The sequence below is a fragment of the Pristis pectinata genome, chromosome 24, assembly GCF_009764475.1.
Source record: "Pristis pectinata isolate sPriPec2 chromosome 24, sPriPec2.1.pri, whole genome shotgun sequence".
Taxonomy (NCBI): Eukaryota; Metazoa; Chordata; class Chondrichthyes; order Rhinopristiformes; family Pristidae; genus Pristis; species Pristis pectinata.
The window spans coordinates 29,610,225-29,849,005 of NC_067428.1; the positions used below are offsets into that span (position 1 = coordinate 29,610,225).

Sequence of the window (238,781 nt, forward strand, 5' to 3'; positions counted from 1 at the left end):
AAGTATTAACTCCAGTCTGCTAAATCTCTCCCCCATGACAAACCTACCAGCTCACCAGTTATTCTGGTGAAACTTCACTTCCTCCTACCAATTGAGAAACATCTTGGAGCAATGATGCAGCCTTGCTTAACACCATTTGTATTGCAATAGGGTCTTTTGTTGACCTATTGATCAAGATTAAGTTGATAATTATGTGCAATTCTGGTCACCATGCTATAGGAAGGATGTGACTCAGCTGGAAAGGGTGCAGAAAATATTCACTCTTTTCAGGAACTCTTTTCCCTGGAGCGAAGGAGTCTGAGGGGTGACTTTATAAAGGATTATAAAATTATGAGAGGCAGAGAAAGGACAGATGGTCAAAGGCACAGTAGTGTAGCGGTTAGTGTAATGCTTTACAGCGCTAGCAACCTGGGTTCGATTCCGGCCGCTGTCTGTAAGGAGTTTGTACATGCTCAGGCAAATGGAATTAGCTTTGAAGATCCTGACTTTCGTGATATCCGATAGCAAACGTAGGTAGGGAGGTGAATATCTCCGGATGAGCAAGGTTGAGAAGGATACTTCATGGCCCCTATTGTCAGGTTCAAAGGATTTTGTGATGTCAAAAACACCCACATAGAGTGGTTGGTTCTGCTCCTGGCCTGCTATTTTTATGTTTTTGTTATGGGTTGGTTGAAGAAAAAAGCATATAGAGGAAGTCTGATATAAGAACAGCAATTTGGGGAATTTCTGTTTCCGATGCTGCTTGACCTGCTGAATATTCCGAATATTTTCTGTTTTTATTACAGATCAACGTCTTTGTTAAAATAACAAAAGAATATCTAACTCAGTGCAAGTACTGGCACGGGTGAGCCACACCACATACTGCTCAACTTATAAAGTCAGATTCTGAAGATCAAAATAAATCCCGTTGCAATAAAATAATAACCAAGCAAACCTTTAATCTTCATTGTGAAGTACAGAGTACATAAACGAGTTCCTCAACAGTGCCCTCAAGCTTCCAGCTTTCTGTTGGCGTTGCCTCTTGCTCCAGTATCAGAATCAGGTTTATTATCACTGACATACGGACCACCTCTTGCACTACCATGGACTTCTCTCTGATGGTGTTTTTTTTTGCACTAATATCATTTTGCACAGTCTTTTCACTGTTTTGTATAATTTATGTATAACATGTATCATTTATTCTCTGCGTGTTGTCTGAACCTACGTGCCTGTGATGTTGCTGCAAGTGAGGTTTTCATTGTACCTGCACCTCTCTGTACTTGTACACATGACAATAAACTCGACTTGACTTGACTTGGGTCTTAATGCCTGTTTAAGGATCTATGTTGGGACATGTTTACTTACAGCAAGTGGGAAAACAGGAGGCACTGCAATCTGCCCTTCTGAGGATGGTGCAGAATCACAATGGCCTTTAGGACATCCCAGGTAGCTTTTCCCCTCTACTAGTAAACCAGAATATATCCCACAAAACAGGCAGCAAGTATAAGGCAATTTCAGTCATTCTGATCTGTCATCATTATCCTGCATCAGATTTCAAGCCCTCCAAGATGAGACACGTCCTCAAGCATTCTTTGCCTTGATCATCCCATCACTCCTTAGACAGCACCTTCCAAACCCATGTCATGTACCAGCTAGAAGGACCAGGACAACAAAAGCATGGGGACACCACCATGTGGAGGTTGCCCTCCAAGCCACTCACCATCCCGACTTGGAAATATATCGCCATTCCTTCACCGTCGCTGGGTCAGAATCCTGGGACTCCCTCCCTAACAACATTGGGGGTACACCCACACCTCAAGGATTGCAGCGGTTCAAGAAGGCAGCCCACCACAAGGGCAGCTAGGGATGGGTAATTAAATGCTGTCTCATCCTGTGAAGCCCACATCCATTAAATAAATATATAATAAAAATCTATGCTGATTTACAGGGGTATCACATTTGGCCTCTGTTGGCCCAATAATCGCTTTGCTGATCACTATCCATCAAACTCATCAGGTCCTCTTTCTGAGACACGCCAAGTTACGGTTGGTGACAACTTCTGGATTGGTTTACTGATGGCCTTCCTACACCATCACCTGCCACTGCAGACATCACAGAGATGGCACAGTGGAACAGAGGGTAGTTTCTGGTCAAAAAGGGCCCCCAGGATGTTGATGATGGTGGACTCACTCGTGGTAATGCCAATAAACATTAAAGGTGCCCTTTTGTCGGAGAAGGTCAGGGGTTGAATATACTTACCGTGAACACTGATAAAGCCACTGGTAAAAACAGTGATGCAGCTGGTGCTGCTGCTTCCTCACAGCTCCAGGGACCCAGGTTCAAACCGGACCTTGGGCCTAACCCTGTGGAGTTGGCATGAACTTCCTGTGACCACATGGGTTTCTCCCAGGTGCTCCACTTTCCTCCCACATCCCAAAAACAAGCTGCTAGGTTAATTACCCCTTAGTCTAGGTAAGTGGCAAAAGAATCAAAGAGGAGTTGATGGGCCTGTATGAGAGACAATAAGTTGCAGGGGTACGGGGAAATAAGGAGTGGTGGGAAAGGGTGGGTGAGGTTGCTCTGATGGCAACCATCATGAACCCAATGGCCAGAATGGCCACGTCCTGGGTTGTAATAAGTGAAGAAGTCTGTTGGGGAGGGAACCACAAGGATAGGAGTGGCGAGCAGATGACTGTGGATGGTTGGGCATCTGATCAGAGAGGACCTGAGGACATCAACAGCTCAGGGCGGAGTTGGGTGAACAACAGGAAGGTAAAGGCAGCTGCGTGGTGGAAGACGGATAGCTCAGTGGAACATTGCACAGGTGACTTCAAGTGATCATTGTACGCTGGATGACTGCATAGAGTCATAGAGTAATACAGCACAGAAACAGGCCCTTTGTCCCAGCATCCATGCAAACTAAAATGGCCATCTAAGCTAGTCCCATTTGCCCATATCCCTCTAAACCTTTCCTATCCATATACCTGTCCAAATGTCTCTTAAATGCTGTAATAGGACCTGCCTCAACCACTTCCTCCAGCAGCTCATTCATTATACCTACCACCCTCTGTGTGAAGGAGTTGCCCCTCAGTTTCCCCTCTCATCTTACACCTACTGCCAGAAACACTCAGCAGGTCAGGTAGCATCCATGGAAAGAAAAACAGAGCTAACGTTTGTTCTGATGGAAGGTTTCAGACCTGAAATACTAACCCTGTTTATCTTTCCACAGACGTTGCCTGATCTGACTTGTTTTATTTTAGATTTCCAATGTCTGCAGTTATTTGATTTTCATTTAATGTTGGCAATAATTCTGGCTTGCAGTATTCTGCTCTGACCAAAACATATAACCCCAGGCCCTAAAGATTATCCAGCTCTGATAGACCAGGCTCTTTAAGCAAACATTTCATGCGTCATTGTGGCATTGACACAGCCCAGGTTTTCATGTTCTTGAATACAACTTGTTTATCCAAGTACAGCTTCGACTCATATGAACATTCTTAAACATTGACATTATATCTCTAGTCTACAAAGATAGTTTATCGCAGGTGGGATCATTCTTGCTGCAAAATGAGGGGGTTGAGAATTCAAGGCCAATCATGAATTTGAAACGGTAGGTTGATACTTCAATTCAGTGAAGGGAGGTGTTAAAGTGAGAAGTGGCAGCATGCTGAACCAAGGAACTATCTGCCAATTTAGATACGAAAGTAAAATATTGTCGTCGTTGGAAATCTCCAATAAAAACAGAAACTGATGGAAAAAAGAACAGAATTAGAAGTCTGTTAAAGATATCTTTGCACATTTGGAAGTTGATCAAAACAACTTCCCAGATGAATCTCAGAAGAAACAATTGTTGTTTAGAGTTATAGAGTCATACAGCATTGAAACAGGCTCTTCAGCCCAACTGGTCCATGCTAACCAAGATGTTCTATCCAAGCTAGTCCCATCTGCCAGCACTTGGCCTATAACTTGTTTGAGTTACCCTGCTGTATACAAATCTTTTCCTTTTAGTTGTTGAACAGCTGTCATATTAGGGAAGGTTGCTGAAAGGTGCTAGGTAAATGCACATTTGTTATTTTTGTCTAGTGGATACTGCCCACGGTTTCAACTCCCTTAAAGGTCAACTGCAACCATATGTGTGCATAACTTACCAAGTGAAATTAAGGCTTTAGTCATCTTGATGGATAACTCCTCTGAAAATCTTTCCACGTTTTGAATGCTTCCCTGAAATGATTACATGGGAGTGTGTTGTCGAGATATATTACCTTCCCCTATCTTACACCATGGTAAATGTGATTCACCAAATAATTATTTCTATAATAAAGTCTGGCACAGTTTTCACTACAGATAGTTTACACCGGCTATTATAGTCAACAATGGATTAGCTGAAAAACACATTTTGATTATTAGCAACAGGAAGGCAGGCATAACCAGCCTTCTGTTCACATCTTTGCTGCTATGTTCCTGCTTTCCATCTGGATGAGTCAATTTTGCAATAATTCCTCCACCATACCTTTCAGCTTAATAGTCTGAATTTATGTGTTCAGTTTTAGTCATGTTTATATAACAGGAGGTATTAGAATATGGTTCAATAACATGAAGTAACATTAAAAAGACAGCATGCAAGTAAATAGACATAGATATTTCCAAATGCCATTTTTAATAGGGCTTTCTTTGATTGTGAAAATTTACTGTTCATTGCTGTCAGCTCACACACAAATGTTCAGTAGCACACCATTAGTCAGAGAGTTCTTCCACATTCTCGCCAGATTCTGGAAGGTTTGCATTTAACCCTTGGTAGCATAATTACTGCCCCAAGTTTAAGTCCACCGGCTCAATGGGAGATAATAATCGCCTCCAGGGACCAAGATTGAAGTCTCTTCCTGCTCCCAAATAGCTCATTCCTCCTTTCATTGCCAGTAAAAGACTTCATGCAATAAACAATCTACTGGAGGAACTCAGTGGGTCACGCAGCATCTGTGTGGGGGGGGGGGGGGGGGTGGTGGGTGGAGGAATTGTTGACGTTTCAGGTCGAAACCCTGCATCAGGACTGAGAGTGGAGAGGCAAGGTGGCCAGTGTAAAGAGAAGGGGAGAAGTGAGAAAGGATTTCGAGGTGACTGGTGGGCTGAGGTGGGGTGTAAGATGACAGGCAGGTAGTGTCAGGTAGGGCAGGGGAGTCTGCTACCTGGCACAACCCACCTGTCACCTTACACCCCACCTCAGTCCACCAATCACCTCGGGCTCCTGTCTCACCACTCCCTTATCCTCTTAAACTGGCCACTTCACCCCTCCACTCTCAGTCCTGATGCAGGGTTTCGACCTGAAACGTCGACAATTCCTTCCCCCCCACGGATGCTGCTCGACCCGTTGAGTTCTTCCAGCAGATTATTTGTTGCTCCAGATTCCAGCGTCTGCAGTCTCGTGTGTCTCCAAAAGACTTAATGCCATTGAAGACGTTACCTGTGTCACTGTACCTCTGGTTGCTTCCTTCTCAAATATTACCAAGCAAAGAGAAACAGGTTTTAATTCTTGTGCTGGATTGGGACTCCACTTCTTCCATATTTGGAATGAACTCTATAACTTAACTCTTATGTACTTAACCCCTATGTAATTCTAACAGAGGTCATCCCACACCAAGGTGAAAATTATAGCATTTTGATGGGGAAATGTCATGGAGTAATACAGCGGGGAAACAGGCCCTTCGGCCCAACGCATCCATGCCGACCAAGGTGCCCACCTAAGCTGGTCCCATTTGCCTGATCAGTCCTGATGCAGGGTTTCAACTCAAAACGTCAACAATTCCTTTCCTCCCACAGATGCTGCTCGACCCGCTGAGTTCTTCCAGCAGATTGTTTGTTGCTTCAGATTTCAGCATCTGCGGTCTCTCGTGTCCCATTTGCCCGCATTTGGCCAATATCACTCTAAACATTTCCTATCCACATACTTATTCAAATGTCCTTTAAATGTTACTGTACCTGCCTCAACCACTTCCCCTGGCAGCTCGTTCCATATACGCACTGCATGAAAAAGTTGCCCCTCAGGTCCCTTTTAAATCTTTCCCCTCTCACCTTAGACTGCCCTCTAGTTTTTGATTCCCTTCCCGTGTGCATTCATTTTATCTGTACCCCTCATGATTTTATACACCTCTCTAATAAAGTCACCCCTCAATCTCCAACACTCCAAGGAATAAAGTCCTAGCCTGCCCAACCTCTCCCTATAACTCAGGCCCCCAGTTCCTGCAACAGTTGCTCTGTATTTCCAGCAGCAATGCCGAGATCCTGCCGAACTAATTAAACTAGTAATTCAATGCCTAATTAAACTAATCCCTTTTGCCTACACAACGTGCTGTGCTGTACTGTTCTATGTTTTATTAAGTCTTTCGCTCCTCCATCTTCAGCCCCTGCCTCCCTCTGATTCCATCCATCTACAGGCACAGTGGACATGATCTTCACTGTGCGTCAAGTCCAGGAGAAAGGCAGAGAGCAGTATCAACCACTATAAATGGTCTTTTTTGACTTCTCTCAAGCCTGGGCCTCCACCAATTGAAAATGTAGAAATTCATTTCCATCTTACATTTGCTACTGTCAGATAGTTAATGCAGCGATGGTACGATGCAGATATTAGAACACAGAACAGTACAGCACAGGAACCTTCAGCCTACCGTGGGGGCACTGGCCATGATGCCAATCTAATCTCATCTGCCTGTACATGGTCTGTGACCGTCCATTCCCCACCTGTTCTTATGTCCGTCTAAATGCCTCTTAAATGTTGCTATCATACCTGCTTCCACTTCCCCTGCAGTGTGTGCTCCATGCACCCCGCACTTTCTATGTAAAAAGAACTTGCCTCACACATCTTCTTTCATCTTTTCCCCTCTCACTGGAATCCTACACCTCTGGCATTTGACATTTGTACACTGGGAAAGAGACTGATTATGTCTGCCTCTCATCATATTAAATACTTCCATTAGGTCACTCCCCCAGCTCTGATGCTTCAGTGAAAACAATCCAAGTTTATCCAACCTCTCCTCATTGCAGGCACTTTGAATAATTTGGAACAATGATTTGATGTGATTAATAAAATCATAATTTAACAACCAGGTAAAGGAGTATCAGACCCCCCAAACGTTTGACTTTCCTTGAACCATTTTGAAATATCAACTCATTATGATCACTAATGGCAAAGATAAAAAAAACATTCAGTGGACTTCACCACTAGTTTTGTTTTAAAAGTTCAGGCAAAGGCTACATGAAAATCAGGAAGGGAGAAGTCCAGTTAATATCTGCAAGCGTCACTGTGCTGATTCTTTGCCTTTTCCATTCGAACTAATGAACAACTCCTAAATCCTTTTAACCAGTACCATATTCTGCAAATTTCTTTGAAATTAGGAGCAAACAATGATGGACTAATTAAGTCTGCTGCTGACCCTGTTGAAAGAAACAAGTTTAAATCAGTTGACACAGCACACAAGGTCTTTGTATTGACTGTCAGAAGTTTCTGCTGTACCACTCTTCACTGGACTTCAGTTACAAGTTTTATTAAAAAAAATCCTCTTCTCAGAAAAGTGGAAGAAGAAAACAAGAAACAACACTGCTAAATGGCATATTGGGTCAGTATTGTAACTAATATTGAATTACAAAATACCAAGACAGCACCTTCAAAAATAGTTTACATTTTGTGGCTACTAATTCTAAACAGCAAGAACCAGGTTGTAGCAATACTGCTGTCAATGGGACAAAAATATCTTTGGTTCCATTCTATGTTGGAGAAACAATTGTGGTACAGAGTGATTCTGAACCAACCATTTTCCAGGATTAGAAAATTAGTTAAAACTTGTAGAACGATTGGCTATAATGGACATGTCGTTGATTCTTTTACAGCTGCTTGTAGGTGGGACTTGTAAAAAGTAACGTGGGGATAGTTCAGATGCAGCCAGAAGTTTGATGTAAGATTAGAGTGGAGTTGGTCATTGGATCAGACTCCTGGTAATTTTCTAGGCAATTACTTCGATTTGATTACCATTCAGCATTTTGAGTGTTCAAAGGTAGGAGTAACAAGAAATATGCAATCAGTATGTGGCACATTGCTGCCACATTTTTCCTCCACAGCATGCCTCTATGACATACTAGAACTTCTACCATTCCTGCTCTAGCTGCAATCCACTGCATTTGGGTCAACTCAGTTGAAAGGCACTCACTCAATGGGAGAATAAAGGAATTTGGCCCCATATTAAAACGATGATATAAAACATTTTTCCCCCATCAGGAGCAAGGAACAATCTGCTGGAGGAACTCGGCGGGTCAAGCAGCATCTGTGGGAGGAAAGGAATTGTTGACGTTTCCGGTTGAAACCCTGCATCAGGACTCATTTTTCCATGTTTACTTTATGCAGCGGATTTTGTGCTTTGCTGAGTCAGTTGTTGTTGTATCAATACCAAGGATTCTCACCACAAACCCCCATCGTATGGCACCGGAACAGATACAGCCATGGTTAATGTCACTCTAATACTCACCCCAACGTCAGAACTCGACAAAGCGTCACACAGCACCCTCAAGTGGTTCCTCTGGCAAACAAAAAACAGACTTGTCCCGAACAATATAAAGTTAATATGTTTATTCATGTAAACTGTACAAAATTCTGAAAAGGTGATTTTAAGTTATTTTCTTCAACATTCACAATTAATTGGAAGATTGACAGAATTATATTCTATCCTGGGTAACTGATTGTACAAGGAAACAGAAAATGCTGCAACAATCGTAATGCACAAATTTTTTCCACAGGAACAAAAACTCTTATCTTGGTCCTTTTTACCTTGTTTTATGTTCCAGATTATACTGCGTGGATGACTTAACTTCAAAGGAGTAGGGCAAAGGCAACTCACACTTCATTGGACACTAAGAATTTGTTAACAGCTATTAAAAGTTTCAGTACAGTGCATTTCCAAATGAAAACCAAGCAGACTTAAGTAGTTATCAATCTTTCCACAAGTAACTAATCTTATTTGCAACTTTACTTGCTTCTTACAGTTGTGCCTTTCCTTAAATACATTTGACAACAGTGACTATAACCTGTTGCATTTACCAACTGACTGAAAAAAAACTGTCCAAAGTACTGAGTGACCTGTTTTCATACACTTATTTTTCATTGAATGGCAGCTTGAGAAAACAAAATATGGCTCAATTTTCTGTTTTTGTCCAATTCTTCATTGGTTCTCAATCAAAATAACACGTGGAGTGAATGAAAATCGGCTCCATTACATTTGGTAATTTTACAGATAAGTTAAACAAATTACTTACTTTTACCGCATTGTGAGCTCAGTGTGTGATAGTTTTTGTATGGGAAATTATATGACACCAGATGCAAAACTTTAAATGATACAAACCCTAGATTATGGGGCACTTCTCTACAGATAAAATAGCAAGAAATCTGAGGATACAGTACAAGCATGGAAGAATCAAATCCTACATCAGGAATTTAGCACATAATCTTGATTGACAGTCTAGTGTTCTGGGAATAACCCATTATTAGACCTGCCACCTTTATTAGGATAAATATTACATTCCCTTTTAAATCAGAGCTTTGTCCAGGTGCTTAGATGGATTACAACAATCCCATGATATGATGAAAAAACATTTTTTAGGACTGTCAAAGAAATATTTTAATTATCTGTTGTTTGTGTCAAAACAGATCTTTATGACTGCTGGTGAAATGGCCATCCTACAACAGAATAGAAATGTCTTCACCAATAATTCAGGTCATAAAAGCTAGATGTAGGGATTGTATAGCAACCTGCACATCAGATTCCCAATGCATTGATCCAAAGAGTAAAAATTATGCATTTGTTGCAGTGACATCCTCACAGAACGGACAAGGTAAATCAGAGGTAAAAATTAAAAAGTGCTAGGTATCACAGCAAGAGTATAAGGAAGTAAAACTAACGATACAACACAAAGTATACAATATTTTAAGAGTTTCAGTTCTTCCAGCTGAGCAGAATTGAATTAAATTGTGTTGCAATAATCACAGGAACTGTACCAGGAAAATAATGAGTGTGGGGATGGTTAAAATTATCGCGCATCATTGGAAAAAATCCTTAATTGTCCTGCATGGCCACGTCCCTTTCAAAGTCTCATGCAGCATATATTACTGGTTGGCAGTTCCACAAACGAATGCAACTTGACAATGATAACCAGTCATGTAGTTTTATCTCTGGCATTTCTATCTTCGGTAGCGATACCTTTTAAAATGGAACCACAGTTGAAATATTCCATTGGCAAACTGACATCTGAAACCATGCCGGTGAGAGTACTCCCATTCCCGGTTAACAATTTTAAAAGCAATGTCTTCGTATGGAGGACCAGCATGGAAGCGAAGAATGGCAAAATCTTTGTTGTCCACACATGGCTCAAGAAAATATTGAGGGGTTGCCCTTTTATCAATGAGGTCTGGGTAAAAAATGTTGAATTTGTAACCCTGGACAATCTTAGGAGGAGGGTTGTCAAAATCGTAATGGGTTTGGTTGTACTTGTTCCACTCAAAGCCGGTATGGACACGATTGAAGAACCGTGGTTTCCTGGGTCGGTATTTGTCAGCCCACAGGTAGACTTTGCCAGTCAAGGGCATCTCCACGCTGAACTGAGCTTCATCAGTTCCCATTCCCTCCTTGGCCTTGCGCACAAATGCATCTTCAGCACTCTCACTGGCATCACCTGTGCAAATATAACAGACAGAAAACATATAATTTAATTACGAGATACATTCAAACATTTGAACTACAAGTCATAATTATTGTTAAAATTAGTTAGACCTTAAGTAGAGATTTTAAGATTATGACATGTGGCACATTTGAACATGAATCAGACAACCAAAATAATACTTGTACATTCTAAATCTTTATTTGGTACAAGATAGATCATAACTGGTTTAACATGGGCATATTTTGAGTGACGCTGCAACTTGCAAGAAGGTATTTAAAATTCTGACAAGATTTGATAGTGTATACATTTGTGGTCTTTAAGATAAAGTATTCAGCAAGAAATCAAATAGGGAATTTGAAGAAGCTTCTTCAGTGACAGTGTGGCGAGAATGTAGAACTTGCTACCACAGAAAGTTGAAGTGAATAATATAGACTAGATAAGCATCTGGGGGAAGGATAAAGAGTTATGCTGATAATTTTGGATGAGGAAAGGCGGGAGGATCAAGTGTGGCTTGGACTGACAGGCCAAATGATTTCAGTCCTGCATGTCATGTAATTCAACTTGCTTTTCATCTACAATTTGGGGATATGGTCGGCATATCGAAGAAGAATCTGCTGCTGTCGTAGAAATAAATTACAGAAGTTCAACAAAAAGTCAGCTGAATGGGTAGGGACGACACTCTTACTGATGGGATTGTGTGGCAGTTGGTGCAAGTTGCAGGGGATGGTCTGAAAATGTGGAGAGTGGCAGAGTGCTTATACGAGAGTGCACGCACAGAAAGTAGAATGGATTAAGTCAAAGTTGCCCCTCAGCAATGGATGACAAGAAAAGTGAGTCACTTTTGAATTATGTTTCAATGCTTAAACTTAGTGGAAATAATTGTAGAGAATGGTTGGAATGGGAGGTAATAGATTATAAAAATTTTTTTTAAATTTCAGAAGTTGAGTAGTCAATTTGTTCGCGATCTTTCTCTTACCTGTCACTTGCAGCTGCTGCCTTGCCATCATTAGCTTTTGCAGGTCTTCATCAGCATCTACTATATGAGTGTCCATAGGCAGTTCGTGTGTACTGAGTAACCTTGGACTGTATTTGCCAGCATCATAATCATCCAGGCTCTGTTGTATTAGGTCCTCCTCAGTGAGCACTGCTTCTCCTTCAGCCTCACCCTCTGCATTCTCCTCTTCTGCATTTGCTTCTGAAGTGCCTGTTACTTCCTTGTCTTCACCTTTTGACCTGTGTGACACAAATAAAATCAGCATCACCTTTTAAAACTAAGCACAAATGCCAAAAATTGGAAGAACTTATAAATTATCAACACTATTAATGGCTTGTTTAATTAGCAACAAAAATTTGCATTTCTAAATAGGCTGAAACCTGTTTGATTCTGTTGTAGACAGTTTTGTTGTCTCCATTTTGATAACCTGTTATAGCTGTTGGTACAAAAGCTTATTATTTTTTGCAGTGTGGAAGACATTCTTATCACAAAAGTGGCTGGGTCTAGATGCCAACATTACTTATAAAAAGCTAACCTATTTGAGGTTGACCTGAGAACGACATTACACATTTTGACAGATCAAAGAGCCCAAGTTTCACCAGTAATAAAGAATATTTGCATTCTATAAGTAACAGCGAAGCTCCAATACCACCCTTCTCCAAGGCAACACGGGGTCAAAAGTAGGGGTGTGGCCTGGGATATAGAGGCAGTGGTAGAATGAGTGAAGAACAGAAGGAAAGAAAAGGGATGCAAATGGGAGAAAGAGAACAAGCAACAAGAGAATTTATGACCAACTTCCTGTGATTAAAAGGTACTGCAAGACTTTATTGAATTAGCAACTCTTACACTGAGACATAAAGTGAGCTATTAATATTTGCATGCCTCTGCACTAGACAGAGATAGTAGAACATCCCTGAGTCCACGGGGACACTGTTATCGTTTGTTTCATATTTCCTATGACTTTAAAGAAGGCCGTTTGGCCCATCAAGGCCTATGCCAGCTCTCAGGACAATCCCATCAACTGCATTTCCCAGTAACCGGTTATCTCCCTCTTGTCCATTAACTACACCCGATTCTACCACCCACAACTAGGGGCAACTTACAGCAGCCATCTAACTACCCAGCTACCACAGTTTTGGAATGAGAGGGGAAAGTGCAGCACCTGGGGTGAAAATCCAATCGGTCATGGAGTGAACGGACAAGTTCCACACAGACAGCACCAGTCAGGATCGAACCCAGACACCTGGAGCTGTGAGGCAGCAGTGCCAACCACCGCACCACTATGCTGCCTTGGAAAACTGTGGTTCCTTCTTTTGAATCTGAAACAAAGGCCCTCTTTCAATTTGTTGCACACACAATTCCTGAGCTGCCAGAGGAAATGGTTGAGGCAGGTAGAGTAACAACATTTAAAAAGGTGCTTGGACAAGTACATGGATAGGAAAGGGACATGGGGCAAACGCGGACAAATGGAACTAGCTTAGATGGGAATCTTGGTCAGTGTGGAGCAGTTGCGCCAAAGGGCCTATTTCTGTGATGTATGACTCCATGACTCCTGTTGCTCTATTACAGCAATTCTAATGAAAATATAAACACTAAATAAAATCACTTAGAACAAAATTAAAACTGTATAACATAGAAAGGCATTAGTTTCAATTAATGACCGTTGATAAATTTGATTCACCATTATAACATGAACAAGATGCACTGACTGAGCAAATGCTACAATGAAGATCAATTTTTTTTGTACGCTACGCAAGTGAAATTCAACATGAACTTTTCCTTTATGCAGAGCTTTCCCACACTACAGTTCAACTTCAGCGTCAAGAAAAACTCATGACAGAAAGTTATTGGGGCTATTTTTTTCAACCTCACACGAATAGCAAAGCTCATCCAGTCCACAATGGTTTAGTTATTTCAAGTCATAAATACTCCTGTAGTGTAAGATCCTATGTAAATTAATTCTGAAACAATTCAGCTCGAACTAACAACAGAAATAGCTGTTATTGCAAAAAAAAAGTTATTTTTATGCTTCAGCAGTATAGTTTCTATATTTAATAGGTCACGATAATTTAAGACAACTATGATATTACTGTCCCAAAATAACTATGGTCAGTCCAATAGAATAACAGCAAAATAATCAAGTTTTTAACAACAAAATGTAATTTTATATCCTTAATACAATTTTCTTAAATGCTCATCCCTGCCTAGAGTATTCCTCTAAACTTATAAAATATCTTTACCTGAGAGGAGAGTTCTCTGTACTAGAATGGTCGGATGAGGAAAGGTTGCTGTGATCTTTACTGAAATATTATACAAGCAAATAAGACAGAATGAAAAAAACAAATTTATAAGAAGTGTCATTTCTAAATAAACCATTTAAGGTCATTCACATACAAATGGCCAATAAATAGTATTCTTTGAAGAGAACAATTTTTAATAATAAACGGACAGAATAGAAGCCAGGTTTTATTAACAATGAAATGTAATAATCTACTCGCTTCCCTATTCTGTTATTCTTTTATCCAGCGGTTAGTATAATGCTTTACAGCGCCAGCGACCTGGGTTCAAATCCAGCCACTGTCTGTAAGGAGCTTGTGCGTTCTCCCCGTGTCTGCGTGGGTTTCCTCCGGGTGCTCCGGTTTCCTCCCACATTCCAAAAGACGTACGGGTTAGGAAGTTGTGGGCATGCAATGTTGGCACCGGAAGCGTGGCGACACTTGCAGGCTGCCCCCAGAACACTAAGCAAAAAGATGTATTTCATTGTGTGTTTCGACGTACATGTGACTAATAAAGGTATCTCATTTCTCTTAATGCTCAAGCATTACTCAGCACCTAAATAAACCCTCATCATGTGCATGGAGAGTAGCAGAGTTGACTGCAATGAACATCAAGAAAATAAAATCTACATGCATCAGATATTTACTCACACATCTGTGACCTGCCAATGATGTTATATAAAGAATGCTTTTAACTTAACGTATTGTTAGTTTACTGATTCAAAATGGCAGCAAAGAGGTTCATTCCTTCTGCAATAACAAGTTGTAAGACAGATCTAAAACTGCAAAAGCACATACTTGTCCTTGGGAGACTGCGGTTCGCTCTTTAGAATCGGAAACAAGGGCTCGCTTTCTACTCCCTGCTCCTGCTTCAGTTTGTAAAGTTTCTGTCGCAACACATCCTGATGTCTTTCACGCAGCCTGAGGGAAAGATAACAGACATATGTCAGTCCATCCAAGCAGTAACATATATGGAGAGAACTTTAAAAGAAAATCTATGACTTCTTACTGGGTAGATTCACAACTTAGTGCACATTTAGTGAAAACAGAGTCCTTGCTGACAACGAGGCTAATACAACATAAATGAATTGGGCTAAAGGGCCTGTTTCTGTGCAGTATAACTCTATGAACATATACTGATTAGGCCAAACAACTTATTGCAACTTCCTTCTAAGACTAGCAGAAGCAGCCTGTCTACGCATAAGACACAGGACTGCAGTCGTGCTTTATTACTAAAAATGTACACCTTAACAAACATAAACAAAATACAACTGAGCTTTGGTTGTCTAACTACATCAAAACCTTTTACTGAGTGCGTGCCAAATATGATCGAAGAACTAACTTCACTCTCTTCTGCTTGGTTCTTTCCTATTTTCAGGATTTGTTTATTACATGCGTGGTCTCTCTCTCTCTGTATTTGGTACAGGCTTTCTCTTGGCAGCCATGCTCTGTGTGCTGCAGCTCTTGGTTATTGCACACTGATTTTGCAACTTCAGCTAAAACAATCACTCATGTATTTAAAGCACAGCCAGCATCCATACCTTTGATAGCGTAGGAAGCTTATTGTCTTCACCTTTTCATTTGTATAGGTACATAATCCTTTAACAGGTCATCTCGTATTTTGGCACAGAACACTCAATGATATCAATGCTCAAAGTACACAGATCTTCTCCCCAAGTGTACCTCTTTTATGACCACAGCAAAAGCAAATCTGAGTGAACCAAGAAGCCTTCATACCAATAATGTATTTTCGTGTTTTACCTGGCTCTGGCCATATATGCCTTGAGTTGCTGCAGTAAAGATTCCCAGTAACCAATGTCCAGATTTGAACCACCAGTTTTAATTTTCGCTTCGATGTTTTGATACAATGCTTGAAGCTGGTTGTATGTTTTCCCTTTAAACACTGACTGGACATCAGTGCTCACTGAAGTATTGATTCCTTCTCGTCTCTCTCCTAAAAATTTTTTTTTTTAGAAAAAGGACAGTTATTAGGTTCAAATAATATTCCACTTTTAACAAAACTGTATATCAGAGCAAAGACTGTGTCTGGATGCCACCCTTAACATCTCATCAAGTGCTTACTCAGCGTGGAACTACTTTACTCAATTCTCATACGAGGCTTTGCAGGATATGTCCAAACTTATGCTTTTGTTAAAGGTACTATATTTGTTTTCATTTCCGAGTCAAAGTTCCTGTACCACAGGTGCGGGACTAAAATTTAAGGGTGCTAATTTCCCATATCTAGCCAGCTTTTACCCTAGATGAAAAGAACTTCAGTTGTATAAAACCAAGATAGCAATTCTGTTGAACATATGTACAAAAAAAGGATATGACACAACTACAATAGCTTCAATCTTATTAGATATTACAATTGAGAGATTAGTAAAATAATCCATTTGTTCTACCATTAACTTTAACATTAAGCTGTGTAGATTAAAACTTAAAAGAGAGGAGGAATGATTGAGCTCAAGGGGCTGAGAAAAACATCACCATGTGTTCAAGGGTCTTGTCTGTGTATGTGTTAATAAACAGCATTTGACTGTGTATGGAAGAACTCATTGTTGGCATAAGGCACAGGATTGCAGTTGTGTTTTATGACTAAAAACATACACTTTAGCAATTTATAAACAGAATACAAACAAGTTTTGGTGCTTTAACTACATCATAACCTTTTACTGAGTAGATACCAAACATGATTGGGGAACTTACTTCACTCTCTTCCATTTGATTGGTTCTTTCCGATTCTCAGGATTTATTTATTACATGCACTCTGAGTATTTGGTACAGGCTTTCTCTTGGCAGCCCTGCACTACGTGCTGCCGCTTTTAGCTACCGTGCATGGATTTTGCAACTTCAGCTTAAACAGTTGATGTAAAGGCAAAAAAAGCACAGTCTTGACCTTTAGCAAGATTGATGAGGACAAAACTGTAGCTCTAAGCCTCTCACCATATCTTCGTCTCTGCTCTTGGTGTTATACCATACTGTAAAATCTCCACAAACGTGACCCCTGCCTGAGAAACCTAAAAATAAAACAGAAGCCCTGCAAGTTAACCGCTGGTTACGGTCACTATGTGTCCTTGCTGCTGCTGGTTCCTCAGAATACTCTTTCCTCTTTGATCTTCATAGCCATCTCTGGTGTCTGGGACACGGCAGCCTCACCATAGGGGTTCACTTAAATACATTTCAATCCTAAAAGACAGCTGGGGGCTGGATGGCCGAAGTATCTTAGGCTTTTCCTTTTGTTCCCAAGATTCAGGGGATGGCACAACATTTCTCCGTACACAAAAGCAGAAAATGGAGAATAAATATGCCAGGAACTGCATACAAGAGATGAGATATAGGTTGAGGCGGACTGGTAAATTGAGATGGGATCTTGGCTTGTGCTGGAGTTAGAACTTGTGGGAAATGGTTGAACAAAATCAAGAGGCAGAGCTCAACTTACAGAAGAGAAAGTCGGCAACACGAATATGCAATACAGACTGGGAAAATTAGCATATTTCCAAATATTAAATGAGCTTGATCTAGATGAATTTGGGGAGGGAAGCTGGGCAGCGGAGAGTAAAGATCAATTTACAGGGGAAAATGTGCAACTTTGTAAATGCAACAACACGCAGCTCAAGGAATGCAAATTAACTTCTTGGGAGCTGCTTCACAGGATTTTATAGATGGACAAATGACGTCAAGAATCAAGTCTTTAGCTTACAGACAGCCATGACAATTTATTTGCATAAAAAGCATTTTAGTTTTTGTACAGGGAAAATAATTTGTGTTTCACTTGTTGTTTTGCAATAGCTACTATGAATCATTTGCTGCAACACAACTCTGGAGGGGCAATGCACCATAACTTTGGCAGTGGGCAACTCTTAATTTGCTCAGTAACATATGCCAAAATCTAAGTTTCAACTGACAAATGTCAGATTTTAATATTGGATGCCAATCAAACTGGAGACGATTTATTGCCAGTTAAAGCCATTTTATCCCCCATTTGGGACTAGCATTGTAGAGACAACCTGGCAAGTAAATGTTAAAGTAATAATTAAAGTAAGAATGAGAAGGAAAAAAAATAAGCTGACGACATTATTGTAAAAGGGTTTTACAACTGAATGCTGGTACTAAATATCTGCTTTAAGCTGGACAGCGTGCAGAGGAGATTTACAGGATGTTGCCTGGACTCAAAGGACTGAGTTATAGGGAGAGGTTCAGCAAGTTGAGACTTTTTTCATTGGAGCATTGGAGAATGAGGGGTGATCTTATAGAAGTGTATAAAATTATGAAAGGCACAGATAGGATGAATGTGCAGTCTTTTTCCCAGCACTGGGGAATTAAGACATGGCACAAGTTTAGGGTGAGAGGGGCGAGATTTAATGAGAACCTAAGAGGCAACGTTTTCACCCAGAGAGTGGTCAGTTATATGGAACAAGCTGCGAGAGGAAGTGGTTGAGGCAGGTATACTGACAACATTTAAAAGACATTTGGATAAATATATGGATAGGAAGGGTTTAAAGGGATATGGACCAAACGCAGGCAAATGGGACTACCTTAGATTGGAATCTTGATCAGCACAGACCAGTGGGGCCAAAGGGCCCGCTTCCATGCTGTATGACTCTAAAACAAAGGTGTAACCAAACCTGCAGCATGAACGCATTTAACACAAGGTTAACCAACACTGAGGAAAATTCAACCAAAATTTCTATTCCAGATCACCAAGAGGAACCAAAGTGTTTTGAATGAACTTTAAAAACACCTGAAGGGATTGAATTGTCTGGACCTTCTATGAATACCAGCGGTCTGGCTGTCCACAAGCCTTTCAAACCTATAAAGTAACAAGCATGGTTCCTCCCAAGTCTGGATTCATTCCCAAAGCCTTTGGAAATGTTAATGCTAAATTCACTGGAGTGCGGCCCACTCATTAGCCTTTCAAAATGCTGTGACGATGGGCAAAACATCAAACGGGATGACATTCCCTTGACAGTTCACTGAAATAAGAACGGGAAAGAACTATTTCACAAAGTTACAGCAAAAGGCAAGATTGAGATGAAGATGCTACAATCAAAAGTGGATGAGAGGGGTTTGTGTCAAACTGTCACAAGTGTGTTTTTGCATTATGTAAAAAAAAATGGTTTAGGACATACTTCTGTGACTTTCAAGGAGCCACAGGCAGGGTTCAACTTCTGAACACATAGGAACAAAACTTTTCTGAGTGACCACCAGGACACGTTATATTCTAAATCACTAGAGCAGAAGCTAACTATACATGCAAGTAATATGTAATACTAAAGGGTAGCTAAGGGAACTGCGTACACAGATGGAATCATCCTCAGGAGGCTAAAGAAATTCGGTTTATCCCCTTTGATTCTCACCAACTTTTACCGATGCACCATAGAAAGCATCCGATCTGGATGTACCACGGCTTGGTATGGCAACTGCTCCTCCCAGGACCGCAAGAAACTACAGAGAGTTGTGGACACAGCCCAGCGCATCACGGACACCAGCCTCCCCTCCTTGGACTCTGTCTTTACCTCTCGTTGTCTTGGTGTAGCAGCCAACATAATCAAAGACCCCACCCACCCGGGACAGTCTCCCTTCTCTCCTCTTCCATCGGGTAGAAGATACAGAAGCCTGAGGGCACGTACCACCAGTCTTAAGGACAGCTTCTACCCCACTGTGTTAAGACTATTGGACGGTTCCCTTATACAATGAGATGGACTCTGACCTCACGATCTACCTTGTTGTGACCTCGCACCTTACTGCACTGTACTTTCTCTGTAGCTGTGACACTTTACTCTGTACTGTTATTGTTTTTTTTACCTGTACTGCATCAATGCACTCTGTACTAACTCAATGTAACTGCACTGTGTAATGAATTGACCTGTACGGTCGGTTTGTAAGACAAGTTTTTCACTGTACCTCGGTACAAGTGACATAATAAACCAATACCAACCTCCTTCAAGTGATCACCACAATGATCTGCATTTAGAGTCAGAAAAAGTACACAAGTTGAAGTCAGAGTTACAGTTAAAGGTTAAAACTGAGTTAAGAGTACAAAGGTCATTAGTGCATGGCATTTTGTAGCATTTTAAACCACATCATCTTCAGTAGCAATATCTTGTGTCATTGGCAGTGCTTGAGTTTATATTATTTCATTTGTAGTGTTTACCCAGTCCTAATAGAGAACTGCAACAACACACACAAAATGCCGGAGGAACTCAGCAGGTCAGACAGCATCTACGGAGAGGAATAAACAGTCAACGTTTCGGGTTGAGACCCTTCATCAGGACAGCAGGACTGATGAAGGGTCTCAACCCGAAACATCGACTGTTTACTTCTCTCTGTACATGCTGCTTGACCTGCTGAGTTCCTCCGGTATTTTGTGTGTGTTGCTCCAGATTCCAGCATCTGCAGAATCTCTCATGTCTCGCAATGGAGTACTAGGTTGTGCTGCACGGTGAGCCTCAATTAATTTTGCCCTTCTGAGATGGGTTCTCTGACTATTATCTCTTCTCTGAATAGTCTACTATTTTTCCATTACCTGGCCCTTTTCCTGAAGCTTCCAGTTTTTTCAGGTTATTTATTTCGTCCTCAGTAATAGTAGTCATATCCCTCCAAAAGTCAGCATTCTTGCCCTGTTCCAACTCCATGTAAACCTTAAACAAAAAAGGTCAGTCAGTCACAGGAATTTTCAAATTATTCATGCTCTGACCACACATAAATGCTAATGCTTGTATTTCTAGATAACATTTTCATTACTTAAGTGTTTTTTTTCACTTGGGACTTGTAGGTACAAATTGCTCAACACATTCTTACACAATGATATTCCAATTAGTGTTTCCATGGTAACAAAACCACAAAGGGATGCAGTCATCATTAAAACTATTTACATTAGCAAACCCTAGAATAAAAACTTATTTCCATCACCTAATTGCTGATCTTGTCTAAAGTACTGATTTGTTATTGGTGGTGTTCAACTGATATCAACAACTTTTCCGTTCTGATCCAGGGATTTACTGTTAACATGTGAACTTTGAGGAAAAGATTCAAAAGGAAGCCAACCAGAACACACTACAACTGAACTGGAATCTTCAGTTCAGTTAAAACCTTCAGCAACTTCCAACAGGAACTACCAAACCACGATCTTCCTCTCCTTAACTCTTCTTCCAAAGTTGGAGCCAAGGTGGATCCTGATTTGAATGGCTCAGCCACTCAGTTGATAATCAAGAGCCAATGAGAGTACAATTCAACTTTAAAACTTGGCCTTGAGGATATCAAACCTAATGTGTACCATTGCAAGAAGTTCTTTGAGACAACCCACATCTTCAACACACACTAAGATCAAGGCGCCTTAGGAAGGCACAAGAGTCATTTATATCTTGGCTACAGCTTTGATAATATCTCATGCATAATATTAGCGCAGCCCCAGTAAATATGAATCATAACCTACAAATTTCCACAGAAAAAGATACAGGCAGAATTTGCACATTTAAAGACAAATGAAGGGCCATGTTATGAGATTCTGCTGGCTCCACACTAGTCTCCCTTGGTAACATAGAATACATTCCCACTAGACCAAGTAATCTCTTAACTTTGAGTGACACTAATCTATTCAGCACCTTCTTTCATATTATCCAATATTTTTAACCCCCTCCTGTACCACTTTTCCAATCGCTCATCCAATTCTGCTATCTTTTCACTTCTGTCAGGCTGCCAGCTTCAAGGATCCATGCTCCCATCTTTTCCCCAGTTCCAGTGAATTTTGGGTTTTCATTTCTAGCATGAACCACAAATTCTGCTTGTTCCACTAATGGAATATCTTACACACGATATTCTGGTACTGTGGAGGCAAAACCCCACTTGGAACCTACCCTGCAACTGCAGTGTTATACTTACAAACTTTTTAACTTCCCTTCCCCCTTCAGGAATTCCCTGCCCTTCCCTCCATTTCTTCCAAACACTTCTAAATTAATCTTCTGAGCTTCACGTTCCCACAGATCTCCTCCCACCATTTCCCTCACGTGCCTAGAGCTCCAGACATAAACAAGAGTTCCGCGGAAATTCCAACAGTTAGTGCAACAGAGACTTCTGGTGGCCCCAACTTAGAACTGCGCTACCTTCTTCTTTTAAAATGTCTGAGGATCAATTACTCAGAGAAAACCATTTTCAATTTTCAAGAAACAAATCATTCTTGTCAAATCATGACACATACAACCTGCTTACAGGGAATAAGTCAAATATTTTAATTAAGTTCTGGTGCAGGAATTCATAAGATCTTAAGTTGAAACAACACAAGTTATTTACCAATTTCTAGGCTGCCACTGGGATGTATTAAGACAATTATAATGTACTATTTAATTTGAAAAAGGTGAATTCAAATCAAATGATCCAAAAACCTTATGTTCCTTTCATTATCATTTTCTACAGCATAAATGCATAGTTTGAATACCTCTACTGCTAAAAAACTGAAATTAACAGCACATGCCAAGCTATTGTTATAAACAATGATAATTAATGCTACCTATTATTACATTATGATTACCAAATTGAGAACCAGTTCTGCAAATTATCTTATCGCTCTTGCTGTTCACACTTTTGCCTGCCTGTGCTAAAATATAATGCTGGGAATTCCCACCAAAAATTGTTTGTTTCATCCTATTTCTAAATTCAATTGTAAGGACAAGAATGCCATTGGTAAGGTCAGTAATTATTACTCACCCCACAGAGAAGATGGCAATGATCCTTCAGTAATTTAATACAACTGAGCCAGGGGAGAACCTTGGTGAGCTTGAATCTCTTATGAACAGATCTTAAGACATTACTAAGACAATAAAACACAGCACATTAACTGAGTGACCTACTCTGATATCCTCAAGAAGGTCTTCCAAGTCTGAAGCAGTCAGTCCATTTAGGAATGTGTACGGTTCATGCATTTCTACAGCTAGATCATCATCCTCTGCGCTGATGTATTTAGCGAGAAGGTCTATTGGCTTTGCTCGGCCTCCCAGAATACGGATCTTTGACCTAAAGCGAAAGGAATGAATTGAAAGCCATTTTCTCATTAAATGTCAACATAATAGATGCTCTTCTCAAATACTTTCCTCCCTAAATCGATTAGGGTTGTAGCTGAAATAACATAATAAACTGCAATGCACCCAATAAATATAGCAGCAAACTTCTGTTTTCCTGTCGCAGAAAACATCCATGAGTTCCTCATAACCAAACCAAAGTAGCAGTTGCAACGTACACAGAATAAATGCACAAAAGAAGTTGAATTCCAGTTCAATATTGTTATAACAAACCCTGCAATAGGCAAAATAAAAAATCCTAAGTTCGAACTGTGCTTTATCTTATGTACATGTACTTTTTGGCAGAAATCAGAAAATATCAGATTACTAATCAAACTAAGAATGTGGCCTCAGTTCATTTCCCTGCTCCATTCACTCAAGACCAATTGTCACAGCATTGCTGAGGCAAGTTTGCTTGACTAGGATCATCTACTTCTGATTTGGTTGGAAATCAAACATCACACTTATCATTTGAGTTATAGAATAAATTAATAAAGTAAGTGACCTACTTGAAAATCTTTACAATTTTTCACCATTCAGCCATTGTTTTAAATAATTCAGGAAAAATTTGTAATTGATATTTTTTTAAAACCATGGAAAGATGTTGAAAGCACCCCATTTTAATAAAAAGCATATCCTCGAACTCGCTATGGGCAACGTAGGAGTCACAAAGCACAGACATAATGCCTTTAGCCCAGCGTATCAAGCACTCATTTACACTAATCCCATTTCCAGCAGTTCATTTGAGGGCTACTATGCCTGGGCTTTTCAAATGCTCATCAAAATGATTCTTAAATGTATGCGAGTACCTGCCTCTACCTCTCCCACAGGCAGGGTGTTCCAGATTTCAACCACCCTCTGGATGATAACATTCCACCTCAGGTTACTTCTACAGAATAACGGGCAGGAGATTACGTCCTGTGTTTTTAGACACCTCTGCTATGGGGAGAAGTTTCTCATTACCTATGCTATTGATGCCCCTCATAATTTTCAACACCTTTATAAGTTCCCCCCTCAGCCTCCTCTGCTCCAAAGAAAACAAACCTAGCCTATCCAGTCTTTCCTCATAACTTGAACGCTCCATCCCAGGCAACACCCTGGTGCATCTCCTCAGCAGTGTCAGCTACAGACAAGCGGCGAAATAAGAACTCGAGTAAAAGTGAACAATAAAACGTAAACTATGCCACATTAAACAAGAGTTCTGCTGAATAATTTTACTTGGCTTTGTTTGTTTATAGATTTCCAATTTGATTTTTTTTATTCATTAAAAAGTTTACTCATTTTGGATTCAACAGGGCAAGCTTAAACACTGTTCACACATCAGTCTAACCCCTTGCACTTCCACTCAATGTCATCTTTCATTGGAACTGCTCGCACAAGGCTGTTACCAATTTATTAGGATGTTTAATTGCATTGATTAAAGATAAACAATTTGTATTAATGAATATTTTGTCAACAAGATTAAATTCTGTAGAATATTCACTGACAAAACTAATAGGTCACTGTCCTCAAGGAGTGGTTCTGGAGAGGCTCTGACGACAGAGAATATTCAAGCCTTTCATTCAACAACGTGCATTTATAAACCAACATCAACCTGTTCACCAGGCGCAGAACCAGCCACATTAAGAGATTAAAACAAGTTACCAGAAGGCTGGTCAAGAAAGTGGATTGTAGGATTAGGAGAAAGGAAATTATAAATCTTTGGATGGACCGTGTCAACGTGGGGAAACAAGGATAAGATTTCTACATACAGAATATTGTCAAAATAAATCCAAGATAATTAAAATCTCACCACTAAGGACTCGCTAGCTATAGAGCACAAATTACAGCTTGTGCCTCCCCTACAGATATATAGGAATGCAGAACAGTATCCACTATTGAACATTAAACATAGGAGCTACTATGTTTTAATCAAAAGAATTTGGAAGTATGACTTCTTACAAAATTCTGGTTAGACCACACTTAGAGTATTGTGTCCAGTTCTGGTCGCCTCATTATAGGAAGGATGTGGAGGTGTTGGAAAGGGTGCAGAGGAGATTTACCAGGATGCTGCCTGGATTAGAGAGTATGGATTATTAGGAGAGACTAAAGGAGCTAGGGCTGTTCTCAATGGAGAGGAAATGGATGAGGGAATACATGATAGAGGTATACAAGATATTGAGAGGAATAAATAGAGTGGACAGCTAGCTCCTCTTTCCCAGGGTGTCAATGCTCAAAACAAGAGGACATGGCTTTAAGGTATTGGGTGGGAAGTTCAAAGGAGATGTCAGCGGGAGGTTTTTCACCCAGAGAGTGGTTGGTGCATGGAATGCGCTGCCTGGGGTGGTGCTGGAGGCTGATACATTGGACAAGTTCAAGAGATTGTTAGATAAGCATATGGAGGAATTTAAATTAGAGGGATATGTGGCAGGAAGGGGTTAGATAGTCTTAGGTGTTGTTTGAAGGGCGGCACAACATGGTGGGCCGAAGGGCCTGTATTGTTCTATGGTTCTATTCCAGTTTACCTTAATTTGGCTTGCTGCAAATGGAAATAATCTTCTTGTTCTGCCCAGGTCTTGAAGTGTTCTGCTTCCTTCTCCCGCTGCAACATCTCCAGCTCCTGTTCCCGCAGACTTTTCTCCCGCTCCCGCTCCAGGCGCAGCTGTTTCACCTACAGACAAGCGGCAAAATAAGAACTTGAGTAAAAGTGAACAATAAAACATAAACTATGCCACATTAAACAAGAGTTCTGCTGAATAATTTTACTTGGCTTTGTGTTTCTTTATAGATTCCAATTTGATTTTTTTTTATTCATCAAAAAGTTTACTCATTTTGGATTCAACAGGGCAAGCTTAAACACAGTTCATGCATCAGTCTAACCCTCTTGCACTTCCACTCAATGTTATATTTTATTGGTTTAATTGCATTGATTAAAAATAAACAATTTATATTAATGAATATTTTGTCAACAAGATGAAATTCTGTAAAATGTTCACTGACAAAACTCATTAATCAAAAACTCAATCTGTTTTGGTATTGAGTTTACATCCAAAACCAGAAAACTGATCAATAAACTTGATTTCACCTCTTCCATTGACTCTCATGTTTGGCAGCAAGATCTTTTACAAATATCTACTTCAGATCTAACTATGTCAGTATCCTTATACCTTTACCAACCATATAAAATGTGTTTCTTTTTCCTCAAAAAGATGAGTAGACTATCAGCAAAATTGAGAAACTTGCCCATAATTTATCTGGTGTAAGTCAGTCTCAGGTGTTGCCATTGTTAGGATCAAATAAAAGGAATGTGGAAAAAATAGATTATCAAGCAATTAAAAGAAGAGTTAATTGTGGTTTTAATTGCTATCAGCAGACCACAGTACAAAATTTTATAAAATTATTCCTTTAATCTACTGTTGCACAAGTGATGAGGTATATCCTCACATTGCTGTTATTTAGATGAGGCCAAAGTGAGAAGCAGCTTTATTTTCATTAAAGCCACCAAATCGGATACCTTGTCCAAGAGGTTTAAATGGGACAAATGCTAGACTTGAGACACTGCAAGTTATGAGAAGCATTGCAAGTACAAATGAAATGCCTTCTGGGGCAAACAGAAAACTCCAATTCCAAGTCTTGGGTGTTAATTGAAGTTATTTGACACTGGATATCTTCTCCACCCTAGAAATGCAATATGGTCCACAGATACCATTGACATGGATCAACATTTAATTGAATGTTTTCAGCTCAGGTTCTGCTGATTGACAACAGCCACTTGATATCTTTGTCACGAACCAGCAACAAAAGAGACACACTGAGCATAATTCAGTGTTAAAAATTATTTTATTAGTCACTACTTATGATAATACGTAAAAGAAAAGTAAAAATGTTAGTATGTTAGAATTCAAAAATGTTAAACCTTGAACGTTAACCCCAAAACTAAACTCGTCGTATGTGTGTGTGACAAAGTCCAAAACTCCCAGTTCCGGAATGGTTCTTAAAGTTCAGTTCCGCAAGCCTTAAGGTGAAACATGAGCAAGGGCTTCTTCAACAACCACCGTTGTCTGAAGATAAGACGTAGACGTAGAGAAACATAGAGAGAGTAAATACAAAATCCAAATGTTCCATGATGGAACCCAAACGACACTTCAGTGTTTACTCGGTAGTGACTTCCTCACCCCGAAAAGCATCCGAACCGTGGTCGTCCACACATAAATACCTGTTTCCTTCTACAGGTCAGCAACAAAGTGAACTCCACCGGATTACTTCCAACTTCCATACATGGATTTCTATGGCAAACACAGTTATTGTTTCTCATCCATCGATAGAGAAAACAAGCAGGCTGGTGTCTCTCTCCCTTCTCTCTCTCTCTCTCCTTCTTCTTCTTCTGACTTCTTCAACAACGTCATTACATCCTTTATCTTCTATTGACGTAAGCACGCCCCACACACACATACACACACACTCTCTATCTTAAAGGGACTTTCACTGAGTCCGTAACATCTTTTGAAACTGCACTTCTTGCTGCTTCAGTCCTGTTTCCCCGGCATGTGTTGAGATAATTATTACTATCAGCCTCATCTCAGACCAGTAACAAATCAAACTAGTGTTGGCTGTAATCAGATGGGAAATGGCAGTGAGACAGGATGGCTAGACTTCACTGCCACCAAGTCTTTCTCATCAGCCTCAAAACTCAGTGGAGGGTCAAACTTCATTGGGAAAATCCTGTTTTAAAGCATAATGGGAAATAACTGACAGCCTAAAAATCAACCAGCAAGCGTACTTAATTTAAAATGATCAATTTTTAATTTTCCAAAATACTTTTATCAAAAACTGTGGTTTAAGCAGTAAATTTACTAAAACTTTCAGCTATTTAAAGATACACAGATAAATCCAACATTGAGTTCATGGCTATTGATAAGGTTTCAGTGGGGCACGGTAGCGTAGCGGTTAGCGTAACACTATTACAGTGCCAGCCACCCAGGTTCAATTCCGGCCGCTGTCTGTAAGGAGTTTGTACGTTCTCCCCGTGTGTCTGTGTGGGTTTCCTCCGGGTGCTCCGGTTTCCTCCCACATTCCAAAGACATACGGGTTAGGAAGCTGTGGGCATGCTACGTTGGTGCCGGAAGCGTGGCGGCACTTACGGGCTGCCCCCAGAACACTCTACGCAAAAGATGCATTTCAGTGTGTGTTTCGATGTACTTGTGACTAATAAAGATATCCTAAAAAATCTTAATGTATCTAACCCCTAAAATCCTGGAGGAAAAATATTATCCAGAATGCAGTGAATATGCTTATTGGCCACATTACAGTCATCCCCAATAAGGTGCACAACATCCAAATATTTCCTCCAAAATGAATAAAATGCTGCGCTAATAGAGTTAACAAGTACAGAAGAAAACTTTGCACCTATTACTTAACAGTACTTAGTAGAAAGAAAGTCCTTCTCCAGCAAGTGAAGAAGCCTTGCCAAAAAATACTCCGAGTCAAACTTTGTTTCGAAAACGCAATGAACTATACACTGATTTTTCTTTTCCAATACAAAAGATATTTTAAAAAAGAATTTCTACTTCTCTTTGTGAGTTCCAACTGACCGAGGCAGTTTGGAAAGAAGACCTGGAAATGTGTCAAAAATCAGATTTACAGGCATTTTGGGAACATTGTGGACAAAAGAATGGAAGGTTTGTGAAAAACTAAGATATTATCCCATACCTTTTGCAGTTCCAAACGGTTGTCCTCTTGAATTCTCTTGTTTCTGTCCTTCAAATCTTTTTCAGTGAGATGACTAATTCCTTTCTTTTCCAGCGCCTATAATGCAAAGAGACAAACACTGTAAATAAAGATATTATACGAATACACTGTATATTCATAATACAGAAAAATATTTTTAAAATCATTATAGTTGAGCCAATCATGCATCTCAGAAAAAAGTAGTCCAAACTTTTCAGCTGCAATGATTGCAAAACTGTCAACATTTTACTGCTCTTATACCATGAAATTTCTGCAAAACACACATGCAGACTTATATACAGAGATTCATTGGCTGCTGTTTATAAATTCTACTGTAAAAATAACCATGAAAGTGTTATGCTTTCTTGCTTGAGATGCAAGTGAGCGACAATTGTGTACTAAGCCAGTGCAATAAGCCATAGGAACTTTTTAATAAACTTTCTGGTCCTAAAAATCTACTTATGAGTGAGAATTGTTAAAATATAGTTTTGTGAAAAGAAAATCATGTTTGATCAATGCACTGAAGATCTATTACAAATGTCTAATTCGGTCTATTACAGTATCCTCATATACGTTAACCAACCATGTGCTGTGGATAAAGGGGAACTAATGGATGTAACTACACTTAGATTTCCAGAAAGCATTTGATAAAGTGCCACATCAAAGGTTCTTGTGGAAAATAAAAGATTATGGTGCTGGAGGCAACATACTGGTGTGGATGAAAGATTGGCTGGCTAACCAGAAACAGTAGACATAAATTTTTTTTTCTGGTTAGCAAGATGTAGCAAGCAGTGTGTCACAAAGGTCAGAATTGGAATGGTCTACTCTGGATGTCTAAGGAGGTTTAGTCAATGAGTCCATCAAAAAGAGATTCAACAATTTCTGGATACCAAGGGAATCAAGTAACATTGAGATAGGGCAGAAAAATGGTGTTGAGGTAGAAAATAATGAGGGCCAGAGCAGACTCAAAGGGCCAAATGGCCCTTATTCCTGCTCCTAATCCTAATGATCTGGTACCGGAGGAATACAGAGGCTACAGAGAATTCTAGAGTGGAGTAAATTTACCGAATTAATGGTGATGCCTTTGAGGAATTTGAATAGAAAGAAGAGAATTTGAGTAGAAATAAGAAAATGTAAAGATCAATTTGCTACAAAATGTCCAATGATCATCTCAGTGCAGGTGCAACTGCAATATAACAAGTACCATGAAACCAAGGCCCCATCTGCCTGTTCAGACAGTTGTAAAGGATGTCATGATACTATCTGGAGACAAATCGTCCTGGGTGAATACTTATCCTTCAATTTGAAACAAAACAGATTAATTGATTGCTGCTGAAAGGTCTTTGACCTAAAATGTTAATGCTTTTTCTCATTCACAAATCCTGACTGACCAATTCTTTCCAACATTTCCCATTTTTATTTCATTTCTTCAGATTATGCAGTTATTTGATTATCATTAAATGATAGAAGTTTGTGTGACCTTGCACGGAAAATCACCTTCATACCTGAAATTAATCTATTGCAAGACAGCACATTGTGTCTTTCAGACAATTCTTAAATAAGGGTCCCACCTGCCCTCTAGAGGTAAATGATCCCAAATTCACTTCTCAGGAAAAGAATGGCAATTTTCCCATGTATTCCGGCTCACATTTCTCTCTCAACCATTAATTCAACAAATTATTTGGCTGTTTGCAGTATCTCACTGCGTGCAACTTGACTACAATATTTCAGACAACAGAGGTTACATATTAAAGTATTTCACAAGAAGGCAATGTATAAATCCAAACTCTTTCCTTCCACAGAGTATTATGGAAACAAAGAACACAGTTTTAAAGATGGATAACACTGAACTAGAGTGCAGAACAACAGGCAGCAGCTAATCAAAGTTATAGCACAGGAGGCCAATCAGTCCACCATGCTAAACCAGAGTAATTATCTAGTTCCATCCACCAGCCCTTTCCGCAGGTCTTGCAAATATTTCTCCACCATATACTTATCCAATTCCCCTGTGAAGGCCACACTGGAGCCTGGCTTCACAACACAGGCAGGGCATTTCAGATTCCAATCACACATTGTGGAAAAATGTTTTTCTTATCATCACTCTTAATTCTCTTCACCTTTATTTCTGAAACTGTGACATTTCATCTTCAACACCCTCCCCACCACAGGAAACAATCCCCCAGTATCCACTCCACCAAGTCCTCTCATATTTTACATTCTTCTATCAGACCGTCACTCAGCCTTCTCCTCTCCAAAAACAATTGTGGCCTCTCTAATCTCCCTTCATAACTTCAGTCCCTCATCCCAGGAACATTTCTTGGAATTTTTTATTCTGGACTTTCTCTGATGCCTTCACATCCTTCCAACATCACGGCAACCACAATATTCCAGTTACAGACTAGAGTGTTCAAAGAGTCATGGAGTCGTACGGAAACAGACCGTTTGGCCTAACTCGTCCACGCCAACCAAGACGCCCATTTGAGCGTCTGGCCCATATCCCTCTGAAGGTTTCTTATCCATGTATCTGTCCAAATGTTACTTTAATTGTACCAGCCTCTACCACTTCCTCAGGCAGCACATTCCATATACCCACCGCCCTATGTATGGGAAAAACTTGTCCCTCAGATCCCCTTTAAATCTTTCCCTGCTCACCTTAACCCTGGGCCCTCTAGTTTTAGGCTCCCCTATCCTCTTCTGCACTCTTTCTAGCTTAATCACATTCTTCCAAGAGTGTGGCAACCAGAACTGTACATAATTCTCCAAGTGCGGTCTCACCAACATTTGCACAAGTATAACAATGACATCCCAACTGTTATACTCAATGAACCCATCTGATGAAGGTAAGTGTGCCAAACACCTTCCTCACTGCCCTGTCTACCTACGTTGTCATTTTCAGGAAACGACATATTTGTATCCCGAGGTTTCTCTGTTCTACCACACTCCCTATCATTTACTATGCAACTCCTGCCCTCATTTAACTTACCAAAGTGCAATACCTCACACTCATCTGAGTTAAATTCCATCTAACATTCCTTTGCCCACTTTCCCAGTTGATCACCATCCTGTTGTAGCCTTTGACAACCTTCTTCACTGTCCACCACACCACCAATTTTATAAACGTTCAACAAAGACACTTGATCATAACCTTTTGCCAGATAAAGGTCCCCAGCAGGTTGTTGTCTCCAAAGGGATTGTCAGCGTTGGTATAGCCCATGTACTCCTCACTCCAGCCCATCTTTTCCCGTTTCTTTCTCTCTTTGGCCTCTTTCCTGGCCAGGCGCCGGGCCCGCTTCTCCTCGGGGGTCTCCATGGCCTTGGCCAGTTCCCTCTGCTGCTTCTTCTCCGCCTTCTCCTTCAGCTTCTCCTGGAGGCTCAGCAGGCGGCTGGCACTGCTCGAACTGCCCGAACGGTTGGAGGAGGACGAGGAAGAGGAAGAGGAGGAAGAGGCCGAGCGGGGGGACCGGGAGCGTCGGGAGCGGCCGGACTGGGACTGGGGGGACCGGGAGCTGGACGAGCGGCGCCGGCGGCGGGAGCTCGGCCTGGCCCTGCGCCTCGATCGCCGCCGGTCCGGACTGTGGCTGCCGCTCCTCTCCCTCCGGCCCTGGAAACCCCTCCAGTCCTGGTCCCTGTCCCGGGACCTGTCCCTCTCCCCCCGGTCCCTGTCCCGGGACCTGTCCCTCTCCCCCCGGTCCCTGTCCCGGGACCTGTCCCTCTCCCCCCGGTCCCTGTCCCGGGACCTGTCCCTCTCCCTGTCCCGGGACCTGTCCCTCTCCCCCCGGTCCCTGTCCCGGGACCTGTCCCTCTCCCCGTCCCGGGACCTGTCCCTCTCCCCCTCACCCCGATCCCGGTCCCTCTCCCCCCGGTCCCTCTCCCCCCGGTCCCTGTCCCGGGACCTGTCCCTCTCCCTGTCCCGGGACCTGTCCCTCTCCCCCCGGTCCCTGTCCCGGGACCTGTCCCTCTCCCTGTCCCGGGACCTGTCCCTCTCCCTGTCCCGGGACCTGTCCCTCTCCCCCTCACCCCGATCCCGGTCCCTCTCCCCCCGGTCCCGGGACCTGTCCCTCTCCCCGTCCCGGTCCCTCTCCCCCCGGTCCCTGTCCCGGGACCTGTCCCTCTCCCCCCGGTCCCGGGACCTGTCCCTCTCCCCCCGGTCCCGGGACCTGTCCCTCTCCCCGTCCCGGTCCCTCTCCCCCCGGTCCCTCTCCCCCCGGCCGCGCTCCCTCACCCCCGAGCCCATCGCCGACCGACCGACCGACGACGCCACAGCAACGAGGCCTGCCTCACCGCCGGGCGCGCCTCCCGCGTCTCTTTGCCTGATCAAATCCCAGCCAGGACCAACCATCCCGCATTCTTTAAAGGCCAAACGGCCCCTCTTTAAGCCAAACAAAAAAAAAATAACATGCGGGGGAATTTACACATCTGCAGCGAAATCCGCACTTTTTGTTTGTCAGGCACTGGAGAGGACAGCCGGGAAGGGTCCTTCCTGGTGGCGGTCGGCGGTGAAGTGCGACACGGGTTGTGCTCTCCCCCCTCAGGCGCTGCCCGACCCGCTGGGTGTTTCCAGCCTCCCCGGGCTGAGGGGTGTGATGGCGGCGAGGGGCGAGGGGGCAGCTGCTGCACGGTAAATGAAGGGTCAGATTATGGAAGGAGCTGCCGGAGGAGGTGGGCGAGGCAGGTACAACAACAACATTTAACAGACATCGGGGCAGGTGGGGGGATGGGGCGGCTCAGAGGGCTACGGACCAAAGGCGGGCAAGTCAGAATCAGGTTTATTATCGCCGACGTATGTCGTGAAATTTGTTGTTTTGGGGCAGCGGTACAGTGCAAGACTTAAAACATTACTAAGTTACCAAATAAATAAATGCTCCAAAAAAAGGAATAATGAGGTCACGCTTATGGGTTCACAGACCGTTCAGAAATCTGATGGCGGAGGGGAAGGAGCTGTTTCTGAATTGTTGAGTGTGGGTCTTCAGGCTCCTGTACCCTCTCCTTGATTGTGGTAATGTGAAGAGGCCATGTCCCGGGTGGTGAGGGTCCTTAATGATGGATGCCTCCTTCTTGAGGCACCGCCTCTTGAAGATGTCCTGGATGGCGAGGAGGGTTGTGCCTGTGATGGAGCCGGCTGAGTCTACAACCCTCTGCAACCTCTTTTGATCCTGCGTATTGGAGCCTCCATGCCAGGCAGTGATGCAACCAGTCAGAATGCTCTCCAAAGTACGTCTGTAGAAATTTGCAAGAGTCTTTGGTGACATATTAAATCTCAAACTCCTAACAAAGTAGAGCCGCTGCCATGCCTTCTTTGTGATTGCATCAATGTGTTGGGTGCAGGATAGATCCTCTGAGACATTGACACCCAGGAACTTGAAGCTGCTCACCCTCTCCATCGCTGACTCCTCAATGAAGAATGGTGTGTGTTCTTCCGACTTCCTGAAGTCCACAATCAATCCCTTGATCTTGCTGACCAAAGTTGTTGTTGCGACACCACTCAACCAGCTGATCTATCTCACTCCTGTATGCCTCTTCATCGCCATCTGAGATTCTGCCAACAACAGTGTTGTCATCGGCAAATTTATAGATGGCATTTGAGCTGTACCTAGCCACATAGTCATAAGTGTAGAGAGAAGAGCAGTGGGCTGAGCACGCATCTTTGAGGTGCGCCTGTGTTGATTGTCAGCGAGGAGGAGATGTTACTACTGATCCTCACTGACTGTGGTCTCCCGATAAAGAAGTCGAGGATACATTTGCAGAGGGAGGTACAGACGCCCAGGTTTGGAAGCTTGTTGATTAGTACTGAGGGAATGATGATTTTGAATGCTGAACTGTAATCAATAAACAGTAGCCTGACGTATGTTTTGCTGTTGTCTAGGTGCTCTAAAGCCAAATGGAGAGCCATTGAGATTGCATCCGCTGTAGACCTGTTGTGGCAGTAGGCAAATTGCAGCGGGTCCAGGTCCTTGCTCAGCAGGAGTTAATTCTAGCTGTGACCAACCTCTTAAAGCACTTCATCATAGTAGATGTGAGTGCTACCAGGCGATAGTCATTGAGGAAGCTCACCCTGCTCTTCTTGGACACTGGTATGATTGATGCCCTTTTGAAGCAGGTGGGAACCTCTGACTACAGCAGTGAGAGGTTGAAGGTGTCCTTGAACACTCTAGCCAGTTGGTCAGCACAGATTTTCAGTACCCCGCCAGGTACACCGTCAGGGCCTGATGCCTTGCAAGGGTTCACCCTCTTGAAGGATGTTCTGACATTGGCCTCCAAGACAGAGATCACAGGGTCACCAGATGTTGTGGGGATTTGCACAGGTGTAGTGTTATTCTCCCTTTCAAAGTGTGCATAAAAGGCGTTGAGCTTATCAGGGAGTGAGGCATCACTGCCATTTATGCTGTTAAGTTTCGCATAAACAACATTTATGCTGTTAAGAATGGCATGCAAACCCTGCCACAGCTATCATGCATGTGAATGTGTCTTTAACTTCACACGGAATTGCCTTTTTGCTCTCACGATGGCCTTCCGTAGGTCATACCTGGACTTCTTGTAGGGTTCTGGATCTCTGGTCTTGAACACCACAGATCTAGCCCTCAGCATACTGTGATCAAGTGTAATGGCTCCCCTCGTTCAGCAGGTGACACGTTGGTGGTAGTTGGTCAGATACTTCTTCAAGCTGGCCTGGTTGAAGTCCCCCGTGATGGTCGGGAAGGCATCAGGGTGCGCTGTCTCGTGACTGTTGATCACGGTGCTCAGCTCCTCCAGTGCCAGCTTGACATTTGCCAAGGGTGGAATGTACACCGCTACCAGGATGGCGGCGGAGAACTCTATGGGAAATGGGACTAGCTTTGATGAGCATCTTGGTTGTCATGGACCATTTCAGCTGAAGGGCCTGTTTCTGTGCTGTATGACTCTATAATTTCCTACAAATGTTGGGGGAGAGGAATTGTCAACATCTTGGGTCCAAACCTGGTACCGGCTTTCGACCTCAAACATCAGTAATTCCTTCCCCGCCCCCCACAGATGCTGTTTGACCCACTGAGCAGATTGTTTGTTGCTTCAGATTCCAGCATCTGCAGTCTCTTGTGCCTTTAAATTGCAACAAATGTTGTGTTTAGAGTCATAAGGCACGTTACTTGAACAGTAGAAAATTCCCCTACATGTTCTCTCAACATCCAAATGGGCATCTGCAAATGAGAGGTTGGGTAAATGGACCAGTGGCTCATTGTTGCTGTACAGTTGCAATGGGAAATGCATTACGTTACAGACCATCCCTGTGTTATGAATAGGTTCTTTTTTTACAGACATCCATAAATCAATTTAGTCCTTAAGTCAGAAAGTACCCAGAATTGCTCAGTGTGGTAACCATACCACCACAGTGTTGTAACGAATGGAGTTGATGAGGGCCAGTTAACATGAACATTTACTTATCGTCTTCCCCTGCCTAGTTACAGTGGTACAGAATTAGGATGTCCAACACTCAATGGCTGACTTTGATGGGCTGTTAGCTGTTACCCTGATTAATATTGTTGCACAAGCACGAATAGAAGAGATGGCTTGTCAATTTACAAAGCAACTCTCTTAAGTAGCTTCCCACAGTGAAACTGACAGCTTGTGTTCTTGAGAGACAATGGTGTCCAATTACCATGGAGAGGTTACATGTATGCAGGTTATGTTTCAAGACTGGTTCTCGTTTGAATCTAATAGTATTTATGGGAGCTCATTGGTATGAATGGGGTAACCATAAGCCGGGTGTTCGTAACCTGGGGACGGCCTGTACATGTTACCACAGTCACGTCCAAAGAGGTGTAAAACACAAGATCATAAAATCCTGCAGGGGAAAATGGAAGTCATTCAGCCCATCATGTTAATGCTGTCTCTTTGAAAGAACAATCCAATTAATCCCACTCCCTGCTCTTTCCTGATAGATTCCTCTTTTTCAAATCTATATACAATTAACTTTTAAAAGTTACCACCTACTCAGCTTCCATAAAACCTTTAGGCCATACATTCTCAATTGTAACAACAATTAGAAGGGAAAATATCTAGAAACTCTAAACTCCTGGCAAGTAAAACTGGTCATGGAGAGCAAATGTTTATACAAAAAGACATTTTTGTTGCCTCTTTAAAGAATACAGTGAATTAGTATTCAGTGCTTCTGCTGGCAACCTGTTCCAGTGGTGTCTGGGGAACATCGTGCAAAGCTCTATCTTTGCATGACATTAGCTTGACTCCTGTGATGAAATAATTGATCCAGTTAATTTATTATTTTGTTTTACCTACTTACTACAACTCACAAGAAGTGTCTTTGGTTTTCTACTGGCTCCCAGCAGCCTCATTCCCCCTCTTATTTCCCTGAAGCCCTACAACCAGTTCTCTCATATACATATCAACTTTCCTTTGATTCTTTTACCACTTACCTACACTAGGGGATAATTTTCAAAGCCAATTAGCCCACCATACATCTTTGAGATGTGGGATGAAACAGGAGCACCCGACAGAAGTCCATATGATCTGATGGAAAATGTGCGAACTCCACACAGACAGCACCCGAGGTCATGTTCAAACTTGGGTTCCCTGGAGCACTGTGGCGGCAGCAGCACTAACTGCTGAGCCACTATTTTACTATTAGCTTTATTGATGTTCCCAATAAGTAGAGTTGGCATCTAACTCTCTCCAATAAAAGAGAGTCTAAGCACTCACCTTCAACGTTCTTTGGCATTACCAGGGACATGTCCACCAGCATCAACATCCCGGGGGCCATCATGGCTCAGCTACATAAAAACTATGTCATAGAGTAATACAGCACAGAAAGAGGCCCTTCGGCCCAAATCACCCATGCTGATCAAGATACTCATCTGAGCTAAGTCCCATTTGCCCACGTTAGGCTCATATCCCTCTAAACCTTTCCTACCCATGTACCTATCCAAGTGTCTTTTCAATGTTGTTATTGTACCTGCCTCAACATAATCTGGCAGCTCATTTCATATACGCATCACCCTCTGTCACTTTTGTCTTTCACCTCTCGCCTTAAACTTTTGTCCTCTAGTTTTTAATCCCCCTTTTCCTTGGGAAAAAGACTATGTGTATTCACACTCTTTATGTCCCTCATGATTTAATACACCTCTATAAGATCACCTCTCAGTCTCCTGTGCTCCAAGGAATAAAATCCTAGCCTACCCAACCTCTCCCTATAACACAGAACCTCGAGTCCTGGCAACATTCCAGTAAATCTTCTCTGCACCCTTTCCAGCTTAATGACATTCTTCCTATAACAAGGTGACCAAAACTGTACACAAGTGCAGCCTCACTAACATCTTGTACAACTTCAACGTCTTGTCCAGCTAAGTATGCTCCAAGAAAAGATCAAAGGCTGGCAGTGAGTGTCACTCCTCGTCATATTCTGAAACCTTTCCACCTCTCTACATGGTAGAAATCAGTAGCCTGACTGGGTTTCGTCCTTGTACCTGCATGAATACAAGTCCAACAGCTATCAGGACAAAGCAGCCCATCTATTGCCCTGAACACTCATTCCCTTTCTCACCAGTACATGGTGGTTGAAGTTGTAACCCCCTACAAAATACACCACAGTTACACTTGCCTTGACTACTCTGACAGCAGCTCCCACATCCATGACCTCTAACACAAACACCGATTCCTGTGATACTGCAGTAATTACAGCCTGCCAATCTGAGAACAACTCTTTTATAGAGTCATACAGCACAGAAACAGGCCCTTCGGCCCAACTAGTCCATGCTGACCAAGATGCCCCATCCAAGCTGGTCCCATTTCTCAGCATTTGTCCCACAATCTTCTAAAACTTTCCATACCTGTATCTGTCCAACTGTATTTTAAAAGTTATTGTACCTGCCTCAACCACTTCTGGCAGCTCATTCCACATAGATGCTTCCGTTTTTGTATAAAAGTTTCCCCTCAAGTTCCTCTTAAATCTTCCCCCTCTCATCTTAAACCTATGCCCTCTAGTTCTTGATACCCCAACTCTGGGGGGGAGAAAGAACTGAGTGCATTCACTCTGTCTATGCCCCTCATGATTTTATACACCTCTATAAGATCACCTCTCAGTCTCCTACGGTCTAAGGAATAAAGTCCTAGCCTGCTCAACCTCTCCCTATAACTCAGTCCCTCAAGTCCTGGCAACATTCCAGTAAATCTTTTCTGCACTCTTTCCAGTTTAATAACATCTTTCCTTTGACAGGGCGACCAAAACTGAACAGAATACTCTAAGTGCGGGCTTACCAGTGTCCTGTACAACCGCACCATGACCTCCCAACTTTTATACTCAATGTCCTGACTGATGAAGGCCAGCGTGCCAAAAGCCTTCTTCACAACCCTGCCTACCTGTGAGTCCACTTTCAGTGAACCATGTACTTGTACTCCAAAGTCTCTCTGTTCTACAACACTCCTCTGGGCCCTGACATTCACTGTGAACTTATTCCCATGCTTTACTTTCTTTCTGTTAATCAGTTCTCAATTTGTGCCAGTATATTATCCCAACCTCCCCAATTCCATTGCAACACACAAAATGCTGGAGGAACTCAGCTGGTCAGGTAGCATCTGTGGAGGGAAATGGACAATGTTTCAGATTGACACCCTTCATCAGGAAGGGAATGAGGATATCTCCCCGATTCCAGGTGCTGTAAACTCATTTACAAACCTCCTATTGTGGGACTTTATCAAAAGTCTTTTGAAAATCTAAATACAATACATCCACTAGCTGCCCCTTATCCATTCTCATCATTTTCTGAAAGGTTTCCAACAGATTAGTCAAAACAGGTTTCCCTTGACGCTGCAGCAGTTAGTGCCACTGCCTCACACCTCCAGAAACCTGGGTTCAATCCTGAATTTGGGTGCTCTGTCTGTGGCGTTTCCGTGTTCTGTCCATGATGGCTTGGGTTTCCTCCACTTTCCTCCCAAAGATGTGCCAGTGGTGTATTCGTATATTGTAAATTATCTCTTTGTGTAGGTTAAGGACAAAATGAACCAAGAGGGAGTTGAAGAGCATGTATAAGAAAGAATAAGTTGCAGGGCGAACAGGGAAGTAAGGACGAATGAGCTTGATCATCTGGGAGCCAGCATAGAACCGATGGAGCGAACAGCCTCCTTTGTGTTGTCATAAGTGTAAAGTAAATCCATGTTGACCCTGCTCAATTCTAACATTTTTTTCGATGTGTTCTGTTATTACATACTTCCTGAAAGATTGCAGCATTTTCCCTACCATTGATCTTAGGCTAAACCACTTGTCGTTCACCTTTTACTTTCTCCCTCCTGTCTTCAAAAGTTGGGTCAAGTTTCCTACCCTCCAATCTGCAGGAACCATTCCAGGATCGATAGAATGTTGGAAGATGGTAACCAGTGGCACATGTAGTACAGTTACTGCCTCACAAATCCAGTGACCTGGTTCGATTCTGACCTCCTGTGCTGTCTGTGTGGAGATTGCATTTCTCTCTGGGATGGTGCAGGTTTCCTGTCTGGATGATCTGGTTTCCTTCCCCATCCCAAATTGATAGGTTAATTGTCCACTGTAAGTTGCTCCTATTGTGTAGGAGAATGGTAAAATCTGGTAAAATCTGGGGAGAGTTGACAGGAATGTGGGGAGAACAGAAGGAGATCAGTATAACTGGGTGCCCAATGGTCAGTGTGGACTTGGTGGTCTGATAGAACTGTTTCTCTGCTGTATGGCTCCATGACTCTTCCAGCGATGTCCAACTCCTCAAAAAATGAATAAAAATAGTCCTCAAGAACAAAATTAACTTAGCAACTCAGATAAAGTTTGTTACTCCTTTCTAACTCATCCCTAAGCATCTTTCTGTAGGCTAATGCAATCCTCTAACTACTCATGTAACACAGAAATCTTTTCCATCACACCCCAATTATCCAAAATCATGTTTTACTGAGCCTTTAAGCTGATCGAATGGTTGTCTTCAGATTCTTTAATTCCTGAGCTCTGTGTGTGCGCGTGTGTGTGTGTGTCTTTTCATTTGGACAGCTGAACAACTTAAACATTTGCATCACAGCATTACAGATTTTCAGGCATTCCTACACACTCACCTCGTGCATCGTTCAAAATCATCAGAATGTGGAGCAGTGCAGCTACATCAAAGTAGAGATAGATAAGCTACGTCCTTATTGGCATCCGTGCAACCCACAGTCAGCAGTGTAATTTGGATGTTCGCGCTGCTTTGTTACCTGGGAAAATGCCAGTAACTACTGCAGTAAAATTCCCATAATCACCATTTGGAAATCCCAATTGTTCAGCATCTGGATCATCAGGTTCCGTTTCCTGCGCACTTTCTGACTCACCAATGCCCCAGTTCGCAGGCAGCCTCCCAATTCGCTGGGGCTCCGGTTCCTGAGCTCCCTTCCAACTTGCTGGATCTCTGCTTCCTCCGCTCCCTTTCACTTACCAAGGCCCCGATTCCCGTGCTCCTTTCCATCCAACGGGGCCCCGGTTCCCGCACACTCATCCGACTCACTGGGACTCTATTTCCCCCGTTCTCCTGAAACTGACGAAGTTTCCATTTGCTGCCCTTTAAACTTACTGGCTTCCCTGCAAAATTTATTATAATACCGTGTAACATCTAAAAATAACTGATTTAAAAAATGTGCTGGGTGTTAATAGTCCAAAAGAACCCCTAGTCTGGCACCATCAGAATCCCGAGTGTTCCAGATTATTGGAGTTTTACTATATAACTGTATATTTTACTTATTTGCACATAATTGATTTTTGAAATTATTTCTTTCATTCCTGTAAGACTAATCTATGGTAAGTGTACAAAACATGTTAGACTATAAAGAGATTTGAGTCAACACCTTAGAGTTATTCATCAAACGATAAAATTGCAAAATTACTGCCAGCAAATAGTTTCATAAACCTAAAGGCACAAACTTTCTTACGAATTATTTCCCTACAGCAACTTTATAGATAGATAATCTGTAGTGAAGAGAAATGAGAATAATCTGTCCCAAAAGATATATTTTCCTTAGACTTCACATTGAATGATTAAGTTAATTAGTGTCAGAATTGAGTCCAAATTTCAGTTTAAAATGAACTGGACAACAACTTAAGAATCAAGGTTCAGCCACAATTATTTAATGAAACACCGTCAAATAATGCTTTTCTATGAGGCAATATGCATAATAGCTCCACTTAACAATTTATTTGTATATAATAATCATGTACAGTTATATTTTAATATAATTCAGAAAACCACAGTAGAAGAGAATTTTCTTACATTCAATTTTGTAAACCATTATGAATTTGAAGTTATGTCTTTGAAAGAATGACATCAAGTGGTAGTTTATACAAAGTTTTTGATGAAATGAGGGACACAAACCATGTATCCTCCAGCATGAGCCAACAACTTTATAGCACGTTTTGTAAGTCATTGCTATTACAGTCATGACATATGGTTGAACAAGGGAATCATTAACCATTGATCTGCTGTGTGTTTCTAGCATTTTATGGTTTTGTTTTAGATTTTCAGCATCTGCAGTTTTATGCTCCAATCATTAGCCGTAATCTGTTTGTTAAACCAATTACTTAATATCAGATAATTAGTATTATCTTCTTCCCTTTTTAGATTGTGACTGAGTTACTGAGCTATAGGCCCAGGGCCTTAAATCTTTGAATAATTGGAATCTAAATAAAGTGTTAAAGAATTAAGTTCCAAGGGGATGAGCTGACACAAGTATAATTATTCACGTGGATTAAAGTCTGCATAGAAAGCTAAACGATGGATTTATTAACTAATGGTAAATGTTAAAATACAGATCTTCGTGTTTCAACTTCATTTAAGATTAGTTGCTCTGTTTATTATTGGCACAGTTTCTGAAGTGATATTTATTAATTTTCTAGCATGCTCTTTCCACAAACATTTTTGGGATAAGCTGAAATGAATGAGAACTGATTGAATTTCTTTCCTTGACTTTATTTACAGTCAACCTTATATCACAGACCTGTAATGACTGCTCATCCTCTACATTTAGTATATCTTTAAAAACCCATTATAAATGCCATACTTTCTTCATATATGCTTCTTTAAAACTGTAGTCACTGACATAGTACCCAACATCTGGATGGCTCTTTAAGCTACAAGCAATGGTAGTTGTTTTAAAATATTCTAGAAACTGGTGAGTTATGTTCCGAATTTTAATAATTGTGTCCTCTAATGCAGGCAACACCCTACTGATGTACTGTATCCAGTCTGGAAGGTTTACTTTCCACCATTCCTGGCCAGGATCAGGCAGAACCGTTGTGTTTGATTCCAAAACATGGACAGAGTTTTTATATAATTCCTCAGAGAGCTCCATGACATCCTTGCAGAACATTTCCAAACAGACCAATGATTCTGGAAATACACAGAATAAGGACTGTTCTAAAGGGGGAAAAAAAAGAGAAGGATTTTTTGGTATAATACAAAATTGTGGAGTCGTTTCATGTTGAAATGCAGTGGAAATTCCTATGTCAAGCTGTTGTCTATGACCAAATATAAAATTAGCAACAGTCAACTGAAGCTATCTTAAGAATGAAACAAAAACAGAAATGCTGGAAGAACTCAGCCAGTCAGCCAGATTCCAGCATCCGCAGTTTTATTTGTCTTCCGTATCTTGTGCAGAACTGATGATATCACAGGGCTTTTCAATGTTAAATGCCAGATAACTTCAGCTGCCAAAACAATAATTGTCAGAATGTGTGTTGAGAGTTAATATTAAATAACTATTTATTTTACAAGGTCTTATGACTAATTGTTAATGAGAATGTATTGAAAATCCCTTACGATGATTTGCAGAGTTTGGATTCAACAACATTTAAGAAGTGTCCAGACGAGCATTTGAATCACCTGGGCATACAAGGGTCTAGGCTGAGTGCTGGAAGATGGGATTAGTACAGCTGGATGCCCACTGGTCAGTGTGGATACAGTCATAGAGTCATACAGCATGGAAACAGGCCCTTTGGCCCAACTCATTCATGCCGACCATGGTGCCTACCAAGCTAGTCCCATTTACCCGCGTTTGGCCCATATCCTGCTAATCCCCTCCTATCCATGGATGTGGTGGGCTGAATGGCCTGCTTTCATGCTGTAAGACTCTATGACATAAAGACATTAGAAACAGAAGCAGGAGTGGTCCATACATTCACATACATGTTCTATCTTTCAATAAGATCAAGGCCGAACTGCTACAACAACTCATCTTTTTCTGTCCTATCTCCAGTTTCGTCTTTTGCCCAAAAACCTACCAATCTCATCCTTGAATACACTCATGAATTGAGTATCTACAGCCTACTGGGATGGAGGATTCATAACCCTTTGAGCAGTGAAATTTCTCCCCACTTAAATCTTAGTTAGCTAGGTTCTTATCACAAGTCAACAGCCTTGTTATAGGCTCTCAAGGCCACAGAAGAGAGTACTTTACATCTAACACGAAATATAATTTTCATTTATAAAGCATTAGCCCTACAGACCTCCCAGATAATTAACCCCACCGTAGCAAAGAAATTTGACATGTCCCTGTTGACTCTAATTTTTATCAACGCACCACAGAAAGCATCCTATCCGGATGCATCATGGCTTGGTACGGCAACTGCTCTGCCCGGGACCACAAGAAACTGCAGAGAGTTGTGGACACAGCTCAGCACATCACGGAAAGCAGCCTCCCCTCCATGGACTCTATCCACCAGGCTGTGCTCCTTCTCCCACATACAAACAGAAGCTGAGATGGCAGGATCTGGTACAGAAAGTCGTACAGTGCTGGTCTGAGGAAATAGATGAGCTTCTACGTGAATGCTTTGAGTCAGTAGACTGGTCCATGTTCAAAGACTTAGCTGCCAGCCTAGATGAGTAAGTCACCACCAGGTAGGGGGGGGGTGGTGTTGAAAGTTAATATTAAATAAGTATTTATTTTACAAGGCTCTTATGACTGACAAACTGACATACCAGCATTGGATTTGGAAATACAGCTCCCAACAGTCCGGCTTTCTTTGTTATGCATGTGTATCAATTCCTGTCACAAAATAAAGAAGGAGAAATGCATATTATTTAGTCTAAGGATAAAGAATAAGCTACTTAAGGCCACAAAGAAGAGAAATTTGTTCCACCAGAGAATGGGGGACCTTTGGATTACAGAGAAAACTGTTGAAGTCAAATCATTAAATATATTTAAGCAAGAATTCAATATTGTTATTAGGACTAGAAGGGTAAAGGAATATGGGGAGGAAGCCGGAACTGGATACGAAATCTGGATGATCATTCATGATCATATTGAATGGCAGAGCAGGATAGATGGGTCGAGTGGCCTGCCCCTGCTCCTGTTATTTTTATTTGTTCCGTTTTTTATTATTTTATGTTTTGTCAGGTTACTGGGGAAAAAAACATTTTAGTTGTTTGAAGAACAAAGTATTCAGCAGGCCATTTGTTTACTACAGTAAATCCTGCATGTCTGCAAATTTGGTGGTCCGGGACTAGCAGATATTCCAGACTATTGGATGTTATTTTCTTTAATACACCAACATACCATTAATTCGCTTTTATAAAACATGTTGCACAGCAACGTTTCAGTGAACCCAGTACATTTAAAGGGAGCATGGGAGACGCAACAAGTGATTGGAAGGGAAGTGCAGGAACCAGGCTGCAGACAAGTGGATCGGGAGCACAGGAACTGGGGCCCCAGTGAGTGGACAGAGAGCATGGGAACCAGGACCCCGGGAAGTGGTGAGAAACATGGGAACTGGGGGCCCAGCGAGTGGAAGCTGCAAACATCATCTGGCGAGCAAGATGCCAAACCATCAGAATCAGGTCAGGTTTATTATCACTGACTTATATGTTGCAAAATTTGTTGTTTTGTGGCAGCAGTACAGTGCAAACACACAAAATTACTAAAAGTTACAAAAAATTACAAAATAAGTAAATAGTGCAAAAAAAAGGAATAACAAAGTAATGTTCATGGACTGTTCAGAAATCTGATGGCAGATGAGTAGAAGCTGTTCCTAAATCATTGAATGTGGGTCTTCAGGCTCCTGTACCTCCTCCCTGATGGTAGTAATGAGAAGAGGGCATGCCTCAGGTGTTGAGGGTCCCTAGTGATGGATGCCACCTTCTTGAGGCACCGCCTCTTGAAGATGTCCTCGATGACGGGGAGGGTTGTGCCCGTGATGGAGCTGGCTGAGTCTACAACCCTCTGCAGCCTCATGCGATCCTGTGCATTGGCGCTTCCATACCAGGCAGTGATGCAGCCAGTCAGAATGCTCTCCATCTAATGAAATTTGCAAGAGTCTTTGGTGACATACCAAATCTCCTCAAACTCCTAACGATTTCCAAATGGCCAGATAGTGGATTATTGGAGTTCTATTGTAATCCCACCGGGATGTCTGTCTTGTGTTGGAGTAAGTAATTAAGATTCACAGTGAGCAGTTGAAAAGATAAACTAATCCAGTTTCTTCATCCTAATGCTGATTAAAAGAGGCTATGTCGGGGAGTTAAAATCATGGCAGCATGTTGCTAAATCAAATCCAACATCAAAGATCCCCACCATCCGGACCATGCCATCTTCTTGCAGCTACCATTGGGCAGGAGGTACAGAAGCCTGAAGTCCCACACCACCAGGTTCAAGAAAAGCTACTTCCCTTCAACCATTCGGTTCTTAGAACCAACCGGCACAACCCTAATCACAACAGTGAAAAATACGATGATGCTGGAGGAACTCAGCAGGCCAGGCAGCATCATCGTTTCGGGTCAGGACCCTTCTTCAGGACTGAAGATAGGAAAAGGGGATGCCCAGTGTATAGGAGGGAAAAGCAGAGCAGTGATAGGTGGACAAAAGAGGGGAGGCGGGGTGGGCACAGGGTGGTGATAGGTAGATACAGGGAAGAGACGGTGATAGGCAGGTGCGGGGGAGGAGGGGAGAGCAGACCCACCGGGGGATGGGTCAAAGGTAAGGAGAGAGAATAAAAAAGGTAGTAAAAAGAGATATAGGTTCAGAAAGGGAAGAAGAGAAGCATGGTAGGGGTGGGGGAAGGGGGGTGAGGATTACTTAAAGTGGGAGAATTCAGTGTTCGTGCCGTTAGGCTGCAAGGTTCCAAGATGGAAAATGAGGAGCTGTTCCTCCAGCATCATAGTGTTTTTCATCTAGATTCCAGCATCTGCAGTCCATTGTTCCTCCTAATCACTATGGTTTAGCTTGACCACTTTGCACTAAATTGGACCTTTTTTTTGTTCTAATTGTGTTCTTTTTTGTAAAAATTGTGTATAATTTATGTTTTTTCTTGTGAATGCTGCTTATATGATGCTACATGCCTGTGATGCTGCTGTCAGTAAGTTTTTGATTGCACCTGTGCGCACATGTACCTGTGCAGATGACAATAAACTCGACATTGACTTTTTGACTTTGACTAAGTTAACTGCCACAATATTGACAGCATCTCAGACCCCTTGTCCCATGCAAGTAAAGGCTGAATGGAAAGGCAGAAGCCAGGGCTTGAACACAACACCTCCAGTTACATTCTAGCTGGGCAGGCACGGTAGTGTAGCAGTTAGCGTAACGTTTTACAGCGCAAGTGACCTGGGTTCAAAGTCCGGCCACTGTCTGTAAGGAGTTTGTACGTTCTCCCCGTGTCTGCGTGGGTTTCCTCCAGGTGCTCCGGTTTCCTCCCACGTTCCAAAGGCATACAGGTTAGGAAGTTGTGGGCATGCTATGTTGGTGCCAGAAGCGTGGCAACACTTGCAGGCTGCCCCCAGAGCACTCTACATAAAAAGATGTATTTCACTGTGTGTTTTGATGTACATGCGACTAATAAAGATATCTCATCTTAGCTTTTGAAAATGAATATTTTATTAGTGGAAGTTTGCATTCTCAGCCAAACTATCAAGCAAAGGTGTAATGTGAATAATGTAAGGGTCCCAAGAGTAGCAAGGGAAAATAAGCAGGAGCCAACATCAGCGGTTGTGATGTAGCTTTTTTATAAGCAGTAGCCTAGATTTTGCAGTTACAATGACAGTGAAGTTGTCAGCAGTTGCAGCAACCTCTGGTGTCTGCACAGATACATTTAACCATGGAATCAATTACTGCACAGTGCATTGAATCAGGCTTCACAGCTGGAATCAATTAGATTTTACTGATTTGGCAAGAAATGTAGCTACTTACAAACTACCTTTATTATAAAAAGCACTGCAAATTTTAAACTTTGTCGAATGAAGTGTAAATGGGACAAGCCGTACTTACTGGTGAAAATCCTGCCTCTTCTATGAAATTAAATTTTATGTGTAGATATCAGAATAACTGAAAGTTTTTAATAATTAAAAATTATTTTAAAATATATGTTAAAATTGGTTCATGATATTTCTACCTCTGCCTTAATCTCATGTGTATGTCCCAATCTTTATAATGTTGTAAAATTAATATTTTTTTGGTTATAATATCAGAAATAATTATTTAATCTGCTTGGCTGATCAGCCTGCCTGCTGGTATCTGTAAATTGCTGATCAAAAGGTTTTCCTCTGTAATCGATGACAGAATGAAATTAACCCCGGGAAAGAGGTAATCCATACCAGAGAGAACATTGGATTGTTGTAGCCAACTTTCTTTGTGGTCAGTTATAAACACCATCACTTGGTTGCTGATAGGAAAATCTGCATCACCATTTTTATATTGTAAACACTTTTATTCCAAAGAGTTTTGTCAGTGCAGCTTGCTTACCTCTGTAGTGACTGCTGCGTGCCGTAGTGTCCGTTTTTGCAAATATATAAATTCGGAGATAAATTTCACATGCTGCTGCTCAATCGGATTCAGTTCTATTACAGTAACACCTTGTTGATGGAGTTCATATACTTTTCCACTCCAGTTCCGTCGAAGAGAGGTGATGCTATTGGTGGCTTCTGCTGATTCAGTTCCATTCCACCTACAGGGAGCATCAGAAAACAGCTTCCAAGTTCACAAAAATTGTTATGTTTCAAGGGTCTTTCCTTGTCTTTTTTTTAACCAAACAGCTGTTTTTTTTTGGTAGTGGGTGTAGTTTTTTTTATAATAAAATTATTCCAATTTTTTTCTTTATTAACTAAGTATCACATGTGATTATTAATTTAGAGTATTGAGATCTCAAGTATGATTTAACACAATGTATTCAGTAGTATTTTTATCCTCTTTTTGATGCATGTACTCTTTTTTTGTGGAATTAATAAAAATATTGTTAAGGGAAATATTGTAAAGAGAAAAAATGTAATTCTTCAACCATATTCTTTTCCAAATTATCCAAAGGACAAATAAACATTTTCACATATCACGTTCACAAGATCATGAGTCAAATAAAGCCTCCACGGTGACATCTTACAAACATACGTTGGTTAAGGCCAGAAAGCCTTCCTGTTCATCCGGCCTGTTCTATTACATCAAACTGGGAAGGTCCTTTTCTAAGGGGGTGATCCTTCCTTTCCACGGTTGCCAGTTGGCCTGCTGTACATATCCATCACCTTATATTTTCTGTTTCAGATTTGAAGAGAATGAGCTGCTAACTGGCAGGAAGGGTTAGGTGGAGCTCAGAGGTGTTATACATTATGTTGTTTACTTTGCACATTTGTTCAGTGGCCTAGCTAAAGATGTAAACTTCCTCCTGGCCTCATGATGTTTCCTTTGAGATCAACTGATCCACCCTCTCTACAGAAATGAGACCAACAACTGTGATGCACATTTTGCACATTGTTAAAAAGTTGTAACTGTGGTTCTGAAACAAGCTTAGCACCCTGATTCAGACCTTTAAACAGCCTTCTTAATTAAGAATGGCAGAGTTTGAAATGAACATTGTAACATTAATCTGTTACCTTAATCTGAACAGGAAAAAGTGAGCTATAATAGATTAATCACATAGCATACACTTACTAAATTAGTTCATTATAAAACTCATTTTAAAAAGATGCCATTAATACTGGTAATGCCAGAAATCTTTGTCAGCTGCATTATCTTCCATTATGATGGATTTTACAACAAAAATAAGTTTTATTTGAACTTTGATATGTTCCCTTGAGGCTGCTTATTTATATTAGACATTTGAAGATGTCATTCTGTAACATTCAAAGGTATGATTAACCTCAAAATGATAGAATTCCAATTCTTGTTTAAGAATGTAGTGAAATACAGACTCATGAATGCACGATAATCACACCATAAAACACAGAACAGTACAGCACAGGAACAGGCCCATTTGGCCCACAATGTCTGTGTGAACACAATGCCAAATTAAACTAAATCGCGTCTGCCTGCACATGATCCACATCCCTCCATTCCCTGGATATCCATGTGTTTATCTAAAAGCCTCTTAAATGCCACTATTGTATCTGCCTCCACCACTACCCCTGGCAGCCCATTCCAGGCACATATAAAACTTGCCCGCACACCTCCTTTAAGGTTGATTCAACCATTCCAGGATGAATGTTGTTGTAACAGACTATAAATGAAGATGTTAAATAAAAAAATGCTTAAGAGATCTTTGCAAATTGGGGAAAAGGTGAGTGTATTGTGACTATTGATCTATGAAGCAATAATTTCATCAAAATGTATTCAACGCTTTGTACTGTAGTGAAAAAAAATTCAGATCATGGATAGATAGCAGCGATGATACACCGAGCTGGCAGCAAAAAAGATTAAGTCATCCAGGCAGAGGTGATTATACAAGCTCCTTGCAGAGCTCATATTACAAAACATGATTTGTATCTAGGCCATTGCCTTGGGGACAAAGGATCAGCCTGAATAGGTAAGAAAAGTGATAATCTACTCTATGTGCTTGGGTAAATTAATGGAGAAACAACACAACAGTAAGGAAGGATTCTGGGAACTTATTATAAGGTTTGACAAGTGTCAAGAAATTAAGCATGATTTGTTAAAATTATTAATCCTTCTAATAGTTGTAGAAATGGCTGTTGAGAAAACAAAATGCCGCTCAGAAGTAAACTGGAAAGAGGTTATTACATTGCTAAACAACAATTGGAATATCATTAGATGAAACTGAAGAATGACTGTAAATAAATAATCTCAAAAAGGTTAAAATTTAAATGAAGTGAATTCTAGCTGGAAGATGCAAAGCAATGGAAATCAGTTTAGCACTCAAAGGTTGCCACCACAAATGTTAATTTGCACGTAAATGATGATGAGAATTAATGACGACAATATTTGTTTCAAGGCCCAAACAGCCAAAAAAGGTCTGATTTCCTACAGATTATCCACATTTTCAAATAAATTGGTAAAAGGTTAAAATGTTTCTCTTCTGCTAAAATACTTCTGCACTGTTTTCACTAATAATCAGATTGTCATTCCAAAGCATTTGATTAAATGAGTACTGACTGCCATTTTAAGTAAATAGTCTCACTTACACATAAAATGTACGTTGCAATTGGAGTAGTGTGTCCCTGAGAGTATATTGTACTTTAAAATATAGTATTTCTGAATGCCGACTCTTACAGGGAGCCCCTGATTTTCGAAATCAGCCCATACATGTGTAAACTTAGATATATTTTAATATTGTGCCATTTTCAGAGAGTTCTGGATATATTTATGAATAAGATTATTACACAGTGCCATCTGAAACCACTCAGTGAGCAGGTTGTGAATAGCACAAGACAAGCTTCAATATGTTGAGGGCATTTTCTAGTATTAAAAACACAGGTGGTGGTTCACTTTCTTTCATGGTTTTCAAAATACACTGTAGTAAAATTATAAACTGTAAAGGATGTCTGACAAGATGTTTGAACATTTAAGGAACTGGATGAGGATACAATAACATGGTGGTTAAGCTGCTCAACTAATACCCAGAGACCTGGATTATCTCTCCAGGACCGTGAGCTTGTATTATACCTGGGGGTTTGTTCAAGTAAATGAATAAAAATTGAATAAAGAGCCAGTGGCAATAATAGTAGCTATGAAACTACAGGATTGTCACGAAAATAATCATTAATGGCCTCTGGGTAAGAAGATCCCATGTAGTACTTAGTCTGCCCATATGCAACTTCAGACTTAGCAATGACTCTGAATTGCCTGAGGCCGGTTAGGAAAGGACGTTAGCTACTGGCTTTGTCAGCTATATCCACATCTCATGAACGATTATGGAGGAGTGGAGTTATACTTCAAATTGCAATGTCAAGGAGGCTCTCCAAGTGGATTCTACATCTCTTAGTTTGGTACATTATAGAGTCAAATTGGATCACTCTTTCAAATATTGCGGCATTGTTGCACCACTCCCAGTTGAAGGTAGTTTGAATTATGGCTGTCGTAAAGTCATTGATGTCAATTCCCATGGCAACAACATTTCTCACTCTCCTTGCCAGGTAATTGCAATGGTGCCAGGAAATATTGCTTCTGGCATCACAGCCAATCAGGAAAATCAACCTTTGATGGTCGGAGATAACCAATCAATACTAAAGCATGGTATATTGTGATTGTTGTTGTTCTGAAGAAACATCATTTGTTTCCATTAAAAGAATCACCAAGTAATCTTAAGTCTTTAATCAGCTTGTGCTTCACCAGGTCTTCACATGTACCCTCGTCACAGCCCACCTGGACATCCTTTGCAGCAACCACTGGGTTACATTTATGCGCAGCAGCTGATGTGCAGGTGTCTGTAGGTGGGTATAAAGCACCTTGCCAAGTGCTAAGATGGACAGGTTGCCAAGACACTCTCAGGATAGGGAAAGCAGAAAATTATATGCAGGTGATGTAGACAATTGAGTAGTTACATGCCTTTAGGCTTGTATTTGCCTGGCGAGCTCCTTTACCTACCTGCAAATGTAGTGGTTAGGAAAATTCCTACAAGGAATTCCATTTAGCGCTAACTGGAGCAGGATGATTTACTTGAGAAACGAAGTTCAAGAAGATAAGGAAGAACGGAAGAGTGCAGCAATGACCCTAAACGATTGAATCAATCTTACCTCCAGAGTCTATGAACTTGCTCGCGCAGCTGAGCCACCTAGTAATCTCTAACAGACATTTAGGTAGGCATGATTTAAGAGTAGACACAAGAGACTGCCAGATGCCGGAATCTGGAGCAACAAACAATCTGCTGGAGGAACTCAGTGGGTCGAGCAGCATCTTTGGGGGTGGGTGGGTGGAGGGCGCAGAGGAATTGTCAATGGTTGAGAGCATCAAGTTCTTCGGTGTGAATATCACCAATAACTTGACCTGCTCCAGCTACATAGATGCTATGGTGAAGAAGCGCACCAGTGCCTCTACTTCCTCAGTAGGCTAAGGAAATTTGGCATGTCCCCAATTACTCTCATCAACTTTTACAGATGCACCATAGAAAGCATCCCATCCAGATGTATCGCAACTCTGCCCAAAACCACTAGAAATAGCAGAGAGTGTGGACACAGCCCAGTCTATCATGAAAACCAGCCTCCCCTCCATGGACTCTGTCTATACTTCCCGCTACCTCAGGAAAACAGCCAACATAATTAAAGACCCCTCCCGCCCCAGTCATTCTCTTTTCTCCCCCCTTCCATCAGGCTGAAGATATAAAAGCTTGAGAACACATACCACCAGGTTCAAGGATAGCTTTTATCCCACTGTTAGAAGAATCTTGAACGGAACTCATATAATAAAGATGAACTTGTAGCGGTTGCTACCGCGGAATAAAACAAGACTCTACTCGGAGGATTGCCAGACAGAACTGGTTTATTTTCCCGCCTTGTGCGGGCCCTTTAAGGGAGAAAAACTCCCGCCCAAAAAACCGGCAATGACGTAAGTCCTACGTCATCAGGACTTTCCCGCGCGCGGGTTCTCCCCGTCGCTCGGAAAGACGAGGCCCGCCGCCATCTTGGGCCTCGTCGCTCCGACACCGCGCGACCCGACTGCCGAGCCGGTTCGCCCGACTAGACGGTGAGTCGCCACAAACTCTTGATATCTCAATCTACCTTGTCATGGCCCTTGCACCTTAGTTATCTACCTGCACCACACTGTCTTTGTAACTGTAACACTATATTCCGCATTCTGTTACTGCTTTTTCCTTTGTGCTACATCAATGTACTTGTGTATGGAATGATCTGACTGGATGGCATGCAAACCCAAGCTTTTCACTATATCTCAGTACATGTGAGAATAAGAAACCAATTACCAATTACGTTTTGCATCCGGATTTAGGAATATCCTGCACCTTCCATTGTAGCTGGAATTAGTTCATGAATTAATGAGCAGAACAAGGTGACTCATCACTGTAAAGGAAATGTGCATCAGGCAGAAAGTTGTAAAGAGCCAATGACTCTCCACTGATTCCCATGTCCATTAGTTTTAACACCAAAGGTGCAAGTAAACATTAGAAGATCCAATAGGTCTTGATTTACTATATTAAGAAACAATTTATGATACAAAGAAAAAGTTATATCAAAGGGGGATTTCAAACAATTTTCTGTAGATCTAAACTTAGTTGGAATGTCCACATGATTTAGATTCTAAGATAATAAATTAATGAGTAATCGCCGCACGATATGATACATCAGGGTGCTGAGGGGCTTGAGCTTGCAATTGTAAGTTATCAGAGAGCAAAAAGAAAGGTTTCTCGGTGCTGAGTAGCAGTAACGCACCATAATTAAGTTCAACTTGAGCTGAGATTTAAAACAGCCCAAGTGAAGGTCAAGTAGGCTTTCAAAGCAGGAGTTAGGGACATCAGTAAATATGGTTCCTTGGGCGAACTAAATGGAGCATCGTTAATGGAAAACTTGTTTTTATGTGGTGTGACAATCGGTAATTAAAACATAGCCAGGAATTGTAACAATTTTCAAATATCTGGGAGACGAATTACACACAGGTAACTCAAGACAAGAATAGTTACTAAAAAATGTAATGAAAATCTGGAGAGGCAGCAAAGTTTAAGGAAAGGTGAAGTTACACTTGCTGCATTCTGTGATTTCTCCAATGTTTTGTGAATGTGAGGCATGGATACTTAACAGAAAGCATTTGTGTTGCAATGTTTCAGAAGATTAATCAATATTTTTACATTGTGCATAAGGCCACTGAGTTTGTCAAACAGCAAACCATTCAAGAAATTAGAGGCTACAAACTGTTGTTAGAGATTTTGTGAAGAAGAAAGCTATATTGGCTTGCACATGCTGTGAAAAGGCTGGACACAATTGCCAGCTTATAGATTCATGGAGTTATACAGCATGGAAACAGACCCCTCAGCCCAAAAACTGTCTATCTATGCTAATCCAATTGGCTTAACTTTGGCCCATATCCCTCTAAACCTTTTTTATACATGTACTTGTCCAAATGTCTTTAAAATGTTGTAATTGTACTTGCTTCTACAGCTTCCTCTGGCAGCTCGTTCCATATACCCACCACTCTCTGTGAAAACTTGCCCCTCAGGTTTTTTTTAAATCTTTCCCCTCTCACTTAAACCTATGCCGTCTAGTTTCAGACTCCCCTACCAGCTTCTTCATCTTCTCCTTCATCTTAAGCAGTCTCCTATGGTCAAGGATGACTTTACTTCCATTCCAGTTCTGTGTGTTCTGCACTGGATGAAGAGTCCTATGGGACTAGCAGACTTGGTCACAGGTGCTACTTGATGGACTGGTCAGTGGGTTGGTCAGGAGATGTTGCACTTCTTCCCTATAGTTTGTGCATGGCCCCCATTTGTTCCCACCTTAGGGACCTGAGGTGCTCAGTGCCTTCCTGAATGCTCTTTCACCTTTGAATAGTCCTGGGTGAGGGTTTCCCAAGAGTCAGTGAGGATGATACGTTCTTTCAAGGACCTTCTGAAGCTGTTCACAAAATCTTCAGAAGGTCCTTGAAAAGACATTTTCTCTATCCTCTTGGGAATATCTTGCTGGGGTGGAATTTGGGAATTCCAGTGTGAAGCCTGTGGGTGATGTGGCCCACCCACGGGAGCTGTTGAACCTTGATGCTTGGGATGTCAGTGTGACATTGGTTCACCTATCCTGCCAATTGACTTGGAAGATGTTGTAGAGGTTTTCCACTGCTTACACTGTTTGATGTCTGACGGGGGCAATTCCTTCTGCTCGGTAGAAAATGAACTTGATGCTGGGTTTGAGGACTTGGTTTTTGAACACTCTTTTCCTCAGTCAGCCAAAGGCCGTGCTGGCACGTTGGAGGCAGTGATGAATTTCTTTGTTCAGAGGTGGCTCCTGTGACAAAGAGAGTGATCCATGTTCTCTAGGATCTCGTTATAGATCCTGAATGTGGGGGAAGGGGTGTATGTGGCAGGGGCAATTGGTATTGTAGCCCTATCTTACCGATGTTTCTGCAAGAACCATCCTCTGGAATGCTTCAGTGAAGGACCCAATGAGTATAGCCTCTACATGTACACATACGTAGCCATTGTCTGAGTTCTGTGAACCAAGGACAGAGGTCAGAATAATCTTCTTTCGGTTTGGAGATAAAGAAGGTTGTACAGTTTCCCATTCACTCCAGCAGGGAGCTTGTTGGAGGTGAGATGCAGTGCTGGAGTGAGCGAGATGGAGGAGGATGCTGGTGTAACAGCACAGCCAATTCTTGAGCCCAGTCTGCCCTGGGGTTGGGTCCATGGTGCACCCATTGGTTAGGATCATGACTTGCATGTCATCTTGTAACAGATGCAGAACAACAACAAATTTCGATGACAGCCAAATTTGAGAAGGATTCACTGTAGTCCCTCTCCATTGATGGACCTAAAGACCCTTGTGAGATCAAGAAAGACCACATGGAGAGGCTGCTGCTGCTCTCAACAAAGCAAAAGAACAGGAGGAATTTTCTATTTAAACACAAGTTGCAGAGAGTTGGAATCCACTGCATGATGAAATAGTAATTTTCAAAAGAAAGTAGGTTGAATACTCGAAGGGAACAACAATAGCAACATGGCGGAAAAGTGGGAGAGGTTAAATTTTTTAGGTCCGTTGAAGATTCTGTCTTTCCAGTTTTGCTGAAGGGTCTCGTCCCGAAACATCAACTGTTCATTTCCCTCCATGGATGCTGCCTGACCTGCTGAGTTCCTCCAGCATTTTGTGTGTGTTGAATGGCTTTGTTTAATGCTTTGCAGGGAAGGTAATTCAGTGTCAAACTGGGAACAGGATAAGAAATAAAGGGGAACTAAATATTGAAATAAGAGGGGAGACATAGACATAGATGGGTTCAATCCTGACCTCCGGTGCTGTCTGTGAGGAGATCGTAGATTCTCCCTGGTGCTCCGGTTTCCTCCCACAACCCAAAGATTTGCGGGTTGGTAGGTTAATTGGCTGCTGCTTGTGGGTGAGTAGGGGTGCTAAAGGTATGTGGGGAGAATAAGTTACAGGGAAAATCCGTGGGGGAGTGGGATTGGTCTATGGGTCGGCATGGACTCAATGAGTCAAAATGGCTTCCTTCTGTTGTGAGGAAATCTGGAAATGGAATGTAAGAGTTTAATTCTCTGCGAATTTTTGATCCTTCCTGTCTGTCTTCTCTGATCAACTTTAAAATTGGTGAAAAGCAAAGTTAATACAAACAGCCAGATTACTTTTCTATGTGTAATCAATAATTAAAGGTTAGTGACAGGTAAAAGAAGATAGGAATCTTTTAGGAGCTGATCGGTGCTGCGATATTGGGGGCTTGAGAATGCCTACACAGATGGGTAAAGAAGGGCCCTTCTTATTCATCTTACCTTGTGAATGTGTCAAATGCTCAGCAAAAAGCACAGCTCCTTCAGATACAAAAAGCCATTTACTGAAATTCCCAGATAACATACAAGCTTCTTAATTAATTCCTGATGATTGATTTCCGTTGATGAAGGTTCTACAGAAGATTGGATTATGTGATACATTAAGTATTTGAACGTATTCAGATAGCTTATCTACATTCTAACTGGATGTTCATTCTACGCCTTTCAAAGGACAAGCCATGTCCTAGGGGGGTCATAGAATGAAGGTGATTGGCAAAAGAACCAATGTGACACTAGGAATAGCTTTTTTATACAGTGATAGGGTGTGGAATGCACTACTGGAGTAATAGTGAAGGCAGATTCAATTATGGCATTCAAAGCAGTTCTGGGTAAATTTCTGACAGGAGGAATTTGCAAGGCCATAGGGAGGGGCCTGGGCAAAGAAAACAGCTGGATTGATGTTAATCATATCCTTGCGGCGAGATTTGCTAGGGTGGTACAGGAGGGTTTAAACTAGTTTGTGAGGGGGAAGGGAACCAGAGGAGTAGGTCAGAGGAAGAAGGGGATGGGGAAAAATTAGATCAAACAGGTAGAGAGGCTTTGGGGAAGGAGAAGCAGAATACAGGCTATAAAGGTAGTAAGGTAGATGGACTGAAGTGTGTTTACTTAATGCAAGAAGTGTCAGGAATAAGGGGGATGAACTGAGGCTTGGATAAGTATAGGGGACTATGATATCGTGGCTATACTGAGACGTGGCTGACGTCAGGAGAGGAGTGGATATTGAATATTCCTGGTTTTCGGTGTTTTAAGAGGGATAGGGAAGGGGGGAGAAGAGGTGGAGGGGTGGCGATACTGGTCAGGGACACTGTTACGGCTGTGGAAAAGATGGATGTTGTAGAAGGATCATCTCTAGAGTCCATATGGGTGGAAGTAAGGAACAAGAAAGGAGCAGTTACTCTACTAGGAGTATTTTATAGGCCCCCCGGTAGCAGTAGAGATATAGAGGAGCAGATTGGCAGGCAGTGTTTGGAGAGAAGCAGAAATAACAGGGTTGTTATAATGGGAGACTTCAACTTCCCAAATATAGACTGGAACCTGCTTAGTGCCAAAGGTTTGGATGGGACAGAATTTGTTAAGTGTGTCCAGGAGGGGTTCACCGGGACAGGTGAAGGATCTATTGGTGGGTGAGCATTTGGGGGACAGTGACCGTTGCTCCATAACCTTTAAAATTGTCATGGACAGGGACAGGTGCAGAGAAGACAAGAGGTTTTTCAATTGGGGAAGGGCTAACTACGAGGCTATAAGGAGAGAACTTGGGAGTGTAAATTGGGATGTCCTTTTTGAAGGAAAATGTACCATGGAGATGTGGTCGATATTCAGGGATCTTATGCAGGATGTTAGGGATAAATATGTCCCGGTGAGGCAGAGAAGGAATGGCAGGGTGAAGGAACCGTGGGTGACGAGAGAGGTGGAACGACTTGTTAGGGAGAAGAAGGTAGCATACGTGAGGTATAAGCAGCAAGGTTCAGACAGGGCCCGTGAGGAATATAGGGTAGTGAGGAAGGAACTTAAGAAAGGGCTGAGGAGAGCTAGAAGGAGACATGAAAAGGCTTTGGCTAGTAGGGTTAAGGAAAATCCCAAGGCCTTTTTCAAGTACGTGAAGGGTAGGAGGATGGCTAGGGTGAAGGTAGGTCCGATTAAAGACAAAGGTGGGAGAATTTGCCTGGAGGCGGCGGAAGTGGGAGAAGTTCTCAATGAGTACTTCTCTTCGGTATTCACCAGGGAGAGGGGTCTTGATGATGCGGAAGGGAGTGCTGGTAGGGGTAATGTTCTCGAGGTTGTTGATATCAAGAGAGAGGATGTGTTGAAGTTGTTAAATAATATTAAGACAGATAAGTCTCCGGGGCCTGACGGGATTTCCCCCAGGCTGCTTCGAGAGGCTAGGGAGGAGATTGCTGAACCGCTGGTAAGGATCTTTGAGTCCTCGTTGTCTACGGGGGTGGTGCCGGAGGATTGGAGGGTTGCGAATGTGGTCCCCTTGTTCAAAAAAGGTAAGAGGGATAGGCCAGGGAATTATAGACCGGTGAGTCTCACGTCTGTGGTGGGTAAGCTGTTAGAAAGGATTCTAAGGGATAGGATTTATGAACACCTTGAGAATCATGGACTGATTAGGGACAGCCAGCATGGCTTTGTGAAGGGAAGATCTTGCCTCACAAGCCTGATAGAGTTCTTTGAGGAGGTGACCAGGAAGATTGATGAGGGCAGTGCGGTGGATGTGGTTTACATGGATTTTAGTAAGGCATTTGATAAGGTTCCTCATGGTAGGCTTCTTCAGAAGGTCAGAGGCCAAGGGATCCAAGGAAGCTTGGCTGTGTGGATTAGGAATTGGCTTGCATGTAGAAAGCAGAGGGTTGTGGTGGAAGGAGTGCCCTCGGATTGGAGGGCAGTGACTAGTGGTGTCCCACAGGGATCGGTTCTGGGACTTCTACTTTTTGTGATATTTATAGATGACTTAGATGAGGGGGTGGAGGGCTGGGTTAGTAAGTGTGCGGACGACACTAAGATAAGGCAGTGTTGTGGATAGTGTGGAGGGCTGTCGGAGCTTACAGAGGGATATTGATAGGATGCAGAGCTGGGCTGACAAGTGGCAGATGGAGTTCAATCCGGAGAAGTGTGAGTGGTACACTTTGGAAGGACAAACTCCAGGGCAGAGTACAGGGTAAACGGCAAGGTACTTGGCCGTGTGGAGGAGCAGAGGGATCTGGGGGTTCATATTCACAGTTCATTGAAAGTTGCCTCACAGGTGGAAAGAGCAGTTAAGAAGGCCAATGGGATGTTGGCTTTCATAAGCCATGGGATTGAGTTTAAGAGCCGCGAGGTGATGATGCAGCTTTACAAAACTCTAGTTAGGCCACACTTAGAGTACTGTGTTCAGTTCTGGTCGCCTCATTATAGGAAGGATGTGGAGGCATTGGAGAGGGTGCAGAGGAGATTTACCAGGATGCTGCCTGGATTGGAGAGTATTGCATATGAGGAGAGGCTTAAGGTGCTAGGGCTTTATTCACTGGAAAGGAGGAGGATGAGAGGAGACATGATAGAGGTATATAAAATATTGAGAGGAATAGATAGAGTAGACAGTCAGCGCCTCCTTCCCAGGGCACCAATGCTCAAGACGAGAGGTCATGGCTTTAAGGTGATGGGTGGGAGGTTCAGGGGAGATGTCAGAGGGAGGTTTTTCACCCAGAGAGTGGTTGGTGCATGGAATGCACTGCCTGGGGTGGTGGTGGAGGCAGATACATTGAACAGGTTCAAGAGCTTGTTGGATAGGCATATGGAGGAACGTGAGATAGAGGGATATGTGGGAGGAAGGGGTTAGGTAGTGTGAGGGTGGTCTGATGGATGGCACAACATGGTGGGCCGAAGGGCCTGTTTTGTGCTGTATGGTTCTATGGTTCTATGGTTCTATGGTAGTACAGACTCTACAGTCTGAATATCTTCCCTCTGCACTGCGGCCTTACTGTGAGAAGGCATCAAGTGTGTTGCTCAAAGATTAATACCAGGAGCCGACTAAACTGAAGCACTTTCTATGAATGTATCGTCTCATTTGAAGAGGGATGTTAATTCTGAAGTAAAACCAGGAAATGCTGGAATTAGATGGCAAATAAACACAGGGAGGTGTTTCCATATTTCCTTACGATTTGGGAGGCCATTTGACCCATCGAGTCCATGCCAGCTCACAGAGAAATCCCAATCCCCCACTAACTAAAGCAGCCAACATAATCGAAGACCACACCCACCCTGAACATTCTTCCTTCCCCCGCCACCCATCAGGCAGAAGATACAAAAGCCTGAAAGCACCTACCACCAGGCTCAAGGACAGCTTCTAGCCTGCTGTTATAAGACTATTGAACGGTCCCCTCTATGATAAAATGGACTTTTGACCTCACAATCTACCTCGTTATGGCCTTGCACCTTATTGCCTGCCTGCCCTGCACTTTCTCTGTAACTGTAACACTTTATTCTGCATTCTGTTACTGTTTTCCCTTGTACCACCTCAATGCACTGTTGTAATGAAATCTGCATGGACGGCATGCAAAGTTTTTCACCTTACCTCGGTACATGCCACATTCCTTTCCCGGTAACCTATTCTGTCCAAACTCCCACCAAATTCCCCTCACCCACAGAGGAGCAACTAACGGTGATCATTTGACCTACCGTCTGACACATGGGGGAAGAAACTGGAACATCCAGAGGAAACCCACGCAGTTACACAGAGGTCGAGTGATCACCCGAGGTGAGCATTGAACCCCAGTCTCTGATGTTGCGAGGCAGCTGCTCTGCCAGCGACGCCACCACCGCAGAATGACTCTGGAGAGGGTTAAACATCTAGAACATTAACCTACCCTTTCCCTACAGATGGTGGTTAACTTGTGTTTATTTCTAACTCTGATGTACTTCAGATTTTCATTCTGTAAATATAAAATAGTGCGCATTTATTAAATAAAAGTGATCCATTTTGCAGATTTTTGTTTTGCCTTCCGCTGCTCGGCACCGTTTACAGTTGTTCCATTTACAACGTGGGTGCGGATCTAGATCCGAACCAGGGCAGTGTTCAAGTCTAGCTCGGTAAGTGGCAGAGATCACACGCGTGACAATAAATATCAGATAATGAGGACTTCTATGATTACGTTTGTTCCCCGCCGTTAAGGATCATGCCTTCATCGTATAATCTGGAGATGAAATACAGATTTAGAGCATACGAATAGTTCTATCCTGCGAGAAAAAAAAGGTAAAATTATATATTTTTTTAAAGATGTGAAGTTACCGAAGACGAAAATAACACAGTGCGTGTCTAAAATAAAAACTCCCGTGTGACATAAGGTGTCATAAGGCACTGGAGTGAATCAATTCATCCCACCAACAAAAAATAGCACACACACCTACATTAATCACCGCAATCTGTGAAATATTGTTGCAGATAGCTTGTGATGTGGGCGCTACCTCAGGAATAGCAAGCTACAGGAGCTCTGTGGCACTGCCCTGCATCCATATCCAGTGGGGATTGGGTTGGGGACATTCTAATCCCCATTGCATCCCATGGAAAACACCAACTGCAACCACGTTCACGAGTGACAGTCACCAGATCTGGACTCCAGTTGATAGGCTGAGGGGCAATATTTAGCATTGCCTTGGCATCCAGACGCAAGCAAAAAGTGCAAAGTTCAAGCAATTAATCAAACGGAGGTGTTATGAACAACTGCATTTATGACGAAGCATCAAACGCGATGGATCGAAGCCCTTAGATAGGAGCGGAGAACTAGGTCATCTCTTGCATATAGATTATCGAGTTTATGTGGTCTGACCCCCGGGACTCTACATCAGACAAGCGTTCTCCAATTAGCACACTACTGTACACTACATTAATTTACCATCGGAAGGTTTAATAACTTTCTTGGGGAGTTGAAAATCTCAGCCCCATTATATTCCAGATCAATCATTAATATTAAGGCGACCGTGTTCGTAATGGTCTGGAGATATCAATTCCAGCACCTCCGGTTACACTAATGAGTCTCCTCGGACCTCTGGTTAGGTACAGGCCATATGTTACAGTGGATTAATTCAGTGAGAAACTTTTCGACACATTGCGGTGAACACAAGTCTGAATATATGGGACAGATGTGGTCACACATCTGCCGAGGATTAAAACATACAGAAACACGTTGATTTATATTCCCTTCCTCAATCTAATCCAAATTTTGTTTTTGAATTTCCTTCTCATTAAAAAAGCTTCCTCAAATGTATATAGTTGCTCCACTATGCACTAGTTTATAAATGTACATTCACGCCAGTAATAAGGAATATCGCGAACTCTACCTGCGATACAGATTGACAATATCATTGAGAGCGTCAGCCCATTTCCACCGGTAATAGAGCAACAGGATGTTGGATGGCCGGTTGATCCACTGCTTGGATGCACTCCCGATAGACTTGAACAAAATCACAGCATCCCTCCTGGCTGCATTTAACAAGGCTTCGTGACTTTTGATCAAATCCACCGACCAGAGCGACAAGAATCGGTTCTTGGGAATATCACACTGGTGCAACATTCCTGGATGGAATCATTTGGTGGAAATTGTCAGACTGAGGCGTTGCTATCATGCTGCCCGCCTTTTGCAGACAGCAGGCACACCGTTATTTCAACCAATTCCCTGACGTCACAGTGATGGACTTGCTGTGAAATGATTTCAAACTCAACCCCCGTCAAGTTATAAATATAGAAACGGTACCATAGCAACAAGCAGCTTGCTCACATATGTAGGGCAGCTCTCTGGAAAGTCGCTTATAACCAGATTGTGACGGATTGCAAGGCCTTCTTTATCCAAAGAGAGGCAAAAAAATAGAGATAGCCTGCAGAACTTTTAAATGCATGAGCTACAAAATGCCAGTCCCTCCAATATCCCCCCCCAGGGGTGCCCATGACTGAATATATTGGCTCAGTAGCCCAGCTAGTAGAGCCAGTCTTCCACAGCCCCAGTGATGCTCTTTGGATCCCGACCTCTGGTGCGGTCCTGTGTGAAGTTTACATGTTCTCCCTGTGACCACATGGGCCTCCTCCCTCCAAGACATGTAGGTTGGTCGGTTATTGAGCATTGTAAGTTACCCCAAGTGTGTACGCGAGTGGTAAGATCTGGAGAGAGTGGATTCTAATGGTCAGTGTGGACCCAGTCCTGTTTCCATGCTGTGTGACTCCACGATAAGATAAGATGAGATCTCTTTATAAGTCACATGTACATCGAAACACACAGTGAAATGCATCTTTTGTGTAGAGTGTTCTGGGGGGGCAGCCCGGAAGTGTTGCCACATTTCTGGCGCCAACATAGCATGCCCACAACTTCCTAACCCGTATGTCTTTGGAAAGTAGGAGCAAACCGGACCACCCGGAGGAAACCCTCGCAGACATGGGGAGAACGTACAAACTCCTTACAGACAGTGGCCGGAATTGAACCCGGGTCGCTGGCGCTGTAATAGCATTACGCTCACCGCTATACTACCGTGCCTGGCCATATTTAGAGAGATGACCAATGGGAGTGGGAAATCAACTTATTTTGTAAACAGACATTATAGGGAGGATGTGGAGACTGCGGAGAGGGTGCAGAAGAGATTTACCAGGATGCTGCCTGGATTAGAGGGTATGAGTTATAAGGAGAGGTTGGACAAACTTGGGTTGTTCTCCCTGGAGCTTCGGAGGCCTGATCGAGGTTTTAAAAATTATGAGAAGCATAGATAGGGTAGAGAGTCAGAATCTTTTCCTTGGGGTAGAAACATCAAACACCAGAGGACATGTTTGTAAGGTTAGAGGGGGGAAGTTTTTTATGTAGAGAGTGGTAGGTGCCTGGAGTGGGTTTACCAGTGATAGTAGTGGAAGTATGCAGTTTGGTGGGGTTTAAACGGCTTTTAGATAGACACATGAATATGAAGAGAATGGAGGGATATGGATGATACACAGGAGGAGGACATATCACATAAGTTGGCATCAAGATCGGCACAACATTGTGGGCCGAATAGCCTGTCCGGTGCTGTACTGTTCCATTAGACAGAGACAAATGTAAAATTGGTTTCTGGATGAGATTTTTGGATAGTACATGATTGATTGTGAACTTAAAACGCCTCTTCATGAATATTGTTGATGCACCAAGGCTGCTTCAGTTATCCTGGGGGTCATGCTGTTTGGATTAAGCTTGTTCCAACATGCCACTGGCACCACTGATTTAAGATGGTGACTTGCAATGGAGAACAAACAACCTGGTAAGTTAACTCTGTTTCTCTTTCCACATATGTTGCCTGAGCCGCTGAGAGTTTCCATTGTTTTCTGTCCCTGTGGGTCAATGAATTTGTCCCGGCCACGCTTAACAAGCCTTTGTGATTTTTGATCAAATCAGATATCATTGCATGCTCCCACTTTCCTTTTCCATGGTTGAGACCAGTCAGTGAGAGATTTAGAAGTTCCTGTCTCAGTTTAAGTTGCCAGATGTTTGAACAAATGTGTTAGCAGCTGAACAAGTTACGTAAAAAAAGGACAAGAATCTTAAAAAGCTTGAAATCAAATGTTAAGCAGAACGGTGTTAAATTGAACACATTCTCTCCATATGTTACACCACCTCCACTATGGAACATAAGCAGAGATGTTGACATCGAGTCTGGAGTCACAAAGGCCCTGAAGATTTTAAATTATATTAAAGCTGATGTACTGAGTCAGAATTCAAGTTCAGAAAACCTTGATGGCTTGCATTTAAGTCACGTTTATTAGCCACCATTCCTCCTTAAAGTTTTGCAAAATTAAGAAAAACCTGTGGTGGCTTTCTGACCAACACAAGATGAAACCTGGGCAATAAATTAATTTTATGTTGGAAGTGCCAATTACGTTGCTCCTGTTTCGGATGGCAATTTGATGAGAATTGAATGTTATAATCTTCTTCCTGGAGGATGTCTTTTGTTTGACCATTCAGAAGGAAAACTGAAGACAGCAAAGACGGAAAAAGAATCTATGTTTTGTCCACATGACTATTGTTTTATGGCACCAATCCCACAATTGTGAGCTGAAATCATTGGGTGACAGAATTTATCACTGTGCAAATTGTAAGTTACCCCAGTGAGGGTAGTTTATTACTGGGAAATCTATATTAACAGCAAAATTCCATTGTCCAGGATGCAACAAAAACAAGAACAAAGGTAAATCAGTGATTTTTGGACAATAAGCAGATGATAAAACCATGCTCCATTCTGAACATTGTGTTATTAGTGTACAGGGAGAAGCCTTGGAAGAAATCAACTGTTTGTCTTTTATGTCAAGGGTCAATATTACGGGAGTGTAAATTGGAGGGAAATAGGAAGGAACATATTTGGAATGTAAGTCCAATACAGCTCTGCTTGATCGATCAAGCAACGCCATCTCGCAAACAAGATATTAGAGCAGGATAAAATGTCAGCACAACATCATGGGCCGAAGGGCCTGTACTGTGCTGTAATGTTCTAGGTTCTAAGTTATAAGTGATTATTTTTATTGGGCAATCTGGCCACTTTATCAGTAACATAAATAAGTCTTTCCCTTGAAGACTGCAATGGCAATTCCATTGATAAATAACCAAAGCGCATAGCATTTTAAGGGTAAAAAATGTATCATTAATTAACATTATTTAGAAGTAAAGCCAATGCATGCAGCATTTATTTAAGCTTTTATTTAAGGTATGATAATTATATATCAACTTCCATTGGATTAGGAACATTGGCATACTCTCTGATAAATATGTTTTCAACAAAACTGATTGTAGTCCATTGATACTTGATTTTGTTGAATTCAGTCATTATATCTTCTATAGGAATATTAGAGCTTATGGTTGGTTCATCAAATTTCCTCTCATTCTGATGGATTTTGTTCTGATTTTCAAATGTTCCCATCAAGCCATCATGTGGGTACTTACTTCAACTCACGCCTCTCCAAACATGCTTGCTGTAACTCCAGACTCAATAACGAATTCTCCAGCTTAGGTAACTCACGATTTCTTTTTGTCTTTACCCTGCCTGTTGTCATTTTATCTCAGTTTTCCTTTTTCTCTTTGTATAGTCTGACCTGTTGAGCAACATCCCACAATCTTGCCATTGATAACTGTTACGGGCTCGGTGAATGTCCCTTTAAGATAGAGTTAGTAGTGTGTGTGTGTGTGTTGTGTGTGTGTGTGTGTGTGTGTGTGGTGTGTGTGTGTGTGTGTGTGTGTGTGTGTGTGTGTGTGGTGTGTGTGTGTGTGTGTGTGTGGTGTTGCTTACGTCAACCAAAGGAAAAGGACGTAATGACATTGTTGAAGAAGTCAGTCGAAGTCAGTCAGAGGAGAGAGAGAGAGAAAAGAGAGACAGAGAGACACCAGCCTGCTAGTTTCTCTATGGATGGATGAGAAACAATAACTGTGTCTGTTACTATAATCCACGTATGGAAATTGGAAGTAATCCAGTGGAGTTCACTTTGTTGCTGACCTGTTGAAGGGAAACAGGTATTTGTGTGGACGGCCATGATTCAGATGCTTTTTGGGGTGAGGAAGTCACTACCGAGTAAACACTGAGGTGTCGTTGGGTTCCATTGTGGAACATTTGGATTTTGTAATTACTCGCTCTATGTTCTCTACATCTACGTCTTATCTTCAGACAACGGTGGTTGTTGAAGAAGCCTTTGCTCATGTTTCACCTTACGGCTTGCTGAACTGAACTTTGAAAACTATTTCCTGGACTTGGAGTTGGGAATTTGCCACACACACACACCACACCACACACACACACACACACACACACACACACACATGACGAGTTTAGTTTGGGGTTAACGTTCAAGGTTTAACATTTTACTTCTAACATTCTAACATTTTTACTTTTATTTTTCTTATTATCATAAGTAGTTATTAATAAAATAGTTTTTAACACTTATACATCTCGGTGTGTTTCTTTTGTTGCTGGTTCGTGACATAACACATTGCACAAACAAAGAAGCTTAATGTGCTTGTACCTGCACCAATTAGACTCTCACTGTCATAAATATTCCCTTTGTTCTACCACCCCATTCCACCACTGAAAACTGGTTTGCTTTTCTCCTTTTTCCCAGTTCTGACGAAAGTTTTTGGATCTATAGATGCTGCCTGACCTGCTGAGTATTTCCAACATTTTAGTTTTTCTTCTTTTCATTTGAAATAACTAAGTCCATTTTCCCCAACAAACCAATAATACTTTTTTGCATTAGATGTACTTACCTGTAGCTCTTCCTTTGGGCTGTTAATGTCTTTATTTGGAATTGTGAATATTCTTGTCTGAAATTGCCATTTTTGGTATGAATAGTATACTTGATAGAGAGCGTGCATGTGTGTGTGTGTGTGTGTGTGTGTGTGTGTGTGTGTGTGCACGAATGCACATTTCTTTGTTAGTACATGTATGTTTATATGGGCATGTGTGTGCAAACATGCATTTGCGTGTGGATGTGTTTACATGCATCAGTGTGATTGTAGCAGGATGAGGATTCATGTTAGATTAGAACATGAAACATGCTGGTACTTTTATAAAATTAGAAAGGTTAGTTTGCAAAATGGAAGCAAAGATATATCAACAGAATGAATCTTCCCAGTTACTGTGTACTACAGTGAATGTTAATGACTTTAATATTTATCAACCACAACAATAATATATTTTAGCAAATTAATAAACTGAGACAGAACATTTGTGTATAAAAGTCCAGTCAAATTCTTCAATCTACAAAAAAGGACCTTGGTTATCTAAACCAGGCCAACAATATACATGCAGTGAAACTCAAAGGAATTTTTTGATACATAACAAAAACAGGAAAACAGGAGACCATTAAGTCAAGGCATGAAATTGGCAAGCTTATCTCAACCAAGTAAGAAGCGGCCTAAGACCTGCAGCGATAAGATGTTCAGATCTAATTCTCAATATGCTAATGACAGCTCTCAACAGATTTGTATTTAATAATTTCCTGATTCTTTAGATTAGATTCATCATGAGATGGTAAGTAACGATAATTTCAGTTTGGCTGAATGGTAACATCCTGTCTCTGAATTAGGAGGGTCACAAGTTTAAGTCCAATCACTATTATGTATACAAGGAGCCAAGGGAGAGCTTTCTTCTGTGCTTAGGTCAATGTTGTTAGATTGCCCCTAACTTTACTGAGAGGACGTTGTCATATAGCACAGGTTGAGACAAAAACCGTCTTATAAAGAAGCAAATACTTCAGGATTTCCTCTCCAGCTCACCATCTGTTTGAAAGGTTCTGCTCTGACACCGGGGCCCCACAACACCTTGGGATAGGAATTTAGGTCAACCTCTTGGTGAATCTTTTATTCACCATGGGTCATTTATTCTGCAGGTGTCTGATTACAGTGGGGATCGAAGGCGAGGGACCCAAAACCATTAACAACATCGTCTAACGTGGAAAACAACAAAAGTCGGTCGGCATTTTAGTAGGAATAGAGTCTTGGCAGGAGGAAGTGAGTCTCATGAACAAGAGGAGCTCAGAGGGCAGAGGGATGTGGAGAGAGAGAGAGATAAAAGTTTAGTGCTTAGGCAGGGGGAATCTTATAGGAAGTTTTGGCCGTGTAAACAACAGACGTCGCTGATTTCAATGTTGGGGAAAAAGGCACTCCCAGGTCTTATTGCTGGAGGTGTGTTGGTGGACGAGAATAAGTCAAACAGTGTATAGGACATAGAACAGTACAGCACAGGAACAGGCACTATGTCTGTGCCAACCATTGGTATTGGTTTATTGTCACTTGTACCAAGGTACAGTGAAAAACTTGTCTTGCATACCATTCATACAGATCAATGCATTACACAGTGCATTGAGGTAGTACAGGGTAAAAACAATAACAGAATACAGGGTAAAGTGTCACAGCTACAGAGAAAGTGCGGTACAGGTAGACAATAAGGTGCAAGGTCATAACAAGGTAGATTGTGAGGTCAAGAGTCCTCACAAGGCAGGCACATTAACCGCAGGTAGTGTAACAGTTAGTGTAATGCTATTACAGCGCCAGCGACCTGGGTTCAATTCTGGCTGCTGTCTGTAAGGAGTTTGTACGTTCTCCCCGTGTTTGCGTGGGTTTCCTCCAGCTGCCCCGGTTTCCTCCCACATTCCAAAGATGTACGGGTTAGAAGTTGTGGCATGATACGTTGGCGCTGGAAGTGTGGCGATACTTGCGGGCTGCGCCCCAGAGCAGTTACACAAAAGATGTATTTTACTGTGTGTTTCGATGTACATGCGACTAATAAAGATATCTTATCTTATCTCGTTCTCATTGTATTTGGGAACGTTCAATAGTCTTATAACAGTGGGATAGAAGCTGTCCTTGAGCCTGTGGTACGCACTTTCAGGCTTTTGTATCTTCTGCCTGATGGGAGAGGGGAGAAGAGAGAATGACCCAGTGTGGGTGGGGTCCTTTGATTATGCTGGCTGCTTCACCAAGGCCGTGAGAAGTATAGACAGTGTCCATGGAGGGGAGGCTGATTTCCGTGATGTGCTGGCCATGATGTCAGTCTAAACTAACCCCATCTGCCTGTACGTGGTCTGTATCCCTCTACTCCCTGCCTGTTCATGTGCCTGTCTAAGCCTCTCTTAAACATTTCTCTTGCATCTGCTTCCTCCACCTCCCTGAGGAGCAAGTTCCATGTATCTACCATTCTCTGAGTGAAATACTTGCATTGCAGATTTCTTTTAAGCTTTTCTCCTCTCACCTTAAACCTATGCTCTCTAGTATTTGACATTTTCCACCCTGGTAAAAGACTCTAGACTGGACTATTGATTAATGAGTCCATCTGTTCAGTAAGGAGGAAGAATATCATAGACAAATGAGGCCATGTGGGTAGAGCTCAGGGAACTAATAAGGGGCGATCACTTTGCTGGGGTTATACTACAGGTCTCCCAACAGTTAGTGGAAGTAGAGGAGCAGATATGTAGGCAAATCACAGAGAAGTTGAAGAGCAATGTGGTTATGATACTAGGGGATTTCAACTTCCCCAATATTCCCTGGGATTGCCTCAGTGGGCAAGGCCTGGAGGGGTAGAATTTTTAAAGTGCAACCAGGAGAGTTTTTTTGATGCAGTATGTAGATAGTTGTACTCGAAAAGGGGCAGTACTGGACATAATGTTGGGGAATGAAGCCAGACAAGTAGTCACAATGTCAGTGGGTGAGCATTCTGGGGGGGAGCACCATAACTCCTGTAAGTTTCAAGGTAGTTATGGAACGGGATAAATATGGTACAGAAATTAAGCAGGGGAAGTTACTGTAGAAAAGATACGAAAGCGCTGGAGGTGGTGCAGAGGAGATTCACCAGCACATTTGCCTGGGACGGAGCAATTTAGTTATGAGGAGAGACTAGAGAGGCAAGGTCTAGTTTTCCTGGAGCTGAGGAGGTTAAGGGGGACGTGATTGTGGTATGCAAAATTATGAGAGGGATGGATTGGGCAGACTGCAGGAAACTTTTCTCCTTATCAGATATGAATAACACTAGAGGACACAGATTTAGGATAAGGGGTAAGAGATTTAGACGGGATTTGAGGGGGACCTTTCTCACCCAGACAGTGGTGAGTACCAGGAATACACTGCCTGAGAGAGTGCTGGAGGCAAGGCCGCTGACAGCATTGAAGAAGTGTCCAAATGAGCACTTGAAGTGGATAGAAGGCTACGGGCCAAGGACTGGAAGATTGGATGAATGCAGACTGGTCAGCGTAAACATGATGGGCTGAATGGCCTGTGACTCTGGCCTATGAATCTATGAGACAGACTAGAAAGGCTGAAGAAAATATTTGCAGATAGAGAAAAAAAGATTGGGGTTATCTTTGCGATAATGAGCAGTTTTGATGGAAAGAGAGCAAGATTTAGAAGTACTTTGTGTGATCCAACTGAGGATGGTGGGTGAATGGCTCGACCAGTTCTCCACCACACTTGAATTAAGGTAAGACCATCCGACTTAAGGAAGTGCAGCTGGGAACCATAGTGGAGGAGTTGCCAGAGGCACACCAGTGGTTTTAACCAGGTCCAAAGCATCGAACATTGGGGTAAGGATGTGGTTGAGCAACTTGTTAGGGGCCCAAATGGTGTAGTGAACAGAGGATCCAAGGGGTAGACAGATGGGACATTGAAAGAACAATTAAGAGTGAATTGGATGAGATTTTCTTTTCCCCTGAGGTTCACACTGGGTAAACTTTAAACCAATTTGTAAATTATAATGTAGGCAAATCAGGAAGAAATCTAGGTAAAACCTTCTACATGCAAGGTGAGTGCAGAAATTGATATTAAAATATTGGTGTTACTTCTGTGTAAGTGAAATCAAGAAACTCCAGAGCAAATATCAGAGTATTTTCTCATCGCTGTGAGAGATAACAGTGAGCAATTGTACTGCATTTGCCCGTGTTGTGATAATGACTACACTTCCAAGAAATGCGTCACTTCAGAAAGCTTTGTGAACAGAAAGATAACACCATAAGTGTAAGGTTTTGCTAATACATGGTGTCTATTCATTCCAATTTTTAAAATGATTTAATTCACACACACACACAAACTACATCTGCAAGTTTATCTTCCATTCAAATAGTTATTACCGACCTTTGAATTATTGAAGGTGTGTTCTGAAATTCTATATTTCTTGTTAACTTTCACCATTTCCTTCCTGTACAGAGTATAAGATGGTTTCATTTTCCCGGAACCTTGCACATATAAAACTTCAACTCAATAAAAGATGAATAACGAGTAGATTGCAGCGGGCTCAACATCATGTGGGCTTATAGGAAGACTTCAAAATAATTCCAGTTTAAAAGTCATTTCAAGTGCAAGTCCACCAACAAACAGGAATTGGAGTCTTGACAGCACAATCTCTTCTGTGTCTGTGGAAATGGGGTGTTTCTCTTCGTCAGTTTTAGGTTATGTACTCAAATTGTTGCCAAATCACGGTCAAATTGTTGTCAAGGCACAGTAGTGTAGCAGTTAGCGTAACGCTATTACAGCTCCAGTGATCCGGGTTCAATTCCGGCCACTGTCTGTAAGGAGTTTGTACGTTCTCCCTGTGTCTGCGTGGGTTTCCTCTGGGTGCTCTGGTTTCCTCCCACAATCCAAAGATGTACGGGTTAGGAAGTTGTGGGCATACTATGTTGGCACTGGAAGTGTGGCGACACTTGTGAGCTGCCCCCGGAACACTCTACGCAAAGACGTATTTCACTGTGTGTTTCGATGTACATCTGACTAATAAAGAAATCTTATCTTATCTTAAGTAGATGTTATTTATGCAATATTCAAACAGTGGATATTGACGGTTTGGGATTTAAATTAATTACCGAGAGTTTAGATTTAACACTGCAACCACAGGATTTGAATAAAATATAGGTAAAGTGTGAAACTGGGTCAAAAATTGGCCCAGTCCCAGGAAGCAAATGAGATGGTTGTATTTTCCGTGATGAGAAAGCTGTTTACAATGGGATTCTGTAGGTCGCAATACTAGCTCCTTTGCTTTTTATAATACATGTGAGAAAAAGTAGGCTGGAGAAATTTCCTGTTGAAACAAAAGTTTCCTGTGTGGTTGATAGTGCGGAAGAGAACAACAGATAGAAAGATGGCATCAATGAATTGCTGAGGTGGGCAAAAGCAAGACAAACAAATTCAGTCCAGAGAAGTGTGAGATAATGCATCAGGGAGGGCAAATGAGGGGAGAGGATACATGTGAATGGTAGGATACTGACAAGAGTAGAAGAACAGAGGATCCTGAAAAGAAATGTCCACATATTGCTGGAGGAAGGATGACAGGTAGATAAGATGATTATACTATGTTAGAACTGTACAAAGCTCGAGTGAAGTCACAGCTAAAGTCCTCATGTGTACATTTCCGTTTATTATATTGTAGGGAGAATGTGACTGTACTGGAGTGGGCACAGATGAGCTCATGAAGATATTTCCACAATGGAAGAATCTCAAATCATGAGAAAATATTGGATGTTTCCTTTGAAGAGAAAGGTTGAGGTGAGATTTAGGTGAAGTGTATAAAGTCTAAAGGAACCTGAGTAAATGAGTAGGAGGGACCTTTTCCCCTTACAGTGTGGTCAATAAACTGGAGGATTAGATTTGTGGAAAAATTAGAGGGCAGCTGAGAAGAAACATTTTCATTCAGAAGGTGGAAACAAGAGACCACAGATGCTGGAATCTGGAGCAGCAAACAAAATGCTGGAGGAACTCAGCGGGTCAGGCAGCATCTGTGGAGGGAAATGGACAGTCGATGTTTGCGATTGAGACCCTTCATCTGGACTGAAAGATAGAGGGGAGATAGCCAGTATAAGACGGTGGAGTGGAGGGACTTTTTTTTTATACTGGCTACCTCCCCTCTATCTCTCAGTCCAGGTGAAGGGTCTCGATCCGAAACATCGACTGTCTATTTCCCTCCATAGATGCTGCCTGACCTGCTGAGTTCCTCCAGTGCTTTGTTTCTACATTCAGAAGGTGGTTGAGACAGAAACTTACAGCATATTTGAAAGGTATCCATAGGACAATGGACCAAGATATGGAAAGTGGGATTGGGCTGGATCGGATTCCTTAGCTGATATGAATGCAACAAACCCAATTTTGCTGTGTGGGGTTCACCCAAAGCGTTCCCTATTGGGATACCCAATCACATAAGGGACGTGGGAACTAGAAACAGGAGTGGACCATTCAACCCCTTGTATCTGCTATTCAATAAGATGATGGCTGATTTTTTTTTACTCTCAGTGACACTTTACTTGATTCTCTTAAGATCTAAAAATCTTTTGATCCTGTCTTGAAAATACTAAATGACTGAGCCTCCACAGCCCTGTTGGACAGAGAATTCCAAAGATTCCTTACCCCTCTTATCTCTGTCCCAATTGGCCAACCCCTTGTTTTGGGACTGTGACCTTTGGACACTCCAGCAAGGGAAAGCATCATCTCTGCATCTATCTGGTCAAACCCCTTGAAAATGTGACATCTTTCAACAAGGTCAGCATTTATCCTTCTATAGTCATCAGAATTTAAATCCGGTCTGCTTCATCTCTGCTCACACAATAAACCAGCCACCCCTGGAATCAACCCGGTGAACCTTTGCTGCAATCCTGCTGCAAATATATCCTTCCCGAGGCAGGGAGACCAGATTTACACAATCTTCCAGCTGCACTCCCATCAAGGTTCAATACACAGAAGTATCTCGGGGTGCAAGTCCGTAGCTCCCTGAAAGTGGCAACACAAGCGGATGCAATGATAAAGAAGGCGTACGGCACGCTTGCCTTCATCGTTAGGGGCATTGAGTTGGAAGTCACGTTGCAGCTGTATAAAACTTTGGTTAGGCTGCACTTGGAGTATTGTGTGCAAGTTTGGTTGCCACATTACACAAAGGACGTGGAGGCTTGGAGAGAGTGCAGAAGAGGTTCATAGGATGTTGTCTGGATTAGAGAGTATTAGCTATAAGGAGAGGTGGACAAACTTGGGTTGTTTCTATGGAGCAGCAGAGGCTGAGGGGAGACCTGATAGAGGTACATAAGATTATGAGAGGTATAGATAGGGTAGGTAGGTTAGAGTCTTTCTCCCAGGGTAGATATGCTGGAACGCTATTGGACTTTAACCATCATACACACTGTAACACTACACACGTTAAAATCATTCACTGTAATACCATCACGGACCGTAATATCACAGACATTGTAATGCAGCACACTGTAACATCACAGACTATAACAGCATCTGTATGGAAAATCACAGACTGAGACAGAATATTCAGAATAATATCAGACACATTGATATACCACCTGCTGTAATACCAGGCATTGTAATTACTTGTGTACTGTACCATTGCAGACTGTACGTCGCACATACTGCAACAATGTACACTGTAATACCAAACATCCTGTAACACTACAACCACTATGGAATGATGCACACTACAGCATCTCCTGCACTTTACCAGCTGCTGCATTGTAACACCACAATGCAGTGTAACATTACACACACAGTAACATTTCAAGTGCAAGTTCCCACCAAAGTGACACAACACCCCAAGTGCAGTATTTCACCGTTCTGTCATATTCACGGTGTGGAAAACCTGCAAACATTAACAGCACAGCCAGTACTTCCACCAACAGAGACTGCCCCAGTTCCAGAATGGAACTCACCCCCTTCTCTTCAACAGTGAGCAATGGAGAATAAATGTCATCCTTCCTGCCACAGTTGTATCATGTGAAGTAGTATAAAGGTCATCCAATGAAACATCACACACACACACACACACACACACACACACACACACACACACACACACACCACACACACACACACACACACACCACCACACACACACACACACAGCCACAGCCACAGCCACAGCCCACAGCCACAGCCACACCATTTTTCCTGTGCTGTTAGATACCCTGCACTGAATTTGTAATCTGGTAATTCTTCCGTCTAAAAGGGAGTTCATTTTACTTCAAAGTATACAGACTTGATCCGACTATTGTTACAGTCCATACCATGGGTTGGTCCATGGCTAATTCCCAATACGCTATCACATTCAAGAACATGCTGTGGACTAATGTACTCCGCCAGTACAGGTCTCTACTACTGTAATAGTTGATGGCTCTTGACGTTACAGTGATTCTCAACTTTTATTCTACCATTCACTTCTGCCAGTGGGTTAGGAACCTTCAACATTTGACCATCAAAGTGCAGTGGTTGTTGAGGTACAGATGAAGATTGAAGTATGCATGGTGTCTTGGTGGGTTCTAGAGTTACAGAGTGTCTGGTGTTACAGTGTGTGGTGTTACAGTGTGTGTGGTGTTAGAGGTAAAATGATCATCCATGAACCTTTCTGAAGGGGTGAACAGGTGCGTGAGGGTAAATGGTATATTCATGCTTCTATTTCTTACGTTTTTTTTCTTTTGTGACCACGCAGGGACCTGAATATAAGCATGCACCAAATGTTTCCTGGTTATGAAAGAATGAAGGAGGTATAGTGGACAGCGAGGAACGATCTATTAAAGCTTGCAGCGTGACCTTGACCAGCTGGGAAAATGGGCTGAAAAATGGCAGATGGAATTTAATGCAGACAAGTGTGAGGTGATGCACTTTGGGAGGACAAACCAGGGTAAGACCTACACAGTGAATGGTGGGGCTCTGAGGTGTGCAGTAGAACTACAGGACCTGGGAATACAGATCCATAATTCCTTGAAAGTGGCGTCACAGGTAGATAGGGTTGTAAAGAGGGTGGCAGTTTGGCCTTTTTATATCAGGGCATTGAGTACAGGAGTTGGGATGTTATATTGAAGTTGTACAAGAAGTTGGTGAGGCTGAATTTAGAGTATTGTGTGCAGGTCTGGTCACCTACCTACAGGAAAGATATCAATAAGCTTGAAAGAGTGCAGAGAAAATTTACAAGGATGTTGCCGGGACTTGAGAACCTGAGTTATAGGGAAAGGTTGAATAGGTTAGGACTTTATTCCCTGGAGCGCAGGAGAATGAGGGGAGATCTTATATAAGTATACAAAATTATGAGGGGTGTAGATAGGGTGAAATGCATGCAGGCTTTTTCCCTCAGGTTGGTGAGACTAGAACTAGAAGACATAGGTTTAAGGTGAAAGGTGAAATATTTAAGGGGAATCTGAGGGGGAACTTCTTCACTCAGAGGGTGGTGCGAGTGTGGAATGAGCTGCCAGTGGAAGTGGTGGATGTGGGTTCACTTGTAACATTTAAGAGAAGTTTGGATAGGAAGGGTTTACAGGGACATGGTCCGGGTGCAGGTAGGTCGGACTAGGCTGAAGATGAGGTCGGCATGTACTAGATGGGCCGAAAGGTCTGTATCTGTGATGTAGTACTCTATGACTGAGCAAACACCTAGCTATACGACAGGGTAACACAATGTGCTCTGTAACACTACACCCCCAGCAATAACATGTACTGAAACATCCCAGAGATTGATCTTCAACAAGGCTGAACCATCCCAAATAAGGACACAATTTTACAGAAGGCTGTTAAAAGGGGGGCAAAATTCTCAGAAGCAGTGAAAACATAGAGAAAGGTCTTTGCCCATTTTGCACGATTTGCCACCTGCTTAATCCAATATATTTTGATAAGAAAAATTGTGATAATGGCTGTAGTGGCCATGTAGAAATAGGCTGTCTACCAGAAATCACTGCCATTAACCTTGAATATTTACATATTAATTACTCCACAAAACCACGTTCAAATAGATGTGCCAGGGAATTATCTGATAACACAACCTGAAGGTACAGCATGATCCTAACAACCCCAATATACATCAACAATTAATGTATTGGTATAAATCAACGTTCTTATTACACATGAACACCAATACCACATTTGCTGAAACACCATGTGCTTATGACAACTGTAGTACTCACTACTGTAACATCTCGTGTGAAGCATCACCATGTATGGTAGAGGCCAAGGGAAACGTTCAAGTGGGAGCCCTACCACCTACAAGTTCTCCTCAAAAGTCGCTCACCACCCTAACATAGAAGTCCATTGCCACTTCTTCATCTCTCAGTCAAAATCCTCCACTTCACTGACAGTTAGCAATATAGGAGCCACAGAGGATGAGAAGTGACCTGATAGAGGTGTATAAGATGACGAGAGGCATTGATCGTGTGGATAGTCAGAGGCTTTTCCCCAGGGCTGAAATGGTTGCCACAAGAAGACACAGGTTTAAGGTGCTGGGGAGTAGGTACAGAGGAGATGTCAGGGGTAAGTTTTTTACTCAGAGAGTGGTGAGTGCAAGGAATGGGCTGCCGGCAACGGTGGTGGAGGCGGATACGATAGGGTCTTTTAGGAGACTTTTGGATAGGTACATGGAGCTGAGAAAAATAGAGGGCTATGGGTAAGCCTAGTAATTTCTAAGGTAGGGACATGTTCGGCACAGCTTTGTGGGCCGAAGGGCCTGTATTGTGCTGTAGGTGTTCTATGTTTCTATGTAAACTGGTTCAACATCCTTATGCACTTTTAGGGTTTAAAACCTTGGTGAGTTGCCTTGGTGAGTTGCTGCAGTGCATCAGGTAGGTGGGTACACACCGTTGTCGTGGTTCACTGTGTGTGGTTGGAGCTGACCTCATTCAGACTCGGAGAGGGGAGTTGATCACACCCCGGCTGGTAGCGAGGCTTTGTGGAGCCAGGAAATGGTGCAGAGTTTTCAACCTCTGACCTGTTAAAGAACTTAAGAAATAGGAGCAGGAGTCGGCCATCTCGCCCGACGAACCTGCTCCGCCATTCAATCAGATCATGGCTGATCTGGCCGTGGACTCAGCTCCACCGGCCCTGCCTTTTCCCCTTACCTTTAATTCATCCTACTATGCAAGAACCTATCGAACTGTGTCTTAACTATATTTAATGAGGTAGCCTCAACTGCTTCCTCGGGCAGAGAATTCCACAGATTCACTACTCTCTGGGAAAAGCAGTTCCTCTCATCTCCATCCTAAATCTACTCCTCCGAATCTTGAGGCTATGTCCCCTAGTTCTACTCTCACCTACCTGTGGAAACAACTTTCCTGCCTCTATCTTTCACAATTTTATAGGTTTCTATAAGGTCCCCTCTCATTCTTCTGAATTCCAGCAAGTATAGTCCCAGGTGACCCAATCTCTCCTCATAGGCTAACTCCCTCATTTCCAGAATCAATGTTCTTGTAGCAAAAGTATTTATGTGGCTTTACTTAAGGTTCTGGTCTATGGTGGTCTCGGGATTTTGCTTATTGGTGGCTTTGACAGTGGTGGGACCTTTGGACATGAGAGGTGCTGGTCTAGCTTCCTCTTCTGGAGACAGTTGCTTGGCATTTCTGTGGCACCAATGTTCTTGCCACTTGGTAATGCATCCCCTGACTGTTAACCATAGAACACTACAGCACAGAAAACAGGCCATTCGGCCCTTCTAGTCTGTGTCGAAACATTATTCCGTTAGTCCCATTTACCTGCACCCAGTCCATAACCCTCCAGACCTCTCCCGTCCATGTATCTATCCAATTTATTCTTAAAACTCAAGAGTGAGCCCGCATTTACTACATAAGATGGCAGCCCGTTCCATACTCCCACCACTCTTTGAGTGAAGAAGATCCCCCTAATGTTCCCCATAAACCTTCCCCCTTTCACCCTAAAGCCATGTCCTCTTGTACTTATCTCTCCTAATCTAGGTGGAAGAAACCTATTCACATTAACTCTGTCTATACCCCTCATAATTTTGTAAACCTCTATCAAATCTCCCCTCATTCTTCTGCGCTCCAAAGAATAAAGTCCTAACCTGTTCAATCTTTCCCTGTAACTCAACTCCTGAAGACCCGGCAACATTCTAGTAAATCTCCTCTGCACTCTTTCAATCTTACTGATATCCTTCCTATAGTTAGGTGACCAGAACTGCACACAATACTCCAAATTTGGCCTCACCAATGTCTTATACAACCTCACCATAACATCCCAACTCCTGTACTCAATACTTTGATCTATGAATGCCAGGATGCCAAAAGCCTTCTTTACAACCCTGTCTACCTGCGACGCCACTTTGAGGGAATTATGTATCTGAACTCCCAGATCCCTTTGTTCCTCCACACTCCTCAGTGCCCTACCATTTACTGTGTATGTCCTACCCTGATTTTGTCCTTCCAAATGCAACACCTCACACTTGTCTGCATTAAATTCCATCTGCCATTTTCTGGCCCGTTCTTCCAGTTGGTTCAGATCCCTCTGCAAGCTTTTGAAAGCCTTCCTCGCTGTCCACAACGCCTCCAATCTTAGTGTCATCAGCAAACTTGCTGATCCAATTTACTACATTATCATCTAGATCATTGATATAGACAACAAACAACAATGGTCCCAGCACAGATCCCTGAGGCACACCACTAGTCACAGGCCTCCAGTCTGAGAAACAATCATCCACTACCACTCTCCGTCTTCTCCCACACAGCCAATTTCGAATCCAGTTTACAACCTCTCCATGGATACCTAGTGTCTGAACCTTCTGAACTAACCTCCCATGTGGGACCTTGTCAAAGGCCTTACTAAAGTCCAGGTAGACAACATCCACAGCCTTTCCTTCATCTACTTTCTTGGTAACTTACTCGAAAACTCTACAAGATTTGTTAAACACGATCTACCACGCACAAAGCCATGCTGACTATCCTTAATCAGCCCTTGGTTGTCCAAATACTTGTATATCCTGATCTCTCAGAACACCTTCCAATAATTTACCCACTACTGATGTCAGGCTCACTGGCCTGTAATTACCTGGCTTACTTTTAGATCCTTTTTTAAACAACGGAACAACATGAGCTACCCTCCAGTCCTCCAGCACCACACCCGTGGCTAAGGACATTTTAAATACATCTGCCAGGGCCCCTGCAATTTCTACACTAGTCTCCCTCAATTCGAGGAAATACCTATCTGGCCCAGGGGATTTATCTACCTTTCTTCACTGTAAGGCAGCAAGCACCTCCTCCTCTTTAATCTTTATATGTTCCATGACTCTATTGCTTGTTTCCCTTCCTTCCATATCCACTATGCCCGTTTCCTGCGTAAATACTGATGCAAAAAAAATTGTTTAAGATCTCCCCCATCTCCTGAGGCTCCACACATAGATGACCACTCTGATCTTCTAGGGGACCAATTTTGTCCCTTATTATCCTTTTATTCTGCATATACTTGTAGAAACCCTTCAGATTTACCTTCACATTATCTGCCAAAGCAACCTCATGTCTTCTTTTTGCCTTCCTGATTTCCTTTTTTAGTATCTTCTTACTTTTTTTATACTCTTCAAGTACCTCATTTGTTCCTAGTTGCCTATACCTGCTTTACACCTCTCTCTTTTTCTTAAGCATCACCAATATCCCTTAAAAACCAAGGTTCCCTATGCTTTTTAACTTTGCCTTTAATCCTGGCAGGACCATGCAAACTCTGTACTCGCAAAATTTCGCCTTTGAAGGCCTTCCACTTACTGAGCACATCCTTGCCAGAAAACAACTCATCCCAATCCACTCTTCCTAGATCCTTTCTCATTTCCACAAAATTGGCCTTTCTCCAATTTAGAACCTCAACTCGAGGACCAGACCTGTCCTTGAAACTAATGACATTATGGTCACTGGACCCAAAATGCTCCCCTACACATACTTCTGTCACCTGACCTGTCTGGTTCCCTAATAGGAGATCAAGTGTTGCATTCTCTCTCGTTGGTACCTCTATATATTGATTTAGAAAACTTTCCTGAACACATTTGACAAATTCCAAGCCATCCAGCCCTTTCACAGTGTGGGAGTCCCAGTCAATATGTGGAAAGTTAAAATCCCCTACTATCACAACTTTCTGTTTCTTACATTTGTCTGCTATCTCACTACAGATTTGTTCCTCCAATTCTCTCTGACTATTGGGCGGTCTATAATACAACCCTATTAGTGTAGCCACACCTTTCCTGTTCTTCAGCTCCACCCACATGGCCTCTGTAGATGAGCCCTCCGCGCTGTCCTGTCTCCGCACAGCTGTGATACTTTCCCTGACCAGTAACGCCACTCCTCCCTCTTTCATCCCTCCCCCTCTATCACGTCTGAAACAACGGAACCCCGGGACATTAAGCTGCCAGTCCTGCCCCTCCTGCATCCAAGTCTCACTAGTAGCAATAATGTCATAATCCCACGTGTCAATCCACGCCCTAAGCTCATCTGCTTTACCTACCATACTTCTTGCATTGAAATAGATGCACCTGAGAACATTTCTATCACGTACAAACCTTTGATTTCTGTTTATACTTGCAGTCCTCGCCTGACCTTTGTCCTCCTCCGCCTCACTATCTGCTCTAACACTCTGGTTCCCCTCCCCCTGCAAATCTAGTTTAAACCCCCCGGAGCAGCACTAGCAAACCTACCCGCAAGAATGTTTGGTCCCCCTCCAGTTCAGGTGCAGACCGTCCCGTCGGAACAGGTCCCACCTTCCTTAACTAGGGCACCTTGTGCACATGCTCCTTGTTATCTTGGGAGGTGCAAATGAAAGTGAACACTTTAACCTTACCAGATATCCCCCTTCCTAACTTATGACAGAGGGAAGATCGTCAGTGAAGCAGGTGAAGGTAAATCTACTGAAATATTCCCTCACAGTGATAGCCAGTGGTTGAGGTGTTTGGTTAACACAAACCACAACTATCCTGTGAGCTTGGTATAACTGAAACCAGGGAAGGGTTTTTCCCATGACGCACATCATCCTCAAGTTTGTCAAGGCTCCCTGATTCCACACTCAGTCAAATGTCTTCTTCTGAGGGATAACCACCCTTACCTCACCTCAATTATCTTCTTTGATCCTTGCTTTAACCAAAGGCTCTAATAGTCTGGGTGCGGCATAAAACCAACCAGCACTTCACCGAACAGATTATTTAGTGAGTAAGGGTTGTCAATGATAGGTTCCATCGTGGAGCTATACAACACAGAACCAGGTCCTTTGGCCTACCACGTCCGCGCTGACTGTAATGCCTGTCGATGCGAATCCCACTTGCCTGCATCAGGCACGGATCCCCTATTCCTTTCCCATCCGTTGTAATTGTATCTGCCTGCACCACCTCTTCTGGTAACTTATTCAAATAACCCCCACCCTCTGAATCAAAAACTTACCCTTCCAATCTCCTTTACATTTCAAAGACCCCACCCACGCGGGTCATTCTCTCTTCTCTCCTCTTCCATTGGGTAGAAGATACAGGAGCCTGAGGGCACGTACCACCAGACTTAAGGACAACTTCTACCCCACGGTGATAAGACTATTGAACCTTATATGATGAAATGGACTCTGACCTCACAATCAACCTTGTTGTGACCTTGCACCTTATTATGACCTTGCACCTTATTGCACTGCACTTTCTCTGTAGCTGTGACACTTTACTCTGTACTGTTATTGTTTTTACCTGTACTACATCAATGCTCTCTGTACTAACCCAATGTAACTGCACTGTGTAATGAATTGACCTGTACGATCGGTGTGCAAGACAAGTTTTTCACTGGACCTTGGTACAAGTGACAATAATAAATCAATACCAATACATCTCCCCTCTCACCTCTAACCTGTGCCCTCTGGCTTTAGACTCCTCTACCCTGGGTGGTAGAATCTGGGGGGAGTTGAAGAAAGCCCATGTAAGTGGCAGGTTGATGCCTGCTGGGGTGAAAGGCTTGTCTCCCTGGCTTGTCCTCACAGTCACAAGATCACAAGACAAGGGAGCAGAAGCAGGCCATTCGGCCCATCGAGTCTGCTCCAAGGAAAAGGGAAAAAATGAGAAATGAGAAATGGGGGGGGGGGGGAGGAAGAAGAAGAAGAAAAAAAACTATTCTAATCCCAATTTCTGGCCTTATCCCCATATCCCTTGATACCCCAACTATTTAGATATCTATCTATCTCTTCCTTGAACACCCCAATGATCTGGCCTCCACTGCTGTACCTGGCAAGGAATTCCACAATTTAACCACCCTCTGGCTAAAGAAATTTCTCCTCATCTCTGTTTTGAAACTGTACCCTCTAATTCTAAGATTGTGCCTTCTGGTCCTGGACTCACCCACCAAGGAAAACAGCTTGGCCACATCTACTCTGTCCATTCCTTTCAACATTTTAAATGTCGCTATGAGGTCCCCTCTCATTCTTCTGTACTCCAGTGAGTACAGTCCAAGAGCCGACAAACGCTCATCATACGTGAGCTCTTTCATTCCGGGAATCATCCTCGTAAATCTCCTCTGAACCCTCTCCAACATCAACACACCCTTCCTAAGATATGGGGCCCAAAACTGCACACAGCATTCCAAATGAGGCCTCACTAGTGCCCCGTAGAGCCTCATCAACACTTCCTTACTTTTATACACTATACCTCTCGAAATGAATGCCAACAAAGCATTCGCTTTCTTTACCACCGATCCGACCTGGTGGTTAACCTTTAAGGTATCCTGCACGAGTACCCCCAAGTCCCTTTGTACTTCTGTACTTTGAATCTTCTCTCCTTCTAGATAATAATCTGCCCGTTTATTTCTGTTTCCAAAGTGTACAACTGCACATTTCTCAACATTGAATCTCATCTGCCATTTCCTTGCCCATTCACCTAAACTATCTAGGTCTCCCTGCAAACTTCCTGTCTCCTCAATACTCCCTACTCCTCCACCTAGCTTGGTGTCATCCGCAAACTTAGCCACAAAACCATTTACTCCATCATCCAAATCGTTAATGTACAAGGTAAAAAGGAGCGGCCCCAACACCGACCCCTGCGGCACACCACTAGTAACCAGTAGCCAACCAGAACGAGATCCTTTTATTCCCACCCTTTGCTTCCTGCCAACCAGCCAATGCTCCACCCATTCTGTTATCCTACCCGTAATTCCATGACCTCTCATCTTATTAATCAGTCTCTTATGAGGCACCTTGTTGAAGGCCTTTTGAAAGTCTAAATACACAACATCTACCGCCTCTCCCTTATCCACCCTACCTGTGATTTCTTCAAAAAACTCCAATAGGTTGGTCAGGCAGGATCTTCCCTTCACAAAACCATGTTGGCTAGGACCTATCTCGCCTTGCACCTCTAGGTATTCCGTAACCCCATCCTTGAGGATAGATTCCAATAACTTTCCCACCACTGATGTCAGACTAATAGGTCTGTAATTTCCTTTATGCTGCCTCCCTCCTTTCTTATGTCCATATTTGGGACACGGTACTGACATCATACTGTGGGATTCCTTCACCTACAAATCTTTTTTTTTGGCGTGGCGTTATAGTTATGTAGAAATTAACGTCGGCAGAGGTGGCAATTCTCTGCCACCTTTAACACATCACACACCGCCAGCAGCAATTCCTGCCCTGCAGTCACCGATATTATTCGTCAAAAGTTGCTTCAAGTTTCGAGTTCCGCTGTCAGAGAGCAGCCTGACCACTCGGGTCGGTGCCAGAGGAGCTGAATGCAAATGTGACAGTGGAACATCCCTCCTTCTGAGCCGAGAGACGGGAACTCTATTCGGGGAAGTGACACGTTAATTTCCCTTCAGCTCGCCGCCACGGACGAAATACTGGGAGGTGGTTTCGTTTTGCAAAGTGAGAAATAGCGTGCAGCTATTACAACGGTGCTGCTGAGCGCTGGCTGGACTCCTCCGGCACCAGTTGTAGGCAACTCTCTGCGATACAATGCGCGGACCCTCCGCAACATCGCCTGCACCCTGGGACCGCACTGGAGGAGTCCCCGCTGATCCACTCGCTGTGTCTGAGGGCCATCCGCGGGCGGAAGGCACTCGGCCCGTCTGCTGAAGGGAACCGAGTCCGCTCGTTGCCTCCGCCGGAGCCGCCTTGTGCGCGCACACACACCGCACCCACTGAGTCCAGGCTCACGCCGGGCCGCCACAACCCCCGGGGTCGGGTAAGTCGCCCCCTTTTTGCTACCCGCAGGCAGGCCATTCGGCCACGTTGAGTCCATACCGCCTTCTATGGAGACACCAGAGACTGCGGAGTGCTGGAAGTCTGGAGCAACGCACGGAACCACTGGAGGGGACTCTGCAGGTCAGGCAGCATCTGTGGAGGGAAAGAAACAGTCTGGATCCACTCCTGATGAAGGGCCTCGACCCAAAACGTTGACTGTTGATTTCCCTCCATAAGTGCTGCCTGACCTGCTGAGTTCCGCCAGCATTCTCTGTGTGTGTTGCTCCAGATTTCCAGCAACTGCACAATCTCTTGTGTCTCCACTGGAGGGACTCAGCGGGTCAGGCAGCGCCTGTGGAGGGAAATGGACAGTCGATGTTTCGGGCCGAAGTTCCTGATGAAGGGTCTCGACCTGAAACATTGACTATTTCCCTCCATAGATGCTGCCTGACCTGCTGGGTTCCTCCAGCTGCTTTGTGTGTGTTGCTTAGAGAACCACAGACTGATTACACCAGGCAAGGAGGCCATTCGGCCCATTGAATCCATACCGCCTCTGTGGAGATGCAGGAGAGCGGCAGACACTGGAATGTGGAGCAGCAAACAATCTGCTGGACGAACTCAACGGGTCAGGAGGCATCAGTCCTGACACAGGGTCTTGACCCGAAATGTCAACAGTTCCCTTCCCCCCCACAGATGCTGCTCGACCCAGTGAGTTCCTTCAGCCCCTGCCTCGCCCCTAGTCCAGCAAGGACTACACACACTTACCCAGCTCCCTGTTGAAGCCTACAGTAGAACCTGCCTCCATTACAAACACCTGGATCTTACCTGTTGATTCAAAGAAACATTCCTCATTACACCGTTGGTTCTTTTGCCAACGACCTCCAGTCCTTGGACTGACCTGTCAATGGGAACAGTCCTCTCAGCAGGTGGACAGGGTGGTGAAGAAGGTGTTTGGCACGCTGGCCTTCATTACCCAGGGCGTTGTGTACAGAAGTTGGGATGTTACGTTGCAGTTGTACAATACATTGGTGAGGCCGCACCTGGAGTATTGCGTACAATTTTGGTCACCCTGTTGTAGGAAAGATGTATTAAGCAGGAAAGAGTGCATAGATGATAGAGAAATGGGGGGCGGTGTGGGAGGGAAGGGTTAGATAGATCTTAGAGCAGGATAAAATGTCAGTACAACATTGTGGGCCGAAGGGCCTGTACTGTGCTGAGGTGTTCTATGTTCTATATTTAAGATTTATGAGAATATTGCCAGGACTCGAGGGACTGGGTTATGGAGGGAACTTGGTAGGCTAGGACTTTATTCATTGGAGTATAGGAGACTGAGGGTTAACCTCATAGAGGTTAGGTGGATAGTGACAGGTGGATCCAGGTGATTAGCGTGATAGGCAGATGGAGGAGGGAAGAGTGGAGATAGCGACAGAGGCCGGGAGGCAACAGAGGGCTGCAGATCCACCTGTCGCTTTCCAGCTCTTGCTTCACTCCTGCCCCTCACCTCCTTATACTGTCAACTGTTTGTACGTCAACCTTCCATTTCACTCCATAGATGCTGCCTGACCTCTGGACAGTTTTGCGTACAGTTCTGGTCACCACACTGTAGGAAGGATGCGGTTGAGCTGGAGTGAGTGCAGAGGAAGTTCACCAGGATGTTGCCTGGATTGGAGGACTTCAGTTATGGGGAGAGATTGGAGAGGCTGGGTTTGTTTTCCCTGGAGTGAAGGAGGTTGAAGAGTGTCCTGACAGAGGAGGTAGACAGGTGTAAAATTATAGGGCAAATAGAATCTTTTCTCATGATTTGGGTATCAAAAACAAGAAGGAATAGATTTAAGGTGAAATCCTTTTGATGTGGCACCTCATCAAATGTCTTCGTGCAATCTAAATAAAGTCCATCTACTGGCGCTCCTTTTCCACAGCACATGTTATTCTTTAAATAATTCCAATAAGTTTGTCAAACATAACTTCTCTTTGACAAAAGCAGTGGAATTTGCTTGATTACCTGGAACTACTCCACCTGCCGTGGTATAACGTCTTTAGTACTAGCTGCTTATTTTGTTCTCTGTGACAGATGGTGCGTTGACTGGCCTGTGATTTCCTGCTTTCCATCTCCCTTCTTTTTGAACAAAGAATTCGGTTCTGTTATTTTCCAGTCTAATGGAACCTTCTGAATCTAGACACTGTGGAAAATCAAAACCAACTCATTAAACTATTCTTTTTGCCATTTCTTGTAAGACCTAAGAATTAAGTCTGTCAGGACCCACAGACATGTCAGCCCACACATCCAGCTGCTGAGAGGCACTGCCCTTGGTGATTGTAATAATATCTGTTCAAAATATCTGTTCAATTCATCTGTGATTCCCATTAATTCCTTGACTCACTCTCTGTAGGATCAATGCTAATTTTGTAAACTCTTCTTTCTAAAGTATCTATAGAAACACTTAACATCTTTCTTTTTATATTTCTCTCTTGTTTTATGCTGTACTCTAACCTTTCCTTCCTTTATTAATCATATAGTCATCTCCAGACTTGCCTCTTTGCACAATTATATGCTTTTTCTTTTAAAGTTTGATCCTATCTTTTGTTTTGGCTAACCTCAGATGGTACGTCCTCCCTTTGGAATATTTCTTCCTTGTAGAATTGTATCTATTTTGTGCATTCTGAAAGTCTCTCTTAAGCATCTGTTACTGCATCTTGAGCAAAACTAACTGCTGGACGATCTCAGTGGGTCAGGCAGCATCTGTGGGGGGAAACGGACAGTCGATATTTCCGGTCGAGACCCTCTATCTGGACTGTTACTGCGTCTTGATTGACGTCCCTTAGCCTAATTTGCCAGGTCACCTTAGCTGGCTTTGCTTCTGTTTGCTGAGAGTTGCCAGTATTTAAGTTTAAAATGCTAGTTTTGAATCCATTCTTCTCTCAGTTAAATTGAAATAGCACTCAATCATTGCTGCCTAGTTATGACTCAATGTGATCACAGTACCAGATATAGTGTAATCTGTAGTTTAGTTGGCTTCAGGATGTGCTATTCGACAGAACTATCCTGATAGCACCCTATAAATTTCTCAACACAACACCATTGCAATGCTGGGCTCCCAGCAGCCAATTTTTGCAGAGAAAGCTCCCACAAACAGCAATGCAATAATGACTGGGTAATCTAGTGCTTTCAGTAATACCGAATGAAGGTTTGAAGAGCATGTTTTACTTACAACACCGGGGGCAATTTTCCCCATTTGATCCATGACATTCCCAGTGGACCAAAAATCCCATTCCCTCTCTCCTTATTTCTCTGTCACTCCTGCAGCTTGTTCTCACATGCACGCCTGTTAACTTCCTTTTGATTCCTTTGCCACTCAGTAGTTAAGTGGTAGAGTTTAGTGTAAGCATAGATACGTTGTAAAGACGTTTACGGTGGCCAATTAACCTACCAGCAGATCTTTAAGCTGTGGGTGGAAGTCTGAGCAGTTGGTGTAAATCAAGGAGAGAGTGTGCAAATTCCACACACTCCGCACCCGATGTCAGGGTATACTTGTGAAGCAGCAGTATTAACTGCAGTATTACCGCCGCACATGTTGTAGTGAATTGCAAATGACGGACGCAAAGTGCACTGGGATTATAATGGGTTAATCAACCTGGATTCCGACAGTTCCCATGACTTGCACTTTTTAATTATTGTGCAAGCAGAAACAAGACATAACTCAGACGATTTGCCAAGTAGCTAAAGAAAGTAGTGAAGTAAACTTGGCTTGCTTTGAAAGGCAGAGTCTCTGATTTGTACCTTGTGGAAACTTGGTCAGAAACCTGAACAACAGACTCATTCTTTCCTGTGATACTTGACAGAGTATTGAATCTCCATGTGTAAATGGAAGCCACAGACCTCTGGACTTATAGAGCTTTGCAATGGCTGCCAGTATGTGTCTGTTGCTATCAATAGTCAATTAAATAGATATAATCTAAAAGAAAGATCTTTTGCATCTTTATGATTTTATTTTCTTAGAAATCCATATTTTCAGCTTAATTTCCCCACACTTAAGAACATGAACCTGGAACTCATTCAGTGACCAGGCCCCGAGTGAATGGTGTGGTATCTTTGGAAAAACTATTTCAGAAAGGTTTGGACAGAAAAGGTCTTGCCATAGCTAGGTGTTACTCAGTTAAGTTCAGTTCTGAAGGTGTTGCAGTGTGGGGAGAGTACTTTGCTTTCTTGTTTGTGGTTTGGATATTTAGATTTTATTTTCATTTTAAATTGCTCAGCCTCCTAAAACCTCTGATACTTTAGAGCAGACAGTGGAAAGAAGAAATGTGAAAGACGTGTATAAATTTCTTGGTTTCTTCAGAAATATGTTGCCCAATCATGTGTGTGACACACACCAGAGGAAGTAGATATTCCAAGTGTACAGAAGTATGTGCTGATGAGACAGCCTGATGTGATTGAAAATATCTCAGAAGCTGAGATTGGCTTGGAAAGGTTTGATACCATAAGACTGTCGATTATCTTTCAGATGAAACTGATATGCATTTTATTATTTTGTGGTTTGCGTCACTGAGATTTATTTTAAATATTAAGACAATTTGCTGGAGAAACTCAGAGGGTCGAGCAGCATCTGTGGGAGGAAAGGAATTGTCGATGTTTCGGGTTGAAACTCTGCATCAGGACTGAGAGTGGAGAGGCAAGGTGAATGGGAATTAGTTTATTATTGTCACATATACTGAGGTTCAGTGAAAAGCTTGTCTGGCATGCTGTTTATACATATCAATTCATCACAACAGTGCATTGAGGTAGTACAAGGTAAAACAATAACAGAAAGTAGAATAAAGTGTTACAGCTACAGAGAAAGTACAGTGCAGGAAGACAATAAGGTGCAAGGTCATAAAGAGGTAGATTGTGAGGTCAAGAGTCCATCTTATCGTACGAGGGGACCGTTCAATAGTCTTACAGCAGCGAGATAGAAGCTGTCCATGACCCTGCTGGTACGTGCTTTCAGGCATTTGTATCTTCTGCCCGATGAGAGAGGGGAGAAGAGAGAATGTCTGGGGTGGGTGGGGTCTTTGATTATGCTGGATGCTGTACTGAGGCAGCGAGAAGTATAGACAAGAGTCTGTGGAGGAGAGGCTGGTTTCCATGATGTGCTGAGCTGTGTCCACAACTCTCTGCAGTTTCTTGCAGTCACGGGCAGAGCAGTTGCTGTACCAAGCCGTGATACATCCAGATTGGATGCTTTCTATGGTGCAGCAATAAAAATTGATGAGGGTCGATGGGGACATGTCAAATTTCTTTAGCCTCCTGAGGAAGTAGAGGCACTCGTGAGCTTTCTTGGCTGTTGCGTCTACATGGTTGGACCAGGACACTTGGAGTGAACATAACCAATATTGGTTATGTTCACTCCTAGGAATTTGAAGCTCTCAACCCTCTTGACCTCAGCACCATTGATGTAGACAGATGCATGTACACCGCCCCATTTCCTGAAGTCTATGACCAGCTCTTTTGTTTTGCGGAAATTGAGGGAAAGGTTGTTGTCATGACACCATGTTACTAAGCTCTCTATCTCTTTCCTGTACTCCTACACATCATTATTTGAGATATGGCCTACTATGGTGGTATCATCTGCAATCTTATATATAGAGTTGGAGCAGAATCTGGCCACACAGTCATGAGGATATAGGGAGTAGAGTAGAGGGCTGAGGACGCAGCCTTGTGGGACACTAGTGTTGAGAACAATTGTGGCAGAGGTGTTGCTGCCTATCCTTACTAATTGTGGTCTGTTGGTCAGGAAATCAAGGATCCAGTTGTAAAGGGAGGTGTTGAGTCCCAGGTCTCGGAGTCTGGTGATGAGTTTGCTTGGAATTATAGCATTGAAGGCGGAACAATAGTCAATAAACAATAGTCTAACGTAGGTGTCGTTACTGTCCAGATGCTGCAGGGTAGGGCCAGGGAGATATCATCTGCCATAGACCTGTTTTGCCGGTGGGTGAGTTGCAGTGGGTCGAGGTTATCTGGGAGGCTGGGGTTAATGAGTGCCATGACCAGACTCTCGAAGCACTTCATGATGGTGGATGTCAGAACCACCGGTCGGTTGTCATTAAGGCATGTTACCTTGTTTTTCTTAAGGTACCGGGATGATAGTAGTCTTCTTAAAGCAGGTGGGAACCTCGGATTGAAGCAGAGAGAGGTTGAATATGTCTGTAAATACCCCCGCCAGCTGATCTGCACAGGATCTAAGTACATGGCCAGGGACTCCAACCAGGCCAGATGCTTTCCATGGGTTCACTCTCCAGAAGACTGATCTTGCGTCCTCGGTGGTGACTATGGGTTCAGGTGCATTGGGGGCTGTCGGGGTGGGTGGTGACAGACCAATTCCCTTCTATTCAAAAGGAACATAGAATGCGTTAAGCTCATCGAGAAGGGATGCGCTGTTGTTGGCAATGCTGCTCGACTTTGTTTTGTAGCCCTGTATGGCATGTAAGCCCTGTCACAACTGACGGCTGGTCTGGGACTCGATTCTGGACTGGTATTGTCTCTTGGCATCTCTGATAGCTTTATGGAGGTCATATCTCGATTTCTTGTATAGGTCAGGGTCACCTGATTTGAATGCTGCAGTCCTAGACTTCAACAGATAGTGGATCTCCGGGTTCATCCATGGTTTCTGGTTTGGGAACACCTGAATTGTCCTCCTTGGTACACAGTCCTCAACACACTTGCTGATAAAGTCCGTGACGCTGGTGACATACTCATCTTGGCTGGCAGCTGAGTCTTTGAACGTGGACCGGTTCACTGACTCAAAGCAGTCACGCAGAAGCTCATCTTTTTCCTCAGACCAGCACTGTACGACTTTCTGTACTGGATCCTCCTGCTTCAGCTTCTGTTTGTACTCAGGGAGAAGGAGCACAGCCTGGTGGCCTGACTCACCAAAGTGAGGGCGGGGGGTGTCTCAGGAGGCATCTTTGATGGTTGTATAGCAACAGTCAAAGGTGTTTGGGCCCCTGGTGGGACAGGAGACGTGCTGGTAGTATTTTGGTGACACATTCCAGAAGCTGGCCTGGTTGAAGTCACCGGCAGTGATGAGGAGGGAAAGAAGGGGAGTGGCAAGAAAGGATTCCGAGGCAGTTGGTGAGCTGAGGAGGGGTGTAAGATGACAGACAGGTAGTGCCAGGTAGGAGAGGTGAGTGAGGGAGGAGTTGAATTCCTTTTATTATTCAGTTGCAATGTATACACTTCATTCTAAATAAGACATCGAAAATGAACTTTATGTTTCACAGCTCATCCATGTTCACGGATTGTAACATTCCTGTGATAAAGTTTATCAGGGCAAATTTTCAACTTAATTATAAGAGTCGTGCATTTATTTCTTTGAACAATTCCTAATGTCTTCTTAGATGAGGGTCAAAGCATTATCAGTCTTACGTTTCTAGGATAAGCTTTTAATGATTCAATCCTTGTTTATATTTTATTTGTATTGCCTTTATCTTTTTGTTGCTGTCATGAGCTATCTAAAATTTTCCAATACAGACTGGTGATATGACAATCTTTGATTGGCTTAAATCCAAGGATTGATAATTTTTAAAGTGGTTGTTTGGATTACTTAGAATTACCCAGGATATATGGCACAGGCCATTTAGCCCGAACAGTCTGAGCTGATTTTATACTCCACTTAGTCTTTAAACGTATCTATTATTGTGAATTCCACATTCTGGTAAAAGAATTTCCTTCTAAATCCCCGAATGGATTTTTTGGTGACTCTCTTCTATTGACTGCCTTTGGTTCTGCCCTTCACCACAAGAGGAAACATTCCCCACAAGAGGGCCTAGGTTTAAGGTGAGAGGGGTAAGATTTAAGAGGAACTTGCGGGGCAACTTTTTTTTACACAAAGGATGGTATCTATGTGGAATCAGCTGCCAGAGGAAGTGGTTGAGGCAGGTACAGTAACAACTTTTAAAGGACAGTTGGACAGGTACGTGGATTGGAAAGGTTTAGAAGGTTACAGGCTAAGTGCTGGCAAATGGGACTAGCTTGGATGAGGCATCTTGGTCGGCATGGACAAGTTGGGCCGAAGGGCCTGTTTCCGTGCTGTATAACTCTATGACTTTATTCTCTCTGTATTCAATCAATCAAAACCCTTTATCATTTTATAGAGCCCTTTTAGATCACCCTTTGTAAAGAGAAGAGAGATTCATTTTGTTCATCTTCCCCCACCTTGTATATCTTCTTTTCACCCTGTGCAGTGTTTCTCTACCCTTTCTAAAATATAGCAGCCAGAACTGTACGCAACAATCCAAGTATCATGTAATCAAGGTTCAACACAGGTTTGGTACAACTTCCTGTTTTCTCCAGCAATAAATCCTATTGCATAATTTGCTTTATGGCTTTGCTAACCTTGGGTCTAACTTTTAAAGATTGCCGTATTTGTGCTCCGAGATCTCTTTGTTATTCTATTCCACTTAGACTTGCTACCAAAATATACAGCCTCGTATTTGTCTGCATTGAAATTCAGTTGCCAATTATGAAGTTCAACACAGATCAATATGAGTTTGTATATTTTGGTAACAAGTTTACTCATGTCCTCCTGGAATACGTTAGAGTCTGACTGAAGTTGTAAAGACACAAATAAAGGTGATAAAGTTGGACATTCTCAGAACTGAACATAGGAGAGGAAAAAGGAAACAAAGTTAGTTTTAATTTAGGCTTTCCCCTTCATTTCTCCTTTTCTTCACAACTTGCATCTCACTATCCATTTCCAAACTTGTTGACTCTTTTTCTAGCTTCAGATTTACATAAAACATAGAACATTACAGCACAGCACAGGCCCTTTTTATACTGCTCTAATATCTATCTAACCCTTCCCTCCCACACAGCCCTCCATTTTTCTATCATTCATGTGTCTATCTAAGAGTCTCTTAAATGTCCCTAATGTATCTGCCCCCACAACCTCTGCCAGCAGTGCATTCCACACACCCACCACTCTCTGTGTAGAAAACTCAGCCCTGACATCCCCCTTATACCTTCCTCCATTCACCTTAAAATTATTCCCCCTTGTGTTAGCCATTTTTGCCCTGGGAAAAAGTCCACTCGATCTATGCCTCTTATCATCTTGTACACCTCTATCAAGTCGCCTCTCATTCTCCTTCTCCCCAAAGAGAACAGCCCTAGTTTGCTCAACCTCTCCTCATGAGACATGCTCTCCAATCCAGGCAGCATCCTGGTAAATCTCCTCTGCACCTTCTCTCAAGCTTCCACATCCTTCCTATAATGACGGGGAAGATTGACAGGAATTGGTTCCACTGGTTGGAGGGTCAGTTACACGAGGGCACGCATTAAAGGCGGACGATGTGAGAACTGATGGCGAGTGCAGAGGTGGGGAGGACATGGTGGGTGCAGGAGAAAGGAGGAGAACCTTTTCTACGTTCCAAGTTATTATGATCTTTACTGCTGTGGTCAAAAGGGTAACAGAAGTAGATTCATAGTCACTTTCAATTGGGAAATGGATCGGTACTTAAAAAAAAATTGCATGAGTTCAGTAAAAATCCAGAAAGTGAGAACTAGGCGTCACAGTGGCGCTGCTGCCATGGAGCACCAGAGACTCGGGTTCAATCCTGAGCTCGGGTGTTGTCTATGTGGAGTTTACATAGTTTCCTCCAGCTGCTTCAGTTTCCTCCCACGTACCAAAAATGAGCGAGCTGGTCACTATAAATTGCCCTTGGTGTATTGCTGAGTGGGGGCAGTTGATGGGAGTGCAGGGAGGATAAATAAAATGGGATTAATGTATAATGAGTGTTCGGTGGACCAAAGGAAATGTTTCTGTGCTGTACCTCTCTATGACTGTGAGAATGGCTCTTTGAAAGGATGACAAGTGACCTCCTCTATGTTGTACATGTCTAGGTTCTGTGATAAATTGGATGCCAGCTTCTTTGTGATGGTTGTTGGTTTTGCAATGATGAAATAAAGATTAATCTGAATATCAAAGGAATAAATCTTTATTTTGGGTATTAATAATAATTAAGATGTACAGATGGAACTAAACTACTGAGAATAGCCTTTTATTTCAGAGTATCCCATGTTAACCTTGCAAACTACGATGGACAGAAAAGAAAAAAAGCTACTAAAGGGGTGACAATCTCAGTAAAAGTGACATTCAATATTTTTATTAAGGAAAGTGTGCATTTATGCTTCAGAGAAGAAGAAGCAAATTCTGAACTCTTTTACAAATAAGAGTCATAAAAACCAAGGACAGGGTTCTGGAGCTGTTGCATAATATGACTGGAAATGACTTGCAAAGAGCCTTATTTAGTCACATTTCATGTTGCATAATATTGCTCCAAAAGCCCCTGCATTAATATGAGCCACAAAAGCAACACAAGGTTACGAAGTAAGATTAAGAGGTGATTCAGAAGGTAAATATTTCCATGCCCTTTGCTGTAAGGGGATTGGAGTGAAAGTAAGGAAGTCTTGTTGCGGTTGCATGTGGCTTTGGCGAGCTGACATCTGGAATATTGTGTGCAGTTATAGTCTCTGAACATGATGAAGGATATCCTGACCTTCAGGAGTCGGTGAAGCTGAGATTTACAAGCTTGGTTCCCAGTGAAAAGTAACTGAGCAGATTTGAGGTATGGAACATGGAACATAGATCAGTACAGGCACAGGAACATGATGCCAAATTGAACTAAATCTCTTCTGCCTGCACACGATCCATATCTCTCCATCCCCTGCATATTCATGTGTCTATCTAACTGCCTCTTGAACACCACTATCATATCTGCTTCCACCACTACACCTGGCAACACATGCCAGGCACCCATCACTCTGTGTGTGTAAAAAAAAAAGAACATATCTTGCACATCTCCTTTGAACTTCGCCCCTCACCTTAAATGCATGCCCTCTTGTATTTGATAGGAGAAATATCTTTTTGCAGCAAATGTAAATCTCCGAGCTGTGCATGTTCCAGGTTGTGATCAATAGACTTTTGGAGCTGATAGCAGATCTGGTGATCAGGCAGAGAGGTGGAAGAGATGAAGGGTTAGCCTTGATCTTGCTGAATAGCTGGGCACCCTGTACCAGTGGGAGGAGGGGAGGGTAGTGAGAGGGTACAAGTTCTGATGAAGGATCTCAGACCCGAAATGTTAACTGATCAGGAAGTTCTGCAAATATTGAATTCAAATGGTAGCACAGATGTAGAATTATTTAGAGAACAGAAAACCTTGAGAAACTGAGAGATCAGATTGTAACCAATGGCAGTAAAGCAAATGTACAAAATGGCAGGTTTTGTGGAGTCTGTTGACATTGTGAATGCAGACATAAGGATTCATTGGCAAAAGAATGAGCTGCTGGGGGAATTCAGTGGATCAGGCAGGACTGGTGGACAGATGAAGGGTCTCTACCCGAAATGTTGACTGTCTATTTGCCTCTACGGATGCTGACCGATCCGCTGAGATCCCCCAGCAGCTCTTTTTTTGTTGGTCCAGATTCTTGTGTCTGGAGTCTCGTGTGTCTCCATAGGGATTTCTTAGTTGACCTCATTTGTCCGGGTTTAGTCAGGGAATCAACCCAAAGAGAAGTGATCTGAGGCTTCATCCAGTACTTGAAGAACAAGTCAGCAGCTGCAACAAAGAGCGCGTTAGAAATTTGTTGAAGAATTGTGACGGCCCCATAAGAGGTCCACTACATCTATCCATTATGCAGGTTCCAAATTTATTAACAGAAGTGGAAAAAGATGACATGACATTGGGTTAGAAGTAGCAAGAAGTTATAACCAAGTTGTATTGATTTTTAATACATTATCCATTGTGTGCTCCTAAAACCATTAAGCAACTCTGGTGCTTGTAGTGGTTGTTGTTAAACGTACATCCTTGGTATTGGTATTGGTTTATTATTGTCACTTGTACCGAGGTACAGTGAAAAACTCGTCTTACAAACCGATCGTACAGGTCAATTCATTACACAGTGCAGTTACATTGAGTTAGTACAGAGTGCATTGATGTAGTACAGGTAAAAACACTAACAGTACAGAGCAAAGTGTTACAGCTACAGAGAAAGTGCAGTGCAATAAGGTGCAAGGTCACAACAAGGTAGATCGTGAGGTCAGAGTCCATCTCATCGTATAAGGGAACTGTTCAATAGTCTTATCACAGTGCTTATGTATTTAATATTCAAACTATGTTTTGCATGTGAAATTTCCCAGTGGATAACAAAAAAGGAAGATATCATTGTTGGCTATAGCCAATAAAAGGGTAAACTTCACAGGAACTAGTGCAGGGTGTGCATTGAATGGCTTTCGAAGGACTTTCTGCAGTGCTGCTAAACTACAAGGGGTCAAAAGTGCGTTGAGCAATTAGTGCTTTAATCATTGATATTTTTGAAATACAGAACTTCCCTACTTGCTTTTAACAAGCAAGGTAACTTTTCACTTTCCTGAGTTATCTCAAACAGTTATGCTAATGCTGTCCTCTATTTGTTTATGGTTATTACAGTACAATAATTAATCTCCTGTGAGTTTTCATCTTCACCAGGTGGGTAATAAATTGACGGGGATTAATTTCTCATCATCATATAACCACTTGGTTTTTATCCCATTGATTTAAAAGAGTGAAGCTCAAGTGAATCTTCACTACCTGAATACCGCAAGTAATTGTATCTCCCCTTGATGAAGGACCAATGTAAACACTGGGTGACGTGGGGCAGGAGAGGTTGACCCAGAGTACACAGATATACTTCAAGTCATGCATTCTGTTTCGAGAGTGGAATGTAAAGTCAGCAAATATGAGGTCGTACATTTAGGCTTATGGTTGAGGAAAATGGAATGGTTCAAAAGAGCAATGCAGGAGTTCATATTGACCAGGCCTTAAAACTAGAACTTCAAGCAGATAAGCCATAATGTTAATGGAAAGCTGGCTTTTATTTCAGTTGGTATAGTATACAAAGAGAGAATCCTTGTCAAATGTCAGAAAGCTGACAGCTAAAACTAGGCTGTGCAGATTTAGATAAGGTTTCTTTATTAGTCACATGTACATCGAAACACACAATGAAATGTATCATTGCGTAGAGTGTTCTGGGGGCAGCCCGCATGTGTCGCCACGCTTCCAGCACCAACGTAGCATGCCCACAACTTCCTAACCCGTATGTCTTGGTTATGTGGAGGGAAACCGGAGCACCCGGAGGAAACCCATGCAGTCACAGGGAGAACGTACAAACTCCTTACAGACAGCGGTGGGAATTGAACCCGTGTCACTGGCGCTGTAATAGCGATACGCTAACTGCTACACTACCATGCCTGCCCTGTACCGTAGACTGCACACAATTGAAAGGATATTCTGATGAATAAAGAACCGTATTATGGATTCACTGAGGTGCTGTCTAGTGTGAGGCAAAACAGATACAGAGGGGGAAAATTGGATCCTTTCTCTTTAGATTGATAAGGGTACAAATTGATTTGACAGAAATGTTTAAAATTCTGAAAACATGGAATAGAGCTGAAGTTAATCTTATTGGGTCTACAGCAAGGAGATGTTAGGGTAAATGTGAGATATTTGGGATGGGTGTCAGGAGAAATTTATATTTTGAAGAGAAGGCTGAGGGGAATGTTTTAGGTTTAGTGACAAGGCTTTCTTATTGTTTAAGAATAGGTCCTTGAAATGAGGGGGAAGTAAAGGAAAATGGTGAGTGTTGTCAGGACATGGGATTAGCTCAAACTGAGAATAAACATCAGCTCAGATTGCGTGCACTGAATGCCTTGTTTCTCTGTTGTAATTTCCACAGTTGTGTAAGAAATCCTGTACTAGACAAGGCAGGCAGTGGAGAAATAAGTAAGGGATTACTGGCAAATGTAATTACAACAGCAGCAAATAATAACATGCATTTATATAGGACCTATAACACAGCCACATATTACAGTATAATAGACATTTCTTATTATGCTTATTTGCTTATTGGAGTTTAAAAGAATGAGAGAGAATTGTATTGATTCAGAGGGGGATTGACAAGATACGCTATATACTGAGAGAATGATTCCCTGCTCCAGGGGTGTCTAGAACTCAGGGGATACACACCTGTGATTCCTGCTGTAACCAAGGTATTTACATAAAAAGATATTTGGCATAACGACAAAACATGTTGAAGGTGGTATTTTCTCAAATTTCACTGCAGTCCAATTCTTGTAAAATCTGTAGTGAAGATAATTGATATAAACCATTGCTTGTTTGCTGCTTTTTGCCATTTCGGTTAATGCGTCCACACCACAGAGTGTGCATTGTTGTGGGAAAATCATTGTGTTAGATCCTTCATTAGTTTTAGATGAAGTCAGTTCTATGGATATAGAGTCATACAGCACAAGAAAAGGCATTGACACACCATGTCAACTCACTTAAAAAAAGCATTATTTAAAATTTAATAGATAAGATTTTAAGATATCTTTATTAGTCTCATGTACATCGAAACACACAGTGAAATGCATCTTTTGCGTAGAGTGTTCTGGGGGCAGCCCCCAAGTGTCGCCACACCTCTGGTTCCAACGTAGCATGCCCACAACTTCCTAACCTGTACGTCTTGGGAATGTGGGAGGAAACCGGAGCACCCGGAGGAAACCCACACAGACATGGGGAGGACGTACAAACTCCTTACAGACAGCGGCTGGAATTGAACCCGGATCGCTGGTGTTGTAATAGCGTTATGCTAACTGCTACACTACTGTGCCTGCCACAAAATAAGTTTTTGTTACAGAATTTCCATTGCTTCTTTGTATATTTTAGTTTTGTTCTTGTCATATGAGGATTATACAAAAGCTATTGATCATCTACACGTGGCTCCTATACGTTCCCTAAAACTGTTTTAATTGGTTCTTCCTAATTCACAACATTATCCAAAATATCTTCACATCAATTACTTATGGTGGCTTAAACATATTAGGCAAATTAGAGGTCTAAGTTCCATAAATTCCACGAATTTGCCCCTGAAGAACATTGTTTTTACAGAAGCAAAATTGAACAAAGAAACTGAAAAGTCAGCAACAAAATGTTGTTTTATGAGTTCTTTTATTTCTACAGCAGAGCTAAACAAGTTGAAAGCTAGGGTGTTGCTGTCAAGTGCCTTATGACCAAAAGGATGTGTATAGAAACCGAAGGTGGAAAGATTACTTGCATTTAGATGAGATGCCTCAGTCTGAAGTTGACCCAACAGCAGATGTAGAGAGAGGCACAGTAGCTCAACTAGTGGGGTTGCTGCCTCACAACCCGAGTAACCCTGGTTCAATCCTGACCTTCGATGCTGACTGTGTGGAGTTTGTTTCCTCTACCTGTGATTTGTGGGTCCCCCCACCCCTGGTACTTTGGTTTTCTCCCACATTCCAAATCATGTGGATCAGTAGCTTAATTGGCCACTGTACGTTGTTCCTGGCGTGTAAGTAAGTGGGTAGAACAGACTCATGCAGCGCAGAAACAGGCCCTTCGGCCCAAATCATCCATGCCGACCAAGCTGCCCATCTAAGCTAAGATAGATAAGGTATCTTTATTAGTCACATGTACATCGAAACACACAGTGAAATACATCTTCTGCGTAGAGTGTTCTGGGGGCAGCCCGCAAGTGTCGCCACGCTTCCAGCGCCAAAATAGCATGCCCACAACTTCCTAACCCGTACGTCTTTGGAACGTGGGAGGAAACCGGAGCACCCGGAGGAAACCCACGCAGACACGGCGAGAACGTACAAACTCCTTTCAGACAGTGGCTGGAATTGAACCCGGGTCGCTGGCGCTGTAATAGAGTTATGCAAACCGCTACACTGCCCATTTGCTAGTCCCATTTGCCTGCATTTGGCCCATATCCCTCTAAACCATTCCTATCCATGTACTTATCCAAATGTCATTTGAATGTTGTTATTGTACCTGCCTCAACCACTTCCTCTGGCAGCTTTTGTTCCATATACGTACCACCCTCTGCGTGAAGAAGTTGCCCCTGACATCCTTTTAAGTCTTTCCCCTTTCACCTTAAACCTACGCCCTCTAGTTTTTGGTTCCCTTTCCCTGGGGAAAAAGGACTGTGTGCATTCACCCTGTCTATGATTTTATACATCTCTATAAGGTCACCCCTCGGTCTCCTATGTTCCAAGGAATAAGGTCCTCGGCTGCCCAACCTCTCCCTATAATCTGGGGGAAGTTGCCAGGAAGGTGGGGAGAAGAAAATAGGATTAGTGTAGGATGAGTGTAAACTGGGTGTTTGGTGGTCAGCATGGACTCGGTGGGCCGAAGGGCCTGTTTCCGTGTTGTGTGGCCCTATGACTCAAAAATATAGTTAGATCTCAAAGTCGGTGATGTGAACTTAATCCACTGCCACGCCCCAGATTTTGAGGTCAGGGAGAAGCAAGGATTGGTGCTATTTTAAAGAAAGCTGCCCGCTAATCTTTTGGCAGTTCTCAGGCTGAAACCTTCAAGATTTCTCCATGATTTTTTCTGTTGCCACACAGTAAACATTACATCATGTAGGGCAGTCCAGACTAGACACACCCACAGAATCAAGCAGAACTGCCTGAAGGATAAGACATGCCCAGACTGAGCCAGAACTGCCTGGAGAGGTGAGCTGTGCTTAAATGATCTTCCAGACTTTCAGATAAACTAGCATGTAAAATGGACCAATTGAAGCAAAACAAAGTTAAGTTTTTAGTTCTGATGCAGGGTCTTGACATGAAATGTTGACCATCCCTTTCCTTCCACAGATGCTGTTTGACCTGCTGAGTTCTTCCAGTAGTTTGGTTTTTTGCTCCATTAGTTATTTGTCTTTAACCTGTGGATCTGAATGTGAAATATCCATTCGCAAAATGGACTCTGTGTGTAAAATACACAGCTATTAATCACGCAAGAGCCATCTGCCCTTGTGGTATAATGGTGCTTGAGTTACAGTACCCTAAACATTATTCAAAGGCATAATTTGAATAGATTTGAGTTGATGAAAGATTGTCATCTAACTAAATACAATGTTGATTCTTGCCTAGCTATAAAAAGAATGAAAAGCTACAACATGTATCACATTACTTTTTAACAGTTGCCCAAACAACCAATGTATTAAAGAAGGCAAGGAGTTATTGGATGAGATATCAAGATGTATCAGTGGCTTGTTTTAGAATAGCCACTATTTAATATATTAAGAACCAGTCTGCATGTACTTTCCTATGCTCTTTCTCCTTCCTCTTTACTGTAAAGGAATTTACTGTAATGTAAACATTTGCAAGGGTACATTTCACAGTCCAAGTTCCCGACACAGATTCATTCATTTTCATCTTTGACATACTTGATTCCCTCTTATTGTATGTTCTTGGGCATCTAGTGACCTCTACCTTGGACAAGCAAGAATTGAGGGTTAATATTTGATCCTTTCTGAATCTTGGAACCACAGACTCTCCAGAATAGCCTCCAAGTGACACAAGGGGAAGACATGGCTGGCTTCTGTGCCAGGTATCTGTGCGTAATCCTTGCGGTATGCTCAAGCAAAGAAATAAGTTGACTGGAATGACACCAAATGTAATTAATATTAATGAGTGAGTACAAAGATAAGCATTATTAAAATTCACCCATTTACAACTGTTCACAGGGTTGTCTGTTTTTCAGAGGATTCAAGAACAGACACACACTGGGGTCTTGCATGTTATGTACCTTTTGATGCAGATAAATCAGTGTTTAAAGGGCCATGGTTATCTAGAGCTCTCCAGAGTGTCAGAAGCAGGAAGTTGCTCTCTGTGCAGTTTGGAGCAGTCACCAGTTCACATGTGGATAGATTCGGTTTTTTCATTCCACCCAGTGCTCTGTTCTTACTTGAACCATGCTGTGAAATGTGGAAAGAATGAGAGATGCCAAGGGTTGATTGGAAAAATATAGTACGAGTAGGGCCTTGACAAAGGTTGTGGAACATTAGTTCATTTCACTTATGACATTGTCATTATGTGACCAATCAGGTCAGGCAATTAATGGAATATAGACCAATAATCCAAGCACTCCCACTGTTTTATCTATTTTGCTACTATCTGTTGGTCTGATAAAGATTTACCTATGCAAACATTTAGAGATATATATATACACATACACACACACACACGCAGACACACACACGAACGCAAGCACCCGCAAACTTGCAGGTGCAAACACACACACATATATATGTGTATATATATATATACAACGTAATAATCTGGATCACTGCAAGTATATTTTGGTAAGTGCTGTCAATTGTTCTTGAAAGTTTCTGATAAATCACAGACATGAGTTTGTATATTTCTCAAGAGCTGCAAGAAGTTTGATTCATCGAGGGTTGATTATTGAACAACTTGACTTGGAAGCTTTTATATTTGTGATTGTGGAAATGTAGAGGGATGGACAAAAATTAAATACAGTAGCTTTCATTGTGGACTTCCCCCAGTGATGGCAGGAGTTTTGTTAAACACAAGATCCATTTTGATGTTCAGGCCAAATATGTGCAGAGCAAGAGGAAGCCTCAATTAAAGGATTATTTCTGCTTGCTGAAATCAGCTTGCACTTGCTGGAGAAGTTAGAATACATCAGTTTTGTCAGAGACAAGTTGATGGGGAGATCATTGCGACTCTTTAAGGGAAAAAAGATTTGAAGCAAGATAGAATGCAGGACCACAGCATTAGCTGGAGACACAAGAGGCTGCAGATGCTGGAATCTGGAACAAACAAACAAACAAGGAACTCAGCGGGTCGAGCAGCATCTGTGGGAGGAACGGATTTGTTGATGTTTTGGGTCGAAACCCTGCATCGGGGCACGGTGTTAGCTGAGCCGGTGTGGGCGAATGGTCTTACATGCTTTAAACTTTTCCGTTTCAGTGGTATTTGTGGATACCACTCTCTGTCAGTGTATTTGAAGTCTATTACCAATGGTGTTATTTATAACCTGGGCAGAGTTAGCTAAGGAAGGTTGTCTAAGGAAATTCAGAGTCATCGAAATTTATGATGCAGGTGAAAGCTATTCATCCATCATTCCTATGCTAGCTGTAAAAGAGAGATCCAATTCTTGGCCAAAGCCACGTAGACTCCTGCAGTTCAAGTGTACATCAAACTACTCTTTTAAGTGTGATGTGGGTTTCTGCCTTAAGCACCTTTCAGGAGCTGAAATTCCTGACCCCCTCCATTCCCTAGGTGAAAGAATTTCTTCTCAATTTGCCCCAGATCCTCTCACTTGTTACTTTAAATCTTTCCTCCTGGTTATTGTGCTCTTTAGCAAGGTAAATAGCTCCTTCGTTATCCATTCTATTTAAGGTCCTCATAATTATATCCACTTCAATCAAATGTGCTCTCTGCCTCTGTTCCAACCTATTCCAAATTTTTGCATCTTTAACAAGCTCCACCATACTCTCTATAGGAAATCACATCCATCCTAACTACGGATTAACTGCTGCTTCATAGAGCTTAAGCATTATATTCCACGCCTCACCAATAATAATCACCCCCACTTGCCTGTCCCACTACCTCTGGGGATCTGTGCACGTGTACCAATACTCCTCTATGTATCTCAGTGTTCTACGACTCATTCTGTGTTCCCTTGCCTTTTTTGTTAGCCCAAATGCATTACATTACAGTGTATTAGAACATAGAACAGTATAGCACAGGAATAGGCCCTTCGGCCCATGATGTTGTGCCGAACTAGTTAAGGTAATGACATCTAATCCCTTCTGCCTGCACAGGGTCCATAATCCCTCCATCCTCTGCACATTCACGTGCCTACCTAAGAGCCTCTTAAGCGCTTCTATCGTATTTGCCTCCACCACCACACCTGGCAGCACATTCCAGGCACCTACCGCTCTCCGTGTGTAAAAACTTCTCCTTTGAACTTTTCCACCTCTCACCTTAAATGTATGCCCTCTGGTATTAGACATTTTGACCCTGGGAAAAAGATACTGGCTGTCTACTCTCTCTATCCTCATAATTTTATAAACTTCTATCAGGTCTCCCCTCAGCCTCCATAGCTCCAGAGAAAACAACCCTGGTGCGTCCAACCTCTCATTATAGCTCATGCCCTCTAATCCAGGCAGCATCCTCGTAAACCTCTTCTGCACCCCCGCCAAAGCCTCCACATCCTTCCTATAATGGGGCGGCCAGGACTGAATGCAATACTATATAAATATACTTTATAAAACTCTGGTTAGGCTGAGTATTCCAGTCATATGGGAGGGCCATGAACAAACACTGCCCACAAAACTGGTGCCCAGCTTTGCTGCCTGTCTGAACTGGATGTTCCTGACATTTCAGAAGCACCATAAACTATTAAAAATCATTAATACATTTTAAAATTTATTCAATCTTTTATAAAATCACTTGAAAACACCTTACATAATCAAAAAAAATCCTGCAACCAGAACTAATTAAAAAATGTAACAGCAAATAAACACATTTTTTGCTGAAGTTGTGTTGAACCAGTTCAGTTTGGGTTTCAATGGAATGTCTGAAAGATCACTAAGTACTATGGTTCCCAGAGTTATTTCTCTGACTGTTGCGTTGATACAGCCTGTTCCATGTGAAATGCATTCTGAATGAATAATGCATGAAGCACTCATCTCTTTTAATGACATGTCCCATAATCCAATGGCCGTCCTTTGTTTCATTCTGTGTTCCCCATTTCTCTGCTCCTTGCTGGCTTCTATCCCAGGTAAGGGGTTCGTAGAGTTGTTGGTGGGATGGTTGTTGCTATCAACAGAATGAGTGAAGAGGTTAAGAGAAATTTTTTGTAAAAAGGCATCTTTTTGGACAAGGAATACCCACATCAGATACAGATATGGATTCAGAATCAAAAATAATTTTTGAAAAGTAATTGGATAAATATTTGAAAAAGTAAAAGTTAATATAGAATGTGGGAAACTTAGCATGGAAAGGTCTGATGACAGGTCTTCGACCTGAATTGTTAACTTGTTTTTTTTCGTCCACAGATGCTATGTGACTTGCCAAGTGTTTCCAGCATTTTTTGTTTTTATTTCAGATTTGCAAGTTTTTGTCACTTATTATTGAAACTTATGGAGTCCATAGAGTCATACAGCACGGAAACAGGCCCTTCAGCCCAACTGGTCCATGCCGTCTAAGATGCCTCATCCAAGTCCCACTTGCCCGCGTTTGACCCATAACCTTCTAAACCTTTCCAATCCATGTACCTGTCCTGAAGAAGGATCCTGACCTGTTCCTCCAGATCATAGTGTTTTTTACCTGTCAAACTGTCTTTTAAAAGTTGTTATTGTACCTGCCTCAACCACTTCCTCTGGCAGCTCGTTCCATATACGGACCACCCTCTGGGTAAAACAAAAGTTGCCCCTCAAGTTCCTTTTGGTATTGGGATTGGGGCTGTGGAGATAAATCTTTCAGAGAGCAGGTCCTGTTGCACTATAACTTTCTATGATTCTGCTCACAATCCTTTTTATTTGGATATAGAATCTGCCTGTTCATTTTCATAGACTCGTGGAGTTATACAAGACAGAAATTGGCCTTGTGGTCGACTGTATTCATGCTGAAAATCAAGTCCCTATCTATATTAATCCCATTTACCAGTGCCGTGTCTGTAGCCTTCAATGGCTTTGCGATTCAAAGTGTGTTCCAGATTGCAAACACCCTCTGGGTGAAAACAATTTGATGCCGATGTTCAGAGTTATTATAAAATTGTTCCTTCAACTCTGATGGTTGGCTCAAAGATGCCATTTTAAGGGTAATGGCAGAAGTATACCTAATACCTTGCTCTGTGAGGCTCGTTCTTTGAAAGCTGAACAGATTATCTCTTCAATGGAATCATTCTGTGGAATTTGTTAACCGTATCTATTGTGTCTGAATGGTGCAGACAAGGAGAGGGTGGATGAACAGGTGACAGAGAAAGGAACCGAGGGTTATTTTGATGGTAAGATGTGGATGGATAGGAAGAGGTTGGAGAGGACCGCAGACCAATTAGGCCATGCTTCGTACTTCGTTTGCTTTATCTGACTGGTATCAAACTGTAGACAGAGTTAAAATGCAGAATTTAGCACTTCAAGAAATGCACCGGACCTTGGTGATTCTATGCAGGCTGGTCTCAGCAGATCTTTTCATTACATCTAATATAATTGGTATTGGTTTATTATTGTCACTTGTACCGAGGTACAGTGAAAAACTTGTCTTGCATACTGATCGTACAGGTCAATTCATTACACAGTGCAGTTACATTGAGTTAGTACAGAGTGCATTGAGGTAGCACAGGTAAAAACAATAACAGTACAGTTTGAAATGTCACAGCTACAGAGAAAGTGCAGCGCAGGTAGACAATAAGGTGCAAGGTCACAAGGTAGATCGTGAGGTCAGAATTCATCTCATTGTATAAGGGAACCGTTCAATAGTCTTATCACAGTGGGATAGAAGCTGTCCTTGAGCCTGGTGGTATGTGCCCTCAGCCTCCTGTATCTTCTACCTGATGGAAGAGGAGAGAAGAGAGAACGACCCGTGTGGGTGGGGTCTTTGATTATGTTGGCTGCTTCACCAAGACAGTGAGAGGTAAAGATAGAGTCCAAGGAGGGGAGGCTGGTTTCCGTGACGTACTGGGCTGTGTCCACAACTCTCTGCAGTTTCTTGCGGTCCTGGGCAGAGCAGTTGCCATACTAAGCCGTGATGCATCCAGATAGGATGCTTTCTATGGTGCATCGATAAAAGTTGGTGAGTGTCAAAGGGGACAAACCGAATTTCTTTAGCCTCCTGAGGAAGTAGAGGTACTGGTGAGCTTTCTTGGTTGTGGCATCTACGTGATTTGACCAGGACAGGCTATTGGTGATGTTCACTCCCAGGAACTTGAAGCTCTCAACCCTCATGACCTCAGCACAGTTGATGTAGACAGGTGCATGTACACCGCCCCCTTTCCTGAAGTCAATGACCAGCTCTTTTGTTTTGTTGACATTGAGGGAAAGGTTGTTGTCATGACACCATGCCACTAAGCTCTCTATCTCCTTCCTGTATCCCGACTCATCGTTGTTTGAGATATGGCTTACTACGGTAGTATCAATCGTAAACTTGTAGATGGAGTTAGAACAGAATCTGGCCACACAGTCATGAGTATATAGGGAGTAGACTTCTACTCTTTTAAATCTTAATTCACTATATTCTGCATTCTGTTATTACTTTTCCCTTTGTACTACCTCGATACACTTACTTTGGAATGATCTGCATGGATGGCTTGCAAAACAACATTTTTCACTGTATTTCAGTACATGTAACAATAATAAACCAATGCCAATCACCAATTTATATTGAATCATGCAAGCATAATGCCATAATTGGCTGTATTTTACATACTGCGCTCCACTGAACATCAATGTTGTAAAATGGTATAGTTTGCCACTGTGTACGATAATGCACAGTAACTCATTTCAATGACATCATAAGTTGTGGGTGCAAAGTTTGAGTGTTTTACATTGTTTTCCAATGTGAGGAATGTATTACAACCTTGAGCATGTTCATTTGAGCTCATTTTTTAGTAATGAGGACTTTTTTGTTTCTAAGATTTTCATAGCTCTTGCTGGTGTTCACATCCATCTTCCCATCATTGTTTGCCTGCATTAATGTAATGTTTGGTTATAACAGTTATTAGTATAACTATTTGGTTCTCAGTTTTAGGGCAGGGGTTTAGTATTAGGCAACTTCTCTAGGCTGGGACGTGGAGTAGAGGAAGTTGCTGAGGTACACCTTAAGGCAAGGCTTATATATATACTAAATGTTTACAACAAACAACGGTATACTGCTTCTAAATGTATGTTTGAAGAGCTCTTATAAATGTAGCTAGAAGCATCATTTAGCAGCAAATAACTGGCAAAGAGAGAAAGGTCATATCAGTGATGGTGTGGGAGGGGGAATTGAAGTGACTGGTAACAGTATGTGGGCCAGAACAGTGAAATAAACTCAGGTTCTTTCCTCAAGCTGCATATTTCCACTGCCTGTGCTATTTGCATTTCCTAATAAATTATGGTTTAATATATCAAAAGGAATTGTACTAAAATTCCGTGGTATCAGTACTATATTCTATTAATATTTATCCATTCTCTTTACAGTGTAGGTGGCTGAGTTGAACCCTAGATTAACCCCACTAAGGGTTTCAGGTAAGAGCATGTTTATGTGGTGTGGAATGTGTCAAATTTCTAACAACATCAGAGGAGATCACTGCTCTTGTTCAGAGTTTGTGTCATTGAGTAGCTACCTTTTATCTTTCAGGTGCCAAAATGAACTGTTCTGAATCTTCAGATTCAAATAGTACTGAGACACATCAGCTAACAGACGGTAAGATACATGTACACTTAGATACACCACCATTCACTGTTAGAACTAACACTCGCATGTGCTGACACTCAGGAGTCCAGAAAATTGGGATGTGGGTTTACAATCACAACGCATCTCATCCTAATAGACTCAACCAGTGCAGTTTGGTATGGCCCATCTCTGGAAAATCAAGGTTAGTATAAGTCTGAGATGGGCTGGGTTTCCCTGCTCTGACTTTACGGTCAAGGATGTGACCAGAAAGATTTAGACAGAAGAACCCACATGGTGTAATGAATACCAATAAATGCTTCCACTTAATGAATAAATTTCATTTATTTTAAAGAGGTTGATGGAGTTGGCTCTTGTGTCTGACCCAATATTTACCTCTCTATTGTTAATTGCTAAAACCAAACATCTAGTCATTATCACATTGCTGTTGGTGGGACCTTCTTTGGTTTCAAGGTCTTCATTCTATCCTGAATTTGCAAAGACTTCATGTGAACTTCTGGTGTAAGTCTTCAAATACAGTCCAGATGAAGGATCTCACCCCGAAACGCTGACTGTCCATTTCCCTCTACAGGTGCTGCCTGAGTTCCTCCAGCATCTTGTTTGTTGCTCCAGATTCCAGCAGCTGCAGTCTCTTGTGTCTTCAAATGCTATTAGTTGTTTCTGGTTAGCCCAGTGCTAGTTTTTGAAAGGAAATGTAAGAACGAATTCGTAACACTCAGCCATTCGGCCCATTGGGTACATATTGGTTCCCAGCAGAGTAATCTCACCAGTCCCATTTTCCCTCCCCTTACTTCCCTGTAGCGGAACTTACTCTTTCTCACATGCTCATCAAGTGTCTTCTGATCCTTTTGTTACTTACTGACACTATGGATAACTTACAGCAGCCAATTAACCAACAACCATCTCCATCTTTGGGATAAAGGAGGAAACCCAGGCGGTCGCAGGGAGAAGGTGCAAACTCCAAACAGACAGCACCCGAGGTCAGGATTGAACCTGGGTCACTGGCGCCTTGAGGCGGCAGCACTAACAACTGCAGCACTGTGCCACCGAAATCATTGTTATGCCAATGAGGCATCAGCTTGCTACAGCAGTCCTGTTAAAGAAATCACCTATCACCAACACAGTCCAGCACCAAGGTTTGTTGTCGAAGGATATGTGTAGTAGACTGGCCATGTTCTTTAAGATAAAATATCTTTATTAGTCACACATACATCGAAACACCTGAGCGATTCTTTCACAAGAAATAAATAGGTTTATTATTGTCACGTGTACTGAGGTACAGTGAAAGACTTTGTTTTGCATGCCACCTGTACAGATTATTTCATTACATCAGTACATTGAGGTGGTACAAGGGAAAACAGTAACAGAAAGCAGAATAAATTACAGTTACAGAGAGAGTGCAGTGCAGGCAGACAACAAGGTGCAAGGCCGTAATGAGGTAGGTTGTGAGGTCAAGAGTCCATCTTATTGTACTAGAGGACTGTTCAATAGTCTTATAACAGCAGGATAGAAACTCTCCTTGAGCCTGGTGGCACGTGCTTTTGGGCTTTTGCAACTTCTGCCTGATGGGAGGGGGGAGAAGAGAGAGTGTCTGGGTTAGGTGGGCTCTTTGATTATGTTGTCTGCTTTACTGAGGCAGCAAGAAGTGTAGACAGAGTCCATGGAGGGGAGGCTGGTTTCCGTGATGTGCTGAGCTGTGTTCACAACTCCCTGCAGTTTCTTGCGGTCTCGGGCAGAGTAGTTGCCACACTAAGCCGTGATGCTTTCTATGGTCCATCGATTAAAAGCTGGTGAGGTTCAAATTTCTTTAGCATCCTGAGGATGTCGAGGTGCTGGTGCGCTTTCTTGGGAGAAGTTGACCCCACTGTGCTCCTTCTAGAAGCCCAACGTGAGGTGGGAAACCTAACATGGAAATAGCAGGAAGATAGTTTTTAAAAACGAATGAACTACTGTTTATTAAAGTTTGCAGATTTGTGCTCTTGTTACCAAGGGAAAACAGCCATAATTATGAACATATCGATAATGATAGGATATGTGTGATCAGGTTTCCAGAAGTCTTTACTAAAGTTGTTCAGCATATAAAAGTTCAGAATTAATCCCTTGAACTGACCCATGGCTTGAGATATATAATCACCTGGTCTTTTCTCTGAACTGGTTTCCTGCTTCTTTTCAGCAGCTCCACACACGAATGGGTGATTATACAGTTATAACTCACACCATTCACTTTCAGGTTTTTTTGATCGCGTGAGTGGGTGTGATTTTCATTCGTGCTCCAGTATCATGCTCACCATCTATTTGTTTGATTTTTAGTTTCAACATGCAGTTGGCACAGATATTAAACACTATAGTTGGTGCACAGCAATTTATTGGAGATTTAATCTGATGTGTTTTGTTAAGGGTCCTCACACTTGTACAAGAAGTGCTCAGCACCTTTGCCATCTGATACTTTACAGGCAGCCTGTGTTTCATTCTGGTGTGTTGTTCTGTGGGGAGGAGGTGGGAGTCCTCTGTAGTTACCACAGTCAGCCTTGTCCCCTGTCCTGAAGGTGATCATGAATATCACCCCCTTCTCAGACGCAGGCAGTCAGATTGTGGATTAGTGACTGAAGTTCTTTAATGCGTCTTTAGGGGATGCCAACTGCTCCCAAGGCTTCGTTATTTTTGAGTTGGGATGGGGTCTTTATAACTATATCGGTCAGGAGTTCATTTAGAACATAGAACAGTACAACACAGGAGCAGGCCCTTCAGCCCACAATGTTGTGCTGAACTAATTAAACACTTAACTAAAGTAATCCCTTCAGCATACACAATGCCCATCTCCCTCCATTCCCAGCACATTCATGTGCCTATCTGAGAGCCTTTTAAATACCTCTATCATATCTGCCTCCACTACCACCCTGGCAGTGCATTCCAGGCACCCACCACTCTCTGTGTAAAATAAAACTTGCCCCGCACATCTCCTTTGAACTTACCCCCTCTCACCCCTCTAGTATTAGACATTTCGACCCTGGGAAAAAGATACCGGCTGTCTACTCTATCTTTGCCTCTCATAATCTCATAAAGTTCTATCAGGTCTCCCCTCAGCCTCTACCACACCAGAGGAAACAACCCAAGTTTCTCCAACCTCTCCTTATACTGTGTGCAGCTTTGGGTCCCATATCTTAGGAAGGATGTGCTGATGTCAGAGAGGATTCAGAGGAGATTTACGAGGATCATTCCCGGAATGAAAGGGCTTATATATGATGAGCGTTTGTCGGCTCTTGGACTGTACTCACTGGGGTACAGAAGAGGGAGAGGAGACCTCATAGAAACATTTCGAATGTTGAAAGGAATGGACAGAGTAGATGTGGCCAAGCTGTTTCCCTTGATGGTGAGTCCAGGACCAGAGGGCACAATCTTAGAATTAGAGGGTACAGGTTTAAAACAGAATTGAGGAGAAATTTCTTTAGTCAGAGGGTAGTGAATTTATGGAATTCTTTGCTACGTACGGCAGTGGAGGCCCGATCATTGGAGGCGTTTAATGGGGAGATAGATAGTTATCTAATTAGTCAAGTTATCAAGGGATATGGGGATAAGGCCAGAAATTGGGGCTAGAAAGGAATAGTTTTTTTTCTCATGGACATTCCCCCATTTCTCATTTCTTTTTTCTTTCTCTTTTTCCCTTTCTTTTTGGAGCAGACTCGATGGGTCGAATGGCCTACTTCTGCTCCCTTGTCTTGTGATCTTACAGCACATGCCTTCTAATCCAGACAGCATCCTGGTAAATGTCTTCTGCACCCTCTCCAAAGCCTCCACATCCTTCCCTTAATGGGGTGACCAGAATTGAATGCAATGCTCCAGATGTGGCCTAACCAGAGTTTTATAACTTCCTGACTCTTGAAATCAGTGCCTCGCCTAATGAAGGCAAGCATGCCATACACCTCCTTTACCACCCTATCAACGTGTGCAGCCACTTTCAGTGAGCTATGGACTTGGACCCCAAGATCCCTCTGTGTATCAACACTTTTGAGGGTCCTGCCATTAACAGTGTACTGGCCCTTTGTGTTTGATCTCCCAAAGCGCAACACTTCATATTTGACTGGATTAAACTCCATCTGCCATTTCTTTGCCCATATCTGCAACTGATCTATGTCCCGCTGTATCCTTTGGCAATCTTCTACACTATCCACAACGCCACCAATCTTTGTATTGTCTGCAAACTTACTTACCCACCCATTGACGTTTTCATCCTGTGGAGGACCATTTCTTAGAAATTCATTTATGCAGCTCCAAAATAATATGGTGTGGTACAGTTGAACACCTACTTGACCTGTAGTGGAGCAATTTGGCCGATATTTCAGGGTATCTTCGCACCTGTCAGGAAATTCACCTCTTTTTTTTCTAGAAGGAGTTTTCTTTGCCTTAGCCCTTTTTTTTTTCTGGTATAGAACCCCCTCAAACAATGCCGACAATTATGTCCTGGGTTTAATCCTCACCTCTGGTGCTTTCTGCCCGGAGTATGTATGTTCTCCATGCGACTGTTTGGCTTTCCGGTGGGAGCTCCTGTTTCCTCTCACATTCAAAGATCTGCAGATTGGTAGGTTAATCGGTCACTTAAATTGTACTTGGTATAAAGGTGAGCAGTGAAATCTGTTAGTGGAATAAATAGGAAGAATAAAAGGGTCAGTGTTGGATTAATGGAAACGGGGTGTTGATGCTCAGTGTGGACTTGATGGGCTGAAGGGCCCGTTTCTGTGCTGTGTGAATCTACGACCACCTCCTCCCTCGTCGCTGCAGTATTCATTCACTCAATAGTTAGAGTCGCCTGTAGTGGAAGGATGCTGCTTGCAGTGCAGAATGTACTTCTAACAGCTGGCTGGCAGCTGATGGGCACCTGCTATGTTAAATTGCTGGCAGTCGTGAGATGTTGCAGGGCATTACTAGGGAAAGTTGTGCTGAAATTCACAATGTAAGTTTCAGCACAATATTACACAGGGAAACCTGTGAACCTATTCTATGGACTTTCTGACTGAAGACCTCAATTGTTAGGTGACTTTCATAGTGTTAGGACTAACCCTATAACTCTGTCTTAATGGGCAAAGAAGTGGCAAATGAAACACAATGTTGGAAAGTGTATGGTCATGCACTTTGGTAGTAGAAATAAACGGGCAGACGATTAATTAAATGGGGAGAAAATTGAAAATCCAGAGATGCAAAGGAACTTGGGGGCCCTCGTGCAGGATACCCTAAAAGTTAACCTCCAGGTTGAGTCGGTGGTAAAGAAGGTGAATGCAATGTTGGCATTCATTTCTAGAGGAATACAATATAAGAGCAGGGATGTGATGTTGAGGTTCTGTAAGGCATTGGTAAGACCTCACTTAGAGTACTGTATGCAGTTTTGGGCTCCTTATTTAAGAAATGATGTGCTGACGTTGGAGAAGGTTCAGAGAATATTCACTAGAATGATTCCAGGAATGAGAGGGTTAACGTATGAGGAACGTTTGACGGCTCTTGGGCTGTACTCCTTGGAGTTCAGAAGAATGAGAGGGGACCTCATAGAAACATTTCGAATGTTAAAAGGCCTGGACAGAGTAGATGTGGCAAAGTTGTTTCCCATGGTAGGGGAGTCTAGTACAAGAGGGCACGACTTCAGGATTGAAGGGCGCCCATTCAGAACAGAGATGCGGAGAAATTTCTTCAGCCAGAGAGTGGTGAATCTGTGGAATTTGTTGCCACGGGTGACTGTGGAGGCAAAGTCATTGGGTGTATTTAAGGCAGAGATTGATAGGTATCTGAGTAGCCAGGGCATCAAAGATTATGGTGAGAAGGCGGGGGAGTGGGGCTAAATGGGAGAATGGATCAGCTCATGATAGAATGGCAGAGCAGACTCGATGGGCGAATGGCCGACTTCTGCTCCTTTGTTTTATGGTCTATGGTCTTAATGCTATTAAAAGGTAGTGAAGCAATTCTAGCCAAATATCTCATGAGCACGGTAATTTTAAAATATTGACCTGAACCATGAAGTTGCAGTGTAGACACATTGGGAAGTTTGTTGGGAGTTACTTGAGTCAGGCTGGCCCATGCTTGACTTGTCTCATTGTGGATCCATGGGACAGGCAGATTGTAGGCTGGATTTATGTCTTTGATATTATCAGATCTTTCTTGGTGACAATCCCTGCAAATAAAGTGAAAGGACAAACTTGGATTGTTTTCTCTGGAGTGTCAGAAGCTGACCTGTAACATTGTGAGAGGCAGAGAGAGGGTAGATAGTTAGAATCTTTTTCCCAGGGTGGAAATGTCAAATACCAGAGGGCATATATTTCAGGTGAAAGAGGGAAAGTTTAAAGGAGATTTACTGGGCAAGTTTTTTTACTTGGAGAGCGGGGGGTGCTGGAACCTGCTGCCAGGGGAGGTGGCGGAAGTAGATACGATAGCAACGTTTAAGAGGCATTTAGATAGGCACCTGAACAGGCAGGGGATGGAGGGATACAGACCATGTTCAGGCAGATGGGATTAGCTAGATTGGCATCATGGTCGGCGCAGACATAATGGGCTGAATGGCCTGTTCCTGTGCTGTACTGTTCTAGGTTCTGAGACCATTATGAAAATAGTGGTTGCTGCAATAATTGTTACTGAGATTCTCTATGTGTTTTATTTATTTCAGTCATCTCTTGGCTTTCATTTTGTTGTCTGTTTCACTGTTTCTTGTGGAGATTTTATTTGTTGTGATCCAGCACAGCAGAACAAAAGGAACTGGGGTGTAGGGTGTCAACTGGTGATGTGGAGAGGCAGCAGTGAGCCCGGAGACCCAGTAGTGAGGGGAGAAGAGCACAGAGAGGCAGTGGTGAGCAGACTGTAGCAGTGTTTACAAGCATTAAAATAGATCCACCAACGTAAACCCCCCAGAAATGAAGCACGTTCCTCTACAGTGTTGCAGCGTGGATACATCTCATGCCAACGATGGGGTAAACGAGAAACTGAAGGCAGAAGGAGAAAGTATAAAACAAAAACTTAACTCAATATTGAATTCTGCAACTTCAGGAAACTTGATTTCTCGGCCTGAATCAGCCTTCCATCTGTGATATTGGCCCTGATTTTGTTTTAACCTTTTTGTCTTTTTTTCTTAGGGAGTTGGAAGACATTCCCAACCTGAGCTGCCGGGCATGTCCTCCTGCTCTGCATTTCACAACTCCTACATTCCTTTGTCTGTGTTCTCACTCTGTAACTGCTCCCATTCACTCATTGACCAGATAACCTTGTTTACAGCTTACCCCCATGGTCACCCTGGTTTTACCCCATCAGAGACATCCCCCTCCTCCACCCTCGCTGCAGCCCCTTTTGTCTCCTCCCCAGTTCTGACGAATGGTCTTTGACCTGCAACGTTGACTCTGTTTCTCTTCCCACAGATGCAGCCTGACCTGCTGAGTATTCCCTGCATTTCCTGTTTCTATTTTAAGCAAAAACTTACCACAGGTTGATGTTCTCCTTTGCAGACCACACCTGGGAAGTGAAGGCTAACAACTCGGACTACCATACTCAGATTAAGGAACGCGCCTTCCACTGCTTTAAGAAAAGGAAATATGCCGTAAGTCTCTTCTTTTCACTAGGGACACGATGTGCAGAGTAACTCATATCCAGTCAAGTTTATTGTCATCTGCACAAGTCCATGTGTGCACAGGTGCAATGAAAAACTTACTTGCAGCAGCATCACAGGCACATAGCATCAGATAAGTAGCATTCACAAGAAAAACATAAATTATACTCTTTTTTTACAAGAAAGAACACAGTTATAACAAATAAAAAACAAAGTCTATTTAAGTGCAAAGTGGTCACAGTGCTACTAAACTAGTGATTAGGGATGTGCCAGTTGGTTTAAGAACTGAATGGTTGAAGGGACGTAGCTGTCCTTGAACCTGTTTTTGATCCAACTTACATTTTCACTGCCGTTCCCAAGTACTTAGTCTGTCAAGCTCACCAGAATGAACATTAAAAAACTGCAGCTGAGTTGTAGACAAGGAAAAGTAATACTGACTACTAGTAGTGATGGTTTGCAGAAGTCATTAATTAGTAATTGGTTTATTACTGTCACATGTGCCGAGATACAGTGAAAAGTTTTTGTCTGCATGCCATTCCATACATAAGTACATTGAGTTAGTACAAGGGAAAAGCAATAACAGAATGCAGAATATAATGTTACAGTTACGGAGAAAGTGCAGTGCAGGCAGACAATAAGGTGCAAGGGCTATGACAATATAGATAAAGAGATCAAAAGATCATCTTTATCATAGAAGAGGTCCGTTCAAGGGTCTGATAACAGTGGGATACAAGCTGTCCTTGAGCCTGGTGGTACGTGTTCTCAAGCTTCTGCCCAATGGAAGGGGGGAGAAGAGAGAATGTCTGGAGTGGGAGGGGCCCGAGATTATGCTGGCTGCTTTCCCGAGGCAGTGGGAAGTGTGGACAGAGTCAATGGAGGGGAGGCTGGTTTCCGTGACAGACTGGACTGTGTTCACAACTCTCCCACAAACAGATTAATTTCTAGGCGAACAAGTAAAAGTATGTAAACACCTCTTCAATGCTTCTCAGGAACATTTTACACCTGCACACAGTGGGAGTGTCCTGTGGCTCCTCTTGAGACCCTATTACTTGTCCCTCTTCAACCATCAGCCATAACTCTTCAGTGACGACTGGGAGTGATTGGAACAGCACTCATGAGATCCAGTTTTTCTGACTGAAAGTTTGTAACCGATGGTGTGCCACAGGGATCGGTGCTGGGACCGTTGTTGTTTGTAATACATACCAGTGACTTGGATGAGAATGTATGTGGTCTGATGAGTACGTTTGCCAATGACACAAAAATTAGTGGAGTTGTAAATAGTGAGGATAGTTGCCTAAGGCTACAGAGCTACAGTTGGAAAGTTAGGTGGACCAGTGGCAGATGGAAATTAAACCAGACAAGTGTAAGGTAATGTATTTTGGGTTGTCTAATACTGGCCAAATATACAGAGTAAACAGCAGGGACATTGGTATTGGTTTATTATTGTCACTTGTACCAAGTGTACATACAGATCAATTCATTACACAGTGTATTGAGGCAGCACAGGGTAAAAACAATAACAGAATGCAGAGTAAAGTGTCACAGCTACAGGGAAGTACATTGCAGGTAGACAATAAGGTGCAAGGTCAGAACAAGGTAGATCGTGAGGTCAAGAGTCCGTCTCATCGTATAAGGGAACCGTTCAATAGTCTTGTCACCGTGGGATCGAAGCTGTCCTTGAGCCTGGTGGTACGTGCCCTCAGGCTCCTGTATCTTCTGGAAGCGTTGATGTATTAAGTGACCTTTAGGGTGTAAGTGGATTAGGGTAGGAAAAGGAGTTTAGCTTGCTTGCCTTCATAGGCAAGGGTTTTAAGTATAAGGGTTGGGACATCATGTTGTAGCTGTACAAGACATTGGTTAGGCCACACTTGGCAGATTGTGTGCATTTCTGGTCCCCGCACTCTAGAAAGGATGTGGTAGTGCTAGAAAGAGTGCAGAATAGATTTACTGAGATGTTGCCTGGAATGAAGGGCTTTAAATTTTATTTTAAATTTTTTATTTACAGCGTGGTAACAGGCCCTTCCGGCCCAACGAGTCCACGCCGCCCATTTTTTTAAACCCCCAAATTAACCTACCCGTACGTCTTTTAGAATGTGGGAGGAAACCGGAGCACCCGGAGGAAACCCCCGCAGACACGGGAGAACGTACAAACTCCTTACAGACAGCGGCGGGAATTGAACCCCGATCGTTGACGCTGTAATAGCATCGCGCTAACCGCTACGCTACCGTGCTGCCCTTAGTTACAAGTGGAGATTGTATAGGCTGAGTTTGTTCTCACTGGAACCCAGGAGATTGGGGGTGACCCTATAGAGGTTTATAAAATTATACGGGGCATAGATAGGGTAGATAGTCATGGTCTTTTCCCAAGGGCACGGGAGTCTAAAACTAGCAGACATAGGTTTGAGGTGAGAATGGAAATATTTATAGGTGATCAGAGGAACAAGCTTTTCACCCAGAGAGTGCTGGGTACAAGCTGCCAGAGGAGGTGGTAGAGGCAGGTCCAATTGTAGCGTTTTTAAAACAAAAACATTTGGACAGGTATATGGATTGGAAAGGAATAGAGGGTCATGGGCCAAATGCAGGAAAATAGGGTAGATACCTTGGTTGGCATGGACGATTTGGACTAAAGGGCCTGTTTCCGTGCTATACAACTCTTTGACTCTATATGACCTCATTTGAAGAGTTTTTTTTTACAATACCTCCCTCATTACTGCAGTAATCAACTCCTTAATCAATACTGCAATGCCACCTCTTCTTTTACATTCCCCCAGTCACACCTGAAGGTTCTGTAACCTGGAATGTTGAGTTGGCAGTCCTGCCCCTCCTTTCAACTCTGTCTCTGTTATAGTGACAGTTTCATATTCCCACATATTGATCAATGCACTAAGTTCATCTGCCTTACCCGTCAGACTCTTTGTATTAAAATAGATGCAGTTTAGCCTTGCATTCTTCCCATGTGAATTATCATGCCCCTGTGTGCTCCGCATACTTCACTGACCTAGTTTTCCTTCTATGTTTATCTGTACCTCGCTTCCCCCTTCAACTGTACCTGTACTGTGTCCCATTCCCCTGCCAATTTAGTTTCAACCCTTCCCAACAGCACAAGCAAATTTCCCCACAGCACCTCTTTTATCTCCTTTGATTCAAACTGCTTATTTTGTCAGAGAGTTACGTTGATTCTGGTGAAGTTTCATGCCACTCCCAGAATCAAATATATGGATTATTTTTTAGAATGAGAGGGAGTCAAAGTTATCATCTAGCACTGATAATATCTAATGTCAAACAGTATTCTTCATGTTTTACTGTAAGTGCTGATGTGTGTTTAACATTCTGAGAAATGAAACAAAGATTAAAGGCAGAATCTTAGAAAGCTATTGAATCACTGAAGGGGTGTTAGCTTGCTTTACTAATGTAGTTGTTAATTAAGTACTCATTTGGTTGGTTTACCAACAACATGTTGCTGAACATCAATGCAAATAAGAGCAGAGTCAAAGGTTTCCTTAAACTAAGAGCAACATAACTCATTGCATTATGAAAATGCATGATTCTTTTACAGTCAACTTACACTCATCATTCTTATATATGTTTATTTCTAGGACAATAAAATTAAGACCTCTAAATACAACATTATTACATTTCTACCTCGCAACCTGTTTGAACAGTTTCAACGAGTCGCTAATCTCTACTTCTTGCTTATTTGTATCCTCCAGGTAAGCTCTGTTTGGTCATCTCTGTCTCTTGTACGTTGTGCACTGTACCCAAAGTTAATCACTGGTAAAGAATAGTAAATAGTGGGGTTGACTCAATCCTTGTGTGGGAAGCCATTCTGTTCACAGGGGGAGTAAGCTGGATTTTGTAATGTGAAGGAACAATGCATAATGTATGCTGCTTAAGATACTAAATGATCATTCATGTAATCTATGGCACAAACTATCCTCGTGGCAATGACATTACCAATGACAACCAACAACACAGAAGAGTACAGCACAGGAACAGACCTTTGGCCCATAATGTTCTGCTGAACTAATTAAAGATTAGATGAGATATCTTTATTAGTCACACGTACATCGGAACACACAGTGAAATACATCTTTTGCGTAGAGTGTTCTGGGGGCAGCCCGCAAGTGTCGCCACGCTTCCAGCGCCAACGTAGCATGCCCACAACTTCCTAATCCGTACGTATTTGGAATGTGGGTTTGGAAACAGTAATTAAAAGCCTAACTAAACTAATCCCTTCTGCCTACGCAATGTCCATATCCCTCCATTGTCTGCACATTCATGTACCTATCTAAGAGCATCTTAAGCACCTCTATCGTATTTGCCTCCACCACCACCCCTGGCGGCACATTCCAGGCACCTACCACTCTTGGTGTGTAAAACAAATTACCCCTCACATCTCTTTTGAGCTTGCCCCCTCTCCCCTAAAATGCATGCCCTCTAGTATCAGTCATTTCAACCCTGGGTAGAAAGATACCAGCACTCTGCTCTACCTATGACTCTCAGAATCTTATAAACCTCTATCAGGTCTCACCTCAGCCTCTGCCGCTCCTGAGAAAACAACCCAAGTTTGTCCAACCTCTCCTCACAGCAGCTAGCCTCTAATCCTGGCAACATCCAGGTAAACCTCTTCTGCACCCTGTCCAAAGCATCCCTGTCCTTCCTGTAATGGGGCGACCAGAACTGAACATATCTATCTTAATCAGAGTTATGGAAGTTCTTGCATGTAGTTTGATGAGAAACACGTCGAGCTTGCAGAAGCCCTGTGATCAAACTTCATGAATTGGTGGATTTGTTGAAGAGAAATGCTTTAACCCAAAACTACACAAAGGTTTAAGTCTTATTCACGGTTAAGAAAACTTAATGAAACAATGAGTATGTAGCCAAACTGAAGAATTTATCACAAGAATGTAATTATAGAAATAAACTCATCTAGATGCTGAGGATAGGTAGGAAGGCGGTATCAATGGTGACCAGATTTAGAGATGATTGTTATCAGAGATGAATTTGACCTTTGTAGAAAGCATTGAAAACAGTAGAATTGGTAAATAAAGCATTCGGGACCTATGAGTGAGTTCAGCAGTGTTACGTAACAGCGTTCTTGGCGAACAAGCTGCCACGCACATTGTTCCAAAGCACATTGTTTCCTCCCCCCTACATTGCTCCATCTGCCTCTCTCTCTCTGTCTACCTCCATCTCTCATTCACCTGCCACTGTCTCCCAACTCCACCCCTGCTCACCTCCCCTACCTGGTGCAACCTTCCTGTCATCTTACACCCCTCCTCAGTCCATCAATCATCTTGGACTCCTGTCTCACCACTCCCCCTCCCCTCTCTATACTGGCCACCTCCCCTCTCCACTCTCAGTCCTGATGCAGGGTTTTGACCCAAAACATCGACAGTTCCTTCCCCTCCCACAGATGCTGCTCGACCCGCTGAGTTCCTCCAGCAGATTGTTTGTTGCTCCAGATTCCAGCGTCTGCAGTCTCTTGTGTCTCCATTGTTCCAAAGCAAACTGAGTGTCACCGCTGAAAGGTAAACAAAGGCTATGGAGGGAGGCACATGCCCTCTGAATGCTGGTTCAAGCAAGAAAAGTGGCACACTTGTGGTTTAAAAGGCCACTTATCTCAGGCATTTAGGGGTAAGCATTAAATTCAGCAAATAAAGTGAAAACAATAGAGTGAATCAAGGCCTTCAAAGTTTCCACCATTTTTATCATGTTCGCAAAAGCAAGTGAAGATTGGAGCAAGTGAAGATTGGAGCAAGTGTTCACTTTTTTCAATATAATAGTGGGTGACTTAAGAAAAGTAGAACCACTGACTGTTGTCATGAAGGTAAATGACAGAGATGTGAGATTTGAGCTTGGCACTGGGTATAATACTACACTTTAGAACTAGTCTGAATATTGGTATTGGTTTATTATTGTCACTTGTACCGAGGTACAGTGGAAAAACTTGTCTTGCATAGCGATCATACAGGTCAATTCATTACACAGTGCAGTTACATTGAGTTAGTACAGAGTGCATTGAGGTAGTACAGGTAAAAGCAATAACAGTAGAGTGTCACAGCTACAGAGAAAGTGCACTGCAATAAGGTGCAAGGTCACAACAAGGTAGATTGTGAGGTCAGAGTCCATCTCATCGTATAAAGGAACCATTCAATAGTCTTATCACCGTGGGATAGAAGCTGTCCTTGAGCCTGCTGGTATGTGCCCTGAGGCTCCTGTAACTTCTACCTGATGGAAGAGGAGAGAAGAGAGAATGACCTGGGTGGGTGGGGGTCTTTGATTATGCTGGCTGCTTCACCAAGGCAGTGAGAGGTAAAGACAGAGTCCAAGGAGGGGAGGTTGGTTTCCATGATGCGCTGGGCTGTGTCCGCAGCTCTCTGCAGTTTCTTGCGGTCCTGGGCAGAGCAGTTGCCGTACCAAGCCGTGATGCATCCAGATAGGATGCTTTCTATGGTGCATCGATAAAACTTGGTGAGTGTCAAAGGGGCGAAACTGAATTTCTTTAGCCTCCTGAGGAAGTAGAGGTGCTGGTGAGCTTTCTTGGCCGTGGCATCTACGTGATTTGACCAGGATTTGGTGATGTTCACTCCCAGGAACTTGAAGCTCGATGGCTAGAAAACTATATTTATATGCCTAACTCCGACAAGCTATACAGGCAAAAACTCTGGAGTAATTGGAGTGGCTGATGAATCAGAAAGGACAAGCTGAGACATTATCACTAGCTGTTACGTCATAGAATCAAACAGCATAGATACAAGCTCTTTGTCCTACCAAGTTCACGCTGACCATTCATTACCCATATACACCAACCCCACACTAACCCTGTATCATGTTCCCCCAACATAATGAGGGGTGACCATATAGAAGTGTTTAAGATTATGACAGGTGTCACTAACATGGACGGTCACAGTCTTTTCCCCAGGGTAGGGGAGTCCAAAACTAGGGGGCATAGGTTTAGGGTGAGAGGGGAAAGATTTAAAAGGGACCTGAGGGGGCAACTTCTTCACGCAGGGGGTGGTGGGTATATGGAACGAGCTGCCAGAGGAAGTGGGTGAGGCAGGTACAACAGGATCATTTTAAGAAGCACTTGGATAGGTACATGGAGGGGTGGGGCTTGGAGGGATATGGGCTGAATGCAGGAAATTGGGACTAGCTGGGGGGGGGGGGCACCATGGTCAGCATGGAATGGTTGGGCCGAAGGGCCTGTATCCCTGCTGTATTGCTCCATGACTCTAGTCATAGTTCGTGTAAATGGGTGCCTGATGATCAGCACAAGGCTATTACAGAGAATGAAACACGAGGACACTGGTGGAAATGCCCAACAGGTCGGGCAGTGTCTGTGGAGAGAGAAGAACAGAGTTAACATTAGAGGTGGACAAACCTACAGCAGAACTGGTTCGGAGAAAGAGTGACCTAAAATTGTAGAATTCACTATTGAGTCTGGAAGGCTGTAATGTGTCCAAATGGAAGTTGCGGTGTTGTTCCGAAGCAGATTATAGTTTTATCTGGTTTATTCTGTGCAGAATTAAATATGCTGCCCTGATATCCCTGAGACGGAGAATCTTTTTATCGTGTTTATAATGTCGCTCCGTATAAATCCAGTGAGACAAGAAAAAGGTTGAAAAGGTTTCTCGGGATTGGGATGTGAGATTTGGAGGTTCCTCTCTTCTCATCTCAATGTGCTTCCTTTTGTTTAGACCATCCCAGCGATCTCCACGTTGCCTTGGTACACCACAATGATTCCACTGACGTTTGTCCTGGCAGTAACAGCAGTCAAGGACATCTATGACGATATTGTAAGTATTTCCCCAACCATTATCAACTAAGAACGCCCAACTATATTTATATAGTGCCTTTAACATGGTGAAAGTGCTTCCTAAGGGAAAGATTAACTGTCTGCCAGAGAAGATTTGGGGATCAAATGCTTGATCAGCAGTGAACAGCTTTTGCTTGCGTGCCATCCACACAGATCACTCCATACATAAGTACATCGTGGTAGTAGCAAAGGAAAAAAAGAGTGAAGAATATAGTGTTGCAGTTACAGAGAAAGTGCAGCGCAGGTAGACCAGTAAAGTGCAAGGGCCATTATGAAGAAGACAGAGATCAAGAGTTCAGAGAAACAAAGGACTGCAGATGCTGGAGTCTAGATGAAAAACACGACGCTGCTGGAGGAACTCAGCAGGCCAGGCAGCATCCGTGGAGAAAAGCAGGCAGTCAACGTTTCGGGTCTGGAAGAAGGGTCCTGACCCGAAACGTTGACCACCTGCTTTCCTCCACGGATGTGGCCTGGCCTGCTGAGTTTCTCCAGCATCGTCGTGTTTTCCATCTAGATCAAGAGTTCATTTTTATTGCATGAGAGATCCATTCAAGAGTCGTATAACAGCGGATTAGAAGCCGTCCTTGTTGGTACGTGCGACAATAATAAACTAATTATCAGTTTTAGATTAATCTGCTACCAAATGGCCAATAACTGCAGAACCTCAGTGCTGAGCTGAATTGCAGTCTTGATTCAGCAGCAGACGATTAGTTCACTTTGCCAGTCAAGGCTGCATCAGCCGTGGCTTGCGAAGTAGCATTGCACGATGGAGTCATTAGTGACTGCTGGAATCTGGAGCAACACAAGACGCGCTAGTGGAAATCACTGGGTCAGGCAGCATCTATGGAGGGAATTGGACAATTGACATTTATCTCCACAGCCATTGTTACACTGCATTTTTTGATGGGAGACACTTGTGGAATAGATATCAACAAGACATGTTTCAGAAGAAATCAAATGCTACATTAAGTCAGATAGAGAAACAAAGGACTGTAGATGCTGGAATCTAGATGAAAAACATGATGATGCTGGAGGAACTCAGCAGGTCAGGCAGCATCCGTGGGGAGAAATAGACAGTCAACGTTTTGGTTCCAGATGAAGGGTCTCAACCAGAAACTTTGACTGTCCATTTCTCTCCATAGATGCTTGCTGACCCGCTGAGTTCCTCCAGATTTTTGTGTCTTGCCCCAGATTCCAGCATCTGCAATCTTTCTTGTGCCTCAAAAATGCTTGGGGACCTCAACGGGTTAGGCAGCATCTGTGGAGGGAAATGGACAGTTGACGTTTTGGGTCTCTGACCCTTCATCTCAACTGTTGAAGGATCTCGATCCGAAAAGTTGACTGTCCATTTCCCTCCACAGTTGCTGCCTGACCTGCTGAGTTCCTCCAGAATCTTGTTTGTTATCACACATAAAACAGGCTACCAAGCAAAGATAGTTTTGGGAAGTCAAATGTGTTGTATTATTACCCTGAGTATAACATATTCCTGCAACCTGCCTGTTAGTGGGAAAATATAGTTGGAACTGTCTTTATATGGGACTGTGGATATCGTAGCATTAAAGGGAGTCATTTGGTCCATTGTGTCAGATGACGGTAAGGAGCAGGAGAAGGTTTGTAGCCTGTAGTAAGTGTGTGGAATCCGCTCCCAGACTGGCTCTGTTCAGGGGTGGCTAGGTCACAGCTAATAACTATCTTCTATTGTAGTAATAAAAGCTTCTGGCTGCCCCACCTCACTTTAAGATCCTCTAGTCAGGTTTTGATTTGTAGTGTTCTCAATTTACTTTGGTAATTCTTGCAATCCTGTGCAGTAAAGTGAGGATCTTCCTCTTCTTCACTATTATAGTTGTACAGCAAGGAAACAGGCCCTTCGGCACAACTGGTCGGGGCTGACCAGGATGCCCCATCCAAGCTAGTTCCATTTGCCAGTGTTTGGCCCATAACCTTCTAAATCTTTCCTATCCGGGTACCCGTCCAACTGTCTTTTAAAAGTTGTTATTGTGGCTGCCTCAACCACTTCCTCTGGCAACTCGTTCCACATACATACCACCCTTTGTGTAAAAATAAAAAGTTGCCCCTCAAGTTCCTATTAAATCTTTCCCCTCTCACTTATGCCCTCTAGTTCTTGATTCCTTAACCCTGGGAAAAAAGACTGAGTGCATTCACCCTATCTATGCCCCTCGTGATTTTATACACCTCTAAGAGCATCTCTCGGTCTCCTACACTCCAAGGAATAAAGTCCTAGCCTGTCCAGCCTCTCCCTATAACTCAGCCCCTCAAGTCCTGGCAACATCCTTGTAAATCTTTTATGCACTCTTTCCAGTTTAATAACATCTTTCCTATAACAGGGCAACCAAATCGGAACACAATATTCCAAGTGCAACTTCACCAGCGTCCTTTACAACCGCACCGGAGTGGAGAACTTAAGCTACTCGGGTTTTTCCCACTCTTTTATATGTTATTTAATTCTCGTTGCATTGACTTATAAGGGATGAAATGTTCCTTGTAGTTCACCTGATGAAACGTGATAGAAATGCACTGGGACTTCGTATCTCTGTCTTTAAATTAGACATGCTTGTTATTTAATCATTGCAAATTATATTTCACATTTGACTGGTGTATTTGGTTTGTCTTCACAGACATAAATATTTTATTTTTATCTTAATATTATACAATAGATATTCTTTAACTTTGCAGCAGGAAACAGTAACAAATACCATGGATGATATTTTGGCTTTGTATTGTAGGCACGTCATAAAAGTGACAGAGAGATCAACAACAGACCATGCGATGTGCTTGTGGGGAAGAGGTAAGCTATCAGTCAACACATCCTGGCTCTGATTAATGGATATCGGGAGCTGATACTTATCACTGCACAGGTATCAGCCTTGGGTAAAAGAAGCAATTACCTTTTCCTATGAATTAGAAGATTATGGGTGTGTCACACTTCAGAGAATTGTGCTCACAATCCAAAGGTGCAGCACTGGGTGTGTTTCTACCACTGGAGGTGCTTCTGAATTCCCACCTGTCCTTTCAGGTGAGTGTAATAGATTTTGCGGCACCACTTTAAGAGCAATTGATCAGAATTAGGTTTATTATCACTGACGTATGTCGTGAAATTTGTTGTTTTGCGGCAGCAGTACAGTGCAAGACTTAAAAATTACTATAAATTACCAAAAAATGAATAAATAGTGCAAAAGAGGAATAGCAAGGTAGTGTTCATGGACCATTCAGAAATCTGATGGTGGAGGGGAAGAAGCTGCTACTAAAACATTGAGTGTGGGTCTTCAGGCTCCTGTACCTCCTCCCCAATGGTAGTAATGAGAAGCGGGCATGTCCCGGATGGTGAGGGTCCTTACTGATGGATGTCGCCTTTTTGAGGCACCACCTCTTGAGGATGTCCTCGATGGCGGGGAGGGTTTTCTCTGACTGCCCAACCCAATACATTGGTATTGGTTTATTATTGTCATGAGATACAGTGAAAAGCTTTTGTTTTGCGTGCCATCGAGACAGATGGTGCCGTACATAATTACATCAAGGTAGTAAAAAGAGAAACAGAATGTAGAATATAGTGTTACAGTTACAGAGAAAGTGCAGTGCAGGTCGACAATGCAGAATATAGTAAGTAGATTTAAGACAGTAAGTCTTAGAATTGCGATTTAGAAGGGTAGAACGATTATAACAAATGTAATGAATGGATCTGCAGAAGCTGTCTCACGAAGAGTCACCACGTTCTGGTGCCATCTGATGAACCCACACTTCATAACTTGGAATGTCCTATTGTAGGCAAATGGGATTAGTGTAGGTGGGCAAAACAGTCATCGTGGACGCTTGTAGATGCATCACTAAAAATAGATTATTTGCCGCATTATTTGTTTGTTGTTTGTATATGTGTATTTTGACTGCTCATCTGCCTATATTACAATTACAACCATACTTCAGTAGGACTTGATTGGCTGTAAAGGGCTTTGGGATGCCCTGTCATGAAAGGTGCTATATAAATTCAAGTTTCTTTTCCTACTTTTATAGTTTCAAGTCTGCAAAATGGAAAGAACTCCAAGTAGGTGATGTGGTTTGTCTGAAGAAGGATGAGTTTGTCCCAGTGAGTTATGTTTCAAAGATATACATTCTTTATTCTTTGCAGGTACAGAGTTTAAGTATCTCAAAGAGTATTCATGTTTGTGGTTCTAGGCTGATCTCTTCTTGCTGTCTAGCTCGGAGCCAAACAGCCTGTGTTATGTTGAAACTGCTGAAATTGATGGGTGAGCATTTTGCATTTGCTGATTGTATTTTGATTTAATTGCCTTATGGTGGAATTTTACTGACAGTAACACTGTTACAAGGATATCATCAGAACATCTGGTGGTAAAATGAAACTATTAATGCAGTAGACTGGTTTGAAATTTTTCATTGTAGTCAATTAGGTTAGTAATGTCTTCAGAAATTGTCACTGTGTTAATGACTTTTCAGGAAGTAAAAAAAAACTTACCAAGTTTCTGATCACTTGACACCTTCTTCCCATCTACTTACCAAGTACAAGGGATAAGGTCGGATTTACTTTGAAAGCCATTGGTTCAACTATTCTACCTATCCAAATTAACTGCAGTACCAATAAGTTTTTTGCTTATTTTCTTCCAGATCTTTTTAAATCCCTCTCATTATTTTCTGCCACAGTTTTATCACCCCCTTGTTAAAAAGGCTGATGCCATTTTTCCCGTGGTCTTTTACTGCCCTTTGTCTTAGACAATCATTCTGCCGGAGGGACTCAGCGGGTCGAGCAGCATCTGTGGGAGGAAAGGAAATGTCGACGTTTCAGGTCGAAGCCCTGCATCAGGATTGAGAGTGGTGGGGCGAGGTGGCCAGTGTAAAGAGGAGAGGTGGAGTGGCGAGAAAGGATACAGAGGGGATTGGTGGACTGAGGAGGGGTGTGAGATGACAGACAGGCAGTGCCAGGTAGGGGAGGTGAGAGGGAGTGGAGATGGGAGACAGTGGCAGCTGAAGGATAGATGGAGGCAGACAGAGAGAGGGGAGAAAAGGGAAAAGAACAGATGGAGCAAGATGGGGGGAGGGGAGTGTGAAGACAGGAGACGGCTGCTGGAGGGAGTATTGTGCTGGCTGCAAATGTAACGTACAGACAGAGAACGCTGTAAGTACTCAGCTTTCTGCTCCCAGATAAGCAGGATAAGGAGATAACCCTGCTGTCTCTGTCTCTCCCTCTCGCTCTCCCTCATTTCACCCGCCACTGTCTTCCATCTCCACCCCCTCTCGCCTCCCCTACCTGGCGCAACCTGCTTGCCATCTCACACCCCTCCTCTGTCCGCCAGTCACCTCGGACTCCTTTCTCTGCACTCCCTTTCTCTTTACGCTGGCCGCCTCACCTCTTCACTCTTAGTCCTGATGCAGAGTTTCTACCCGAAACATCAACAATTCCTCCCCACCCTCCACAGATACTGCTCGACTCGCTGGGTTCCTGCAGCAGATTGTTTGTTGCTCCAGCTTCCAATACCTGCGGTCTCCTGCCTCTCCATTGTCTTAGACAATGTTGCCCATCTTACACTCAAAGCAAAGGCTTCCAGGATCTGAATTCTTCACAACTCTGAGAATCTCGAGCCTCCTCTCCTTGACTGTGGACAGGCAGGTGACGTGGTGGTGCAGCAGTTAGTGCTGCAATCTCCCAAGGACCTGGGTTTGATGCAAAAGCCAAATGCTGAAACATTAAATCTATCTTTCTCTCTCCACAAATTCTTTAATATAAGCTCAGCCAGCTTGATGGTCATTGCTGCTGGAGGCCAAGGAGTCCTGTGAATGACACCTGTCAGCAGTTAGCGAGAATCCAATAAAATTGCAGATGCTGGAAATCTGAAGTAAAAACATAAAATGTCGGAAACACTCAGCAGGTCAGGCAGCATCCGTGGGAAGAGAAACAGGGAAACGTTTCGAGGGACGGGTTCTGACAAATTGTCTTCGACCGGAAACGTTAACTGTTTCTCTTCCAACAGGTGTGCCCTGACCTGCTGAGTGTTTCAAACATTTTCTGTTTTTAAACCTGTCAGGAGTACATGTCTGGAATGACATATGCTTGCCACACAGATTGCTAGGACTTTGTGGGCTGCTTTCTTAGAGATCTTTGCTCTCCACCACTGGTTTCAAATTAGAGGCTAGTTTAACTAGATTTATCAACTCCACCCCTGGTAAGGACTTAAGATGATAAAGGATTTCTCCTTCCATTTCATAAAGTCTGACCGTATTAATTGAAACATGAAAGACTTGATTAATTCAACAGCTTTATGAATGAGCAACGCCTAAAAAAAAAAGCTGGAGGAACTCAGCAGATCAGACAGCATCTGTGGAGGGAAATGGACGGTCAACTTTTTGGGTCGAGACCCTTCATCAGGAAAAGAACCCAAAACATCGACTGTCCATTTCCCTCCACAGATGCCGCCTGACCCGCTGAGTTCCTCCAGCTTTTTGGCTGTTTGCTCCAGATTTCAGCATCTGCCGTCTCTTGTCTCTCCGCCTTTCTGAATGAAATTATTTTCCCTTACAGTGAAACCAACCTGAAGTACAGGCAAGCACTGAGTGCCACACACACGAAGGTGAACACCTTGGACCAGCTAGCAAAGTTTGATGGTGAGTGTTCATTACGGTTGTAGAACGTTCTCTCGGGAGCTGAAGTGATTTGGATGGAATCTCTATTGGAATCATGTTTGTCCTGGAGAAGAACAGTTTGAGTGACCTCCTCATTCTGCAAATCCCAGTGTCAGGGCTGAGAAATGGGGATCAATGGGCAAAAAACAAACTGCTTGAGGAACTCAGTGGGTTGAGCAGCACCGTGGGGGGTGGGGGAAGGGGAAGGAATTGTAGATGCTTTGGCTCGAAGTCCTTCATTGGGATTCCCGTAATGGGGATAAACTGAGGTTGTTCCCCTTGCTGCAGGGAAGAATAAGAAGACTACCTGTACACCTTAAGCCCATATGAACCAAGAGAAAGCCACACTGAATGCAGACTAGAAGCCATCACTGCTATAAGATATCTTTATCAGTCACACGTACATCAAAACACATCTTTTGCATAGAGTGTTCTGGGGGCAGCCCGCAAGTGTCGCCACACTTCCAGCGCCAACATAGCATGCCCACAACTTCCTAACCCATACGTCTTTGGAATGTGGGTGGAATCCGGAGCACCCGGAGGAAACCCACACAGTCCTGGGGAGAACGTACAAACTCCTTACAGGCAGTGGCCAGAATCGAACCCGGGTCGCTGGCGCTGTAATAGCATTACGCTAACCGCTACACTACCGTGCCTGGCCATCTTCTACATCTTAGTTCTCAAAGTGTGACCCTGTCTTATGAAGCTCTTGTGCGATAAATGATGACATTTTCCTCACAGTGGCAATTAAATAAAAGTGAAAGGAATGTTCTAACGTCATGATGGTCATCTGAATGACGAGAAGCTATTTCCATTGGTGGAAGGGTTTGGAATCAGAGGGCGGCGATTGGAGGTGGCTTGAAGCCAAGGGCAGCACTTGGCCACATCTAATGATGATTTGGAACTGGCTGCTTGAAAGGGGGAAGCTGATTCAATCCTGGTTTTCGGATGAAAATTAGATATGTATTTGAAGGAAAAAATGCAGGGCTGTGGGGAAAGTTGTGAGGAATGGGATGAACTGAATTGCTGTCAGACAAAGCCATCGTGGAAGACGGGTGCTACAAATTTCTGCAGCATTGTAAGGGTACAACATCAAACTGGATTCTTCTCGTGGGGATTCTCCAGCTCTGGATGCCAAAGTGGGAGATAAAAGGTGGAATTCAAGTGCATGAGATGACGGAAGGGGAATGCCACAGGAGGCAAGGAATGAGTGGTTGTTCAAGGCACCTGGATGGTTTGATGTGTCCCACAGAATTCCAATTCAACTGCTAGAAATCAATGCACATTTGAAAAATGACCCAATGATACCTTGACTGAGCAAAGCCCCTAGTATAGAGAAAATGCCAGGATCCTTGGCCCTTTACCGTGGCCCCACTGATTTGAATGAGATCGCCAACCTCTGTGGGATAGGCAAGTGAAATTGTGTACTTTTCTTTAATTAGAATTACAACCATTCCTTGATTTACAAAAGGGGTACGTTCCTGGAAAACATTTCATGAAGCAAAATTTTATAAATCAGAAATGCTGATGAAATACATTATAAAAACTTTGGCATGATGCATTCCTATCCACCATGACTGATGCACTATTCATTAAATAGCTTTGTTATCTGAAGACATACCTTGAAGTGTCAACAGCGATATAGCAAAAAATCATAAATTGTACATTTGTAAATTAGGGAATGAATTTAATAAAGCTTAATGAATTTGCACTTTGAGATGTTTCACTATGATAAAAGGTAAATGCAAATTGTGCTGGTCCATAAACAATGTTAATGCAAACTCTACTGTTTACTTGAATGTTTACTTGAGGTATCTTACAAGAAACGATGTTTTTGTAGTTTAGTGGCTTAGGTGCAAAGATCCTCCCAGCCTTTTAATCAATACATTTTGTTTCACAGGTAGAATAATGTGTGAAAGGCCAAACAGTGACCTGCACTCATTCACAGGGACACTGTACTGGCAGAACCAGGAGTACTCACTCGATAATGAGAAGATATTATTACGAGGTTGCAGGATACGAAATACAGAGAAGTGTTATGCGGTGGTTATATTTGCAGGTAATTTTCTGTGTGGTATTTACCTCTGCATATCTGTGAGTAGTTTTGTGTGTGTGTTTGGGGTTGTGGTATAGATAAATGGGGAAGGTTTGTATTAAGGAGCACTTTGTTGAGATGGAACAGACTCAATAGACTTGAGGAGGGTGTTTATGATAGTGGGTGGATACAATGGGCTGCACAGTTGTGCATATTCCACAGTCATGCTGGTGAGTTAATTGGTGACTAAATTACCTTGTGGCAAAAGAATCAAAGGGGAGTTAATGGGCATATGGGAAAGGGTAAGTCGCAGGGCTACAGGGAAATAAGAAGGGGGTAATGTGACTGATGGGATTGTTCTGTTGGGAGCTGGCATGACCTTGACGGACTGAATGGCCTCCTATGTCAGGAGTATACTTTGTATCTCTTTCTCCCCTGATTAATGCTAACTTACCTTTAACAGAAATGATGTTGAGAGAACTTTATTCTATTGCACAAAGTTAGCCGTAAGTTTTCTGCTCACTAACGTAGCTGCACCCTGCCTGCTCACCTTTTGAGTAGAGGTGGAACTAGTTTGGCTTGGGCTGGTACAATGTTCCAATAAGTAGCTGACACAATCCGAACAAGTGGGTTTAGTTGGCAATGTCGGTAATTCAAACGTTTTAGTCAGAGATTTAGCTTGTCTTATGTATCATTTAATTTTCAGGAGTGGATACAAAAATAATGAGAAACAGTGGGAGATACACCTTGAAGAAAACCAGAATTGAGCGTCTCATGAACCGTGTGGTGTTATTGGTTAGCATCTATTTTGTTTACCAGCTTAATAATCCTAAAAGTCCACAGCCCCAAAGTGGACTTTTAGGTATCTCATGTCATGTCATTCTTTGACTAGATAGACCTGAAAGCTAACCCCGTTACCCTTCCTCAGCCATGGACCCCTGTATCTTGTATGTTGTAAACACACAGTCTCTTTTGAAATCAGGATTGGTCCCTAACTCAATGACTCCAAGTCGTGAACTTCCAACAACTCAAGTCGAGTCAAGTTCATTGTCATGTACACAAGTACAGTGAGGTACAGGTACAGAGAAGAACTTGCTTGCAGCAGCATCACAGGCACGTAGGTAAAAACGTACATGTTACACATAAATAGTACAAGATAGTGAAAAATAGACTGTGCAAATTCAAGACCTTAGTGCAAAAAAAGAAACAATCAGAGACAAGTTGCCACATAGAGAAATCCTCAATGTTTTCCACACTGACACCTCATTGTAAATCAGATACCCCCTTTGACATCATTCCACTAACCAGAAGATGAAATCTCCCTTGATTTGCACCCCAGTCACCACAAGCGCACTGTTGCTCTGTCACCTACATAACATACTTCAGCTACTGACCTAGACTATTCCAACATCACCTTGCCGGCTGAGACTCCTTACTCCAAGGACACGTTGGAACTCCTCTGCTTGCAGGTTTCCCCCTAAATCACACACCAGCTTGACTCAAAATATGTCAATGTTCCTTCATTGTCACTGGGTCTAACTCCCATTCCAACAGCACTGTGGGAGCACCTTCAACAGAGGACTGCAGTTGGTCAGAAATACAATAAAGTTTTACTGATTGAGTAGACATGTAAGAAGGGCAGGAGGTTTAAGGTTCCAGATTCAACCAATGGGGCTGAATTACCTGTTCCTTTTATGCATAGTCAACTTATTTCTCTGTTATTGGGATTGCAGCTTTAATTACGAGCTTAAAAAAAACAATCAAATAATGAACTTCTCCTAGCCTCCCCTCCCTGGACTCTGTCTATACCTCTCGCTGCCTCGGTAAAGCAGCCAAAGTAATTGAAGACCCCACCCACCCAGAACGTTCTCTCTTCTCTCCTCTCCCATTGGGCAGAAGATACAGAAGCCTGAAAGCACGCACCACCAGGCTCAAGGACAGCTTCTATCCCGCTGTTATAAGACTATTAAATGGTTCCCTAGTACGATGAGATGGACTCCTGACCTCACAATCTACCTTGTTTGACCTTGCACCTTATTGTCTACCTGCACTGCACTTTCTCTGCAGCTGTGACACTTCATACTGCATTCTGTATTGTTTTACCTTGTACTACCTCAATGCACTGTGTAATGAATTGATCTGTATGAACGGTATGCAAGACAGGATTTTCACTTTACCTCAGTACAAGTGACAATAAAAAACCATTTCCAATTCAAATTTTATTTATGGAGAGAAGTGGATAGTCGACGTTTCGGGTCAAGACCTTTCATCTGGACTATGAATGATCTCGACTCGAAACATCGACTGTCCAGTTCCCTCCATAGATGCTGCCTGACCTGCTGAGTTCCTCCAGCTTTTTCAGTGTTGCTCCAGATTCCAGCATTTGCAGTCTCCTGTGTCTCCAAATTTTATTTGTTTAATGTTCCAGGTCCTCTTGATACTTGGCAGCGTATCTTTCTTACTTGCTGTTGGATCTGCTGTCTGGGAGAAGGATGTCGGAAAGAAAGCTCCCTACCTCGTCACTAGTCTCGAAAATTTCAGTCCAGGATATCGGGGATTTTTGTCCTTCTGGGGACATATTATCATCATGAACTCCATCCTGCCGATGTCACTCTATGTCACGTAAGCAACTCATTGTCCATTTGTAACTTGGCACATCAACTTACAAAGAATGTTTAAAATGGTTTATCCTTTTCCCCAGTAATTTATAACAGTGGATGGAGAAGGAAACAAAGAAAATATCTTGCAAAATTTATTTGTTTGATTTAAACTCTTCATCAATAACAGAAGTTTAAAAAGGAAGATGATTCGGGATCAGATTTATTGTCACTGACTTGTATGACATGAAATTTGTTGTTTTGCAGCAGCAGTACAGTGCAAAGATATAAAATTACTATAAATTACAAAAATAAATAAATAGTGCAAAAAAAAAGGAATAACAAAGTAGTGTTCATGTGTTCATGGACCGTTCAGCAATCTGATGGCGGAGGGGAAGAAGCTGTTCTTGTATCGTTGAGTGTGGGTCTTAAGGCTCCTGTACCACCTCCCTGACGGTAGTAACAAGAAGAGGGCATGTCCCGGATGGTGAGGGTCCTTAGTGATGGATGCCACCTTCTTGAGACACCGCCACTTGAGGATGTCCTCGATGGCGGGGAGGGCTGTGCCCATGATGGAGCTGGCTGAGTCTACAACCCTCTGCAGCCTCTTGCAATCCTGGCTGTTGGAGTCTGTACCAGGCTGTGATGCGACCAGTCAGAATGCTCTCCAACGTACATCTATAGAAATTTGTAAGAGTCTTTGGTGATGTACCAAGTCTCCTCAAATTCCTAAGGAAGTAGAGCCGCTGGCATGCCTTCTTTGTGATTGCATCCATGTGTCAATGAATGGTTAGTAAAATCAAGAGCTTTCTTAAAAAAAGAGGTACACAAGAGACCGCAGATGCTGGAATCTGGAGCAAAAAAACAAACTGCTGGAGGAACTCAGCAGGTCAGGCAGCATCTGTGGACGGAAAGGGATGGTCGCTGTTTTGTGTCAAGACCCTTTCTGAAGAAAAAACAAACTGGCCCAGATACAGATTGAACATACTCAGACAGATAATAGGAAGTTTAGGGCACACCAAGATTTTGAAAAAGGAGATGATTTTCTTTGGCAGTCCATAAGAATGAAGGACAACTTGCTTCTCCTTTGGTTTGGGGCAGGCACGGTAGTGTAGCGGTTAGCGTAACGCTATTACAGCACCAGCAACCCGGGTTCAATTCCAACTGCTGTTTGTAAGGAGTTTGTACGTTCTCCCCATTGTCTGCGTGGGTTTCCTCCGGGTGCTCTGGTTTCCTCCCACATTCCAAAGACGTACGGGTTAGGAAGTTGTGGGCATACTATGTTGGCGCCGGAAGTGTGGCAACGCTTGCAGGCTGCACCCAGAACACTCTACGCAAAGATGTCTTTCACTGTGTGTTTTGATGTACATGTGACTAATAAAGATATCTGTTTTGTGGCTCTGAGGCAACTGATGAGGCCAGTGTGAAAATGGCAGACTCTTTCACTGGTGGAACATGAGGTGCTGGCCAGGGTGCATGGCTGGGTAATTTGTGTGGTGTGCTCCTTCTGCCATTTATGTAGGGCCTCGAGGTACTCAATACCTTGCTTCTCCACACTGAGGGGCGATGGGCCAGAGATTCCCAGGAATATCTCAGTATCCGTCTCCAAATTCAGAAACCTGAATGCTGGCATTGTTGTCTTATCTGAGCAGCTGATGGTTTTGCAATGAGGGCTTGGCTATATAAGGTAACAATTTGTGTCAAGCACAAGTGATTGTTGACTCCAATTGTGGAAGTGAGTGCTGGGATCATGTCTGTAAATCGTACCAAGGTCCAGTAGAGGGAGCTATTTCACCAAATTAGAAAGTAGAAGCTCATGGAATTGGGGCTACCATTCCATTCACTCTGGTGAGAGAGCCGTGGGCTGTTCCTCGGATGGTCAGATTTTCCCTGGAACATAAGGGTTCCAAAACTGCTAAACACATGGAGGTGTCACCTATTGGAAAACGACAGCCAATGCTGAATAGAGAAGACACAAGAGACCGCAGATGCTGGAATCTGGCGCAACAAACTGCTGGAGGAACTCAGCAGGTCGATCAACATCTTGTGGGAGGAAAGGAATTGTTGACGTTTTGGGTCGAAACCCTGCATCAGGACCCAACAGATTGTTTGTTGCCGAATAGAGAAGATTCTAGGAATTGGTTTGCTCACCTCGTACTAAATGTCAGCAAGACCAAGGAACTGACTGTGGACTTCAGGAAGTGGAGGTCAGGAGAACACACGCCGGTCCTCATTGAGGGGCCAGCAGTGGAGAGAGTGAGCAGCCTCAAGTTCCTGGGCGTCAACATCTTGGAGGATCTATCCTGGGCCCAACACATTGATGCCATCATGAAGAAGGCACGCCAGTGGCTCTACTTTGTTAGGAGTTTGAGGAGATTTGCTATGTTACCAAAGATTCTTACGAATTTCTATAGACGTACGGTGGAGAGCATTCTAACTGGTTGCATCACAGCCTCGTATGGAGGCTCCAATGCACAGGATTGCAAGAGGCTGCAGAGGGTTGTAGACTCAGCCAGCTCAATTGCAGGCACAACCCTCCCCACCATCGAGGACATCTTCAAGAGGTGGTGGCATCCATCACTAAGGGCTCTCACCATCCGGGACATGCCTGCTTCTTGTTACTACCATCAGGGAGGAGGTACAGAAGCCTGAAGACCCACACGCAATGATTCAGGAACAGCTTCTTCCCCTCCGCCATCAGATTTCTGAATGGTCCATGTGTAGCGGCTGCTACTGCAATGCGAGAATAAAGACACGAGTCTGCAAGCTGTGGAACAAAACTGATTTATTTACCCGCTTTGTGCGGACCTTTTAAGCGGTGCGGTTCCTGCCCTCCGAAAACGGTAATGACGTACGCGCTACGTCATCAAAACTTTTCGCGCGCATGGGTTCTCCCCCGTCGCTCGGGGAAGACGAAGGCCCAGCGCCACCTTGGGCCTCGCAGCTCCGATGACGCGTGCCCCGACTGCCGAGCCGGTTCGCTTGCGCAGACGGTGAGTCGCCACACATGAACGCTACCTTGTTATTCCTTTTTTTTGCACTATTTATTTATTTTTGTAATTTATAGTAATTTTATATCTTTGCATTGTACTGCTGCTGCAAAACAAGAAATTTCACATCATCTAAGTCAGTGATAATAAATCTGATTCTGCTGTTCTTTACATAATGCTCTGCAGTGTGCATTTATACATGTTAGCGGGCTTATGTCTGATTGAATAACATTGATATATTAATTGCATTTCCCTTCATCTTAATGTTTTTGTTTTAAAATATTTAGTGTTAAATACAGTTTAACTAAGTCAATAGAGCTGCTTCAAATAATTGTAAATTTGTCCGAATTCACTTTACTTGAATATCATTGTGGACAAACTTCTCAGCATTCATCTGAACCACTTGCTGTGTTTTTAAAGAAATTATCTTTTTTTTCCAGTTTTGAACTTCTCCATGTGGCCCAGAGTTTTTTCATTAACTGGGACATGAATATGTATTATGAAGAGAGAGACACTCCAGCCAATGCAAGAACAACTACCCTGAATGAAGAACTGGGTCAGATCAAATACATTTTCTCAGATAAAACAGGCACTCTGACCCAAAACGTCATGGCGTTTAAGAAATGCTGCATTGGTGGCCAGATCTATGGTAATTTCTAATGTGTGTGAATGAGGAAAAATGTTCCTTTTCCCCAAGTGTGGTCTGTAATAGAAATGGTCCAGGAGCCTGGAACAGAGGAATAAGGGAAACTATTTTCTGAAGGTCTTTAAAAACAGTAAATACTTGTGATGATTTGCAGTTCCATTTTAATTTTGTTTGTAAAGTTATTCAAAGAAAAAATAATTTTAGATTCAAATTTAGCTGAGTCCTTAAAAAAAACAGAAGGAATTTATCTTTTGCTTAGCGGTGATGTATTTTCCTAGTAGATGGCAGTGTGTGTTGCTCCATATTTCCAGTATCTGCAATCTCTTGTGTCTCCATGCATTTTTATAATAGTTTCCATATCTTCGGGACATTCTGATGGTTCTGCAGTCCGTGAATTACTCTTACAGTTCTAACACTGTTATGTAAGGTACTTGACAGCTGGTTAATGCTTTGCAAAGTCCTACAAATGAGGTGACCAGCTGGTTAATCTGATAAAATACTGCAGTGTTTATGGTGGTGCTAGTTATATAAAATGAATCCCCTGATGATGAATGTAAAGTGCCTGTTAAATGGCAGTACAGGAATGGGATTGAAGGTTTTAGGGTTTTGCAGACCAATCAGCTAATCTTCTTGGAATTGCAATGTCCAACAGGCAGACAGTCATGATTGGGCAACACCAATGAGCAACAGGTAGGCAGCCACCAATGAGCAACACCACAAGGCAACAGGTAGGCAGCCACCAATGAGCAACACCACAAGCCACCAATGAGCAACAGGTAGGCAAACACCAATGAGCAGCAGCTAGGAAGCCACCAATAAGCAACAGGCAAGCAGATACCCAGAGACAATAGCCAGGCAGCAGTGAAGAGTGGAGGCTGTAAGAGTATCTTCTGGAATTTCACCAATACGTATTTGCCGCCTTTAAAGAGATTAAAACCATTGTGGGTTTGCCTATTCCAGGAGTGGCTTTGTGTGGTTTGTGGAAGCAAGAGGGTAGAAGAAGCCTTTCCTTCCCAGGCGATACAACGTTACTGTGGGTTGTGAACATTCTGTTTTTAAAAAAAATTCCTTTTTTATAACCTAAAAGTTGAATTCTCTGACTTTCAGGTAATCAATATGATGATGGCAAAATAGCAAAGGTAAGTACTTATTAATGAGAATTATTCTGTAAGGATCAGCTTATGATTTTGGCCAAGTCTTAATTTAGCAGGTAAAGTTTCCCGACCCACACAGTAGAACAGGAAGGGACGGGGCACCCATCCATCTTTCCTCTCAACACACAACCTTACTGGAGCTGTCAAGAAATAACATCACTGCTGCATAATGCAGCAGTCATTGCTTTTGATGTGTACCTAGCAGCAGTTTGATGTGTAATTTGGAAGGTTCTCTTGCACATTGGGACTTTGGGGATTTTGGCAAGTTATATGCATGGGAGTCAAAGACCCAATAAATGGTTGAACACACTGAACTAACTGATGAGCACTTTATCAAAAGATGCTTAACAAGATATAAGGTATACAAAATTTATGAGGAGCACAAATAGTTGGAAGTTTTTCCTCATAATCTTTTTCCCAGGGTCGAAATAAGTTTATAAGATTATGAGAGGCATAGATAGAGTAGACAGCCGGTAACTTTTTCCCAGGGTCGAAATGTCTAATACTAGAGGGCATGCATTTGAGGTGAGAGGGGGTAAGTTCAAAGGAGATGTGCGGGGCAAGTTTTTTTTTTACACAGAGAGCGGTGGGCGCCTGGAATGTGCTGCTAGGGGTGGTGGTGGAGGCAGATATGATAGAGGTGTTTTAAGATGCTCTTAGATAGGAACATGCATATTCAGAGAATGGAGGGATATGGACATATTGTGTAGGCAGAAGGATCCAGTTTAATTAGGCTTTCATTTACTAGTTTAATTAGTTTGGCACAATATCGTGGGCCGAAGGGTCTGTTCCTGTGCTGTACTGTTCCTTGCTCTACAATAGAGGTGTCTAAAACCAGAGGGCATATATTTAGGGTAAGGGCTAAGAGGACTAGAAGGGATCTGAAGAGGAAATTTTTCACCCACAGGGCGGTTAGAATCTGAAATTGAGATGGTGGGTCTCACAACATTTAAGAAGCATTAGATCAGAGCTTGAGTCACCAGGGCTGGTAAATGGGATTATTAAAGGTGAGTTGATGAGTTGAAGATGGTTGGCATAGACATGGTGGGTCAAGGAACTTCTTTGTGCTGTGTGACTATGACTGTATGGCTGTAATGTATGGGTATTGTAGTACTGGCATTACACTATTGGCCTTACAATCCAGAGATCTGGGCTAATGATGCAAAGGTTCAAAGGAAGCTCGACAAAATGTAATATCATTTACTTGAGGCATGTAGGGAACTAATCCAGTGTGCATCATTTGCCTTTGATGCCCAATGGGTTCAGGTGTGAATAACCCTTTGGTTATTTATCCCCTACATTTCCTCGGACTCCAGATGCAGGGCGAGGATGTGTCTTGTTCATTCACTGCATTCAGGCACAGCCAGCATTCAATGCCTGTCCCGAATTAGTCCTGGACCAGGAATCCTGATGGATCACTTCAGAGAGCAATTAAGAACCCACTTTCTTACCTTCAATCTGGAAACCAGTTCAGCTAAAGGCAGCAGATTTCCTTCCCTAAAGGATAGAACATAGAACACTACAGCACAGTACAGGCCCTTCTGCCCACAATGTTGTGCCAACATTTTATCCTGCTCTAATAGCTACCTAACCCTTCCCTCCCACATAGCTCCCCATTTTTCTATCATTCATGTCTCTATCTAAGTGTCTCTTAAATGTCCCTAATGTACCTGCCCCCACAACCTCTGCCGGCAGTGCATTCCATGCACCCACCACTCTTTGTGTAAAAAAAAAATGTACCCCTGACATCCCCCTTATACCTTCCTCCAATCACCTTAAAATTATATCCCCTCGTGTTAGCCATTGTCGCCCTGGGGAAAAAGTCTCTGACTGTCCACTCGATCTATGCCTCTTATCATCTTGTACAGCTCTTTCAAGTCACCTCTCATTCTCCTCCTCTCCAAAGAGAAAAGCCCTAGCTCACTCTACCTGTCCTTGTTAGATATGCTCTCCAATCCAGGCAACATCCTGGTAAATCTCCTCTGCACCCTCTCTCAAGCTTCCACATCCTTCTTATAATAAGGCGACCAGATGTTTGGTTGAATTTTCTGCTGGTTTATCCAGTAACTCCTGATCCTATCTGTTTAGAAATTGTGGAATGTATTTAGTTAACTGAATTTAATTGTCTTGGCTGCTATGATGTGATTTGAGATGATGCTGTTGAATCATTGATCTGGGTTTCTGGATTGCAAGTCCAATAACATAACCCCAATACTGCCACCCACATACATCAAGCGAATGGGAAAGGCTGTGTGTGTGGAACATCTGACAAAGCCAAGGAGCACTGGTCAACTCCACAACAAACCTCTGCATGGCCTGAGATGGGCAGAAGTTTCATCGTGGTGAAGGAGAAGTGAAATGTCTCCCAGGATCTCAGCCATTTCACATCTGAAGACCAAGAGAGGAATTATTTTCTATGCCTTTGGACGTCTGTAAGTGGGGACGATCAGGGTCCCGAAATGAACGTTTTATTTCCAAAATTGGTATACTTACCAATTACCAATAAGCTTTTTTTTTCGAAGCTAGCACAACTGGGACATCAATACCCTCAACATTTTCCAAAGCAGCTTTTGCTCCCACTCTCCTGTAACCCAGCCACAAGATGCCCAAAGTTGATGCATGTCTCCTATTAAATTGGTTGACCTCATCTTGAACTCAGAGGCTTTAGTGAATAGGATAAGGGTTGATGGGGGGTGGTTGGGGGAAGTTTGGGGGTAAGCTTCGAGAATTTTCAGTACATTGGATGCAACCCATTATAACTCATTAAAGACAAAGTTAGGCTGAATTGTTAAAAATCATTGTATGTTATTAAAATTCATGTTGAAAGTCAAACAACTTTCAACACAAAATACGGCAGATTCTGTAAACCTGGAACAGCAATAGAAAATGCCAGAAGTCCTAAGGAGATCGGGTGGCATCTGAGGAGAGTGAAAAGAGTTCGTGCTTCAGATCAATGATTCAACATCAGAACAAATCTGATGAACTTTGAAGTTTAACTCTCTCCACAGATGGTGCCTCATTTGTTTGGTGTTTCCAGAATTTTCCGTCCATGTTATTTAAGTGTGAAAGTTTCTGAATTTGAATTCAAATTCACTGATTGAATTTATCAATTGCCGTCATCTTCTGGCCTAGATTTGCACAGTGCACAATAGAACTGTCAGAAGCTGAATTCCGTTTGTTCTACATACTATGGATTGGTGGGATCTCAATGCTCACAGAAAGTACTTAGAATCATAGATCACGGAACCAGGCCCTTGGGCCCAAATCATCCATGCTGACCGAGGTGCCCATCTAAGCTAGTCCCATTTACCCACGTTTGACCCATATCCCTCTAAACCTTTCCCATCCATGTACCTGTCCAAGTGTCTTATAAATGTTGTTGTACCTGCCTCAACCACTTTCTCTGGCAGCTTGCTTCGTACACGGACCACTGTTCAGCAGTCAACTGTGCAGCGGTCTCTCTGTCTGATGCAGAATGTCAATGGGTCTTTTTCAGATGGTTGACCTGAGCTGGAACACATTTGCAGATGGAAGGCTGAAGTTCTATGACTGGTCACTTTTGGAACTGATCCGGTCAGGGGACAACCCAGGAGTCCATGAATTCTTTAAATTGCTGGCCCTTTGTCACACAGTAATGGTGGAAGAGAAACAGGGTGAGTGTTGCGTACCTCCATTTAGCAGGTATTCAGTTACTTCAACTTTTGTGCGGAATGTGGTCAGATGCTTCAAAAACTGGTTGTCCTATCACACATGACTCATAAAGATAGACCTGTATTCTTTGAAGTTTAGGAGAATGAAGGCTGATCTTATTGAAACATATAAGATAAGATATCTTTACTAGTCACATGTACATCGAAACACACAGTGAAATGAATCTTTTGCATTGAGTGTTCTGCGGGCAGCCCGCAAGTGTCACCACGTTTCTGGCGCCAACATAGCATGCCCACAACTTCCTAACCCGTACGTCTTTGGAATTTGAGAGGAAGCCAGAGCACCCGGAGGAAACCCATGCAGATATGGGGAGAACGTAGAGATCCTTACAGACAGTGGCCGGAATGGAACCCGGGTCACTGACGCTGCAGTAGCGTTACGCTAACCACTGCACTACCGTGCGGATATATAAGGGGACATGGCAGGGTAGATGTTAACACGTTCCCACTAGGGACAATCTTGAGCAAAGATACAAAATAACAGGACAGTCATTTAAAACTGAAGTGCCCAGGAATTTCTTCCTACAAAGGATGGTGAAACTCTGGAATTCTCTGTCCTCGAATGTGGTGGAGACTGGATCAGTGGAGGTACTTAAAGAGGAAGTAGATACATTTTTGAAAGATTGGGAGGGTGATGGGGAACTATTACAGAAGAGGAGGTAGTGTAGCGGTTAGTGTAACACTGTACAGTGCCAGCGACCCGGGTTCAATTCCGGCCACTGTCTGTAAGGAATTTGTATGTTCTCCCCGTGTCTGCGTGGGTTTCCTCCGGGTGCTCCGGTTTCCACCCACATTCCAAAGATGTAGGGGTTGGGAAGTTGTGGGCATGCTATGTTGGCGCTGGAAGCGTGGCGACACTTGCGGGCTGCCCCCAAAACACCACAAGAAAGATGCATTTCACTGTGTGTTTCGATGTACATATGACTAATAAAGATATCTTATGAGGCCTGGGTCAGATCAGCCCTGGTCATGTTGAATGACAGCACAGGCTTGAGGTGCCGATTGGTGTACTCCTGCTCTTATTTAATCGTGTTCGTCAATAATAATTAGAACATAGAGCACTACTGCACAGTACAGCCCCTTCGGCCCACAATGTTGTGCCAACATTTTATACTGCTCTAATATCTATCTAACCCTTCCCTCGCACATAGCTCTCCATTTTTCTATCACTCGTGTCTATCTAAGAGTCTCTTAAATGTCCCTAATGTATCTGCCTCCACCACCTCTGCCAGCAGTGGGTTCCACGCACCCACCACTCTCTGTGTAAAAAAAAAAAGCTTACCCCTGATATCCCCCTTATACCTTCCTCCAATCACCTTAAAATTATGTCCCTTCGTGATAGCCACAATAATAATTCACTTGTTCTCGTTTTCCAATTAACCTGCCAACCTGCATGTCTTGGGGATGTGGGAGAAATCCAGGAGACCAGCGGGAAACCCACGCAGTCACAGGGAGAACGTGCAAACTCCACACAGACAGCACCCGAGCTCGGTATTGAACCCGGGTCGCAGATGAGCCATTGCTCCTCACACTTGACCAGACCAAATAAGGGCAGCAGTTCTCTTCCCCTGAAGGATAATTGCGAACCAGATGTTTTTTTTTGTGATAGCCCAATAGTTTCATGGTTACCATTACTGACAGCAGATTTTGTTTAAAAGTTTGGGGTTTTATTTAATTACTTGAATTTCAATTGTTCAGCTGCTGTTGTAAGATTCAAACACACATCTCTGGAGCAATGGTTCAGACCTCTGGCTGCTTGTCCAGTAACTTTACCACTACCCTCTGCATGTCACAAAAGGGAGGGAACTTCAGCATTAAAAATCCATTGATGCTCTGAATACTGAATAGCGGTTTGGTCAACTAAAGTTTGCAAACTCGTGAAAAGTTACGGCGATATGTTTTGTGTAAAAGGGAGAGCATTACAAATGCACAAAGCAAGCACAGAGGCTTAATTGTAGGGATCTGATCAGCACAGAGTGGGTGCATTTCAGCCTAAGGAATGCAACTTCGCATCTAGAGACTGTTAAATTGGTTTAATACTGTCACATGTATTGAGGTATACTTTGTTTTGCATGCCATCCATACAGATCACTTCATTACAACAGTGCATTGAGGTAGTACAAGGGAAACCAATAGCAGAATGCAGAATAAAGTATTGCAATTACAGAGAAAGTGCAGTGCAGGCAGACAATAAGTGCAAAGTCACAATGAGGTAGATTGTGAGGTCAAGAGTCCATCTTATCGTACAAGGGAACTGTTCAATAGTCTTATAACAGCGGGATAGAAGCTGTCCTCAAGCCTGGTGGTCAGGCTTTTATGTCTTCTGCCCAATGGGAGGGGGGAGAAGAGAGAAGGTCTGGGGTGGGTGGGGTCTTCGATTATGTTGGCTGCGTTACCGAGCCAGAAAGAAGTGTAGAAAGAATCCGTGGAGGGGAGGCTGGTTTCTGTGATGTGCTGAGCTGTGTCCACAACGCTCTGCAGTTTCTTGTGGTCTCGGGCAGAGCAATTGCCATATCAAGCCGTGATGCATCTGGATAGGATGCTTTCTATGGTGCATCGATAAAAATAGGAGTACATTTATTAAAATCGACCTTCACAACTCTGCTTTGAGTGTGTGCATTCCCAAACAGCCACTGTTTCAGATAAGCTGTTAAGAATCTGTGGACAGACAGAAATGGCTCTATACAAATGCAAGTCATTGTCTATGTACAATGGTTTAGGCCAACTTATTCGTGTACCAGAGAGCTGCCGAACAGACATAGCTTGCTCAATGGGGACTCAGAAAGCCCATCCAGCATTTTTTCCCACACTATTCCAGGCAAGATTTAACATTTGATCCCTTTTCTATTCCTTTCTTCAAGGTCAGCTCACGTACCAGGCTGCTTCTCCAGATGAAGAGGCTCTGGTAACTGCAGCAAGAAACTTCGGCTTTGCATTTCTGTCTCGCACACAGGATACCATAACCATCAGCGAGCTGGGAGTGCAGAGGACATACACAGTGCTGGCCATCTTAGACTTCAGCAGCAGTCGCAAGAGAATGTCTGTCCTCTGTAAGTGACCCAAAAATACACTTGGGCTGAAAAAGTCCAATGTTCTTCTTCTGTGTGGTGGAACTTTATTAGTTCAAGTTGTCAAATGCCATTTTTTCTTACGACGTAGAAGGAGCTGTTTTGGCCCGTTGAGTCTATGCTAGCTCACAGGGATTTTCCCTGTAACCTATTCTCCCCACATAGAACATGGAACGTTATAGCACAGTACAGGCCCTTCAGCCCACGATGTTGTGCCAACATTTTATCCTGCTCTGATATCTTTCTAACCCTTCCCTCCCACATAACCCTCTATTTCTCTATCATTCATGTGGTTCTCTGAGAGCCTCTTAAATGTCCCTAATGTATCTGCCTCCACCACCTCTGCAGGCAGTGCCTTCCATGCACCCACAACTCTCTGTGTGTTTAAAAACAAACTTACCCCTGACATCCCTCTTACATCTTCCTCCAATCACCTTAAAATTATGTCCCCTCATGTTAGCCATTTTCACCCTGAGACAAGTCTCTAACTGTCCACTCGATCTATGCCTCTTATCATCTTGTGCACCTCTATCAAGTCACCTCTCATCCTCCTTCTCTCCAAAGAGAAAAGCTCTAGCTCATATTCCCATCATCTTTCCCCAGATTCTACCACACACCTACACACTAGGAGCATAATCAAAGACCCCACCAACCCAGGTCATTCTCTCTTCTCTCCTCTTCCATCAGGTAGAAGATACAGGAGCCTGAGGGCACGTACCGCCAGGCTCAAGGATAGCTTCTACCCCACTGTGATAAGACTATTGAACAGTTCCCTTATACGATGAGATGGACTCCGACCTCACGATCTACCTTGTGACCTTGCACCTTATTGTCTACCTGCACTGCACTTTCTCTGTAGCTGTGACACTTTACTCTGTACTGTTATTGTTTTTACCTGTACTACCTCAATGCACTCTGTACTAACTCAATGTAACTGCACTGTGTAATGAATTGACCTGTACGATCAGTATGCAAGACAAGTTTTTCACTGTACCTCGGTACAAATGACAATAATAAACCAATACCAATTAACCTACCAACCCGCATGTCTTTGGGATGTGGGTGGAAACTGGAGTACTTGGGGGAAACCCAAACAGTCACAGGAAGAATGAGATTCAGATTCAGATTAGATTATTGTCATATACACCAGGGTGCAATGAAATTCCTTGCATGCATGAAGCTCACAGAGTAAACAGTATACATGGTACTAATAAATCAACAACAAATGCAGTGATGAGCACAAAATAACAGAGTGGTGCAAAGATCCTAGGGCAATCTGAAGTAGTGCAAAAATGCATGCAAAAGTGACGATAGTGGAATAACTGGGAGAGGTAGAGTTAAGAGACTGAAAACATGGCAGCACCACTAGGAAGGGGATATGAGAGGTGATTAGTTCAGAGGTCTGATAGCAGTAGGGAAGAAGCTGTTAAGTCTGCAAACCCCACACAGACAGCATCAAAAGTCAGGATTGAACCCGGGTCACTGGAGTTGTGAGGAAGCACCTCTACTAGCTGTGCCAGTCTGTTGTCCCTCCTGAATTCTTATTGCCTTGTGCCTGAGAGCACAGGATGGAGACTTGTTTTCCCCCATTCCACTCCCAATCCCACTACTTCATAACAAAGCTTCCCTATCAGAATGAACCGTCTGCTTGCTCTGCAACATTAGCAGGCATGGTAGCATAGTGGTTAGCATAGTGCTTTACAGCGCCAGAGACCCAGGTTCAAATCCGGCCACTGTCTGTAAGGAGTTTGTACGTTCTCCCCATGTCTGTGTGGGTTTCCTCCGGGTGCTCCAGTTTCCTCCCACATTCCAAAGACGTACAGGTTAGGAAGTTATGGGCATGCTATGTTGGCGCCGGAAGCGTGGTGACACTTGCGGTCTGCCCCCCAAAATCACTACGCAAAAGATGTATTTCACTGTGTGTTTCAATGTACATGTGACTAATAAAGATCTTACCTGCAACTTCCAGTTGGAAACATTCAAAGGCAAATGGTGGATACAGTTTATGTTATACTTTGTCTTGGGATGGCATGGGCAGGTTTCTGTGATGTCTGTAAGGAGTTTGTACGTTCTCCCAGTGTCTGCGTGAGTTTCCTCCGGGTGCTCCAGTTTCCTCCCACATTCCAAAGACGTACGGGTTAGGAAGTCATGGGCATGTTATGTCGGCACCGGAAGTGTGGCGACACTTGCGGGCTGCCCCCAGAACACTCTGCGCAAAAGACTCATTTCACTGTGGGTTTCGATGTACGTGTGACCGAAAAAGAAATCTTATCTCAAAAGACTGCAGATGCTGGAATCTGGAGCAAAAAATAAACTGCTGGAGGAACCCCCATCCTGAGGCAGGGTCCCGACCCGAAACGTTGACAATTCCTTTCCTCCACTGACAGGTGCTTCTCAACCCACTGAGTTCCTCCAGCGGTTTGTTTTTTTGCCTTGGTAACTTGGTGGCTTGTTTGGGCTGCTTTAGAGGTCACTGACTACCACATGTAGATCTGGAAAGGTAAGGGTAGCCAGTACACTTCCCTGAAGAATGTTACTGTACCAGAAGGATCACCATGATAATCCAGCAGTTTTCATTATCTATAAATTACCAGTTTACTGTCCCTTAAAAAAAAATTGATTTCATGCCTATTTTGCACATACACAACTGGTACATGACCAACGTTACAAGTGAAAAGCGCACACACACGCACGCACACGCACACACACATGCACACCCCCAGAGGCACACATGCTCCCCCTGAATTAAATTGGTTTGTTATTGTCACATGTACCGAGATACAGTTTTGTTTTGCATGCCATCCATACAGACATCATTACAACAGTGTATTGAGGTAGTACAAGGGAAAACAGTAACAGTATGCAGAATAAAGTGTTACAGTTACAGAGAAAGTGCAGTGCAGGCAGACAATAAGGTGCAAGGTCATAACAAAGTAGATTGTGAGGTCAAGATTCCATCTTATTGTACTAGGGAACCGTTCAATAATCTTATAACAGTGGGCTAGAAGCTGTCCTTGAGCCTGGTGGTAGGTGCTTTCAGGCTTTTGTATCTTCTGCATGAGGGGAAGGGGGAGAAGGAAGAAGGTAAAGGCTGAATTATAGGCACCAAGGGACAATGTCTGAATGTTTTGTGGATGCAGCAATGGGCCTTGATGTCTGCTTCAGGACCTCTTCCAAAAATTGATCTGTCTTTAGTGCTCTTTAACGTTGAGGTATATAAAATTAATGGCAGATAAAATCATTGTAAAACAGGATTGAATTGTATCTGCTGCCTTGTTTATTTATACTCAATTCAACACAAAGCTTTTCCCTCCTATATATTGGGCTTCCCCTTTTCCTACCTTCATTCCTGAAGAATGGTCCTGACCCGAAACGTTGACCGCCTGCTTTTCTCCACGGATGCTGCCTGGCCTGCTGAGTTCCTCCAGCATCGTCGTGTTTTTCATTAGATTCCAGCATCTGCAGTCCTTTGTCTCTCAACACAAAGCCAAACAGGTCCCCGGCCCTTTCCCCCCTTCCCCCCTCCCCCTCCCCCTTTTCCCCTTTCCCCCCTCCCCCTTCCCCCCTCCCCCTTCCCCTTCCCCTCCTCCCCTCCCCCCTTTCCTCCTCCTCCCCCTCCCCCTTTCCCCCCTTTCCCCCCTTTCCCCCTCCCCCCACTTTCCCCCCTCCCACCATCCTCTCCTCCCCCTTCCCACTCCCCTCCCCCCAATTCCCCACCCATCCCTTCTCCCCCATCCCCCACTCCCCCCACTCTCCCCCACCATCCCTGACTACCCCCCCCATCCCTCTTCCCCCCCCCCCCCCCCCGCCATCTGCCCGTCACCCACACGCTCCTCCCACTGGTTCCCCTCCCCACCTCCCTCCCTTTACTCCAGGCTCCACCGTCCTCTCCTATCAGATTCCATCATCTTCGGCCCTTTGTCACTTCCACCCATCACCTCCCAGCTTCTGACATCAATCCTGCCCTCATCTGCCTATCACCCTCCTCACCTGGATCCACCCATCACCTGCCAGCTCCTGCCCCACCCCTTCCTCCCACCTCTTTATACTGACCATCTCCCCTCTTTCCTCCCAATCCCGATGAAGGGTCTCGACCCCAAACGTCATCTGTCCATTTCCCTCCGTAGATGCTGCCTGACCCGCTGAGCTTTGCGTTGCTAAACAGGTCCTGATTTATAGAGTTTATCCTCGTAGCACATCTTGCGGGTTTGAAGCCAGCTTTGAAATTTATACTGTCCCGTTGAAATTTCCATCCTATTTCCTTCCCCCCCCCCCAACTTCCACCCACCCGTCGTCCCTCCCTTATCACCTTCTGCTTCTGAGTCCATCGTCCCCCCTCCCCCCTCCCCCACCTGACTTCACCTGCCCATCATCCCCTGGTTCCACCTATCACCTCCCAGCCTCTGTCTCGCCCCTCCCTCTCACCTCCACATTCTGGCTATCTTCGCTCTACTCTCTCTGTCCTGAGGCAGGGTCCCAAACTGAAACGTCGATCATCCCTCTGCCTCCACAGATGCTGCCTGACCCGCTGAGTTCCTCGAGCAGTTTGATTTTTGCTCCAGATTCCAGCATCTGCGTCCTCTTGTGTCTCTCTTTGAAATTCATTTTCCCTATTTCCTGGAAGTCTGCTGGAAGCAGCAAATCAGCAAATAATTTAACGACAAAGTCAAGCTGTGACTGTTATGGATTATGGTACAATCCCAGTAATAGTGGAAGTCAAAGTCAAGTTTATTGTCATACTGCACGGGTGCAATGAAAAACTTACTTGCAGCAGCATCACAGGCACATAGCATCAGATACACAACATCCACAAGGAAAAAATCATAAATTAAGCATAAATTATACAAAAATTTACAAAAAGGAACACGATTAGAACAAAAAAACTCCATTGTAGGGCAAAATGGTCATAATGTTGCTGTACTGAGGTAGTGATTAGGGTTGTGCCGGTTGGTTCAAGAACCGAATGATTGAAGGGAAGTAGCTGTTCCTGGACCCGGTGGTGTGAGACTTCAGGCTTCTGTACCTCCTGCCCGATGGTAGCTGCGAGAAGGTGGCATGGCCTGGATGGTGGGAGTCTTTGAAGATAAATGTTACCTTCTTGAGGTAGCACCTCCTGTAGATACTACTGATGGCGGGGAGGGATGTGCCTTCTTGAGGTAGCACCTCCTGTAGATACTACTGATGGCGGGGAGGGATGTGCCAGTGATACATTGGGATGATGTTGCTTAAGATTTCCTCTGTCATTTTTGTTGCCCTGAGCCCAATCTCAGAAGTTGTGAATTCTTTGAAAAAGAAAAAAAGCTGATGGAAGAGTCCAAAAGGAGTGTTTCCTCTTCTCTGAATGTTTATCTTTTGATCCTGCAGTGAAAGATTCAGAAGGGAAGATTAAACTGTACTCCAAAGGAGCAGACGCTGTGATATACGAGAGGCTTCACCCCGACTGTCCTCACAAGGAGAGCACTCAGATGGCACTCGATGTAAGGAATGTGTTTGTTTCCGTGATTACTTGGACTAACTGACCTCCTGAGGGTGGGCTCTGTTGTCAATTCAAAAAATTTAGCCATTTTTGAGTATGCATGGAGATTATGAGAGGTGGGGTATTTTCTTCTTTTTATTTTAATATTGATCAGTTTTTCACACTTTAATTTCAATAACCTTCAGTTTTGTAAATGTTAAGTTGATGAAACCTCTTTGGATCCTGCGTAGAGGGAATTGGGGATCCCTCTGTATTGAGCTGACAAATTAATTTGATATTTCCTGTGGTACACATGTGCCTGCTCTTTCCAGATCAAGAAGGCTCTTGTGAGTGGAATATGCATAAGGCACTAGCCAAAAGTACCCTTGACCTAAAGTGACCTAGAGAAGCAAAGGACTGCAGATGCTGGAACCTAGATGAAAAACACGATGATGCTGGAGGAACTCAGCAGGCTGTGGAGAAAAGCAGGCGGTCAACGTTTCGGGTCAGGACCCTTCTTCAGGACTGAAGAGAGGAAAAGGGGAAACCCAGTATATAGGAGGGAAAAGCAGGGCAGTGATAGGTGGACAAAAGAGGGGAGGCGGGGTGGGCACAGGGTGGTGATAGGTAGATGCAGGTAAGAAATAGTGATGGGCAGGTGCGGGGAGAAGGAGGGGAGAGCAGATCCACCGGGGGATGGGTCAAAGGTAAGGAGGGAAAAAGGTGGGATAGAAAAAAGAGGCTAGGAAAAGGAAGAATAGAGGCATGGTTGGAGTTGGGGGCTCTTGAGGGGATTACTTAAAATGGGAGAATTCAATGTTCATACCATTAGGCTGCAAGGTTCCAAGACGGAAAATGAGGTGCTGTTCCTCCAGTTTGCGCTTGGAATTCTCCTGGCAGTGGAGGAGGCCGAGGACTGACATATCAGTGATAGTGTGGGAGGGCCTAAAGTGACCTCTTTCCTGTGATTTTTTTTTTCTTATGTCGCAGATACCACATAAAAATGCACTGTTTAAAAGTAAGGATTGCCTATTTGATACTGAGATGAGGCAAAATAGTGTCTCTGGTGTTCACGAGTCCTTGGAACCTCAAAAGGCAGTGGAAGCAGAGTCTGGATATCTTTAAGGCAGTGGTAGGTAGATTTTTGATAAGCGAGGAGGTGAAAAGTTACTGACGGCAGACAGGAACGTGGAGTTCAGATCAACCAAAGTTTCATTAAGAAGTGGGGCAGGCTCGAAGGACAGGGTGGCTTACTCCTCCTCCTATGGCTGGTCTAGTTAGTAGACCTGCTGCCTCACAGTTCCAGTGATCCTGATTCAATCCTGACCTTGGGTGCTGTTGGTGTGGAGTTTGCATGTTCTCCCTGTGACGGCGTGAGGTTCTCCCATGTGCTCTGGTCTTCTCCCACATCCCAAAGACATTACACCATAAGATATAGGAGCAGAATTGGACCATTGGGCCCATTGAGTCTGCTCCGCCATTCGATCATGTCTGATTTTTATTTTCTTCAAATCCATTCTTCCCATAACCCTTAACCCCCTTGCCGATCAAGAAGCTATCGATCTCTAACGACTTCAGGACTAATGAAGGCTCTCGACCGTTCACCTCCCTCCACAGATGCTGCCTGACCTGTTGAGTTCCTTCAGCATTTTGTGTGTTGCTCCAATTATTATTGTGATTTGTTCCCCTTTTAACGGCGCAAAAGCTCGACCTGTGCGTTTTACAGCGGGCAGCCATGTTTGAGGCCATGTTATCGGACACTGACCCATGGGAAGTTGGTCAGTGCTTTTAAAGGGATCTCTCCACGGTAACCCCAGGCAGCCATGGAGATGAGGGATGGAACAGAGGAATTGTGGGATGGGTGGGAGGGGTTAATGATGAGTGGGCCCTAATTGGCTCCTTTGCCAAGGGGGTCCTCCAAGGCTGAAAATCAGTGGCAGCAATGGAGACACAGTGCGATTCAAGTTTTACTTCACAATCCCCTCAATCATTACAGAAAGATGCAGGGGCAGATCTCTTGGTTCCACTGAAAACACAGGGGATGCTTTTAACATATTAAAACAGAGGGGTGGGTACAGGCAGGATTACTCTAATTCATGTGTAGTTCACTTTTTTCAGCATGGTGTGCAGCTCATTTTGTTGTGAATTATTTTCCAAGGGTCAAAAGTCTCCGACCTTCTGGTCCAATTTTTCTTGTTTGGTAATTAAAGTGAGGCACATGCATTGATGATATTGTTCTGTGTGCAAAATATGATGTGGCAATGGATCGTGTTAGAGTGTCCGAGCCAATCTCCTGAAGGGCAGGAAATAGGACCAACTAAGCAGAAGTAAAACACATTTTACATGCAGTTTATGCTGAAAATAGTTCTGATTTTATTCCTTAACAATTAATTTAATGGATATTCTTTTCATTGATAAAGAAACGATTGTGTTGCAATTTTTCTTCTGACTCTTGTCAAAGAAGATGTCAATTTCACTAAGTCTCTGGGATTCCAGTGGCATGGAACCGGAGTAGATTACTCAAACGACATACGAGGATATTGCCAGGACTAGTAGGCCTGAGTTATAGGGAGAGGTTGGCCAGGCTAAGTCTTTATTCCTTGGAATGTAGGAGAATGAGGGGTGACCTTATAGGGGTATTTAAACTAGGGGGCATTGGTTTAGGATGAGACGGGAAAGATTTAAAAGGGACTGAGAGGCAACTTTTCACACAGAGGGTGGTGAGTATCTGGAATGAGCTGCCACAGGAAGTGGTTGAGGCAGGTACAATGGTATCATTTAAGAAGCACTTGGGTAGGCACATGGAAGGGTGGGGCTTAGAGGGATATGGGCCGAACGCAGGAAATTGGGAGTAGCTGGGCGGGCACCATGGTCGGCACGGACTGGTTGGGCCGAAGAGCTTGTATCTGTGCTGTATTGCTCTATGACATGTGAATTTACTTCAGAGGATCACTCATCCCTGTAAGTGACACAACGTTAGTGATTATGTGGATGAAAGGTGCTTCTGGTGTCTAATTCCCAGCTGAGAATGTCTCCAAAATCACTACATATCCACAGCAGTGACTGCAAAACAAGCAGTCACTGGAAGAAGTTCCCTTTAAGTTAGTCATGCTGCTGTTATTTTTTTGGTTAACATTCCATCAAATGTGCAGATCAATGTGGCGTCGCAGGTCGACAGGGTGGTGAAGAAGGCTTTTGGCACTCTGGCCTTCATTAGTCAGGGCATTGAGTAGAGGGGTTGGGATGTTAAGTTACTGTTATACAAGACATTGGTGAGGCTCTGTTTGGAATATTGTGTTCAGCTTTGGTCACTCTGCTATGAGAAAGATGCCATTAAGCTGGAAAGAGTGCAGAGGAGATTTACGAGGATGTTGCCGAGACACCAGGGACTGAGTTATGGAGCAGCTTGGGACTTCTTGCATTGGATTGTAGAAGAGTGAAGGGTGATCTTATGGAGGTGTATAAAATTGTGTGGGGCATAGATATGATAAGTGCACACAGTCTTTTTCCCAGGGTTGGGGAATCAAGAACTAGAGGACATAGGTTTAAAGTGAGAGGGGAAAGATTTAATAGGAACCTGAGGGGCAACTTTTTCACCCAGAGAGTGGTCAGTATATGGAACGAGCTGCTGGAGGAAGTGGTTGAGGGAGGTACATTAACAACATATAAAACATATTTGGACAGGTACATGGATAGGAAAGGTTTAGCAGGATTCTGTGCTGTATGACTCCATGACTCTAAAAGCAAACTGAAGTAATGTTGCACTCGGCGGAGAAAGTTGCATTTTCAAAAGTTTAACGGCGGGAGTCTCCCTCGGCCCAAGCTCACGGTTTGTAATTCCTTCTCACAGAATCACAGTAACATACAGCTGAAACGGGTCCCTGTGACCCACTTCATCCACACCGATCGTGGTGCCTACCTACGCTAATCCCACCTCCTTCCAACCTCAAGGAGTCTCTGTTTCCTTAATTTCAAATCTCTGACAGTAAGGAAGAGCCTCATGATCTTTGTCCCTCCAATGCTTCCCAAGTTATTGGCGATTGAAACTGGAATGCGATATTATTAAGAACAAAAGGAGGTTCAACACTAATCCTCAGCCATCCCCACTACTTTCCCATCTAGCCCAATGTTAATCCCCAAGAAGTACCTGTATATCATGCTAGAGTCATAGAGTTGTACAGCGCAGAAATGGGCCCTTCAGTCCAACTCGTCCGTGCCAACCGTGAAGCCTTTCTATGCTGGTCCCATTTGCCCCTATTGGCCCATATCCCTCTACTGCATTCCTATCCAAATACTTGTCCAAATGCCTTTTAAACTTAACTGTATCTGCCTCCACCACCTCCTCTGGCAGCTTGTTCCAGATATTCAACACCCTCGGTGTGGAAAAACTTGCCCCTCAGATCTTCTTTAATTATTTTTCTTCTCACCCTAAACCTGTGCCCTCTAGTTCTAGACACGCCTGCCATGGGGGAGAAAAGATTCTATCCATCCTATTTTGCTCCTCATAATTTTATAAAACTCCATAAGGTCACCATTTGGTTCATGCCTCTCGATTACTACTTCAGTAACTTTCGCATGATATGATCGTCCATGCTAACACAGAGCCAATCAACAGCAAGCAATGTAATCATGCTGTTCTGGACTCCTGCTTGTGGTGTTAAAGTAATGAGTTATGGATCTTTTCACACTTGGTAATGCACGGTGGGAGCAAAACATCAGCAGTGTGATGTCCTAAAAATAAGTGATATCTCCTGTTTGTCAGAGCTGCAGGAGGCAATAATTGGCTACAATGGAGGTTCGCCTCTGAGGCAATGGGCTGAAGAGTTTCATCAAACGCTGGGCACAACTTTTAGCAGCAACACTGCAGGCAAGCAGAACATTACTGGCTGCAAAGCTCAGAGGTTGAAAATCCAGCGAGAGAACTGAACTCACTTGATATGGCTGCAATCTCAAACTTCCTGGGGAGAACGGCTCTCTTTAATTCCTCTTTGCATTCTCTCTTTATCTCTTTATTTATCTATTTATTTATCTCTTTATTGCTAAATTTCATTGCTGAGAACTGTAGCCGTGAGAGTTTCAGATTCGCCTCTTGATGTTGATATTGTGTCGAGTAGTTTCATGATTACCGTTAATGACAATTGCTGTTAACTCCTGATTTATTTAATTAAACTTCCCAGCTGTAGGGTTTGAGCTTGTCTCTCGATTATTAGCCGAGGATTCTGGATTACTGATATAGTAACAGAATCGCTATGTTACCATGCTTCTTTAAGCAGTTTCCCTCCCTATTCTTCCTGGGATTGTCTGGAAATTAGGGAAATCAAGTGGTGATACAGAGGTAGAAGGATAGCTGTGATCTTGATGAATGGTGGAGCAGGCTCAAAGGGGAAATGACCTGGTCCTGAGTCTTATGAAATATTATTACACTTCTTATTCTAAATATGGTAGTTTTTCATCACAAGTGTTATCGAGCAGGCAGCAGGGAGAGTGCTATATCTGCAGTAATCTTTTCTCATGTAAGTCTTGGCAGAAATCAGTGCTGGCTTGGTGCTGAGCTTAAGCTACCAGTTCCATATTATCAACATCAATATATTTTCTACAGTACTTTGCAACAGAAACACTGCGGACTTTGTGTCTGGCTTCCAAAGATGTTGAGGAAAACTACTTTAGCAACTGGAGTCAAAGGTATCAGAAAGCCACTGTGGCTTTACAGAACCGCGGAAGGTTGCTCGAAGTTTTGTACGAAGAAATCGAAACAGATCTGGTGGTAAGCAGTTGGTTTTATTCTTGATCTTTGCCAGAAAGAGGTGTTTGTAAATCAGGTACTGCGATTTGCCAGCAACAGGCAAAATAAGGGGGTTGGTCCACCAAGGATAGATGGAGCAGATTGAGCCTGCCCTTATTCAAGTTTAGTAAGCTGAGTGGCGATCTCATTGTAACATGATTCCAATAGGGGTCATTAGAGTTGATATCAGGAGGCTGTTTCCTTTGGCAAAGGAGTCTAGAACTAAGATCAGATATCTTTATTAGTCACACGTACACCAAAACACTGAAATGCATCTTTTGCAGAGTGTTCTGGGGGCAGCCCGCAAGTGTTGCCACGCTTCCGGCACCAACATAGCATGCCCACCACTTCCTAACCCATACGTCTTTGGAATGTGGGAGGAAACTGGAGCACCCGGAGGAAACCCACGCAGACACGGGGAGAACGTACAAACTCCTTACAGACAGCAGCAGGAATTGAACCTGGGTCGCTCGCGCTGTAATAGCGTTATGCTAACCGCAACGCTCCCGTGGCGCCCTAAGGAAACTATTGTCAGGATAAAGGACCAGCCATGTAGGACTTACATGAGGAGAAATGTCTTTACTAGGTTGCCCAGAAATTAGATTTCCCCCATCTGAAACGCCAAATCTGAAATCACAAAAAATTGGGTCATCCCAGCTTTAACAGAGATCACTTCCGATTCTAGATGTGAAGGGTTTGTCCTGATGCCGGGTTTCGACCCAAAACGTTTCCAATTCCTTTCCTCCCACAGCTGCTGCTTGATCTGCTGATTTCCTCCAGCAGATTGTTTGTTGCTTTAAGAGAAATCAAATGGGGCTAATTGGCAAAAAATAGGGACCTCTTGCACGATAAAGATGAATTCTTGACCTCACAATCTACCTCGTCATGGCCCTTGCACCTTGTTGTCTACCTGCATTGCACTTTCTCTGTAACTGTAACACAATATTCTGCATTCTGTTATTGCTTTTCCCTTTAGTATTACCCCGGTGTACTTGTGCTTTGGATTGATCTGTATGGATGGCAAAACTAACTTTTTCACTGTATCTCGTTACATGTGACAATAATGAACCAATCACCAATTACCAATTAGGGGTAGGTGCAGGGTATCCCGGAGAGGGTATTGGCATGAGGGTCTCCTGGTTTAAACGCCCGTGCATGGAATGGGTTGATAGCGGCCACTGGTTTACAGCTGGCAACGTGATGTACTTCCTGCTAAACTGACTTCATAACGTGGGTTGGATGTTGCAGTCTCTAGATTCCATTTCTGTAGCAGAGCTGCAGCATAACATCAGCACTAGGGTGTAAAACTGACAGGAAGAGCCTGGTTCGGTTTCCCAAGGGGCGGGATTTTAACAGGGATTGGATGTAATGTTCAAAGCATGTGCCAAACATGGCATCTTTGAAACTCTCTACCCCAGAAGACTATGAACGTTCAATCAAAGTCAGTATTCAAGGTTGAGATTGATAGGTCTGGGACACGAGGAGAGTTGTAAGTATGGGGAAAGTGCATGTGGTAGAAATTAAGATAAGGTATTTTTATTAGTCACATGTACATCGAAACACACAGTGAAATGCATCTTTTGTGTAGAGTGTTCTGGGGAGCAGCCCACAAGTGTCGCCACGCTTCCGGCACCAACATAGCATGCCCACAACTTCCTAACCCGTACGTCTTTGGAATGTGGGAGGAAACCGGAGCACCCGGAGGAAACCCACGCAGACACGGGGAGAACGTACAAACTCCTTACAGACAGTGGCCAGAATTGAACCCGGGTCGCTGGCTCTGTAATAGTGTTGTGCTAACCGCTACACTACCGTGCCTGCCGTGATTTTATTGAATGGTGGAGGAGGCACAGGAGAGAGCTTGGTCTGTCCTAACTCTTGATTTCTTCTGTCCTTGCTTTCTAATAAATATGAACTCCATATCAAAGATCTGTTCCCTTATGGCACTCTTTACCAGATGCAGCCTGTGTAAGGTAACCATCCCCAAGGTTATGAACACAGAACAGTACAGCACAGGAAAAGGCCCTTCGGCCCACCATGTCTGTGCTGAACATGATGCCAAATTCAACTAATCCCTTCTGCCTGCACATGATTCACATCCCTCTATTCCCTGCATATCCATGTGCCTACCTAAAAGCCTCTTGATTGCCACTATCATATCTGCTTCCACCACCACCCCTGGCAGCACATTCCAGGCACCCACCACTCTCTGTGTAAAAAAAAAACTTGCCCCTCACATCTCCTTTAAACTTCCCCCTCTCATCTTAAACTTATGCCTTCTAGTATTTGATATTTCTACCCCGGAGAAAAGATTCTGGCTGTCTACCCTAACCATGCCTCTCATCATTTTATAAACTTATATCAGGCCTCCGATGTTCCAGAGAAAACAACCCAAGTTTGTCCAAACTCTCCTTATAACTAGTACCCTCTAATCCAGGCAGCATCATGGTAAACCTCTGCTGAACCCTCTCCATAGCCTCCACATCCTTCCTGTAATGGGGCGACCAGAACTGCATGCAGTACTCCAAGTGCAGCCCAATGAACGATTTATGACTCTTATACAAGCCCCTAGCGAAGAAGACAAGTATGTCATATGTCTTTTTTACCACTCTATCTACTTGTGTGGCCACTTTCATGGAGCTATGGACTTGGACCCCAAGATTCCTCTTAACGTCAATTCTGTTAACAATCCTGCCATTAACTGTATACTTTCCCCTTATACTTAACATCCCAAAGTACAACAGCTCACACTTGCCCGCATTAAACTCCATCTGCCATCTCTCCCCATGTAACTGTATCAGATCTTATACCCTGCTGAATCCTCTTGCACTGCCATTCATTTCTTTAAAGAGGAATGGTATGTTGTGCCGAACTAATTCATCAAATAATTAAAAGCCTAACTAAACTAATCCCTTCTGCCTACACAATATCCATATCCCTCCATTCTCTGCACATTCATGTGCCTAAGAGCCTTTTAAATGCCTCTTTTGTATTTGCCTCCACTACGACCCCTGGCAAGGCATTCCAGGCATCCACCACTCTCTGTGTGTAAGTCAATTCCCGCCGCTGTCTGTAAGGAGTTTGTACGTTCTCCCCGTATCTGCGTGGGTTTCCTCCAGGTGTACCGGTTTCCTCCCACGTTCCAAAGACATACAGGTTAGGAAGTTGTGGGCATGTTATGTTGGCGCCGGAAGTGTGGCGACACTTGTGGGCTGCCCCCGGAATACTCTATGCAAAAGATGCATTTCGTTGTGTGTTTTGATGTACATGTGATTAATAAGGATATCTTATATAAAAAAACTTGTCCCCCCCCACCTCTCCTTTGAACTTACCCCCTCATCTTTTGTTAGTGTTCACACCATGCAGTGGAAAGGATTCTTGGTTAGCCAGTGCTCATGCATAATCTGGAAACCCAGAGTGCCAGACAACTTATCCTGTTCTATTGTAGCCCGTCCAATCAATGGGAAGATTTGGTAAACCCATACTTCCTGTTCAGATCACTGTGTAGTTTTGAGCTTCCCTATACGATCCCCTCCAGGCTCTTTGTTCCTCCCATTCTGGCCTCCCATCCCTCACACCTTCAAAGTCAAAGTCAAGTTTATTGTCACATACACAAGTCCATGTATGTACAGGTGCAATGAAAAGCTTACTTGCAGCAGCATTACAGGCACATAGATCAGATAAGCAGCATTCACAAGAAAAACATAAATTAAACATAAATTATGCACAATTTTACAAGAAAAGACAATTAGAATAAAAATACAAAGTCCATTTTAGTGCCAAGTGGTCATAGTGTTGCTAAACTCTAGTAATTAGGGTTTTGCCTGTTGGTTCAAGAACCAAATGGTTGAAGGGAAGTAGCTGTTCTTGAACCTGGTGGTGTGGGACTTCAGGCTTCTGTGCCTTCTGCCTGGTGGTGTGGGACTTCAGGCTTCTGTGCCTTCTGCCTGGTGGTGTGGGACTTCAGGCTTCTGTGCCTCCTGCCTGGTGGTGTGGGACTTAAGACTTCTGTACCTCCTGCCTGGTGGTGTGGGACTTAAGGCTTCTGTACCTCCTGCCTGGTGGTAGCTGTGAAAAGATGGCATGGCCTGGGTGGTGGGCACCTTTGATGATAGATGTTGCCTTCCTGAGGCAGCGCCTCCTGTAGATACTACCGATGGTGGGGAGGGATGTGCCCGTGATGTATTGGGCTGAGTCCACTACTCTCTGCAGCTTCTAATGTTCTTGCGCACTCAAATTGCCGTCCCAGACCATGGTGCATGATCCTTTCCCCCGCTAGCTGGGACAGGGCCATCACTGCTCAGGTGCTCAACTACAAAATTTCCCCACTTGCATCTCCCCACCTCTCTTTCCTTTAAGATTTTCCTTAAACTCTACATCTTTAATCAGTCCTTTATTCACCCATCTAATATCTTGGGTGATTTGACTTCCAGCCCACATCTGCAGCGTCCCAGTTAGTGTTCCATCCAGGGTTGGCAGAAAGACGTGTCCCCATATCATAGGAATGGTTTATGGCAAAGTCATCAGAAGGCTATTTGTAATCAGTGAAGGAGGGGGTGGTATTGGTATTGGTTTATTATTGTCACTTGTACTGAGGTACAGTGAAAAACTTGTCTTGCATACCGATCGTACAGGTCAATTCATCACACAGTGCAGTTACATTGAGTTAGTACAGAGTGCATTGATGTAGTACAGGTAAAAACAATAACAGTACAGAGTAAAGTGTCACATCTACAGAGAAAGTGCAGTGCAGTAAGGTGCAAGGTCACAACAAAGTAGATCGTGAGGTCAGAGTCCATCTCATCGTGGGAGTATTGTGAGTGGGGAATCCACCGAGAGACGAGCGCTCAACTTTTCTTCTGGGATGACAGGTCTTCCTGTGGAAATAACCATGGTTTGAAGAAGTTCCTCTCTCATCAATGCTGAATAGCCAGGCACTAATTTTGAGACTGATCCTTGTTTATGGATATCACAGCTTAGGGAAAGATCATTCCAGCATTTAGCCCCACAATAGTTTCTATGCTTCAATGAGATCACCTCTGATTTTTCTAAACTCTGGTGAGTATAGGCTCAGTCTGCTTAATCTCTCCACATAGGACAGTCCCTAACATGTCCTACAATACAACCACGACCACAACTTCCATAGTACTTTGCTTGTCAAATGCTTGGGGACGTCTTGAGGTGGTGGAATGCAGCACAGCTTCAGAGCAGCAGTGTTGGAGGGATGGATACTCAGCCCACTGATTAAACAGACTGCTAGTACCTTGATGATTGAAAGCATCTTGACTCTCGTTGAAGTTCCTCTGTTTGTGCACATGGTGAACATCCTTTCAGCCTTGTTGACTTGGTCATGAATGCCCAACCATTGACCTCAGCTGAAAATTTGCTCATGTGTCACTCTGGAAATTTGGTTTGGTTTTGGGTTGGTTTAGTTTATTGTCACATGTACTGAGATACAGTGAAAAGCTTTGTTTTGCATGCCATCCAGACAGATCATTCCATACATGAGTACATCAAGGTAATACAGAAAGGAAAAGCAATAACAGAATGCAGAATATAATGTTACAGAGAAAGTGCAGTACAGGTAGACAAATAAACTACAAGGGCCATGATGAGGTAGATTGAGAGACCAAGAGTTCATCTTTATCGTACAAGAGGTCTGTTCAAGAGTCTTAACTGATTAACAGATGTTGGGTGTGGAATGTGATAGATCCACTAAAGCAACTAAACTAAGAACCAAAAATCTCAGAAATACCATACTGGTTTGAGACAGACCATAGACTTTGGTCTTTGCTGAATCTCATAACTCAGATATTTGGAAATCAATAAGCTAATCAATGACATAATAATGGCTTTTCTTTTAGGCAGTAGCCCCAATAATCTCCTCCTCATATCTGAGAGCTGGTTCCATGAGTACTGGTTGCCTTCTGATGCACACTTGTGTGGCAATTACAGTATACATCCCTTAATCTTGAGTATTACGAGACTGCCGATGTAAGCCACCATGTCTTCAGGCGAGAAGTTCCAGTAAGGACAGTCCTGAACAACATTCCTCTCCCTTTCCGATAGGCACTGAGGCCAACTCCAGTGCTCCACCCAAGGTCAGCAAATGGACTGTCCTCTTGATTCAAGCAGCCCTTTGGATAAACTTACAGCACCTCACAAGAGAAGAGGGGGGAGTGGAAGGGACATGAAGTAGAATGAAGAAAGAATAAGTCAATTACCAGGCAATAGTTTCTTATAAAACAGCAGCAGAACCTTTATACCAATCGGTCTTCAGATGTATATCTCCGTAATACATGCTAAATGATATTTGCAAGTCTGAGAAAGGCCTTTCTTTCGGTGACGTCCTTATTCGCCTTTCATTGCAGCTCATTGGAGCAACTGCCATAGAGGATAAATTGCAAGTTCGAGTCCCCGAAACCATTCAGAACTTGAAAGCAGCAGATATTAAAATCTGGGTACTGACTGGAGACAAGAAAGGTACTGTGGGGGTGTCAGAATTATTTATTCCAATTCTTCACCAGTTTTACGTACTTTTCCTTCGTTAGCCAATCACTGAGCAGCTCCCATACCCTAATTAATCCTTCAGCCAGTGGAGGAGGTAGAGTCAAAGCGTCACGTTGTATGGGCGCAGTCCTTTGGCTCACAAAATCTGTGCTGACCATTAATCCTACGCTAATCCCATTTTATTCTCCCCACATTTCCATCACCTCCCCCTAAATTCTCCCATGCACCTACACACTAAGGGCGCTCTACAGTAGCTAATTAACCTACCTCCCAGTGCTCTCGCTTTTGGGACATGGGAAGAAACCAGAGGACATGGAGAAGCGGTCACAGGGAGAACACACAAACTCCACACAGACAGCACCAGAGGTCGGGATTGAACCCAGATCACTGGAGCTGCGAGGCAGTGGCTCTACCAGCTGTGCCGATGCACTGAGCTAAACCTCAAGAGCTTAGAGTCTGATGGGGGAGCAAAAATCTGGGATGAAAGGATAAAATGCTGGAACCACTCAGCAGGTCAGTGAGCATGTGTGGAGGGAGCTAACCCCAGTTCTGATGAGGATCATTCACCTGAACATAGAATATAGAACAGTACAGCACAGGAACAGGCCCTTCGGCCCACGACGTCTGTGCCGACCATGATGCCAATCCAAACTAATCCCATCTACCTGCATATGGACTATATCCCTCCATTCCCTGCTTGTTCATGTGCCTGTCGAAATGCCTCTTAAACATCACCATTGTATCTGCTTCCACTACTTCCCCTGGCAGCCCATTACAGGCACCTACCACTCTCTGTTTAAAAATCTTGCCTTGTAAATCTCCTTTAAACTTTCTCCTTCTCACCTTAAACCTGTGCCCTCTAGTATTTGACATTTCCACCCTGGGAAAAAGAGTCTGACTATCTACCCTGTCTTTGCCTCTAAAACATTGATTCTCTTTGTCTCTCCACACGTTGTTTTTAAGTATTCCAATCTAATTATTGAAATTTTACCCTTAGCATGACTATGTCTACAGGGCTGCAAAACTAGGTGTCCCAGGGAGGGACAGGAACTGGCAGTGAGTGCAATCTGGCCCAACGTACCTCTGGACACTGGGGACATCTTAAATCTCTAGCAAATCCTTATAGACTTCGAGAGGATGCAAGGATCTGCCCTCAGCCTTATCCCCAATCAAAGCAGTCATGGTGTATTGAGGGCGAGATCTCAGGAGTATGCTGTTACAGTCGTAGAGACACACAGGACGGAAACAGGCCCTTCAACCGATCTTGTCCATGCCGTCCATCTAAACTAGTCCCATTTGCCTGCGTTTGACCCCTATCCCTCTAAACCTTTCCTATCCATGTGTTTCTGTCCATCCTATCCATGTTGAAGTCTTGTCCTGCCTTGATTCCTGGTACTAAGATTCTGAAGCCCAAGAAAATTGGACCCACACATCTGGACCAGATGAATGGGTAATGGGCCAAATCAAGAACAATTCTGCCATTGGCAACAACATGTGATTGTTGCTGGACCAGTGATAGTGCTTTTTGCTTTGTTTGTCTAAGTGGAGAAGTATAGGATTTCTTTAATTTTTTTCTGCTTTTTTTTCATGTTTAACAGAAACAGCCGTTAATATTGGATATTCCTGTAAGTTACTGTCAGACCAAATGGAACTTTTTGAAGGCAATGATATCAAGTAAGTAATAAACACTGCAGTGGGCATTGCTGGGACAAGTGGCGCAGTTAGTCGAGCTGCTGGCTCACAGCTCCAGGGAGGGACCCACGTTCAATCCTGACCTCCACTGTTGTCTGTGTGGAATTTGCACCTTCTCCCATATGGGTTTCCTCCAGGCCCTCCGGTTTCCTCCCACTTCCCAAAATGTGCAATTTCCGAGGTTAATTGGTCACTGTAAATTGCTCCTAGTTGTAAGTGTGTGGTAGAACCTGGGGGGAGTCAGTGGTAATGTGGGGAGAATAAAAATGGGACTAATGTGTAGGATTAGTATAAATGGGTGCTTGTGGTTGTCGTGGACTCGATGGGCTGAATGGCCTGTTTCTAAGACTCCATGAAAGACTGTATTGGATTTCAATGTCCATTGGTGGGAGGTGACGGAGGTCAGAGAAGTGGATGGGAACAGGACCTGTTGACCTGACTTGACAAGGGAGCCGGAACTCGACAAATCTGGATGGCTGGAACATTCCAAGTCTGGGAACCATCCCGCTAATTGCCCCCGCTCGGCTGTGTGTGGCCTTGTTTGCGGAAGAGGGGGTGGTAGAGTGCGACCTTGACCTTTCGCTGCTTCCGTTGATAATTCAGGGCCACAGCCATCACAATCACGGCAAACTATAACTTGTTGGTTAAACCACAACCATGCCAAAGCACGTCATCACAGCATGTGTGAGAAATTAGCCTTGTATACTCTAGAAAGTGAAGGATAGCACAGCTGGTAGAGTTGCTGTCTCACAGTGCCAGTGACATGGGTTCAGTCCTGACCCCCGGTGCTGTCTGCGCGGAGTTTGCATGTTCTCTCTGAGCCCCCTGTGGATTTCTCCCATCTGCTCTGGTTTCCTCCTACGTCCCAGAGATGTGCGGGTTGGTAGGTCGATGGGCTGCTGTAAATTGCCCCTCCTGTGCAGGTGAGTGGCATAATCTGAGTGGAATTGAAGGGAGTGTGGAGAGAATAGGTTACAAGGAAAATTAGTAAGGGAACAGGTTTGCTCTGTGAGCTGGCAGAGACTCGATGGGCTGACTGGCCTCTTTCTATGTTGTTTGGAAATGGGGAAAGTGGTCCTCAGGACACAAGGTGACAGACCGAGCTTCATCGTTCTCCCAGCTCTGCCTTCCTGCAAGGCCCTACTTGTTTTTTTGGGCAGTGTAGTACAGTAATGTTCCTCATATCACCGTCCTTATTAAGTGTTACCTCCAACGGCCACCAGTCCGTACCCTCAGTTACTTCTTCCGTTTCCATTAGAGTGCGAGCTTCTCAGCAGTCAGTCCGCAATAACGAGCTCACTTTTCTCTCCCGTCACCACCTCAGCGTCACTCTGGAGAAGCTGCAGAGGAACAACTATCAATACAAAGATGTTAACGCTGCCGGTATCTCGGAGGCTATAAGGAGCAGCGAGGAGCCTGACTTCCTGTCGTGTAACAACAAAGCATTAATTATCACAGGCAGCTTCCTGGTATGTTACCTGGATCTTTGATGTGTTTGCTTTGAGAGTTTATTAATGGTTATGTTTCAAAAACAGTGTTGCCTCTGGGGTTGGAGGTGGCGTTGGGCTATTCATTGGCCATAGAACCATAGAACCATACAGCACAAAACAGGCCCTTCGGCCCACCATGTTGTGCCGTCCATCAGACCACCCTCACACTACCTAACCCCTTCCTCCCGCATATCCCTCTATCTCACATTCCTCCATATGCCTATCCAACAAGCTCTTGAACCTGTTCAATGTATCTGCCTCCACCACCACCCCAGGCAGTGCATTCCATGCACCAACCACTCTCTGGGTGAAAAACCTCCCTCTGGCATTTCCCCTGAACCTTCCACCCATAACCTTAAAGCCATGACCTCTCGTCTTGAGCATTGGTGCCCTGGGAAGGAGGCGCTGACTGTCTACTCTATCTATTCCTCTCAATATTTTATATACCTCTATCATGTCTCCTCTCATCCTCCTCCTTTCCAGTGAATAAAACCCTAGCACCTTAAGCCTCTCCTCATATTCAATACTCTCCAATCCAGGCAGCATCCTGGTAAATCTCCTCTGCACCCTCTCCAACGCCTCCACATCCTTTCTATAATGAGGCGACCAGAACTGAACACAGTACTCTAAGTGTGGCCTAACTAGAGTTTTGTAAAGCTGCATCATCACCTCGCGGCTCTTAAACTCAATCCCGCGATTTATGAAAGCCAACATCCCATTGGCCTTCTTAACTGCTCTTTCCAACTAAAAGCGCTTTGTACAAAGCAACGTCATGTTCTGTGGAACACAATGACCTATAGAATGAGGAAGGCTTTGATCTGGGACAAGCAGCCAGACAACAGATGGGGACTGCAGTGTCCAATGCACCATGTGGTAACAGACTGATCCTTGGCACAAGAAGGTTGTCTAGTGAGCAGACGTGGGAAGATTTGCATTTAGATGATCCTGAACCCAATGTGGCTACAAGTTCCAGCGTTGCATTTATGTAGAGTTTAATGACTCAGGAACATCAGGAGCACAAGCAGACTTATCTTCCTGAGATTTGATGTTCTGTTGCGATAGTTAATAGTTCAATCAGACAAAGACCATCAAACTTCTAGAAAATTAAAGGTTAAATTGCAGTGGCTTGTACGTGTTAATTCCTGCTTCAAACATGCTGCATTAAGTATTTGAATTAACAGCAGCCATTACAATATCAGTCCTATTGTGACCTTGTACATGGGAGTCAATATCCTACAGGTCACCATTGACAGAAAATATCTGGACCAGCCACATAAAAGTACAAGAAGTAAAGGGAATTTTTCCCTTTGGCTTTTACTTAAAGGGACCTGCTATTATCGGTCCTAGGCTCTGCACCAAGAGTTCATTCGCAATACCCCACCTTATCCCCTTAGTTTGGACTTTAAGGAGAGTACCTAGCTGTCAACTCCCTCTTCCCACTGCAATCTCCCCAGCTCCTAACTGAACTTTGAGTTGCTGATTTTGCACATACTCCCCTAACTAGCACCTCAATCTTCCTCCCTCCCCAAGCCTCTGTCCCTTGCACCTATGACGAGGCAGGCTGTTACTCCAAGGTGATTGCAACACTTTCTGTAAGGCTAGTTCTCACTGTAAATGTCTTTTTATTATCTATTCATGTCATTGGACGTCATCAAATTTCTCCTGAACTGAGGACGTAGTCAACTATATTCTTGGTTTGGAGTCCCATATCTGTCAGACTAAGTAAGGATGGTAGACGTCCTTCCCCGAAGGACTTCAGTGAATCAGGTGTGGTTTTATGACAATCCAGTGAAATCATAAAGTCATAGAACATAGAAATAACCAACCATCAAATACCCATCTATACTCATCCCATTTAACCAGTACTTAGTTTAGAGACTTCTATGTCTTGGCAATTTAAGTGCTTGCTGAGACACTTCTTAAGTGTTGTGAAAGTACCTTCTTCAACCACCCACTTCCCTAATGTGTTCTTGATTCCAACCACTCTCTGGGTGAAAAAAAATGATTCCTCAAATCCCCTCTAAACCTCTTTCCTCTTGCTCTATACCAATAATTTTAAGCAACAAACAATCTGCTGGAGGAACAGTGGGTCGAGCAGCATCTGTGGCAGGAAAGGAATTGTTGATACTTTGGGATTCCTGATGCAGGGTTTTGACCCAAAACGTCAACAATTCCTCCCCGCCCCCCCCCCCCCCCCCCACACAGACGCTGCTCGACCCGCTGGGTTCCTCCAGCAGATTGTTTGTTGCTCCAGATTCCAGCGTCTGCAGTCTCTTGTGTCTCCTCTAGTTTTGACATCTCTGTTACGGGGAACATTTTCTTACTCTCTACCCTATCTGTGCCCCTCGTAAGTTTCACAGTAAGTGTTACTGAGACGAGCTTTTATTAAAAACCCAAATGTATTTAATCACTTGAAGTTAACTAGCCAAGCTGCCATAGTGGGATTTGAACTCGTGACTCTGGATCAGTTGTCCTGAACTCTGGCTGCTGCTCCAGTAAATTAACCACTCTGCTGCCGTCTCCATTAACAGGTCTTCCGCAGAATGTTGTGGAAGTTGCCTCTCTTGTGTTCCTGCTGTTCATTTGGACCTTTGTTGAGAGTTGGTTCACCGACCTCCTGGCACGTCACCTATTGTAAATACCTTTTTATTATTCCTGCATGGGTCATTGTGCCACAGATTCATACCCACAGAAGCAGGCCCTTCAAGCCACCAGGTGTGCACCCATTTACACTAATCCTATTTTATTCCCTCCACATGCCCATCAACTCTCCCCAGATGCTATCACTCACCTACACACGAGGGACAATTTACAGTGGCTAATTAACCTACCCTCCTGCTCATAGAATCAAGAAACAGGCCCTTCGGCCCACAGTGTCGATGCTGACTATCAAGTATCTATCTATACCAACCCCATTTACCAGCACATACTCTGTCACCTACTACACCTTCACAGGAAGTATGTGTAAACTCGACACAGGCAGCATTGGAGATCAGGACTGAACCAGGTTCACTGGAGCTGTGAGGGAGCAGCTGGACGAACTGGTGTAGATTTATTATTGTCACATGTACCAAGATACAACGAAAAGCTTTTGTTTTGCGTGCCATCCAGACAGATGGTTCCGTACATAATTACATCAAGGTAGTAAAAAGGAAACAATGCAGAATATAGTGTTACAGGTACAGAGAAAGTGCAGGTAGACAAAGTGGAAGGGCCACGATGAGGTAAATCAGGAGATCAAGAGTTCATCTCATAGCAAGTGAGAGGTCCATTCAAGAGTCTGATAACAACAGGGTAGAAGTTGTCCTTGAGCCTGGTGGTACGTGCTCTCAAGTCTTTGTACCTTCTACCCAATAGGAGAGGGGAGAAGAGAGAATGACCGGGGTCGGTGGTGTCTTTGGTTATGTTGGCTACTTTCCCAAACCAATGGGATGTGTAGATGGAGTCAATAGAGGGGAGGCTGGTTTGTGTGATGGACTGAGCTGTGTCCACAACTTTCTGCAATTCCTTGTGGTCTTGGGCAGAGCAGTTGCCGTATCAAGCCACGATGCATCCGGAGAGGATGCTTTCTATGGTGCATCTGTAAAAATTGGTAGGAGTCATCGGGGACATGCTGAATTTCCTTAATCTTCTGAGAAGTAGAGGCGTCGGCGTGCTTTATTGGCCTTGGTGTCTATGTGACTGGACCAGGACAAGTTCTTGCTGATATCTCCACCTGAAAACTGTGCTGCTAACAGAGAGTTGGGGCACTGAGACAAGGCAGTGGGGAGGCTTCCACCCACCAAGGGCACCCCTAGTCTGCATCGGCTCTCCTTCTGCAGCGGGGGCTGGAGTTGTGACTCACTTTCCGGTCCATTTTTAGGATAAATACGTCAAACGCTCAAAGCGGTATAAAAGCAAGAATCAATCCTGGTGGAAGCTGAGGACGGTGATTAATCCAGAGGTGAGAGAGGCCGCGAGATGCGAGATGGAGGAGCGAGAGCGGGCGTTCGTGGAGCTGGCCTGCCAGTGTCAGGCTGTCATCTGCTGCCGCGTCACCCCCAAGCAGAAAGCCCTGGTGGTTCAGCTGGTGAAGAAGTACAAGAGCGCCATCACCCTGGCCATCGGGGACGGCGCCAATGATGTCAACATGCTGAAAAGTAAGTTGCAAAAGCCAGCTCCCATTTCCTGAGTGAAGCCTTCAGCTTCTGGGCTGTGGGATGGGTGGGGGTGTGGGGAGTCTTGGTTCATAGAGTAATATAGCATGGAAACAGGCCCTTCAGCCCAACTGGTCCATGCTGACCAAGATTCCCATCTAAGCTAGTCCCATTTCCCTGCATTTGGCCCATATTCTTCTAAACCTTTCCCATCCATGTACCTGTCCAACTGTCTTTTACGTATTGTTATTGTACCTGCCTCAACAAATTCCTCTGGCAGCTTGTTCCATTAACACAACTCCCTCTGTGTATAAAAAAAATTACCCCTCAATTTCTGTTAAATCTCTCCCTTCTCACACTAAAACTATGCCTTCTACTTCTTGATTCCCTGACCCTGGGAAAAAGAATGTGTGCATTCACCCTATCTATGCCCCTGATGATTTTATACACCTCTATAAGATCACCCCTCATTCTCCTACACTCCAAGGAATAAAGTGGTTTGCCTCGTCCCTCCACAATGTGACGGCTGATCTTGACTCTAAGGTCCCGTCTACACCACTGGAGGCGGATCCTGCCCAAATCCGGGGGGAAGGATTGCATATTTGGTTTTAGAAATAATGGAGCAACAAGAAGAAATTGAGTGTATGAAGGCTGAGCGGGAGAGTTGGATTCAACTTTAATCCTGGGATGTACAGAGGGATCTTAGTGTCCAAGTCCATAGCTCCCTGGAAGTGGCAAAACAAGTAGATAGGGCGATAAAGCAGGCTTATGGCATGCCTGCCTTCATCGCCAGGGGAAAGAGCATAAGAGTCAGGAAGTCACGTTGCAGCTGTATAAAACTTTGGTTCAGCCATACTTGGAGCATTGTGTGCGGTTCTGGTCACCCCATTACAGGAAGGATGTGGAGGCTATGGAGAGGCTTCAGAAGAAGTTTACCAGGATGTTGTCAGGATTAGTGGGTGTTAGCTGTAAGGAGAGGTTGGACAAACTTGGATTGTTTTCTCTGGAGCATCGGAGGCTGAGGGGAGATCTGAGAGAAGTTTATAAAATCATGAGAGGTGTAGATAGAATCTTTCTCCTAGAGTAGAAATATTGAATACAAGAGGGCATAGCTTTAAGGTGAGAGATGGATAGTGTAAAGGAGATGTGCAGGGCAAGTTTTTTTACACCTGGAATGCACTGCCAGGGGGTAGTGGTGGAAACAGATACAGTAGAGGCATTCAAGAGGCTTTTAGATGAGTATGCAGGGGGATGTGGATCTTGTGCAAGTAGAAGGGATTAATCTAATTTGGTATCATGCTCGGCACAGACATCGTGGGCCAAAAGGGCCATTCCTGTGCTGTGTCCTAAATGATTAAACATAAATACAAGAGCAGGTCGGAGGCTGGATATCCTGCTGTGAGTGACTCTTGTCTGAACATCCCAGAACTTCCATCATCGATAAAGCACACAAGGAGTTTGATGGGAGACTCTCCACTTGCCTGGATCAGTGCACCTCCAATAACTTTCAAGATGCTCAGTATCATCCAGGACCAAGCAGTCTGCATTGTTTACTGCTGAAAGTTGGATCAGTCTCTACAGCTACTATGCCACAGTTCTGAGATCTTCCTGTTACAGATTAATTTATCAACGAGAGAGATCATTTGGCTCATCGTTGTTTGAAAGACCCTAAGACTCCCCCAACTGGTTCTTAAGTGATCCAGGGTTTTTGAAGCCACTGTGTTCCAAAATGAAGATAAGACATTGACATCTGTTCCTGCGACAATCTTTGATATCCTGCCCCTTCCAAGTTTGAAGTTGTAACATACTTTTTTAATTTGCCCAGTTTTTGGATTTTCTGTTTGCATTATGATTACTTACTCGGTCTACCTAAGAGCCAGACTCAGACTTAAAAAAAAAGTTGGTGTTAGTAGGAGCATTTCACCAACCTCAGACAGTGTGCCAAGCATCATCCAGACTGATGTGGAACTTGAGATGCATCTGGTGAATCCTACATGATGCAGAGTAGGGTTTATAGGGTTATGCTGCCATCTGGTAGCTTCCAACAAAACTACTTCATCATCTCCAGCACTGAGACATTTAAACCTTATCGAAATGTGATATCCATTGCAGGAAAGGGATGGCGCAGGGGTACAGCTGCTAGAACCGTTGCCTCAGCGCCAGAGACCTGGATTCAATCCTGACCTCAGGTGCTGTCTGTGTGGAGTTTGCACGTTCTTCCTGTGACAGCGTGGGTTTCCTCCGGGTGCCCCAGTTTCTTCCCACATCCCAAAGACGTGCGGGTTGGTGGGTTGACTAGCCACTGTAAATTGCCCCTAGGGCATTGGTGACTGGCTAGAATTTGCGGGGAGTTGATCAGAATGTGCGGAGAATAAAAAATGGGATTGATATAGGATTAGTGCACATAGAACATGGAACATAGAACACTACAGCACAGTACAGGCTCTTCGGCCCACGATGTTGTGCCGGCATTTTATCCTGCTCTAAGATCTATCTAACCCTTCCCTCCCACGTAGCCCCCTATTTCTCTATCATTCATGTGTCTATCTAAGAGTCTCTTAAATGTCCCTAATGTATCTGCCCCCACAACCTCTGCCGGCAGTGCGCTCCACGCACCCACCACTCTCTGTGTAAAACACTTACCCCTGACATCCCCCTTATACCTTCCTTCAATCACCTTAAAATTATGTCCCCTCGTATTAGCCATTGTCGCCCTGGGAAAAAGTCTCTGACTGTCCATTCGATCTATGCCTCTTATCATCTTGTACACCTCTATCAAGTCACCTCTCATCCTCCTTCTCTCCAAAGAGAAAAGCCCGAGCTCACTCAACCTATCCTCATAAGACATGCTCTCCAATCCAGGCAACATCCTGGTAAATCTCCTCTGCACCCTCTCTAAAGCTTCCACATCCTTTCTATAATGAGGCGACCAGAACTGAACACAATACTCCAAGTGTGGTCTGACCAGAGTTCTACAGAGCTGCAACATCACCTCGCGGCTCTTGAACTCAATACCCCGATTAATGAAGTCCAACGCTCCATACGCCTTCTTAACAACCCTATCGACCCGCGTGGCAACCTTGAGGGATCTATGGACGTGGACCCCAAGATCCCTCTGTTCAGTGGTTGACAGTCAATGCAGACTCAGTGACTGAAGAGTCTGTTTCAGTGCTGTACCTCCCTATGACTCTATGAAAGTATCCTGGTTAAGACCATCAGGTTATGAATAAACAGAACTCATTCTACAGGCTGTGATGAAATGTTTCCATTGATGAAACTGAATGATTCTTTTAAGATAATCAGTGTTTATTTTTTAAAAAGATGTAATGGGATGTGACTTAAAAAAAACTCAAATTAACAAACGAGATCAGACCTGAATTAGAGTCATAGAGTAATACAGCGCGGAGACAGGCCCTTCAGCCTAGCTTGTCCATGCTGACCAATTTCACCTTTCAAATGAGTACCTACATCATATCAGTGTTCTGATACAGATTCATCTGTAGAAATTCACTTTGAGAAGGAGAATCAGATCTTGGACACAACACCAAACGAAATAACAGTAAGGATTTACAAACACTATCCAGTGCTGACCAGCAATTCTTTCTTGGGATGCCAGTGAAGACTAGCATTTCTTGTTCACCACTAAATCTGCTGGTAATCCACGTCCAGCTCAGCAGTAGGGGAGTGTGCTGAAAGACGCTGTGCCTGCATCTGTATGGTTTTTACATGTTCACAAGCTGGGGGAGTTGCTGGCTGCCATTGATTGCATATTATAGATTGACCCTGAATCTGTGTTTTGCCTGCGCGCTTCAGGCTCAGCCAAGTTGCTTTAGATCTGGGATATACTAGCTCAGGCTCCACAAAGGACAGAAAATGGTTTTCATGATATTTATTGTCACAGTTACCAGCTTTTTGTTCCAGATTGAATGTAAATCAATGCCCTGCTGGGATTTGAACTTCTTTCTACATGTTGGTTGTGCGTATTAGTCCAGTAGCTTAAAAACATGCAGCCTTGCCTCTTGTTAGCCAGTATGTAGTGAGTCACTTTGCAAACTCCTGTGTGTTTTCCCAGCTGCACATATCGGAGTGGGGATCAGTGGACAGGAAGGTATGCAGGCTGTTTTATCCAGTGACTACTCACTTGCACAGTTCTGCTACCTTGAGCGGTTGCTTCTGGTTCATGGTCGATGGGCATACCTGAGGATCTGCAAGTTCCTGAGATACTTCCTGTACAAGACCTTTGCCTTTTCCTTCGTCCAGGTCTGGTTTGGATTCTATAATGGATTTTCGGGTCAGGTAAGTAGAAATGTCTTAGCAACACAATTTTGGTTTCCTTGTTGTCAAGCAAAAGAACTGCAGATGCTGGTATCTAGATCAACGATCAATCTGCTGGAGCAACTCAGTGGGTCGAGGAGAGGTGGGAGTGGGAGAGGAATTGTCAACGTTTTGGGTCAAAACCATGCAAACCTGAAATAAAAATAGAAAATGACAGGGATGCTCCGGTAGCATCTGTGGAGAGAGAATCAGAGTGAACTTTCCAAGTCAATGACCCTTCATTAGGACTATTCTGATGACAGAACATCAATGTTTATTCTGTTTCTCTCTCCACAGATGCTGCCTGACCTGCTGAGTATTTCCAGCAATTTCAGTTTATATGTGTTTTCACAGTGCTCAGATTTAATGGGAAATGAGGTGATTTTGGAAACGGGTGGGAGATTAATATCTGGTTCAGGCACATCACTAAAAGCTACAACATTTGTTGAGTGCAAATAATCATAATGTGGGGATGGTTCAAAAAAAAACAAGGGGAAGTGGTATATCCTTCTTTAGCTGGGGAGGCCAAAACTGTACACAATTTGATCTCACCAGGGCCTGCCTGATTGTAGTAGGACATCTCTTTACATCAATGGGCTAGATTGTCCACACCCTGCCCGCAAGGACCCAAGTATCTGCCCATCTTTCCTGGATCTGGAAGGGCAGAGAAGCTGACTCCCTACCTGAGAGTTGCCTCAAGAGGGAGAATGGACTCCAACTACTCCTCAGATCTGCTAAAATCATTTTTAAAAAAATTAAGTGACACTCTGTAGTTAGAAAAAGAAATAATGAGAAACATTTAAATAAAGGACCTGGACTTACCTTCTCCAGCTGGATGGTGTGTTCAGCAGTGCCAGTATCTGCCTCCAGTTCACTTCCAATGTTTGGCAAACTGGTACAGAAGTCCGAAGTGAGTCGAGCCATGAATGACCAACAGTCGGCGACTCCCGATGAAAAAGCCGGTCAACTTGATTCACCCCATTGGTTTGTTCTGTTTCCATGGCATAAAGGCAGTCACAGGAACAAAAGAACATGGAGTAGATCATCTGGTTCTTCAAGCCTGCTCCACCTTTCATCAAAATCATGGCTGGACTTTCACCTCAGCTGCATTTTCCTATCTCCAAATCCCTTGATTCCCTTAACATCCAGAGATCTATTGATTTCTGATTTGAGTGAACTCGATGGCTGAGCCTCAACCCTCTGGAGCAGAAAATTCCAAAGATTCACAAAATTTCTCTTCATCTCAGTCCCAAATGGCCAACTTCCTCTGAGATTGTGACATTGGCTCCAGACTCCTCAGCAGTGGGAGACATCCTGCATCCTGACAATTGAATCCTATAAGAATGAGGTCTCCTCTCGTTCTTCTAAACTTTAAAGAATGCAGGTCTTGCTCTTTCAGTCTCTTTTCACCTGGCAAACCTGCCATCCCTGGAACCAGTTTGGTGAGTCTTTCGATAAAAAAACAATCTGCTGGAGGAAATCAGTGGGTCAAGCAGGATCTGTGAGGGGAGGAGGGAGGAATTGTCGATGTTTTGAATGAATCTTTGTTCAGGGCAAATATATCTTTTAGATAAGAAGAACAAAATTGTACACAATATTCCACATATGGTCTCATCAAGACTTGTCTAATTGTAGTGGGACATCTTTATTCCTGTGCTCAAATCCTCTCTTAAGTTAAAGGATATGGGGAGAGCTGGAAAATGGTGTTGAGGCCGAGAGTGGATCAGCCATGACCTTATTGAAAGAAGCAGTATGATCAAGAGACTGATTGGTCTACTTCTCTTCTTGCCTCATGCATTTTCGTGTTCTTATAAGGCGATCGAGAGTTTATCACCTATTTACCTTTCACAGTTTCAGGACCCAATGAGAATGGGATTACCAGTTAGTTGATGTCACTCCAATAGCCCAGTGGAGACATGTTGCCAGGCTACTTGATCTCCACCATTAAACTCCTGCCTTTAACAGGAAATTAAACTATTATTTCCAACTAAGGTTTCCACACACTATCAATAGAAGTGATCAATATGAGGGACTTTTTAAATAAATAAACACTGATTTCCAAACGCTTAGCATCTGAAGCACAGTTCAAGCTTATTTTTCCTAAGTGGTAACATTTCACATTCGGGATCCAGCTTCACACCCAGTCCACACTGATGGGACAAAGCCATCTTTCTGTTTCTGCTAACTAGCAAGGTCGTAATTAACATACATTTGGGTCTTCTTGGCTCAGATCATTGTAGATATTGCAATAAGTTGACACAAAGCACAAATCTTATTCGGGAAACGGCCATCTTTAAATATTTATTTGTTTGAATGTCCCTTCCATCAACTGCAGAGCCAATGCAAACAGGATTAGAATGGAACCATGTATAAAATTGTGAAGGGTTCACCTCGACATCACCTGAGAGGGAACCCCCTCATCTCAGTAGTCAGCCAACTTCTGTTTCCAGTGCAGACACATCGAAAAATGCCACTAATCACCTAAAGCTCATTTGTGCAGGCTCTGACCCCAACAGAGACTCATTGACAGTTTGGATCCTGCATGAAAATAACTAACCTTCCTTCTTCAGTTCCAAATCCGTGGAGACTGGCCTTCTCAAACTTCTATCTTTACCCCTCAACCACCCAGTCCCCAGATATTTCAGCCCCTTCCCCTGCAAGGGTGGAACGTGTTGTCAACAAACTTGGCCAATCATATCGTGCTTCTTTAACACCATCCGCAAGAAGTCATGGTGTCATGTTAGCTGCAAGCTCAGGGCTGGTTTCTGGGTTTAGTGGCACTACTGAAGGGGTTGCAGCAGCAATGTAATGAAAGGTGGCAATTCACAGCCGTGCATAAAAATAAAGAGTAACAAATATATTTTTGTCCCCTTACGAGAAAAGAATAAACTTACTGCAGAGATTGGTTCCTTACCTTGCCTTATGAGGAGACATTGAGTGACCAGAGTTGTATTCTCTAGAGGTTGGGAGAATGAGAGTGGACCTCATTCAACCATACAATATCAGGGCTTTGCAGGTTGGATGCAGATTCTTACTCAAGAGAATGCATTTAAGATGAGAGGGGGTAAGTTCAAAGGAGATGTGCGGAGCAAGTTATTTTTACACAGAGGGTGGTGGGTGCCTGGAATGCGCTGCCAGGGGTGGTGGTGGAGGCAGATACGACAGAGGCATTTCAGAGGCTCTTAGATAAGTACATGAATGTGCAGAGAATGTAGGGATATGGACGTTGTGTAGGCAGAAGGGATTAGTTTAGTTCAGCACGGCATCATGGGCCGAAGGGCCTGTTCCTGTGCTGTACTGTTCGGTGTTCTAGAACTTCTTACAGGTTAGATGCAGGGATAATATTTTCCTTTGGAAGTGGAATCTAGAATAATGATCCCAATCCCAGAAAAAGGGGTAGGCTGTTCAGGAGTGAGCTGAGGAGAAATTTCTTAGTGCAGAGTGTGGTGAATCTTTGGAATTGTGTACCATAGAGGTCTGTGGAGACTCGGTGAGTTAGTTTTTTCAGCGCAGAGATCGATAGATTTCTGGATATTAAGGGAACATGAAAATGGAACTGAGATATGATCTCGACGAATGGTACAGCAGGGCTTGAAGGATCAGATGACTGACTCCTGCTCCTAATTATTAAGTTCTTATATCCTTCAGTTGTTACCCATTCCACAATTAGCCTAAACGTGCAACTAACCACGTTGGCATTGGTATTGGTTTATTATTGTCACTTGTACCGAGGTACAGTGAAAAACTTGTCTTGCATACCGATCGTACAGATCAATTTATTACACAGTGCAGTTACATTGAATTAGTACAGAGTGCATTGATGTAGTACAGGTAAAAACAATAACAGTACAGAGTAAAGTGTCACAGCGACAGAGAAAGTGCAGTGCAATAAGGTGCAAGGTCACAACGAGGTAGATCGTGAGGTCAGAGTCCATCTCATCGTATAAGGGAACCGTTCAATAGTCTTATCACAGTGGGGTAGAAGCTGTCCTTGAGCCTGGTGGTTTGTGCCCTCAGGCTCCTGTATCTTCTGCCTGATGGAAGAAGAGAGAAGAGAGAACGACCTGGGTGGGTGGGGTCTTTGATTATGCTGGCTGCTTCACCAAGGCAGCGAGAGGTAAAGACAGAGTCCAAGGAGGGGAGGCTGGTTTCCGTGATATGCCTCCCCTCCATAGACTCTGTCTTTACTGGTATCTTTATTTGTTTTATGTTATTATTCTTCAGCCAGCGTGCTATAATTTTAACATTGCTAATTCTTTTCTCCGAAGACAGTGTTTGAACAATGGTGCATTACCTTCTACAAAGTGTTTTACAGCTGGCTACCTGTGCTGACACTGGGAGTTCTGGACAAGGTAAGGGATCATCACACCACATTGCCTGCTCTCACTCACCACCAGAACTCTACAAGGCATCCTTCAGCATCCTCCGATCCTGTTTTGGCCACATCTGGAGTATTGCATTCAATTCTGGCTGCCCCCATTATGGGAAGGATGTAGAGGCTTTGGACACACTGCAGAAGAGATATCCAGGATGCTGCCTGGATTAGAGGGCATCAAAGTTGAGTTTATTCTCATAAGTAAGCTTGACTTTAGTGCCCTCTGATCCAGGCAGCATCCCGGTGAACTCCTTCCGCACCCTCTCCAAAGCCTCCACATCCTTCTTATAATGGGGCGGCCAGAATTGAAGAGGTTCACCAGGATGCTGTCTGGTTTAGAGGGCATGTACTATATGGAGATCTTGGACAAAGTTGGGTTGTTCTCTTTGGAGCGGCAGAGGCTGAGGAGAGACCTGATAAAAGTTTATGACATTATGAGAGGCATAGATAGGGTAGACAGCCAGTATCTTTTCCCCAGGGTCAAACTGTCTAATATTAGAGGGCATACATTTAAGGTGAGAGGGGATGTTCAAAGGAGATGTCTGGGGTGAGTTGTTTTACACAGAGAGTGGTGGGTGCCTGGAACACACTGCCAGGAGCTGTGGTGGAGGCAAATATGATAGAGGCGTTTAAGAGGCTCTTAGATAGGCAGAGAATGGAGGGATATGGACCTTGTGTAGGCAGAAGGAATTAGTTTAGTTAGGTGTTTTATTGCTAGTGTAATTAGTTCGGCACAACATCATGGACCAAAGGGCCTGTTCCTGTGCTGTACTGTTCCATGTTCTATCACTTCAGAGAGGTCCTGAAGGTCCAGATCACTCCTGAGGTTGCCTTAGCTTTTGGGACTTTTAGTGGTTCTTGGCAGAATTACAGGGGGGGCCCTCATCTCCACTCCAGGGGAATCCTAATGCTTCTCTCTTCCCAGGTAGTCTCCCACTCAAGTATTACCCAAGAGACCACAGATGCTGGAATCTGGAGCAACACACAATCTGCTGGAGGAACTCAGCGGGTCGAGCAGCATCTGTGTGGGGGGAAGGAACTGTTGACGTTTTGGGTCGAAACCCTGCAACAGGACTGAGAGTGGAGAGGGGAGATGGCCGGTATAGAGAGGAGAGGGGGAGCGGTGAGACAGGAGTCTGAGGTGATTGGTGGACTGAGGAGGGGTGTAAGATGACAGGCAGGTAGTGTCAGGTAGGGGAGGGGAGTGGGGTTGCAGTTAGGAGACAGTGGCAGGTGAATGATAGATGGAGGCAGACAGAGAGAGAGAGAGAGGGGAAAAAGTATTTTGAGGGGTAGATGGAGTGAGGGTGGGGTGGGGGGAGGAGGGAGTGTGGGGAAGAGGGTGAAGGTTGGAGACAGCTGCTGGAGGGAGATAAGCAGGAACTCAATGGGCTACCAGTGCTGGGCTCTGATAAATAAAGAAGGCGGTAATGGAAATCATTAGGGGAGAGGTGAAAGGCAGGATGGAGCCAGAATCCAGGCCTGAATTTACCTTCATAAAATCAAACAGGATTAGACATTTGTAGAGCAGTAATAATAAGCATGGCGTGGTCCTAATCCAGTGAAAAAAGTAGATCCAATTAAGAATTGCAATGAATCTGCATTAAATACTAATCATTCCAGCCCAACAGATCAATGTACGTGTTCACATTTTCTGCAAACTTCCTCCTACCCTGATTCCCTCTTCCCATTCATTATTATCCCCATATTCCATCCCTCTCGGGTAGGCACCGTTCTCATCTCTTGCTAAGTAGATAAATGCTCTCTGCTTCCACAGAGCGTTCTGGGTTCTCAACACTCTGTAAAGAACAGATCGCTCCCTTAATCCATTATCTTGTATTTATACTGACTTGCTGTGTAGCTAAATCATTGATAAGGTTGTCCCAGTCCTGGACAGGCTTAATAATGAACCCTGAGCAGTTGCTAAACCACATTGTTTAAGCCAGTTCCAAATCACAGGGAAGTTAGAAACTTTTTGATGAAATTATTTCTTGAGTAACTGACTGAAGCTTGAGATAAAGCCAATGACTCCAACTCCAGGATGGCCCCAAGGGAGTTGGCAATGGAATCCCAAGGGAATTGGTAATGTCATAATGGTGAGGATTTTCTAGTGCTACCTCAAGGTTGAATAATTCTGGAGAACAGTTTGATCTCGTGGCTAGGAGCAAAAAAACCAGAAAAAGTTGTAAATACACAGCAGGTCCATCAGCATCCATAAGAGAAACATAGATTAGCATTTAATTAGTCCCCTCCAGACATCAGACTACACACTAGAGCCAATTAAATACTCTTTGAAGTGGAGTCATTGTTGTAATATCTGAAATGTGGCTGCCAATTTGTTCATACTGAGTTCCCATAAATAGAAGTGTTAAAATGACTGTCACTTTAATCTTGAGAAAGGGATAAACATTGACCAGAGCGCCAGAAACACCTCGGTTCTCTCCTCCGATATAACACGATGGAATCCTTTACGTGAACCTGACGTAACAGGCAGGAGCTCAGTTTAATGTCACTCCTCCGACAGCACAGCACTGCGTCAGTGTTGTACTGGAACGTTGGCCTTGGTTTTATTTGCCCCATTCACTGGGGTGGGACTTGAAACAAGAATCTTCTGACCCCAGGGCCAACTGGACCAAAGCTCTGAGAGGAGCCCTCGCTCGTCGTGTGCCCTTGCAAAACGCCATCAAAGATGGCTTCCTTCTGCCTTTTCCTGACCAAGGCTAAACAATCTACCTTGCATTTCCTGCACTGGTTGCGTTTTACTTCCGACTTAGGATTGCCTTCCCATTTACCCTGCCGTGGAGTTTAATATTTGTTACGAAATCTGTTTCTTGTTACTGATTTCATGGAACATAAAATATAGAACATTACAGCAAAGAAACAGGCCCTTTGGCCCACAATGTCTGCATCAGATACAATGCCAAATTAAACTAAATCCCTTCTGGCTACACATGATCTATATCCCTATATGTCCCTCCATATTCATGTGCCTAACAGCCTCTTAAACGCCCCTATCGTATCTGCTTCCACCACTCCCCCGGCAGCCAGTTCGAGGCATCTACCAGTCACTATGTTAAAAAAAACTTGCCCCGCTCGTCTCTTTAACCTTTCCCCCTCTCACCTTAAATGCATGTCCTCGTCAGTGAACTCCTGCTGGTGGTGAGGTGCTGAGCTGATAACTGGATGAGACCGAGGTGTGAAGAGTCTGAGCTAGACTCACTGTCGAGAGAAGGTTAACATCAATCTGAGCATAACTGATCCCAGCTCCCAAATTATGAAGGATAACTGCTCCTTCAACAACATATTTTAAAAAGACTGATATTTAGCCTGAACTCTCCAGTGTAGACCCAGTCTGAGTGCATAATGGCAAATGGAATTCGATTAAGCAAACAAAGATATGGGCCAGATCAAAGAGGTAGCGTGGCCTGTGATCTCAGGTGTTGTGTAGAATAGGCACAGGAGAGTCTGCCTACAGACCAATCCCGATAAGGCTCCAGTGCAATGGAGAGACAATGTCAGGCTAGTTCTGCTGTCTCTCTGCTCTTCACACTCCAACCCAACGAGCTGAAAGGTGTCCTTCAATGTTGCACCATCCCATGATGTCATGAGTCAGGAAGGTCCATGCCGTTCCTCCTAGAATGGTCAGTAATGCAGAATGTGGAGCTTTCTTCAACTCAATGCACTTAAAAACAATTTGAATGTTTCCATCTCACCACAGAGCAGCTTCCATAGTTAGTTCCCAATCCTCATTCCTCCAGGCAAAATCAGCAGGAGCCTGGGAGCCATTTTAACATTGACAAGAACAATCGATCGGAATTAAAAAAAAAGTGATCAGTGGCTTCCTCCTGGCCATGTTTCAGCTTAAAAGATTTGAGTACAAAATGGAGTAGGAGCTCTTTTTAAAAAAAAGAGATCATTTAATAAAAGACGATCGGCTGGCAAAATGTTGAAAATATTAAATAAAGAATGAAGAATCCCCATGACAGAAAGATTTGACTCATAATTCAAACTCTTCCACCAAAAGATGGCAGTGTTGCACTGACTAATGCCTTCATGGAACAGACAGAGCGAATGATATCTGCAAACGAGGGCTTCATGCCACATTGGGAATGAAGGATCACTGGTTTGAATTTGTGCTCATAGGGTGGATGAGTTGGCAGCTTTGATATTTAAACTTTCATGAGGTGGAACTAGAAAAGGAGTTAATTTTCATCTATATCATTCTGCCCCATCAGATCGCCTAATTGTTTGACCCCAAGCAATTTTACACGACATTGACTTCAATAAGGAGTAAAGTCGGCCAGGCTATGACCTATACTCCACACTTCTGCACCTGGACTATAGTTTCTGTAGCTCCAGTAAATTCCCCTGACCAGCTTTCCAGCACTTCGAAAATCAACGAAACTGCAGCTGCTGGAATTCCAAAACTAAAACAGAAAATGCTGGAGATACTCAGCTGGTCAGGCAGCGGAGAGAGAAGCAGATTTAATGTTTCAGGGAAAGGCAGGCTCCGTTTCTCTCTTCACAGTCGCTGCCTGACCTCCTGAGTGCTTCCAGCATTTTCTGGTTTTGTTTCCACGGCTCCTGGGTGGCCCATTGTTGCAGTGTGTGAGAGGCAGCAGGAAAATACGTGCATTCCCCATTAAGTACCAGTATTTGCCAACATAAACCAAGTCGTTGCACAGGTAAAGGATTTAATCATGAAGAATTCCTTGCAAGAAATAAAGTCTAACATTGGTGATTCATTATGAGTAACTTTCTTCAATTGACATCATACCATTTCCATCCATAATATCACTGGGACTGCGAAGCTGCTGTTTTTAACATGGTAACTCCAAACACCTGGGAGACAATGGCATCCATTTCCCTTTATAAACATAGAACACTACAGCACAGTACAGGCCCTTCGGCCCACAATGTTGTGCCGACATTTTATCCTGCTCTAAGATCTATCTAATCCTTCCCTCCCACGTAGCCCCCTATTTTTCTATCATTCATGTGTCTTTAGTGATATATCTCATTTTGGGTTATGATGCTACTCACATTGTTATGTTTTCCCTGCTTCTAATTCTGTGCTTTTGAAATTTCAGGACATGAGTGATACTCTGAGTATCAAGTACCCTAAACGCTACAAAATTGGGCAACGGAATGAGTTATTTAATTACAAGATCTTCTCAATTGCTCTACTTCATGGACTTCTAAGTTCAATAGTTTTATTTTTTATTCCATATGGAGCATTCCTGGAGAATGTGGGTCAAAATGGCATAACGTTGTCAGATTACCAGTTTTTGTCAATGGCTGTTGGTACTGCTGTGGTGTTGACTGTTAATATTGAGGTAAGTCCATGATTAAAGATTGCACTGCATAGTGATTAGTAAGCAGAAACATTGGGTGTCATATTGACTGATGTAACTATTTGCCAAGACCATGCCATCAGGTGACATGGTTGGTTTAGGAAGGGAGGTGAAGTAAGAGGCATAACTCACGCAACCCTTCAAACTTGATTGACCAGTCACATCATCATGGCTCACAAGGTATCTTTATTAGTCACATGTACATTGAAACGCACAGTGAAATGCATCTTTTGAATAGGGTGTTCTGAGGGCAGCCCGCAAGTGTCGCCACGCTTCCGGCGCCAACATAGCACGCCCACAACTTCCTAACCCGTACGTCTTTGGAGTGTGGGAGGAAACCGGAGCACCTGGAGGAAACCCACACAGAGACGGGGAGAACGTACAGACTCCTTACCGACAGTGGCAGGAATTGAACCCGGGGCACTGGCGCTGTAATAGCGTTACGCTAACCACTACGCTACCGTGCCTACCCCAACTGAGTGCATTTTTAAGTGCTTTATTTGTCTAAATGAGGGTATCTTTGTATGAAGGTGTTTGGAAGTAAGGGCAAATCATTAATAACTGAATGTTTGTATTTAGAAGGCGTAATTAAGAACTTCCTCTCTGAACAGGTAATGTTGGAGATTTCCTCCTGGACTGTTCTCTCTGTGTTGTCTGTCATCATCAGTGTTGGCCTCTATTTTTGCATCACCCTTTTGACTCAGAGTCCTTTGCTGACTCGGCTGAAGCCAGACGTGTTCCAATTCAACGGTAAGACATCAATTAGACCCTTTTCATCTGCAGAGTTTACAGCACCCTGGTGAATTATTTTAGCAGTTTGCTCAACTCTCAATTTGCCACAGAGTATAAGATTAGCAGATTTAATCTAATGTTCTCATTTTACATCAGGCTTTTTCACCTATTTCGATTGTGTTGATTTTTCTTTAGCTCTGAGAAGTTAACGGTCTGCATCTTTTTGAAGTATCACCTCTGCATTTCTAAGTGAATAATGTACAGGTATTTCTGCACAGCATTTCGCAAATGTAGAACTACCTGCACATGCGATTAAGTGTCTTTTGTTCCATTTAAGGAACTTGCATGTTTTTTGTATTAAAGTATTACAACATCTATCACATACTCTGGAAAGAGTGCAAAGAAGATTTACGGAATGTTGCCAGGATTTGAGGGGCTGATTTATAGGGAGGGGTTGGACAGGCTAGGACTTTATTCCTTAGAGTGTAGGAGACTAAGGGGTGACCTTATAGAGGTGTATAAAATCATGGGGCACATAGATACAGTGAATTCACACAGTCTTTTTCCCAGGGAAAGGGGAATCAAAAACTAGAGGGCATAGGTTTAAGGTGAGAGGGGAGAGATTTAAAAGGGACCTGAGGGGCAACTTCTTCATGTAGAGGGTGATGTTTATATTGGAACGAGCTGCCAGGGGAAGTGGTTGAGGCAGGTACAATAACAATATTTAAAGGCCACTTGGACAGGTACATGGATAGGAAAAGTTCAGAGGGATAAGGGCCAAACAGGGGCAAATGGGACTAGCTTAGATGGGCATCTTGGTCAGCATGGACGAGTTGGGCCGAAGGGCCTGTTTCTGTGCTCTATGACTCAATACTCTGCTTAACCACATGTCTTTCAGAACAATTGAATTGTTAATTAAATGGTATATTCAGTGTCAAAGAAGTTTCTGAGCTTCATGAGCTTGTATCTTTACAGCTGATAGAATTGGATCTTACATCGATTCATGAATATACAGAGCTTTTACAGAGTCACAGAGCACAGATACAGGCCCTTCGGCCCAACCAGTCCATGCCGACCACGGTGTCCACCCAGCTCGTCCCAATTTCCGACGTTCGGCCCATATCCCTCCAAGTCCAGCCCCTAACCCACTGAGTTCCTGCAGCTTTTTGTGTGTTGCTGAAAGTTTGATTCTTGGTCTGTTCTGAATGATGACACTGGGAGCACGAAGTTTAGTCTTCGTACCTCCAAGCAGAGGAGGGCAGACATCAACCGGAGTCCTTGCACCTGATCACCACCCTGTGGAACTCAAGGGCATGCATTAAATATTGGGCAAGGGGAGGACTGAGACAGGACAGACAGGAATCATGACATTTTGAAAAAGTTAGTGCTCCATTGTAGAGGTATCCATGGGCTGGGAAGGTTATTCTGCTCATTGTCACTGCATGACTGAAATGCTTCCTGCGACAAGTGTGTGAGGCAGAACAATGTGCTTGGAATTGCAGAGAGTGGGGAACGTGTACCTTTAGGAATAGACAGAAGGAAAGGGAGAGAAAGATGAAGATAATGGGGAATGAATTAGAGAGAAAAGGAGAGATCATGAAGGAAAAAGACTGTGCTTCCCTTGTAAGATAAGGCTTGATGATTTGGTGTAGGAGGTGATGATAACCTTGCTCTTGTCCATCCAAGCAGGGAAGTCATGGGTTTGGACGGGACTGACGAAGGAGCTTGATTGAGTTGGGACAGTGAAGTGAGAACAGTAGGTAGTGCATGCTACAACCACAATAGGCCAGAGTTAGAGGGAGTGGGCATTCGGGCCGATCGCTTTGCTAAATTTGTGCGGTTCATTACCATAGTTCACAATTTCCTGCGAAATGTGAAGAGAAGATGAGCAAGAGCATTCGCAGTTCTAAACGTTCTTGACTTAATGTTATAGGAGCAGCATTGAACTCTTTCAAGCAACCATTATTTTGGCTCACCATCCTGTTGGCCATCGCTATCAATATTATCCCTTCCGTTACAATTCGACTACTTTTGCGAATCTTTGGTTCCAAAGCTGCTGGAAGTGTAAGTGTTGGTGCTTTGAATTGTTCTATTAGTCGAGTATTTGTTTGTAGTCAAGAAGAAAATAAGTTAAAATCATGCCTTCATTGAACTATAGTTGTATATTTTTACTTTGTGAATGTGGCTAAGGGAAACTCTTCCTCACTGTTTTGCTCACAATACACTCCTGAGATTGGCTAATATGTTGGAAGACAGAAGTGTAGAAAAATAGCAAGAGTTGACCACTTGGCGCTTTGAGGCTGCTCTAACGTTCAACCCCTGCCCCCACCATTGCCCCTTCTTTACTTCCCTTTCCTAACCTATCTCTCTTTTTTCTCCTCGCCTATTGCTTTTTTTTCCTCTCCTGCCTCCATACCATTGGCCCATCCCCCAGTGGATCTGCTCTCCCCTCCTCCCCCACACCTGCCTATCACTGTCTCTTACCTGCATCTACCTATCACCACCCTGTGCCCACCCCACCTCCCCTCTTTAGTCCACCTATCACTGCTCTGCTTTTCCCTCCTATATATTGGGCCTCCTCTTTTCCTATCTTCAGTTCTGAAGAAGGGTCCTGACCCGAAACGTTGACCGCCTGTTTTTCTCCACGGATGCTGCCTGGCCTGCTGAGTTTCTCCAGCGTCTTTTTGTGTTCACGTTATGTTTCAGCCTTTTCCCCTTATCCCTTGATCTCTCCAACCCTTAGAAAAATATCTTGATTTGGCTTCGATTGCTTTCAGTGGCAGAGAATCCCACAGGTTCACCATTCTCTGGGAGAGGAGGGCAAACATTAACCGGAGTCCTGGAAGAAGAAATGTCTCCTCATCTCAGTCTTCAATCTTTTCCCTCTTATTCTTAGACTGTAGCTGACCCACCATCCTGCAACTAAACTGCCCAGTCCTCTTAGAATTTTGTATGTTTCTGTGAGATCCCCTTCTTTTAAACTCTAGTGGATATAATTTACCCAATCGTAAGTCCTGGGATCAGTCTGCGTACCTACACTCATCTCTGCAGTTGTACTAGTGGGAGGGAGATTTTACGGCTTTGAAAATTGGTATTGGGTCTCGACAGGTTGGAAGTAGAAAGGATATTTCCTCTTGTGGAAGAATATTGACGTCCTTAATGATGGAGGTCGCCTTCCTGAGACATCACCTCTTGTAGATGTCCTCGATGGTGGGGAGAGCTGTATTTGTGATAGAACCGGTTGAGTCCACCACTCTCTGTAGCTTCTTGCGTTCCTGTGCACTGGAGTTCCCATACCAAGCCATGATGCAACCAGCAAGTAATGGACTGTTTTTGTACTTCAAGCAGTCCTACCTCTGATGTCTCCACCCTGACTTCAACCATCATATGCTGAGAAATTCACCCCTCCAATGCTCTGTAGTAGTAATTAAACCAGAAGGCTTTGAACTATTTTCTGCAGTTCTGATAGAGTCATTTGAGACTCGCATAATCAAAAAGTACAATAACATTTAAAAGTAAAACAATGATTTTTGCTGCTAAAATCTACCTGCATAGAATCAAATTTTGGAAGCAGAATGGACCGAGCTTTCACTGATGCCATTGACCGGTAATGAATTGCTTTGTGTGATGCTAACTGCCCATGTGGGCTTTTTGAAACAGATGTCCAATTCATAGAGTCATACAGCACTGAAACAGGCCCTTCGGCCCAACTCATCCATGCCGACTGTGTTGCCCAGCGAGCTAGTCCCATCTGCCCGCATTTAGCCCATAGCCCTCTAAACCATGTACTTATCTGGATGGCTTTTAAGCGTTGCTGATGTGCCCGCCTCAACCACTATTTCTGGCAGCTCCTTCCAAATATGCACCACCCTTTGCGTGAAGAAGCTGCCCCTGATGTCCCCTATAAATCTCTCGCCTCTGATCTTAAACCTATGCCTTCTTGTTTTTAGCATCAGCTCCCTGGGAAAAAGATGATGGGCTTTCACCCTGTCTACACCCCTCATGATCTTATACACCTCTATCAGGTCACCCCTCAATCTCCTATGTTCCAGGGAATAAAGTCCTAGTCCATTGTTCAGTCTGCAGTCTGATTTTTTTCCACACAGCTTTTCACTTTAGTTCTTTTCAAAAACATGTCCTGTAACCTTTTGAATCTTCTCTTCAGGTAGTGCATCAAGAACATAACAACCCCTGTGTGAAATAATTACTTTCGTTTCATTCTACATCATTTCCCTATCATTTTAATTCCGTGATTGTCAGGGGAAGCTGTTCTTCCTGCGCCACCAAAACCCTTCATCTTTCTACACCACTGAAGTCCCTCATTCCTGTAGATCTTTTGTACGCTGGAGATGCAGGAAATTGCAGATGTTGGAATCTAGAGATAAAAAAAAACTAAATGCTGGAGGAACTCAGTGGATCAGGCAGCATCTGTGGAGGGAAATGGACAGTTGATGTTTTGGATCGAGACCCTTCATCTGGACTGAAAGAGAAGAGGGGATTGGGAAGGTCAATGTAAATTCTTCCCTGTATTAAATAGAGTCTACTCTTTCAGTCCAGAGGTAGGGTCTCAACCTGAAACGTTGACTGTCCATTTCCCTCCACAGATGCTGCCTGACCCACTGAATTCCTCCAGTATTTTGTTCTTTGATCTCTTGTTTCTTCTGGTAAATCTTCACTGTATGCATTCGCAGCACTAAATACTCTGCCTAGAGTATCCCCAGGATATAATACACCATTTGAGGCCTTATTAGTTATTTCTTAAAATTTGATGTTCCTTATCTTTCAGTGCTCCTGTCTACAAGGTATCTCATGTACTTTTCAACCAACTGAGCAACTTGCCTCACCAGTTTGTAAATATGCATTCTGATCCCATTGGATCATTGGGATGAAACTGCTGTTCTTCCCATCTGGATCATCTCACATTTACCCACATGAATTTGTCCCTGATTTGAGTCTACCATTCTGCAAGTCTGATCCTATGCCTTCTCGACTTTCCTGCTCAATCCTCAGATCCCCTGCTTAAAACTCTATCAATCTCATCATTGGATACACTCGATAACTGAGTATCTGCCTGGTCAATTCCTCTCAGACTCTTGTATGTCTCAATGAGATTGCTTGGCATTCTCCGAAACTCCAGTGAGTATAGGCCTATCTTCCTCAATCTCCCTTCACGGGTCAACTCCCCAATCCTTCAAACCATTTTGGTGAATTTGTGCTGTGGGGATCCTGAAGTATGTATGTCCTTCCTTGAGTATAGAAAGCAAACTGCACACAGTCCTCCAAATGTGGTCGCACCAAAACCCTGCACTATCTCCTGATGCAGGGTTTTCACCTGAGACATCGATAGTTTCTTTCCTCCCACAGATGCTGTTCAACCTGCTTAGTTCCTCCAGCAGATTATTTGTTGCTCCAGATTCCAGCATCTGCGGTCTCTTGTGTCTCCTTGCACTATCTCAACAAACTTTACTTTCTTTTGAACTCCAACCCCCTTGTAGCAAAGGCAAGATATAATTTGCCTTGCTAATTTCTTGCTGTTACTGCTACACTTACTTTATGAACGGGCACTCAAGATTCCTCAAGACCCCAATAATTAATAGTTCCTTCTAGATTAAAAAATATTCTGCTTTTCTATTTTCCTGACCAAACATTTCCCCCGTTATACACAATCTGTTAGCTTCATGCTTACGCTGTTTCATTGACTCTGCATCCTCTTCACAGTACAGTTCCCCACCTGTCTTTGTCTTGTCAGCATTGGATATGTTATAACTCGTGTTTTTAATTGGAATGTGAATAGTAGAGGCCCAGTTCTGATCCTTCTGAGACCTCAGTAGTAACAGCCCGAAAAGGACATTTAAGGACTTAAATGAGTATATTTATTCCTACTCAGTCCTATGTATTATATGTTTTTAGTGGATGGACTTAAAATCTGCATCTCAAGCTACAAAAAATTGAGGGAGTTGGGTACATTTATAGGCCATTTCTGGGTAGTAGTCATTGAGCAATTGGGTTGATTTAGCAGGCTGTCAATGCACCTCACTCTGTTTTATTCATGTAGTGAACTTGTAAATCACCCTTCACGTCTTAACCACCTTATGACCTTGCACCTTATTGTTTACCTGCATTGCACTTTCTCTGTAGCTGTGACACTTTATTCTGCATTCTGTTGTTGCTTTACTTTGCACTACCTCAATGCACTGTGTAATGAATTGATCTGTGTGTAAGACAAGCTTTTTCACTGTACCTCAGTACATCTGACAATAATAAACCAATTTCAATTCCGTTTTGCGCAGGGAACACATCAGTATAATACACAGGATTTTGTTTGTGGGTGAACAATCGCAATGCATAAAGACCAGCCTTTATTCGGTTAATATTTGTAATGTATACACAAGGGGGAATGGCAATTCTTGCAATCCTGTGTCACCCTTTCTGGTTACTTCCAGGCAACCTATGAAGATGATCAAATGGCAGACGACAAGACCATTCATTTCACCAGACAATCAACACGCCGTCGCTCCTCATACGCTTTCTCACAGAACAAAGGTTATGCCGACCTCATTACCTCTGGAACAAGCTTACAGAAGAAAATAGTGGCTTCAGAAGCAAGCGGTGTTCAAACTGTGCCCAACAGGGAAGAGGTGGTGAGCGATGAAAGATTGTGAAGACTTTCTGATTTTATAGAGAAGATGTTGTGACACTGTTTCATGGGACACAAAGGATGTGAGGTTTACTGGAGAATTTTTGACTGATGCACCCTTGGCAACACTTGAATGTAACAGTGCCTTTTCTCCTAATGTCTTAGTCATAGAGTCACACAGCACAGAAACAGGCCCTTCAGCCCACCGAATTGGCTCTGACCATCAAATACCTATTTATGCCAAACCTTCAGTAATCCTTGTTTTATTCTCTCCATCCCCTCCCACCCACCTACACCAAGAACTACCAACTGAGCGATTTTGGGATGTGGGAGGAATCTGGAGGACCCGGAGGAAATGTGCAAACTCCACACAGACAGTACTAGAGGTCGGGATTGAACCGGGATTGCTGACACTGTGAGGCAGCAGCTCTACTTGCACCACCGTGCCATCCTGTTGTTTAAATTGTATTAATCCAGGAAGATTTTCTTTGATTCGTTCATCTTGTCACTTTGCTCTGTGGAGGAAGGGGTCAGCAAGAGCTCCTAAAGGTTTGGCTTTTGAAAGCCAAGACTCCACACTTAAAGACAAGGAGGTGTTAGCCCATCACTGAGCTATAGGAACAGAATTGATCATCATCATCTGCTATTGTACCAACAGCAGTCTGGCATAAGCCTTACCCCATTTCATTTATAATGCTTGGGTATGGGTGCATGTCCTAAACTAGATTGTGTATCTTGCTGGGCAGGAGTCCATCTGATTAAGTAGAATCCCAGTAATTGCACTTCACTGATTTTACAGGGAGAAACTAGGTGGCTAATTAAAACCACTGTTGCTCTTGATTCTGACAGCTTCAGTGGGATGGGGAGATGGGTTGGGTTAAAATTGCCTCCCTGATATATAACTCTCACTAGGGTTTAACCATTGCTAGAACTTCAAAACACATTATCTCCTCTCCAACTCCAGCAACGTGGCACGTATAACTCTTATTGACAGCTAAGTGTCAGATGTAGTCACACTTCTCAAATGAAGAACATCGTCTACATAAATCATTGACTGACCACGTTTGGAGCCACAGCAACCTCAATTTTAGCAACGTTTCCAAATCTCGATAGACAATGCCCATGTAAAATAGAGGTAGCCCATTTTTTATGTACATTGAAGAACCAAAAAATAACATTTAGTCAATTATTTTTGGACCAAATTTTGATGTGAATTGATTGGATTCTTTGCATCTTCTTCCCTGGCTGATGGGGGCAGTGACTTTAACTTCATTGGAGTGATTGCTGAGGCATGGATGCTGGTGTTAGATGTTGAACGTGTTGGATATAGTGTGCCCTCTGCAATGGCGTGGTGTGTTATTAGTTGGATTTGCATTCTCAGAGCTGGCTGTCAAACCGCACAGACTGTCGTTGGTGACTAACAACCTCACTCTCCCATTTTGCTGGTGTTCCCGTTGTGCTGAAGTCCATTCGCGTTACATTCCACTTCAGCAGACACCCAGTAATCAAAGAAGGCAGCCCATGATCAGTAACCTCCAGCGCACAATGTCTTTCATCTAAATTTCACGCTGAAAACACACAAAAATGCATTTTCTCTGCGAGTAAGAAAATTGAGATTCCATGCCTAACCACAATGTTTATTACTAACATTTTTACATTAATCAAAAATTGAATTAGCTAACCTGGATTACCAAATACTCACATGCATGTAGTCCGTACCCATTATAGAGTCGGGGAGATAATAACTGCTCTGTGAGTGGTTGTAAAATTGTAATCGTAGGGCCTGCCGGGAAGCTTCCCTAAGTAAGTTGCAGGTTGAAGTATTGTGTGGCTAATATTTAAACTGTACATGTGCTGGTATTTTTTATTAACTGAGAAGGGTCTAGTGACAAAGTGGCACCGCTAGTACAATGGCTGCTTCGCGGCTCCAGAGACCCAGGTTCGATCCTGACCTCCGGCGCTGTCTGCGTGGAGCTTGCACGTTCTCCCTGTGACTATGCGGATTTCCTCCGGGTGCTCCAGTTTCCTCCCACGTCCCAAAGACGTGTGGGTTGGTAGGTCAATTGCCCTAATAAAAAAGGGGGTTAATGTAGGATTAATGTAAGTGGGTGTTTGATGGGCAGTATGGACTCAGTGGGCCTCTGATTGTGGTTAGCTGAGGAGGTACGGCAGAACTGAGACAATGTGTGAATTCTCTTTGTTAAACTGGCCTTTCTATGTAGTGACTCTTAGTGCAATTAATTTTCTGTTTACAGCAAACAAAGATAAGCCAAACCAAACTTGTATTGTTGTCAACTGATGGAGACAATGAAATGTGAATAATCGTTCATGAGATTAGTTGCAATGCATTATTCACCTGCTACATGGGGCTTCATGGAGATATCTTTATTAGTCACATGTACATTGAATCACACAGTGAAATGCATCTTTTGCGTAGAGTGTTCTGGGGGCAGCCCACAAGTGTCGCCACACTTCCGGTGCCAATATACGTGCCCACAACTTCCTAACCCATATGTCTTTGGAATGTGGGAGGAAACCGGAGCACCCGGAGGAAACCCACGCAGTCACGGAGAGCACGTACAAACTCCTTACAGACAGTGGCCAGAATTGAACCCGGGTCGCTGACGCTGTAATAGTGTTATGCTAACCACTACACCATTGTGTCATAGAGTCATACAGCACGGAAACAGGCCATTCGGCCCACTATGCCCATGCTGGCCAGTGGGAACCCATTCGTATTAATCCCATCTTCCAGCACTTAGCCTGTATCCTTAATGCCTAGGTGATTCAAGTGCTTGTCCAGACACCTCTTAAATGCTGTTAGCATGTGAGTGACCTGTGAGAGGAAGGTAACAATAAAACAATGGCTGAACTACCCTAAGGTACCGATCTGTTTGGACCTGAGAAGTCACCTAGGATTTTGAGTGGCATGTTTGGCCACCAGAGCCAATGAAATCAACTAGACTTTGCTAAAGACCGTCTATGGTATTGATTGAAAGGGATTTGTCTGAGGATTAATGGACAAAGCTGAGCACTTGGAAGAAGAATTCGCACAGGAGGAAGCAGAAAATCAGACTGAAGACAATGCCACCTGTGTCCAAGGGCTCCAGAGAGTCAGGCCAGTGAGCTACTCATCAACGCTCACCAGTTAAGTACAGGACTCTGTACTTAATAAACCCTCAACCTTTTACACAAACTACCTGTTGCCGCTGATTTTGTTCTGTCCAGGATCTGTTCCGGTGCTCCTGCCATTGACTGCAACATTCAGCCAGACTAAGCCACAAGACTTAGAAGTATATATTTGCCATAGGATACCATGAATCAGACAATTTCTTCCTGCCTTGAGCAACCAAATGTAGCTGTGTTAGAGTGTCAGGATTCATTACTAACTTCATCTTTTATTCAGATGGTATTTACCCATGTGCTTATGAAATCAGCAGAACTTGGTGTTCTACATATGCATTTTTTTCTTGGGAATTGGTATAATCCATAATTGGCTATTGAAAATCAAATCAAGACACATTTTCAACACATACCTAGAGACACAGGAGATTGCAGATGCTGGAATCTGGAGCAACAAGCACTCTGCTGGCAGAACTCAGCAGGTTGAGCAACGTCTGTGGGGGGAAAGGTATTGTTAACGTCTTGTGTTGAAACCCTGCATCAGGTGGGTGCAATAGTGTCCTGACGCAGGACTAAAACATCAACAATTCCTTCTCCCCACCCACAGATGCGGCTCGTCCTGCTGAGTTCCTCCAGCGAGATTGTTCATTGTTTCAACATTTTCCCCATTAGCAACCAATCAGTGGTTACTTTCCTGAGTATCATGCAATTAAAGTGATGTGTTTAGTGTTCGAAAGGAGGTGGTCTTGTAGGTATGATGTATTAAATGAGACCAAGTTCCAGCAGATTTGAGCATCTATGATGGTGTTTTATATGCTTCAAGCACACCTTCTCAGAAGCTCCAGTGATGGATCCATAAGGTGTTGCCTCCATATTAATTTTCCTTTCTTCTTGAATTCACAGTTAACATATGATTACCAACAGCAAGCTAAGCTCTAGTACTTTTAATGTCCCCTGAGCTTCCTTGATCCACACCCTGATCTGGTCTCTTACTACAGAAAGAAAACCTCCACAGCATTCAAGCCACCCAGAGCTAACTCCTGATGATTGGAAAAGGTGAACAATTTCTCACCCATGTTAGGAATCAGCAAGGGACCCTCTTTTTTTTACTCCCAATCTGCAGTCCCTCTCTATGATCAGGTCACCACAGATCTCAATTATTTGATCAACCTTAACACCCCCAACTTCAGAGCCAGATGAATAAAATGTGTTTCAGGATTCAGAAGCTTTGCATCTGGTTAGACCTGGAACCGGAATCTAAAATCAAACATTGGTTTCTTCTCCCACATCCATTCCCAACATGCCCAGAATCTACTACATAGAGTCTGCAAGATCTACTATCTGGGATGAGAGGATTTGTTGCTATTTCTAAGGTGTACTGTGTAAATGAACAAAACAAATCTGAACACTTATTTTTTAAATAATTTTAATAGAATCCATTGGGCAAAGGCTGTACTGTACTTTTGATATTGTGTGTTTGAAGGAAGCCATGGTTTTCCTGTGAATATTGAATAAGTACATAGCCTTTTGTAAATATTATAATCTCCAACTCAGATTTGGATTGAAGGTACTTGCGATTGAAGCATGGCTGTGTACTTTGTAAGTAAATTGTCACTGTGACAAAACAACAAGGAATATAAAACAGTTTTATGGGTTGAAATCGTGATTTTTTGCTGCTCCTGTACACACATTCAGTGACTCTCAGCTGTTCTTCCATCTTTTACTCCCATGTCTGTATGTAACAAGAAAGCAACAAGAGACATTACACTTGGAAGTTAATAGCGTAAGCAATTCTGTACTGTAGTGTACTGTACTGTAATTCTATACCATAGTGTACTGTACAGTAATTCTATCCTATAGTGTACTGTGCAATAATTCCATATTGTAATTAGTGTACTGTACAGTAATTCTATACTGTAGTGTACTGTAATTCTATACTGCATTTAGTGCACCATGCAGTAATTCTATCCTGTAGAGTACTGTAGTGAACTATAGTTAATGTATAGTACAATAACTATACTCTAGTGAACTATACTATAGTTAGTGTAAAGTACATTAACTCTATACTAGAGTACTGTAGTTTACTATCCTATAGTGTAGTACAGCATTTTGATACAATATTTGATGGAAGTATTACAAAACGTTTCTGAAATGAAATGGGGTAATGACTATGAAAATCACTGGCTTCATGTATGTATTATCACAGATATGGCATCATCAAATGGCTTGTAATGCACAGTTGTACATAAATTACAGCAAGTTATATTGTGTAGATGGAGTCATCTTCCTCTGCCAACGTATCGACCTGATCTTCTCACCCCCACTCTGCGACCCTCCCTAAACCTCCTCTCAGTCCCTTACAGTTTCCAGGCCAATTCTCCAAAAGTTCTGAATGTGGGATTATAACTGCATCTCTTGTTCCTGCCATCTGAGTTCCTTTCCTCAAGGAATGTGCTAACATTCTGTCTTTTAGTGCCACATCAGGCATGCACGAGCTTTAGCCTCATGGGATTCAAGTTCATAGTGCATCAAGGAGCCTGGAGCCACGTTTAAAATTTAAATCAGTCCTCCTATTAATTTGTTGCCATTTCAGTTTTCTGTAATGGCAGCTCTTGGTACTGTGATTTAGGATTTATCTCCCCAGTGAGACAATAACATCAATATAGCACATTACAATCTCCAGGCTAAAGAAATTCAAACTGAAGAAACACAGGCAATATAAGGAACATTAAAACAAATTGGAGTGAGGCAATTGTCCCTTGAAGGATGAATTGCTCGGGGTTTGGAGCCATCTGTGCCTTAAGTTCAAGCACTCCCCAGGCCTAGATTATTCTTCTGCAATATTTGCAGAAGTATTTGCATTTTTATAAATTGCTTAACATAATTGATGCACTGTTTAAGTGCAGTGAATTTTGTTACAGAGGAGGTTTTGGCCAACATTTGCTCTCAGACTCCCATTGAGGATGATGGCACTTGTAGTTATTACAGCGCCTGACGTTCAGGAATATGCAAGGACCTGATAAGCCAATGTAGAAAGTTGCTGCCAGAGTTGTGTGGCTTCAACACGACCAGTAGTTTTGCAAGTCAGCAGCTCTTGGTCAACCCCATCAGAACAATGCTTTGAGTGGTCTGAAATTGCTGTGGAAACAAACAAAACTTGCCACTGAAAGAGTTCAAGTTTAAGTTCTCATTCAATGCTGCGGTTTTAAAAGAGAAACAAAGGACTGCAAATGCTGGAATATCTGGATGATGCTGGAGGAACTCAGCAGGCCAGGCAGCATCCATGGAGAAAAGCAGACGGTCAACGTTTCGGGTCAGGACTCTTCTTCAGGACTGAAGATAGGAAAAGGGGAAGCCCAATATATAGGAGGGAAAAGCAGAGCAGTGATAGGTGGATAGGTTGTCCACCTATCACTGCTTTGCTTTCCCCTCCTATATATCGGGCTTCCCCTTTTCCTATCTTCAGTCCCGAAGAAGGGTCCTGACCTGAAATGAGACATGGTTGTAAGACTGTCAAAACTAGAAACTAAATATGGCAAGTTATATGTCTGCAGAAAAGTTGGGGAACATGGTGGGCAGAGAGAGAACCACTAGCAAAGGATGGAATCCTTTTAGAGATAAAAGACAATAAAGATGGCAATGAAAAATGAGTTATGAAATTGAAAAGCATTTAAGAAGGTAGTGAAGCACCCTCCTCCTACTCAAGCCCAGAAGCAGTTATGTATTGTTAGACTATATCAATATAGATATTGTACAAGTATGTAGCAAATTCAGGGTGGCTTTAACAGGGGAATGAGGTTTAGATCTTGTATAAATTGGAATATTGTAGACTTGCTCACATCAGTGGGTAGCAAATTTCTTGTATGTTGATTTTATTTTGCAATAATTCTCACTGGACACAAGGGGTAGGTCATACTCCATTTATTAATGAGCTTGACTTGTACTTACATGAACATTTTATCTTGTGATTATAACATGATTCTGTTTAACATAATTGGAAAGGAAATAACATAAACACAATCAGATACCCTCTGCCATAAAATAGGCAAATCTGCAAATGGGTGAAACAATGGGAGATGGTCAAAGAAGGAATTCGATATGATATAGAGCTAGCTTACATCAAAAAGAGAGAGACCCTCTGCTCGTCAAATGAAAAGATATTGATGATTGAAGAGTTAAGAGGCAGCTAAAGGTGAAGTGTACACAAGTGCAAAAACTAGCAGTGATCCCAGTGACTGAAGCAACAAAAGGTGACACAAAAGAGAGCAAAAGCCACAAAAAATTAGCATCCAAAAAATGTTCAGTGGATATCAAAAGATTACCATTCATAGTAGGAAAAGAGGGTGGTCAGAACTAATCTGGGACACTTGAGAAATGAATAGAGAATATACCTGTGAAAATTAGGAAAAGATGGTTTATTGATTAATTACGTCATGTATTTAAAGTGAAGAAGAAGGTTTCCTAGGTACAAATAATGAATCAAGGAACAACAGGATAACTGTAATGGAGAAAATAACCAGGCAGTTTCATTAGCAGTTTTTGAAGGAAGTAAGCAAGATCGTTGTAAGTGCTCTAACTACAATCTTCCAAAGGTCTCTGTACATTGTCCCCTTGAATTGGAAGATTTCACTACTTACGGCAGGTAACAGATGCCCGAGTTACCTGCCGTTCGGAAATTAATGAAGTCCATAACTGATGATGAAATGATTGAACACATTGAAAGTGTCTGGATTTGTAAATGTAGGTTGTGCCTGATGATCCGAATTGAATCTCTTTAACAAGGAACTAAGATGGGGTACAGGGAGGTAAATGTGGTTGTTATTCATATGACCTTCTAGCAGATATTTTTTAAAATCCACCATAAGATACTGGAGACACACTGCGGAGGCTGGAGTCTGGAGCAACAAACAATCTGCTGGAGGAACTCAGTGGGTCGAGCAGCATCTGTGGGAGGAAAGGAATTAGTGATGTTGAAACCTGATGCAAGAATACAAGGGAGCATGTGTTATATTGCAGCTATAAAAATCTCTGCTTGTATCACTGTGAGTAACACTGGATAACACACTTTAAGAAGGATACCTTGCCCTAGTAAAGAGTGCAGTATAGATTTACTGGAATCCTACCTGGATTCCAAGGGGTAAGTTATAAAAAGGGAAGATGCAAACCAGGTTGTATTCGCTGGAATTTAAAAGTTTACAGTGTAATTGATTAAACTTTTGAAGATATTAAGGAGATGTACAAGGTTAACCAGAGGGAAAGTATTTTGATTGGTTGAGTAGTTTAGAGCAATGGTCTAAATATAATAATTCAAGCCAGGCCTTTATTATTGAGCAGTGAATTAAATGAGGCTGTTCACTTATCTGTTTTTAAAATGTTAGATAAATCATTCATGGTTATTATTAAAATTAATCCATGAAATAGCAGGAAGGGAGGTTTGCATGTAATCACTTCAAGTGTTCATGTGCTATTAACACTGTAATTTTGAAGCTTGTGGATATATTGGGGTTAATTCAACTGTTGTTCATCCACCATGTTTAACAAATTGCCACTCAGCTGATTGGCAGAGGCTGTCAGAGAAACAATTTTCAGCAAGGCATCATTTCAAGCGGCCTCAGTAGAGTATTTATCAACAATCTGATGTGATGTGTAATGGTTTCAGCGGTTTAATCACGACTGACTGCTGCTTGTTAATACATGTTGTATCCTCATTCTAATAAGTGCAGATGGACATTCCCCATTGGCAGAAGGGTTGAGAAATCTATAGGAAGATGTTATTCAAAGGTCTCCCTGTTCCACTTAAAAATAACACTGATTTCATTGTGATATTCTTTGGGTTTTTTTTGGACAAATATCAGTTAAGTATCAGTTACACTAAATTGGTTTATTGCTGTTACATGTACCGAGGTACAGTAAAAGACTTTGTTTTGCATGCCATCCATACAGATCATTTCATCACAACAGTGCACTGAGGTAGTACAAGTGAAAAGCAATAATAGAGTGCAGAATAAAGTGTTACAGTTACAGAGAAAGTGCAGTGCAGGCAGACAATAAAGTGCAAGGCCATGACGAGGTATGTTGTGAGGTCAAGACTCCATCTCGTTGTACAAGAGGACCGTTCAATAGTTTTATAAAAGCGGGATAGAAGCTGTCCTGGAGCCTGGTGGTATGTTCGTATCTTCTGCCCAGTGGGAGGGGGGGAGAAGAGAGAATGTCTGGGATGGGTGGATTATGTTGACACAGGCTGCAGGTGCTTTATACTGAGGTGATTCAGACCTGATTCCCTCTCTCTTTTGATTCCAACTGGGGACACTACTTCGAGAGCATGTGGCTGGAAATTCCATTCTTGGTCTGTGCCTTCTTGCCCTTCACATTGAAGGACAGAAGATCACTGGCTGGCTATACCCGTGCACAGAATTATGATGCACGGGATGATCCATGTAGTTGTCAAACTCTGTACCACAGCTGCACCAGTGTCAGGGAACTCACATATTTCTCCGACACTCACACAACCCCAACATGTTCCTCTGCACAAATGCTTGGAATGCTTTGGGTCATCTGGGCCCTAACTTGACTCTCCACTTCTTTCTCATTGACCACCTCACTGATAAAGTACTTTGTCTTCTGCCTTAGCGTCTCTTTGTTTTGATTACACTTCCATGAAGGGCTTTGGGATGTTTTATATACTAAACGTGCAGATTACTGCATGTCACGAACCAGCAACAAAAGAAACACACTGAGCATAATTCAGTGTTAAAAACTATTTTATTAATCACTACTTATGATAATACGTAAAATAAAAGTAAAAATGTTAGTATGTTAGAATTCAAAAATGTTAAACCTCGAACGTTAACCCCAAAAACTAAACTCTTCGTGTGTGTGTGTGTGTGTGGCAAAGTCCCAAACTCCAAGTTCCGGAATGGTTCTTAAAGTTCAGTTCCGCAAGCCATAAGGTGAAACATGAGCAAGGGCTTCTTCAACAACCACCGTTGTCTGAAGATAAGACGTAGACGTAGAGAAACATAGAGAGAGTAAATACGAAATCCAAATGTTCCACGATGGAACCCCAAACGACACTTCAGTGTTTACTCGGTAGTGACTTCCTCACCCCGAAAAGCATCCGAATCGTGGTCGTCCACACACAAATACCTGTTTCCTTCTACAGGTCAGCAACAAAGTGAACTCCACCGGATTACTTCCAACTTCCATACATGGATTTCAGTAGCAAACCCAGTTATTGTTTCTCATCCATCGATAGAGAAAACAAGCAGGCTAGTGTCTCTCTCCCTTCTCTCTCTCCTTCTTCTAACTTCTTCAACAACGTCATTATGTCCTTTATCTTCTATTGACGTAAGCACGCCCCACACACACATACACACACACTCTCTATCTTAAAGGGACTTTCACTGAGTCCGTAACACCTCCCACCTAAAAAAAATTTTCCCAAGAAAATTTTAACCGCGCATACAGTTAGTAATGTTAATAATTATCATTCTACACAACTACAGACTATCAGATTAGTACAGATACATGTTTCCCATTTAACATCGGGAAAGACAATCAGCAATCACATTATCTTTGCCTTTAATGTGAGTTATCATGAGATCAAACTCTTGCAAAATTAAACTCCAGTTTAACAGCCTTCTGTTCTTGTTTTTGACTCGGCTCAGAAACACCAATGGGTTATGATCTGTATATACAGTCAATGGTTTCTGAGCGGTGCAAACATATACACTGAAATGTTGCAAGGCTAAAACAAGCGACAGTAATTCTTTCTCTATGGTGGAATAATTCTTTTGATGCTCATTAAATTTCTTTGAAAAGTAAGCTACCGGATGGTCAATATCATCAAGGTCACCCTTCTGCAACAACACAGCTCCTGCAGCTTCATCACTGGCATCTACTGCTAATGAAAATGGCTTTTCAAAGTCAGGTGTTTTGAGCACAGGATGGTAGCATAAAATGGCTTTCAGCTTCTCAAATGCTTCTTGACAAGAATCTGTCCAAACAAACTTTACTCCCTTCTTCAGAAGATTAGTTAGGGGAAGAGCAATATCAGCAAAATTTTTACAAAATTTTCGATAATATCCAACCATTCCCAAAAATCTCCTAACAGTCCTCGTACCTGTGGGAATAGGGAACTCAGATATTGCTTGAACTTTTGCCTGAACAGGAGCTTGCGTGCCTTGACCTACAACATAACCAAGATACGTCACAGTGGCATGCCCAAATTCACTTTTAGCCAAGTTAACGGTAAGGTTAGCCTTGGAAAGTCTTTCAAACAACCTTTCTAACGCAGAGATGTGATCTTCCCAAGTATCATTCCCAGTCACTAAGTCGTCAATGTAGGCATCTGTATGTTTCAACCCATGAATCACTGAAATAATCATTCTTTGAAACGTTGCCGGAGCATTTTTCATTCCAAATGGTAAAACATTGTATTCATACAATCCAGAAGGGGTTACAAAGGCTGAAATATCCCTTCCTCTATCTGTTAATGGAACACACCAGTACCCTTTTAATAGGTCAATCTTTGTAAGAAATTTTGCCTTTCCCACTCTGTCTATGCAATCATCCACCCTAGGAATAGGGTAAGCATCTGACTTTGTTACAGCATTCACTTTCCTGTAATCTGTGCAAAATCTAACAGTTCCATCAGGTTTAGGTACAATAACACAGAGTGAACTCCAATTTGAAGTAGAATGTCTAATAATATCATTTTCCAACATGTATTTTATTTCCTCATCAACAAGTTTACTTTTTTCCACATTCATTCGATATGGGTGTTGTTTGATTGGTTTTGCATCCCCAACATCAACATCATGGGTAATTATCGATGTTCTGTTTGGAACATCTGGGAACAGATTTTTAAATTTTAAAATTAATTCTCTCATCTGTTGTTTTTGTGAAACTTGTAAATGGTCCAACTTCGTTTCAAGGTTCTCCAGGATATTTTGGTTTTTTAGTTTTGATGGAACAATTTTTGGTCTAAATTGGCCTTCCTCAACATCAACATCAACATCAGGCATTCTAGAAACAACCTTTACATCATCCACCAAGGCCACAACTGAATCCCTCTCATAATAAGGTTTTAGCATGTTTACATGACAGAGTTGTGTTTTCTTGCGTCTATCTGGTGTTTTGATTATATATGTTAGATCAGTCACTCGAGATTCAATAACATAGGGTCCAGAAAAACGAGATTGCAAGGGATTATTTTGGCTAGGGAAAAATACCAACACCTTTTGCCCCACTGCGAATGTCCTAGGCCGAGCACGTCTATCAAAATATGTCTTCATTCTTATCTGGCTGGTTTTCAAATTCTCTCTCGCTAGCTGGCAGACGCTCTCCAACCGAGTTTTAAATTTTTGGACATAGTCCAACAGACTCAAGTGCACTTCCTCATTAACCCATTGCTCTTTTAACAATTCCAAAGGTCCTCTCACCCTATGTCCAAATACAAGCTCAAACGGACTAAATCCTATTGACTCTTGGATTGATTCTCTAACGGCAAACAAAAGTAAATGAATACCTTTGTCCCAACCCTTTGTGTTTTCAAAGCAATACATCTTCAGCATATTTTTGAGAGTAGAATGAAATCTCTCCAGAGCTCCTTGAGATTCTGGGTGATATGCAGATGATACAATCTGCTTTGCTCCCAGCTCATAGACTAGTTGTTGAAAAAAATTTGACATAAAATTACTACCTTGATCAGATTGGATTTCTTTTGGCAAACCAAACAAGGTAAAAAATTTTAAAAGAGCCTTTGACACCGTCTTGGCCTTAATATTTCTAAGGGGTATTGCCTCTGGAAATCTAGAAGTGGCACACATGATGGTTAACAAAGTCTTAGACTTTGGTAAGGGGCCAACACAGTCCACAATCACCTTCGAAAAGGGTTCACCAAAAGCAGGAATTGGTTTCAACGGAGCCACAGGGGGTTTTTGATTTGGTTTACCTACCATCTGACATGTGTGACAGGTTCGACAAAACATCACCACATCTTTTCTCAAACCAGGCCAATAGAATTGTTTCAAGATCTTCCCTACAGTTTTATTCACACCAAAATGACCACCCAAAGGCATACTATGGGCCAGGTTTAAAATTTCATTCCTATAAACTTTTGGAACAACAATCTGATGAATAACTTCCCATTCCTCATTAACAGGGACATGAGGAGGTCTCCATTTCCTCATTAACACTCCATTTTTGACATAGTATCCAATTGGCACTTTCTCAATCTCCTCACATGAGAGAGCTTTTTCTTTCAATTCTGTCAACTCAGGGTCCTTTGTCTGTTCCACCATAAATTCCTTCCTCGACAAAGACAAATCTTTAAATTCAGGCTCACTATAAGGATGTTGATCCTCCAGTGAAGACAGAAAAGTCTCAGATAAGGCATCATAATTTTCTTCCTGTTTAGGACTGTCACAAGGAACCACATCAGACTGCACCGGACTGTCTGTCTTGGCTAATTCTTTAGCTCTAGCTCGAGTCACCGCACATGATGAGTAAACATCTGGATCATTCTCAGACTCATCAATCCTTGGTTTGGTTGTTAACCGTACCACAGGAACAATTTCTCCATCTGCAAGGTCATTTCCCAATAACAAAGAAACTCCTTCCACTGGCAACCTAGGTCTTATCCCTATCTCGACTGGTCCTTCTACGAACTTTGACTTTAAAATCACCCTGTGTAAAGGGACAGACATGGTGTCATCTGTAACGCCTCGCACTAGATTTACCTCACCAGTGTCACTTTCTTCACCAAAATTTAAAACACTGTCCAGCAAGAGAGATTGACTAGCCCCAGTATCTCTAAGAATTTTCACTGGCACTTGGGGTGACTCATCATTCAGTGAAACAAAACCCTCTGATACATAAGAACGGAATTCCTTTCTCACCTCCTGCAACTTTTCCGCTTTTACCTCTTGCAAGGACTGATCTTTAACAGCATCTCCTAAACCTTTTTGATTTTTAATTGCCTGAAAGCAAGCATTGGGCACAGCTTCCTTCCTTTTCTTCAAAAGGGCACAATTAGATATCACATGGCCAGGTTTCCTACAGTAATAACAAGTACGCTCAACAGGTTTCTCCAGCCCTGGCTTCTTTTCATCTTCCTTTTTTGATTACCTCCCAATTTAATCTCCGGTTTACCTGGATTGTCCTTGTAACTCTTTTGAAAGGTTTTAGGTTGTCCCCATTTGGATTTATGGGTTAAAGCATAATCATCTGCCAACCTAACAGTTTCTTGTAAAGTTTCCACTGCCTTTTCATTTAAATATGTTGTTAATTCAGCTGGAACACATCTTTTAAAGTCTTCCACTAATATCAATTCTTTCAATTTATCAAAATCCCCATCTACATTTTTAGCCATGTACCATCGTTCAAAACATATTCTCTTTCCATTGGCAAATTCCATATAAGTCTGATCTGCAGATTTCCTCAAGTCTCTAAATTTTTGTCTATAAGCTTCAGGTACCAATTCATAGGCCTTCAATATAGCTTGTTTTACCTTGGTATAATCAGCTGCATCCTCAGCAGACAAAGCAGAATAAGCTTTTTGAGCTTTACCTTTAATCACACTCTGTACCATAAGAGCCCATCCTTTCCTTGGCCAGTTTGAACTCACAGCAACCTTTTCAAAATGTTGGAAATACTGATCAACCTGATCTTCCTCAAACGGAGGGACTAATCGAACCTCCCTGCTGGCTGAAAAACCATCATCAGAATCAGATTCCAAACTCCTACGCTTCATTTGCAACTCATGCTGCCTCTGTTTTTCCTTCTGCTCTGCCTCAAACTTTAACCGAATTAGTTCCCGTTCCCGTTCAGCCTCTAACTTCATCCGAGTTATCTCTCGTTCAGCCTCTATCTTTAACTAGGTTTGCTCCCGTTCAGCCTCTAATCTCTTTTGCCCCAACTCCACCTTCAGTCGTGTTTGTTCTAACTCCATCTTTGCTATCTGCACCTGTCTAACAGGTCTCTCTGACTCACCCCCAGAAAACTCTTCTAACTGTTCTAATTCTTCGTCCTCCAGATCCTCCAACTCCACTGGTTGAAAAGTCACATCAGAAATCACTGGTTTACTCTCAGGAAACTCAACTACCTCACTCAACTCAAACACTTCCTTCTCCAAATAATAGTCAACTATCATTCTATGAATAACTGATTTTCTCATAGACTGCTTTACTTCTGTAAGGTTTAGCTTTGTAGCAATCTTTATCAAATCATCCTTTTTCGCCATCTCCAATCCCTGTAGGGTTGGTGACTCCAAAAATGCCTTAATATCCATTGCTGCTGGTTTCCACACACACAAGCCAATTAAAAAGAATTTATCAGACCTCCCTCAAAAATCTTTGGATTGAATCCCGAACAAATCTCGTCAATCTGGGGAACGATCCCAGACGACACTCGTTAATCTTTGGATTGGATCCCGGACGAATCTTGTTAACCTTGGGAACTATCCTGGACGAGCCCCCAATTTTGTCACGAACCAGCAACAAAAGAAACACACTGAGCATGATTCAGTGTTAAAAACTATTTTATTAATCACTACTTATGATAATACGTAAAATAAAAGTAAAAATGTTAGTATGTTAGAATTCAAAAATGTTAAACCTTGAACGTTAACCCCAAAAACTAAACTCTTCGTGTGTGTGTGTGGCAAAGTCCCAAACTCCAAGTTCCGGAATGGTTCTTAAAGTTCAGTTCCGCAAGCCATAAGGTGAAACATGAGCAAGAGCTTCTTCAACAACCACCGTTGTCTGAAGATAAGACGTAGACGTAGAGAAACATAGAGAGAGTACATACGAAATCCAAATGTTCCACGATGGAACCCCAAACGACACTTCAGTGTTTACTCGGTAGTGACTTCCTCACCCCGAAAAGCATCCGAATCGTGGTCGTCCACACACAAATACCTGTTTCCTTCTACAGGTCAGCAACAAAGTGAACTCCACCGGATTACTTCCAACTTCCATACATGGATTTCAGTAGCAAACCCAGTTATTGTTTCTCATCCATCGATAGAGAAAACAAGCAGGCTGGTGTCTCTCTCCCTTCTCTCTCTCTCTCCTTCTTCTAACTTCTTCAACAACGTCATTATGTCCTTTATCTTCTATTGACGTAAGCACGCCCCACACACACATACACACACACTCTCTATCTTAAAGGGACTTTCACTGAGTCCGTAACATGCAGTTGTAATGTTCGTCTAAAACAGTTACCTTTTATTGACTTAAAAACTGCAATAGGCACCACGGAGACACAAAACACATTCACGCAACCATCCAGCAGAGATGAACCTTCCCCATACTGTTTCATAGCTGATAACCTAAACCTGTACTGTTCTAGATTCGGTACCAAAGTCAAAGCTTGTAGCACATTTGGTGCTCCTGACCAATACTGGTCATAAGCAAATAATAATAACTGCTTTACACAAGCTGTGTGTCTGCACAACCCAAGAGCAGGTTAAAAGAATTGAACAGTATTGGTATTGGTTTATTATTGTCACTTGTACTGAGATACAGTGGAAAAACTTATCTTGCATACCAATCGTACAGGTCAATTCATTACACAGTGCAGTTACATTGAGTTAGTACAGACTGCATTAAGGTAGTACAGGTAAAAACAATAACAGTACAGAGTAAAGTGTCACAGCTACAGAGAAAGTTCAATGTAATAAGGTGCAAGGTCACAACAAGGTAGATCGTGAGGTCAGAGCCCATCTCATCGTATAAGGGAACAGTTCAATAGTCTTATCACAGTGGGGTAGAAGCTGTCCTTAAGCCTGGTGGTATGTGCCTTCAGGCTCCTGTATCTTCTACCTGATGGAAGAGGAGAGTAGAGAGAATGACCCAGGTGGGTGGGGTCTTTGATTATGCTGGCTGCTTCTCCAAGGCATCGAGAGTAAAGACTGAGTCCAAGGAGGGGAGGCTGGTTTCCGTGATGCGCTGGGCTGTGTCCACAACTCTCTGCAATTTCTTGCAGTCGTGGGCAGAGCAGTTGCCATACCAAGCCATGATAAACAGAGCTGATCTTGTTTTAAATGATGAAGTTTTAAATTTAGAGTTTAATTCAATGTTCAATTCCTCTAATTATAACATTGAATCAAGGTGGAGATACTTCCTAATCAAAAATTGTTTTGAACATCTTTTTGACTTGATGGAGGTGTACAAGATGATAAGAGGCAGATCGAGTGGACAGTCAGAGACTTTTTCTCAGGGCGATAATGGCTAACACAAGTGGGCATAATTTTAAGGTGATTGGTGGAAGATATAAGGAGGATGTCGGGAGTAAGTTTTTTTACACAGAGAGTGGTGGGTGCGTGGAATGCAATCCCGGCAGAGGTTGTGGGGGCAGATGCATTAGGGACATTTAAGAGACTCTTAGATAGACACGTGAATGATAGAAAAATAGGGGGCTATGTGGGAGCGAAGGGTTAGATAGATATTAGAGCAGGATAAAATGTCAGCACAACATCGTGGGCTGAAGGGCCTGTACTGTGCTATAGTGTTCTATGTTTTAACATTCAATAATGCTTCGGATTTTGAAGGGAGCAAACAATGATTTTGGGAAGATTTGAGTATTTCTGATGTTTATAATGACAGTTCATGTGTCTGATATTTGTGAAAATAAATTTGGACTGTAATTCCCTTATATTTTGCTCACAAACTCCACTTTGGTTGAGATTCCTTTGATAAGGTTTCCAAAGTGTTCAGCTTTACGGCCTGTTGATGATGCTTATCAGATGTTTGTGGAAATCCACACTACAATTGAAACTAGAATGGTAATAGAGTGACTGAAGGGTTTTGTAGCCATTTGATCGGCCTCAGAAGACATGAATCACACTTACAGGGATTAATCTGAAGAGGCTTTTTTTTCACCCAGCAAGGAATTCTGGCTGTAAATCATGTTTCTATGAAAATCAAAAATCTGCAGATACTAGAAACCTAAAACAAAAACAGAAAATGCTGGAAATACTCAGCAGGTCAGGCAGCATCTGTGGGGAGAGAAAGGGAGCTAACATTTCAGGTCAGAGATCCTTCGTTAGAACTGGGAAGCAGACTAAACTGCAGTGAGGGTGGAGAAGGGTGGATGGCTCTGATAGAGTAAAACTAAAGGTGACCATAGGGATAAGATGCGAACAAGGATAACAAGTTATCTGATCAATGAGTGAATGAGAGCAGTTAGAGACCAAGAGTGTAGACAAAGGGACCTGAACAAAAGAATGTAGAAGTTGCAAAATACAGAGCAGGAAGATGTGCCCGGCAGGTCAGGCTGGAAATTTCCTCCACTCCCAGTGGGGGAATAAACAGTAAAAGGAAAAAAAGGGAATGAGAAACCAAACAGGCTGAACCAAACAGCTTTGTGGGCTGAAGGGCCTGAATTGTGCTGTAGTTTTTCTATGTTTTTTCTACATTAATATCACAGATGGATGACCGATACAGACAGAAATCAAGTTACCTTAAGTTACAGAATTCAGTATTAAGTCCAGAAGGTATAGTCCATGGTTCCATGCCTCATGTCGTGCAGTGCGGAGTGCTGACCACAGTTGGTAAGTGAAAGCCTAGTCTGGTGACTAATGAAAAATAAAACAAGTTCTTCCCAACTCTGACAAATGCCCTAAGACGTTTTTCTCTTCTTCTCTTCCCACAGATGCTGCCTGACTTGCTGAGTATTTTCAGTATTTTCTTTCACCTATCAGCCTGTGTGACACCACTCTCTCTCGCCTCTGTATACCGGCTATTTCCTCACTACACTCTCAGTCCTGATGCAGGGTCTTGACCTGAAACATTGATCGTTCCTTAGCCCCCACAGATGCTGCCTGACCCTCTGAGTTCCTCCAGCATTTGCAATCTCTTGTATATCTATATATCTCAACCAGTCACCATATTAAATTCAGGGCTGATACAACTGTAACACTTCTCCTGCCATAACATAGCAACTTCAGTTTCAGAAGCATAGCCTGACTGCACTGATGGGAAGTTTCCATTGATGCACGCCTGAATCAGACTGACAACCTGGCTTGAAACCACCCAACAATTGGTAACACAGAAACAATTGTCCCAAAACGTCCTTGAGTCTCACCTATCAGCATCTAATAGAGACACAAGAGTCTGCAGATGCTGAAGCAAAAAACAAACTGCTGAAGGAACTCAGCGGGACAGGCAGCACCTGTGGGGGGGGAAGGAATCCTGATTACACAATGCATAAACCAGAAAAAATCTGCAACCAGGAACAGCAATTCCCAAGAGGAAGGCACTCATTCTGTGGATATACTGGAAATCTGGCTGCTCGCTGATGCTTGTTAATGGGTTATTTTTTTGAACCGTCATTGGTAATCATAATAGGTCAAGCAGCACCTGTGGGAAGAGAAGTAGTCAACGTTCCAGGGCCGAGACCCCCTGACAGACCTTAGAGCATTTGTTGATCTATTTCTGAATTCCAGCATCTGCAGCTTTTTGATTTTCATTGACCACATAAAACTCTAGCAGGACTTCTAAGTACCCATTGCCTCAAAACTACACCCTAAGTGTGTTGACTAAAGGTAGAGAGTAAATTATCTCACCTACATAGGGTCATAGAGTCATACAGCATGGAAACAGGCCCTTTGGCCCAAATTATGCATGCCGACCAAGATGCCCAGCTAAGTTAGTCCCATTTGCCCGTGTTTGGCCCATATCCCTCTAAACCTTTCCTTCCCATGTTCCTGTCCAAATGTCTTTTATATGTTGTTATTGTATCTGCCTCAACCACTTCCTCTGGTAGCTTGCTCTATGTACGGACAACTGTCTGGGTGAAAGTTGTAGCAGTTAGTGTAATGCTTTACAGCGCCAGCGATCCCGGTTCAGTTTCGGCCACTGTCTGTATGGAATTTGTACATTCTCCCCGTGTCTTCATGGGTTTTCTCCACGTGTTCTGTTTTCCTCCCACATTCCAAAGACGTACAGGTTAGGAAGTTGTGGGCATGCTATGTTGGCACCAGAAGCGTGGCAACACTGTGGGTTGCCCCCAGGACATTCTATGCAAAAGATGCATTTCACTGTGTGTTTCAATGTACATGTGACTAATAAAGATATCTTATTAAATCTCTTCCCTCTCACCTTAAACCTATGCCCTCTAGTTCTTGATTCCCCAACCCTGAGTAAAAGACTGCATTCACCCTCTCTATGCCCCTCATGATTTTATACACCTCTGTAAGATCACCCCCTCAGTCTCCTACACTCCAAGCAATAAAGTCCTAGCCTGCCCAACCTCTCCCTATAACTCAGGTCCTCATGACCAACATGGGAAGCAGAGTGGCGCAGTTAGAGTGGCAGCTTCACAGCTCCATTGACCCGGTTCAATTCTGACGTCAGGTTCTATCTGTATGGAGTTTGCATATTTCTCCCTGTGACTGCGTGGGTTTCCCCTGGATGCTCCGCTTTCCTCTTACATCAAAACAAAATGGGTTATCATAAATTACCCCTTTTGTAGGTCACTGGTAGAATCTGGGGAAAGTAAAATGGGTGTAGTGTAAATGGTGCTTGATGGTCGGTGTGGACTTGGTGGGTTGAAGGTCCTGTTTGTGCTGTATGAACCTACTCCATAGCTCTATTACTTATGGGAAGAACTTTACAGTTGTTGACTTTTACAACATAGGTATCAGCGAAGAAGAGGGAAATGCTTGAGATAATGAGAACATTTCCACTGGAGTAGATTTTAAAGGACTTTATAAAGTAAATGTCAAACTTATTGCTTTGATTGACAGGAAGGTCATCAATTTAAAATTGCCACAAGCAGAATGACAAAAGAGAATTTTTGTTTATTACTCAGGGAATTATTGGTGCATGAAATGTTTTGTTATCATGACTGAGGCAAGGAGTGCTGTACTTAAAAAAGAAAAGGAATAACTGTTTGAAAACAGAAAAAGATGTTGGACTTTATGGAGGAGAACTGTTGCAGTGTTAACAATGTTTAAAATTCCTCCACCAGCTCTATCAATAAGAGCAATCATAAGATAGTGAGAACATACTTCAAGGATTGTTCTTTATTAATATTTTACAGTGCACGTCCTCAGAGAGATATCAACAGCAAAGAGGAGGGGATGATAAAATGTTGACATATCATAAAGAATCAGCTACAAAAAATTGGCCTTAAGGTAAAACACAAATGAGAGAAACAAAACAAGGATACGTCAGTACTGTATACTTCAGGAAACAGCAACAGGAGAGATTTAAATGCCTTACAGTTGAAATGTGGGCAGGTGATATGTCCCACAACGTAATTCATCGGTGGTCTTACAAAATTCTACCAACTTTTTATAGTCTTACCTATTGATAAGACCAGGATCAAGAACAGTTACTTCGCTTCAACCATTCAGTTCTTCAACAAACCCGCATAACCCTAATCACTACAGTTTAACATCACGATGATCACTTTGCACTACAATAGACCTTGTTTTTTTTGTTCTAATTCTGTCCTTTCTTATATAACTTTGTATAATTTATGTTTAATTTATGTTTTTCTTGTGAATGTTGTGTCTCTGATGCTATGTGCCTGTGACGCTGCTGCAAGTAAATTTTTCATTGCACCTGTGCATATTGGTACTTGTACATAGGACAATAAATTCGACTTTGCCTTTGATTTTTGAGGCACTTGGTCTACTCTTTTACATTGCCAGTTTACCCCAGTTCAAAGCTTAATTGATTTTATCTTAACCAAAATACAAGACTTCATATTTTCTGATACTGAGCTTCATCAGCTATTTCTATCTCCTTCCTCTCTCACTCAATCCTTAGAATTAATTACCATGTCTGCTATCTTAATATTATTTGTAAATTTTGACTCTATTCCCTCTATTCTGTATTGTTCATTGATGTATATAGTTTTTAGAAGCAATGCAAATTAATGAGACACTATCAACTTTCAACTATTCAGAAATACTTCATTTTGGCTGTTTTCTCCATTCTAACTAGTCTTAAATCATATTTGCTGACTCTCCCTAGACATCTTGCTCATTAATACTCTCCATGACATGACTCTTTATTGACAGGAACATAAGAAGTTGTAGACAGTGGTGGACTCAGCCCAATACATCACGGGCACATCCCTCCCCACCATCGGTAGTATCTACAGAAGGTGCTGCCTCAAGAAGGCAGCATCCATCATCAAAGATCCCCACCATCCGGGCCATGCCATCTTCTCGCAGCTACCATTGGGCAGGAGGTACAGAAACCTGAAGTCCCACACCACCAGGTTCAAGAACAGTTGCCTCCCTTCAGCCATTCGGTTCTTGAACCAACTAGCAAAACCCTAATCACTACAGTTTAGCAACATTATGACCACTTTGATCACTTTGCACTAAAATGGACTTTTTTTGTTGCAATTGTGATCTTTCTTGTAAAAACTGTGTACAATTTATGTTTAATTTATGTTTGTCTTGTGAATGCTGCTTATCTGATGCTATGTGCCTGTGATGCTGCTGCAAGTAAGTTTTTCTTTGCACTTGTGCATATGACAATAAACTCAACTTTGACACTTTAATTTCTGAAAGTCCATGTTCATTGCATCCACAGTATTTCCCTCAGGCATCATGTCAGCCCAGCCCCACATAATTCCTTCCAAGACCAATATACTGAGGAAGAAGTATTATTTATGATACGTCCATGATAAGACCAGTGTCTTCATGCCCTGGAACCACTGTTTTTAGACTTTCATTAAAACAATCTGTTTACATTAAAATAATAGTTGTAGAATGTGCAAATTTGTAACTAAAGGAAGTAATTATGGTGCAGATTATTTCTTAAAATGCTCCACCTCGCCTGATAATATGGGAAAATTTCACACAGCATTGAGGGAAGCATTGAGGTTCTTGTGCTCCTTTCAACCTTTGTATGCAATCTGAAAATCTAGAAAGAACCACAAGTTGACTTCTGGCTCTACACAATGCTCGAATCAGTCAGAGAGTGAGAACAGAGTTAAGAAAGTGGAGGTAAATCTCTTAAAAGCTAACTAATGCCAGCAAGACAAATGCTTAGGAGGCTCTGCATTTATGTCTTTGCCTGTCTCAGGAGAAAGGGAACACCATGAAGTTGATTAACAGAAGGAATGACTCCCATGTATTGATAGTCATGTGGAAGATTGCATTAATGACTGTCTACCCTGCCAAGCTACGGGAACTAAAATTCCAAAGGACCATTATGATAGAATTGCCAATTAGTCTATAGGCTGAAGTCAGTATCGATTTTTGCACCCTTTATAAAAGTAAGGACTTGTTTTCCTTAATGGATGAAAGTTTTGGGTTCCCAAATGTTCAAGTTAGCTAAATCCATTAAACCAAGGTGAACAAAATCTTTGCCACATTACCAATGTCACTGGAGCCAGGAAGTAATGAAGCTCCACCTACAATAGGAGAGAATTTGCCTCTTCTGTAAAGGTTTCGGTTTCAAGAGAACAATGTATTTGAGAGCAATGTAAACAAGATGGTTCCATGTGGAACTGTTGGCATTTCACTGTAAGACTTGAACATGTTGGCTGCCCTTGATTGATAATTTCCTGACTGTATGGTAATATTAAACTCCCCACAGAGTGCAGTGGTGAAAGCAAACTTACTGCAATAACCCAGGACATGCAATGGGGAATTTGTTTTTTAAGCTTGTGATTGGATGGAAAGCCCAGCTATGAACAGCTCTGAAGAAGCCACATAAGTAATGAATAATTTACAATATTTTAATTAATTAATGTGAAATGTATTGATAATTAACAAATATTGTAATTATTTATTTTAATCTATTTTAATTGATTTTTAATAGTTTTTGATTTTTAATGTTTTTGATGGAGACATTTAGAAATAGTTGATACGTTTGACAGTTGACTAAGCTGTAAACATATTTTTCAGCTGAGTGCAGGACATGTTTGAGCAACCCATCTCCCTACATCATGCAAGACCTCACACCTATGTTGACCTCACCCATACAGGATTGGAATGGTAATTTGCAGTGAGTTGGCCATGACAGATCTACAAATAGTGAGTCCGTACTCATAGGTAGATCTATATCATGCACGAACAGGTCACCACTGGCACCAAGCACTTCCTTATTATTGTTTCAAAGACTAAGTCCACACCGCTGAGCTGATGTATCATCGGCAATGGTATTGCTTTCCAGATCCAAATGGATTAGTCTTCAGATTCTGCCAAACGGATCCCAATATCTGTCACAGTAAAAGCGATGCTAACAATGAGAAAGAATCCCAATGTAGTGAAAAATATGAAAGAAATTTCTCTAAAACTGAACTAGCATAATAGTTAATAAACCCAAGGGCTATCTATTCCCAACTCATGAATCTCACAGCAAGTACAGAGGGATTGTCAGATCTGCTAAGTTGAGCCACCGTGAGGATAAGAAGATAAGAACCATAAGGGACCAGCAACCTTAACGCCTTAGTGACTGCATGCTAACAGAAGCTTAAAGTAGGAGACATCCATTATTTTCCGAAAGAATGTGCAACTGCACGCACAATAAATTCTCAAGACAATTTCAACTTTAAAATATACATGGAAGTATCTTGCAGGTCCAAGAAGTATTTCAACAAAATAGATGAAAGATGCAATATACAATAGGGTATTAAAGGATATTGTAAACTCCTTCCCTACTCCAGTTCAAGCGCTGAAAGTGACCAAAAAGAAATGTATACATCAGGGCAGAGGCATGGGTTTAAAACTTCCAGTTGTTACTTCATTTGGTTAATGAATATTTTATGAGGAAATATGTATCACACAAGGAAAGCAACACAATGTACAACCTGGACAATCCGACGTGCAGTCATCTCCAGGTTGACGAAGGCATGCCTGTTCTCTAAACTGGAGCATGTAATTTGGGGAGAGAGGGAAGTGACGGAGGAGCAAAATGATATGAAAGTGATGTTGCACTGAAGTTGTTTCAGTGTTCTCTGAAGTTCTCAGAAGGTATACACTATGTCCCTAAAGGCTGCAGGCTATATTAACAGATAGTCAATTAACACATTTCTACTGCAATCCCCTGTTAACTATTTTGCAGAGACATTACCTCATTTAAATGGGATAATGCTTGCATTAAAATGTGGATTAGGAAATGTCACGTGATACATTAAGAGTCTGTGACTATTGCCAACAGTCATAGTCAGGCTCCATAAGGGTGAATTCATCGCAATGGAACTTTACTCCACATATCATTGAACTGGCCCCGTGCCTGACTTGCAGTCTCATTTAGCAAGGAATCTACTGCTCATAAACTTGCCCCTTATATTGCTGGAAAAAGGTTTTTGATAAAAGACGATTTGGAAAAACTGCTGTGTCTATGATTTCTGGAAAATTGCTAGCGTGGACCAAATTTTCTGACATACAGAAGAGGTTTCGTTCAAATTACAACCATATCTTCAAGCGTAATTAAATGAACTTATAAAAGCAGGTATATTCTGATTTCTTTGCTCATTATTAGGAAGGTATTTATAAAAATATTGACAAATCATAAATACAATGTTATCATACAATTGCTCGTTATGCCTAAAAAATGACTTTTCCATGATACTCCATAGTTTTAACTGCATTTCTAAACACTAAAATGGGGGAGTGGAATTTGACAGGAGCACATTTAGCATTTGTATAACAACATTAGTCACTGTAATTTTGATTGTCATATGCGATATAGAATTCCATACTCCGTTGATTATAAATTCTTTTTTTTTCTCATTCTCTGCTATAAGCTGTGATTTCTTCTTTAAATAAACCAGAATCCTTGTTAACTTAGTATTTCCTTTTACAATTCAAAAATTCTAAGTCAAAACTCTAAAGGGTAATCTTGGAAGGCTTCATCACAGAGGGGAACCCTGTACAAGCTACAAAGTCAGTGTTGTGGCCCTAGCTCAGAACTGTACCCCAGTGCAATGAGTATCCAAACAAGGGGCCATGACTCACAAAAGCAATCCTTAAATTACGATGGGGCACTCTTCATTTTATCCAAATTCTTCCAATAAAGGACACCACACTGGGAACAGAAAAGGCAAAATTCCTAACTAAAGCCTGGATTGCATTATTGTTACTGGAATAGCTTTTACAGACAGAATTAACAGAATATGTGCACCACAATTTCAATAAATTATTAATTACGAGGCATTACATGAGATATGTGGCACTGAAATCAGTCGCTTCGACCAACCAATCCATGCATCCACACAAACCTCCTCCTACCTTTCCTCATCCACACTATCAGCGTTGGGTGGCACAGTGGCACAGCTGGTAGAGCCACAGCCTCAGAGCACCAGAGACCCGGGTTCAATCCTGACGTTGGGAGCTGTCTATGTAGTTTGCACATTCTTCCTGTGATTGCATGGGTGTCCTCTGGGTGCTCTGGTTTTTAAACGACATTTCAAAGACATGTAGGTAGGGAGGATAATTGGGCATTGTAAATTTTCTCCGCTCCCCCCCCCAAATATATAAGTGAATCTGGGAGGTGGGGTAGGTGTGGTTGATAAAAGTGTGTGGAGAATAAATAATAGTCTTAATATAGGATCAGTGTTAGTGGGTGCTTGATGGTTTGCTTGGAATTGGTGGCCAAAGAGCTGTAGGTCTTTATGGTCTGCGACTCTAGCACCCTGTTTCGTTCTCCTTCATGTGCAATATTATCATACAATTCACATCCAACTTCCCCTTCAATGCATCCTTACTATCTGCTTCAAGCTCACACTGTGGGAGCAAGTTGCCATTCTTCAGGTGAAAACGTTTCTTCTGAATTCCCCATTTAGTTTCTTGGTGACCAGACATTCACGGCCTCTGGTTCTGCTCTTCCCCACAAATGGGAATATTCTCTCTGCATCCACTCTATCAAAACCCTTTATTATTTTGTAGACTATTCACCTTGTCTGAACCATCCTCCCTCAAAGGGAAAAAAGACCCAGTCTGTTCATCCTTGCCTGATTATTTCATGATTTATGAAATTAATTAAATTGACAAGAGCTATAATTATAAGTGAGATTTACGATACCTCTGTTAAAGAAAATGATATTAGTATCTTCCAGACATAATGGTTCTTTTAACTTTAATGTAATCAAATCTCCAGACTTCCTGTAATAAATGATTAACCTCAATTGTGTACACATCAAACCTACTTCATTCTTCACAAATGAACATATATGATTTTCCTATTTTAATGTTACTGATGAACATCTTTCGAAGTTGATTGCCTAATTTGTCTAAAACATTATGAAATTTTACATCATACCATCTTAGCCTTGATGCTGTATATACGGATATACTGAGATTGGGAAGTTTGCACATAATTTTAACAAAAAATGAAGTAGCTCCACAAAGCCCAGAATTAAAGCCAAAATAGGAATGACGTTGGCTGCAGTTTTCCATGTGTCTATAAGTGATTCATTTTTACCATTCCAGATGACTGGCTTTTGATCACTGGATGGCTGTCCTCTCTTTATCTCCAAATTCCACACAGATGCATTAATCAGTTAGAAGAAGGGGCAGTTCCACGAAATAAATGGAAAGAATGTCTTCATTTTGGGCCAATCCAATGGTACATCCATGAATGAATGAGAAGAAGCTCAGCCCTTGAACTTGTCCACCAGTCCTGTGCAGACAGAGAAGTCCATGCAGGGAGAATGAGTTAAGTGACCACAGTGTAAAAGTCCATGCAAGGTGGAGGGCTGAAAAGGAGTGTGGTAGTGATAGGGGGTAATATAGTTAGGGAGATGTTCTCTGCAGCTGAAAGCGAGGAACTCAAAGGTTATGTTACATGCCTGGTGCTGGGGTTAGGGATATCTCCTTAGGACTGGAGAACTTGGAGTGGAAGGGAAGGACCTAAGGGTGGCACAGTGGTGCAGCTAACAGAGCTGTTCCCTCATGGCTCCAGTGACCCAGGTTCAATGCTAACCTCTGGTGCTGTCTGTGTGGAATTTGCACGTTCTCCTTGTGACCGTGTGGGTTTCTTCTGTATGTTCTGGTTTCCTCCTGCATCCCAAAGACATGTGGGTTGGTAAGTTCACTGTAAATTGACTCTGGGGGGTTGGTGAGTGGTAGAATCTGGGGGAGCTGATGGGAAGGTGGAGAGAATAAAATGGGACAAGTGTAAGATTATTGCATATGGGTGCTTAATAGTTAGCATGGTGGGCCAAAGGGCCTGTTTCCATGGTGTATGCCTTTGTGAGCTGTGCTCCGTGTAGGAAGCAAAGACATAGATACAACAAAGGAAGAGGTTCTGCTGAAGCAGAAGGAGCAACCAGGGTTCAAACTAAAAACCAGAACCACAAAGGTAATAATGACTGGACTTAGTAACTTTGTATCAACGCATAAAACCATCATTGACCAAAAATTGACCGAAATGATCAGCTCAGCATACCATGTGGAACTATGGGACTTCTTAAAGAAACTTTGAAACCAGATTGTAAAGTGAAGCAGTCTCAAGTAACTCCAAGGACACAGTTTAGTTATCTGCTCACTCCATACCCTTCCATGTTGTAATTGTCTACAGATTGATTTTTGACTCAACAGTTCACTGGAATCAAAAATCTTCAAGGTGCTGATAAGCTCAAATTTCTTCCCTGTTAAAACAACTTTTCTTTAGGAGTAATTAAATGGAGTAATGCATGGACTTCACAAAAGACTGCAGATGCTGGAATCCAGAGTCAACTTTGGCAAACTTTTCCAGATGCTAGATATGCCAACCTTGAAGAAGCTTCCCTCCTCTCCTCCAGTCCAGATGAAGGGTCTCAACCCGAAACATCGACCGTCCATTTCCCTCCATAGATGCTGCCTGACCTCTCGAGTTCCTCCAGCGTTGTGTGTAATGCATAGACTTGTTAGGAATAGGTTGCAAATGGTACAATCAACAGGGGTCAATCAGTTGTCATGGCTGTGATCTTTGTATTATAATAAGAAGAGTTCGAGGGCAGGCTTGGGGAACTTGCATGGGATCACAGACAGAATTGATCAGCTGTATAGATGGAAGCAAGCTGTTTTGTGTGATGACCAGTGTAAGGTACTTTCAGAATCAGAGCGAGAGAGTGATGCATGAAAGTTGAAGTCAGATTTACAGTCAAGAATTAAGTCTGGGTAAGATTGTTGAGGCTGTATAAGCGTGTGGTACTTCGAAGTATTTTATATCATATTATTATTTTGTAACTTGTTGAAATATTTTAATTTATCCCATTTGTAGTGCTGTGTATTGTAAACTTTTAATTTGGTTTGTTCTGTTCTGTGTCTTGGCTAATTTTACCCACCCAGGTATGTTCAGGCTGAACTCAAGGAATGGATGCAAGGGAAAACTAACTGCATTGTCTGAGCTAAGTACAGATTGTCACATGGTCAGTAGTCTCAGGGAGTTGAATGCATGGTGTGAGAGAAATAGGTTTCAATGCACGGGGCTCCGGAACCAGCGCTGCTTGGATGGGCTTCACTTGAATCAGGCTGAGACCAGTGTCATAACAAATTAAATAACTAGAGCTATGGCGGAGGCTTTAATTTAAATAATGTGGGTGGGGGAAGGTGTCTGGTGAGGGGAAGCTTAGAAAGTTAGTGAAAAACCAAGGAGTTAGTACAGAGTAGTAAAATATGTAATGATTACCAGAGGTAGTCAGGAAGGGACATAGATACAAAAAGTCAGAGTATATCTCCAGTTCAAGACAGAATTGGGGAAATGGGAAAAGGACGCAGCACACAGCATTCTTAACAGGCACTACAGAGACTTGCTTGCAAGCAGACCAAGGTTGGGAATTACATATTCCTGGAGACTTTTTTCAAGAGGAGATTGACTTTAATCTACATTTGGACAGGGCAAACCAAATTAGCACTAATTGTGTGGAGGACAAATTCATGGAGTGTTTAGGGAATGGGTTTCCAGATCAGTGTGTTGTAGAAACATTGAGGGAGGAGGCTATTTTAGACCTAGTATTGCGCCATGAGAAAGGGTTAATTAATAATCTGGTAGTTAGGGGGTCTTTAAGGAAGGGTAATTATAATATGATAGAATTTTCTGTAAAGATAGAAAGTGAGTTTGCTCAATCTGAAAACGGATTCTTAAATCTACACAAGGGGCAAAGCTATATGGCAATAGTTGCCCATAATAGATTGAACATAGAACATAGAAGAGTACATCCTAGGAACAGGCCCTTTGGCCCATAAAGTCTATGCTGAACATGATGCTGAATTAAACTATATCTCTTCTGCCTGTACATGATCCATATATTGGAAGACTGAAAAACTATATTAAAAGGAATGGTAGTTAACAGTTATTATTTAATGCGTAATTTACATTTAAGATGCAAAAGGCTTACAGGAAAAGTTGCCCAGCTGTGACTTAAAACAGAAGTTAAAGACAGTATTAGGTTAAAGAAAAAGATTTATTCATTGCCAAAAATAAAAGGAAACCCAAAAATTGGGAAAATTTCAGATATTGGCAAAAGTGGACCAAGACATTAGAAAGAAAAGTGAAGTAACATACAAGAGAAATCTTGTTAGAAACATGAAAACAGATGGTAAAAACTTCCTATTGATATACTAAAAGGAAAAGGTTTGTAAGAGTTAAAGTGGGTCCTTTACGGATTGAGGTGAGAGAAATTATTTGGTGGAGTAAGGGAATGGCTGAGAAATTAAATAAATATTTTGTGCCTGTCCTTCCAGAAGAGACAGAAAACCTTCTGGAAATAATATAAAACAGCAGGTGTAGAGTGAAGGAGGGGTTACATGAAATTATCGTTAGCATGGAGAAGTAGTACTGGAGAAATTGATAAGAGTGAAATCCTATAAATCCCCAAGACCTAACATAAGAACATAAGAAATAGGAGCAGGAGGCCATCTGGCCTGTCAAGCCTGCTCTGCCATTCAATAAGATCATGGCTGATGATAACGAACTGCGTCCCAAACTTTTGATGGTGGAGATAGTGATTGTTATCTTTCAAAATTCCATAGATTCTAGAATGGTTCCCACAGATTGGAAGTTAACAAATATTACACCACTATTTAAGAAAAGAGAGGGAACAGGGAACTTTAGGCTGGTTAGTCTGACATTAGCTGAACGAAAAATGCTAGAATCTATTATTAAGGAAGTGGTATTGTGATATTTAGAGTAAAATAGCAAAATAAATGCAGATCAACATAGATGTATGAAAGGAATGTCTGACAAATCTGTTATACTTAACTATCAGAATTAATAAGGGATTACTGAATAATAGAATGTGTTTGGACCTTCAGAATGCCTTTGTTAAAGTGTCACACAACATATTATTGAGGTTTGAGCCCTGGTTAAAGGACAGAATATACAGTATGAATAAATAGGTTATTTTAAGGTTTAAAAATGATAACTAGTGGGGTACCTTAGATATTGATGCTGGGGCCCCAGTGAGTCTATATAAATGATCAGATGGGAAGACCAAGTGTAATATATCCACGTTTGGTGGTGATTATAAACTGGGTGGGAGTGTGGGTTGTGGGAGCAATCAGAGAGGTTTCAAGGGGATATAGACAGGTTAAGTGAATGGGCAAGTACATGGCAGATGGAATATTATGTGGAATCAAAAAAGGCATAGTATTTTCTAAATGATGAAAGATTGTAAGGTTCTGGTGTTCAGAGGGACTTGGATATTCTTGTACATAAAATCACTGAACATTTAAGATAGAGCAAACAATTAGGAAGGCAAGCACTATGTTGGCCTTTATTGGAAGAGGATATGAGGAGAAATGTAAAGATGTTTTACTGTAATTGTATAGGCCCCTGCTGAGACTGCACTTGGAATATTATATATAAACTGATCCTCCTACCTACGAAAGGAAGTACTTGAAGAGGAGGGAGTACCATAAAGGATCGCTAGTTTGACTCCCAAGATGACAGGTTTGTCCTATGAGGAGAGATTGTGTATCTGTTGAATTTAGAAGAATGAGAGCCGACCTCATTGAAACATACAAAATTCCTACAGGACTTGACAGAGTGGATGCAGGAATGATGTTTCCCCTGGTTGAGACATCCAGAACAAAAGGTCACAGACTTAAAATAAGGGGTTGGCCATTCAGGAACTTAGTCAAGACATTTCTTCTGCCAGAGGCTGACAAACCTTTGGAAATCTCCATCCAAGTGGGATGTGGAGGCTCAGATGCTGAATATTTAGAAAAGAGATCAACAGATATTTGGAAATTAAAGAAGTCAGGGATATAGGGTTAGAGCAGGAACGTAGTGTTGCCTGTGGCAGGAGGGGTAGAGTGGAAGGAGAGCTGGGAAGATTGTGATTGGGGACCGACTGTGTTTCTCTGACGACGTTGATTGGGAGCACCTTCAGAAGGATGGGTCAGGGATAGACTAAGTGAAGGGTCAGCCATCACAGTCATTGACTTCAGGAAAGGGGGCGGTGTACATGCACCTGTCTACATCAATGGTGCTGAGGTCGTTAGGGTTGAGAGCTTCAAGTTCCTGGGAGCGAACATCACCAACAGCCTGTCCTGGTCAAATCATGTAGATGCCATGGCCAAGAAAGCTCAACAGTGCCTCTACTTCCTCAGGAGACTAATGAAATTCAGTTTGTCCCTTTTGACACTCACCAACTTTTATCGATGCACCATAGAAAGCATCCTATCTGGGTGCATCACGGCTTGGTACGGCAACTGCTCTGCCCAGGAACGCAAGAAACTGCAGAGAGTTGTGGACACAGCCCAGTGCATCACGGACACCAGCCTCCCCTCCTTAGACTCTGTCTTTACCTCTCGCTGCCTTGGTGAAGCAGCCAGCATAATCAAAGATCCCACCCACCTGGGTCATTCTCTCTTCTTCCCTCTCCCATCAGGTAGAAGATACAGGAGCCTGAGGGCACGAACCACCAGACTTAAGGACAGCTTCTACCCCACTGTGATAAGACTATTGAACAGTTCCCTTATACGATGAGATGGACTCTGACCTCACGATCTACCTTGTTGTGACCTTGCACCTTATTGCACTGCACTTTCTCTGTAGCTATGACACTTTACTCTGTACTGTTATTGTTTTTACCTGTACTACATCAATGCACTCTGTACTAACCCAATGTAACTGCGCTGTGTAATGAATTGACCTGTACGATCAATATGCAAGGCAAGTTTTTCACTGTACCTTGGTACAAGTGACAGTAATAAACCAATACCAATACCAAAACACTGGATCTTCTGAGGAGGTTAGAGGTGCAGTCTTCAGGGACCCTGCAAAATTGATTGTACCCAATCATGTCAAATTTCCAGCAACAAATAATCTTCTGGAGCAACCCAGCGGGTTGAGCAGCATCTGTGGGGGGAAAGGAATTGTCAATATTTTGGGTCGAAACCCTGCATCAGGACCTCCCCACCTCCCCCCCTCCAATAAATGCTGCTCGACCCACTGAGTTCCTCCAGCAGATTGTTTGTTGCTCCAGATTCCAGCATCTGCGGTCTCTGGTGTCTCCAACGAAAAACTTCTCAAATGATTATTGCAAAGGGTGATGGGGGCTGTTTTCAATGTGGCAGGTTCTCAAACCTTCTCTCAATACCCTGCCATCAACACAGGGCAGCTGTAACTGAGCCCCACCTTGCAGAAGACTGCTACCTCTATTGCACCATCTTTCAGGAATACTCGCACTGGAGTCTATGCAGGCTATCTCTGCCTTGGACAGGGCAAATGGATGGGGGTTCAATCCCCCCCAGAATTTGCTGTTCCACGGATCAGTTTCAAAAGCAGAGTGGTCATGCAATGAGATTGGAACATGATGCCATCTCCCACAATACCAATCCCTAGAACCTCCGTGACCCCCAGACCGAATGCCCAGGTGAATCCAGAAAACCAGCTTGGGGAGGTTACACTGGTACTCCGATCTACACTGGCTTTGTAAAGGTCTGGGTTTCTGCAGATCACCAACAATAAGCCCTTGAAGGATCCACAACAGCCCCACTTCTCCCATGTTGTTGCCACTGGGGAAAGTGCATTGTAAAACATTAAGGTAAGTAAATGACCACTTCAAGAAGGTGCTCCAGGCTCATTCTCTTTATATTCATGACTTGTGAGGTGGGGTTTCTCACCCATGGCTTACTCTTGCATTTAAGTCTGAAGGTCCTGAGTCCCAACCTTGTTCCAGAATCTCAGTTGAATTTAGAGCTAAGGGAAGCACCTTGTAATAGCTCTAAATCAATTAACCAAAGGAGAATTGCCCTGGCATTGGTACAAATCTAGCAAGTGCCGCCCTAAACCAAAGTCCTGTCCACCCTCACTTGAAAAACACAAGAGGGGTCTTCCCTGAATCATGGTCAATATTATCCTTCAAGCAGCTGTTAGTGTGACCTTGTTATATTCAAATTGGCTGCCACATTTCTCTGTGGACATCATTCATAGAGTCATAGGCTCATACAGCACAGAAACAGGCCCTTCGGCCCAACTGGTCCATGCTGACCAAGATGCCCATCTAAGCTAATCCCATTTGCCTGCATTTGCCCCATATCTCTCTAAACCTTTCCTATCCATGTACCTCTGCAAGTGTCCTTTAAATGTTGTTAATGTACCACCTGCCTCTACCACTTCCTCCAACAGCTCATTCCATATACAGACCACCCTCTGGAGGAAAAAGTTGCCCATCAGGTTCCTATTAAATATCTCCCCTTTCACCTTACACTCTTTCCCTCTAGTTCTTGATTCTCCAACTCTGGGAAAAGGACTGTGTGCATTCACCCTATCTATGCCCCTCATGAAATTATACACCTCTATACGATCATCCCTCATTCTCCTATGCTCCAATGAATAAAGTCCCAGCCTGCTCAACCTCTCTCTATAACTCAGTCCCTGGCAACATCCTCGTAAATCTCCTCTGCACTCTTTCTAGCTTAATGGCATCTTCCCTATAGCAGGGTGACCAAAACTGAACACAATATTCCAAATACAGCCTCACCAATGTCTTGTACATTCAGTGGTTGGTAAGTTGCCTTGCCAAGTCCTACGGTTACGAAATCTGCTGCAATTGTACAGCTGCACTATAAATATAGATGTGCTCTTTGCAGAGTCCCATAAGGCATTGCTCATGTAACTGTGCACCTGGAATAGAAGGTAGAATGTGGGATGTACTAAATTAGAGTAAAATAATCACAATATTTCACACTGAACATGCAGTTTACAGGAGTATTGATTTTTTAAAGAAATATAGGGAGACAAATAACGTGACAGTCATTAATCGGTAATTACAGAGTTCTTGTTACCAGCAGTTGCCATATTTTCTCCACTCCATTTAGACAGAGTAAAGTTTTCCCAATGAACTTCGCACGGGTCAAATTAATAACACCAGATGTTGGACTCAGGTATTAGTGAATGAATAGAAAATAATTTATTAAACATAAATGTCAAAATTTACAGCACAGTAATGACAGTAAAGCATGAACAAATATGTGATTTTTGACAAGATGCAGAAAGAAAGACACAATTGTGCCTTTGATGGAGAGTTTATGACAAGATTATAGTACCTAAACACCAGACTATATATCAAGAGTTAGGTAACTGTATAAAGTGCCAAACACTTACCCATTTTAAAAGCTTAACAACACTGAAACAGAGTGTTTACATTTAATAATTGCATTTCACAGTAGATAAGACATCATGAAATAGGTCCGGTGGCAAAGCTAAGCTCTAAATAAAGAGTTGCAGCCAAATTTCAAGAACCATGCGCTAAGATGGCATTTATATTTGTACACAAAGAAACTTTAACATTTTGCAATCTGAATGCAGAAAATCCTGACTTCATTACATTTCTCTCAAAAAAAATTAATGAAAAATAACAGACAAAAGATTCAATCAAATAAATCCACACCAATTCAACACTCTGGATGCCACGTCATTTCTTTAATTTCCCCTGTAGAAGATTATTATTCTCCAGAACAGGCTATAACAACATGAAAGCATTATACAACAGTGGCAGCTTCACAATACCATCTGCACCTTAGCGGCGACGTAAAACGACATATTTTTTTACATAGAAAATGTGTATTACCACAGCATGAAAATGTTAATCTTTGGTTTCATTCACAATAAACAGCTAATGTTTATTGGTACTGTTTTACTCAAATAATAACAATACTAAAATACCCTTATATTCAAAAATCCACTGGAATCTTAGACAGCTACAACAAATATAAATAAGGTTTTATAATATCAAATAGGGCAAAGTGTATGAAGCCAGTATGGCCTCATATTAAACTATATATGGAACTGTGCTAAAGGGTCAGGTGATTTAGATCCATAGATGCTGCAGGTAATAAAACATTGAAATACAATATATGAAGACCATACAGAGTCATAGATAAATTTACACTTGAAAACATTTGATTCAATCTGAACTTTCAAAATTGCCTCAAAAATGTTAAAATTCTTCGATCACATAATAATTTAACTGCAATTGGCTGACAATTGTGCATTATATATTCCAAGTGGACAACCTCCCAATATAAAATACTCGTCCAGAGTTTTGTACTTCATAAATCATATCATGTGAGACTAATGGTACAGAGTTTTGATAGTGTCATGTAACAATGACTGTATCACTTCATAATCCTGGAACCTGGTTACTGGAGGTCTGTGGATATAGTAACAAACTTAACTGTGATTAAATTTAGAATGGTTATTTTATGGTTTGGTTACAATTAATATTTTTATAATAACTTATCAACATGTAATGGCCAACACAGTTTAATTTCTTGAAATAGATTGATGAACATTTTGGTGTTTATTAATGATCATTGCAATGTCTTGCAGCAAAGGACATTAAGAATAGTTGTTGATGAAGGTTATAATCTTAGGGGAAAAGAACATGTTTTCATGCAAATATCCTTCAGGTTGAATTACAGACATCGCTCATTAAAACAATCCCTGGAATAAAAATCCATTTTTTCCGACACCGGATGCTAAACTGAGGTTGATGTGGATTATCTGACAACACTGCACGTTTTATTATCATAAGCAATGAGTACTGATTGTCCTTGCTGGATACTTGAATTAATACAGTAAAATATCTGTTGGATTACTACCAAGCTATTAGACTTTAATGCTGTCCAATTTTATATGGGGTTCCAGAATCTTAAGTCAGAAAAATGATATTGCACACAGTCTGTCATCTTTCTGGTGAAGCTGCATTGGTGTAGTTCATTACAGATTCAGAAGGATGGATAACAGGGATAGTACAAAGCTATTCTTTTAATTAAGGTCATTTCTATTAATATTAGAATTCCGGCTCAACATTAGGACTATTAACTGAGAAATCTCTAAACAGGACAAGGTTTGGTGGCATTGTATTATTTACACCTCCAGATTCAAAACACATCAGTCTACTGTTTAGCCAAGAAAAGGAATGAAGTCCACCCTCCCTACCCTGTCCTTTGCAGCAGCTCCCTCCGGTGATTGAACTTCTGGGCTTCGATGGCAAGCTGCCAGTCAGCTGTCCACTGAAATGGACAGAAAGCAGTAATCACTCATTGTGTGAGGGGAGAAGTATTGGTAGCAAGATTCCTCTTGCAGCGTTGTCAGCCGCATGATAAAATAAGAAGGGAACGGTTTTAGGAGAATCTCCAGAGATGGAATAGAGAGGTGTGGGATGTAAGGTTCTGAGAGCTGTGGAAGGGGCCAGGGTAGCTTGCTACCCTTCAGGGGTTCTTCTGCTTCTGAATTCTCTTCCTTCTGTCCCCAATCTGCAGGAAGGCCTGAGAAACTTCCCATTCAGGCTACAGTTAATGTTTGTGAGCCATAAAGCATTATCAAGTCCTTATGTAATCATTTGATGAAGGATTCAACTAACTTCAGGGTGGACTCCTTATTACATGTTTCAAGATGCAGGTTAAACTAGAGGTAGTAGGAATGGTATGAAATATTAGTCGGTTAAATCACCTAGCTGATTTCAATTGCCCACCTTCTGATAGCCAGTTGTAGGAACTAACTGTTCTGTAGGACATAATCAAATTGTTAAATTAAAATGGTAAGTCAGAAAATAAATATTAACTCTCAAGCAATTTGGTTAATTAGGGCTGTTGATGAATATTGGGGGAAAAGAGGTTATAGGGGAAATCTATGGAAGAATGGAATTGATCTGAGAACCAGCAGAGGCTTGATAGGCCAAATGGCCTCCTTCTATGTCTAAGGAAATATGAAAATATATAATATGGGCAAAGTGCAATAAGCAGTCAGGCAAATTACTTAGTCAGGGCCAGTGGACATGGTTTTATCGCCACGATACCACTGTGGTGAAATCAATCACCAGATTATAATTTAGCTTTATTTTATAATTATTATCATTCACTAAGGACTGTGGATAAGGGGTTGAAAAGTAATTTGGAATTTCGGCAAATAGGAAAAACAGGTACCAGGATTAACGATCTGGATGCTTTATTGTCAACCAATTCCAAGTCTTAAAATGATTGTTACGTTGGGTCGGTGGACTCTTGCTCCCAGCCAGTCATAACCATTAATAATCCAACCTGTGCATAGAAGCTAGGTTAGTACCTGTCTTTTGTTTATTTGAAACAGATTTGGAACCATCAAGTTAAATATGGTCATTCTGACAAATATGTCTATGAAGCTGGGATAACACAATTTTACACCTTGAATAAATTCTCAAAACCAACATCACATATTCAGCTGCCACAGATCTCTGGTTCTAATCACAGGCCCAAGATCTATCCTGGCTGCAGAAGGATCTGCTTTTCAGCTTAGAATGTGCTGACTTCAACCTCTTTTACATAATCACCAATAGTAATGGTGAAGGTGGGTTCCTTAATGATGGATTGCTTCATGTGGGATGTTAGTTAGCATTACATTTTCCTCCCACATGTGCACACATTTCTGAAATGTTTGGAAAGTAATTCTACTTTCCTGTCGAGACTGACATCTCTTATTTAATGCCAGACTTTTACAACCTGCAAACCTTTTTCATGCCTGGGACTCAAGAGGAAAGGGTCAGCTCCCAGTTGCTCAGCTTGGAAAGTCAGAGTGAGTTCACCTATCTGCATTTGCAGACTTACCAAAATGTTTTGGACCAGAAGCTGGAAGTTTTATGAAGCATGTTGCACAGTGGACTTTGTCTAAAATAGACTTTGAGGTTTTTTTGTTCTAACTGTGTTCTTTCATGTAAAAGTTGTGTATAATTTATGTTTAATTTGTGTTTTTTTCTTGTGAATGCTGCTTATCTGATGCTCTGTGCCTGTGATGCTGCTGCAAGTAAGTTTTTCATTGCACCTGTGCGACAATAAACTCGACTTTGACTTCGACAGTCTTCCCCCGTTCACTCAACTGGGATCCTTAAGAAATTACAGCTTTGTACCAAATAGAATGGGAACATAAGAACAATAAAAATGTGGATCAAATCCCACATGACATTTACTTATAACCACCAACTTCCTTATAGCATCCTGGGAGCCGAAAGATGTCTCCCATTGTATTACAGATGAAAATTGTAGACAATACACTTGATTAATTCACCATCTATACTGCAATCTGCTCATTAATGTTCATATTTTTAATTTACCTTTTCCTTTATCCAACAATCATTCAACACACAACACATTATGTTAGCTAGAAGCAGAATCCCTGAACTCAAAACCACAGTCCAATGTCCAAAGGCCAATGAATATGCAGAGATGTTACTAGCAGTGTTATTACATTTGTCTAATGTATGAAGCCAGTGTGGAACTAGAATTTGAGACAGTTACATCGACAGAATTCCTTTTATTTTATGTTAATAAGATCTGGATAAAATCCACATACCACTTTCAAGTTCTGACTGGCTTAACTCATTAAGTAGAAGTAGGAACTTAAATGATATTTAGTTCATTTAAATGCCTCACACTTCCAGTATTCTTCTACCTGTTGTTCACTACTTTGCCTGTCATTAACTCTTACTTTCTTTCCTTTGTTTCTATTTCATAGAGGCAATAAACTTTAATGAGTTATAATGCCTGAAAATTATGAGACCATTTAACTCTGAAGAAATAATCCAATTATATGATTTCCTTTTCCCCCCTCTTTGCCTTTGCCTGTGGAATAATGAAGGTTTTAGCTGAAGATTAAACATTGCAGAGTCTGTCTCCTGTTCACAGTAACCCAAAAGATGTAGAATCATTTTTCGCTAGCTTAACAAAACCAGAATGCCAGCCTTAATTATTAATTGTAAATGTGAACTTCCTTAAAACAAGCTAGCTTAACTTGGAGAAAATGGTAGTCTGAGAAAAATCTTACAATGTCTATGTTGATTGTCTGTTTACTAACACAAAAGACACTTACTTTGATTCAATGTATATTTCCATGAGATAAAAAAGCAACTACTTTGAAAAAAATGACTAGTAGGGATATTTTTAATGCTTTGTCTAAACTGTATTGTCAAGATCACTATTTGTTCAAGCTTTTTTTTTCTTTTTTTCAAATTTATACACAGAATCATGGACATCTTTTCTCACTTGCTGCCTTCCTATCTGTACTCTACAGCTGGCCTTGCACAGTTAGATCTCGAAAACCTCCAAAAAGGCTGGTTTGGTCAACTCTGTATTGGTTGACCATAGGCACAGCTGACACCACCTGCAGTTAATGCACAACCTCAGCACCTCTTGGTTCAATCAGAGTGTCATCACAACACAATATATACAAAATTCTTCCACAATATGCAACAAATAACAGTTTCCATGCATAACTCCTATTCAAAATGAAATTTGGATTTAAAATCAATCATTTTCCAATACTAACCATACATTAGCTCTATAAAGAGTACATATTCATGCATAAATCATAAGTTCAGTTCATCGTCTTTTTCAGTTACAGCTGAACACATAACACTTATAAATACTGTATTAAGACATGACTCTGAAAGAAACACATCTGAACATAAAATTACCTCAAAGGACTGTAAAAGTATGAAAAGTGTAAACTCCGAGGTCCTTTATCAACCAGCATCATCTTTCTAATTCATTGCCATAACATTCATATGTCTTCCATGAACGCATCAAAGTATACATGCTACCTTCTGCAAAATTATAATTTAACAGTATAAAGCTTCAAGTCACAATTTCCAAAACTAGCTAGTATTTTATCACATAAACTATACATTAATAGTTGAGGTATTTCTGAGAAATTGTCAAAACTTGCACGGTCTGTGTTACAAGCCCACCCGCAGTGATGGAAACTTTGGTATATTCTTAGAACACTTTGGTATTATTAAAGCCAGTCACGTCTCACCAGAATGTTAGTGCACACGTTCTGCGTTAAGAGCTGAAATGAAGATGGGCGACAATGAGTTTATATATGTGCAAATGAGAAGGTTCGCTTTGCTTGCTCAGTCAATCCCTCTTGAGTGGTATGTTGACTAAAAAATGATTGTACTTGCTCCACAGTCCATTTACTTAACTGGGGATTGTCACTGAAATATTACCACTACTGTACAGAAAGTGATCAGTTATGTTATTAATTAAGCATAAAATAGAGAGAGTACACTCAATGGAAATTGGAGTTTATTTCACAAATAACGAAAGAATAATTGATTTAAACTATGAGTGCATTATTAAAATGCCTCAAGTTAAGTTGCATTACACATAGAAACACTGCATAATGTATATATTCTATGTAAAATATTGTCTGAAATTTTTATTGGTATTGTTACAGGCTTTTCTTTTGAGGTTATTTTGGGTAGGGGTTTCTCTGTGCAGTAAGTATGCTGTAACCTTTCATTTTCAGTTTCATTGACAGGAATCTGCAATGCGATGAGCTATTCATCAGCAATGGTTCATCAGCACATAATCCTTGCTGAGACTAAGTTCATTTATTTATTGATTCATTTTCATCCATGCAACAATATAAAGTATGCTTAATCCCAAATGGACTCAGGTGTTATGGTAAGACCAAACATGACACAAAATGTGTAACTACATGTCCTTTGAAACCCACACAGTGAAATATATAACCTAAGCAACAGTATTCGTCTCGATGGAAATATTCAGAAGTTGATCATAATAAGGAATAGTTCAATGGGCAGAGAAATAATGCAGTTTTATTTTAGGTTGTCATTATCCAAAAGAAACATCCATTTCACTGAGATCCTCTACAAATATTCATAAACACTTTGGATTCAGTGGAATTTTGCTGGAAAATATTTATGCAACCCTCAGCTTAAAGTGAATCCATATTCTTTTAACTAATTGCTCCTATTCCTCAAAGTACTTTAATTCCAGATGTATTAAAAAAAAACTCATGAACACTGCCTCAATCGAGGAGGATGTGAGCTGTAAGGAATTTTGGAAGATCTTTCCTTTCTTCCCGCTGTATTTTTCAACATAGTGAATGGATCACCCTTCTCCCATCATTCTCCAAGACCCAGATTTGGACATCATTCCCCAAACTAAGTATATACTTGGTTATGCCTGCAATCATTGTTATAAAGTGTAATGTTTCAAAATGCAGATGAGCAAAAAAAAAAAATTCATAAATTAAATAAATAAATACATACATAAAACAGACAGCTTATATTATGCTTTTTGCAACAAAGCAAAAACCAATCACATTTCTGGATAAATTGTTTAATAACCATCCCAGACTCACAAACTTCTACGTAATAAAATGACAAAACATGTGCACTAATATCATGCATTACCAAGGGGCGCAACGCTGATTTACGGCAACCAAGACAATTGCCTGCGGCGGATTGGTTAACCCCACCTTCCAGATTTAAATCCAAGGACAGTACCCCCCTCTTTCCCAATTGTCTCAATAAAATTAGTTAACCCCCCCCCCCCCCCCGATTACTTCACAATGGAGTGAAAGGCTTCAAGCAGAAAACTCTTGATTCTAAAACTGAGGTTTACACAAGTTTCAAAGCACAGGGGTCTACAAATAGTCATCGCTTTGGTTCAAGCAAGGCACTCATCTTGTGGTCACTCTCTGCTAGTGGTCTCCTGCATCCCAATGAAAGGTTTGAGGAATTTGTATTAGGGCATGTTTGCAATTTTACAGGGCGGAGAGTTGAGAGCGGGAGAAGTTTCAAAACGCAGATCGTGCAAGGAAATCTTTGGTATCAGACGTGATTTTAAAATCACAATTGAAATTCAGTGAGGTAGCCTCTTTGGTTCTCACTATAAATGTCTCTACAAAGTTCACAATGGAAGCATTTCTGCTTCCCACTTAATACTACTAGATTTGGTTAAAGAATCAAGCTTTACCACATCACAACAAGACAGAAACAACATTAGAGGAGTTTTAGCGACATACGGATCAGACATTCCATTTGTGCCACTTTTAATAGTACCTTAATATTCATTCTTAACAACGTACTATTCATCATAATGTTATTACTCTTACATACCAAAATCTTGATTACTTTTGGTTCTTTTGTGAATCTGGTAAGTTTTTTTTATTATACTAGTTTTTAATTTTGTCTTCATCAAGGTGCCTAACTTCCACAGCAAAGCAAATTAGTTCAGTGAAAAAGAACCTTATCGTTAGATGGTACTATA

At 42.7% G+C, this 238,781-nt stretch overlaps 3 protein-coding genes and 1 long non-coding RNA gene across 6 annotated transcripts; 2 read left to right on the forward strand and 2 right to left on the reverse strand.

Moving 5' to 3' along the window:
* Positions 1-8,575: 8,575 nt before the first annotated feature.
* cactin lies at positions 8,576-33,045 on the reverse strand. Its single transcript, XM_052038299.1, has 10 exons — positions 31,852-33,045; positions 28,689-28,784; positions 25,505-25,650; positions 22,794-22,956; positions 20,474-20,588; positions 15,706-15,898; positions 14,743-14,865; positions 13,909-13,968; positions 11,651-11,907; positions 8,576-10,686 (listed from the first exon to the last, which is right to left on the reverse strand). Exons 1-10 carry the CDS (start codon positions 33,043-33,045, stop codon positions 10,196-10,198), a joined length of 2,838 nt encoding a protein of 945 aa, XP_051894259.1. The 3' UTR covers positions 8,576-10,195.
* A 158-nt stretch (positions 33,046-33,203) lies between these two features.
* Positions 33,204-48,794, forward strand: LOC127582461 (uncharacterized). Its single transcript, XR_007958117.1, has 3 exons — positions 33,204-33,378; positions 42,887-45,505; positions 48,547-48,794. It is a non-coding gene; the product is annotated as an uncharacterized LOC127582461 (long non-coding RNA).
* Positions 41,795-63,440, reverse strand: LOC127582458 (uncharacterized). The gene is made up of 4 exons (XM_052037725.1): positions 63,181-63,440; positions 48,402-48,603; positions 44,648-44,714; positions 41,795-43,087 (listed from the first exon to the last, which is right to left on the reverse strand). Exons 1-4 carry the CDS (start codon positions 63,411-63,413, stop codon positions 42,717-42,719), a joined length of 873 nt encoding a protein of 290 aa, XP_051893685.1. The 5' UTR covers positions 63,414-63,440; the 3' UTR covers positions 41,795-42,716.
* Positions 63,441-85,575: 22,135 nt separating this feature from the next.
* On the forward strand, positions 85,576-200,498 carry LOC127582454 (phospholipid-transporting ATPase IC-like). 3 transcript variants are annotated; one of them, XM_052037718.1, is made up of 29 exons: positions 85,576-86,238; positions 110,263-110,310; positions 110,423-110,488; positions 117,949-118,040; positions 121,646-121,759; positions 125,750-125,848; positions 128,613-128,674; positions 129,895-129,967; positions 130,057-130,127; positions 132,413-132,495; positions 134,414-134,572; positions 135,255-135,343; positions 136,977-137,170; positions 140,576-140,784; positions 141,889-141,920; positions 145,432-145,588; positions 148,507-148,695; positions 154,078-154,190; positions 159,768-159,932; positions 166,322-166,433; positions 168,059-168,134; positions 169,477-169,621; positions 173,505-173,781; positions 177,851-178,074; positions 182,361-182,444; positions 187,558-187,803; positions 188,433-188,571; positions 190,487-190,617; positions 194,997-200,498. In XM_052037718.1, the coding sequence occupies exons 3-29, from the start codon at positions 110,431-110,433 to the stop codon at positions 195,213-195,215; spliced, it is 3,612 nt and encodes a 1,203-aa protein (XP_051893678.1). In that variant the 5' UTR covers positions 85,576-86,238; positions 110,263-110,310; positions 110,423-110,430; the 3' UTR covers positions 195,216-200,498. The 3 variants fall into 3 exon arrangements, with proteins under 3 accessions (XP_051893678.1, XP_051893679.1, XP_051893680.1); XM_052037719.1 differs by lacking the exon at positions 85,576-86,238 and adding an exon at positions 103,610-103,744; XM_052037720.1 differs by lacking the exons at positions 85,576-86,238; positions 110,263-110,310; positions 110,423-110,488; positions 117,949-118,040; positions 121,646-121,759 and adding an exon at positions 123,558-123,580.
* The last annotated feature ends 38,283 nt before the right edge of the window (positions 200,499-238,781 follow it).

Excerpts from the sequence above, each read along its gene's own strand:
- LOC127582454 (XM_052037718.1), top strand. The coding sequence starts at position 110,431 with ATGAACTGTTCTGAATCTTCAGATTCAAATAGTACTGAGACACATCAG. Across the intron at positions 110,489-117,948 it reads GACACATCAGCTAACAGACG|ACCACACCTGGGAAGTGAAG; the intron begins GTAAGATACATG and ends TCTCCTTTGCAG. Across the intron at positions 132,496-134,413 it reads CCAGCTAGCAAAGTTTGATG|GTAGAATAATGTGTGAAAGG; the intron begins GTGAGTGTTCAT and ends TTTGTTTCACAG.
- LOC127582458 (XM_052037725.1), bottom strand. The coding sequence starts at position 63,413 with ATGTTGCACCAGTGTGATATTCCCAAGAACCGATTCTTGTCGCTCTGG. Across the intron at positions 44,715-48,401 it reads ACGCAGCAGTCACTACAGAG|GAATTGATACACATGCATAA; the intron begins GTAAGCAAGCTG and ends ATTTTGTGACAG. Across the intron at positions 43,088-44,647 it reads TATTTCCAAATCCAATGCTG|AACAGTCCTTATTCTGTGTA; the intron begins GTATGTCAGTTT and ends TTCCCCCTTTAG.
- cactin (XM_052038299.1), bottom strand. The coding sequence starts at position 33,045 with ATGGTTGGTCCTGGCTGGGATTTGATCAGGCAAAGAGACGCGGGAGGC. Across the intron at positions 22,957-25,504 it reads TTGCAGCAAGCCAAATTAAG|GTCAAAGATCCGTATTCTGG; the intron begins GTAAACTGGAAT and ends CTTTCGCTTTAG. Across the intron at positions 13,969-14,742 it reads CCGCAGTCTCCCAAGGACAA|TAAAGATCACAGCAACCTTT; the intron begins GTATGTGCTTTT and ends ATAATATTTCAG.